Genomic DNA, 288,358 nt, shown 5'->3' on the forward strand with positions numbered 1-288,358 from the left:
CCCAGGTTCGATTCCCGGCTGGGTCACTGTCTGTGCGGAGTCTGCACGTCCTCCCCATGTGCGCGTGGGTTTTCTCCGGGTGCTCCGGTTTCCTCCCACAGTCCAAAGATGTGCGGGTTAGGTGGATTGGCCATGCTAAATTGCCCGCAATGTCCTAAAAAGGTTAAGGGGGGGGGGTTGTTGGGTTACGGGTATAGGGTGGATACGTGGGTTTGAGTAGGGTGATCATTGCTCGGCACAACATCGAGGGCCGAAGGGCCTGTTCTGTGCTGTACTGTTCTATATTCTATGTGCTTGTTCGGGGAATTGGACATCCTGAATTCTCCTTATGTGTACCTGAGCGTGCTGGAAATGGGACTAAGTGCAGGCTCAACGGTGAATACCCCACTGAGTCCCCGACATGAAACAGTTTCCTTAGATAGCAGGGTCTTTCTTGGCTCTGTGAGCACCGGGTAACACCTGGCTAAATGCACCCTGCTTCATCGCGCCCTGGGTTTGCTGAGATCTCTACAAGGTAAACCTCTAAATGGGGAGTATTAAATAATAAAGGTAACACTCTACAAAATGACCAGAAACACAGTAAGTGGAATTGATCATTTCTAATTATTAATTCTACATACGAGTTGGAATAAACATTCCAATAGATACTATACTCAATTGGAAACCAACCACTGCAATACACAAAGGCAGGTTCATCAGCATTCAAGAAAGACAGATTAACATTTCAGCTAGAGACTCTGGGAGTTCTGAAACAGTAATCCACTTTTAAATGCGGGCTAACTGTTCCACTATCAGAAGTTAACCCATGATTTTTGGCCTCAAAATGATTTTTCATACCCCTTTACACCATCTTTTCAGGGGGCAGAATCCATAAATTACAGAACCAAAGAATAACCTTGGGAGATGCTAATGACACGATTCCATTGTAAATCAATGCATACCAAATGGAAAAAAAGAGTAATGGTAAATAAATGTGTGAAACACATAAATGCTTCGGTTTTGGTTTTATTTATTCAAATTATCAGTGATCAGATAATGAATGAAAAACAGTAATATTTGTAATTCCTCAGGTTCATTTTTAATTATTGTGATCTATCTTTTTTTGGATTCCACTTAGGTCCAATTAAGCATGCCGGTCATACCCTCAAAAACAATACTAGCTTTTGACCCAAAAGTTTGTTCTCAGAAATATAATGTTTACATGAGCATAAACAGCATATTTTAACATTTTTCAGCATTGCAGTTTTTTCCATTTAACATAATCTCAATTATTGTGTGCACTATATATAAAACAAACCATTTAATTCCAAAACCGTTTGTTACTTAAACACAGTAGGCTAATTTTTAAAGTACATGAACTGTTGGCAGCACAGGCTGCAACATCATGAACAATTCATAACATTTTTCCCCACTGTTAGTAGGCAAGATTTTGCACTGACAGTGCCCATTAAGAAAGCGACTCCTGTTGTTCGTCCTCCGCCCACCTTCCCACCTGTCATTCAATCTGCCTGAAGGAACTCTGCTCGTCTGCATTGGTTTCCATCATGCAGCGGAATACCTGAATCTAGAATTTATTAAGATCACAAATCTAACTTGGGGTTTTTACAGCATGTAAACCGACTCTTCACATGTTAGAAAATCTTCAGAATTATAGTACGCAATAAATGAAAAATTACACAGTTCGTGAAAAACACTGCACCTTTAATCGGTAATCCTGGAAGTTCAACACTATGTTTTGAACAAAGGCAGTCATGTTACAGTTATTTACATTTTGAAAAGTGATCATCTTTCAAAATGATATTTTAAACACTGAACTACATTTTAACTCAGTAAATATTTCAGTATTTTCTACCCAGAAGGCGTATAGACAGTGGCTCCCTGAAACAGCTACAATAAACATTTCTCCTCTCCTAGAAATCTCAAAACTGAATTTGTTGGGGAGAAGTTGAAAAAATTATAGACAGCTAGAAACTCTGCATACAAATACTGGTATGCTTTTCTTGTGCAAACTTTGCCAATTTAAACAAATAGGGATGTCATTGTACTCAGTGTTTCTATCAATACATGTATCATGGAATAGTTTATACACTGATAGCCATGGTAGACCTTTTGAATATTTGTACATTAATACGTAAAAACAAAACCGTAAAGCATATTTTTTATATATATATTTTTAAATACTCTATTAACATCCAAATTGTTGTAAATCAACACAGTCCAGTACTCCAGGTGCACAAGTGTCTATCTGGCAAGTAAACTTCTCATGCAGGTATGAGTCCCATTTCGTAACGGCGCTTCCAGACTAAATCCTTTACACTTCCAACCCTGTAGTCACCATTGTGGAGGGCCACACCATCTTTACTGAACAGGATTATGCAGTGGCCTCTGTTCATTCCATGATATATTTTTCCATTCACATCACTGGAGATGCCTGCACAAATTTACTACACTGGTGCTCTATGTGAAGAGGAACTCATTGGCTTTAATGGGTCAAGTGCTCCACATATTTAGTGAGCACTCTTTAAACTTTGGTTTGTGATCATTCAGTCTTATAACATTTCTCTACATATTTGTACAGTTTAATTACTTCACTGTTGAAGAAGCTGCACTAATGGAAAAGAATGAGAGATTTTGTTTATTAAAAAAAAGAAGAATGTGCCTGAGTCAGTTATGTCATGCAGTGCATCATACTCTTCCAGAGCAACATTTTGATTGTGGTCTTTAAGAGCTGGGAATGAGCAGACATAGATCACAACACAGGATAATCAATGACCTTCTGAGGAACTGAAATTTGAATATCGAATTTCCATAGTCACAGTTCTTCAGGTCCCTTCAGCTAAAGAAAAAAAAATAAATTGTCCATCAAATTACCCCAAACGGCTTTGATTCATAAACCCAAAAGCATCATCTTCACTAAAGCCACGATGACCGACTTGGACTTGAAAAGCCAACTAGAGGTGAAATGGTGAATGGCCCAAATATCCAGAATGGACATAACCACATATAAATCGAGGAAAGAAACAACCATGAATGCCAATTGTAAATGACTGCATTCAAAATAAAAAATTGTACTAATTCACGCTATTCTCAGAATGGTTTCAACGACTGTGCCAAATATATCACAAGGGCACGTCTTCTGCAAATCGATCAGAAATATCCTCAGATTACAAGCTTGAATGAAGCAATCGAGAGGACAACATATTGGAACTTAAAAGTAAGGGGACTTGGAACTTGCATAGGATAAAAATTGCTCTGTCACCAGGCCCTTTGAAAGGCTGCTTCCTGTGGGTTCAGTACTAGGTCCCTTGCTTTTTGTGGTATATAATTAGTGATTTGGAAAATATGGGGAGTATGATTAAGGCATTTGCAGGCATAGATTTGACGTCAAGAGTTTTCAAGGGTTGTGAGGGGAAATCTTTCCACCCAGAGGCTGTTGGAGATCTGAACTTCACTGCCTGAAAGTGTGGCAAGAGTCAGAAACCCACAAAACATTTCAAAAGCAATCGAGACCATTGACACTTCATCTGGATCACAGTGAGCTTGCTTTGTCAATCACAGAGTGGCATTCATTGAAATACTCAAGAGAACTGGGTTTCTTATTGAGTTAAGTTTAAATCAACACTTTCTATATACATTTCTATAATATCAATATAATTGAATTTGCAACACAATGAATACTGTTGCTCTGTTTTCGGTATCTTCAAAGATATACACAGCATAAGCTCACCTCGAATTCTACTCGCTATTCAAGAATGAATGCGCACCTTGAACCTTTGTCTGGAACTAGTTTTGAAAGATGATGCAAAATCCTTTTATACTGCTCAGTCCATATACTCAATACTCTGAATAACTTAAAAATCTTTACACAGGATCTCTACAGAAACAAAGTGTTTGCACAACTGCAATGCACATTTCTTAAAGGGTAATTATAAAAAGTCAAATCAAATGGAGAAAATTAGATTGCATTTGTAACCATTTTAGTTACAGCATAAGGCACCAGGAATCTCTTGGGACATTGGTTTAAAAGTTGACCTATGTAAAAAAACACAAGTAACTACCTGTATTTTTCTCAGTTGTCGCATCACAAGATGATAAAACATGTAGCTTAGTTTACTGATCTTGGACACAAGTATGAAATGACTGGCAAAAAATATAAAATTCAGTGAGTTAATAGCTTAAATCTTGTGATCCAACTGACCGGTGATGCATGTTCCAATGAGTTTTTTTCTGGTGAATGTGAACTTCTTTTGGGTCCATCATGTTGATTAGGGAATGTCACATTGCTGCATAGTTCAGGGCTGACAGAATATCTTCCAGTCACAGCCCTTCCAGAGTGTCTTCCAGCTGCTGGTCTAGAAATGTGTGTTGCAACACAATCTTCACTGATTGGTGGAATTCTATCATTGCTGAAGTACCTATAGAGGTAGTCCTCTCCTGAAATAGATTTTTTCATCTTTTAGAACTGAGAAGTTAAGTTGTAGAATAAGCAAGTTAAACAATTGTCATTTGGCATTACAGAATTGAAAGCTACGTATATTAATACACAGGGCCTTGTTCTTTGCAAACGAAAGAACATGGATACACACTATGCCCGTTTCAGTAAAACAAAAGTGATAGCCATTCACTAGTTCATTCCTTAGGCAATGTCTTGACCAGAATCAAGCTGCCTGCTTTAAATTTTCAAACAAGAGTTGGCAGTTAACAGTCAGTCACCATTAACTGGCATTCTACATGGCAATGCCTCTGCGAGAGTCCACTTGCCAACTGGTCAACACTTTTCTCAAACATTATAAAGTCATTGTTTCTTCCTACATTGGTATTCTTGTGATTGCCCTGATGAGTGCAAGATGAAAAGCTTTGACAAAGCATCTTTTTTTCAGCAATACTCAGTTCCCCAGTAGAAAAGTCTTCGATTCATACATGTTCCTTTCACTCATTAGTATTCCTCAGACAGTTCACATTGCATACTTTTAAATTCAACACTTGGGTAAGTTGGAAGGATTCTTGCACATGCTGCAATCCAAGTACAGTTCTTGTCTTTAAGCATGTCAGTTTAATGGTGACAGCAATCAAAACATTTCCAGAGAAATGAAAATTTAGAGCAGAGACAGATTTTCTCTGAATTACTTGATCAAGATAACCTATAAACTTGTTGATGCTAGTGTTGAGAAATGCAGCAGCAAGAGGAATAGAAAGGAGGTCAAGGGCCAGAGTCTTCTCACAAGCCTACTTGAGACACTAATAAAGATCATTATTATTTTGTTTTATCTGCTCGATTTGTCATTGAATTCAAAATTCTAAATGAAGTTACACAGCAAAGTCAGGGAGCAACTGTGGAGAGAGCAAAACCACAGAGTTAACGTTCCAGATCTACGATGTGCTGAATATTCCCAGAATTTTTTCTAATTTATTTCAAGATTTTTAGCATCCACAAGATTTTGTTTTTGTTATAGCTGAGATTTTCTGGTTCACATTCTGCGCTGCTCTTTAATCTGGTTGGTTAAAATGCAGCACAGTTGCTTGCCCTATCCCCACGGGTCTCATTGCCTGTGGAGGCTTTTTGGATTATTGGCTGACAGAAACTTAAAGAGTTCAAAAGCTCAGGCTCCATGGGCAAGTGAAAAATGTACCAAGCATTCCTTCACCACCGACAGTGAAATACATTTCGAATTGGGTCACTGAGATAAAGGGCGGGATTCTCTCAGCCCGGGGTCGGGCTGGAGAATCCCCGCGGCCAGCGTGAATCGCGCCACGCTGCCCTGGCACGAGATTCTCCGCAGAGCAGAATCAGCACCAATGGCGCAGCGTGCTTGCCGATTCGCGGCCCGGGATGGGCCGAGCGGCCATCGCAAAAAACCGGAGTCCCGCCGGCGCCGTCCACACCTGCTCTCAGCGGGAACTCTATGTGGAAGGATCGGGGCGGCTTATGGGGGGCCTCCGACGTGGCCTGGCCCACGATCGGGGCCAACCGATCGGCGGGCCGGCCTCTTTTGCTGGGCCTCCTTTCTTCCACGCCGGCCCCTGTAGTCTTGCTCCATGTTGCGTTGGGGCCGGCGCGTTGAAAGGATCCACTGCGCATGCGCGGATCCTGCGGCGCCCAGTTCACGCTGGGATCAGCAGCTGGAGCGACGTGAACCGCTCCAGTGCCGTACTGGCCCCCTATAGGGGCCAGAATTGCTGATCCTGAGGCTGTGTTGACGCCGTCGAGAAACGTGACGCCATTTCTGACGGCGTCAACACTTAGCCTCAGGATCACAGGACCCCGCCCCCGTGATGCAGGAAATGTATCCACTTTCCAAGACCCATTATCACACAAAATATTGGGGTGGAGGGGGGAGGAGAATATTAAACAAGCCATTCTGCAGTGTGGGATTTGCTCTTTGTGAGCAAAAGAGCAATTGTAATACCATGTGGACATCTGAATACTCCTTAAACACCGTAAGCAAATTAAGCGAACCAATCAAAGTTAACCATAGTTTTTGACCAACCTTTCCTTCCTTCCATTCTGGGCCTCGAACAAGCTTCAACTGCACCCATCCAGCTCCCACTCACTGGCATTGATAGAGGTCGTGGTCTTCCTATTAATAACATAACATGTTAATTTTCTGAGCATACTCTTGCTGAAAAAGTCAAACATTCTCACAAATTCGAGATGGGGTTTGAAGTACAGTTTCAAAAATTTAGGTGGTAAAATTTTAGGCTCAAGAAATAAATCTGCAGTAAAACCACATTAAATAATCCAGGGAGTAATTTTAAAAGCTTGTCTTGTATTTTAGTTTTGGAAGCAGATTTCAGATAATGTGACCCAAGTGCAAGATCAAAGCTTGATAAAAATCTTGAAATCGACTCCCAAACATGGCACACTGTCTTGTCATGGTTTCGGCATTCCATTTTGACAAGTGTCCAGTTGCTGATGTAGCCCAAATGTTGCTAGGCTCCAAGTTTAGAAAATGCCAATTACTAAAGAAAGCCTTAATTCGATACAATACCTTTCACAACCTCAGGACGTTCCAAAGTGCTTTATAGTCAATGAAATACATTTGGAGTGCAGGCAGTGTAATGCAGCAGCCAATTTGGCACAGCAAGGTCCTACAAATATTAATGAGATAACGCCAAAGACAATCTCTTTTAGTGATGTCGGTCAAGGTTGAGGGATAAATGTTGGCTAGGACATTGGGAAAGCTCTCCTACTCGTCTTCAAAATGGTTCCATGGATCATTTATATCCAACTGAAAGGATAGATGGGTCCTTGGTTAAATACTCAAAGACCTGCATTTATATAATGCTTTCATAACCTTGGGGTGTCCCAAAGTGCTTTACAGAAAGTTTAGTACTTTTGATGCTTAGTCACTGTTGTAATGAAGGAAACAGAACAGTCAATTTACACAGCAAGCTCCCACAACAGCAATATGTTTGTGATCAGATGCTAATTGAGGGGATAAGTATTTGCTAGGACATCAAGGATAACTCTGCTGCTCTTGTTCAAAATAGTATCATGGGATCTTTTTCATCAGAATGGCCTTGGTTTAACATCTTGGTCAAAAAATAACACCTCCAACAATGCAACGTTTCTGGTGTGTTGCATTGGGGTGTCAGTCTAGATTTTATGGCCCAAGTTCTAGAGTGAGATTTGAACCCACAACCCTCTGATCCAGAAAGGTGAGCACTATAAACTGAGCCATGGCCAATGGACAAAAGCCTATACCAAGAGATTACGGGCTTTCATTGCAGCCATAAAATAGACTTGGGCAGCAACATGTTGCAAGGCTGGTACGCAAATGTAACAGCAGTCACCTCCCAAAATAAAAAGTGGAACAATGTGCACTTATTGGAAAATTAATCTTTTCTCCAAAACATATCCAATTTAAGCTGACATTAACACTGCAATGAAGTTACTGTGAAAAGCCCGTAGTCGCCACACTCCGGCACCCGTTCGGGTGCATGGAGGGAGAATTCAGAATGCCCAATTCACCCAACAAGCACGTCTTTCAGGACTTGTGGGAGGAACCCGGAGGAAACTCAGACACGGGGAGAACATGCAGACTCCACACAGACAGTGACCCAAGTCAGGAATCGAACCCGGGTCCCTGGTGCTGTGAAGCAATAGTGCGAACCACTGTGCTAGAGTGCTGTCCAAATGTAAAAGAAGTGCCTGATTAATTATCCTGAGAAAAACTCAGACGGTCATCAACTCTCCACAGAAAATCAGTTGAACATTTCCACCATTTTATGTTCTTCTTTCAGATTTCCCACATCCACAGTATTTTGCTTTTGTATCGTCTGATTACTCAACTTTGGTGATCATAGCCATCTACGCAACAAAGTTTTGAATAGTGGACTGCCATTCCTTCAAAAACCAACTAAATATCATCTTGCGCTCCAATACAATTTTTAAATATTTAAACAGATACCAGTGTAATCAAGTCCAATCCATCAAGGCTTTGATACCGTCATAACAGAAACATAGGAACATCTAGAGGAGACAAGGCTGAACTCTAAAGTTTGCTTTATCATAATCATAGCAACCATCAATCAGAAAAAGACCCAGAAATTAAAGCATAAAATTATAGAGATATTAATAGATGGAATGAATGAATTCCATTGCCATAGTCTTGCCCAACATCAGCAAATATGAGGGGGGTCATGTACTTTGGACCCAAAAAGGAGAGAACTGAATACATTTTAAGTGGTGCAAAGTTACAGAGAGATGGTCAAGAGACTCGGGGTCCATTAAAATATCACAAACATGTCCAAAAAATATTTTTCAGAAAAGCTAATGCTGGCTTCATATCTAAACACAAGGGGGTAGAAAGCTTCAGCTTTGAAAAGCCCTGGTTAGACACATCTGGAGAACTGAGAATAGCTCAGAGCACCTTGGGAAGGATATATTACCAGTGAAGGAAATTAAAATTCATTCCCAGGATATGGGAATCGCTGGAAAGATCAGCATTTATTATCCATTTATAATTGCCCTGAGAAAGTGGAGGTGGACCACTTTCTTCAATATAACCTAGTAGCTTTCTGGGCCATATCAGAGGACAGGTCAGAGTCAAACATATTTCCAATGGTTCTGGCATATATAGCCCCAGACTAATTAAGGGTGGCTAATTTCCTTCCCTAAATGGCATTACTGGATTATTATTAAAAACATATTTGCTAGTCTGATGGGCCCTTCTTACTGATACTAGCTTTTTATTGCAGATTTATTTAATTAATAGATTTAATTCCCCGCTGCAAAGTATGTTAAATGAATAATTCTTGGGAGGAACTGATATTTTTTAAACCTAGGGTTCCCAGAGTTCTCCACCACTGGGGATTTTCTTTCATACTTTTATACAAACATGGGATCAGGTGTAAATAATTTTGCTCGGGTGCAGCTGGTAATGGAGCACAAGTCTTCAGTACTATTGCTGGGATGTTGTCTAGGCCTTTTCAGAATCCATTGCCTTCAACCTTTTCTTGATATCACATGGAGTGAATTAATTTGGATGGGGACCTCAGGAGGATGCTGAAATAGATCATCTACTTAGCGCTTCTGGTTGCAAATGCTTCTGCCTTGTCTTTTGCCTGGACTTGATGGGCTCCCCCATCATTGAAAATGGGGTGGAGCCTCCTTCCCCCCTGTTTGTTGTTTAAGTGCCCACCGCCATTCAGGGCTGGATCTGGCTGGGCTGCCGAACTTTGATTTGCTCTTTTACTGTTGGATTGCTTAGTTCAATCTATCACATGATGCTTGCGCTGTTTGGCATGCAAGTGGTCCTGTATTGTAGCTTCACCAGGTTGACACCTCATTTTGAGGTATGCCTGGTGTTGTTCCTGGCATTACCATCAAGCCAAGGAATCAAGCCTGATTCAACGAAGAATGCAGGAGGGTTTGAGGGTAGAACGGGGGATATGCCAGGCCATGAGGTTACAGATTGTGGTGGAGTGCAATTCTGCTGCGACTGATGGCCCAAAATACTTCATGGTTGCTCAGTTTTGAGCTCTTAGGACATTTGAAATGTATTCACATTAGCACAGTGGTAGTGCCACACGTCTTGGAGGTTATCTGCTCAGTGTTCAAATGAAACTGTCCGCACAAGACCCGTGAGATGGCGACTCTTACCAATATTGCCATGGACAGATGCATCTATAACTGGTAGGTTGGTGAGAACAAGTTTTCGTGCTCCAATTACATAATGGCTCTTCATAATCCAATCCCTCAATCATTCTGGTTGCTTTCTTCCATATCCTTTTGATAGCTACTATATTCTTTTGGTGCTCCAGTAAATAGAGCATGACAGTTATAGAATCCTCAAACAGATCTTCTTTGGGAATTATCTCACGGTAAACACCATCAAGGTGCAGTACAAGTGATAAGAACACCTTAAAAATTAGCTTTCCAAAGTCTGCAATGCAGACCACCACCCCATGGAGGCAAGCACTAAAATTTGAACCAGCATGTTTTGAAGAACATCTACATCAAACTCGCAACATCCAATGTCTCGGAAGGCCAGAGGTGGCTACAGAGGTTTCACCAAGCATCTGCATGGACTCTTTAAACATGAAAGGACCCACAGAAGATGAAGTCAATTACACCTGTAACAAAGTTGAACAACAAGGGACCTACAACGAGTTGCGGGTAACACAAGTGCAGTTGAACAAATAATTTAGAATGTGGCATGATTCCCTCAATATTTTGGCTTAATTTTGACTGTTAAATACATTGTTTAAATAACACCTTTTTAAAAACTCACTGCCGGCAATAATTGTTGCAATAGCTTTAATTTGTCAATCAGGACGTCACAGATCTAATTTTTGTTTGCAAATTATTTTCTATCTAATGAATTAAATCACTTCATATTTCTTCGTCCGCATGTGCCACATTTTGTATTTCTCTAAACGGAGCGACATCTGCCATCTTTCCAATTCCCAAACACACTGAAATTTTACTGTTCACCCAGCTTTGGTGTCTTCCATCTTCATTCGCTTTGTATCAGGTAAATTAGACACACCGTTGGAGACTCCTTCTTCCTACCCAATAATAATCCGTATGCCTATCCCTCGGGTTCTATCGGTCAAGCTATTACATACCTATTTAAAACTATTTCCATAAATACTCCTCACTTTTCAAATCAGTCTTTCCACAGAAACAGCATTTCCGTCCTTAAGGAAATCAAAATTTGATACATCCACTGTCATACCTGCACCAAGCTACTTTGTCACATAAGTCATACAGATCAGAAAAGGCCCATTGAGTCTGCACTGACAATAATTACTCTTAATCTCATGCTAATCACACTTACCAGCACTTGTCCCATATCCTTGAATGTGATGGTGTTTCAAATGCTCATCCAAGTGCTTGTTAAAGGTTGTGATGTTTACAGCTTCCACTACCTTCCCAGACAGTGCAATCCAGATTCTCACCACCCTCTGAGTGAAAAGATTTTTTTTTCAAATCCCCTCAGAAACTCCTGCCCTTCACCCTAAAACTGTGATTGATCCTTCAACCAAGGGGAACAGCTGCTTCCTATTTACCCTGTCCAAGCCCCTTAATCATATGCTCCCTCAGCCTTCTCTGTTCTAAAGAAAACAATCCATGCCTATCCAGTCTTTCCTTATAGCTCAGATGCTCCATCCCAGGCAATATCCTGGTGAATCTCCTCTGTACCCCCGCCAGTGCAATCACCTGCTTCCTATAGTGAGGTGACCACAACTGCACACAGTATTCCAGCTGGGGCCTAACCAATGTTCTGTACAGCTCCAACATATCCTCCTTGCTCTTATATTCTATGCCACAACCGTAAAGGAAAGAGCCACATATGCATTCTTAAGTACCCTATTCACTTGCTCGACCAACTTCAGAGATCTGTGAACAAGTACTCCAAGATCCATCACCCTCAAAGAAAACCAGTCTTTCAGGTTTGCTGCTCTTGACTTCAGATATTGGGTATGATCTAGCGACCAGGTTGCGCCTGAAAAGCAGCGCACCACAGCCAGTAAATGATGGGAGACCCCGCTCCTGGGATCTACCTGGCTCACCACGCCTCGCGAGATCCATCATGAACTCGTGAGATGTTGCGACATAAATCTGCCCATCATGGGTGGCATCACTTTTTGAAAAAGCTGTATATTAGAGTGAAACAGCTACTCTCGCATGAATATATAGTTCCCGGAGGTAAATCAATCCCCTCCGCCTTGGAAACCTTGGGTGAGCGCCGTTCAGTACTGGCCTCCATCTCCACAAACTGGGATTGGAGGGCCGCAGGTACATGCCCTCTGGACAGGGGACACCTGCAGTGTCACCCTGGCAGTGCCACCTGGGTGGCGTCACAGAGGGGTTTCAGCAAACGGGGCACCTTGGTGCAGGAAGGGGGACTAAGCACGGCCTCGGCTGTGCGTTTCCTGCTGAGGCTCCGTATCTAACTGGAGACAGGCAAGATAGCATTGTGTTTCTCAGCGTGTGAGCGCCAGGAAACACGTGGCTAAACGCACTCTCTGTGGGACATAATTCCAATTTGGTTAAATTGTGCCTATTCTCTGAACCCTATATTGAGGATTCTGTTGGATATAAACTGTGCAGACCTCAACCTTTAGTAACACTGCTGAACACATGGGAAGACTTTTCAATGAGTTAGGAATATCTAAGAACTATGGGCGAGTTGAGCAAAAATTAACCATTTAAATTTCGGAAAGCACAACAGAGAACAAACCGTATAGTTGCGTCTTGTCCCTCATTCTGGTGGGTTTAGGCACTTCAAATGCGTATGGGGGCAACTGATCATACTCTGCAATGGTAAACCGCCGTCTCTGGTATTCTTGATCAAGGAAAGAATTGGGCGATTCGGAACCTTTCGGTACAGGCCTGACTGGTCCCTGCTTGCTGACCTCCTCATAATCCAGGTCGCCTTGGTCATTCCTGAATGTTAGGAGAAAGCATTAATGGATTCATGTCCAGAAACAAAGTCATATAAAAGGAACGATTAGTTCAATTATTGAAATATCACGAGTTACACTGAGCCAATAAAATCAAGTGAAAAGGAAGAACTTTCATTTCTAATTGTACTGCATTTCGAATTGTACTCTTTTGTATCCCTCAGAAATCACAAGTGCTTTATGCATGAGATATTGTATTTGTAATTACTAGGGTGTGGGCAAATATAATAGCCATTGCGTTTGAACCCGTTTCAATTCTTGCAGCCAAGTTAACACAAAATAATCAAGACACAGGGGTACATTTTCCAGCCCCGTTAGCCACGAGAAACGGCTCAGGCGGAATGCAAAATTTGATGGAGCATTGAAAGATCCCTTGACCACGGGCAAGAATTTCCAGTCTCAGAGCAGGACCAGCAAACCCCACCCTATAGGTTTACAGACTGTGCAAAATTATCAAACCTCTGCCCGTTGAGGGCTGGTATAGTGTGTGGCACAAATACGGTTCTATTCTTGTATTATTTTGAAAATAATATTTGGACAAATGCTATTTTATAGCAATAAAAAGAAAATCTATACCACAATAGTCTGGTTTTCCTGCCATTTCTCAGAAGTTAGGGCAGAGGGAATCCCCACACGACATCAATAGTTGCAGGAAATTCTTTGCACAATGAAGTTTGAAAACCATTCAAACTAAACTAGTGGGAAACTCCCTCTACTGGAAAGCCACGAATATCTGTAGTGACAGATATCCAGGCAGTTTGAAAACAGATTGAGCTTAATTACTCATCATGCTGGGGGTCTTTGTGTGTAAGGTAGGGTTAAAACTAACATGCCACATTAAATTCATAAGATTAAACAGAAAGGCGACCTACCATTCAACAATTATGACTTGTTTTATAAACCCATGCAGCTGGTATATATCTTGCTAAAGAAAGGTCTCCTCTAATCAAAACTAAAAGCACTGAAAATTACAGAACAAGAGGTGCCAATTACAATTCGCAATGCAGTGTGTGTTTAAACCTTCCCATTCTGCAGTGGTTGATTTGTTCAACATTGTTTCATAAGAATGGTTATGACCCTGCTGAAAGGAGATGTTGATCTTGGAATTAGGGAACTGAGAAAAATTATACAGGAAGAAATATCCAGCCTTACTGTTGCAAATGTTACAGTTTTATTGGATAATATACCTACAGCAATACACTTGGATGTTCCTAACAAAAGGACAACTCTACCTGGCTTTCAACTGCATAGATGCTGAAAGATCACATGGATTTTATTTTTTGTCCTAACCTACTTTAATGGAATTGCGGTCTCATTCTTGACTTGCACCTTTAGACAACAAATCTGTATCCACAAAACCAGACAGAAATCTCATCTTGTGGAGTCGGATAACTGGAGGTCAACAGGTAAATGCAGAGTGTATTACCTTGCTTGCTGGCCTGAGGCTTCATTATAAGATATGTAACTCAATACATCTCTTCCATAGAAACTTGCCTGGGGAAGGAATTGACAAACTGTATTGTCTGCTGGAGACACTCTGGCATACTTCTACTAGAGCTGCCTAAAGTTAATATTTTTCATATAGAAAATTCACCCCTCAGAATCAGAAGTGTTGCGAATCTCAAATTTGCACCAGATTAGCAATTCTCTGGGAAAAGCCTGTGAAGACGGACATTTGGCCACAAAATTTAACATGTGCTCTGACAGACATAAACAGGGGTGCATAAGTAAACAATTTCCATCTCCACCGCCGCCCCAATGTGAATGCAACACACACACACGTTTTCCATGAGCATGGCAAGGTTTTGAACAATGGGATAGGGTTTCATAGCCATCTTCATTGTGTCCTCACTTCACAATTCCAGCAAAGGGAATTGGGGAGGAAGAAGGAAAACTAACTTTTAGTAATATTTTTTGTCCCTACTTCAGATTGAGGATGCTAGTACCACCAACATTGTATTTCACCATCATGAAGAAATAGCATCGGCAACCCCCCCCCCCCCCCCCCCCCCCCCCAATTGATGACTTTTCTTCTTTGTGTAGCTTTGCTGAAACACCATCTTCAAACATCACAAAATATGTTTACTTCCCAACGATACTCAATAACATTGCAAGCAGGAACCATAGAAACAAAGCATGATGCAGAGGCCATCATGTCTCTGCCAATTCTTTGATAGGGTATTCCAATTCTTTGGTAGGGTAATCCAATTATTCCCATTCCCCCCCCCCCCCCCCCCCCCCCCCAGCTCGTTCACCATAAATTATGAAGACTTCCACTCTTCAACTATTTATAGAATCCTCCTTACTTTTGAACTTTTGTTTTTGTTCTTCTGGCTAAAATGTATTACTTGACAATTTTTTTAGATTAAATGTAATCTTCAGGTGTCTGGTCATTTCACCAATTTATGTGCAGGATTCTATGTGCTGAGTCAATTTTCCCCATTGTTAACAGAATCAAAATATAGTAATCTGCAAATTTTGCAATTATGCCCCATGACCCCAAGCCATTTGTATGCATTGGAAAGGAGAGTGGTCCAACTACTGACCCCTGGGAACATTACTGCACACTTCCTGCCAGTTTGTATAACAACTGTTCGCCATTACTCTTTGCTTTCTTTCACTTGGCTAAGTCTATCTGCATAACCATGATCCCTTTGTTCTGATGAGTTTTAATTTTGCTAACAAGTCTATTATGAGGAACTTGGCCATTTTGAAAGTCCAACACCAACTCAACAACCCCCTTGGCTACTTCGTCAAATTTGATCAAGTTTGTTCAACATGATTTGAGTCTGTAACAATTTTGTGCACACTTTCATTTATTAGCCCATACTTAAGTGGCAATCAATACTGAATGGAATTTCGTGTCTCTAAATATTTCTCCACCACTTCCGTTAGGTTGACTGGCCTGTAATTGTTGGGTTGATCACCCTCCTCTTTGTTTGTGCAATCCACCTGGGCCAAATCCCTTTGCAAATCTCTGAAATTAGCCCTCCTCCAGTTAAGTATTTTTGATTCTGTCTTCTCCCTTTCCATAATTATTATAAACCTGATAATATGATCACGGAATACTCCCTCTATGAAGAATGCTCCAATTCATCCACCAGGGTTGGATCGGGAACAGACTCCTTCGGCATTGGGCTGGAAACATACTGATAAAGAAAGTTGTGTACATATTTCAGGAGTTCCTACATGTCTTTGCACATTACACTCCCCTATCCCAGTCCACACCACATTAAATGCACCATTATGCACCTTTTTGCAATTTTTCTGCAAATTTGCTCCTCTATCTTTTCCCACTATTTTGTAGGCTGTACTATTTACCCAATTGCATAAGTTCTTCTCTTATTTCTAACTAAATAGACTGTCTTCAGTTTTTCAACTATACCATTATTGTCCAACACTGCATTGTTTCCTGATCAATACGGTCAACATCATCCCCCACCGCAATGCCCCCTCCTCTCCTTTGTTCCGACTACATTGTGACTTGGAATATTAAGTTCTGAAATCTCCCCTGAAGGCAGATCTCAGTTATGAGCGCTAGGACATAGTCTCACATTGTGACTTGTTCCTGCAGTCACCAGCCTTGTTTTCATATATGTAATAATGCAAACGATCACCAAATCCATCTTGCGCTGCCTCTCATTTAGCTTTCTCACCACTTCTGGTACCCAACACCCCATTCCTTTAATATTCTTTACTCTCTGGCTATTTACCTCATCCAGTCACCTGCAGTTTGTTTTACATCTCCAACGTTTCATTCTGGTCCCCCCCAGGCCAGCAGCACGGTTCAATTCCCGTTCCAGCCTCCCCGAACAGGCGCCGGAATGTGGCGACTAGGGGCTTTTCACAGTAACTTCATTTGAAGCCTACTCGTGACAATAAGCGATTTTCATTTCATTTCAAACAACGCTGAACAATCCCCAATAGCACAAAATAACTTGGCTGCGAGGCCATTGGCTCTAGCTCTGTTGCGGTACAACCCATTCAGCCTGAGCAGGTCCCTATATCAGCTCAAGGCATATTGCCAAGAGCTAATGGTCAAACCCCATTAACAGGGCCCAACAGATTGCACATCGAAATGCAAACCTAGCTTGCTGCGGTTGGAATCCCAAAGAGTGAAGTTTAGAAGTATCACAAGAAATTTCAAAAGGTTTCTAGACTTATGGGTTAAAAAAAATAAGTGGCGGGCCCAAAAAAGGGACGGCCCAAAAAAGGGGATGGCTGATCAGCGAAACGGGGTGGGGGGGGGGGGGGGGGGGGGGGGGTGTTCGTGCATTTTAGGGGACTGAAGACGGACGTGGTAATGTTGCAGGAGACACACCTTAGAGTAACTGGCCAGGTTAGACTGAGGAAAAGCTGGGTCAGTCAGGTCTTTCATTCGGGACTAGATTCAAAGACTAGAGGGGTCGCGATCCTGATTAATAAGCGGGTGGTGTTTGAGGCGGGCACAATAGTCTCAGATGTGGGAGGTCGGTGCATTATGGTCAGTGGGAAACTGGAGGGGATGCAGGTGGTATTAGTAAATGTGTATGCGCCAAATTAGGATGATGATGGGGAGTTTATAAAGAGGATGCTGGGGAAGATACCAGACCTGGACTCGCACATGTTGGTCATGGGAGGGGACTTCAACACAGTTATTGACCCTAGCTTGGACCAGTCAAGCTCTAAAACGGGCAGGGTGCCAGCAATGACAAAGGGACTAAAAGGTTTCATGGAGCAGATGGGGGGTTTGTAGATCCATGGAGATTTGGGCAGCCGCGGGTGAAGGACTTTTCCTTCTACTCACATGTGCATAAAGTGTACTCCCGGATTGATTTCTTTATTTTGAGCAGGGCCTTACTGGCAGGGGTGGTGGGCATGGGGTACTCGGTGATCACAATCTCAGACCATGCTCCACACTGGGTTGACCTGCAGGTTAGTAAAGACAGTAACCAGCGCCCGCAATGGAGGTTTGATGTGGGACTTTTAGCGGATGAAGGGATGTGCGAGCGGCTGAGGAAATGTATTCAGAACTACCTGCAGGTCAACGACACGGGGGAAATTTCAGCAGCGGTGGTCTGGGAAGCACTGAAGGCAGTGGTCAGAGGGGGGTTGATCTCGATACAGGCCCAGAGGGAGAAGGTGGACAGGGCAGAGACGGACCGACTGGTAAAGGAGATGCTACAGATCGATAGGAGATATGTGGAGACCCCAGAGGCAGGGCTTTTAAGGGAACGGCAGAGGCTTCAGGCGGAGTTCGGCTTGTTAACCACAGGGAGGGCATTGGAGCAGCTGAGAAAGGTGAGGGGGTGATCTATGAGCATGGAGAGAAGGCCAGCAGAATGCTTGCACAGCAGCTTACAAAGAGGGAGGCAGCCAGGGAGATAAGGAAAGTAAATAACGGGGACGGGAACCTGGTTGGATATTCAGCAGGGGTGAATAAGGCGTTTAGGAATTTCTACAGTAGGCTGCACAGGTCGGAACCTCCTAAAGGGCCGGAGAGGATGAGGCACTTCTTGGAGGGGCTGAATTTCCCAAAAAGTGGACGGGGAGCGGGTAGAAGGGCTGGGGGGTACCGATCGGTTTGGAAGAGATAGTGGAGGGTCTGAAGGCCATGCAGTCGGGTAAAGCCCCGGGGCCGGACGGGTACCCAGTGGAGTTTCTAAAAGGTTCTCTGGGATATTGGGGCCGGTATTGATGAGGATGTTCAATGAGGCAAGGGAAAAAGGGGTGCTGCCCCCGACGATGTCACAGGCCATGATTCCACTGATTCTGAAGCGGGGCAAGAACCCAAGCTGTGTGGGTCCTACAGGCCAATATCCCTGTTGAATATGGATGCCAAACTGCTGTCAAAAATTCTGCCCTCCAGGATTGAGGATTGTGTTCCAGACGTTATTGGGGAGGACCAGACGGGGTTTATTAAGGGGAGGTAGCTGGTGACCAATGTAAGGAGGTTGTTAAACGTGATCATGATGCCCCCGGAAGGTAGGGAGGTGGAGGTAGTGATCGCAATGGATGCAGAAAAGGCTTTTGATCAGGAAGAATGGGATTATCTGTGGGAGGTACTGGGACGGTTCGGATTTGGGCAGAGCTTTATTGACTGGGTCAGGTTGCTGCATCAGGCTCCTGTGGTAAGCGTACGGACGAATAGGACAATATTGGACTATTTTAGACTGCACCGGGGGACGAGACAAGGATGCCCCTCTCCCCACTGTTGTTCATGCTAGCTGTAGTGCCATTGGGACCAGCTGCATAAATCTGGCCCGACTAGTAGACCAAATGAAGGACGATTTTCAGAGATGGGACGCGCTTCCGTTGACACTGCCTGGGAGGGTGCAGACGGTGAAGATGACGGTCCTCCTGAGATTCCGGTTTGTATTTCAGCATCTCCCCATCTTTATTCCGTGGTCCTTTTTTAAACGGGTCAACAAAGTGATCACTGGCTTCGTTTGGGCGGGCAAGACCCTGTGAGTAAGGAAGGTCATGCTTGAGCAGAGTCAGGGAGAGCAGGCGTTGGCAAATTTTAGTAACTGTTACTGGGCAGCAAATATAGCCATGATCAGGAAGTGGGTGGTGGGGGAGGGGTTGGCATGGGAGCGTATGGAGGCGGCTTCATGCAAGGGCACCAGTTTGGGGGCGTTGGTAACTGCGACTCTGCCATTCCCGCCAGCACGATACTCCACCAGCCCCGTGCTGGTGGTGGCCCCGAGAGTCTGGGGGCAATGGAGGAGACATCTGGGAGCAGAGGGAGCATTGGTCTGGTCCCCAATCTGTAATAATCACCAGTATGCCCGGGATGTATGGATGGTGGGTTCTGGATATGGCGGAGAGCAGGGATTGAGAGGATGGGGGATATGCTTATAGAGGGGAGCTTTCAGAGTATGCGGGTGCTGGAGGAGAAGTTTGGGTTGGCGAGGGGTTACAAATTCAGGTATCTGCAGGTGCGGGACTTCCTACGTAAACAGGTGTCAACCTTCCTGCTCCTACCGCTAAGGGGAATTCAGGACAGGGTAGTTTACAGAGGGTGGGTAGGAGAAGGGAGCATTTCTGACATTTACAAGGAACTTATGGGGTCAGAGATGGCGGCTAGCTTTCTTGGTTTGGAGAAAATTAAGTTCACCTTGAGAGGGTCACTGTTAGGGTTCGCCCGGAGGTGGCAACCGTTCGTCGACTTCTTCCCGGAAAATTAATCGTCAGCAGAAGGGGGGGGGGGGGGGGGGGGGGGGGGAGATAGTTTAGCATTGGAGTAGGGGGCTAATAAAAGTGGGACCTGTAAGGAACGGAGACGGCTTTTGCACTATGTTTATAGTTTCATGTACATTGTTGTTGTTACAATACCAAAAGTACCTCAACAAAATGTTTATTAAAAAAAAAGTAGTAAACTGTTTTGTGCAGCATGCGCTGTAATAGAACTACTCTGTTACAAAGCTCATCCCAAAGAAGACGCATCATGTTTTGGAGGCATCAGGGTGATTGGAGTAAAAACAAACGATGAGTGGCCTAAGAGTTCCATCAATGAAGTACGCAAAGTGTAACATTTACCACTGAGAGGCAGAGGCAACAGGGGAGAAGAGAGGAAAGCAAAACAAAAACTAACGTCACAAAAGTTGCTTCAAATTGCCCTTTTTAAATTATCTAGCATATTTTTCATGCTTGAACGAGGTATTTCCCAGTCATGGCATATTGTTCTGATTCACTACTGCACTATCAGGCGAAGGTTACAGGATAGATTTTGTCCAACTTTCCTTTCTTGCTTGCAGGCTAAAGTAAATGGAAAGGATGGAATTCAAATCCAAGTGAGGTTTTCCCTCCATGATTCAGTCAGTAGTTTTTTTTAACCATGATAACCATTTAATTGGTAGCATCTGACTTTTGCAACATGGTAGTTAGTACTGGTGTATACTTTCTCATGGCCATTCCAAATTCACCCCTAATGCTGTTTCAAATGTGAAATATTTATTCTGTGTGGCTCCATTACAGTTGTGTGTCAGCTTTAATGATACAAGAAACCTTTTGTTCTGACATTTCATGGGTTTTTTTTCATACCGCGGAGTATATGGAACAGCTGGTGGTGGTGGGATGTATAAATCCTTAATAGCAGGTTTTTCTTTCTTTTGCGTCATCTCCATGGTGCTGGCCGTTGATGGAGTTGCAGTTTGTGAAGGGCTGGTCTGGAGAGAAAAACAAAGCAGTGAAAAACTACTTAAAGGCAAGACTGGTTTGGTTTTATGTGTGGCAAGGAGGGGAAAGCGAGATAGAAGCAGACGTGGTTAAAGGAGATCAGGACCATGGGGCTTGTTCTATGTCAGTTCCTGATTGAATGTCAGCCAAGAATAGGAAATATTTCACAACCTCCTCCACATCTGTGGGACAGCTTTAAACTCGCCCTTTTCTTCAGAACAATTCAAGATTTTTAAAAGTTGCTGCTTTGATTGTAATTTGAAATTTAATTAATTTTAATCATAAAACATTTTCCATACCGACCGCACTATTGAAACTAAAGACAAAACTGCATTTCCCAAACGGTTCAGATACATAGATGATTTTTCCGAGGCGGGGGGGGGGGGGGGGGGGGGGGGGGGGGGGGGGGGAAGAAAGAGAATCACATTGCTGTAGCATCTGTCTTAAGTGGAAATAAACCCACCCCTCCCCACACCCAAGCTCAAGTAAAGAACAAATTTGAATTGTGTTTTTTGTTACTTTAGGATGTCCTGAAACACTCCACAGCCAATGAACTGCATTTCAGTGGGAAATAGAAAATGCAGGAAGCCAGTTGGTGCACATTAGCCACGCCCCACAAACAGCAATGCAATAGATGACGAGACCAACACTTAGCGCAATATTAAGCCCAAGCATTTGCACCTGTAAATACCACCATTGAGCATGGATCTGCAAACTCACAGGACACGTATTGATTACCTGCACAACTGGTGGTTTCCAGCGCATGTTCTTCAGAGGAGCAGGGGCAAAATTGCATGTGCTCGCTGGCCGTTTTTTCAACAAAAGCACCACACCTTCAGGATCTTCACGAAGCTTTGTAACAAGATTTTTCAACTGCCATCCAACCTTTTAACACAAAGTTGCTTTAAATTGATTCAAGCCAATTTCCGTCAGAACCCTTAAACACTTAGTCCAATTATCCAAAAACATAAAAAATGGTACTCTTATCAAAACTGGATGGAACGGATAAAGAGTGCAGTGTGAATTACTAGAAATTTATTAGCTTCATTTACTTTTGCAATACATCTCTTGTATTATTTCATTCGACAAAGTCATGCTAGGTTAAGCTGATGCCACACAAGCTGCTGCCATCAAGGCTACTGATGTCAGTGGCGAAATTCTCCGACCCCCAGCAGGGTCGGAGAATCGGCTGGGGCCACCGAAAATCCTGCCCCCACCGTGACAGAGATTCTCCGCCACCCGAGAATTGGCGGGGGCGGGAATCACGCCCCGCCGATCGGCGTGACATCCGCCCCGATCGGCGAGGCCCCTGCAGCGATTTTCCGGCCCTCGATTGGCCGAAGTCCCGCCGCTGGGAGGCCTCTCCCACCGCCGAGGTTTGAACCACCTCTGGTGGCGGCGGGATCAGCGGCACGACCGGGCCCCGGGGGGGGGGGGGGGGGGGGATCGGACCCTGGGAGGTGCCCCCACGGTGGCCAGGCCCGCGATCAGGGACCACAGATCGCCGGGCGGGCCAGTGCCGTGGGGGCACTCTTTCTCCTCCGCCGCCGCCACGGCCTCCATCATGGCGGAAGCGGAAGAGAATCCCCCAGCGCGCATGCGCCGGTGGTGCCGTCAGTGGCACCAGCGCATGCGCGAACCGGCAAAGGCCTTTCGGCCAGCCCCGGCGCCAGGACTGAAAGGCCGCTGGTGCCGGTTTTGGCGCCAGTCGGCGTGGTGCTAACCGCTCCGGAGCGGGCCTAGCCCCCAAAGGTGCGGAGAATTCCGCACCTTTGGGGAGGCCTGACGCCGGAGTGGTTGGCGCCACTCCCCTATGCCAGGACCCCCCGTCCCGCCGGGTAGGGGAAAATACCACCCCAGGTGTTCAAAGGGGCTTGCAAGATATGAAACCAATGCTGCAATCCATGCTCCAACACATTAAGATTGCCAAAGCATTACCTCTTCGGCCACAAACCTGCTTTTCTCACTCAGGATGACCGAATTCTTTCTCCCACCACTGCCACTCTGCCTGTGCCCTTGTTGATGCCAGCAAGTCCACACTGCTGCTGTACAGTCTAAAGCTGTGGGAGTACCTGAATAGCATTCTGTAGGAGCACTGGGAGAGGCATATGCACATGGAAGCCAAGTTCAGAGAACGCACAACGGTGATTAAAGGCAGAGCATGGTCGCACACGAGTTGGATGCTGAGGGAGTGGAATCCCTTTTCATTTCAGTACATCGAGTGTTGACATGTGGCACCAGCAAAGTGATGTGCATGCAGTTAAAGACATTCACCACTGTAAGAAATCCAGCAATCCTCAGGATGACACATTCTCACCCTGCATACTTGCAAAATAGCAAATTATCATGATATGCTCTCCTGGAATACAGAGCCTCAATAACCTCTTTTATGCAACTGTGGATGGCAAACTAGGAGATGCTGCAAATAATTTCCAGCTTGAGCCCTGAAGGAGGCAAATATATAAAAAAGGCAGAATATATCACCTTCAGTCACTAGCAATGCCATCCCTGCCCTGAGGTTTCCATAGTGGTCGCCTCGGGCAGCAGATTTCAGCAAGGACATTTTTCGTGAAGCAGAGATATTTGACACTCCTTTTTCATTCGATATGGGCCAGCATTTGCTACCAATCTCAAATTGTCCGTAAGATGGGGTTGGTGAGCTGCCATCTTGAATCACTGTTGTGCATGTGCTGTAGATACACCCACAGTGTTTTTAGGAAGGGAGTTCCAGGACAATGGTCCAGCGACAGTGAAGGAATGGTGACACAGCTCCTGGTCAGGATGATGTATGACTTGGAAGAGAACTTGCAGTTGTTGTTTCTCAGTATTTGCCAGCCTTGTCCTTCTAGATAATAGCAGTTACGAATTTGGAAGCTGCTGCAGTGTTAGTGCATGCTGCTACCACAGTGCGCCAGTGGTGGAGGGTGCAAATGGATCAAGCAGGTTTCTCTTGATGTCGTCAAGCTTCTTGAATGTTGTTGGAGCTGCACTCACCATGACAAGTGGAAGGTACTCTATTACACCCTGACTTGTGCCTTGTAGACACACTTTAGGGATCCAGGTGGCAAGCTCATTCAAAATTCCCAGTCTCTTGGCCTGCTCTGGTAGCCACAGTATTTAGTCCAGTTTCTGGTCAATGAACCCCCAGAACGTTGATAATGGGGGATTCAGCAATGACAATATTGTTGAATATCAGGGTGGGGGTGGTGGTGGTGGGGGTTGGTTAAATTTTCTCTTCTTGGAGATGGTCATTGCCTGGCACTTGCATGGCACAATGTTACTTGTCATGTACCAGCCCAGACCCGAATGTTGTCCAGGTTTTGCTCCATATGGACACTCTCTGCTTCAGTATCTGAGGAATCTCATATGGCACTGACCACTATGTAATTATGTCCACTCCTGACCTTACGATGGAAGGAAGAACACCGATGAAGCAGTTGAAGAGCACTGGGCCTAGGACACTACCCTGAAGAATACTTGACGCAATGTTTTGGGACGGAGATGATTGGCCTTCAACAACCACAGTTATCTTCCTTTGTGCGAAGTATTGTTCCAACCAGTGGAGAACTTGCCCCGATTCCCATTGACTTCAAATTTTGCTAGGTCTCCTGCATGCCACACTTGGTCAAATGCTGCCTTAATGTCAAGGGCAGTTATTCTCACCTTGCCTGTGTTGCCAAGGTTCAAGTAGAAAGTTGTTCCCTGAACATTCTGGGCAAATATAGGTTTCAACCAAGAGCCCTTCTTTCCCTCCCATGCCCACTTCCTCTTTGGTCTTCCAGCAACCTGACTGTTCTTGTGACTCTGTGCATTCCCTGACATGCTGTGGTCCAAGGGGCTTCATATCACTACACTCATGTCTGCGAGCAAGTAGTTATGCAGAATCCTTGCAGTCAAGCTAAAGACATTCAGCACATGCGACGTCACTTATAGACTTTAGCAACTTGAAAAAATTCTGAAAGCCATCGAATGGTCAATAGAAATCAATCAGGGGTCGAGATGATCACTCACATAGTACTGTTTGGGATGATAGGGTGGTCCCTCCTGTTGCTGAATGTATGTTCAGCTGTACGAGATTAAGAAAGGGCATGAGCGAAAGCATTCAGCTCCAAAATGGCAGTGCAGATTGAAGTCACAATTGGCCTATTCAGCATATTTGCGGTGGGTGGATGTTCCCTGCGAGTGCTAATGCCTTTGGCTAAGGGGCATCCGGTGAGGGGAGCATCAGAAATAAGTGCCCATATGCACAGCAGATGCCATTTGAGGCAAAACAGTTCTCAGTGCTGAAAAGCCAGGCACTGCAGAACCAAATGTTGCAGTTACAAGTTCATGTCACAACACCACATTCATACATAACTGCTCCCAAACTGGACTTTGCTCACACCACACAAGTCATTTGGATAGCTTGCATCTCAATAGGAGCAGTACAAGTCCAAGGGAAAATACAAACTTTTGTAGTGGAGTAGAAGTATTCCCACGCAAACATTATAAAGCTCGATTGAGCAAGGCGCTGAGGACCCGAGTTCAATCCCGGCCCCGGGTCACTGTTAGAGTGAAGTTTGCACATCTACCGGTGCCTGCATGGGTCTCACCTCCACAACCCAAAAAGGTGCAGGATAGATGGGTTGGACACTCTAAATTGCCCCTTAATTGGAAAAAAATAATTGGGTACTCTAAATTTACAAAACAAACAAGAAAAAAATAGAGCTCAGATGAGCGCAAGAGTTAAATTGATTTATATGCATCCAGGTGCCCATTTCCCACCTCTTTGCTGTGTGAATAAGTGAGCACTACAGGCAACAGAGGTTGATGCTGCTCAGGGCACTCTGCACCCACTCTACTTAAATTTCTTACAAATCGATAGCCTTAAACAAAGCGAGAGAAATTACTGACAAGCAAATCAGAAGTTAATTCAAGGCTTCAACTTCCCTTCAACTCTTTCCTCAGCCCCATCCCTTTATCTAGCTTAGCAGCTGAATTGCTGTCCGAAGCGCAGTTATTTCAGTTCAGGTCAAAAACTAAGTCACGACAATCCTGGTCAATATCGTCCTTTACATTAGACACTATTTCCGACCACATTGGTAGAAGCATATGCTTCTTTTTGTAAAATGTTTGTTAAGCAGATACTTAATGTTGCCAATGAATAGCTCAAGTGACAGCATCTCAGTTTGTGCTTCTAATGTAAAGCCTAACATGCTCAGGCTACCTGAAGTTTAATGAGGCAACTTCCTACATGACTGAGGGTAATCAAATGAATAAGTAACCTAATATTGTCAGTGAGACGATTGGTGGGCCATCAGCAGCCTGATCTCCACTTGCCTCCCTCCGCATTAACACATTTCGCAAAAACTCAATCCTTATTTTTAAATAAAACCTGTGCAACAGAAACAAGCCTGCAGGATGGCATTGGGCTCATTAATAGGTTACGGTCACCCAGATAGGGTGGAATTTTAAACAACCCACTCTGAAATTAAAAGGAGACCTGTGCTTTGGATCTTATTCACCACACACTAATGCTATGCTGACAGATAAAACACTGAAAACTATAGAAAAATTAATTATTCAGGCGCACAGCATCCTTCAGACTTAATGATAAACTGCAGATGCAAGATTTTGCAAAAGTAACCTTAAATGTGGATCCATTCATCTGTTATTAGTTTCAACGCATCTAAATAAATGTTTCAATTATCTATTTAGTACTCACCACAGTCTGCTGATTCACCTGAATAACCTCATCACCCGCATGAATTTTGTGCGATCGATCAGCTGGCGACTGCAAAACAGAGAAGGAAAAATATTTAAAACCCCATAAATGACTGACAACTTGATGCAGCCACAAAAATTGCAAAGACTGTTGACATGCCAGAATTCTCATGTCCTCATTCTAGGCTTAACTTGACTGATTTGCAGCTAATTTCTTCACAATGATTAGTTTAAAGACAAATGGATGCAAGCCAAATCATAGCAATTCAGACTTTATCCTGTTAATGTCAATCTAAGCCACTGTTTAGGCTCATTGATACCAATGAAAGGTTTCAAGCTGGAGAGAATAGTTTATATCCTGTTATGCTGGAGTTGTGCAACCAGATAGCCGTTATAAATCTTCAGTTTCAGAACTGAACACTTGTTTTAAACTCTGAAACAGCTTTGAATGAGAGAATCATAGAATTTGCAGTGCACAAGGAGTCTGCACCTGCTCTTGGAAAGAGCACCCTACCCAAGCCCACACCTCCACCCTATCCCCATAACCCAGCAACCCCACCCAACACTACGGGCAATTTTGGACACTAAGGGCAATTTAGCATGGCTAATCCACCTAACCTGCACATCTTTGGACTGTGGGAGGAAACCCTGCTGAATAATGCTGAATGCTGAATAAGCTTCAATTCCCTCAGATAGCTTCATTGATTTTGAGGTCAAAGAAGTCAGCTGCTCAATTGCAATAAATAGTTAAGAGCCAGGCTAATTTACAGCTGCATTTAATTTCTAACAGTGCTGCCATTTTTGAGATAAGCTGAGAGCAGTGTCAGTGAGCCTGGCATCAGGACCCACTGACACTCCTCCCCCACCTTACTTTACAAAAGGTCTGAACTATCTGCATGGAAAAAGGAACAAGAAACAAAGGCAGTTTAATTAAAGGCCTAGGAGCCACATGCATGGCTGTACTGAGAGAAAGCTCCTGGGTTCAATTCCCAGTCTACACTGTTTAAATGATCTCAATTGGCAGGCAGTAGAGATGCTGCATTTGGGTCAAGTGTCCAGTTTATTAAGGGTTGGGATGCTGAAAGATAGGTTTTGTGCTCATGATTGCGATTTTAAGCTCCTTATATTTGCTAAAGCAAATCTTGTTCACAATGATTAGTTCAAAGACAAATGAATGCAAGCCAGATCAAAGCTCAAGGAAGGCTTCAAACAAGAGCAGGACAAGGGAAATTCTTCAAAGACACCCTGAAGGCTTACCACAAACAATGCAACATGGACGTTAACATCTGGGAGACCCTTGCTCAGAGGAGACCTACTGGGAGGAACCTCCTGATTGACAGACCACAATTCTTCAAGAACATTTGACGGCAAGAGGAGACCCAGAAAAGGAGATTGAGAAAGGAATACCAGCGATCCAGAGTCCAATGACTGAACTCACCTCGCGGAAACACCTTCCAGGTGTGCGGTTGAAGATGTGGCTCTAGGATTGGGCTCACCCTACTGAACCCATAACCAGTGGTGGACAAATCATACTCGTTAGCGAATGATCACTGAAGATGTTTGTTGGAAGTACATTTATGGATATTATCCTCAGTGTCAGAAAGAAAAAGAGCACCCCAAATGGGTACGTGGTTTTTTCCTCCATTTTATCAACTAAAAAGATGATATTCTCAAACCTATTTCCTTTCAGCCAGGAATCCTAAATGCTCAAACAATACAAGACAATACAAATATTGAAAATGAATACCCTTAATTAACAAAAAAGTCAGGCGGCATTTTCTACACAACCCTTCGGGCAGTCCCCCCATTGGCCAGTGGTGGGATCTTCTGGTCCCAATGTTGTCAACGGGGTTTCCAGATGAATGCAACCCTCACTGCCAGGAAACCCAGGCTGTGGGTATGCTATCGGCAGACCACAAGATCCTGCCGGCGTGAATGGCTGGAAAGTTCTGACCTTTGTCAAAAACAGAAATTGAAAATACTGGATAGGTGCTATATATTTACTAATTAGAAAAACTGGAGATTGCAAGCACACTAAGTCAGTTGAATAACATTCAGTCCAGACAGGGTATTGTTTTCATCAAATTGCAGTCACTGCTGCAACGTGAAGCTTTAAAAGCAGCTCGTTTTTGCTTCAACGTTACTGGATTACATTTTTCCTCCTGGCCAAGAAACAATAAATGGGATCAATTACAATAAAACCTGCACATGGTTTCAGATTCTGCAGCTTAAGAACAGGAAGAATTGCTGGCTCAGCGAGAACATCTGGGTTGGAATCATGAGCACAAAAGATGCAAATTGTAGAGCCAACAGACAAAGACAGAAGCATCGCTGCAGCACCTTTGTATGTTCGTAAAAACTCCTCCATCCACAGGAATAAGTTTAACCAGACCCGGGACCAGTTTCACATGCACCACCTTGGAGATTACCCTAAAAACCTCCTTCCAGTAATCCTCTAACTTTGGACAGGACCAAAACATATAAACGTGATTAGTGCCCCCCCCTCCCCCCGCGCAACGCTCACACACATCTTCTACCCCTTCAAAGAATTGGCTCATCCTCGCGAGGTGTGCTCTGTACACCATCTTCAGCTGCATCAGCCCCAACCTTGCACATGAGGTGGAGGCATTTACTCTCCGGAGCACCTCACACCAGGCCCCCTGTATAACCTCTCCCAACTCTTTCTCCCACTTTGCTTTGATCCCTTCCAGTGGTGCCTTATCCTCTTCCAAAATAGCTCTGTACACCGCTGACACTACCCCCTTCTCCAGTCCCCTTGTCGTCAGCACCTCCTCCGGCAATGTGGAGGTCGGTTCCTCCGGGAAGCTCTGTATCTCCTTTCTGGCAAACTCCCGAACCTGCATGTATCTAAACATTTGGAGCAGCACGGTAGCATGGTGGTTAGCATAAATGCTTCACAGCTCCAGGGTCCCAGGTTCGATTCCCGGCTGGGTCACTGTCTGTGCGGAGTCTGCACGTCCTCCCCGTGTGTGCGTGGGTTTCCTCCGGGTGCTCCGGTTTCCTCCCACAGTCCAAAGATGTGCGGGTTAGGTGGATTGGCCATGCTAAATTGCCCGTAGTGTCCTAAAAAGTAAGATTAAGGGGTGGGGGGTTGTTGGGTTACGGGTATAGGGTGGATACGTGGGTTTGAGTAGGGTGATCATGGCTCGGCACAACATCGAGGGCCGAAGGGCCTGTTCTGTGCTGTACTGTTCTATGTCCTATTTCTCCATGCTCCAGCCCATGCTTCGCTTCCAGCTCCTTCAATCCTGCAAACCGTCCCCTAAGAAACAAATCTTTTAGCACCTTAACCCCCTTCTCTTCCCATTTCCAGAAATTTCCATCCCATCTCCCTGGCTACAATCTGTGGTCCCCCCGAATCGGCATTTCCCTTGAGCCTGCCCTCAACCCAAAGTGTTGGCGAAACTGCCTCCAAATTTTCAATGAAGCTATTATTACCAGACTCCCCGAGTATTTCCCCGAAGCTATCGGGAGTGGCGCTGTTGCTAGTGCTTTCAGTCCCGACCTCCTGCCCAGACTCTCCTCCATTCTGACCCACTAGGAATCAACGCCTTTCACCAGCTCCGCACCTTCTCCACATTCGCCGCCCAGTAGTAGTACATCAGGTTCGGAAGACCCAAACCAACTGCCTGCCTTCCCCTCTGTAGCAGCACCTTTCTCACTCTGGCCACCTTCCCTCCCCATATGAACGAGGTAATCCTTCCCTTAATCTCCCTGAAGAATGCTTGGCAGGAAAATCGGTAGGCATTGAAAAATAAACAGAAATCGTGGCAACACATTCATTTTAACTGCCTGTACCTGACCCGCCAGTAACAGGAGGAAGACCATCCCACCTTGCCAGGTCAGCTTCACTCACCCCACCAAACTACAGATGTTGAACCTGCGAAGCCACCCCCATTCCTGGGCAACCTGCACCCCCAGATACCTAAAGTGAGTCCCTGCCCTACGGAATGGCAGCTCCCCCACCCCTGCCAAGACACCACAAAATACTCACTCTTGTCTAGGTTCAGCTTTTACCCCGAGAAAGACCCAAATACCCACAGTAGCTCCAATATTCCCCCTATCGATACACTTGGTTCCGACACATATAACAGCAAGTTGTCGGCATATAAGGACACCCTATGCTCTATCCCCACCCTGCATTATTCCTTTCCATGCTCCCAAACTTCTTAATGTGATGGCCAACGGCTCAATCGCAAGTGCAAACAGCAAGGGGGGACATAGGACATCCCTGCCTCGTCCCATGGTGGAGAGAAAGGTATCGCAAGCTGACATTGTTTGTGCGGACACTCGCCTTCGGCTCCTTATACAGTAGCTTTACCCAGTTCACAAATCTTGGTCCGATCCCAGACCGCTCCAGAACTGCCATCAAGTACCCCCAATTCTACCCGGTCGAACGCCTTCTCAGCGCGTCCACAACCACCTCCGTTTCCTTCCCTTCCGCCGGTGCCATAACGACGGTCAAAACCCTCCTAATGTTCGAAAACAGCTGCCTCCCTTTCACGAACCCGGTCTGATCCTCACCTATCACCTTCGGGCAGCACTCCTCCAGCCTAACTGACAATACCTTTGCCAACACTTTTGAGTCCACATTCAGAAGTGATATGGGCCTATACGACCCACACTCCGTCGGATCCTTATCTTTTTTTTTAGCAACAGTGAAATCGATGCATGTCCCAAGGTTTGTGGCAACATCCCCTTCCCTATCGTCTCTTCAAACATCTTCACCATCAGGGGTGCCAGCTTATCCTTTTTGACCAGGCTTTTGGCCATCTGCTATTATATCTCTTTATGGTGCTCAGTGTCATATTTTGTTTTATAATGGTTCTGTGAAGCACCTGGTGAAGGCACTGCAGAAATATACAGCAAGGTATATCTCTCAGTGCTGTGGTAATAATGCTAATCATATAACAAGCAGCCTATGAATTACCCAATTGTACAGGCAGGTATAAGTTCAGATCTCAGCTTAATTTCTCTTCATGATACATGGTATACATTCTTATATTAACAAAGTTACTTCAATAATCTTTACTACCCAACCAAGATTCATTGTGCTTTAGTGACTGCAGATGTCCACTACAGGACTGGAGTGGCCAATGTCGTTCAAATTTTCAAAGGAAGAAAGTATTAATTGAGTAATTAAAGGCCAGTTAGCTTAACATCTCTGGTGGGAAAATTTTAGAATCTTAAATTAAGCGTGAAACTATCAAAAATAGAAACTTAGAAAATGTATGGCACAAAAAAAGACACCATTGGGTCACCTTGGTGTTTAAACACATCCATCACCTTTTAATCCAATCTCAATTACCACCAACGGTTTTCGATTGACCCCCACACCCACCCTCCTGCCCTGCACAGCTCTGACCAGTCTCTTCTTGTGCACGTGTCCCATACCCATCCTTTCCCGGCTTTCAGAACCTGAATTACCTCTTTAAAGCCCTGCACCTCCCCTTCTTTATAAAGACCCATTCAGCCAATCATGTTTTGGATCTCGTCCCTAGCCTTTGGCTCAGTACTCAATTTTTGTTAAACTTCTTGAGCTTGGAATATTTTTCCATGTTGAAAGCTTTGTAAAGCAAGCTATTTATTGCTTGCTTGAATAATTTTTATTTCACTTGTGATATAAGATAATGTTTAGCCATAAGACAAAGATGGCACAACATAGATCCAAACTTTTCTCAATCAAGTTAATTTATAGGATTTTTCACAAGTAGAAATATTCAGTAAACTAATTTATAAATGTGTTACAAAGTAGTATTGTCCTGAAAATACTGACTGCAAAATATGCAAGCTAGATTTTTATTGATGCATGCACAGTTAAAAGGATACACTAGTGCTCACTTTTACCGCAGATACAGTACAAGAATAACAGCTACATGCCTCAACACCGGCACATGTATGCATTTAGGTTCCTGGTCGAAAACCCAGAATCACAGATGTACCAGCTAAAGCTGGATTTATAAACAAGTTTCTTACTCACATTTTCTGTTGTACCAGTTACAACATGTAATCCATCGTAGGTTGACTTAATATACATGCCCTAGAAAAAAAGAACTATAATCAATCAGAAAATATTATTAAAAAACAGCAATGTAATTTGAATACAATTAGCTCATTTACTTGACTCAATGATTTAGTTCTGAAATATTGTTCCCACATTCGGAATTTAATATTGTGTTTTCAGGCTTACAAAATGTCAAAGGTAAAAATCTTAAATAGATGCCTATACCCACTGGGGAAGGGAGGAAATATAACTGCCAGTAATAAACAAATTAACTCTACTTGTATTGACTTTGAATTGGTCAATATTTATCTGCAACAATATGAACGTTAGGGTGTAAAATTTTAAATTAATTTACAGGACATGGGTTTTGCTGGCTAGGCCAGCATTTATTGCCCATCCTTAATTTCTCTCAATAAGCTGATGGTGAGCTGCCTTCATGAACTGTTGCAATCCATGTGGTGTAGGTACACCCACTGTGCTATTAGGGAAGGAGTTCCAAGATTTTGACCCCGTGACAGTGAAGGAATGGCGATATATTTGCAAGTCTGGGTGGAAAGTGTCTTCTTGGGAGGGGACCCTCCAGTTGGTAGGTTTCCCAGTTATTGCTACTCTTGTCCATCTAGATGGTAGTGGCCATGGGTTTGGATGGTGCTGTCACAGGAGCCTTGGTGAGTTCCCACTGTGCATCTTGTAGATGGTACATACAGCTGCTGCTGTGTGTCGGTGGTAGAGGGAGTGAATGTTTGTGGATGGGGTGCCAATCAAGCAGACTTCGTTCAGGATGTGTAAAGCTCTTAGTTTTAAAATTATTTTGGGGCAATTTAGCGTCACCAATCCACCTGTGGTTTTTGGGGGGGGGGTTGTGGAGGAGAGAGAGAGACCCACGCAGACACGGCGAGAATGTGCAAATTCCACACGGTCAGTGACCCAGGGCTGGGATCAAACCCGGGTCTTCAGTGCTGTGAGGCAGCAGTGCTAACTATTGCTCCACCGTGTCACCCTTGTGTCAAGCCTCGAGTGCTGTTGGAGCTGTATGCATCTAAGCAAGTGGAGTACATTCCATCACATTTCTGACCTGTGCCATGTAAGTGGTGGACAGGTTTTGGGGAGTCAGGCAGGGGTTACTTGCCACATGATTCCCAGCCTCTAACATGCTCTTATAGCCAGTATTTATATGGTTAGTCCAGTTCATCATTTCTGGTCAATGATAACCTCCAGGTTATTGATGGTGAAGGATTCAGCGATGGTAAAGCCATTGAATGTCAAGGGCTGATAGTTAGCTTCTCTTTGGCGATGGTCATTGCCTGGTACTGTTGTGGTGGGAATGTTACTTGCCATTTGTCAGCCCAAGCCCAAATATTGTCAAGTCTTACTGAAGCAGTCCATGTCCAAATGCAGCATCTGAGGAGTCACAAATACTACTTAACAATGTGTAATCATCAGTGAACATCCTCACTTTAACCTTATTTAAAAAAAAAATAAACTTAAGAGTACCCAATTATTTTTTTCCCCAATTAAAAGGCAATTTAGCGTGGCCAATCCACCTAACCTGCATATCGTTGGGTTGTGGGGGTGAAACCCACAGACATGGGGAGAATGTGCAAACTCCACATGGACAGTAACCCAGGGCCGGTTTCGAACCCGGTCCTCAGCGCCGCAGTCCCAGTGCTAACCACTGCGCCACATGCCGCCCCTCACTTCTACCTTATGATGGAAGGAAGGCCATTGATGCAAGTGACTGACAGTGGTCAGATCTAAGACACTACATCCTGAAGAACTCCTGTAGCGATATGCTGGAACTGAGATGATTGACCCCTAACTACCACAACCATCTTCCTTTGTGAGCTACAATTCCCCCACCCCCACGGCCAGGTATGACACCACCCAGTGGAGAGTTTTCCTCCCGATTCCCATTGGCTCCAGTTTTTCTTGGGCTCCTTGATACCACATGCTGTGAAATGCTAACTTGATGTCAAGGACAAGCACTCTCGCCTCACCTGTGGAGTCAGTTCTTTTATCCATGTTTGAGCCAAGGCTGTAATGATGTCAGGAGTCGAGTGACCTTGTTATGGGTTCCCTTAGAATCTACTGCAGACCCAGTCTAGCAGCTATGTCCTTTAGGACTCTGCCAGCTCAGTGTGTGCTGGTGCTACCAAGCCCTTCTTGGTGATGGACATTAAAGTCCTCCATGCAGGGTACATTTTGTACCCTTGTCACCTTCAGCGCTTCCTCCAAGTGGTATTCAACATGATCCATCAGCTGAGGGGGGTGCGCTACACAGTAATCAGCAGGTGGTTTCCTTGCCCTGATGCCATGATCCTGGCTGATCATTCACGCCCAATGCCCTTTTCCCCCTAATTATCCCCATAGTCCTTTATGTCATTGGCATTTAGAAATCTGTTGATCTCTGCTTTAAACATACGCAATAACTGGGCTTCCACAGCCCTCTGGGGTAGAGAATTCCAAAGATTCACAGCCCTCTTGCGTTTCAGATAGTTGCCCATTATTCTGCCATTAAGACTTCCGCTGGACCAATGCATGTTGTTTTTCATTACAGCCACTACCGTTCTCTTTTGATCCATAAGGCCTTGTTATTTAATTTCTCCTACCCGCAACCTAACCCAGCCCTTCCTTTTGTTCAACCGCCTCGCCCCCCTTTCAAAAGCACAAAACCAAAACCTTTGGTTACTGGTTTACGGGGATAGGGTGGAGGCGTGGGTTTAAGCAAGGTGCTCTTTCCACAGGGTCAGTGCAGACTCAAATGGGCCGAATAGCCTCCTTCTGCACTGTAAATTCTATGATTCTGGTTCCTACTTCCCTTCTTAAAAAAAAAAAGAGTATTATTGGACTTGAGACATTAACTTTTGTTCTCTCTCCACAGATAGTGCTAGACCTGCTGAGTTTTTCCAGCACAACTGAACAATAGAAAATTATACCCCAAAGTAAACGGGATTTGGCAAAAATTCAGCCCCAAAGTTCTGCTGCTTTAAAAAAGGCACAAGGCTAAATTTATGATTCACGGAGTATCTAATTAAATTACTGTATTTAATCATTTTACATTAATTTAGCAGCCAAAGAAAAATCTCATTTTTGCTGCTGTGAGGACATGGATTTCTTGAGTGCTCTGTTGGTGATGACACGAGCAAAATATTTCTTGGCTGCTACAAGCAGACCAGAAAATGATTTACGACCAGCAAGCACAACAAAGTATTAGAAGCTTGAATATTGCTCCTTTGGAGAAGATTGTAAAGTTGTGAAAAGATTGGCAGTGATTAGCTTCGAATTCTCCTTCCGTCACTGTTACCATCTTCATACTAGCCGATGGGCTGGTCGATCCCTTACAGCGGGAAAGTTCTTTGAGAGTCCCAGAACGCAATCATGACACCATCTTCCAGTAGCTACACCTATCCCACTGAATGTTACACAGAATTCAGAGCCAGAGATTTGGTTTCCAACATTGGGACTGTCGGGAGTGAGTTTTAAACCTTGCAATGGACTTGGAGGCGAAAATGTAACCAAGAGATAGAAAGGGAGCGTGGATGCTTCGGGATTCACCCTGAAGGGTTCTAATTTTAAGATAATGCACCCCTCCCTCATCCCCAGTTCTAGAGTTTCCCCACCAGATGAAATAGTTCCTCCCTTTCTACCGTATCAATTCTCGATTCATCATAACATGGTATTTCGATCTGTCCCTTCCATGCCCAAGATAACACTAGCCTAATGTAACCTGCATTTTAACCACCTGGTATTGCTCAAGTGGCACATCCTTTCTTTTTTTAAATGGTCATTATACTGGAACCTCTCCTTGCACCAATTTTCCATCCATGTATTTGCTTTCCTGAACTGTTTATTTTAGATTTGTCACGAGTACCGAGGTACTGTGAAAAGTATTGTCTGACATACAGTCGAGGCAGATTGTTCCATACATAAAAGACATCGGACATACAATAAATAGACAGACAGACATTGGGTGAAGCATATGGGGTGTAGTGCTTCATAGTTGAGAATATGCGTGGAGACATCTGTTCAGTCCATAAGAGGGTCATTCAGGAGTCTGGTAACAGAGGGGGAAGCTGTCTTTGAATCTGTTAGCACCATGCTCCCTTTCTATCTCTCGGTTACATTTTCACCTCTGTGCTCTTGGACTTTTGTATCTTCTGCCTGATGGAAGAACAATACTGAAGAAGCGTGACACCATCCAGGGTAAAGCAGCTCACTTCATTGGCACCCCTTACATAAACATTCACTCCCTTCACCACTGACTCACAGTAGCAGCAAGTATATATCATCTACAAGATGCACTGCTGGAACTCACCAAGGCTCCTTAGGCAGCAACTTCCAAACCCACGACCACTACCATTTAGAAAGAAAAGGACAGCAGATACCTGGGAAACCCACCACCTGGAAGTTCCCCTCCAAACCACACACCATCCTGACTTGGAAATATATCTGTTTCTTCACTGTTGCTTGGTCAAAATTCTGGAACTCCCTTCCTAACAGCACTGTGGGTGTACCTACACCACATGGACTGTAGCAGTGAAGAAGGCAGCTCACCATCACCTTCTCAAGGGAAATTAGGAAAGGACAACAAATGCTGTCTTAGCCAGCGAAGTCCACATCATGTAAAAACAAATAAAGAAAACAACATCCGTGGCCACAGGGTATAAATTTTGTACCTAGGTCTATACCTGCATCTTTCAATGTAGCTGGAGTAAACCATCAGGCTCTTGTTAGTTTCTTTGTGTGTCAGATTATCACTAATTCATACTTCAGCTCAATAAAAGAGCAGAAAATGATTCCAGACGCACATTTCTCATGGGTGTTGTCATCTGGAACAGGCGGTGCCCACAAATTCCTAAATTCTGCAGTATTACCATTATCTTCTCTGCATTTAATTATTTAACAGCTAGTTATTGATTTTTGATGCTGATTTAGCCTTAATACCAAATTATGCTCAAATTTATTTTGGTTTCACTCTTGCCTCTGTTTTTCAGTTAAGCATACCGAACTTTTGACATTTATTTACTTATTCATTTTTTGCCCTGGCCTTTTATGTTATAATTGTTTGGAAGCTGTTTAGGTCCTTAAATATATGAAATATTCAGGCACAAATACATAATTGAACATTTAGCATTGGAACCGAAGAATAAATGTTTCTTCACTTGCTTCTTCACTCTGACCAGTGTCTTTATTCATTTAGGGCGTGATTCAACTAATGGGAACAAAGTTCCATAGCGAACGCATTTAGCCGTATGTTTCCCAGTGCCGAGAAACACATGGGTATACAATGCCACTCACATTAAATAAGGGGCCTTAGTGGGAAATGTGCGGCTGAGGCACCTTGGCATGGCCAACATGGCGGTGCTCCTGCCAGCAGACAGTGCTACCTGGGCACCTTCGCAGGGCCAGGCTGACACAAGTGGCACTGCCAGGGTAACAGACTAGCATTGCCATGGTACCCAGGTGGCACCAGCAATGCTAGGGTACCAACCTGGCCAAAGGCATGTACCCGGAGGCCTCCAACCTCCTGGGTGACCCCCACGGGTGCTGTTCTGTCTGGCCCCCATTTGTGGGGATCAGAGCTGAACGGCACTCACTCGCGGTCTCAGAGAAGAAGGGTTTAGATACCAATGCCTCGGTAACCTTGGGAAACTAGCTGTCTTGCTTGAATATGCAAATTAGCTAAGACGTGATCCGCTCATAATGGGGAGGGTTTACATCGCAACATCTCACGCGATCACGTTAGATCACACAAGGCATTGCGAGCTGGGTAGAGCCCGGGAGCGGGGTCTCTGCTTTTAATCGGCAATGCTGTGCCACGGCGAGCTGGTTTTCGGGCACAGCATGGTCATTGGATCGAGTCCTTTGTTTCAGCCTTGTCGCCACTGATTCACCCACAAATATTTTTGACTAGCACTGCTGACTTATGGCGCCGAGGACCTGGGTTCGATCCTGGCCCAGGGTCACTGTCCGTGAGGATTCTGCACAATCTCCCCGTGTCTGGGTGGGTCTCACCCCACAACTCAAAAGATGTGGCAGGGTAGGTGAATTGGCCACGCCAAATTGCCCCTTAATTTGAAAATGAAATTGGGTACTTTAAAAATTAAGTATATTTTTTTTAATGAATCTTTCCTCCAGTACATGTAGGTGTTCCAATCTCCACTTAACTGATTTATTTTGAAATTTATGACATCTATGAAGACTCGTGGCCAGAAAGGATATTTGTATTGAAGCTGCAATTGATTCAAAAAATGATGTGGAGATGCCGGCGTTGGACTGGGGTGAGCACAGTAAGAAGTCTTACAACACCAGGTTAAAGTCCAACAGGTTTGTTTCAAACACAAGCTTTCGTTGTTTCAAACACGAATGGACATACCTCTCCATTCACCTGAGGAAGGAGCTGCGCTCCGAAAGCTGGTGTTTGAAACAAACCTGTTGGACTTTAACCTGGTGTTGTAAGACTTCTTACTTGATTCAAAAATGTTACCTAGTAGTTTGTATAAAGAATTCACCACTGAGCCTTTACTTGCAACTTTATTTATATAGTACTTTAACATATTAAAACATCCAAAGATGCTTCACAAAGGCAATAAAATAGGGTAAGGAGTCAAATAAGGAGATATCAGGGCAGATGTCCAAGAGCTTGGTCAAAGTGGGGGGTTTTAAGTTATGCCTTGAAGGAGGAAAGTGAGGCAGAGATATAGAAGGTTTAGGGAGGAATTTCCAGAAGTTGGGGCTTAGACAGTTAAAGATATGTTCATCAAGGGTAGGTCGATTAAAATCAGGGATGTTTAAGAGGCCCAAAATTAGAGGAGTGCAGCTATCGTGGAGGGTTGCGGAGCTAGGGGAAATGAGAGAAATAGTGTTGGGCCAGGACATTGAGGCATTTGAAGATACAAACTTAAAATTAAGTAATTATTTAACCACGAGACATTGTAGGTCAGCGAACACTGGCATGATGAACGAACAGCATTTGTTGCAAATTATGACAAGGACAGCAATCTTTTGGATGACCTCTTACATGGAGAAGATAAAACATGAGGCACCAGCCAGTAGTCTGTTGCAACGGTCAAGTCAAGAGTTAACGTCGATGAATGTTTCAGCAGCAGATGAACTGAATGAGGTGACAGTACAGAGATGGAAATAGGCAGTATTGCTAACAGTGCGAATATGGTTGAACGCTAATTGTGGAATCAAATATGACACCGAGTTAGTGAGCAGTCTGGGTCAGCCTCAGACATTCACCGGGGCAAGGGATGGAGTCAGTAGTCCAGGAACAGCATTTGTAGCAGAGGCCGAATCAATGGCCTCAGTCTTTCCAATACTTAATTGAGGAAATTTCTGCTCATCCATTCCTAGTTGAGCAGTTTTATAATTCAGCAACAGTAGAAAGGTTGAGGGAGGTGATGGTGTGATCTAGAGCTGGGTGTCGTCAGTATATGTAGATAAATAAGGATGGAACCAAGTCAGTGCCATGTCATTTAGCTAGGCAATGATGCAGGGTCATTCAAGGGGGATGGTGTGATCTATGAGAAAGGTTGCAAACATATTGAGAAGGACGAGAAAGGAAGGGATGCTTCACCTTTTTACAGTCAGATAAGTAGCAATTTTTGACTTTGAGAAGAACATTTGTGGTATTATGGCAGGGACGGAACCTGACTGGAAGAATTCTAGCATGGAGCTCCAGGCAACATTGGTATGGATTTTGGACAGAATAGGATTCAAGACTTTGGAGAAGAAAGGGAGGCTGGAGATGAGCCTGTAGTTTGCAAGGACAGTGGGTCAAATGTTGATTTTTTTTGGAAGATGTAATGCCAGAAGATTTGAAGAGAGGGTCAGAATAGGAGAAGAGGGGGCCACCAATAACATCAGGTAACATGGGAGCTGAGAAAGGAAATTGGGTGGTCAGTAGGAATATGGTCGAGAGAGTCAAAGGAGAGTATCAACCAGGATAATGAAGTGGGATAGGAGAGAAACTAGAGAAGGAATCAGGCTCAGGGATTTGGCCTGAAGGGCTATGGGAAGACAGGCAGCTGATCAGTTAATCTCAATCTTGGTGATAAAAGAAACCCATGCACTCCCACAATGGTTTTAAGGATTGCCTTTGTGTTAGGGGTGAGGGTGGGGAAGACAAGGTAGAAGAGCTGAGGAAAGTCGCTTACAGTAAAGAAGCTAGGGATTATCTTTGAATTCCAGGAATAGTGAGCACTTTTTGCAGATTCATGTTTTAAGTGGTCAGGCCAGATCTGGCAGTGATGGCGAAACCAGCTGTCCACCATATCCATTCAAATTTACCCCCTTGGACCCAAGGGAGTGAAGGTGAGGGCCATGCTGGTGCAACGTTTAGGATGAGAGCGCAATGGTTTTAATTGGGACTGGGACATCATAGATAAAGGGGAAGGTGTGGGTGATGGATCAGTAACTGTGGAAATGTGATGTGCAGAAGGGTAAAGGGTACACAATTGGGAATGAGAGCATAGATCCATTTAAAAAGTTGCTCCTCAAATACAAGAAAAACAATTTCCATGAGTTTTTTCCTTGTTATAATTGGCAAGTCCAGACAGATTCTTCATGTGTGCTTAGGGATTAAATATTAATATACTTTATTTCACATGGGCACCCATGGTTACAGTGCACGGGATCAATGAGTTCAAGGATTCTTCCAGTCATTTTATAAGTTGAGTGTCAGAAATCTAGGCCCAGCAACAGAGCGTGCAATCTAATGGAAAGGTTTCCAAGTGTGATAGTGAACAGGAAATGTCATGAGCTTCCTGACAGTCGATCCGGCGAGGCAGTCACCAATATCAATTGTTAATTGGGCCACTTAACGAGGCCTCACACTGTGAATGATGTCCCGCTGGCTGATTCGCCAGGACCGGGCTCACCAGCTCCCCACAAGCAAGGGGGAGAAGCATTTAAACTGATCTCGTAAAGTAAACCCCAGACAGGACGCAGCCATGCCACCAATGAGACCAGCTCCAAGATTTGGGAATGTTGAACTGGCCAGAATGTTGGATGCGGTGGAATCCAGACGGGATGCTCTGTTCCCCCGAGGAGCTCAGAGGGTCAGCCAAAGGGCATCCAGTGCTGCCTAGGAGGTGGCAGCAGCCATCACGACCTTCACTGGTCTGAGCGGGTGAGTTGGGGGATAAGGGGTACCCCGCTTAGGGCCTGGTTATAGAGTTTTACTGCACAGAGGGGCTATTTGGCCCAGCGTGTCAGTGCCGACCATCAAGCACCTTTCTCGTTTTAAATATTTTTTATTCTCCTCCTTATTTTCTCCCAAATTTACACCCAACAATAACCAGTAACAAATGTAATGCCAATCCCCATATCAATAACAACGATCCCATCCTCCCACCAAACCCCAGACGTTGGCCCACATGTTAACATAAACAAATGACAAAAAGGAATCAGGAATCACCCAGTCACCATTAACACATACAGTCCCTCTCTCCCCTCATTCTCTCCCCTCATCGCCCCATAATGTTCAATGTGATCCAATTCTCGAAAGTGGATAATGAATAATGCCCATGAATTGTCGAACCCCTCCATCCTTCCCCTCAGTTCAAATTTGACCTTTTCAAGCATCAAGAATTCCAACAGGTCCCCCCGCCACGCCAGGGCACAGGGTGGAGAGGTTGATCTCCATCCCAACAGGATCCGCCTTCGGGCGATCAACGAGGCAAAGGCTAAAACATCTGCCTCCACACCCGTTTCCAACCCCGGCTGGGTCCGGCACCCTGAATATGGCCTCCCGAGGGCCCGGGTTCAGTTTCACATGCACCATTTTAGCAAATACCCTAAACACGTCCTTCCAGTAATCCTTCAGCAGGACCAAAACATATGAATGTGGTTTGCGGTCTCCACCCCCCACAACGTTGACACACATTCTACCCCCTCAAAGAACCAGCTCATCCTCGCCCTTGTGAGGTGTGCTCTATACACCACCTTCAGCTGTATCAGCCCCAACCTGGCACACGAAGTGGAGGCGTTCACCCTCCGGAGTACGTCACACCACAACCCCTCCTCCATACCCTCGCCCAATTCTTCCTCCCACTTTGTCTTGATCCCTTCCAGCAGCGCATTCTCCTCCTCCAAAATACATCGATCTATTCTAATCCCATTTTCCAGCACTTGTCTGAAGCCTTATATGCCATGGCGTTTCTTTTTTTTTTTTTATAAACCGAGTACCCAGTTATTTTTTTCAAATTAAGGGGCAATTTAGTGTGGTCAATCGACATCTTTGGGTTGTGGGGGCGAAACCCACACAGACACCGGGAGAATGTGCAAACTCCACGTGGACAGCGACCCGGGGCCGGGATTAATCCTGGGACCTCAGCACAGCAAGGCTGCAATGCAAACCACTGCACCACCGTACCGCCCGCCATGGCGTTTCAAGTGCTCATCTAAATGCTTCTTAAACATGGAGGGATCCTACCACTACCACCCTTTCGGGCAGAGAAAGGGAGAAAAAGGTTTTCCTCAAACTCCCTCTCAATTTCCTGCCTAATGCCTCTATCTGGATTGGATTGGATTTGTTTATTGTCATGTGTACTGAGGTACTGTGAAAAGTATTTTTCTGTGAGCAGCTCAACAGATCATCAATGACAAAAAATTAAAATAAAAAGAGAATACATAATAGGGCAACACAAGGTACACAATGTAAATACATAAACACCGGCATCGGGTGAATCAAAGAGCACCGGCTCTTTAAAAGAGCCCATGGAAAGATCACCCTACCTAAGCCCACACTTCCACCCTATACCCCATCTAACTTTTTTTTGGACACCAAGGTCAATTTAGCATGGCCAATCCACCTAACCTGCACATCTTTGGACTGTGGGAGGAAACCGGAGCACCCGGAAAAAACCTTATGCAGACACGGGGAGAATGTGCAGACTCCGCACAGACAATGACCCAAGTGTGGAATCAAACCTGGGAACCTGGAGTGGTGAAGCAACTGTGCTACCCATCTTGTTATGCTCTTGGCGTAGCATAAGCGGCATCCTTGATGTGCACGTGACAAAGGAAGGTTCAGACGTGGAGATAACTTCAACATGTTTATTAAACTATTTACAATTCTCTTACTTGGGTTCGCCTCTACTGTTGATCCTTCTATAGCTACTCAGACTGACAAACCAGTCTGCTACAATCCACGTGGTGAGTGTGATATTGAATCAACCCTGTATCTCTACTCACTGAGTGTCTCCACTGGAAAGAAAATGATCATGTGTGCTGTGTCCTTTATATATGGCTTGGTGTAATGCCTCCCTGTGGTAGTGTCACCTCTGTGTATCGTGAATGCCCATTGGTCGTGTCCTATCTAACTGACCTATTGGTTGAGTGTCTGTGTGTCATGTCTCTGGTGCTCCCTCTAGTGTCTAGCTAGTCTACAAGTATTTACATTAACCCGTATGTATTTACAGTGATGCATATCACCACACTACCGTGCCACCCATTCTGCTTGGCATGGCTGATAATTGTGCTTAGGAGTTGATTCCAGAGTGTACTTGGAAATCCAGGGGAATGTAATCTTAGGAGGAGAGACTGAAACCCTGTGAGAGGTGTGGGGTAAAGTGGACAGCAGCGTGATTTTTAGGCCCGATATAGACTGGACACATTAAATTAAGAATTGGACATTTTAAAAGAAAGCACATTCGGAACCATGCAGGCTGGATTGGAATTTGAAGTTGGCCAAGTTTGAATACACGGAACACAGACAAGACTGCCAGGACATACATGGTCCTGCCCTGTCAACAACACATCAGGAGATAATCAGTCCCATTCAAATTGAGAAGATCGTTGTGGATTGCCCAGATAAAGCTGGACTTTCTGGCATCCAGTTACCATGTATGGAGTAAGGTTACATGTGAACAATGCACCAAGAGATGCACCTCTGGGAGTGGGTTCCTGGTGTCCTGCAGAGTGGCAATAAGCAACTCCATTGGGTGTTGTGACCTTTGCCCTGAGAAGTCATTGGTTGAAGGCCAGTGAACTTACTGGAAAGGCACGAAGAGGGGTAGAAAGACCGACTGCAGGGGGTGGCACGGTTGACGCAATGTTTAGCAATGCTACCTCACGACGCCGAGGACCCGGGTTCGATCCCGGCCTCGGGTCACTGTCAGTGTGGAATTTGCACATTCTCCCTGTGTCTGCGTTGGTCTCACCCCCACAACCCAAAGATGTGCTGGGTAGGTGGATTGGCCACGCTAAATTGTCCCTTAATTGGAAAATAACTAAATAAATAAATAAATAAATAAATAAATAAATAAAGATCGACCGGCCAGAACCCTCCCGAGTGAAGACTAGACACATAGGTAACAGAGAAGGTTCGACGACAGACCAGAGATGGAAGGACGCAGCGTGTTAGACCCATCTTCACAGATGAAGGCCCTGACACAACAGAAACTCGGAGAATTGGACCTGCAGCTCGACTGAGTTCAACGGCATGGCTAGTATTAGGAATCTTAGGAGTATTATTATTATTTCTGATAATTTAAGAGGGCTGACTGTTAATTGTGTTTAATAATATACACTTGTATTTGTCCTTTGTTTATCTCACAAAGAAAGGCACCTGGGTAAAAGGTTCAGAGTGATAAACTGCTCGAAGTGTCAGAGGTTTTACACTCACCAGGTGCCATTGATGAAACCAAAAAAGGTTGCAGTGACCTTTGGAGAGAATTCCAAGGCAAGATCATTGAAGGTGAAGATTGGAATCCCTCACGAGAGAGACAAAGTTTCAATGAGACTGTTCTACACACTACGGTCAATCTCTGGGTGAGTTGCTGAGAAATCCATGAAATCAAATTTGGCTGCATTTAGCATTTATTCTGTTGTGTGGTGTGTTCATGTAATAATAATAATAATCTTTATTGTCACAAGTAGGCTTACATTACCACTGCAATGAAGGTCCTGTGAAAAGCCCCTAGTCGCCACATTATGGCACCTGTTCGGGTACACAGAGGGAGAATTCAGAATGTCCAAATTACCTAAAAGCACATGGGAGCTGTGGAAGGAAACGGAGCACCCAGACGAAACCCACGCAGACACGGGGAGAATGTGCAAACTCCACAGAGACAGTGACCCAAACCGGGAATCAAACCTAGGATCCTGGCGCTGTGAAGCGACAGTGCTACCCCCTGTGCTGTCATGGCATCATGTACCTCATGTATTCATCTATAAGATAGATTTTGTAAGTGTTTTATCTTTCTGAATTTGTATACTAAAGTTTATCTTGGTTTGTTTAAAACCCCTGGAATCTTGCGGCTTTAATAATCTTATATCTCAGGTCAGCATGTGGCACAGTGGTTAGCACTGGTACTGCGGCGCTGAGGATCAGGGTTCGAATCTCAGCCCTGGATCACTGTCTGTGTGGAGTTTGCACATTTGTCCCCATGTCGGCGTGGGTTTCGCCCCCACAATCCAAAGATGTGCAGGTTAGGTGGATTGGCTATGCTAAATTGCCCCTTAATTGGAACAAAAAAATAAAATAATTAGGTACTCTAAATTTAAAAAAAAGTATCTTAAATCTCAAACACAGTCTACTTCAAATCAACACATTAGTTCCCTAACCGGATCCTGCCCACAACGCAGGGACGCCAAGGATCATAACAGGTGTGACTGGCAGGACGGCAGCTGCCAGAATACAAAGTAACGGTATCAACAAAGAAGAGAAAGAAAAATTAGCCAACATAAAAAACACCAAACAAAATAGGGGCAGAAATTAGGATTTAAAATTATTGAGTTCAGTGTTGAGCCCAGAAGGCTGTAAACTGTCGAGACGAAAGAGGATTTCAATGGAAGACTGGCAGCAGCAGGCTGAAGACAGAAAGATCAGAGTGGGAGCGAGGTGGAGAATTTAAATGACAGGTAAGTGGTAGCTCAGGATCGTGCTTGCTGACTGAACAGAGGTGTTCCGCAAAGCAGTTATCCAGCCTGCCTTTGGTCTCTCCGAGGTAGAGACGACCATACCGTGAACAGTGAATACAGTAAACTGAATTGAAAATACAGTAAACCACACTTCAAGAGAACAGTTTCTCTCTCCATAGATGGGTTTCCTCCAGGTGCTCAGAGTTCTCCCCACAGTCCAAAGATATGCAGGTCAGGTGGATTGGCCTTAATCAATGTGTGGAGTTGCAGGGATGGGGCAGAGGAGCGGGTCTAGGTACAGTGCTCTTTCTGAGAGTTGATGCAGACTCGATGCACTAAATGGCCTCCATCTGCATGGTCGGGATTCTATGCTGCTAAACCTGCAGAGTACTTCAAGCATTTTTTTTTAATTTCAGATTTCTAGTGTCCACAGTATTTTGGTTTAATTTCACTGCATTTTCAGTGCATTCAGTGTCTGTCAAATTTAATGAGCACAGTAAGAAGTCTTACAACACCAGGTTAAAGTCCAACAGGTTTGTTTCAAACACGAGCTTTCGGAGCACGGCTCCTTCTTCAGGTTCACCTGAAGAAGGAGCCGTGCTCCGAAAGCTCGTGTTTGAAACAAACCTGTTGGACTTTAACCTGGTGTTGTAAGACTTCTTACTGTGCTCACCCCAGTCCAACGCCGGCATCTCCACATCAAATTTAATGAGCACATTGTTTTCGACAAAAGTAAATGCGGAATTTTCTTAAAAGATGAGATCTTTAAATGAACCCTTTTAGATTGTTGCAGCAGGCTGAAGGTGTTCCTATAATACAGCCGAGTAGGAAGTTCCATGCTTTTGATCCAGCTACAATAAAGGTTTGGTGATATATACCCAAGTTATTACGGTGCGTAAACTGTAGCAGAACGTGATCCCAATTTGCAGGACATTGCTCAGCCTCCAACTAACAATGTTATTGACTATAAATGGAAGGTGGTGATCTCTGTCATTGGAGCTCATTGCTTAACACGAGGTACAAATGTTGCGCGAGCCGAATATTTGCGACTCACCAGCCCACCCTTAGATGTTGCAGGTCTTAGTGCTTTCAAGCACGGGGGTGCTTAAATATCTACACAAATGCAAATTGAGCTAATCACGGCAATAATCAGCCAATAGCTCCACCTCTAACCTAGAGGTCAGCTGAAGGTAGTCTCTTCCGTTATCCAACAACTGCACTTACCTTCCTTTGTGCTACTTGATAAAACTGCTGACAATAGTGGACCGAGCATACCTGGACAAATTATTTTGTTGTGCAAAGCTCGCACGTCATTTGCATTGAAGCAGTTTAGACAAGGACATTCTGGAGTTAGTTCTGGAGCAAAGATCATCAGCAGTACAACTGGGACATTATTATGGTCCAGAGTCCTTTGAATCTGGGTACTCAGCAGTTTCTCAATGTCATGTGCAGTAAGTGTAATTGCCCAAACATTTGTATTTGTTAAGTATAGTGGGGGCCTAGGATGAGGCTAAACAAAATCACCCAGTCAGCTTTCCGGCTGCAAACACTTCAGCCTCGACTCTGCCATCATTCAGGATGGGGTGCTCATGGAGTCTCCACCTCCCATTAGTTGTTCAATCAAGTGGATGTGACAGGACTGGAGATTATTTTTACCCGATTCATTGGCTGTGGGATTATATTTATTTATATTTACATTTACATTTTATTTACATTTATAACATTAATAGTTTGCGGTTTGCAGTGCATGTAGTCCTGTGTTATAATTTTGCCAGATTGGGGTCTCATTTGTAAGTACCTCTGGTGATGTTCCTGGCATCCTATTCCACACTCTTCATTGAGCAAGGCTGATCATCTGGCTTGATTATAGTGAAGGATAAGGGCAGCCATGAGGTTACATATTGTGATGATACACAATATTGTAGCATAAAGCCCCACAGTGCCTCAAAGATACCCAGCTCCCCTGTCTGGTTTTAATCTATCCCACTTTGCATGGAATATTGTCAACACATGTCCAAATCCTGTTCTGGTTGAGGTACATTCAGGGATTGCCTCCTCACACAACCCCTAGTGGTGTGGCAAATAATCACTAAGGATCTGCCTTCAGGAAGATGAAAAGGAAGAGGTGGAGAATAAAAATAGGGTTTGGTCTCCATGAGGCCTATATGGTGGTGGTCAGTCCTACCAATGTCACCATGGATAAATACAACAGCGAAAGATAGATTGGTGAGGACGAAGTCAATTAAGTTATTCCCTCATACTGATTCTATCACTACTCGGTGCCAGTCCAGTTTGGCAGCTGTGTCTTTCAGGACTTGACCAGTTAAGTATTAACTATTAAAAAGTATTAAGTATTAAAAACCCACTCTTGTTGATAAACTTTGAAGAACCCCAACCAGTAAAATGCCATTTCTCTCTTTTACTTTCAGTTTTTAAACGGGAGGGGAGGGAAATGTAATATAGTATCAGAAGAGAAGTCCACACGAGAGGTGAAGAGAAACTGTTTGTTTCTTGAACAAGAAACTATTTACATGTTGCACGTAGGTCCCAGTTGGAACTTCTCTGCTCAGCTCCTACTTGGGTTGAGCTTTCATACATATAGTGTCCATTACTCCACTGATGGGGCCTCCCCCCTTAGCGGGGAAGCTTGTACTCAACGAGACTCATGGGGAGACTAATTGGTCTGACCCCATGGGCCTTGTGCGGGTTATAAAGGGTAAACAAGCTTTACTTTTGCTCAGTTTTTCTCTCAAAGCCACCTCTATTCAGTAGTGCTATCAGTTCAATTGTCAAATCACAAAGTTAACAATTCCTGCGTATAGTGAGGTTGAACATGTTTGATAATTTAAACTGCTGAATTTGACCATAACAAAAAAAGGAAATTTCCCCCCAACTTTCCAGACTCTGCTCACTTTAATGAGTACTCTTAAAAATAAAAATTGTGGTCATGTTAAGAAAATCTCTTCCCAGCAAAACTCACTAACCCAATCTCCATCATAAATAATGGAAACAGCACAGTAGAGATTCCTGAAATTCCTTTCAGTCTACAATGCTGTAATCCCAGATGGATATGATTTGGATCTTTCCCAAATACTTCCACAATGAGTGTATGTTGACTGCAAGTACAGCTGTTAACTTCTTTCATGCTCAGGCAGAATATCAGTGCTTCACACACGAACATTTGATTAAATTCAAGCTTCTTAGAATTCTGCAAATCAATTTTCAACTCAAAAATTGCAAAACAAAATTGCTTATTTGCACAGCAAGAGGATAGTCTCTTTTAATTAGCAATCCCTAAAGTTCATCTAGTTCAACTTCTACTATCCTGCCAGTTTCATGATACAATAACAGGGCTATTGACTAATCATAACAATCAATTGTTCAGATGACAACTCTCCTAGAAGAGACTCAAGGAAAACTCCATTGGCGGATAGCTTTGGACATCATAGGTCCTAGTCACCTTTTGCCTCCCAACTATTCTACACATTCTCACAAGTATTCTATATGTTAATATTTTTCCATAGTATGTCTGGCCCTTTCCTTAAATTTGCAAATAAAATGGAAGTTGCTTCAAGAAATCTTTCCATCAATAACTCAAATACCAAGTGGTCTTTTTCCTTTGCTGTCCTGTGCACCCAATCACAAGCTATAAGTTGCAAATAAAATTTTAAGTTGTTTCAGAATTAATGACGACCTGTAACTTCCTGGCTCCCCAGTGTCAGGTTGTGGGAGAGGGATACCAAAGGTGTGCTGGGAAATCCCTTAGAAGTTCCCCAGCAAGGGTTAAGTGGCAATTTTCCAAAAGCACCAACTTCCCCCAGACAATTCCACTGAGCTGGGAACTATCGATAAAACGATTTAAATTGCTGACTTCAGATAGTTCTGCCAGTGTTACACTAATAGTTACTCTGAAAAGATTAGAAGAGATAAAAGCACTTTGAACCTCAACGTAAAAGACTGAGACCTCAGAGGCCGACCCACCACCTGCATAGGATTCCCCACCCTCTGAATCAACACAATGGGACCCCTCCATACCCAGCTGGATATCAACCCCTGTCCTCACCCCCTGGGCCTGACAGGCGCCGATCCACGCATCTCCCCACCAGCCCCATCCATCCAATATCCAACCCGCAACCCCCCTCCCCCACATGCCCGAATTTCCCCTTTCCTGAGTCAGTTGAAACTGGTGCTTACTTTAGCACAAGTAAAGGGTACCAAGGCAACACAACACTGATTTCCATTCCGATGAAATTATGGCCCAATATTTGTTTTTACTTAACACAAGTAGCTCGCCCAAAGAATTCTGATGCAAAGAGCAGATTGTTTGGTATGTTCATTTGGTGCAGTCCAAGATTTAGGAGGGAAGAGTCTAAATGGAGACCACTGCTGCGGTTTGGCAATAGTAGATGCTGTATTATAGTTTGGTGTTGTGTAGGGGTAATGGGAAATGGACAGTGTAGGCAATTTTTAAATGAAACACACAACTGAAGCATGAGAAGAGCTATGCCGAATGGGGCATGGTCGCCTTAAAAAGGCCAAGTTGGATACTTGAGCAAGTTCAGGCAACTATATAGCATGCTACAAACAGGATTGCTTAGGAATTCTTTCCACACCTCAAGACAATGTTTAAAAGCATCATTATCAAAGGCATTGCTGTTACTGCAAGACAAGGTAGAAGGATCATAGGAGCTAATAACTCTTGGCAATGTGCTGGGAGGTGAGATAGAGGATGGTCTATGGGTGGACGCATTGGGTAGAGTCAATGCATCCGCAATGTTTGCCAGGCTCAGCCTGATACAATTTAAGGTTGTTCACCGGGCTCACATGACAGTGGCCCGGATGAGCAGATTCTTTTGGGTGGAGGACAGGTGCACAAAATGTGCAGGAGGACCGGCGAAACATGTCCACATGTTTTGGACATGTCCAAAGCTTAGGGGATTTTGGCAGGGGTTTGCAGACGTCATGTCCACGGTGTTAAAGGCAAGGGTGGCGCTGAGTCCAGAGGTAGCGATTTTCGGGGTGTCAGAAGACCCGGGAATCCAGGAGAAAGAGGCAGACGTTCTGGCCTTTGCTTCCCTGGTAGTCCGGAGACGGATACTATTAGCATGGAGGGACTCAAAGCCCCCGAAGTCGGAGACCTGGCTATCAAGCATAGCTTTCTCTGTTTGGAGAAAATCTAGTTCACCTTGAGAGGGTCACTGTTAGGGTTCGTCCGGAGTTGGCAACCGTTCGTCGAATTCTTTGCGGGAAATTAATCATCAGCAGACTGGGGGGCGGGGGGAGCAGTTTAGATTAGAGTGGGGGGTCAATAAGGGTGGGACCTGTACGAGAGGTAAATGGCTTTTACACTATGTTTATGGTTTCATGTATATTGTTTATTTTGTTGTTACTATACTGAAAATACCTCAATAAAATGTTTATTTTAAAAAACTCTTGGCCATGCGACGGAATAGATATTTTGTGGGATATGGCTGAGAAAGATTTTGTGAAATATAAATTGCTAAAGAAACAAAAACAACCAATTAGAAAGGAAAAAAGTGCCACAGGTCATGACATGGCAGACAATAAATTACATTTTTTTAAAATTCAAAACATCTTACCAGTCCTTCACTTGGTTTGAGGTTTATTAACTGAACCTCCTCTAGACAAGCACTCTGGCTTAACAAAGGAACTGAGGGAGATCTATTCGTCTGATCACAGATACCATTAAGAATTTTACACTAAGGAAAAAGAAAAGATACAAATTGGACTACAAGGCATAGAGTGAACACATCAAGAACATGCACTAAATTTATATTTTCACTTAAAAATCCTCCAAGGACACTTCTGGATCAAAAGATACTTTAAAGATCTTTACATATCATATTTGCACTATATATTTTGCCAAAATATAAATGCACGCTTTATCTTATGAATTTCTAACTTCTACTTACTTGCAGTTCCAATAGATTAAAAACCTCGCAAGTTTTCTTTTTAAAATAATTAAGCTAATGAACATAAAAGTGCAAGACCAAACAAGTCAACTCAAATCTCAACTGTTGCAATTTGAGAAAGTGATGGCGAAAGTGGTGGAATTATCTGGATCACTACAGCCAAAACAGGATGCATTGCAGTCTTAACATGTTACCATACTCTAGACCAGGGGTGGGCAAACTACGGCCCGCGGGCCGCATGCGGCCCGCCAAAGGTATTTCTGCGGCCCACCAAGTCATTAAAAAAAAAAAAAAAAAATTTTTTTTAAAAATTTTTTTTTTTTTTTTTAATTTTTTTTTTAAGGTTAATGGGGGGGGGGGCTATTGGGTTACTTACTGGTATAGGGTGGATACGTTGACTTGAGTAGGGTGATCATTGCTCGGCACAACGTCGAGGGCCGAAGGGCCTGTTCTGTGCTGTACTGTTCTATGTTCTATATGAGGCGCCCAGAATCATAACCGGGTGAAGTAATTATTTTACTTAATATACTATGCGGCCCTTTGTGAATTGTGAATTTCTGAATGTGGCCCTTGCACGGAAAAGTTTGCCCACCCCTGCTCTAGACCGTATACTACTAAAGGAAGATCTCCAAATTGCTAAATTTTTAACTCCACTTTAAACGTTAGTAATAAAAGAAGCAAGCAGGTAAATTAGATTTAGGGCAAGTGCAGATTTTACATTTAAAGCTACTTTACTTTCTAAAAATTACTTTTCTGAGAGGAGTGTGCTCAAGGACTGAGATGAGTCATAGTTGAAAAAGAGTACAAATTAATGGTTTAGTATTCAATTTATCAGAAATAGGCCCTTTCCATTCCAATCATATATTACATAATGCCCATCATTAAAAGGAACAGCTTGGCTGCCTAAACCATTGGTACTTTGAAATGCTTGTTCATGGGAATGTGAAGTACACAAGCTTAAAAATAATATCAGAACAGATTCGGTTTTAGGACCAAGCATCAACTCAAAAAAACAAGAAATGTTCAGTGAAGTACTGCACTGAATTGGGACGGTCACAAGATTGACTCTCCAATCTATGTTGTATTAATTCCTCTCATCTGGAGTGGTGTTAGAGGTGTATTGGACGTCAATCAATCTGGGCGAGAGAGGAGGAAAAATTAACTTGTTATCTTACTAAGAAGTTTAGCATGTGGACAATGTATACATGTGGACAAATGCCACTCAGCAAAAAATGACCCCCACTTCCTCTGCTCAGACTGAAAATGCTACACAAAAGTTATTTTCATTATATTTTTAATCAACCTGGTAATTCATGCCTTTTTTATATTAGGCAAGATTATATTAGGCAAGGTTATGAGAGTGGAGAGGAGATAATTGAAGGTTTGCATGTATACTTTCCCTGCCAATAATCAGAGCTCATGTTGACATGCAACCACTTCCCTCTTGCTTCACCATGCAGGGTTGGGTTATATCGATGATTGATGATTTGATTTACCAGAAGTATGAAAGAAAAGTGAGCACTTACAACATTAATAACACCATCTTCCATTTCAAACACAGTGGAGTCCTGTCAGTGAAAATCAATGCAAAAATAAAATCAGTGAGAGAATTATGAATTACGAAAAGTCACAATTTAGATCACCAAGTTGGAAACAGGAAATGTAACAATGACCAATTTCACTGAGGATTCCATTGAGCGTATAAATGAGACTACTCTAGTGCTTTGCTGTAATCCATAAAACATAGGTATACATCTTTGTGGACTGCTTTGCTTGTTCCAAAGTTCTCAACACAAACTTTGCATTTCCTTTTTCCTTTCCCTTCAATGAACCCATACTGTTCTATCTTTTATTCTCTTCCACCCTCTACCCCATTTGTTCTTTCTCACCCTCCTTCCCTTTCAATTGCCTTCCTTCAATTCTGAAGTGTCTCTCCACAGATGCTACCAGATCAGAGTGTTTCCAGCACTCTGGTTTTTATTTCAGATTTCAAGTTATCTGCAGTATTGTTTTTTTATTTTATGTTCTTTGGATATAACCAGTCTAATTCGGCTTCATATACTCATTGTGATAATTCTCAGAACTTGATTTGTGTCTCATGAGGATCATTCTTCTCTGAAGTTCACATTCTGTTGCACCTAATCTTTTAGGGTTAGGTAGTTCTATCAATACGGACGTATAAATGGTCTTCTGGATTTAAGTCAGGTTGCACATTTTGTTGCAGAATAAGCTGCATCTCATACCTAAATTATTCTAATGCCAATATAAGTTCTATGCATATTGTCCCATAACGTATAACATAAGACCATAAGAACTAGGAGCAGGAGCCAGCCATCTGGACCCTCAAGCCGACTCCGCCATTCAATAAGATCATGGCTGATCCTTTTGTAGACTCAGCTCCACTTACCTGCCCACTCACCATAACCCTTAATTCTATCTCAGCCCTGGGTCACTGACTGCGTGAAGTTTGTACATTCTCCCCGTGTGTGTGTGTGGGTCTCAGCCCACAACCCAAAAAGAGGTGCAAGGTAGGTGAATTGGCCATGCTAAATTGCCTCTTAATTGGAACAATTGGCTACTCTCCCTTTTTCCTCTAGCACTTACAATTTCTTCCTTGCTCATTTTTCGCATTGATCTTTTGCTACATCACATTCTTTCTTATTTATTTCATTAAGATAATATTTTCCGGTATCTTTATTCTTGTATTATCTGCATTCTACATCACTTCCAAGATTTCGGCCATCTATTTTTAAAATTTGGTATACATCTTTTTCGACTAATGATGTGTTTTATAGATTACATCAAGGCATTTGACAGATTGGGGCATAAACAGATGTTTCAAAAGCGACATAAATCTTTCCATGTCCAAGTTAACACTGCTTCAGAACTTGGGGACCATACAGCAGCCATCAGAATTGACAGACAAAGGGCAGCACGTGGCAGTGGTTAGCACTACAGCGCCGAGGACCCATGTTCAAATGCCGGCCCTGGGTCACTGTCCGTGTGGCGTTTGCACATTCTCCCGGTGTCTGCGTGGGTTTCACCCCCACAACCCAAAGATGTACAGGTTAGGTGGATTGGCCATGCTAAATTGCCCCTTAATAAATAATTGGGTATTCAACATTTTTTAAAAAATTGACAGACAATGAATACATTGAATGGATAGCTATAAAAAGGAGTGAGACGTGGTTGCATTCTGTCTCCAGATCTTTGTGGCAAGATTGAAGATATCTAGCAGAATTATCAGAAATTTCAGCAGATGTACAGAATATAAATAATCTAAGACATGCAGACGGCACAACAATTCTGAGAGATAGAGGAAAATCTGCACGACTCCTAATCACAATTGTAATGGTAGGTGATATGGATTGTGAAACTGAAGCAGAAAAACATGCAACGCAATATCAAAGAAAGCAATTACATCCAAAATAACAGTGGAATCAAAATAAATAAGTAGAATTAGGTAGCCTGATGACTTCTAATGTGAAAAATGATCAAGGACATTAAAAAAAGCACAGCACTTGCAAAGCCAACCTTCACAAAATGTATCAGGCCTCTTTAGAAATAAAAGCATCTCTATGGGAAAGCAGAATGAGATTACTAAAATGCTACATCTGGTCATCGTTACCATGTGGATGTGAAGGTTGGAATACAAGAAGAGAGCAGAAGATAAAAGCTGTGAGGCATATGGTGAGGATTAGTTGGGTATTACAGTTTGAGGAAATTAGGAGGAAAGCAGACACAAAAGAACTTCTACAGATGATCACCAAGAGAGAAGTACAACTCTTTGGGCATATACGAAGCAGGGAGAAACTAGAATATCTGGTATCGACTGGTAAAATTGAGGGTAGCAGAGCAAGGTGGAGACAAAGTAGGAAATACGCTGACTGCTGGAGACGAACAGATACAAGATTTGAGAAAACCCAAGATGTTGGCTGCCAACATGGACTATAAAAGTGAGGCTCATGATCACAGACATAAAACATGAAGGTAACGATTATAGTCCTCATCAGGACAGTTATTTTACAATATATGACAAAAATGAAAGAATGGAAAAACTCAGCAGATTCGTGTCACGGATAGAATGGTAGAGAAATTTGTATTTCTTTATAATATCATCACTTAGTGCAAGCAACAAGACTGTGTAGGAAACAGGTCATCTGATCAAATCAGTCTGTGCTGATGTTTATCCTCAACACCAACAGTATCCTCAGGCCATGTTTTGACTTTGTTCCCTTTTCCTTCAACAATTTATTTAACATGGGGAGTAACACAGTGGAGGCATGGTGACTGTAACAAATGTGAAGATTGCATTGCAGCTAATAAATCAAACATTTAAGAGACAAACAATTACCACTGCTTAAAATTGTGGGAGAAGACAGAATTGGTCATTTCTTTTGGGGGGGGGGGGGGGGCAACGTTGTGGGGCATGAGGAATAAATTAAAACTATCCCCATTGGAAGTTTTGCAACCTCCTCTGCCACTAGCTACAGCCTGTTCAAATTATTGGAGGCTACAATATACCACATCTATTAATAATAGACCAGAGGGTATGGCTCATAGCATTATTCCAGATACATAGCAAAATGCCTTGTCAAAGGCCAAATCTTGATTAATGGAGATTACGAGGCAACAGGTGCTTCAAAGATCATGCCATTGTGTCCAGAATCATTCATTTTATGTGTTGTTCAGCCTTTATACTACCATCACTAGATAGGGGCCAGGGCTAAAGAAAGAAAGCTGCTAGCTCAAATCATTTTGTCTATCCGAAATGCTGTGTGTGACTTGAACTCTTAGCACAAAGCAAACTGAAGACATAAAAAATTTGCTAAGAACATTTTGGTCTCTCGGGCAGCAGTGGTTAGCACTGCTGTCTCATGGCATCAAGGACCCAGGTTTGATCCTGGCCCTGGGTCACTGTTCATGTGGAGTTTGCACATTCTCCCAGTGTCTGCGTGGGTCTCATCCCCACAACCCAAAGATGTGCAGTGTAGATGGATTGGTCACGCTAAATTGCCCCTTAGTTGGGAAGAAAAGAAAAGATTTAGGTACTCTAAATTTATATTTAAAAAAATAATATTCTGGTCTCAAAGTACACTAGCTTTCTTCATCTGTCAATTCCTTGTTGTACTGATTATACAATGTTGTGGGTTACGAGTTAGCACTGCATTTTTGTTGTTAATACGTGCTAATGTGATATTTTAGTGGTTGGAGAGCAATGATAAAAGCAGTAGTGGGGCACTCAGCTCAGCTAAAGCACATAAATAGTTACGATGACTGGTATGACATTTCATGCCCAGGGAACCACATCCAAGACCATAGTGCATGACCTTCTCAATTAGTAACTTAAAAAACATGGAAATGCACCAGCTCAGTGACTTCAGATTTGTACAAACCAGTTACTTCTATCTGAGCACTGGTCCTGGTCATTACCTATCGATTGCTGGAAATAACCCTGGATACAGTTTAGTGGATGTTTTTAATGTCCACTTAACAGACACCAAGCATGGACATAAGCAGGAATGTCGCAAGTTAGAAATTTCTTACTTCATTGAAGGAGTTCCAATAAAAAGTTTCAAGCGATTAATCTCCAACAGCATAATCAATATAATTAATGGCAACAGTACTACAAACAGTGGCCAAGGACAGGATTATCTGTAGGCCAACTCTTTACCCTTCCCACCTCTTCAGCAATCGACAACTCTTTCTTCTCATCTCTGTAGGAAATACTGATGAACATTCCAAGAACAAACAAAAATAGCTACAGGCAACTTCATCTTTCAAATAGGACACTCTTCCATTAGCAGTGTTCTCATTTGTCACCAAGGAGTTCACGCTACCACAAGTGTTTATCATTTAGGACTCAGTGATCATTTTATGGAGCCTGTTTATTAACAGCACTTCAAATAGACTTCAAATCAGTATCTCAGTATTGACAGTGCCCAAGTCTAGCAGCCCCTGTGGTTCTGTTGCTTACAGCTCAAGACAGCTAATAAATCTACTAACACTAAATTACCCCCTTCAAACAACTTTAAAGGGATTTTCATGTCCACTTAAGGTTCATCTCATTTATTGCTACCAAATGAAATTTGCCCATTATTACCAGTTCAACTACTTTCACAGAGATCCACATGCAAAACAGCGTGTGAACATCAGAAACTTTACTCTCATTATGTGGGGCACAATTCTTCCCATCCAAAAAGATCCCATGGATCAAATGTCACAGTTGCTTCTGTGAACAGACCTATCTTTTAGTTCTACTGAACTAAAATATCAACATCAACAACTGTGGCACACACCATTAACAACAACAGGATTCATATAACTAAATTGCCATCTCTCAGCTTGGTCTTCAGCTGCTTCATCAATGACCTTCCCTTCAACACTAGGTCAAAAAAGTGGGAATGCCTGCTGATGGTTTCAGTGTAACAAAATAGACACTGATGAGTTATAACATCTTTCACCTCTGTGCATTCTGGTTTCCTAATTTTATTGAAAATGGACTCGAAAATAAGTAAAAAGTAAACCCACACAAATTATTGCCCACATTGTTCAAGGATACAGACACAATTTTGATTCATTAATGCAAACTAGATTCAGACATTCTCTTTATGTCACCTGCGAATTGAACTTGGGACATCGTTTTCCTATCATTCAATGTAAATGTAATTTGGATTCTTCATGCATATTCAATTTGTCGATACATAGAAAAAGGAGTAGGCCATTTGGCCTGTCAAGTATGATCTGTCATTCAATATGATCATCGGTGACCCTTCCAGAGACGACCACGAAGTGAGTAGTCGCACACAGGGCGGTTCCTGCTTGAAGGTGTTGGTTTTGGCCCTTTCCACCCGTGTTTTGGGTAGATTCGGTGGTAAAGTGGAGCGGAGAGTGTAGGGGAAGAAGTTCTCCCCTGGAAGAGTATGTTTGCGGGCTATCAGATCCGGCTGAACACAGAAGGATTTGGCGAAAGAGTTGAAGGAGACTCTTAGCGCAGTTCCAATTACGAAGATGGTGGGGGGAGGGAGGCCGTTGTTGGTGGGAAAACTGCAGATAGAACAATTGATGGAATTCATTAAAGAGGAGTTTCAACAGCAAAGGAAGGAAGGAGATCCAGAGCAAGTAGTCTAAGGCATTGGAGGGGACAGTGGCACCTCTTTGTCACTGTGGTGGAAAAATGCCTCGCGGCACAAGCGGCGACGATCCGGAAGGTGGAGGTGCCTGTGTCTTTGTGGAGGAATGAGCACCACAAACTATGCCACAAGGGTACTGGACAGATGGGTGGAGGCGTTGGACAAGGCCCCAGAGATGGATCGGGTCCATAGGTCCCTGAGGCAGAAGCAGAGAGTAGGGGAGCTACCGCGGGCAGGGATTGTGCGGATGCACAGGTTTCTGAACAAGCAGAGGATTTTGAGGTGTGCCAAGGTGAAACAGGTCTGTGAATGGGACTTTATCAGGAGATTGGAACGGAGTTGGCCAGTATGCATGTGGGGTTCAACAAGGCCACGGCAATGCTGTCCTGGCGACAGATTCGATTTGGGGAGTTGTACCTGGCCAGACTTTGGGTAACCTATGATGGCTAGGAATATTACTTTGGGACGCCGGAGGAGGCGAATGACAATCAGGGACCATAAACTGGGGATTTTTTTTCGTGGTGAGCCAGACAGCTTATGGGACAGGTGCAGAGGCTGGAGAGGTTGGACTTTTGGTTGATGAGGGGTTTTGATGGAGGGAGAGTGTAGCAATTAAGAACTATGTGAAGCTCAATCAGAATGGCTATGTACTAGTGGCTATGTTTTTGGGAGGCCATGAAGGTGGTGGTCAGAGGGTAATTATTTTGTTCCCCACAGGGATAGGGTGAGGAGAGAGGAGCACCGACGGTTATTGGACAAGATAGTGGAGGTGGACAGGAGATACTAGGCGGCCCCAATGACGGAGCTGTTGGCAGAAGGGAAGATGTTACAGAGCAATTTGATCGGTTGACAAAGGGCAATGCGGTGGGGCAGCCGTGGAGGGAAGGGGTTGCATGGAGTATGGGGAGAAGGCAACTCGTATGTTGGCCCACCAACTGTGGAGTGAGGCAGCATCTAGGGAAACTTTGCAGGTGAAAGTAGAGAAGGGGGAGATGGTGTCGGACTCCGAAAGGATAAATGAGGTGTTTAAGGCTTACCACAAGGGGCTGAACCTGTGGGGGAGGCGGAGGATATGGGGCTGTTTCTGGATGGGTTGGAGTTCCCAGAGTTGGAGGACAGGAAGAGCAGGCATTGGAGGAGCCATTGGGGTTAAGGGAGGTGATGGAGTGTATTAGTAGGATGCAGTCGGGGAAGGCCCTGGGCTCGAAGGCTTTCGGATGGAGTAGTTTGGAATGGAGTTAGCCCCTTAACTGGTGGGTATGTTTAGTGAGGCTGTGGGAAAGGAGTTGCCAGCTATTTTAACGCCGGCATTGATTTTGTTAATCCCGAATAAGGGGAAGGACCCACTGGAGTGTGGGTCCTACAGGCCCATTTCGCTGCGAAACACAGATGGGAAAATCCTGGCGAAGGTGTTGCCGTGTAGGTTGGAGTGGTGCTTCCAGGAGGATCAAACGGGCTTTATGAGGAGGAGGCAGCTCTCCAGTGACATTAGGTGGTTGCTGAATGTAACTATGACTCCATCAGGGGGACGGGAGACAGATGATTGTGCCCATGGAGAAAATATTCAACCAGGTAGGGTGGAGGTATCGGTTTGAAGTTTTGGGAAGGGGTGGGTTTGTACCAAAATGTGTGGTTTGGGTGTGATGCTGCATGCGTTCCCCATGGCTAGTATCTGAATGAACGAGACGAGTTTGGGTTATTTTGGGTTGCATGGGGGGGGGGGGACACCTCGATGCGAAGGAAAATGAAGGTTTAATATCATCAGGGAAGTAAGTGATTTGTTGCCATGCATTTTTCTCTTTGCCCTCTCCAAGGTAGGCAATTGTTTTGAATTAGGAGCGGAGGAATTAAAAATCAAGTTTACTATAGCAATGAGGGAATTAGACGGGGCCTGCAGCAGTTGGTGAGCGAATAAACAAGAGGGGAAAACCCCTGCTTGATCTCATCCTCACCCATCTACTTGCTATAGATGCACCTGTCCATAACAGAATGAACAGGGGTGATAACTGCAGAAGTCCTGGCAAAGACAAAGAACTGTCTTCACACAATAATGGGCATCCATGAGGCGCTGTGGGCCATCAGCAGAATTGTATTCAACCACAATCTGCAATCTCATAGCCCAGCATATCCCACACTTTACCATAAACACTTAAGCCAGGGGATCAAACCTGGTTCGATGAACAGTGCAGGAGAGTATGCCAGGAGCAACATCAGGCAATCCGAGAAATGAGGTGTCAACCTGGTGGAGCTACAGCACAGGACTACTTGTGTGCCAAACAGAATAAGCAGCAAGTAATAGTCAGAACTAAGCAATTACCCAACAAACATGTGTAGTCCTGCCACATCCAGCAGTGAATAGTAATGGACAATTAAACAACTCACTGGAGAAGGAAGCTCCACAAATATCTTAATCCTCAATGATGGAGTAAACCAGCACATAAGTGCAAAAGACAAGGCTGAGGCATTCGCAACAATCTTCCGCAAGAACTGCCGAGTGGATGATCCATCTCAAGTCTCCTCCAAGAGGTCCCCAGCATCACAGATGTTAATCTTCAGCCAATACGATTCACTCCACGTGATATCAAAAAATGGCTGAAGGCACTGGATACTGCAAAGGCTATGAGCCCTGACAATATCCCGGCAACAGTACTGAAGACTTGTGTTCCAGAACTTGCCGCACCCCTAGCCAAGCTGTTCCAGTACAGCGACAATACTGGCATCTACCCGGCAATGTGGAAAATTGTCCAGGTGTGTCATGTACAAAAGAAACAGGACAAATCCAATCCAGCCAATTACCACCCTATCAGTCTACTCTCCATCATCAGTAAAGTGATGGATGGAGTCATCAACAGTGCTGTCAAGTGGAACTCACGCAACAATAATCTGCTCACGGACGCTCAGTTTGGGTTCCGCCAGGGTCACTTAGCTCATGACCTCATTACAGCCTTGGTTCAAACATGAACAAAAGAGCTGAATGCCAGAGGCGAGGCGAGAATGACTGCCCTTGACATCAAGGCAGCATTTGACTAAGTATGGCATCAAGGAGCCCTAGCTAAAATGGAGTCAACGGGAATCAGGGGGAAAACTCTCCATTGGTTGAAGTCATACCTGGCATAAAAGAAGATGGTTGTGGAAGGTCAATCATCTCTGCTCCAGGACATCACTGCACGAGTTACTCAGGGTTGTGTCCTAGGCCCAACCAACCATCTTCAGCTGCTTCATCAATGATCTTGCTTTCATCATCAGTTCAGAAGTGGGGATGTTTGCTGATGACTGCACAATGTTCAGTACCACTCGCAACTCCTCAGAAATAAAGCAGTCCATGTCCAAAAACAGCAAGACCTGGACAATATCCTGGCTTGGACTGACGAGTGGCAAATTACATCCACACCACACAAGTTCCAGGCAATGACTATATCTCCCATCACCTGCAAGAGAGGATCTAATCATTGCCCCTTGACATTCAATGGCATTACCATCGCTGAATACCCCGCAATCAACATTCTGGGGGTTACCATTGATCAGAAACTGAACTGGACTAGCCATATTAATACTGTGGTGACCAGGGCAGGTCAAAGGCTAGGAATCCTACCGCGGGTAACTCACCTCCCGACTCCCCAAAGCACGTCCACCATCTTTCACAATAAATTCATTGCAAAATGTTAGTGTAAGCCTACTTGTGACATTGATGAAGATTTATTTATTTACTTACAAGTCACCGGTCAGGAGCGTATATTCTCCATTTGCCTGGATAAGTGCAGCTCCAGCAACACTAAAGAAGCTCAACACAATCCAGCACAAAGCAGCCCACTTGATTGCTATCCCTTCCACAAACATTCAATCCCTCCAACATCAGAAGCCATCTCCTCCATCTACAAAATGTACTTACTGCTGTAACTTACCATGGTTCCTTCGGCAGCACATTACAAATCCACGACCACTGACATCTAGAAGTACAAGAGCAGCAGGCACCTGGAAACCTCACAACCTGGAGGTTCTCCACTAAGTCACTCGCCTGACTTGGAAATATATCGCTGTTCCTTCATTGTTGCTGGGTCAAAAGCCTGCAACTCCCTCCCAAACAGCATGATGGGTGTGACTACACCTCAAGGACTGCAGCGGTTCACCTTCTGAAGAACAACTAGGGATTGATGCTGGCCTAACCAGCGACGCACACATCTCGTAAATGAATTTAAAACATTTTAAAAGACAGGATACTTCCATCGTGTTATGTGACGCTACTATCGTGCAAAATTAGATATATTTAGAACAGATCTAGCAGCTTAAGCCTGGACATCCATGAGGCATGTGGACCATCAGCAGCAACAGAATTCCACTTCACCAAAATCTGTAACCTCATGGCCCAGCATATCCCCACTCTACCATTACCACCAAGCCAGGGGATCAACCCTGGATCAAATAAAGTGCAGGAGGACATGCCAGGAACAGCACAAGACATATCTAAAGATGGGGTAATTCGCCATCTTCAAAACAGAATGTTGAACTGAAATGAAATGAAAATCGCTTATTGTCACGAGTAGGCTTCAACGAAGTTACTGTGAAAAGCCCCTAGTCGCCACATTCCGGCGCCTGTCCCGGGAGGCTGGTACGGGAATCGAACCGTGCTGCTGGCCTGCTTTAAAAGCCAGCGATTTAGCCGAGTGAGCTAAACCAGCCACGACCAACCAGTTCCTCAGTGGCAAGCCGTTGCTGGCAGCAGGATTCTCCGTTCCAGCGGCCGACCAATAGGATTTCCACTGTAGTCACTCAATGCTGCTGGGAAACCGGGTGGGGTGCGCTGCTGTTGGAATGGAGAATCCAGTCAGTCAGTGGAGAATTCACCCAGATGTGCCAATCTGGTGAAACTTACATTGGCAAATTGTAGATGCATCACAACCAACGGATCAGATCAAATGAAAGAGGAGGCTCCAGAAATATCCCCAGCTCATTGATGGGGGACTCCAGCACAGCTGTGCAAAAGACAAGACTGAAAAATTTGCAACTGATGCCAAATGTTTTATCCATCTCGACCTCGTCCCGAGGTCCCCAACATCATCAATGTCAATCTTCAGTCAAATCAATTCACTCCACATGATAAAGTAATAGCTGAAGGCATTGGAAATTAAGATTATGGACCCTGCAACATTCCAACACAAGTAAAAAAGGCTTTGATCCAAAACTTGCTGCGTGTCTAGCCAAGCTGTTCCAGTACAGCTACCACTGGAGTTGACACAGCATCTTGGAAAATTGTCCAAGTTTGTCCTGTCCATTAAAAGCAAGACAAATACAAGCCAGCAAATTACCTCATCAGTCTACTCTCGAGGACGAGTAAAGTGATGGAAGGGATCATCAACAGTGTTATCAAACAGCACTTGCTTAGCAATAACCTGCTCAGGGACACTCAATTTGCATTCCGTCAGGGTCACTTTGCTTCTGACCTCATTATTCCACACATGAACAAAAGAGTTGAACTCCATAGGTGAGGAGAGCGTGACTGCCCTCAACATCAAGCAGCATTTGAGGAGGAATCGAGGAGCCAGGGGTAAACTGATCAGGGGAAAGCTCGCCGCTGGAGTCATATCTGGCACAAAGGAAGATGGTTGTGATCATAACTTATCATAGAATTTACAGTGCAGAAGGAGGCCATTCGGCCCATCGAGTCTGCACTGGCTCTTGGAAAGAGAACCCTACTCAAGCCCACATTTCCACGCCATCCCTGTAACCAAGTAACCCCACTTAACCTTTTTATTTGGACACTTAAGGGCAATTTAGCATGGCCAATCCACCTAACCTGCACATCTGTGGACTGTGGGAGGAAACCAGAGCACCCGGAGGAAACCCACGCAGACAAGGGGAGAACGTACAGACTCCACAGACAGTGACTCAAGCCAGGAGTTGAACCTGGGACCCTGGAGATGTGAAGCAACTGTGCTACCATGCTGCCAGTTGGAGGTCAATCATCTCAGTCCCAGGACATCACTGCAGGAGTTCTGTAGGGTAGTCTTCAGGTCCAACCATCTTCAGCTGCTTCATCAATGACCTTCCTTCTATCACAAGGTCAGAAGTGGGGATGTTTGCCGATGCTCGCACAATGTTCAGCACCATTCGTGGGGATCTTTGCTGTTCGTGACTTCTCAGAGGAGTAGTGTCCAAATGCAGCCAAACCTGGATAACATTCAGGCCTGGGCCAAATGGCAAAATAGCATTCATGCTGCACAAATGCAGCACAACAAAAAATCCTTTTAGAAGTCCACGTGCACCACAACAGCAGTAGTACTCTCACACACAACCTTTATTGACCTCAAAACCTCAGATTCTGTCAACTGCAAAGATTTATGGAGTAGCCTCCTCAAATTTGCCTGTTCTCAAATTTTTCACCATTGTCCATTTACTCCAAGATGACACACATGTCCTGACTCTCACCAATGGAACCACCACAGACTCTACCCCAGTGAAGTCAGATTCTATCATCACACCAACCCGCTTTTCCATTTTCCTTGTTGCACCTCATCTCCCAACAAATAACCCACAGATGTGGAGATAATCTCGAGAGCAAATGAAAAGTGCTGCCTTCAATCTAAAACCAAAATCACCACAACCGCAGTCATTGAACTTTCGGACTGCAGCTAACACTTGGCTATGCACTCATTGGAAACGGAGCTCCAGGTCATTGCTAACTCCAATGCATATGGGAAAACGGGCATTTCGCTAAACACAACAGAAAAGTAAGGTCCTCTTCCAACCAGCTCACAACAGCATAACACCTCCCTGCATCAGTAAAGATCAATGGAAAGAACCTGGAAAATGCATACCATTTTTAGTGTCTTGGTAGCCTCCTCTTCAAGAAGGCACATGTAGGTGATAAAAGTCATCATCACTTTCAAGGCAGTTATAGATGATGAAAGTCATCATCACTTCCAATGTGCCAGTTAATTCTTTGGTTGACTCAATATGTGAGGACCAGGTCCCCAAACACAAGACTAGGCTGCAGTGGTCCCCAAGTTCCTCTACGCTTCAGAGACTTATACAAATTATAACTGTGCTGACATGCAAGATAGTTAAATGATAATTGATCCTTGTCTTACAAAGCTTCGTCATATGAGGAAAAGATTTATCCGCTCATTTACTCCAAGATGACATGCACAAGCCCTGATCCTCACCAATGGAACCACCACAGAGTTTGCCCCAGTGAAGTAGGGCAGCATCATTGGGCCAACCTGCTTTTCCCCCCCAAAGATGACAAATCCTTGGAAGACTATGGTAACAATTTAGATAATGAAACCCAAGTTCACTTCACTTTCAGCCAAATAAAGAACTTTTTAATGTTGCAATACAATTAAAATTTGACCTTGAAACATTGATAAAAGTTGCTTTGAAGGAAGCATTCAAACGCATCAAAAAAAATCAAACATTCCTATTTATCAACCTTGGGCATAACAGCTACAAGGTGATACAAAAAGACTACAAAGATGCTACAAAGTGATTTTTGTATTCAGCACTGAATAACATTTATCCAATGACGTGTTAAGAGCCAAGCACAATCTAGAAACAGTGAACAGAAATCTATTTTATTTCCCCTTTCTTCCATTGCCCACCTCAAATACGACAGGCCTCCAGAAGTGATATCAAAAGCCAATAAAGCATTAATACAGACCTGTTGAACAGTTGTCGTCAAATTCAAGCACAGCTGTATAATCTTGTTTTTCATCACCGAGTAATCACTGATCCCTGTAAATGGTGACCTGTAACAAAATAAATGTTTCATAATAGTACATATATCGATTGCGCACACACACACCAAAATGAATCAGAACAAGCTTCTAAAATAGGTCCTTTAAATATATTGACTCAAAATCAAAATTACAATGGACAATTATGATTATTTGGTCCAAACAAAAGAGTCCAGTGTATTATACACATACCATCATTTAACACGTCTAATAAATGAATCAGTGTCCAATACCATACATGCACTGAGTTTCTAAAAAGTAGCTCTATAGACCTTGCAGATCATGTTCAAAAATCTGACTAGGAAAATTGTTCACTTAAGTAAAGGCTATTCCATGACTCAATGTACATGCCTCAGAATTGGGTGGTCCAGCACACTGTTTTCCATTTCTGGGGCAGGATTCACCAACCCTGAATTAGCAGTCACAGATCTAGTAATCTAAATTGTAATCCAGTTGATACGATAACTGAAAAGTGCACAGTGATGTGGTAGATGTTCTTCTGAGACAGATGATAAATCAGTACAGATGGAGTTTACATCTAGCCACGCTACATTTCACCTAGAAGAATTGGTTCATCAAACAGGTACACACAGTTAAATAAAAAGTGGGAAACCGGCAGTTCATAAGCACTTGAGGAAAATCAGATCACACATGACTCACAAACCAAAACGTTATCAATAAAGAAATCAGCCCTGCATTGTTCTGTACATTTAATTCTGATTAACAATTAAAAGTAGAAAGGCACAGCAATTTAATTTTAGTCTTGCACTTGGAAGTGAAACACCTTCTGCACATTAAATTTAAAACTGTTCCTTCAGTAAATGTGTTTATTTTTCTCACATCCTCTTACTTCCCCCTTCCTAAAGGTTTTTATTTATGGAGGCAAATGTACTGTTCTAGGTTAGCACTACAGCGCTGAGGATCTGGGTTCGATCCCGGCCCTGAGTCACTGACTGTGTGGAGTTTGCACATTGTCCCTGTATCTGCGTGGTTTTCACCCCCACAACCAAAAGATGTACAGTTAAGTGGATTGGCCACGCTAAATTGCCCCTTAATTGGACACACTAAATTTAATTCAAAAAAACGTACTCTTCTGAATGGGATAACTATTTGACTAGATAAAGGGGAGTCCCCAGAAGTTATGGTATACTTGGATTTCCAAAAGGCGTTCAATAATGTGTCACATAAAGGTGAAGGGCTCATGGACTTGGAGATCATGTATTAGGATGGATGGAGGATTGATTAATGGACAAGCAGAAAATATGAATAAATGGGGCATTTTCAAGTTGGCAGACTGTGACAAGTAGAGTGCTGAGGCCTGAGCTATTTTACAATTTATATTAATAACTGAGGTGCATTATTACTTTGCCTCTTTATCTAAGTTTACAGACAACCCAAAGCTAGATGAAATGCAAACGATGAGGAGGAAACAACAAGACAGACAGGTTAAGTGAGTGGGCAACATGGCTGCAGATGTAAGTGGGGGTAAAGATTTAGTGGAGTGAATAAGTATCTTAAATTTATGTATACTTATGCCCAGAACACGTCCCTTCCTAAACCTGAAGAAAGCACCCAACATTCCATACCGTGGAGCGCCAACAGCTCCCACAATAGCGGGAGCCTCCCGTTCTCAATCCCACAACTACCTGACCAATCCATGCAACAGAGAAAACTTGTCAGACACATTGTTGTACAAAGGGGAATGTATATTGAACGCATGGTCAGTCACCTTGGACCACTCGCAGTGCCTGCAAAAACTACTAGTACAAATAACATTTAAAACACTCATGCAAAAACTGAGCGACTCTATTGATCAGAGCGATGAACCTCATGTACATCTGATGTTCATAGCAAGTGTATGCATGAGCAATTTACCCAAGAACTCATGCAATTGAAAGGAACAGTGAGAAACACATGTGCCAGCATTAATTTGTATGCTCATGTACCACTGCTTTTTAATAAATGCAATATTGTTCACGCCGTCTCCTTCCAGCCCACCTCAGTCCTTTGGGCAAACGGCTGGAAAGTTTTACCTGCGCAATAAAAGTCACCCATGTCACAGGGACAACTATTAAAACAGGTGAAAACATCCCTGAATTGGCACAATAAAAATGTGACTATTTTAGGTTGAATGTTTACCTGTCTAACCATGCCAACAAGGCCTTAGCTGCTGCAATGAGGTCCACAACGGAGGTAAGGAAATCGTTGGGAGGTTTGCGAGAAGTTCTGCCATCGTAAGCAACGCTTTTTCTTCGAGTGCTGATAAAATTCTGGAGGCCATTGGTGGAAGCCCGTAATTTCAGGGCCAACCTCTTCATGCTTTCCGTTTCCAAACCATAATTCTGCAATTAAAAGCAAATGATTAGAATTGAAGTCAAAAGAACAATCCTCAACAAGCTTCCAACTTTCCTGGCACATGAGAATAGTACAAGAGGACTATAAATGTTACACTGTTTGAAAAGGGCAGAGGATAATCTTGGCAGTGACAACGCATGTCAATGGTGGGGAACCTTTTCGAGACAATAATCTGATGAATTAACTGGCATTTGGAACTACCAGATAATAAATGAAAGTTTTTTTTAAAATTTAGAGGACCCAATTTTTTTTTCTCCCAATTAAGGGGCAATTTAGCATGACTAATCTGCCTAACCTGCACATCTTTGGGTTGTGGGGGTAAAACCCATGCAGACATGGGGAGAATGTGCAAACCCTACACAGACAGACAATGATCCGGGGCCGGGATCGAACCTGGGACCACAGCGCCGTGGGCAACAGTGCTAACTACTGCGCCACCATGCCGCCATAATAAATGAAAGATAACATGGTTTTTTTTGTTAAAGACAAATTGTGATTGATTAACTTGATCAAGTTCACGAATGCAGTAATGGAGAGGATTGATGAAGACCATGTAGTGTTGGGCAAATGTACTCTCAAAAAGGTGTTAAAGAACGGTTTGTTTACAACATTTGCCCATTAAAGTTTGAGGTCATGAAACTCAGAAATATTGCAAACAATGGAGAGAATACAACATAAGAAACAGAAGCTTATGGAAGGCCATTTAGCCCTGCACGTTTGCGGTCATTCACCAGTGGCTGATCTTTTCTCATAACCACGCCTTCCCACAGTATCCGCTTATACTTAAAAACCAATCAGCAAACTTGGTCTTAAATATACAGAACAGCTGCACATCCACTACTCTCTGCAGCAGATAATTTCATGATTTACAATCCTTTTGACTAAAGACATTTCTCATATCAATCTTAATTGGCTGATCCTTTATTCTGAGACATTGGGCCAAATTTTATTTGGTGATGGAGCTGGTGATGCTTAGATAATAGTTAACCAGTTGTAGTTGTCGCCCCATTTAATAGTTATTAATAAAATTTAATTGTGTTTAAATTTACAAACATGGTGACTGTAGTTATTGGGCAGCCAAAAGACTCAGGTATATTCCAATTGTGATGAGACTTTGGCTCAAGAGGGTCTGAAATTGACCGTGCATTAGCCTAGGGCATCATAATATTGATTGGCATAGTCTAAGTATTGAGATGCATCAGAATACTTTTTCTATTTTGAAAAGTGCTCCGATGCATTCAAAATCAAGATCACTCGCAAGACCATAAGATTTAGGAACAGAAGTAGGAACATTCAGCCCATCGCCATGTAATGATCTGAAGTGATTTAAATGTCCCAAACCCTTTTAAACTGAAACAACTTTGAGCAGCTTTCACGAAGGAAGAAAAGCAGCCTGCTCACAGACTTTGATTGACAGGGCATTGCTTGTAGCTTTAAAAATGGCCTTCTGTTTGGTTTAATTTTAATAGACTCATTGTTTATATTTCCTCCAAGCTGTTGCTATTACAGCTGACACCATTATGAATACTTGGCTGAGATTCAAAAGGTTATGGAACATTTCTCAGCAGAGCACCGTGTTCACATTTTGATTTCATATTTTAGGTGGTGATTAAAGGATTATCTGATTTTGATCTGGAGTATCCTTCTGAGAATTAAGGCACTCGAACCAACTCACGTCTGCACCGACACTCCTCCTGCACACGTACTCATTAAACCTAATCCTTCCACAACCACTTCTCAGAGATAAAAATATAGGAGGAATGGGCTTTGGAGGCAGGTTCAGATTTTAGAAGGAACTAGAAGCCTTATACTTAATCCATGTCCCAACCCAAGCTGTAACACTTGTTTAGATTCCCCAGACAGGGTGGGGGGAACATTTTCTCAGCGAAAGCCATTAAGAATTTTATATATGTTTCAATTAGATCATCCTTCCAAACTCCAGGTTATATAGGTCTCATCTATTTAGTCTCACCTCATAGACAACCCCCTCATTCCAGGAACCAGCCAAGCAAACTTTTCATCTAGTTACTTTGCAGCAAGGAGGTTCCACCTGAGCCAAGGAGACCAAAATTGCACACAGCCCTCAAGTGGGGCCTCATTTATGGTTTTCATAACTGTAATAAAGCTTCTTTAACACAATACCTTTGTGTAACAGACATTAATGCACCATTTCCTTTCCTAATGCTATAAATGCATATTAATTTGCTATGATTTATTTACAAGACATCCAGATTCTTCTGAAAGCAAACATTTCTCAGCCTTTCGCTGAGAATTTCTTTGCATTGAAAAAATATTTTTTTCTACCTTGTGTTAAATGAGGTAACACAACGCCGAGGTTCCCGGCTCTGGGTCACTGTCTGTGTGGAGTTTGCACATTCTCCCCTTATTCAAGTGGGTTTCGCCCGCACAACCCAAAGATGTGGATTGGCCACGCTAAATTGCCCCTTAATTGAAATCAATGACCATCCCTGCATCATAAGGTTAGAAGTGGGGATGTTTGCTGAACATGCACCATTTACATTTCCTCAGATACTGAAGCAGTCCATGTCCATATACAGGAAGACCTGGACAACATTGAGGCTTGGGTTGATAAGTAGCAGGTAATGTTTGCACCACAAGTGTCAGGCAACCACCATCTCATCTCCCCTTGACAGTCAATGGAATTACCTTGCTGAATCCCCCAGCATGTACTGCGGGTTACCACTGGCCAGAAATTGAACCAGCCACATAAATACAGTGGCTGCCATCTACATGATGCACTGCTGCCATTTACCAAGATTTCTTCGACAGTACCTTCCAAAGCGACAATCTCTACCACCTAGAAGGCCAAGGTAGCATATGCATGAGAATACCACCACCTGCAAATTCCCCACCTTCATCCTGCCTTGGAACCATATTTCTGTGCCTTCATTAGAGTCAAAATCCTCAAACTCCTGTCCAGCTAACCAGTGTGTTTAGTTACACCACGTGGACTGCAGTGTTTCAAGAATGGGTCTCATCACCGCCCTCGTTCGGGCAATTAGCGATGGGCAATGAACGCTGGCCAAGCCAGTGATGCGCAGAACCCATGAAAAATGTTTTGCAAGAAGGCCCGGTCCATATTCTCAGTTGAACATAACATCTGAAAGCACCATTTTGAATTTCCTGTCCAACGCTTATTCCTCAACCAATGTAAATAAAAATAGATCTGATCATTGTCACATGATTGCTAGTGGAACTTTGCTGTGCATCTTGGAGGAAATATAAACAATGAGCCTAATTTATTTACATTACAACTGTGAGCATTGACCAAACATACTTAATTGGATGTAAAGTGCTTCAGGATGTCCTGAAGTCATAAAGGTTTTATATGGGCAGTGTGATAGCACAGTTGCTTCACAGCTGCAGGAACCTAGGTTCGATTCCCAGCTTCGGTCACTTTCTGTGCGGAGTCTGCATGTTCTCCCTGTGTCTGTTCCTCCGGGTGCTCCAGTTTCCTCCCACAAGTCCCGAAAGACGTGCTGTTCGGTAATTTGGACGTTCTGAATTCTCCCTCTGTGTACCCGAGCAGGCGCCGGAATGTGGCAACTAGGGACTTTTTACAGTAACTTCATTGCAGTGTTAATGTAAACCTACTTGTGACAATAAAGATATTTTAAAAAATAAAGGTTTGTTTTTCATTGTTAATATAAACAGGGCAATGAACTGCAGGACCAAGATAGAGATGACTCGCTCACACACTTAGATAATGTAAATTCAAACTGGTCTCAGCTTAAAATTCACCAAGAGGACGTGATCACACTTCAAATCAGCACAAATACAAGCCCAATAAATCACTCATACTGTAACTGGAGTCCAGATTTTAGTGCAATGCAAAATACACAACACTCAAATAGCTGGTTTGCAGCTGTTACCACAGTAACTTTCAATTAACACAAAGCATTACAGAAAGCAGTGTGCTATGGTTGAAAGCCTGCAAATTAATAAACTGCTCTATGCAGAGTTAAGTCTATTGCTCGAACAGACACGGAGGTAGAATATCCTGGCACTAAACTCCAGATTATTCAATTACACATTCACATACTTTAGAGGGGAAAGAGGCAATAGAGAAAGCGCTGTTATATGGTTCATAAGGAGTGAGGGACTTATTGCTGTGAACACACACTGGGGTGCCACATGTTACAGCTGCAGTAGAGTCATATGCCAACCAGCATGCTCTCAGTCCACCAGCCACATGGAGAGCAGCAAGAAATACACATGATGAAGCTTCAGCATTTTGAGTAGAAGTAGTGTGATTATTTCTAACTTATGGGAATCAGAGGATATAGCAGGGTTGTCTGGGAGCAAAACCGGAACCCGAAAAATTAGCCCAAATTAGTGCCAGAGAGAAGTGCGTGAAAACAGAATGGCCATCCAGCAATCAAAAACACAGCTCCAGCCTATGATGAAATGGGAGGCTGATGATGTCTTAGGGAACATAGGTTTTTGCAGAGTGAAGATTGCTATTCAGTAGCTTTCTAAAAAGGCACTAGTTAAGAGGAAGTGTCAACTACATTCTTTTGTGGGTAAGAGAGAAGGTTAAGTTTGTCTTTAGCTGGGAACAGAGTGAAGGCAGCAGCACAACCTGTGAAAATCTCCTTGAAAAATTCAGCATACATCCCCAGCCAAAGCCAAATCATCAATTTACCATGATCAATTTCAAGGCCCGAGACAGGGATCAAGTGAATGTGTTAATAATTTAGTTTTGTAAGCAGAAAATACAAGTTGGCTACTGCAATGTAACAATAACTGTTCGTCAAAATTGGCTGTAAACAGTTAATGTTCCAGGAAAACCACTAGATAGATGCAAGCCTTTCTTAATTAAAAGTCTTCATTGCGGAGGACCTATGTGCAAGACACTTCAAAGCAAAACATTACTACGTTCACAGATTTCATGGTTGTAGGCACACAGAAAAAAATCTCAGATCAAATTCTCAACTTTTATCACTGCGGGAACAACAGTTCGATAAAACGCCACACTCCGTTCTAAATCGTGGGCAAATTTATTTCACCCACAAAAAAGGTCTCAATGCAGAAGTCAAGTGAATAGCATTGATTAATTAAATTTGAACTAAGCCTATCAATTTCTTTATTTGTGAAATGGAAATTTATCCAAACTTAACACTGAACTTTGTAAATTCAAAGCACATGTACACTTATGGATTCCAAAGTCATATCTTACGAGCTGAAGTTTGTGCTTCAGCGCTCACTAAAATTTGACACTATCCAAAAGTGCTAAGATCACAAACTGAACATAAAGGATTATAAAAGGCACTTAATGGCAAGTTTATGTACTGTTTGTGCTGCATCTATCTGGACAGGAAATAAATTCTGAAATTCAATGTGCGCTACCTTAAAGAAAACCAATAAATACAAATTAGCACACATTCTTGGAATTCAAAGTTTCGGCTGGTCTTTTTCAACATAATCGTGCCATTTGTAATTTAAAAGTTCATGCCTTCAATAACAAATGTTTCAGAAATATAAATATTCTTTGGAGTATATTAGCATCAAAATTACTCAGCTTTTAAAAATTAAATTGAACAGTTTAATGGCTTATTTAGAATTAATTTTTCCTTGCCTTGCAGAAAACAAACTCATTAACTGCAGCAATACTTCAGATAATTTACCTATTCCCTCAATGTAAACATTTTTATTGGTTCAGATGAACATGAATGAGAACACGTGTCTGCCTTCAAATTCTATAAATTGCCCTGTACGCCAATAATTGGAACCAAACAGGTGGTAGACATTGCAGATGTTAGTGAGTTCCAAGGCATAAATACACTTCTAGGTAAACAACGTGGATGAATGTTGAGATACACTGAATACCAACACCTTGGACAGGGATTTTCCTGCAGGGTTCTGACCACTATGTGGGAATGCCATCGACTGGTGACGTCTCCAGATTGGTCAATTAATGGCCAGAGTGTGGGCTTAGCACCTAATTAAGAATGAGCTCGCAAAGTTGAAAAGCAAATCAAATCAGAGGACCGCCCGCCTGAAAGCAGCAGCTAGGGAGAGAGGAAAAAGAAAGTCTGCCAAAACAGATCTCTATCCGATTTTTATTTGAACATTTCAATTAAAATATTGATGCAATATGGTCACCATTGCAAGGGTGGAGCCCCTCCACCAGGTGTCTTGCAGCGGCTGAAGCTAGGCAGGCATAGCAGGCAAGAAGGACTCAACCTTTCTGCAGTGGGTGAGCCAGGAAGCCAATGGGGAAATTTCAGATGGCTTCCATTAACAAACCTTGTTGATCCAGTCAAATTGGATTATTTTCAAAAAGCATCTCAATTGGCTACCTTGATGCTTGCAGGTGGGTAGTTCTGCCATTCCCCCACTCCATCTCCAGGAAAGGGATGCGACGGGACAGGATGGAGCTGCTAGGCCAGGGCTACAAATCATGCCCCATATTTATAATGCAGCAGCGCTGGTGGAGGCAACTCCAACAGTAGCATGAATGCTTTTGGCAAGATAAAACACTTTCTCTGGGATGGTTCGCTCACACTGATGGGTACCGACAGTAACACCGGATGCTGCACCCGGCCTGTTTATCAGACTACTATCCACCTGTACAGATCAGTTCAATTTGTAAATACTGGTCTTCACAAATGCACCTCAAGAACAGAAAGCAATTGCTCCAATTTCTACTCAACAGACATTGCTAAAGTACTTTATACCCCACAATTTTTATATTGGAAATTTGCAAAATTTATGAGCATGTGCAGAAAAATAAAGTTTCCAAAATATACTCATGATTCAAATTATTTTTAGTTTTAAGATAGCTATGGAGAATGATAGCTCTCGCCCAAAAGTTAAAATTCTAAATTGGGGCAAGGCTAATTTAGAGGGTATTAGGCGGGAACTTTCAAAAGTTAATTGGGGTGCCTATTTGCAGGCAAGGGGAAATCTTTCAAAAAGGTGTTAACTAAGGTTCAGGGTGAGCACATTCCTCTTGGTGAGGCTGGTAGAACTAGGGAACCCTGGATGACTCAGGATATTGAGGCCATGGTCAAAAGGAAGAAGGAGGCATATGACATGCATAGGCAGCTGGGATCAATCCTTTGAAGAGTAGAGGGCTTGTCGGAGTAGAGTTAAGAGAAAAATCAGGAGGGCAAAAGGGGGACATGCGATTGTCTTGGCAGGTAAGGCAAAGGAAAATCCAAAGAGCTTTTACAGATACATAAAAGGGTAACTTGAGAGAGGGTAGGGACCCTTAAGGATAAACAAGGTAATCCGTGTGCCGATCCACAAGGGATGGGAGAGGCCCTAAATGAATATTTCTCATCAGTATTTACTGTTGAGATGGCACAATTGTTAGGGAAATAAAAAATGGTGTCTTGAGGAGTGTACATATTACAAAGAAGGAGGTGCTGGAGGTATTAAAGCACATCAAAATAGATAAATCCCCAGGACCTGATGAAATGTATCCCAGGACATTGTGGGAGGCTAGGGAGGAAATTGCCAGCCCCCTAGCTGAGATATTTGAATAATCGAGAGCCACAGGAGAGGTGCCTGAAGGCTGGATGGTAGAAAGTGCTGTGCCCTTGTTTAAGAAGGGTTGTAGGGATAAGCCTGGGGACTACAGACCAGTTAGCCTTACTTCTGCAGTGGGTAAATTGTTAGAAGGTATTCTGAGGGACTGGATCTACAGGCATTTAGGCAGGTGAGGGCTAATTAGGGAAAGTCATCAGAACTTGGTACGGGGAAAGTTATGTCTCGCCAATTTGATTGAGTTTTTTGAAGGGGTAACCAAGAAGGTAAAATGAGGGCAGTGCAGTCAACATTGTCTACATGGACTTTAGCAAGGCCTTTGACAAGGTACTGCATGGCAGGTTGTTGCAAAAGGTTAAATTTCACGGAATTGAAGGTGAGGTAGCCAATTGGATACAAAACTGGCTTGACAACCAAAGTCAAAGGGTTATTGTTGAGGGTTGTTCGTCAAACTGGAGGCCTGTGACCAGCAGTGTGCCTCAGGGATCAGTGCTGGATCCACTATTATTTGTTATATATATTAATAGCTTAGAAGAGAAAGTAGGAGGCATTGTTAGTAAGTTTGCAGATGACACCAAGATTGGTGGCATAGTGGATAGTGAAGAAGGGTATATAAGATTGCAACAGGATCTTCACCAGTTGGGCCAGTAGGCCAATGAATGGCAGTTGGAGTTTAATTTGAATGAGTTTGGCAGATCAAATCAGGGCAGGACCTACTCAGTTAATGGTAGGGAGTTGGGGAGAGTTACAGAACAAAGAGATCTAGGGGTACAGGTTCATAGCTCCTTGAAGGTAGAGTCACAGGTGGACAGGGTGGTGAAAAGGGCATTCAGCGTGCTAGGTTTAATTGGTCAGAATATTGAACACAGGAGTTGGGACACCGTGTTGAAGTTGTACAAGACATTGGTAAGACAACACATGGAATACTGGGTTCAGTTCTGGTCACCTTATAGGAAGGATATTGTCAAACTAGAAAAGAGTGCAGAATAAATTTACGAGGGTGCTGCCAGGACTTGGATGGTCTGAGTTATAAGGAGAGGCTGATTCTTTTTTTCCTGGAGCGTAAGAGGCTTAGGGGTGATCTTAGAGGTCTATAAAATAATGAGGAGCACAGATAAGGGAGATAGTCAACATCTTTTCTCCAACGGTAGAGGAGTCTAGAACTAGAGGGCATAGGTTTAAGCTGAGAGGAGAGAGATACAAAGAGACCAGAGGGGACTTTCCCCCCCCCCCCCCCCCCCCCAAGAGGGTTGCGAGCATCTAGAACAAGCTGTCAGAGGCAGTGGTGGGTACAATTTTTTCCTTTAAAAAAGTAAGGCAGTTACATGGGCAGGGTGGGTATAGAAGAATATGTGCCAAATTCAGGCAAGTGGGACTAGCTTAGTGATAGAAACCATCAAGGACCATCAAGGACGGTCACCTCAGCACCTCGCTTTACCGCAAGCCCACAGATAATCTCACGATGCTCCACTTCTCCAGCTTTCACCCGAAACACATTAAAGAAGCCATCCCCTATGGACAAGCCCTCCGTATACACAGGATCTGCTCAGACAAGGAGGAGCACAACAGACACCTACAGATGCTGAAAGATGCCCTCGTACGAACGGGATATGGCGCTCGACTCATTGATCGACAGTTCCACCGCGCCACAGCAAAAAACCGCACCGACCTCCTCAGAAGACAAACACGGGACACCACTGACAGAGTACCCTTCGTCGTCCAGTACTTTCCTGGGGCGGAGAAACTACGACATCATCTTCGCAGCCTCCAACACATCATCAGCGAGGATGGACATCTTGCCAAGGTCATCCCCACACCCCCACTACTGGCCTTCAAACAACCGCGCAACCTCAAACAAACCATTGTTTGCAGCAAATTACCCAGCCTTCAGAACAGCAACCACAACACCACAAAACCCTGCCAGGGTAATCTCTGCAAGACATGCCAGATCATCGACATGGACACCACCATTACACGTGGAAACACCACCCACCAGGTACGCGGCGCATACTCGTGCGACTCGACCAATGTAGTCTACCTCATACGCTGCAGGAAAGGATGTCCCGAAGCGTGGTACATTGGCGAGACCATGCAGACACTGCGACAACGAATAAACGGGCATCGTGCGACTATCAACAGGCAGGACTGTTCCCTTCCAGTTGGGGAACACTTCAGCAGTCAAGGACATTCAGCCTCTGATCTCCGGGTCAGCATTCTACAAGGAGGCCTTCAGGAGACGCGACAACGCAAAATTGCTGAGCAAAAACTTATAGCTAAGTTCCGCACACATGAATGCGGACTCAACCGGGATCTGGGATTCATGTCGCATTACATTCGGCCCCCACCAACAAGCCTGGACTTGCAGAGGCCTACCGACTGAACTGGCTTGGGACAATTCACACCTCTTTAACCTGGAGTTACCTCTCTCTCTGCATCTTTGATGATTTGATTGCCTGCAGGTGCTCGCATTCCGGGGCATCTCTGACTGTGTCTATATAAACATTTCTGGAACAAGCCTTTCCATTCACCTGAAGAAGGAGCCGTGCTCCGAAAGCTCGTGTTTGAAACAAACCTGTTGGACTTTAACCTGGTGTTGTAAGACTTCTTACTGTGCTCACCCCAGTCCAACGCCGGCATCTCCACATCATGATAGAAACTGGGCTGCATGGACAAGCTGGGTCGAAGGGCGTGTTTCCATACTGTAAACATTTATGACGCGATGACTCTAAATAGCACAATGATTATGCACGGTTTTGGTTCCCTTATTTGAAAAAAGATGTTGTGGCATCGGTGGCAGTCCTGAGGAGGTTCACTAGATTGGGATTAGAGAGAAGAAGGCTTTGTCCTAGGAGGAGATTTAACAGTTTTGGCCTATACTCTCAAGTTTAGAAGAATGAAGGGGGATCTAATTGAGGTATACAAATTGGATAAAGTAGATGTGGAGCAGATGCTTCTTCTGGAGGGGCATTTTAAAACAAGGTCATAATCTTGGAATAAGAGGTAGCAAATTTAAAACAGATGAGGAGAAAGGTTGTGAATCAGTGGAATTTGCTATCCCATAGTGCGGTGGATGCAAGGACTGAGTAAATTTGAGGAGTTAGACAGCTTTTTAAATTGGTAATGGGGTGAGGGGTTATGGAGAACGGGCAGTATGATGGACTGGAGGCCAGGATGGGATCAGCCATGATGACATTGAGGTAGACCCGGACCTTCTTTCTTTCCTGCACCTTTCTCCTCTTTGCTTCCCCCTTCCCCTCCCCCCACACCTACAGTTCATCCTCTGATGTTAGTTTCCCTGCTGTTTGACCTTTCACATCTTTTGTCCTCTCTGGGGACTGCCATTAGCACTCTTTCCCCTTGGTTTCTGTGGCCATTAGCACCCGGTTTCCCTGGGTTTCTGTGGCTATGACTCATCTTTCATTCTCACTCCACAGTATAAATATTTCCCACTCTCTCTGTCTGTTAGCTTTGACAAAGAGTCATCGGACTTGAAACATTAGCTCTTTTCTCTCCCTACAGATGCTGCCAGACCTGCTGAGATTTTCCAGCATTTTCCCTTTTGTATCACATTGAGGCTGGTGAGGCCAAATTGTCCACTCCTGCTCCTAGGTCATGTATTCAAGGGGAGAGATGGTCTGGCTGATTTTGCAATCTAGTTCTTGGTCTGTAGCATTTTAGGTGACAGATGAGGAACAGATCAGCCATGATAGAATGGTAGAGCAGACTCGATGGGCCGAATGGCCTAATTCTGCTCCTATATCGTATGAACTTTCTCACTGCAGATTTGCATCCAATTGTGTGAGAGGTTACACATTTAGAGCACAGTAAAAATGCACCTTATGCTGACTGGCAATTGGGTTTAGAAGAAACGGTGCAATTTTCATTGTGGAATCGCATGTTAGCTACAAAATAAATGTGGTAAACTAGTCCAAGATGCTGCATTGTGATCCTAGACTTACAAATGAGGGAACGCTTTGCTTTAAGGATACAGTTAGAGCCTGGCTATCAAATGCACTGTGAGGATACACCAAAATACACCTGCAGCGAATGTGACATTATGGGAAATGTTCAGAACAGAAAGGGTTAATGTCATATCATAATTAACCACTGGATGGAGATAGATGCAGAATTATATAAAGAAATAACTCAGACTTCTGGGAGAAAGCTGGAGAGGAGAGCATAGGAGTAGTGAGAGAGATCAGAGTACAGTTATAGATACAGTGTAGCGACTAGTGTTAGTAGTGTAGATTACTAGACAGTTGTTTACTGTAGGAAGTGGTCGAGCTTAAATAAATAGTGCAAATAAATGCTAGCTTTGTTAATAAACTTGGCTTCTGTGGTCTTTGTGAACACTACAACATCCATCCGGAGAACAAGATTCACAAAGGAACACCACCGCGAGGATTTACTATACATTACTGGTATGCGTTTGATAAGGAACTGTTACTGCATGTCAGGATTGATAGATACCTAAAGCTTAGTTTGCTTAAAAAAAAGCATGGGTGGTGAATCGTTGTTCAGGCATTCTTCCAGAGTTCTCTTTTAAAAACAAGATATTAACCCCAGGCTATTGTACAAGATTTTTTTTGGCAGATTAGTGATTGATAAGAATTTTAAGCAATTCCCACCAAAGTTGCCAATTAAGATACATATTAAAACACGCCTTTAAATAGGTAATAGCAGATGAAAATGGGCCAGTTTCTACAGGCTATAAAATCTTGCATGCAATTCCAGCATGTCAGAACACAAGTCTTTCATCATTTCAGGTTCAAGTCGTGAGATAGCAAATATTATCTCAACATTAACAAAGTTAACAGTTGAACAGTAACTTATCTTAGATTTGCCATAGGTACTCAGATAGAAAAACAAAAAAGAACAAAGTGCAAATTCTTCACCAGGTCAACAAATTAAACACCAAATTCTTGGGCAGTCATGCGTTTTTATAAATAAGGGTGCAGAGCATCGCATGTCCATTCAAATGGTGGAGTACAAAACAGCAGATATTATTGAAGAGAACATACACCAATTAGGTACCATTATTTTGTACATCTCAATTGGCAGAAGAGTTTAACCAAGCCAAAAGGAGCTGGTTTAAACCACACTCCAGAGACTATGCACATTTTCTTGATTGACACTTCAGTGCAGTGTGTAAACATGGGCAGTCGACCTCTCGGCTGTAAATTAGAAAAAAGTCTATGGAACTATTGAATCGGAGGAGTAGGGGAGTTTTGCAGGTGCCCTGGTCAACATTTATTCACCAGGCTTATAAACAGATTATCTGGTTACAGCAATCCCTAATTCAATGTTCTTAATGTACTTCTACAAACAGTGCCCCAAAGGAAAATCACTTTCCCATAAGACACCAGCAGTGCGGGTTCAATTCCAGTACCAGCTGAGGCTATTCATGAAGGCCCCGTCTTCTCAACCTTGTCCCTCAGAAGTCTGGTGGTCCTCTGGTTAAATCACCACCAGTCAGCTCTCCCGGTCAGCCCATGGTCCTCGAAAAATTAAAGTTGCCACAATCCTCACGCAATAAGGGTGGGAAAAAGTTCCAGACCAGTAACTCTTACATTAAAAACCTATTGTGTGACTCAAACCCAACTGGCCCAAAACACTGTACAGTACTAATATTTATCTCCAGCTCACCACCTCTCCAGATTTTCCAGTTCATCGCCTCCCTCTTTGAACATCCTGCTTCCCCAACCCTCTGCCGCTCCTTGTCCCTCATCCATGCTGGGAACCAGGGCTCAGGAGAGGGTGTGATGTTGGGAGCAGGAGTGAAACAGTGAGAAAGGGCCTTTGATGAGGGGAAATCAGCAAGCAGACCAGGCAGCAAGCGGAAGAATCGGGAGAAGCTGAGCACATCAGTAATTTGTTTGAAAATAAGATTGGGCATGATAATAACCATGTTAAAATGAAAACTGCAGTGCTATTCAGGGAATGCCATTGATTCACAAACAGCGCAAATAAAACCTTCTTTAAAAAACCACGGCGAAGAATCACTAACGACTACACGATGATATCAATAGATTCCATCCCATCATCAGAGTCACCATGGACTACTCTCCAAAATCGGTTGCATTCTTGGACACACTCATCTCCATCAAGGACAGTCACCTCAGCACTTCGCTTTACCCAAAGCCCACGGATAACCTCACAATGCTCCACTTCTCCAGCTTCCACCCTAAACACATTAAAGAAGCCTATCATCTTCATCCAGTTCCATGCCCATCAAATTCCTTCAGACTACCTTCTGCCCCACTGCAGAATCAACATCACCCTAATTAGTTATAAATTATTTGCTCTATGACCATGACTTTAGTGCATTGTCTTGATTGCCATCCTCGATCTTTCTGCAGTTTGGTCTTACCATGCCAACCCCTCCATCCCGGTTCTTCCATGGTACAACTACACCTGAATATTCTTCAATGGTTACAGTCTCACTTATCTGAAATTGTTGCATGTCCAATGTTGGCTTCTCTTCCCATTGCTCCCAAGATGCCCTCCTTGTACCCCCACCTCTTCCACATCTACGCGGTGCCCCTTGGCAATGTTGTGTATGATCACAAAGTCAGCTTTAATAAATGTAATGTACTGATGAAACTCACCATTGCTTCTCCAGTACTTTTGACTGTCTGTGATGCTAATGCAATTAATCTGATTTGAACCCATTGATGAGTCAAAGCATCTATCATTAAAGATTCCAAAGAGCAAGTAAAACCACATGCTCCCTTGCCACTCTCAACCTCTCCCTAGAAAAACTCAGCTGAAAGCAGATCATGCAAAATCTTGTCATTCGACCTGACGTAGAGCTAAATTCTAAACCCCACATGATTTTTGTTGCCAATATAATTTACTCCACAATACTTCTGACCTCTGTCCTGCTCAGATTTTCAATCACTGAAACGTGTTTTGTCGTCTCAATTTTTCCAATGTCTTCATTTGATCTCATTTCCATTCTAGATTAATTCCACCTCATCTCTGACTCCTACCCTTTCCCACTGTACTTTTTCACTTAAGTGTTTTATATAAATGTAATTAAGTGCATTGAATGACTAGCATTTATGGTTATATGGACACGGAGTATAACTTGTATTGGTTTTGAGAAGCTTTCCCAATGACCTGTGAAGGTGTCAATCTTGGTTCAATCAACAGCTGGCCTCAGCTGAGGAAAAATTTGTAGTGCAAAACTTCCTGCCCAAACGCTTGGCACCAAGAGTTCCCGAACACTAAGCCAAAAAACAGCTGAAGGTTGCATGTAGGCATCACCAGGGTCAATGTAAGATTTTAAAAGAATGTGTGTTCATGATGTCCTTAACACAGAAAAACATCCTAAAATGCAAGAAAATGAAAAAAGGATGCTTGGTCATGCTGGGATAATTGACCAGATTATTTGGTTGAAGGTGCAAAAAAGAAGGTGGATTTAAGGAGCAAGTTCTAAAATATTAGGACGCCACAACAAAAGATGGCGAGGATCAGAAAGCTATTTTTTAAAAACAAGGGTGTTGGGGAGGGGCACGACTGTAACTGGTTACAAAAGTAGAGGGAGACCAGAGCATGAATTAATTTGAAGAGGAGTTTGAATTCAATATATTAGACAAAAAGACTGCATAGAATAAGGAGGAAAATCCTTCTAAAGGGTAAGTAGGGACGCAAAATAAATGCTGGCCTAGGCAGCGATGTCCACATCCCATATATGAATTTAAAAAATGATGGGGGCAAGTGGGGATGCTTATGTCGGTGAACAAGACTGCCTATTATAATTGCATAAGCTTTTGTCAATATTTGTTTAACAAACATATGATGAGTTGCACCCTTGGCCTCGATGTTAGAGAGCTGCTGGCATGTTTGCTACAGAGCAGTAAAATGAAGGAAAAAGTACCGTTAAAAAATGTTCCCCTCAGCAGTGTGCCTCCAGTCAATCGGTTCAGTTTTTAAATGTCCGAGAAAGTGGGCTTAGGAAAATCAACACAACAGTAATACAATTTAAGGTGGTTAGCAATTTTGCAACACCAAGTTTGAATTTTGAAGTCTTTTGCTTGAAAACCCCACGTTCATTTAATACCGAATTGAATAGCCATTCTATATTTAATAAGAACACCAAGCATATGTCACAACAGATTTGCTTTGGACCAACAGGATGCGACAAATGTCATCAAGGGCAAATATCTGATAGTAACAATGACATGTAATTTTTTTTTTTTTTTTTTAAACTTTGGAAGCCAAGTTTGCTTAAAGTTACTGTGAGTCCTGGATATTGAGCTATTGGTACCTTTCAGGATGGGTGAGCAACACAAAAAAAAAATCAATACCGTCAACTAGTGTGCAATCTGCAAATATGATCAGTGAGAAATGTCTGACGCTGGGACTCAATCTTTATTACTCCAGGGTAAGTAAGGGAAGCAAGTTGAGTGTTTCTGCGGGAAATGTCAACCGAGGGAGAAGAGCAGAAATCCCACCAAGGTACATCGGTTTCCACTTTGCCTCCTAAGGGAACAAGTTTTGTTTTTAAACTGGCCATGCCCGGCAAAACCTTCAGTATCAACATGGCTTATAACCAATCCGGCAGTTAAATGACGACAAAATAAATAAAGACGCCTTACCCACGCAGTGGCGAACATAGTTACTGTATTTGAGGGAGAAGTTCACTGACCTCTTTATAGGTCTTTTTAGGACCCTGTTTAGGAGGTTAGGAGGAACTTCTTCACCCAAAGGGTTGTGAATCTATGGAATTCCTCTGAGGAAGGAGCAGTGCTCCGAAAGCTAGTATTTGAAGCAAACCTGTTGGACTTTTAACCTGGTGTTGCAAGACTTCTTATTGCATTCTTGCATTTGAGCTCTTGTTTAATCCAACGAAAAAAACTTTGATGCAATAGAAAGAGCTAGCAGTATAATAGTTTTTTACTTGCTAATTATAGTGCCTGTCACAACTACAGGTTCCCTGAAAGTACTTTACAGCCAATTAAGTTCTTCTGAAGTGAGTCACTGTTATAATGTAGGAAAGGTAGCAGCCAATTTTACACACAGCAAGTTCCCACGTACAGTAATGTGACACTGACCAGATAATCTGTTTTTGCGATGTTGATTGAGGAAAAATATTTGCAAGGGCATCAGAGATAACCTCCGCTGAAACCTCTTTGAAACAGTAGAGTGAAATCTTTTATGTCCAATTAAAACAGGCTGTCCAACCTCTGGCCCGTGGGCCAGAAGTGCCTGCCAAGGCTCTTCGATGCAGCCCACCAGAAGATAATTTTGAAACATGCGGCAGGCTGCTTTACCGATGCTCTTGGATGTTGTAGATGCTGTGCTGAGCCAATCAGCAGCCAGTGCAGGGAGGAATCAGCCTCTGATTGGACAAGCCGAACACAGACAGTTGGTAGGTGAGTTTGAATTATCGGATGCAGCGTGGGGAGCTCAGGGAATCTCCAACAGGCTGTGGAGCACAGGGGGATGGGGTGTGGCCCAGCTGGCCCCCTAGGGCACAAGGCAGCCTCCAGTTTAATTTACTGAGGTGGAAGCGTGGCAGAAGAGGCCCTTTTTGCTGCGAGATCATGTGTGGGGAAGGGTAGTGCCCAATTTGGTGTGGGGCAGCTGGTGCATGTGGGCAACTGTGCACACGCAGGGATGTGCCTTACTCCCAGTGTCTGGTGTCTCACTCTCTCCACCCTACAACACATTCATGCGCCCACTCAGTAGGCGAGTGTGAGCACTTGAGATGGAGACAGAGTCAAAAATACTCTGATCCTCTCACCTGGTCATTTTTATTATAGATTCCTTTTTAAACTTATTGCTCAGAAATTGTAATGTTTTTCAACACCTCAACTTTTTTCGATATTCAGTTTATTGTGTCAAAGATAAATCTTTCCTAACTTTTCTCATTTGACCCTTGATGGAGAAAAAAATCCTGACTGTATGGGCGGGGGTGTGGGAGTGACTGACTGACCAGGCCCGAGTGGGGGTTTGACTGACTGATCAGGCGAGTGAGTGGGTTAGTGAGTGTCAGTCTGCCATAGGCCCCAGCCTCAACTTTTGTAATTTTTATTGCTTACTCTTTTTTTAAACTCATCAATGTATTGCTCCAACATTGCTTTACATTGTCCAACAAATGTTTCTATCCTTAAAACCTCAGGTCGGGGATCGCTTTGGGGGCCTCAAGAGATCGGGGTGTCATTTCACTCGCTACAATGGGGAGTTCCGGCGAGTGGAGCGTCCCACTGGACAAAACAGGCCCCTGATTCAACCCGAGTCACATTCAATAGCCATGCATTTCTCGGCACTGCGAGTGCCGGGAAACACGCGGGTAAAGCGCTCGCTAGGGGCCATTGTTCCCTTTTAGGAGAATTGTGCCCTAGATTGTAAATAATTGAGGCACCACTGATCCCTGTGGCACCTTGCCAGCCAGAAAATTACCCATTCATCCCTACTGTTTCCTGTTAGTTAAACCAATCCTCTATCCATGCTAATATTTCCCACTCCCCCACACACTACAAGCTCTTATTTTACGTAGTAACTTTTGTTATGGCACCTTGCCAAATGCTTGGCACATCCACAGGTTCCCCTCCATGTTGCTTGTTACTCCCTCAAAAAATTCCAACACGTTTTCCTTTTCACAAAAGCCCCGAGAAGATGTGTGGTTCTTCACTCAAGAGGGTGTGGTCAATTTAGGAATGACAGCGCCAAGATTTCATGGGCTTAAATAAAGAACTTTATGTATTCAGACATTCAACCCCAAAGTCTAAATGCTACAATCGTTTTTACACATACAAGATAGAAGAAAACAGTATACTTTTACAAGTTGTAAACAAAAGGAAAAGTTGGTAGTTCGCCATGAAAGCAATACAGTTGCCATGGGTTCAAGAAAGACAATCTCTTTTTCCACTCTTGAATTGTAGTTCAGTTGGGTTCAAATAACGAACGCCAAAAATCCCTGCTGAATGTTCAATAGGTCATGAAGCTGTGGAAATGCGGTTTTCATTTCAGGAGCTCAAATCTCTTTACAAACAATACGGAGTTTTGGAATTGGGTTGGGAGGTTTTATTTAAGCTGTAGAGTGTCCATGTTTTAATGGAGCCTTTTGCTGCTGCTGTCACTCTGTTTCTGAAAACTGCTCAGGTCTTTATGGGTCTTCTGATCAACATTTATTGTTTCCATCTCTGGTTTCGGTCACATTATCAAAAGTAGCATTGTCCATCCAGAATGCCTTAGCTAAAAGCTGCTGTTAAACAAAGGGAGATAATGGGTGGCACAGTGGTTAGTACTGTTGCTTCACAGCACCAGGGTCCCAGGTTCGATTCCCGCTTGGGTCACTGTGTGGAATCTGCACGTTCTCCCAGTATCTGCATGGGTTTCCTCCGGGTGCTCCGGTTTCCTCCCACAAGTCCTGAAAGACGTGCTGTTAGGCGATTTGGAAATTCTGAATTCTCCCTCTGTGTACCCGAACAGGTCGGGGTGTGCTGACTAGGGGCTTTTCACAGTAACTTCATTAGAGTGTTAATGCAAGCCTACTTGTGACAAGATTATTATTATTATTATTATAACAGAAGAGTTCTTCACACTTAACTCAGGTTGGATTAGTTTCTGGTCAGCTCTCATTGTTGGAGTTTTAACTCAGACATGAAGTCAGAGAGATCTGGGCAAATCCCCAAACAATAGCAAGTGTGAATTCCAAAGGTTGTATTGTCTTGATATGTCCACCCTAGGAGACCAACCCAGCGGATGCAATTAGGAATGTTCTGGAAGTTTCAGATCAGTGTTGAAGTTGCACAGGTCAACTTAAGTGTCCATTTTAAATATCTTTACAGAGTCCATTTTTAAAGTTATGAATATTACATGCCTTTATTGGCATAATAGTACCAACATCACAAGGATTCCAGTAGGCAGTCCATTACCCCTCCCTCAAGGGCAATTAATGGTGGCCATATCCCATGAATGAATTGAAAAATACTGTACCATTGTCCACTGATGGTTTTCACTCATCTATTATTTTGACAATACAAACTTGGCTGAGGAAATAGTTGGAAAGAACACGGAAGCTTTAATCCCTCAGAAATACTTGATAGTTTATACTGCATTCATTTTTGTGTCAATAAAACTCAATTGTGCCAATCACATTGGGGAGGCGGGGTGGTGCAGCAGAAAAAGGAAAACAAAAAGGAGAGATTGCGAGTCTGTTTGCCAGATACTGTAATGGGAATACCAGGATTCTAATAGTCAGCTCGCTTTTTATAGTGACTAATCCAAGGGCTATTTTTAGAATGACTGTTTTTGTTTTAGCTCAAAGCCATATGTGTATTAAAATAAATTGCATTGATTTATGACCCAAACTGCAGCTCACCAGTAGGGAAAAAATAATTCCAGCCAAAGCAGTCTACTACATCCAGCAGGCACCATGTGCCATAACATGGGCTCCAGGCACCAATACGCTTTCCCACAATGTATATTTGTTTTATCATTAGCAACTCTTAACTACAAAACTCTGCTCCTTGACCTGTATGAACTACAATGGCAGTAACCATACTGAATTTCAATAGTCTTTTTAAACCAAAGTAAATGCTGGTAAGTGATTTTTGAGGCTAGTCTAATCAGGTCTTGAGGCTGTTGGAAAAATGCCATCCAAACTTATTCAGAGATATCCAACTTACACATGTATTATACTTTGGATGCGCTGAAATACAAACTGTAAGATATTCTACAAAATCCATTACACAATCTAGTCGGTAACCATCATTGAAAGATACCCAAAAGTATATCAAAACTTTTAAAAAAAATAAATTTAGAGTGCCCAAATCATTTTTTCCAATTAAGGGGCAATTTAGCGTGGCCAATCCACCTATCCTGCACATCTTTGGGTTGTGGGGGTGAAACCCACACAAACACGGGGAGAATGTGCAAACTCCACACGGACAGTGACGCAGGGCCGGGATTCGAACCCGGGTCCTCAGCGCCGTAGGCAGCAATGCTAACCGCTGTGCCATCGTGCTGCCCAAAGTATAGCAAAACTATTATTTCCAGGACAATTCTATTCATGCAGTTTCTGATCATATAAAAGGTCAAATTGGGTAAAAGAAACTGACTGGAATATCAAAATATTACATGGTTTATTTTGTTTAGTAATTTCAAATTAAACCTTTGAAAAACATCTCCCCCCCCCCCCCACCCAGTAATTCAATGCACAGCATAGCATGCAATTCCAACATCAAAATTAGATTTCGATCACCAAAAGTCTGAGCTGTTTTTAGAACACAATCAAACAAATTGCCTTTTATTCATATAAAAACGAGCAGATCCTCCCCATAGCATAATAAATAAACACCAGCACAAAGTAACCCAGATCACAAATTGACAGTTAGGTTTCTACCATGTTGAATCACCTAATTTTATCTGGGGTGCTCCAATTAGCTAGGGAACAGAAGGCAGTCAGAATTCTGGCTCTTGATCAAGGCAGTGTAGATTACTTCAAAATGCCTGGATAAGGGTCGTCAACAAAAACAGCACATGGTTTCAATCATATTCCTGGCAATATAATAGCTTGTCAAAACCTATGATCTACCTTAAAATATGAAAGCTTTGAGTGTTATCAGTCAGCAAACAGAATTTGTTGAATCATACCTGGACTCTTAAAAAGGGACCACCTGTAAAAATCAGATTATGGTTTTGGACATTAAAAACCTTTGATGATCTTTGGCCAAGAGTAGTCAAGGGAAATTTGCAATTTACTTAAAATGGCAATAAATCTGTATTTGTTTCAAATAATGTTTTATAGGGACTTAAGAGTTTGCCTCAATTGTCAATTGGATGAAATACTGGCCCATATGGCCTGGCCACCCTTGACCTGGAAGCAGTACCAACTGGAAGGAAGTTAAGACATAAGCCATGTTGCCAGACACAGAAGCTACTGTTTTTTAAAAAAGCATTGCAACAGAGCAGAGAATAGATGAGGCACGTTTACTTTTTTTTTTTAAATTGAGTATCCAATTCATTTTATCCAATTAAGGGGCAATTTAGCATTTTGAATAAACTTACCCTGCACATGTTTGTGTTATGAGGGACGAAACCCAGGAAAACATGTGCAAACTCCACACGGACAGTGACCCAGAGCCACGATCGAACTTGGGACCTCGGTGCCGTGAATAACGCACATTTACAATAAACTGTGTAGGACAGGGTCAGAGCAGAGATTGTGAATGGGACGATTCTAAACCTATGTTTTGTTTTTGTCATGGTCAACTAAACTGTTTAAAGAGGTTTATTAAAGAGAGTCTCTGGGGCATCTGTGCCATCAAGACTGTTGTGAACCTCGCTAAGGAGGTTCTGCAGATGTATTAATTTTGGGCGAGGATGGTCTCCATGAAGCTCAGATGGAATATGGCTTCTAGTAAACATCACCAGAGGGCTGAATCAACTGAGTGTGTAAGTGAGAGATCATACACGAGAGATCATACGTACCAGGTGCCAAATTTAAAAAACCTGAGAAATGCATGTGCCGCAAGCAGGAGGAGGGGTTCTTGGTCAGAAACTGATACAATTAATTAGGGAGTACATTTCTTCTTTGAATTCCTCCATATTAATTTGGGGGCAAAAACAAAAAAAGCAACATTTACAATTCCATGGACAATAAGACTTTATGTGATCATGGGACATTGTACATGCGCTGTGCAGCGGGTACCTCTGGACTTGAAAATAAACTTGATACGGTGTCATGGGGTATGGGGAGAGCACAGGAGTTTGGAGGCATATGACCCGTCCTAAAATCTGTGTCACAGCAAGCCTGGGTGGTTTGATCGTTGACAATTAAGGGAATCTAGACTGTTTCACTGGGAAGACTTTTACACTTGGGAGACAATGGCAGCAGATTGTGTGCTAATAGTGGATCGACTGCAAGTCTCCAAAGTCCCAGAAAAATAACATTCAGAATGTAGGGCTGTAAACAGTTGTGCTTTCATCCGTCTGTTCATTTAGTTCCAAGGTGAAAGATTGGAGCTCTCATGGATAGCTAAATCAGCATTTCAACCTGTATACAAGTTCAAGGTTATTCACATTGCCAGAGTCATGGGTTTTGAAAGGGGAAGGATTTCTAGGATATCCCCGTAAACCTAGTTCATCTGCCAGGATCTAGAAGCAGGAGAGGGAGACCAGCTGTCGACAGAAAGATGCAGAAATGCAGGTGGGAGCTCATGCTCAGATTGGAAAGGGCAAATATGTGGCATGTTAAAACAAGGTTGGAAGATTTGCCTAGCTTCCGCTGGGAGAAATCGGCAGGGAAACTGGCACCACGAAAGGCAGTTCTGGAATTTAAAGTTTCCAGGCTGGGAAAGGAACACATTGGAAGTAAACCTCAAGAGCCAAGAATCATTGTGGCCAGATTCTGCAAGCATTTAATATTTTCTTAAAAGACAGTATAATGAATAACTGTTGGCCTTTTTATTGCCTTTGCTAAAAAGTTATTTTCTGCAGTTTAAAGCATAATTTGCCTGAAAAAGTCTTAAAATAAATCTCGTCATGCCATCCATTCAACTCTGAACTGGAAGTTTGAATTTCTGGTGAAGAAAAAGAAATGCATTTCGACAGGGATCGTAACCGAATGGACACAGGAGAGAACAGTCCGTCAATTAACAATGGAGACATGGCGAAGGATAGTGTAGTCAACTATTTAAAAGCTTCAGGCAGATAGAGAAAAATCAGCATTGTGAAGATGTACAGTCACAGACTATTACGTGGCTTTGACATGGTCTCTTGGTGCTGCGGCAGGTCGCAAACATGTTGAAGAGGTTCAAAAGAAGTTGAAGGAAGAATGGGCACAGTTTTTGAAGGCAACTACATGCATAATGTAGGTTATTTTGCAATACGTGGTTGAAATAAATGAGGCAAAATGTTCTTCAAGAGCAATGTAACAGGGTTCGGAATTTAAGTTAATTTTACACAATTCTTAAAATTCAGTTTAGAATCATAGAATTTACAGCCCAGAAGGAGGCCATTCAGCCCATCGAGTCTGCACTGGCTCTTGGAAAGGGCACCCTACCCAGGCCCACATCTCCACCCTATCCCCATAACCCAGTAACCCCACCCAACACTACGGGCAATTTTGGACACTAAGGGCAATTTAGCCTGGCCAACCCACCTAACCTGCACATCTTTGGACTGTGGGAGGAAACCGTAGCACCCAGAGGAAACCCACGCACACACGGGGAGAACGTGCAGACTTTGCACAGACAGTGATCCAACGGGGAATCAAACCTGGGATCCTGGAGCTGTAAAGCAATTGTGCTAACCACTATGCTACCGTGCTGCCCCAGTTTGCTTTAAGAATTTATCCAAAGTCCTCATGATTTCCCAAAGCTCAAAGTTAATTCCTGAACTCAGCTGATTTGTACTCATAACAAATCAGATAATTTTTTTTTTTATAAATTTGGAGTACCCAATTCATTTTTTCCAATTAAGGGGCAATTTAGCATGGCCAATCCACCCACCCTGCACATCTTTGGGTTGTGGGGGTGAAACCCACGCAAACACGGGGAGAATGTGCAAACTCCACATGGACAGTGACCCAGAGCCGGGATCGAACCTGGGACCTCGGCACAAATCAGATAAATGACCGAATAATCTGTTTTGAATGCAATTGTTGAGGGATACATGATGGCGATGCCACAAGGAGAACTCCTGGTTCTTCAGAGATTTTAAAATTCTCATTTTCAAATCCCTCAATAGCCTCAACCCTCCCTCCCTTTGTAATCTCCTCAGTCCATTAGCCCTCAAATATAGAATCCTGGAATATTGCTTATGTGATTTTAACTGCACTATTATTGGTGGCTGACCCTTCAGCTGTCCTAGGCCTTAAGGTCTGTAATTTCCACTTTAAAGTTGGCTCGATCTTACTTCCCTCCTTTAAAACACTTCCTTGAATCTACGTACATGACCTGTAATATGGTTCAATATGAAATGTTGCATGTTAAAATGCTTTATAGATATAAGTTGCTGTTGTTGAAATGCCATGTGATGTTAAAACTAACTTTTAAAAAAAAAAAAAAAATTTAGATTACCCAATTATTTTTTCCAATTAAGGGGCAATTTAGCATGGCCAATCCACCTACTCTGCACATTTTTGGGTTGTGGGGGCGAAACCCACGCAGACACGGGGAGAATATGCAAACTCCACACGGACAGTGACCCAGAGCCGGGATCGAACCTGGGACCTCAGCGCCGTGAGGCGGTTGTGCTAACCACTAGGCCACCATGCTGCCCTTGTTAAAACTAACTTAACTGATCATGCAGTTGGCACCTTGGTTTAATATCTCACTCAAAAGATGGCATCTCTGACAATGCAAACCTCCCTCAGTAAGGCAACAAAGTTGTTGGAAATTCAGGAAATAGTTGCCCAAAGCAACCAAAGAGCTCAGGCACAATGACTTAACTGAAGGCTTGAGTTCTTAAGCTAAATTAGTTACAATTTCAAACTATTAGGCAACTCCTGGTCACTTGGAAAAGTTGTATACATCCTACAGTCAATTATACGAATCTCTCAAATATTATGTCTGCACTTACTCATGCAGTTACAGTTACAATCCTCAAGTCAAGAATTTTTTTTTTCTTCTTTTTTGAAAATTTAGAGTACCCAATTCACTTTTTCCAATTAAGGGGCAATTTAGTATGGCCAATTCACCTAACCTGCACACTTTTTGGGTTGTGCGGGCGAAACCCACGCAAACACGGAGAGATTGTGCAAACTCCACACGGGCAGTGACCCAGAGCCGGGATCGAACCTGGGACCTCGATGCCATGCTAACCCACTGCGCTACCGTGCTGCCCTCAAGTCAATAATTTTACCACTGGAGCTCAGAACTATAATTAACTAGAACATTCTATAATCAAAATAACTAGTTTAAGAGCGCACGTCATTTTGTTAAATTAAAAGCTCACATGATACCATCTTTACAAAAGGAAAATGGTTGGGTATGAAATAAACACACGTTAGATTTTTTAAACAAGAGATGGGTACAGTACAAACGTACACAGTACAAACAAGAACACATACATACACACAAAGCACAAAGGATTGCATCACTGAACAGATGAATAAGGACAAGAGATACAAGTAGTAATGATAAATTTGTACAAAGTATTGGTTAAGTAATAGTTACTGTATGGTGTGCATCCCTGTGAAAGAATTTGAAAGCTAACAAGCATATTCACCAGGATGACACCAAGGAGGGGTAACCAGAGATGAGCAAAGACTGGAGGTATCGGGAGCAGCTTCATTGAAGATTAGAGACAAATTTATTTTGTTATGACCCCACAGGCTGGTGCACGGTCAATTGCAGCCCCACTTGACTAGGAGTCAACACAATTGAAATTAAGAAATCATTCTTACAAAAACACCAAAGTCTTTGGCTGCCCAATAACTACAGCCACCAGGTTTGTAAATTTAAATTAATTTTTAGTAACAGTAACTAGAATTAAATATGCAGAAAATGCAACAGGTTACACAGTGGAGAGCATGTTTAGCACATCTTCCTTGAATTTAGGTTTTCAGGTCGAGATTTGTGTTTCCAGTCTGCAATGGTTTTCACTGCAGATTATTCAGGTCGCCGCAGATTCTGGGCGGAATACGGCCTTTTGGCCAATTCATTGGCCACTAGCCAATCAATCAAACCCAGTCCCACCAATCTCTCGGGTGCCAAAAAGGCAGAGTTCGGCTGCACGATGGCTAGCAGATTGTTTGGTTATATAACTATTTAACTCCTCACTTCCCTGCTCGACTCCTATGTCTATTAAACATCCATAGATCAAAATTATAACAGTAAAAATAAAGAAAGAGGAAATATGGGAATTAACAGGAAGGGCCCTTACAATTTGAAAAAAAGTGGCCGACATGTTGTACAGGGAAGAACGTTTCCCTGATTGTGGATTCAGTGCCGACAGGGTTCACAATTTAAAACTTACCATTAGAAGTAGACAAATTTGGGGCAGCACGGTGGCACAATGGTTATCACTGCTGCCTCACAGCGCCAAGGTCCCAGGTTCGATCCTGACCCTGGGTCACTGTGTGGAGTTTGCACATTCTCCCCGTGTTTGCGTGGGTTCTGCCCCCACGACTCAAAGATGTGCAGGGTAGGTGGATTGGCCATGCGAAATTGCCCCTTAATTGGAAAAAATGAATTTGGTACTCTACATTTATAAAAACAGAAGTAGAGATATTTGGAGAACTATTTTTTTTTAAATGCACCGTAGTTGGAGCATTGGATGCTTGTTCCACTCAGAATTATTGGGACAGACACAACTGCATCTTTCACAGGTAAAAAAAACTTGATAAACAGCAAGATACAAGTTTAAGGGGATGACAAAAAGTGGAATTACTTTGGATAATGTTAGCAATGACTTTAAACTTCTATGGTTCTACAATCAATTGAAAAAGTGACCAGTTTCCCCTTACAAGGAGTTCAATCCCCGATAAGTAATGCCAGGGCAGATCCTAAAACCTGCAAGGAACATTTGGATCTGGTGGGAAAACCAATTTTAAAAATAAATTAAGAGCTTCTTTCACCCGATAATCTGACTTTCCCAGCCAGTGCATGGGTTTCCTGTTGTTTATACATCTGGCCAGTTTAGAGAGGGCCAGTGCACAATAGGAAGGCATTGTTTTACGGAAATTGACCCGTTACAAAGGTGAAAATCGGCAAGCTTGTAGACAGCCATAATGGAAGACTGGAATCATTCTTTCACCCTCAGAGAATGTGCAAACTCCACACAGTGACCCAGGGCCAGGGATTTCTTTAGAAACTGCAGTTTTGTCTGTAACTAGAAAGTATCTTGCAGTCCATTCAGTTCAATTTCAGCTTATTGCTTGAAGACTTCAATTCAACACAAAGCATACCTACTCTACAGACCAAGTGCAGTTTGCTCCAGTCCTGCAGAGGGACAGCAATGCCAGCCACATTAGCTTTTGCAATAGCCACAGGTAGCTACACTGAACAGCAAGGATGAACAGAGCTACAACTCGAAAGAGTCAATACTCCAAGAAAAGTCAGCTTCCTCGATTTCACAGAATATCGGTGCTGTCAAGTCTTAGGCTCCATGGACAGGGAGTCACATTAATCTGCAGCCTTCTGAAAGCAGACTTTCCCCCAGAGAAGAGTTGACCACACATTAACTGCGGCTGGCAAGATGACCATAACTGCGGCTGGCAAGATGACCATAGCCCCAAATTGTTCTTGTATCCAGCTCAGTCCAGGGATCTGCTGGTCCCATCTGCAGCGTACAAGTTCACGCCCAGGTTACTGATTCCTTGTTTTCGAAGGCCTCCCAACTATATTCACTTGAGCATGGATGAAGCCAGACATACCCAGAGGGTTGGTATCTTTGCTTCGCGTGCAAGACTTCCACAAGTCTAGGGGTTGACTGACTGCATTTATGTGGCAATCCAGTAGCCATCAGATCAGCCATATTTGGTCTTTGACCACTAGAAGAACATCCTCCGTGGGTTTGCACCAGGTATCCGGGGAGCTACTGGTTTGTTGTTTCCTTCAGCAGTCGCGCACACGTTCTTTCCACCAAAGAAACTCACTGGTTGGTTTCTGGGAGACAAAGGATTACCAGCAAGGACCTGGCTGCTGACCCTAGTGAGGAACCTTTGAACAGAGACACAGGAGAAGCACAACAGTGCCACATCACCACAACATAAAACAATAGAGAAAACCACTGACTAGCTCAAGATGAGGTTACACTGTCTCAATAGATCTAGAGAAGCCCTTCAACATGCCCCAAGACGGGTTGCCAGTGCCGCCATCACAACATGGCTATGCAGAGAAGATTGGGTGCAAAAGAGAGGGGTGCAAAAGACTTCCCCATTCATCAGAAAAATCTGAAAGTTATAGAATAGTTTCTTACCAGATAGCTAATCTACACAACCAGCAATTCCTCTCTGCCTGGCTACATCCAAGCAGACCATTTCCTTCACACTCCACCCCCACCCCCAGTCAATCACAAATACTGGTGCTGCAACACAAGTGAAGTGCAGATTACTTTCAAGTGCTTAGGTCCTTGCTGGAGTTCACATACGTAGAATTTTATAGCACAGAACTTGGCTGTTCAACAGCAATGGTCTTTATGCTCCACACTTCCTTTATCTCACATTAACAATCCCCTACTACCTTTTACCTCATGGACTTCTAGCTTACAGCTCAACTACTTGTTGTAGTAGCAAGTTTGGGTGGCACGGTAGGACAGTGGTTGGCACTGTGGCCTCACAGCGCCAGGGTCCCAGGTTCGATTCCCGGCTGAGGTCACTTTGTGCAGAGTCTACACGTTCTCCTTGTGTCTGCGTGGGTTTCCTCCGGGTGCTCCGGTTTCCTCCCACAAGTCCAGAAAGATGCGCTTGTTTGGTGAACTGAACATACTGAATTCTCCCTCAGTGTACCCGAACAGGCGGCGGAGTGTGGCACTAGGCGATTTTCACAGTAACTTGATTGCAGTGTTGATGTAATTCTACTTGTGACACTAATAAAGATTGTTAAAGTTCCATATTCTTACCACTCTCCCTCCTGAATTCCGTATTAGATTTATTAATGATTGTTTTTGGAGCCCTGTAGTTGAAAAACCTTCTCCATTAATGCTCTCTAAACCCTGTCACAATTTTAAAGACCTCTATCAGGTTTCCCCACATCCCTTATCTAAACAGGATCGTCTTTCTGGATAATTGTTACACAGCAGTTCCATTGCTGGAGAAGTTATTCCAGCAAAGCTTTGGCAACCAGACAGGTCTTCACAGCAGAGAGAAAAAAAATCTTACATCATGGATAATTAATCAGATACATAGAAAAACCAACAATACATTAAAAAGATGACATTGTTAGTCTGAAGAGCAAAATAGATTACGGGCGCTATCCTCCGGAAGGTAAGTGCGGTAGCAAGCAGGAACTGCTGAGAGAGTAAACTTGCTCAGAATATAAAAACAGACAGTAAAAGATTTTACAAATATATAAAACAAAAAAGAGTGGCTAAGGTAAATATTGGTCCTTTAGAGGATGAGAAGGGAGTTTTAATAATAGGAGATCAGGAAATGGCTGAGGAACTGAACAGGTTTTTTGGGTCGGTCTTCACAGTGGAAGACACAAATAACATGCCAGCGACTGATAGAAATGAGGCTATGACAGGTGAGGACCTTGAGAGGATTGTTATCACTAAGGAGATAGTGATGGGCAAGCTAATGGGGCTAAAGGTAGACAAGTCTCCTGGCCCTGATGGAATGCATCCCAGAGTGCTAAAAGAGATGACTAGGGAAATTGCAAATGCACTAGTGATGATTCACCAAAATTCACTAGACTCTGGGGTGGTCCCGGTGGATTGGAAATTAGCAAACGTGACACCACTGTTTAAAAAAGGAGGTAGGCAGAGAGCAGGAAATTATAGGCCAGTGAGCTTAACTTCGGTAGTAAGGAAGATGCTGGAATCTATCAAGGAAGAAATAGCGAGGCATCTGTCCCATTGGGCAGACGCAGCATGGGTTCATAAAGGGCAGGTCACGCCTTACTAATTTAGTGGAATGTTCTGAGGACATTACCAGTGCAGTAGATAACGGGGAGCCAATGGATGTGGTATATCTGGATTTCCAGAAAGCCTTTGACAAGGTGCCACACAAAAGGTTGCTGCATAAGATAAAGATGCATGGCATTAAGGGTAAAGTAGTAGCATGGATAGAGGATTGGTTAATTAATAGAAAGCAAAAAGAGTGTGGATTAATGGGTGTTTCTCTGGTTGGCAATCAGTAGCTAGTGGTGTCCCTCAGGGATCCGTGTTGGGCCCACAATTGTTCACAATTTACATAGATGATTTGGAGTTGGGGACCAAGGGCAATGTGTCCAAGTTTGCAGATGACACTAAGATGAGTGGTAAAGTGAAACGTGCAGAGGATACTGGAAGTCTGCAGAGGGATTTGGATAGGTTAAGTGAATGGGCTAGGGTCTGGCAGATGGAATACAATGTTGACAAACGTGAGGTTATCCATTTTGGTAGGAATAATAGCAAACAGGATTATTATTTAAACGACAAAATATTAAAGCATGGTGCTGTGCAGAGAGACCTGGGTGAGCTAGTGCAGGAGTCACAGAAAGTTGGTTTCCAGGTGCAACAGGTGATTAAGAAGGCAAATGGAATTTTGTCCTTCATTGCAAGAGGGATGGAGTTTAAGACGGAGGTTATGTTGCAATTGTATAAGGTGTTAGTGAGGCCACACCTGGAGTATTGTGCTCAGTTTTGGTCTCCTTACTTGAGAAAGGACATACTGGCACTGGAGGGTGTGCAGAGGAGATTCACTAGGTTAATCCCAGAGCTGAAGGGGTTGGATTACGAGGAGAGGTTGAGTAGACTGGGACTGTACTCGTTGGAATTTAGAAGGATGAGGGGGGGTCTTATAGAAACATTTAAAATTATGAAGGGAATGGATAGGATAGATGCGGGCAGGTTGTTTCCACTGGCGGGTGAAAGCAGAACTAGGGGGCATAGCCTCAAAATAAGGGGAAGTAGATTTAGGACTGAGTTTAGGAGGAACTTCTTCACCCAAAGGATTGTGAATCTATGGAAGTCCTTGCCCAGTGAAGCAGTTGAGGCTCCTTCATTAAATGTTTTTAAGGTAAAGATAGATAGTTTTTTGAAGCATAAAGGGATTAGGGGTTATGGTGATCGGGCCGGAAAGTGGAGCCGAGTCCACAAAAGATCAGACATGATCTCATTGAATGGCGGAGCAGGCTCGAGGGGCCGGATGGCCCACTCCTGCTCCTAGTTCTTATGTTCTTATGAACAGACTCCAGTATTTTCCCTTCAGATCTACTGAAACAATAGAAATGAACATGTTCCCACTCAAGATAGTGGAGAGGAGCTTTCGATATTTAGGTATACAGGTGGCTAGGAACAGGGATGCCCTACACGGGCGCAACTTATTTCTGCTTGTAGAGCAGATAGAGGGAGGCTTTAAAAGGTGGGACATGCTTGGGGGGGGGGGGGGGGGGGGCACCACAAGCCCGGTAGTGGCGGCAGCACTGAGGGTATGGGGTCAGTGGAGAAGACACAGGAAGGAGGAGGGGGGCCTCAGTTTGGACCCCGATACGGAACAACCATAGATTTGCTCTGGGCGGGATTGAAAGGGGGGGTTTCAAGGCTGGTGTAGGGCAGGCATTAGAAGGATGGGGGACCTGTTTATAGATGGGACTATTCCCAGCGTGCAGGCGCTGGAGAGGCTTGGGCTGCCCCATGGAAATGCTTTCAGATATCTCCAGGTTTGGGACTCTCAAAAAACAGGTGGGGACATTTCCGTTGCTACCCCCTCGAAGGATACAGGACAGGGTTGTGTCTGGCATCTGGGTAGGAGGGGGGAAGGTGTCGGACATATATCAGGAGCTGCAGGAAGTGGAGGAAGCCTCAGTGGAGGCGTTGAAGGCAAGTGGGAAGAGAAGTTGGGCGAGGTGCTAGAGGAGGGCCTGTGGGCTGATGCCCTGGGCAGGGTGAATTCGTCTGCATCATGTGCCAGGCTCAGTTTAATTCAGTTTAAGGTGGTGCACCGGGCTCACATGACGGCGAGAATGAGCACATTTTTTGGGGTAGGGGACAGATGCGAGATGTGCAGGGAGTCAAACGAACCATGTCCATATGTTTTGGGCATGCCCAGCGCTTAAAGAATTCTGGTAGGGCTTTGCGAGGGCTATGTCCAGGATTTTAGGCACGCAGGTGAAATAGAGTCCAACAATAGCAATATTTGTTGTGTCGGAGGATCTGGGAGTGCAGGAAGCTTAAGAGGCCGACGTCCTGGCCTTTGCCTCCCTGGTAGCCCGGAGACGGATCTTGTTGGATGTGGAGAAAACCCTCGAGCGTGGAGATTTGGGTTAGTGATATGGCTGGGTTCCTCAGCCTGGAGCAAATAATATTTGCCTTCAGAGGGTCCTTGATGGGGTTCTCCCAGTGGTTGCAACCTTTCCTTGACTTTCTAGGGGAGCAGTAAAGTGTCAGCACAGCAGCAATCGTTTTGTATAATGATACAGCCACCTTGTTTTGTTAAATATTTTCGTTTATTTTTTTTGTTATGTAAAAATTCTGCTTGGAAAAAAAGTTTTAATAAAAACAATTTAAAAAAAGAAATGAACATATAACTGTGCAACAGTCAATTTGAGTGACAACCTTTTCCCCGTTGTAACTTTTAGCAACCTTCCCTCTTCTATCTATAAAATTCACAGGTACATTCAAAAAATACCTTACTTAGGCCACAAATTCTTTGAGTTTTGGATTTTATTCATTTTTTGGGCAATGCTGACATTGGAGACATAGCCATTTAGTTCTTGAAGTTTCTGCTTAATTGCTTTAAAGAAACTTACCAAAGCACAAAGCAGATCAACAGCCTCAACAATCAGCTCTTGGTGACCAATACGAATTACTCCTAATTCTTCAAGATCCTGATGAGTAATTTGTAAAAGCTGCTCGCCATTTATCTTCTCTCGCTCAAAATTGTGAACGTAGCACTGCAAGTAATCATCCAGCCCTACACAAGGAAGACAGGATATTAAATATTGAATTTAAAACAATTTATACAAGTTGCAAACTGACATTTTTATCACCTGTTCAGCATAGGCACTGCATTCTCAAAAAGGTAAATGACTTGGTTACCAAAATGTATTTCAGGACATTGACCTGAACAAGCATTTGCAAGGAATAAGCACAAACTTTCATTTATATAGCAATTTTAACATAGTTAAAAACCCCAAGATGCTACAAAGGAGCATCATCAAACAACATTTCATACTGAGTCATATAGAAAAATACGAAGACAGCTAACCAATAGTGTAGACAAACATGTAGGTTTTTAAATGTGGTCTGAAGGATGAGCAGGATAGAAAGATGGGGTGGTTGAGGGAGAAAATTCCAGTTTGGGCCTAGATAGCTGAAGCCACAACCAGCAATATCAAAGCAGTTGGGGATGCAGACAAACCTAGAACTGAAGGAGCGCAGAGACCCTGATGTTTAGTGGAGCCAGGGGAAGCTACAACAGGAAGGGGCAAGACCTATGGAGAAATTAAGAACAAGGATATTAAAACTATCGTCAGGTTCCGAGCCAATGCACATCAATGACCACATGGAGCAAGTTAAATATGGCAGCAGCGCTCTGGATGAGTTCAAGTTTGCATATGATGGAAAATGGGAAGTCTGTCAAGGGGTGCATCGGAATAGTTAAGCCAAGAGGCATAGGGAAGGGGGGCAGCACTGGTTAGCACTGTTGCCACACAGCTCCCGGGTCCCAGGTTCAATTCCCGGCTTAGGTCACTGTCTGTGCAGAGTCTGCACATTCTCCCCGTGTCTGCGTGGGTTTCCTCCTCCGGGTGCTCCGGTTTCCTCCCACAAGTCCCGAAAGACGTGCTGTTAGGTAATTTGGACATTCTGAATTCTCCCTCAGTGTACCCGAACGCGCCGGAGTGTGGCGACTCGGGATTTTTCACATTGCAGAGTTAATATGAGCCAGGTTATTAAAAAAAAACATTAGCAGCAAATAAGCCGAGGCATGGTAGAGATGGGTAACCTATAGGTAGCCGTATGCAATCATTGATCATGGAGCAGATGTGATCAGAAATTCAACTTGGGAGTCAAATACATGGTAAAAGGTTGTTCTGGTTCAGTTGTCAGAGACGGATGGAGTTGACAGCTACAGAACCGAGCGATGGGTAAAGAGAATGACCCGAATCTTTACTCTTGGGTTGGGGCACAAAGTTGGGGGAATTCCTGGCTCCGAGAACCTTACTCCCACCTGACCCAGAGTTCAGATTATCATTTTGGGGGAGGGAGTTATGGGAGTTGGGTCCCAACAATTCTGGAAACAGCTCAGATTGATATGACTTAACAGTGGCATGGGGATTTGTAGAAGGGTGTAGGTTGGCTTCGGGGCAGTAAAGAATCATAGAGAAATAGGGGCATAGATTAGCATGGGAGGGTATGAGGAACTATGGGAGGACTGGTGGTCAACGCAAGGTTGCATGGGTTGACCTGGATAGGGTGTTGTGTTGGGTTGTATGTGGGATGAGGGTGAGAAGGCTGTTGTTGTTGGAGAGACGCTGCTGGTTGCTGAGGAGAGCTGAGAAAGGACAGCCTCAGCAATAGGACACTGTCCCAGCTGCAAACACCACCAGCCCATCTCCAACAACAACAGCCTTCTCACCCTCATCCCACATACAACCTAACACAGCGCCAGGGTCCCAGGTTCGATCCCCCGCTGGTCACTGTCTGTGCGGAATCTGCATGTTCACCCAGTGTCTGAGTGGGTTTCCTCCGGGTGTTCTGGGTTCCTCCCACAGTCCAAAGACGTGCAGGTTAGGTAGATTGGCCATGATAAATTGCCCTTAATGACCAAAAAGGTGAGATGGGGTTATTGGGTTACAGGGATAGGGTGGAAGTGCGGGCTTAAGTGGGTCTGTGCAAACTCAATGGGCCGAATGGCTTCCTTCTGCACTGTATGTTCTAGGTGGATTGGCCATGCTAAGTTGCCCAATTGGGAGTTTTTTTTAAAATTCCCCATCACTTTGAAAGCTTAGGTGAATTCACCCTAATTTAAATTCCAGGAAGCACAGACCAACTTGGTCTCCTCATAGTGTAACATTGGAAGTCCAGGGATCATTCCGGTAAATTCATACTGCACCACCTCCCGGGTCATTAAGGTGCCGTTCTTAGAACTGCTCAACAGTATTCCAGTGTGGTCCAGCCACAGGACTTTGTACAGCTGAAGCACGACTTCTACACCCTTGTATTCAGATAAAGACCAGCGATCCATTTGCCTTTTGGTGATTTTTGGACCAGTTCATGACATGCTCATGATCTAAGAACATGAACTTCGCCAATTTTTAAACCAGGTCAGTTAACAGTCTCTCGTGAGGAACTTTATCAAATGCCTTCTGGAAGCCAACTTAAATAACATCCTCCATCTACTACTTTCAGTACTGCATCAAAGAGAAAATTCAGTTGGGTCCATTAGACACAACCAATCCTTTGCAAATTCATGTTGCTTCTTTTGGAGGAACTGAAAGTTTTCAAGCTGTTCAGTCACTCTTGGATTAATCATAGATTTCAGTAATTTGCTGACAATGACCTTAGGCTAACTGATCTAAAATTCCCTACTTTTCCTCATCAGCCTTCTTAAATGACAATTTTCTAATCTAAAGAAAAGGTGAGCAGACGAAGCTTATTCTTCAGGAATATGCAATGCTCTTGTGTACTTAAAACTATTGTGTCCTGCGGATCCATCACTTTATAGCACCATTATTCTTTCCATTACTGTTACTTTGCCAACATTTTTGTGAAAGTTCCTTGACCCCGATTCAACATTAGCTTCCTTGTGATGTCTGGCATGGTCACCTCCTCCTCTATTTTGTAAATAATAGCACTAAGCAATTATTCATATGCCGACTATTCCCTTATTTTGATTGATATCACGGTTATCAGGTTTTTTTTTATAAAAAGGAGGGGTGCTTTTCCTGGCCACCCTCTTCCTTCTGTAACTGTGAAGCTTGCATTAATCCGGATAATTCTTGCAAATTTATTTTTAGCTCATCTTGATCTATTTATCTACTTATCACCTATTGTTACTCTTTATGCCTTGCAGTATTGGTTTGTTGCATTTTTGTACGTTAAAAATTTTTGTCTCTTAGTTGTCCACAGCTGTCTTTTTAGCAAGTATAAAGTACTTTCCCAAGGGGATAAACTGATTCTGTATCACATTAAATACTCATCTGAACACCTCCCACTGATCTTCTGTCATTTGCCCCTTAACAAATTTGCCAGTTTCCTGTGGATAGTATTTGCTTCATTCCATCAAAGACAACCTAATCAAAGGATCTTGGTAGCCGCTTCAGGTTTCTGCCTTTGACAGTACATTAAACTTAAATCATATTATGATGGCTATTAGATAAATGTTCATGTCCCGTTAGGCTATTAACTAAATCTGGTTCATTACATGTTACTAAATCTAATATGGTTTACTCCCTTGCTGCAGAAAACTCTCCCAGGCACATTAGAAATTCACCACCTTTCTGGCAGGTACTAGGTTGCTTATCTCATTTCATATGAAAGTAAAATCCCTCATTAAAATCACACTGTCTATACAATACTTCGACTACAGTTTCAAATCCTTTCCCACTTAATTCTACTCAAAAGCCAGGACTTTCCACTCCTACTCGAATCGGCAGGGTCAGTGACAGGAGCAGAAAATATGGTGAGTTGTGCAAAGTTATGGTTTACACTGACGTGAGCGCATGACGTGTTTGTCCCTTCCACTAGTCAGTGATGGGGTGCATTAAGTGTCAGGAACTGCATTTGAACACATTTAAATGTTATTACCAGGACCCCCCCCCCCCGGGTCAAAAATGATCCATCCACTAACGTGATGGCAGAAAGGCACCAAACCCGATTGGTCTCTTAGGCATGCACCTGATGAGCAGACCTTCCAGGGGAGCTCAGTGCTCTGGGGAGAGAAGCTCGTGCCCAGACGATACTCTGGCAGTGCTTGGGCGGGCAGGTGAATCAGAGGCTGCCCCACCGGCAATTCATCATGGACCGGTCACTTGAAGTTTTACTCCAAAGTCCCAGACTATATGGCAGAGAAAGCGGCCATTGCCATCAGTGGTTTCAATGCCACTTTTCACGCCCAACATCAGCCTTTCCTAATATCCGGCAAAGTCCAGGCTGAAGTCATCACTGCCTATTCATTCATCATTATATTCTCTGTTTTGAATGAAGTAGCTTCATTCTTAAATCATTAAGGCTACTCCTAGAACATAGAACAGTACAGCACAGAACAGGCCCTTCGGCCCTCGATGTTGTGCCGAGCAATGATCACCCTATTCAAACCCACGCATCCACCCCATACCCGTAACCCAACAACCTCCCCCCCCCCCCCCCTTAAACCTTACTTTTAAGGACACTACGGGCAATTTAGCATGGCCAATCTACCTAACCCACACATCTTTGGACTGTGGGAGGAAACCGGAGCACCCGGAGGAAACCCACGCACACACGGGGAGGACGTGCAGACTCCACACAGACAGTGACCCAGCCGGGAATCGAACCTGGGACCCTGGAGCTGTGAAGCATTTATGCTAACTACCATGCAACCGTGCTGCCCTCCTTCCACCATTTCCCTATCTTTCCTGTAGACCTTATTATAACCTGGTGCTTTCCAGTCCTGACCATTTTATAGCCATATCTGAAAAATGGCTACCTTGTCATACCATCCAAGTCGAGTTTGCACCTGGAATTCATTCAACTTGTTCCCGATTCTCAGGTGAATGGGTAAAAGAATGTTTCTTTCAGGCAACCCACATAATGTTTTATTCTCATTGCTCTCTCCTGATCTAATTACTTTACACCTATTAGTATTCTGTTCATCCGTTGGACCTGAAGCACAATTTCTGACTATTACTCCAGTCTTCCATGTTGCTTATTTTTGAATTGTTATCTAGACGCCTTTTCCACTTGAACGCACTCCTCCAACATACACATCCTCTCTGTTAGGGCCCCTGGTGGAACTCCAGTCAGTGCCCCACAAATGGGTGGCATGGTGGGAGTGGTTAGCACTGCTGCCTCATGCTCCAGAGACCTGGGTTCAATTCCGGCCTCAGGTGACTGTCTGTGTGGAGTTTGCACTTTCTGTCTGTGTCTGTATGGGTTTCCTCCGGGTGCTCCTGTTTCCTCCCACAGTCAAGGCACCTGCCCCTTTATTGGCTCAGATCAAGATTGGCGGTGATCGAGAAGCTGCCCAATTGATTGGGACCATGTTTAAGGCCTGTCTAAAAGGGCGCGAAGCCCCCCCAAACCCCCAAGTATAAGAAGGAACCCCCATGTGTTCACTCTCTTGAAATCGGCTCTCAACTGGAGAGACCCCTCCACCTGCACCACCAAAAGCAAGTAAGTTCAAGTTCAACACTCGCTACCAGACGGACCACCATAGCTATACTCCTGCTACTTGTTCAAACCCAACAGCCACTGTTCTTCTGACCTAAGTGGGCACCCGAAGTTAAGTATAGGTGTTAGTGATAGATATAGTTTAGCCTGTAGTGTTATTGTGCATGAGTAAATCATACTGTGTGTAAATAAAGTAGTATTGACTTTGAACTAACTAACTGGTGTATTGGTCCTTTGATCAGTATTCGGGTTGAACCTAGTGGCGGTATCGAGAGATACCTGCCGACTCTGAAAGCATATTCATAATTAAGATCAAGAAAGGTGACCTTATTAACCGCTATATTTATAGCCACAAAAGAGCAACAAACCACAGAGGTCCACCACCATATGGGCAGTTTTAGTTTCATAGGAAATCCAAATAAGCTGAAATTCATGTGCATCTTGTTCAGAAATGCAAAATAATTTATTAAAGTGTGCTTTAATTAATAGGTTGACAGCATGTAAAACACATGCCAATTAAGCATTTAATTAGATATGGGTTAATTCTGCTTTTGTATTGGTAGGTGTCACATTGCTACAGTAGGAGCATGCAAGTACTATTTCCAAATTCCAAATCAAGGAAAAGACTTGCATGGTTAATATTTTAGCTTGCTATCTTGAAATAACAATCTGCAAGCTGCCAATTAATGATCCACCTCACTTGCTGTAGAACAGTCAACCATGAAATTTTACTACATATACAAATGCTAGGAATGTAATGTTACTAGAAATGCAATGTTAAAACCCACAGAGCTAATATAAATATTATGGGACTAGAACAGCAAACAAAGCAAGCTTACTCCACCATAACTAGTGAGCAGCATTGTAGACTTGTATTTAAATAGTGGCTTTCATAATGACTGGACGTCACAACGTACTTTTCAAAATTTTTATAAGTGTAGTCACTCTTGTAATGCAGGATATGCAGTCAATTTGTTCACAGCAAATTAGTGACCATACGAACGCGAATGCAATAATGACCAGATAATCTGTTTTTTTGTGATGCCGATTGAGGGGTAAATATTGGCCAGGACAACAGGGAAAACATCCCTGATCTTCTCGGAAATATATCCTGGGATCCCTCCATACACCCTTGATTTTTATACTCAGTCCTGCGGTAGGACCTGAACCCACAACCTTCTGACTTGCAGGCGAGTGCTACCAACTGACTCCCAGGTTAAAGATCTATAGGAAGATTAAAGAACATTGCCTTCTTCAGTATGCTGACAAACAGCACCTTTTCTCAAACTAGAAACATTAGCTGTTCGGCTAACCGACTGGCTGAGTCTGTCCAGCATTTTCTTTTTAATTTCAGATCTGCACCATGCAGTTTTGGCTGTTTGGTACCAATGTTGATCATTCCTATTCACAGGGTCTATAGTTCTTGGGTTCACCCATGCCCTGGTCTTCATGTGACAAATAACCACATTGGTGCAATAAAGAATTATTGCATCGTTGCCAGATCTGATGCTGTCCCAATATTTATGTATACAGTTACTATCATGATCATTGGGCAGCAATTAGAAGCAGGAAGCCTGGATAATTATCTCTCCCCATCCCAGTCACTGTGTTGATTGAACTGATCGAAGAGAGGATAGTTTGTACAAAGAAGCCATGCGAACTCTGATCAGGGATCTCTTCACATTGTACAGTTTTGATTGGTAAATTTAGAGATGAACTACCTTCAAATAAACTCAATTATTTTGCTTGAAACGTTATACCCTGGGGCAGCAGGGTAGCATGGTGGTTAGCATAAATGCTTCACAGCTCCAGGGTCCCAGGTTCGATTCCCGGCTGGGTCACTGTCTGTGTGGAGTCTGCACGTCCTCCCCCTGTGTGCGTGGGTTTCCTCCGGGTGCTCCGGTTTCCTCCCACAGTCCAAAGATGTGCGGGTTAGGTGGATTGGCCATGCTAAATTGCCCGTAGTATCCTATTAAAAGTAAGGTTAAGGGGGGGGGGTTGTTGGGTTACGGGTATAGGGTGGATACGTGGGTTTGAGTAGGGTGATCATGGCTCGGCACAACATCGAGGGCCGAAGGGCCTGTTCTGTGCTGTACTGTTCTATGTTCTAAATAAATATGCTACATTATTGTAGAAAAAATATATGCATTCTTTTGCAGCTGTGCATATGGAATTTTATGAATGAAGACAACTAATTGTCTAAGGAGAGAATTAAAGAAAATGCTCTCTATTAGAAATGTGGCTTGATTAAATTTAGAACAATTTAGAAATGCATATATTTTCATGGAGAAACTCAACAGCATGTTCAGTTAACAGGTTGGAAATGCTCATTAGACTAAAGAATTTACATCAAATGCAGCCAAAATTGCAGGTGAACCTCAGTGGTGTGCAAAGTTAATGTTTTGTACAACAACAAATTACATTTTGATTTTTCAAATGCAGGAAATAAGAAACCTACAACCCACAAAAGTTAGTCACTGCTCAATGACAGCACTTGAATTCTCAACTTGGTCCAACTCCAGACGCTCGAGCACCATATGTGGACAAATGCACCAGTGCAGCTGTGGAAGGCCTTCAGACAAGGATGCCCAAGTAGGTGCAAGGCACTACTTTTTTAAAGAAAAAAGGTATCCAATTATTTTTTTCCCCCCAATTAAGGGGCAATTTAGCATGGCCGATCACCTATCCTGTGCATCTTTTGGGTTGTGGGCATGGGGACGTATAAACTCAACATGGACAGTGACCCTGGAATCGAACCCTGATCCTCAGCACTGTGACGCAGCAGTGCTAACCACTGTGCCACCCTGCAAGGCACTTCTTGGAGGAGCAGGTTTCAAACAATATTTATCCCGCAACCAAATAAAGAACTTGTTGTGCACAAAGTGGCTGGCACATTCCTTACGATACAGCATCAGTGGTAAAGGACTGATTGTCACAAGCAAGCTTACATTAACACTGCAATGAAGTGAAAAGCCCTGAATTGCCATATTCCAGCGCCTGTTCAGGTATACAGAGATGTCCAAATTACCTAACAGCACGTCTGTCGGGACATGCGGGAGGAAACCGGAACACCCGGAGGAAACCCACGCTGACACGGGGAGAACGTGCAGACTCCGCACAGACAGTGACCCAAGCCGGGAATCAAACCTTGGTGTTGTGAAGCAACAATGCTAACCACTGTGCAAGGCAGTGGACAATGTTATATGTCCCAAACATCTTTCGGTACTGTTTACAGTAAAGTCTCCAACAGATTTCAAAGAGGGATTCTCCAATTAGGCCATTTAGAAGAGAGGTTGGGAGATTTAAGCAGTTCACTTGGCTACAAGCAAATTTTCAAACACTGCGTGATCGTGAAGACTTATTCTTTAAAGGTTTGGGGGTGTGGTTAAACCCTTGAGTTTCTTAATCTTTTCCTTAAAAAGGAAGAATAGCAGACACATTTTGCCATTTTCAAGTTGAGACTAGCTTCATGTTTGAAAAGTGGCCCCACAGACAAGTACAATAGAGTTGAATATTATGCCTATGCAATTGAACACTGTATATGGAACTGCAAGCGCAAAACTAGCCCAACCTGTTGCTTTAATGAGGCGTTCCAAGACAGCTGCTAACCGGAGTCTGCTGAAAATATATTGTCTAAACAAATACATTAGCATAATGGAATGATTTACTCCAAATTGTACCTGTAAACCTCCTATCTCGTTGCAGATCAAGACAACTGAAAATACACACACCCTTTTGTGTGCCCAATCCACCCAACCTGTACATAAGACCATAAGATATGGGAGCGGGAGCAGAATTCAGCCACTCGGCCCATCGAGTCTGCCCTGTCATTCAATCATGGCTGACATTTTTCTCATCCCCATTCTACTGCCTTCTCCCCATAACCCCTGATCCCCTTATCAAGAACCTATCCATCTCGGTCTTAAAGACATTTAGTGATTTGGCCGCCACAGCCTTCTGCGGCAAAGAGTTCCACATATTCACCACACGCTGGCTGAAGAAATTTCTCCTCATCTTGGTTTTAAAGGATCGTCCCTTTATTGTGTCCTCTAGTTTTTTCTACAAGTGGAAACATCCTCTCCACATCCACTCTATCCAGGCTTTTTAGTATCCTTTAAGTTTCAATAAGATCCCGCCCTCATCCTTCTAAACTCCCGAGTACAGACTCAGAGTCCTCAACCGTTCCTCATATGACAAGCTGTTCATTCCAGGGATCATTCTGGTGAACCTCTTCTGGACGCTTTCCAAAGACAGCACATCCTTCTTTAGATAAAGGGCCCAAAACTGCTCACAATACTCCAAATGGGATCTGTCCAGAGTCTCTTACAGTCTCAGAATTACATAACTGGTCTTGTATTCCAGTCCTCTCGACAAGCATTTGCCTTCCTAACTGCCAAATGAACCTGCACGTTAACCTTAAGAGAATTGTGAACAAGGACTCCCAAGTCATGCTGATGACCTCCTGCTGTATGTTTCGGATCCGTTGGAGAGTATGGGAATGATTATGGGCCTGTTGGGGAGGTTTGGAGGGTTCTCGGGATACAAGTTGAATGTAGGGGAAAGCGAGCTATTCCCAGGGAATGAGCTGGCACAGCAGTCTAATTTAGGGGGGGGATGCATTTACTGTAGCGAGGGATAGGTTTAGGTACTTGGGGATTCAGTTAGCGAGGGAATGGACGGGGCTCCATAAGTGGAACTTAAAGCTGGTGGAGGAGGCTAGGGAGGATCTTAAGATAGGTATTCAGGGAGCTGAGTGGTGCAGTCCACGGTGAAGATATGGAATCAGCTGAGGAGGCATTTTAGGGTGGAAGGGATGTCGGTGCTAACGCTGCTGTGCGAGAATCATGGGTTTGATCCGGGGAGGATGGATAGTGTATACAGGAGGGAGAGGGAAGTGGGGCTGGTCAAGGTGAGGGATTTTCATTTGGAAGAAGGGTTCGCCAGTCTGGAGGAGCTAAGGGAGAGGGTAGAGCTGTCGAGGGGTAGCGAGTGAGGCACTGTGAAGGGTAAACCGGACCGCCTCTTGTGCAAGGATGAGCCTGAATCAGTTTAAGGTGGTGCACAGGGTGCATATGACTCGGGAAAGAATGAGTGGGTTCTTTCAGGGGGTAGCAGATGAGTGTGAGAGGTGTGGGCGGGGGCCAGCGAATCATGCGCACATGTTTTGGGGTTGTGAAAAATTGGGCTGATTCTGGGCAGGAGTGTTCGCGGTCTTAGCCAGGATAATGGAGGAGTGAATGGACCCGGACCCTTCGGTGGCGATATTTGGGGTTTCAGAGAAGCCGGAGTTAATGGAGGAGGAAGGCCGATGTCATAGCCTTCGCCTGATTGCACGGCGACAAATTTTGCTGGAGTGGCGGTCGGCATCGCCACCGGGGGCAGCAGCATGGTTGGGTGACCTGCATGACTTCCTGCGGTCAGCGAAGGTAAAGTAGGAGTTCAGGGGCTCAGCAGGGGGGTTCGAGAAAAGGTGGGGGATATTTGTGACCGTGTTTGAGGAGGTGTTCGTCGGGCGGGGGGGGGGGGGGGGGGGGGGGGGGGGGGGGGGGGGGGGGGGGGGTGAAAAATCTGTACAAACTGTATAGTTGATTGTTGGGAAGAATGTTTCCAGAGGTGTTTATTTGCTGTGAATTACTTTGATACCAGTCTAAATAAAATGAGTTTTAAAAAAAGGACTCCCAAGTCCGGTTATGCTTCTGCTTTCCTAAACATGTCCCCATTTAGAAAATAGTCTATGCCTCCATTCCTCCTTCCAAAGTGCATAACCTCACACTTCCATCTGCCACTTCTTTGCCCACTCTCCTAGCCTGTCCCAAGTCCTTCTGCAGCCCCCCTGCTTCCCAAATACTCCCTGTCCCTCTACATCTTTGGGTTGTGGGGGTGAGACCCACACAGATACAGGGAGAACATGCAAACTTCACACAGTGACCCAGGGCTGGGAACGAACCACCCTGCCGCCCGGGTGATTAGCCTTCCTAACGTCACATCCGACATCCAATCGTTCCACTAACGAATAGGAGGAGGCAGAGGCGGTATTGGAGTTCGGGGCCTGTGAAGGACACAGAGAGCAGCCAAGGGACGTTTGTGTGAGGGGTGAGAATGGCTGGTCACGATGCTAACAGTCAGCACCAATTTGTTGGCTTCAAAAGTACTTCAATGCCGACACCATCACAGGGAGGTGGAATTTATGTGATAGCTACATATACAGGGATTGCAGCAATTTGTTTGTTCTTCAAACGGAGATTCAGTTTTGGCTGGGAAATTCTAGAGGAGAGATTCCTCCATTTTGTAGCTGCCAACAAGCAAACAAGAGAGAGTGTGTGAAGAACAATCACAGTTTGTAATGAGGAAGACAGGCAGACACACAAACAGGTCAGGATCAGAGAGCCTCTCAGGAGACTCCACGGCAGGTCAAAGCAGTGGTGTGAACTCCAGGGCCTCTGATGAACAACCCATTAAGAAATTGGAAACAAAGCAGTATAAAATGCAAATCAGGATGCAACGCCCAGATGCGTTATGTGCAGGAAAGTTCCGGCAAATGAAAGATTAAACTCTCAAAATGTGAAAAGTATTTGAAGACTAAGTATGGCAAGTTCACAGACAAACCTTTTGATTTCCTTCAAAGGATGGAGCGAGAAATTAAATCAGCTGAAGCCCTCAGTAGAAATCCAACATTGAATGACAAACCAAGTGGGACCGTGAGGACCAAGCAGGCTCACCTGTCACATTAAAGGTAAGAAAGAAAGGTCAGTCGTGAAGTTCGGGCAATGCAGGTCACAGAGGATGGCCAGTTGTGAAGAAATGGGTCCTGGACAAAACAATTTGAAACACACTTGCATAGAGGAAGCAGGCTTGGTACACTGTTTGGTGTTCTCGGTCAAGACACTATTGTCCCACACTCTCTTTACTCAGCTTGGACATAACAGCTGCAGCTTTCGAAATGTTTGCTGATTTCAGCATCAAGTAATATGTAAAAGGTATGAATAATCTCCAATGTCACATAGTCAATGCAGATAGGTGGCAGTGTGGCAATAGCTTGGATCATAACATTTGCCTTCCTGATGCTGATGATCAATCTAAATTTGTACAGGTGAGAGTGTCCATTTGCTGTGACGGCATTCTTAAGTAAGGTTGTGCCAGTGGAGCATTATCAGTGTACAGTGACTCGCTGAATGAGGATCTGGCACACTTTTGACTTGGATCTTAGGTGGTGTGCGTGCCAAAGTTGTTCGCACTGCTGTCTGAGCACTAGGGATCGATTGCGACCTCGGGCAACTGTCCGTGTGGAGTCTGTACATTGTGTGTGTGGGTTTCTTCTGGGTGCTCTGGTTTCCACCCACAGTCCAAAGATATGCAGGTTAGTTGGATTGGCTGTGCTAACCTGCCCCTCAAGTGCCCAAAAGATCAGGACGAGTGGAGTTATGGGGTATGTAGGGGATTAGACCTCAGTAGGGTGCTCTTTTGGAGGGTCGGTGCAGACTCGATGGGCTGAATGGCCGCCTTCTGTACTGTAGAGATTCTATGGTCAAGGCTGAACAGCTTTCCATTACTTTCAGAATGTAAGCAGGCACCTTATGGAGATTAACTGAAGGCATATGACAGCAAAGAGAAGACCCATCTGCTGATCTCAAATGAGTAGCTGACCTCACCCATCACTGGGGAGCTTCAGTGGGCAGGTCAGAGCCCAAGTATTCAGTTCAAAATGGCTTACCTCTGAACTTCCCACCTGGAGTCTGATGGAATCCTCTCACTTGCCTGGCTCTGCACAGCTGTAACACCATGTTTAATCACTTGGAACATCAGCCCCCACTACCACAACCTGTACCATTCCCCAGATATTCTGCAGCAACCCATGGAAACTTCTTTCACAGTACTTCTCAAACGCTCCAACCTGCACTGTCAAAGGAGACAAGGGCAGAGCGCATAACAACGCCATTAACTCAGTTGCCTTCAATTCACAAACCAGCATTGGTCATTCCTTTCTCATCATGCAGCTCCTACAGTACAGAAGGAGGCCATTCACCCATCAAGTCTGCAACGAGCCGGTGAAAGACCCTACTTAAGCCCACTCCCTTGCCCTATGCCCATAACCCCACCTAACCTGCACATCTTTGGACACTACGGGGCAATTTATCATGGCCAAATCAACCTAACCTGCACTTCTTAGGACTGTGGGAAACCAGAGCACCCAGAAGAAACCCATGCAGACATAGGGAGAAAGTACAGACCCCACACGCAGCCACTCGAGGCTGGAATGGAACCCAGGTCCCTGGCGCTGTGAGGCAGCAGTGCTAACCGTGCCACCATGCCACCCTGGAACAAAATCCAGGAACTCCCTACTCAACAGCATCTTCATCACATATACTGCAATGGTTAAGAAAAAGAAAACTCACCAATATCTTACGGGCAATCAGGCTTTGTCAATCATTGCTGACCTTGCTAGCAGCACCAAAAATAGTTGATAAAAACACAGCTCATCACTAAAAGCAACAGTGGAGGTATACAAGCAGCATTCTCAACCATCTAACTCTCTGCTAGCACAGTAAGAAGTCTTACAACACCAGGTTAAAGTCCAACATGTTTGTTTCAAACACTAGCTTTCGGAGCGCTGCTCCTTCCTCAGGCGAATCTGATCTCAGGTTCACCGGTGGAAGAAGCAGTGCTCTGAAAGCTAGTGTTTGAAACAAACATGTTGGACTTTAACCTGGTGTTGTAAGACTTCTTTCTGTGCTCACCCCAGTCCAACGCCAGCATCTCCACATCATTTTTGCTAGCAAACTGCACTTGCCACGTGAGCAGAAAAATGCAACAGGCTTTGGAGCCTCTTCAAGCGATGTGCGTGTTAACTGATGAAATCCAAGATAAAGAACTGGTCAATTTTATGAAGAAAAATACAGAAAAGACAAATTTAATCATTATAAGAATTAAAATATTCTCTCAATGCTCTCAAATAGTTGAATATACATTATAAAAATAAACAATGCAAATCGCTGTATATTCAAATAACTAGCAATGTATTCTGCTGAGGTTTGTGCAATTCATGAAAATTGGATAGGCAGACAGTATCATGTTTCCCACGTTACTTATTTCAAACTATGCAATACATCTGTTTAGCCTCTGGGAAAAAGTTAACTGGATCGTAAGTGTTCCAAGCATTAAATAATTCATTCCTAAAAGAAACAGTAAATAAGAATCATGGATATCAGGAATTTACTTCGACACAAGTACAATTGACGGGGTGACACAATACAGATATAGATATATAAAATGTCCATCCCGGTGACCTTTATCTGTTATAATGTCCCCTGAGTCATGTGCAGCAGTATTTGATCGAGAATGATAATTTACCTTAATCGCTCCTCAAAAATTGGAATATTCCAACAGCTATGTTATGCCACATTCTTTCAATCAAGCTAAAACCAGCTGCACCCTGCTTTTACCCAAGAACATTTAGAGTCAGAGTCATACAGCATAGAAAAGGCCCTTCCACCCATCACAGCTGTGCCAGTCAAAAACAAGCACCTAACTATTCTAATCCCATTTTCCAGCACTTGGTCCATAGCCTTGTATGGCTTGGAATCGCAAGTGCACATCTAAATACTTCTTAAATGTTAGGAGGGTCTCTACATCCACCAGTGTCAGACTGCAAATTCTAAACTCACACCACCCACTGGGTAGGTTTTTCCTCACATCCCCTCCAAACCTCCTGCCCCTTACCTCAAATCTATGCCCACTGGTCATTGATCCCTCCACCAAAGGGAAAAGTTTTTCCCTGCCTACTCTATGCCCCTCAATATGTCCCCTCCGAGTCTCCCCTGCTCCAAGGAAAACGATTCAAGGCTAGCCAATCTCTCTTTGTACCCAAAACTCTCCTATTCAGGCAACATCCTGGTAAATCTCCTCTGCACCCTTTCCAGTGCTATCACATCTCTCCTGTAAATGTGGATTCCAGAACTGCAACAATACTCTACCTGTGGCCTAACCAATGTTTTATACAGTTCCAGCATAATCTCCCTGCTCTTAAACACTAATGGTTGCACAGTGGTTAGCACTGCTGCTTCAAAGCACCATGGTCCCAGGTTCAATTCCCAGCTTGGGTCACTGACTGTGTGGAGTCTGCACGGTTTCCCAGTGTCTGCGTGGGCTTTCTCCGGGTGCTCCAATTTTCTCCCACAAGTCCTGAAAGGCATGCTTGTTGGGTGAATTGGACATTCTGAATTTTCCCTCAGTGTACCCAAACAGGCGCCGCACTGTGGCAACTAGGGAATTTTAACAGTAACTTCATTGAAGCCTACTCGTGACAATAAGCGATTTTTCATTTCATTTCATTTCCATTTCATTCCATTGCAGTGTTAATGTAAGCCTACTTGTGACATTAATAAAGATTACTATGTCTTGGCTAATAAAGACAAGTATACCATATGCCTTCTTAACCACTGTATCCACCTGCTCTGCTACCTTAAGGGATTGATGTACACCGATATCTCAGTGCGTCCCAGGGTCCTGCCGTTTATCATATATTACCTTGCCTTGATTGTCCTGTTCAAAGTGCACCACCTCACACTTCTCCAGACTGAATTCCATTTGCCACTGATAAGCCCATCTGCACTCTCCTGTAACCAAAGGCTATCCTCCTCACTATTTACTACCCCACCAATTTTCATATTATCCACTGATATGATCAATCCTCCTACATTCATATCTGAATAATTTATCCAAAGCACAAACAGCAAGGGCCCCAACACTGATCCCTGCAGGACCCCATTGAACAAAGACATTCAGTCAGAAGACATTCAGTCAAAAAAACACCCCTCGACCATCACCCTCTGCTTCCTGCCACTCAGCCAATTTTGGATCCAATTTGTCAAATTTCCTTTGATTCCATGGGCTCTTGACTTTCGCTATCAGTCTTCCATGTGGGACCTCATCAAAGCATTTCCTTCATCTACACACAAAAAAGGTGAATTTTCCAGATGCTGAGGGACAGATGAGCCAGGGACAACTGACAACCACCCTTTCTTTTTCTAAAAAATAAATAAATAATCCAATGGCACTGTGAAGCAGTTCTCATGAGGGTGCTGGTCAACATTCCTCCCTCATCCTATACAACGCTCCCCATGGCGAGTGTACGGACTAACAATACCAACTCCCAATACTTCCAGCTGCACAGGCGCACCAGACAAGGATGTCCACTGTCCCTGCTGCTGTTCGCACTAGCAATCGAACCGCTAGCAATCGCGCTCAGGGCAGCAAAAAATTGGAGGGGGATCCGAAGGGGAGGCAGAGAGCACAGAGTCTCACTCTATGCAGATGATCTGCTCCTCTACATTTCGGACCCACAAAGCAGCATGGACGGAATCATCACGCTCCTGAAAGAGTTTGGAGCCTTCTCGGGCTACAAACTCAACATGAGCAAAAAAGAGAGATCTTCCCAGTACACCCGCAAGGGGCTGCCGTTCAAACAAGCCCGACACAAATTCCACTACCTGGGGATCCAAATAGACCATACCTTCCGAATCTACAATTCTACCACTGGGCGGCAACAGCCGAGCGAGTAAGGGGATGGATCCAGGAGCCAGAAGCCGAGTGGGTGCGTGTGGAAGAAGGCCTCCTGCATGGGGACCTCCCTCCGGGCCCTCGCCACGGCAGCACTCCCATCCCCACCCAAAAAACACTCCAGCAGCCCAGTGGTGACAGCCACCCTCCAATCCTGGAACCAACTGCAGCAGCAATTTGGCCTGACCAAAATGTCGGACAAGGCTCCCATCTGCAACAACCATAGGTTCACACCAGCACTGACTGACGCCACCTTCAAAAGGTGGAGGCAGGATGGGGGGGGACACTGACAGTCAGGGACCTATACATGGTCAACAGGATCGCAACACTGGACGAACTGACAGAGAAATTTCAGCTAGCTGGGGGGAACGAGCTACTGTATCTGCAGCTCAAAAACTTCTTACGAAAGGAGACAAGGACGTACCCACAACCGCCACGACAGACACTACTGGAAGACCTACTGGACGCAAGTATCCTAGAGAAAGGGAACTGTAGCGACATGTATGACCGACTGGTAGAAAGGGACGACACCGCACTGGACGCAACAAGAAAGAAATGGGAGGATGACCTGGGGATTGAGATAGGGTGGGGACTCTGGAGCGAAGCACTGCATAGGGTCAACTCCACCTCCACGTGTGCAAGGCTCAGCCTGACGCAACTAAAAGTGGTACATAGAGCCCACTTAACAAGAAACCGTATGAGTAGGTTCTTCCCGGAGGTGGAGGACAGATGTGAATGGTGCCAAAGAGGCCCGGCCAACCACGCCCACATGTTCTGGTCTTGCCCCAGACTTGTGGAGTACTGGACAGCCATCTTCGAGACTATGTCCAAAGCGGTGGGGGTGAGGGTGGAGCCATGCCCGATAGTGGCGGTCTTCGGGGTTTCAGACCAGCCAGATCTATTCCTGGGGAGGAGGGCCGACGCCCTTGCCTTTGCCTCCCTGATCGCCCGCTGTAGAATCCTGTTTGGCTGGCGGTCAGCAGCACCACCCAGAGCTGCAGACTGGCTGTCCGACCTCTGAATCTCTTCAACTGGAGAAAATCAAATTCGTCATCCGAGGGTCAGACGACGGCTTCCACAGAACGTGGGAGCCATTCATGCAATTGTTCCGGGACCTGTTTGTGGCCAACGAACAAGAGGAAGAATAGTCGGGTGGCCAAGAATCAGGGGAAAATGGACGGGATTTTTTTTCTAATAATTTGTAATTTATTGGATATAAAATATGAAAACTCAATAAAAAACATTTAAAAAAAAAACATTCCTCCCTCCGACAGATTACATTATAGTGCGGTTTGGTCAATCTTGCTGCAGAATTGATGCCATGAGTGAGCATTAGAAAGAAGAGAACAAAAAAAAAAAAAGATATTTATACATGCAGGTAGTGTCACTAAACCGAACTGCAGGCCCTAGTCCATGGATCTTGCTGGTTTTTGAGAGAGAACACTAAAATCAGAACTTTACTTCTAGAATAGGTTGGGTCAGGCCAAGTTAAGCCCAGCGTGGTCAAGGGTCAAAGGAAGCGCTGGGAAAAGATAGACACGCAAAGCCAATAGGTAGCCAATGTACCACCATGCCGATGCAGCACCTAGCCAAATGTTACTTTACACATTTAATAAGAATCAAAATTCATGCACGGTGGGTTAAAAAAAATTTGTTGAAATTCTCCAGCCATTGAGATTCACTCCTCGCTGGCAGCCCATCAACGCCTTTCCTGGTGGTGCAGGGTGGCTTCAATGGGAAATCACATTGACAAGCGACGGGAAGATAGAATCCCACCGCCAGCCAATAGCACTCTGGCGAGAAACATTCGCTGGAGGCTGGAGAATTCTGTGCTTTAAATAATCTCAGAACATCCCAAAGCACTTCGAGTGCAGTTACTGAGAAACAAGGCCACAGATTTGCACACGGTAATGATCCCCAAACCACAATGACCAAATAATCTGTTTTACTAATATGTTTAAATAGAGGAACAAATACCTTACTGTTGGAGGGCATTTTGTGATACTGGACTGTGATATAAATTATAGGTGGCCCTGTAACTACATTTGTGCTCCTATATTACTTTTGAATAGTTCTGATGAAACAAAAAGGTACTCATTGGGTTAGATGTCTGTTTAGAAGAGGCAATTTGTAGAAATAGATATAGTGTATACACAATGCTGTTAATATCAGAAAAGACAGAAAATGGCTGTTAGCTATTTTGTGATATTAAAGACACAAAATGGCTGAACAAGCCACATTCCCTGTAAACTGTCTCATGAGACCCAAGCGTGGGTATGTAGAGAGAGTGTCCCAACAGCCGCTGATTAACAGCTTCACAGAACAAGACTTGCAATGTATCCTTGATAAGTTCAAGGTCTAAGGCTGTAGACAGGACACATCATTGTTAGTTTTGAATGACTTCTGTATGAAGTTAGGGGCAGGTAAGACAACACCCACTTTAACCATATATATGTGATAAGTGGGATGCTAGGAAAAATTGATCGACTGCATGTAATAAGTGTGACACGAATATAGTTGATTGATTGTTTGTAAATGAGAAAACAACTAATTCCGCCCCTTGAATCTGTATATTAACCCGCTCAAGTGAGAGTAGGTGCTGTCAAAGGCTGCGGAGGTTGAGACATTGCCTCCCAGAATTCTGAAATAATAAACTGCTTTTTTTTTTAAACTTATACTCAGGCCTTAGTGTGAATATTTTCACCCCTAACACTTACACTCACCCAAGGAGCTGGATGGGACCTCATTTTTGCCTCATCCAAAGGATAGTACCTCAAACAATGTAGCACTCTTTCGAGGGGCATTGAAATCCCATCCTAGATTGTGTGCTCAAATTGCTGGAGTATAGGTGAAAATTCCTGCTGAGGAACGGTACCCAAAAGTATTGATAACTAGAACTTTGTAATTAGTAAATGCAATGAGAAGGTGTTGTGTACTTGATAGTTGAATGGAAAACAGCCATTACCTGCTGAAAGCGTTCCATGGTGAGAACCAAACTGAGCATACCCACCAGGGGGCTTGCACGTGGAAGAAAATTTAAAAATGAAATACACCTTTTATCAACCTTTTCCGACCATTTGCAGTGCTGCCATTTCAAACATTCATGCCTATTTTTACAATCCTTCCCCCCAACCTTTTAGAAAGATTGTTATGCCATGCTAAATTGCCCCTTAATTGAATTGGATACTCAAAAGATTTCTTTTTTAAAGATAAATTGAATGAGAAAGAATACATATCAGTCAGCATATTTTAAGAAAAGATAGGAAATTGACCCTTGGGATTAAAGTAAAATTAAGATTTACTTCTTTTTTAAATCTTTCAAGTATTTTAGGGTCATGCGATTGTTGAAACAAGGTCAGCACAGGAAACTGGTATAATAATATAAAATCAATAAAACAATTCTAATCATTACAGCAACGACACCACAACTCCATGTAGTTGAAGTTCCACACACCTAAACAAACTTAAGTTTACCACGTGAAGTGCTCCCGTCAAGGAAACATGGAATATTGGGAAATGATACAGAGCATCTCATTCTTTAGCTTAATTTATCAAAATGGCGAGGGCGGCACAGTGACTAGCACTGCTGCCTCATGGCACTGAGGAGCCAGGTTTGATCCCAACCCCAGGTCACTATCAGTGTGGAGTTTGCACTTTTCCCCATATCTGCGTGGGTTTTGCCCCACAACCCAAAAAGATGTGCAAGGTAGGTGAATTGGCCCGCTAAATTGCTCCTTCATTGGAAATAGAGAATTAGGCACTCAGGATTTTCTTGGAGCTGTATCTTTCTGCTCGGAATGTTGGGGGGGGGGGGGGGGGGGGGGGGGGGGGGGGGGGGGGGGGAGAATCCGCACGGTAGTGCTAGGAAATACAATTCTTTTTGCTTCTGGTGTAAAAGTCAACCGACACTAATGCGCAAGTTTTTCAACTTCCCACTCTGACAACCAATGCTCTTGTTGAGTACAGGGGTGAATCAGCTTTTGGGGGAAAGAAAATATGATCCTTGGGTGTTTAATGCAATAAGAATAGTGTAAAAATGTCACTTTATGGTGTCTAGTAAGGATCTTTATAAATCTCATGAGCAGGTGCCCGTGAAGCTTTCATCAATACTATTCTCAGGGAACCAGCAACAACCCAAAACAGTTACAGCAAAACCCCAACTTACTGTCATTTGCAACATCTAATCACTTGCGACATCTACAACATCTAATCACTTGCAACATCTATTGGGAGTCATTCGACTTGTTATGGGAGCGGCGTTTTCAGAACCCCAAAATGTATCATGGAGTTCAACCAACCTCTCCCTTTAACGTATTGTTGCTTTTGAAGCACACGGCTTGTTCTCCAGGTGTGGTACTACAATAATGGACACATGGGTTTTTAAAACACAAAACAATGTTTATTCTATGAATTCAACTTAACCTTCTTAAATAAACATTGGATCCCTTAACATCCCTTACTTAAAATAATACAACACTAAATAATTCCTCAAAATGTTCCTTCAAACCCCCAAAAGATTCAACACCTTTAAAACAGAAACACATCACATTAAAGACATTAATATTATGAGTTTAAATCACCCAAATGATTCAGATATTCTTTCCTGGCAAAGATCACAGCAGATCCAGCTAACTGCAAACAGCCACAGCAAAGCTCTTTTCTCAAAACTGGCTTTCTCCTTTCAAAACAGCTCACAGCAAACCAGCCAGGCACTTTTCAGCTGCTTTCTCAAACTGAAACTAAAAGCAGAAAAAACAGAAGTGATCTCAGCTCAGCTCCCCCCTCTGACATCACTTCAGTAATATGAGCTGCTTCATTTCTTAAAGGTACATTGCTTAGCCATCCATTTCTTAAAAGGTACCCTCACATGACAGACTTGAGACAACAGTAAAAACCCATTCCTTTATTTCCCGATTTCCATCCTTACCCGCAAATGAATAAAGACTGCTACCCTGCCCAACATTAAATTATTCAGCACAAAACAGGCATCAAACACAGTACGTCTTGCTCTGCAACCTAACTGGACTGGCCACAGAAATACTGAGGCTGCAGGTAGAATGATTCAGTCACAGAGGTAGCGGCGGAGAATTTTAAAACTCCCCAACACGCTCTTGCCTTGTGCAAATTTGCCCAGGTGGGCCAAGACCAGCATCTTAGAAAATTGGGAGAAATTAAGCGGGACGGTGACACAGCGGTAAGCACTGCTGCCTCAGCTCCAGGGACCCGGGTTCAATTCCGGCCTCGGTGACTGCGTGGAATTTGCACTTTCTCCCAGTGCCTGTGTGGGTTTCCTATGGGTGCTTCGGTTTCCTCCCACAGTCCAAATGTTCAAGCACACCTAAGAAAAAGGCAAGATAGTACAGAGTAGTTTGAGAAAAGCAATACTTGGATTCTGTGGGTGAATTTCAGACGAAAATTACACAAACTAGGATTGTATTCCCTGGAATTCAAGAGGTTTTCAAAGAAAATCCCAAAGCCTTTTATTCGTATATAAGGAGCAAAAGGGTAACTAGAGAAAGGATTGGCCCACTCAAAGACAAAAGAGGGAATTTATGCATGGAGTCAGAGGAAATGAGTGAGCTTCTTAATGAGTACTTTGCATCGGTATTCACCAAGGAGAGGGACATGATGGATGTTGAGGCTAGGGATGGATGTTTAAATATTCTAGGTCATGTCGGTATAAGGAAGGAGAGGTTTGGTATTCTAAAAGGCATTAAGGTGGACAAGTCCCCAGGACCGGATGGGATCTACCCCAGGTTACTGAGGGAAGTGAGGGACGAAATAGCTGGGGCCTTAACAGATATCTTTGCAGCATCCTCGAGCACAGGCGAGGTCCCGGAGGATGGGAGAATTGTTAATATTGTCCCTTTGTTTAAGAAGGGTAGCAGGGATAATCCAGGGAATTATAGACCTGTGAGCTTGACCTCAGTGGTAGGCAAACTGTTGGAGAAGATACTGAGGGATAGGATCTATTCACATTTGGAAGAAAATAGACTTACCAGTGATAGGCAGCATGGTTTTGTGCAGGGAAGGTCATGTCTTACAAACCTAATAGAATTCTTTGAGGAGGTGACAAAGTTAATTGATGAGGGAAGGGCTGTAGATGTCCTATACATGGACTTCAGTAAAGCATTTGATAAAGTTTCGCATGGCAGGTTGATGGAAAAAGTGAAGTTGTATGGGGTTCAGGGTGTACTAGCTAGATGGATAAAGAACTGGCTGGGCAACAGGAGACAGAAAGTAGCGGTGGAAGGGAGTGTCTCAAAATTGAGAAAGGTAACTAATGGCGTCCCACACGGATCCGTGCTCGGACCACTGTTGTTTGTGATATACATAAATAACCTGGACGAAGGTATAAGTGGTCTGATGAGCAAGTTTGCAGATGACACTAAGATTGGTGGAGTTGCAGATAGCGAAGCAGACTGTCAGAGAATACAGCAAAATATAGATAGATTGGAGAGTTGGGCAGAGAAATGGCAGATTGAGTTCAATCCAGGCAAATGAGAGGTGATGCATTTTGGAAGATCTAACTCAAAAGCAGACTATAAAGTCAATGGAAGAGTCCTGGGGAAAATTGATGTACAGAGAAATCTGAGAGTTCAGGTCCACTGTACCCTGAAGGTGGCAAAGCAGGTCGATAGAGTGGTCAAGAAGGCATACAGTATGAGTACAAGAGTCGGCAGGTCATGTTACAGTTGTATCGGACTTTGGTTCGGCCACATTTGGAATACTGCATGCAGTTCTGGTCGCCACATTACCAGAAGGATATGGATGCTTTAGAGAGGGTGCAGAGGAGGTTCACCAGGATGTTGCCAGGTATGGAGGGTGCTAGCTATGAAGAAAGGTGGAGTAGATTAGGATTGTGTTCATTGGAAAGACTGAGGTTTGGGGGGGGGGGGGGTATAGAGACCTGATTGAGGTCTACAAAATTATGAGAGATATGGACAGGGAGGATTGCAACAAGCTTTTTCCAAGAGTGGGGGTGTCAATTACAAGGGGTCACGATTTCAAGGTGAGAGGGGGAAAGTTTAAGGGAGATGTGCGTGGAAAGTTTTTTTTACGCAGAGGGCGGTGGGTGCCTCGAATGCTTTGCCAGCGGAGGTGGTAGAGGCGGACACGATAGCATCATTTAAGATGCATCTGGACAGATATATGAACGGGTGGGGAACAGAGAGAAGTAACCTTGGAAAATAGACAACAGGTTTAGATAAAGGATCTAGATCGGCGCAGGCTGGGAGGGCCTAAGGGCCTGTTCCTGTGCTGTAATTTTCTTTGTTCTTTGTTACGGGTTGGTTTTGCCAAAACATTTTAAGATATTGAGGGGAAATCAGATGAGGTGGATAGAAAGGAACTATTTGCACTGACTTGAGTAGTCTGGTACTATGGGCATGGACTAAAAATTAGAGCCAAACCTTTCAGGAGAGAAATTCGGAAACACATCTCCATTCAATAAAAGTTGGATCTTTTTTTTGTTGAAAAAATAGCAACTGATGCGAGATCAATAGTGGGTTTTAAATCCAAGATTAATTTATGTCAGGTATTAAAGAAACATGCAGAAAAAAGTTGGAACGTCTTAACTCAAGAGAATACCGCACTAGTCCAAAATGGAGCAGGGCATTCCGGACTAATATTTATTCCTCAAATCACATCATATTGTTTTGTCACCATGTTCGATACGGCTCCAGTCCAGGTCACTGTCCATGTAGAGTTTTCACATTCTCCCCATGTGTACGTGGGTCTCACCTCCGCTAATCAAAAATGTGCAGGGTAGATGGATAGGCCACGGGAAATTGCCCCATAATTAGAATTTATTTTTTTATTTTTTTAAATAACTCATATTTAATGCAGCACGGTAGCATGGTGGTTAGCATAAATGCTTCACAGCTCCAGGGTCCCAAGTTCGATTCCCGGCTGGGTCACTGTCTGTGCGGAGTCTGCACGTCCTCCCCCTGTGTGCGTGGGTTTCCTCCGGGTGCTCTGGTTTCCTCCCACAGTCCAAAGATGTGCGGGTTAGGTGGATTGGCCATGCTAAATTGCCCGTAGTGTCCTAAAAGTAAGGTTACGGGGTGGGGGGTTGTTGGGTTACGGGTATAGGGTGGATACGTGGGTTTGAGTAGGGTGATCATGGCTCGGCACAACATCGAGGGCCGAAGGGCCTGTTCTGTGCTGTAGTGTTCTATGTTCTATAGAATTATGGCAACTACACAACAAAAAATCTACAGTGCAGAAGGAGGCCATTCGGCTCATCGAATCTACACTGGCCCTTGAAAAGAGCACCCACTTAAGCCCTTGCCTTCACCCTATCCCTGTAACCCAGTAACCCTACCTAACCTTTTTGGGCACGGAGGGCAATTTATCATGGCCAACTGACCTAACTTGCACATCTTTGGACTGTGGGAGGAAACCGGAGCACCCGGAGGAAACCCACGCAGACACAGAGAACGTGCAGACTCCACACAGACAGTGACCCAGCGGGGAATTGAACCAGGGACGCCGGAGCTGTGAAGCAACTATGCTAACCACTGTGCTACGGTGCTGCCCTTATTGTTTGGTTATTAGCAACACTATTATGCAATGCCCTTAATATCCTTGGGTGCTTCACAGGAGCCACTACCAAACAAAACTGGACACCATGCCTCATTCGTAGTTATTCAGATAGAAGACCAAACTTTTGACGAAAGGTACAGGTTTTAATAAGCATCTTGAAAGGAGCAGAGAGTGCTCGAGGACAAGAGAAAAATAAAATCAGGGATTCGCATGGGGGCAGAATTTGAGGTACACAACGACGACTTGGCTCAGGTGTACAGACCAGGGTCAAATTGAACATTACGGTTGCAAAAAGTGTTCTGGGAGTGGGATGCAATCAGTGGCTAGGAAATTACATTATCACACTGCTATTGGTAGAATAGTGCTGTGCACAAATTAGCATGTTTTTTTACTATTAAAAAACATTCACTACGCAAGTACTAAATTGGTAACAACGTGATGAGGATGTAAAAAGGTATTTAATTACTAGTCTTGGCAGAATTTCTCAATCCCAGGGAACCTAAATTGTAGTCCCAGTGTACAGGATGTTGAGAGTAGTGAGGTCAGGGATAGGGTTAAAAGTTCGAAAGAGGGCACCGGCAAGCAGGACGCTGGTTTGAAGTGTGTCTACTTCAACGCTAGGAGCATCCGGAATAAGGTGGGTGAGCTTGCAGCATGGGTTGGTACCTGGGATCTCGATGTTGTGGCGATTTAGGAGACATGGGTAGAGCAGGGACAGGAATGGTTGTTGCAGGTTCCAGGATTTAGATGTTTCTGTAAGAACAGAGAAGATGGTAAAAGAGGGGAGGGGGGGGGGGTGTGGCATTGTTAATCAAGGAAAGTATTACGGCGGTAGAAAGGACGCTTGAGGACTCGTCTACTGAGGTAGTATGGGCCGAGGTTAGGAACAGTAGAGGAGAGGTCACCCTGTTGGGAGTTGTCTATAGACCTCCGAATAGTTCCAGAGATGTAGAGGAAAGGATTGCAAAGATGATTCTCGACAGGAGCGAGAGTAACAGGGTAGTTGTTATGGGGGACTTTAACTTTCCAAATATTGACTGGAAATACTATAGTTCGAGTACTACAGATGGGTCAGTTTTTGTGCAGGAGGGTTTTCTGACACAGTATGTAGACAGGCCAACAAGGGGCGAGGCCACATTGGATTTGGTACTAGGTAATGAACCCGGCCAGGTGTTAGATTTAGATGTAGATGAGCACTTGGTGATAGTGATCACAACTCGGTTGTTTACTTTAGCAATGGGCAGGGATAGGTATATACCGCAAGGCAAGAATTATAGCTGGGGGAAAGGCAATTATGATGCTATTCGGCAAGATTTAGGATGTATAGGATGGGGAAGGAAACTGCAGGGGATGGGTACAATCGAAATGTGGAGCTTTTTCAAGGAACAGCTACTGCGTGTCCTTGATAAGTATGTACCTGTCAGGCAGGGAGGAAGTTGTCGAGCAAGGGAACCGTGGTTTACTAAGGAAGTTGAAGCACTTGTCAAGAGGAAGAAGGCGGCTTATGTTAGGATGAGACATGAAGGCTCAGTTAGGGCACTTGAGAGTTACAAGTTAGCCAGGAAGGACCTAAAGGGAGAGTTAAGGAGAGCGAGGGGAGGACACGAAAAGTCGTTGGCGGATAGGATCAAGGAAAACCCTAAGGCTTTCTATAGGTATGTCAGGAACAAAAGAATGACTAGAGTAAGATTAGGGCCAATCAAGGATAGTAGTGGAAAGTTGTGTGTGGAATCAGAGGAGATAGGGGAAGCGTTAAATGGATATTTTTCGTCAGTGTTTACACTGGAGAAAGACAATGTTGTCGAGGGGAACACTCAGGTTCAGTCGACCAGGCTAGATGGAATTGAGGTTCAAAAGGAGGAGGTGTTAGCAATTTTGGAAAATGTCAAAATAGATAAGTCCCCTGGGCCAGATGGGATTTATCCTAGGATTCTCTGGGAAGCCAGGGAGGAGATTGCAGAGCCTTTGTCCTTGATCTTTATGTCGTCTTTGTCGACAGGAATAGTGCCGGAAGACTGGAGGATAGCAAATGTTGTCCCCTTGTTCAAGAAGGGGAGTAGAGACAACCCTGGTAATTATAGACCTGTGAGCCTTACTTCGGTTGTGGGTAAAATGTTGGAAAAGGTTATAAGAGATAGGGTTTATAATCATCTTGAAAAGAACAAGTTGATTAGCGATAGTCAACACAGTTTTGTGAAGGGTAGGTCATGCCTCACAAACCTTATTGAGTTTTTTGAGAAGGTGACCAAACAGGTGGATCAGGGTAAAGCAGTTGATGTGGTGTATATGGATTTCAGAGGCGTTTGATAAGGTTCCCCACGGTAGGCTATTGCAGAAAATAAGGAAGTATGGAATTGAAGGTGATTTAGCGGTTTGGATCAGTAATTGGCTAGCTGAAAGAAGACAAGAGGGTGGTGGTTGATGGCAAATGTTCATCCTGGAGTTCAGTTACTAGTGGTGTACCGCAAGGATCTGTTTTGGGGCCACTGCTGTTTGTCATTTTTATAAATGGCCTGGAAGAGGGTGTAGAAGGATGGGTTGGTAAATTTGCAGATGACACGAAGGTCGGTGGAGTTGTGGATAGTGCTGAAGGATGTTATAGGATACAGAGGGACATAGATAAGCTGCAGAGCTGGGCTGAGAGGTGGCAGATGGAGTTTAATACAGAAAAGTGTGAGGTGGTTCACTTTGGAAGGAGTAACAGGAATGCAGAGTACTGGGCTAATGGCAAGATTCTTGGTAGTGTAGATGAACAGAGAGATCTCGGCATCCAGGTACATAAATCCCTGAAAGTTGCCACCCAGGTTAATAGGGCTGTTAAGAAGGCATATGGTGTGCTAGCCTTTATAAGCAGGTGGATTGAGTTTCGGAACCACAAGGTCATGCTGCAGCTGTACATAACTCTGGTGCGGCCGCACCTGGAGTACTGCGTGCAGTTCTGGTCACCACATTATAGGAAGGATGTGGAAGCTTTGGAAAGGGTTCAGAGGAGATTTACTAGGATGTTGCCTGGTATGGAGGGATGGTCTTACGAGGAAAGGCTCAGGGAATTGAGGTTGTTTTCGTTAGAGAGGAGAAGGCTGAGAGGTGACTTAATAGAGACATATAAGATAGTCAGAGGGTTAGATAGGGTGGACAGTGAGAGTCTTTTTCCTCGGATGGTGATGACCAACACGAGGGGACATAGCTTTAAATTGAGGGGTGATAGATATAGGACAGATGTCAGAGGCAGTTTCTTTACTCAGAGTAGTAGGGGTGTGGAACGCCCTGTCTGCAACAGTAGTAGACTCGCCAACTTTAAGGGCATTTAAGTGGTCACTGGATAGACATATGGATGAAAATGGAATAGTGTAGGTCAGATAGGCTTCAGATGGTTTCACAGGTCGGCGCAACATTGAGGGCCGAAGGGCCCGTACTGCGCTGTAGTGTTCTATGTTCTAATAACTGTAGCAGCTCCTCAGGGTAGTGTCCTCGGCCGAGTCACCTTCAGCTACTTCAATGACTTTCCTTCCATCATAAGATCAGAAGTAGGAATCCTGGCCGAGGATTGCACTCACCATTCACGATTCCTCAGGCTTTGAAGTAGTGCAGCAAGACCTGGACAACAGTGAGTGATATCAGCAACAGCCTTCTCCAACATGAGAGAATTCAACCATCTCCTTTGGATATGCAATGGCATGACCATCCCCAAATCCTCAATTAACATTCTGGGGGTTACCACTGACTGGAAACTGAACTGACTAGCTAAATAAATACTTTGGCTATAAGAAGCCAGAGGTTGGAAATTTTGCAGAGAGTAACGCACCAGCTGACTCCCCAAAGCCTGTCCACCATCTGCAAGGCACAAGTCAGAAGTGTAGCTCCAACACGCAAGCTCGACACCATCCACAACAAAACACTATAGTGTTTTCACTACTTCAAAAGTCACTCCCTCCACTACCGACACACCATGGCAGCAGTCTGTACATCTACAAAATGTATTGCATCAACTCACCACAGCCTCTTTTGAGAGCACATTCCAAACCCACAATCTTTACCATCTAGAAGGACATGGGCAGCAATTGTATGGGAACATCAGCCGCAAGTTCGCAGCCAAGCCAGAAACCATCCCAACTTGGAAATTACACAGTTCATATAAACCAACACCAAGTTTGGTCAGGCACACACCTGACTCTGAAAGCAAGTGGCAGACACCACCCAATACAACTTCTATGTATGTCTCATCAAATCCCCCCAGATGCTCATCACAGTGAGCCAAGTGGTCCCACTGGAACTCTGGCTTCCACGGGTGTTTCAAATTAATTCTTGAAAAGACACCTTGGAATCTTTGCCCAAACAAAGATGTCTTTCAGCTGCCTTTACCACACAATTTCAATATTCCTCCGCCCTGGATTGCCAGGTGAATTCAAGCTTCCACACAATCTGTGTGGAGTTTGCACATTCTCCCTGTGACTGCGTGGGTTTCACCCCACAACCCAAAGATGTGCAGTTAGGTGGATTGGCCACGCTAAATTGCCCTGTAAATTTGGGGGGGGGGAATAACTGGGTATTCTAAATTTATTTTTAAAATAAGCTTCCACACAATCTCTCGGGTACCCAGCTGTGCCAATAGATCATTGCTGCTTCAAGGCTGTATAAGATGACACCAATCTCAAGATTACTTCATAACAGTTGCCTCACAGCTCCAGGTTCAATTCCCGGCTTGGGTCGCTGTCTGTGCAGAGTCTGCACATTCTCCCCGTGGGTGCTCCGGTTTCCTCCCACAGTCCAAAGATGTGCGGGTTAGGTGGATTGGCCATGCTAAATTGCCCTTAGTGCCCAAAAAGGTTAATTGGGGTTACTGGGTTAAGGGGATGGGGTGGAGTAGGTGTGTGCTTGAGTTGGATGCTCTTTCAAAGGCCGGTGCAGACTCAATAGGCCAAATGGCCTCCTTCTGCACTGTAAATTCTATGTAATATATCTAGCTTTGGCTGGCATCACCTGATCTGCACCTTGCAGCTCTTGTCTTTAACTGGAAGCTCTCTCTGCCCTTTTCTTTAACTCGGTAAACATTACCTTGTTCAATTTTCCAGTTCCTGTTGTCCCTTTAACTTCAGCCTTCCTGGGACTCTTCAATTTTTGGTTTCTAGAACTGTGTTCTTCAGCTTTTGGGACTTGCTTTCTGCCCCTTACTCCATTGTTCGGACTCTGCTTCTGGCAGTTTCCGTGAGAGTTGCTTCCTCTATCTGGCTCTAAAATCTACTGGGTCCAGCTTGAACTAGACTTAAAAATTTCTCTATGGCGACTTCTGGTGACAGTGATGTACTGAGCAGACACACATCAGTTGGCTCTCCTCCGAAGGAGGACAAAATAAAAAGGCATTTTTAGTTGAATTTTGTCCAAATTTCAAAGGAAAAAAAAATCCCTCAACACCCAGGGTGTGGTGAAACCACTGTTGTATTGTGCTGCCACAGTATTACGTGTTGTACAGTATTGCCACTATATTACATGTACGGTTTTGGCTCTGCCCGTGGCTCCTCCTCCTAGGGCCTGGGTATATAAGCTGCCGACCTCTCACTGCCTCATTCTGGGGCACGCTGCCAGCTCTGTTGTAAGTCAATTAAAGCCATAGTTAATTCACTCTGCGTTCTCTGTCTCAATTGATGGCATATCACAAGGTAACCAAGAAAAGATGCCAGCAAATGGAAGCTCGAGGGACCGAAGAGACAGACTCACGAGGCGAAGGAGCCCCAGCCACCCAGGAGGGCAGCCAACGACCCGAGCATCAGCCTACCCCCCACCACCTGCAGATGGATGGAGGAGCTTACTGATGAAGGAGCTGACCGCCATAAAAGGAGCCTATCAGGATAGAGATCCAGGTGTTGGTCAAGGTGGCGGTAGTAGAGTCAATGGCCACCATGTAGAAGGGTGGGGCGGGGGAGTGGTAACTCAGGAGAGGACGATCCTCAACCTCGAAGAGACCTCGACGGGCCAGAGCAACAAAACCATCACCCTCGGGGCAGAGGTGAAAAGGTTGGTGGTGGCCCAGGGGAACTTGAGGGGGAAAGTTTAAAAAAAAAAAAAATTTAGAGTGCCCAATTCATTTTTACAATTAAGGGGCAATTTAGCATGGCCAATCCACCTAGCCTACACATCTTTGGGTTGTGGGGGCGAAACCCACGCAAACACGGAGAGAATGTGCAAACTCCACACTGACAGTGGCCCTGAGCCGGGATCGAACCTGGGACCTCAGCGTCGTGAGGCAGCAGGGCTAACCCACTGCGCCACCGTGCTGCCCTTGAGGGGGAAAGTTAAGGATCAGGAGAGCAGGTCCCGACGATAAAGCATCAGCATCAAGGACAAAGACCTGATGGACTACATCGCCCAAATGCTGGGCAACGTAGTCAGGAGAGACAGCTTCCTCAAACTCCCAGAGCTCAGAGTGTACAGGTCACTCAGACCAAAACCCAAGGCAGAGGACGACTCAAGCCCACACCTCCACTCTGTTCCTGTAACCTCACCTAACCTTTTGGACACCAAGGGGCAATTTAGCATAGCCAATCCACCTAATCTGCACATCGTTGGACTGTGGGAGGAAACCGGGGCACCCGGAGGAAACCTACGCAGACATGGGGAGAAAGTGCAAACTCCACACAGTCACCAGAGTCGGAATTGCTAACCACTGTGCCACCGTGCTGCCCAAATCTTTATCACAAATGCATCTCAGATTTCTGATTGTCAAGTGATAGCTGGGGAAAATCCCATGACTGCTGATGGATAATTTTCCTTTTTGAATCGAATAGAATCCCCAAAGTGCAAAAGGAGGCCATTCAGCCCATCGAGTCTGCACCGTGAAGGAGCATCCCACCTAGGTACAAAAGCCCTCCCCATCCCTGGACACTAATGAGCAATTTATCATGACTAATCCACCCAACCTGCACATCTTTGAGTGGAGAGAGGAAACGGAGCACCCAGAAGAAGTGCAAACTTCACAGTCACCCAAGGCCAGAATGAAGCCAAATACACTACAGAAACCAGAATTGGAATCAGTCAAGTAGATATTCTGGCTACATAAGCAATTATTGTCTGCTATCTCAATACTTGTTCCAGGCAAGTCATTGCTGAGAGTATAATACATATGGTATGAATGGGGTCTAATCCATAGGGTCCAATAAATAGTGTACAATCTGGACAAAGTGGTATCAGTATGGCAGAACCCTCAAATTCTAAAGATAAATTTAATAAGCATAACCATCTTAAGGTCCATTACTTATCGGCCCCAAACAGCAGCAGTTCATGTACAAACAGTTCCACAACAGCCCTCAGCGGAAAATATACAAGTAATGTACTTTACATATCAATGCCAAGACTAATGTCATCATAAAACCAGGCAGGAATATGACTGGAAAATACCAATCATTCAAGTCTCCACAATTAAGTTAGACGACATAGTAAAAACTGGAATACAGCAGCAAAGACACAGCTCAAATGTTAGATTGTTACCCAAACTGTCCTACATTTATTCTAAAAAGGAGAAATGTAAACATAAGGAAATCTTTGAAAAATGACACCGCATGTAAAAGTATGCCAATATCAAAATCCAACCGGAAAAAAATAGAGGCTAAAAGCCAAAGAAGGGCATCAGAAGTCTTGTATTCGGTTGTTCAGTTTCAGCCAGGGCGCATGAATAATATGCCTGAGGTAAGTTCTCCACTGACATCCCAAACAGGCTCTCAACCATTTGTACTCCAAACGGCATTGTATTCAATATGCTGCTAAAACTAGGACAATGTGTAAAATGACACTTCTATTGCAGGCAAACACTATTTGATTTACGCCAACATTATTCAGCTTTTGTTTAATTCAACCAGTTTAATATGCGCCACACCTTTAGTACATTGATTTTTCTCAAATAATAAACAGCTGTTACTTTAAATGAACAGGTGCAAGTGTCAAAATGTAAAGTGTACCATTACATCTTTCGAAAACATATTGTTTGAGAAGGCACTTGTCCAGAATACCACAAAAAGGAAACTTTAAAAGCGATGAAAATATTGTGATAGCATCAAAAACACACCATTAAAAGAAAGCATCTCTCAACTTTCATGTTTTAAGAGCCTCACCCATCTGTGAATAAGTAGCCTAATACTTGTAAGACAGTCTAGAAACCCACACAATACCAGTCATTTGTTAACATAAAAATACAGTGCCCGCCCTACCTCAGACAGATTTTGTAATTCAGGTTTCAAGTAGCTTACAGAATTTAAGAAATGCATAATTGCAGGGTTGGTCCATTTGAGAAAAAATTACAACTTCACTTAATTAAACTGAGCTAAAAAAAAATTTTTTTTTAAAGATTATTCCAGAATAACGATGGATCTACTCTTAACCGCCCTCAGGAGCAAGTGGAGAGATTGAACAAAACATTTTCAGTGTAACGTTTGTTTGTTAGGGCAATCCTGTCAGTTAAATTTCCACAACAATCTTCCTGTTAAGTCAAATGAACACGGTATTGAAAATTTTAAAGAGCTAAACATCAAAACTGCTCACCCTTTTCAAATTGCCTTTTTCCAATCACTGTCTCCCGCATTGATGTTGTCAAAGGGTGTAACACAATCCAAGATTTTAGACATTTTGTTCTGGTGATTTATAATAAAATATATCTACAGTTCACTCAAGCTTTTATTAATCTAATGCCCTGTACAACCTATAAGCTAATTTCCTTAGGTCTTAATAATTAAAGTACATTAGCTACTTTGAGTAGTGGACAGAAAACCGAAAAAAAGAGGGCGCGATTCTCCGACCCCCACGCCGGGTGGGAGAATCACGGGAGTGCCGGGCGATTCCCGCCACGCCGCCCTGGCACCCGCACGCGATTCTCCTCCCCCCCCCCCCCCCCCCAAACGATGAGCCGAGTTTTACAACAGGCCACTCGGACAATCGCCGCTCGCTGTTTCCAACGGTCGAGCGGCGATTCTCCGGCCCAGACAGGCCGAGCGGCCTGCCCAATCCGACCGGTTCACACCGGCACCAACCACACCGCGCGTAATTGACGCGGTGCCGCTCCTAGCCCCCTGGGGGTGGGGGAATAGGGGGCGTGGAGCGGCCTCCGATGCCAGAGTGAAACACTCCGGTTTTCATTCCGGCGTCGGCACTTAGTCTCCCGTTGGGAGAATTGCACCCAGAGAACTGCATTCATTTAGCAACTTTTATAACCAAGATGTCCCAAAACGCTTTACTGGCGCAGGCAGTCAATGAAGTACAGTCATCGCCATCATGCCAATTTGTGCACAGCAAATGTCTACAAATAGCAATGTGATAGTGACCAGATAATCTGTTTGTGATGTTGACAGAGGAATAATAACAATGGCCAGAACACAAAGGACTTCTCTTTTGCAAAATGGGATCATGGGACATGGGATCGTTTCTGCCCAACCGAGGGGTTATATGGATCATGGTTTTAACATCTGATCCAAAAGACGGCTCCTTCAAATGGTACATTGATTCCTCCAGTACTGGAGTGTCCGCCCTGTTTCTTGTGTTCATGCCTTGGAATGATACTTGAACGTACAACTTTAGGTAAAAGCAAATTACTATGGATGCTGGAATCAGAAATAAAACTAGAAAATACTAGACAATCTCAGCAGATCTGACAGCATCTGTGGAGAGAGAAGGGAGAGAGAAGGAAGCTAATGTTGAGTCTGGATGACTGTCAAGAGCTGACAACTTTGGTGTTGCTTTTCTGCCTCTTTTCCTAATTATGAACTTTAACTTCCTATTCTCCCTCACCCCCCCAAAAAAGAACCCGAATCTTGGTACCAGTTTGCTTGGCTTAGGTATCAAGAGAATTTCCTTGCACATAAACAAACCTATGCAAATCTCCCAGTATTAAAAGCTTTTTAGTTATGTTAAGCAGAATGCCGAACAGGAGGCCAGGTAAAGATGAAAGTTGCAGCAAACCAACGGTAATCTAAAACAAGCAGATGCAAGGGGAATCAAACACTTAATCTGTTTTAAATATTTCCATTCCCAACTTTCACTGAAGTATTATTTTGAGTGAAAAGATGACTTTTTTTTTTACACAAAATGTTCATGCAGCAGAGATCCAGTTTACAAGCAACATGCCCAAATTCATGTTGCAACCCAGAACTTGTGGCAAGTTGTACGTTACTGGAATACAGCCAAATGTGTACTTTGCAACAGTGAAGATAAATTACAGAATTGAAGAGCAAAGAATTAATCCCTCATCAGAAACAAGAGAGTGCAAATAAAATTATCTTTTGTAACCAATGGCAGCACATCATATGCCATTCAATTATCTACCTTAGCTCATGCTCAAGAATGACAAATGGAGAAGGGAAAGAAAGCCAAACTCAACTAAGTCTTCACCAGATAGTTATACATGTGGATTCGAGCAAGGGTTACTGGAAAGTGATCAGATGCCCACCATGGTGATGTGCAGTGCTTCCTCATTTATTACCATTGGAGGGTCCTTTTCCCTTTCCTCTTCCCTTTATTGGGCAAGGTGTAGGAGGTTAACAATTTAAATTTGTATCTGTAATATTCCAAAAATGGTGCTCACTGTTCAAACATCCAATAACACTGCAGAACTACTACAGCTAACCTAATGTTGAAACACCAAGGTTTCCTCTTTTCATTCACTGCATAGGATTCCATCCAACATAAATGATACTTGTGTCAACTGACTAAAATCGTACATATAAATTTATAATTGCTAGGTTAAGAGAATCTGAAATATATACTTTAACTAGTTGCCAAAAAGCAGAATGCTCTCAAAATTATACATTTGCAAAAAACACTTCCTTTCCCCTCAACCACAACCATTAAGTTGAAAAAGATCTGTTGCAATTGTTATCCATCTCTGGCTACTTATTAATCCTCATATCATCACTAAACCATTCACTTCAAAGTTCCCAAAACGTAATTTAGCATTGGACAATGTAATAGTCATTTAAAAACTGCTATCAGGAAGAATTGAGGTGAAGGTGAAAAATTAGTTAACTATACAAATAGAAGCTCACGGCTGATAGATCAAGTCTTCAAAGAATTTGAGCTACCGTACAAAATATAAATTGCTCTCTCCCCTACCCTAGCCAAAATCAGAAGTGTATTAACAAAAGAACAAAATGTTTAAAACAAATGAAAAGTTCCCAGGGTGGGGGGGCCTCAGTGGGTTAGGTCACCCTTAATGGCATAACTACAAATGTTGCCCAGATTTAATTCTTGCTATGCCAAGCTAGTTAATCTCTGCTCAGGCAGAACTTGGGCCTCAATATTAGTCAGTTTCAACAACTCTGAACTGAGGGGGAAATATGAGAGTTGCCATTTCTGATCACTACCCAATCAATCTTGATGAAAAGCACAGGTTGTGGGGATAGATGCCAGGAGTGATGGCCACTGTCCTTTAGGGAAGGAAATCGGCCATCTTTACCTGGTCTGGCCTAAATGATCCACAGCAATGTGGTTCACTCAAATGCCTTCTGAAATGGAGCGCAATTGGGGACAGGAAATAATGTTGGCGCACACATCCTGCAAAATGAATTTTTTTTTTTTTTAAAAACATAAAAATCTTTTATAGTCAACTAAAGGAGTAAATTTGTTCCACTGGGTTTTCATACTTTAAGTAGTTAGATTCTCTAGAATTCACCAGATTTCCTAAATATCGTGCCAATTTCTGAGACAAATAGTACCTCCAGTACCCAAATGATATGGAGGGTAAGACTACGGGAAGAAAGCATCTTTGCCAATGTTTACTACTAGGAAAACCACAATACAGCTGAACAAGAACTCCTTCTCCCTCATTTATTTTCCAAGAGAACATCTTCAAGTCAGCATCATCTGTACCCATAAAAGACAGAGCAACCACAGACTGTTGTCCAAGTCCATATAGATAATGTGCAATTATTATTGCAGCCAAGTGTGGAATTCAGAGCTAGCACTGTAGGTTAAATTAATCTCACAAAAGCACACCAAGAACAATCCACAAAACAAATTCAAAATCAGCCCACAACTGCCAAGTTAACAGATAAAAATCGACAAATCCCCCTTGAGCTACCAGCAGTACAGAAACATTGTGAAATATTTCAGTTTGATTTCATGGACTTCTGCTCTCATTCCTTCTCCTTCCTCCCAAAACCATGGAGAGCCCCCTCATCACAGTCTTCCCCCAGCCTCATTCAACAGATCATTTTCCATTTTTGCCTGTTCCAGCATGATGCCATCAAACACATTTCCCCTCCCTTACAACATTCTGAAAGGGCCATTCCTTCTGTGACACTCTGATCCACACCTCAGTCACATCCTTTGCCGACAGCCCTGTCCATGCATTAGAAAAAAAGTTGTCACGAGCCCATTTACCTCCTCTCTTCTTACTTTCTCAGGACTCTAACGCTCCTCGCAATTGAAGCAGTGTTATTTGTACATCTTTCAATTTAGAAATTTGTATTTACCACTCGTAATGTGATCTCCTCTACTTCGGGGAGGCAAGACACAAGCTGGGTAACCATTTTACAGAACACCTCCATTTAGTCCATAACTGTTTCCTGGAACTTCCAGTCGCTTGTCATTTCAGTCTTCCACCTTCCTCCAAAAGCAGGCCATTCTACCCTTCACATGCTATAGCGTTCCAATGAAACTCAAGGCACATTCAAGCTGCGCATTTAATAGCCTTACTGACCCAACACTTGTTCAATTATTTTAGATCAGAACCTCTGGCCCCATTTTAGATTGATTTTATCACTTCTTCCAACCCCCCCCCCCCCCCCTTTACTCTGCATTTGGATGCCACTTATCCTGCCATTCACACCATAGTTTTTGTTCCTTCATTTACCCAATCATGACTCTCTTTGGCTTTGCACCACAAAAGCTTTTGTCAGTTAATCTCTCCCATTCTCCACCCAAAGATCTTCCGTTTCGTTCTTCACCTCAATCCTTCACATTTCTCACCATTCCCAGTTCAGATAAAAAATATATAAATTTAAAGTACCCAATTCATTTTTTCCAATTAAGGGGCAATTTAGCCTGGCCAATCCACCTACCCTGCACATCTTTGGGTTGTGGGGATGAAACCCACACAAACACGGGTAGAATGTGCAAACTCCACATGGACAGTGACCCAGAGTCGAGATCGAACCTGGGACCTCAGCGCCGTGAGGCACCAATGCTAACCACTGCGCCACCGTGCTGGCCTCCCAGTTCAGATAAATGATCACGAACCTGAAATAACTTTTCTCCACAGATGCTACCTGACCCGAGTATTTCCAGCATTTAATGATCCCCAGCCACACTATTTTTTTGCGGAAGTATTTCCAGTTCGATCCCCAGTCCGCTATTTTTTTGCGATAGTATTTCCAGTTCCTCAGACACATTCTCCACTTAACGTGAAAATATGGAACATAAAGTAGACGAGCATAAAGGATTTGTTCGCACTTTTAGTGTACAAAAATTAGGATGCCCAAGATTCTAATTCATTTTATCCTGGAATATAGGCTAAGTTTAGTGCACAAACATGATTTTTTTTATTTATAAAGTCCTGTCTTTACACGTTTGCCTTACAGTTCTTAGTTGTCTATTCATACAAGATTACTACATTTGTACAAGATTAACATTGAGTGCCAATATTGGTGTTCCAACATGCAGTGTAATATAATGGTAGTACAAATTCTTAATTCTCTACAAGCAAAGTTTTGATCATAGCCAAACCACCAGTGGGAAGACTCCAAGGAGGGAGTGGCATCTGTACATATGACCGACCTTAGACATCGCATTGTGACCCAGATATCAACTGCTTTGTTGATTTCTCAGCCAGGGGATGGTGACAAAAAGAAAGTAAAACATAGAAAATATGAATTTCTCCATTGGATGCATGTTTATGCGAGAAGAAAAATGTATTATAATATTTAAAATGAAAGTAACCAGTACTCAGCTGGTGCCAGTAGTTAATAGTGCAGTTAATACAGATGTCGATCTGATCTACATTGATTTTATTCACTCTAGATACATATGGTCCAATTTCCTCTGGATTGGAAAATGTACACATCCCAGGTAGACAGTTTCACTGCTAGTCTACATAAGGGCTGTCTCAATCATCATTTCTGATGGTTAGATAAGCATAAAATAGTATGGAAGTAAGAAATTATCTCTCGTTCTCAATTTTATGCTTTGGATACTGGTTAGTCACTCCGAACAGTCAATATATGCATAACTTGCTCAATCAGTTCCAGTGGTTCAAGGATATCTAAAATCTGCAAAGTGAATCAGAAACGGCTTAAATCAATGGTAGTTAAAATTTCTCTCTACAATGAAGTTTCTTAATTGGCTTCAAGGTGCAGCCTCCTTCGGCTTCAAAAAAGGCAATTAACAGAGAACCAGAGGTAGGAATTCTCAACGCCAGGAGTTCCTGTGTCTCCATTGCACAGGGAAATCTGGTATCTGCTCAGTGGTTCTACTCAGTGTCACTAGATACCCTAAACTGCAAAATGATAGTAGTCGACCTGACCTGAGGATTGTAGCAGGCTTCATGGTCTATCTTCTTTAGGTACCATGTATGGAGCTTTTGCATCCCAATTAATCAATATATTGCATGGGAGAAAAATACAAGTTAGATTGTATAAGCGGTACAGTAAGTGGTTCCTATTATAGTAATGCAAAAATGGGATATTTAAAATTAAGAAAAAGTTTCTTTCAACTTTTATGAACATGAACGAGCCTGGAAATTGATGGGTGTTTGTTCTAAAGATATGGGTGTTTGTTCTACAGATCTGGATGTTCAAGTCAATCAAATTTCTGTACCCCAATTTGATAACATATCCCAGGAACCTACAAAAACATTACCACTGGAAATAGAAGTCAGGTTGATAGTTATGAATAGGGTCACCTGTCAGAAAACATTTATTATGACAAGGGCAGCATGGTAGCACAGTGGTTAGCACAGTTGCTTCACAGTTCCAGGGTCCCAGGTTCGATTCCCGGCTTGGGTCACTGTCTTGTGCGGAGTAGGTTGGGTTACGGGGATAGGGTGGAGGTACAGGCTTGTGGGGTGCTCTTTCCAAGAGCCGGTGCAGACTCGATGGGCCAAATGGCCTCCTTCTACACTGTAGACTTATGATTCTATAACCCTCTTAGGTGTTGTTTCAATTAACTAACCTGCAAATAGAAAATAGAAGTGAGGAAACACCATGAGAAAAAGATTCAAGAATGGGGTGCAACCTATTGGGGTACATGCTATTCCTGTTGCTGCAATAAACTAATGTTTATTCGCAAGACAGGCTCCTAATCTAACTCCTCTGGCCTCACCAATCGCTTTTAAAAACTGCCATTTCGCCCAAGAGGCATTATCTTTAAAGAAGTTGTCAAAGTAACCCAATTGAAGTCTCATCATACTTGACCAATTTTCCAGCTCTCACTTTCCAAACTATGTTTAACACTGGTGTAGAAAACAAGGCACAGTGGAACTGTGGTTGAACATTCAACAGAAGGATAAAGTGCTATAGATTAATGACTGAACGTGGCTTTAAAGCTGATCATGCCAACATTTTTTTTGCTGGAAGGGAGTCAACCCAGTCTGCACCGCCGAGCATTAAGTTGCATAACTTGGCAGAGGATGAAGACTAGACGGCAGAGGATGAAGACTAGACGCCCTGGTTTACTTTATCAGCTGATGAGATTCATTCTTAAAGCAGTTGAATAGGTCTGTTGGAACAAGCACGGTGAGGGGGCGCCATGAGTACACAATTAGGATGTATTAATTTTAGCATTTATTTTGTAGTCAAAGTACAAAAGGCAGGGTGGGGTGCTGGAGGGGAACAGGCTAAATAAATGACATCTGGCTGCTGCTGAATGTAATTGCCCCAAGATTGGATCCTGGCAAAGTAATTTGTGCTGAGTGTGTGAAGAAAAGAAATGGAGAGGTTCTGACTCGCACATGCCTATAAATGTACACTGAATCCTCACCACAATCTGAAATAGCTTTAAAAACAAAAAACAACTTTGATTTCACAATACATTATCCTCCTTACCCACAGATCACTGCTAGTTTACCAACACTTACACTCCGAAATACTTTTATACTATTATACTCTGAAATACTGTTAAGAGTCAGAGAAAACCGAAATACTGTTAAGAGTCAGAGAAAACAAGTTACAAGCTGTTCCAATAAGAATGGATTGGAAAAGAAATCACTATCCAATACTCTGCGTAGCTCAGAAAAGATGATATTGAAGAAACAGAAAATGCTGGATAAACTCGGTAGATCTGGCAGCATCGGAGTTAACTTTGAGTCTGTATGAATTCAGACAGAAGTGCAATAAATCAGTTGGAGGAGGGTGGGCAGAATAGGTCAGGGTTAGGTCAGAGCCTAGCATTGACACAAATGGAGATGTTAATCGTGGCATAAAGGTAAGATAGCAGAATATGTTAATAGGAGACCAAGGGTCAGTGCTCAGTGAAAGCAAAACTTAAAAACAATGGACAGATGGCACGTGTGGGGACGTGCAGAGGTGTCGCGCGCGCGGGCAGGTGTCGCACGCGGGGGGAGGGGGTAGGTGTCGCGCGCGCGTAGGCGAAGGTGTGCGCGTGGAGGCGAAGGTGTGCGTGTGTGTGCGTGTGGAGGGTGGGAGGGTGTATTTCATTGGGAAAAATCAAGGAAACAAAAAGAAATAATGGGGGTCAAGATGGAGGCGAAAGTTCACAGTCTAAAGCTCGAGCTCAACGTCAAGCCCAGAAGGCGGTGAAGTACATAAATCGCAAAGGGAAAGTTTTGCAAGCTTTGCAGCAGGCCCAGTTCGAACATGCGGGCAAGAGAGGAAAGTGCTGAGTTGAATGGCAACCAACTAGAAGGTTGGGGCCTTGCTTGTGGGCTCAGCAAAAATGGTGACAGAAAGCGGTCACCCAATCTGCGTTTCGTTTCTCCAAATGTACAAGAGACTGTATTGTTGAAAGATTTTTTAAATGTAGTTTAATTCCACAAAACATTCTATCGGTCAACAGTTGAAGCATAAGGTGGTGGTAAAAGATTTGGATGGGAACAAAATAGTTTGAGAGTCACGGTCTATTTGGTGGAAAATAAATAGAGCTGGAAAACAACAAGCTGGAGTTTTAAGGAAAAAAAAAATTAGATAATGGGAGATCAGTTTTCTTTTCCTTCTTCCCTGGCAAAACCCAAACTGATTAGGTTATTGTTGTGTTAAGTGTTGTTTTATGGTTCACAATCATTTCCGACTGGATGTGGCAGGACTACAGATTTTTGATGTAACCGGTGGTTGAGGGATCACTTAGAAGTAGCTGTTTCGCACACTGGAAGTTTGTGTTACAGCCTTAGGAGGCTGACAACTAATTTTTAAGGTGTGCCTGCTGCAACACCTGGCAGGTTTGATCCTCCTCTTGATGATAATGTTAAGTGGGAGATGTGCTTGCTGAGGTTATAGATTGTGGTTGAACAATCTGCTGCTAATGACCCACAGCAACCTCAGTGATGCCTAGTCTTGAGCTGTTAGATTGGTTATGAATCTATCCCATCTAGCAGTGGTAATGTCATGCAACACACTAGGAGGCATCCCCAGTGTGAAATCAGGGCTTAGTCTTCAGAAATGCGGAGAGATATTCACTCTTACCAACACTCCTATTAGGTAGATTGGGGAGCATGAGCGGCCAAAGAAGATTTTCCTTCTAGGTTCCCTCACCACCTGCCTCAGGCCAACTGGTATATAGGTCCTTTAGGACTCAGCAGCTCAGTGAGTAGTGGTGTTTCCAAGCCACTCTTGGGTGTTGTAACGTTGAACCCCTGCTCCGAGCACACCCACTGCCCTTGCTACTTGCAATGGTTCTTCCAAGTGATGTTCAATATGAAGGGAGAATGATTAATCAGCTGAGGGAGGGCAATAGGTGGTAATCAGGAGGTTTCCTTGCCAATGTTTGATCTGGCACCATAGGCTTCGTGGAATGTGGAATCAACTTTGCCATGCCCTTATGGTGGATCTGTCCAGCTGGTGGTAAAGGTCATAGCCAGGAATGGTGATCTGGGGCAGTCATACTCACCAAAATCATACTTTCCAGACAAAATTAAGCCGTTGTTCGACTAGTGTGTAGGACATGCCTTCCAACTTGGTACAAGTCCCCAGATATTGTGGAGGAGGACTGCAGGGTTAAGTGGGAAGGATTAGCTGTTGTTACTTGTGAATGCCCTGGTTCAATGCCAGGTGGTCCGCCCGGTTTTATACCACAGTGCCATAGAAGCCAAAAGAATAATGGAGTAGTTTGCTATTTCAGTGTGTGGTAAAAAAAAAGTCACATGTAGGCCAGATAAGGATGGCAGATTTCCTTCTCTGAAGGACATTGAATCGATTGAAGTCTGAAAAGGTTTTCACAGCTAGACCCTCCAATTGGCATGGTTAGCCACGACAATTGATTAATCAGGCAAGCTATTGGTTCACAACTTTTCTTACCCAATACTCCAACAAACCAAACCAAAAACCTTAATAACCCTCAATTAATTCCCATTTATTCCCACATATCAGCACAGTAACCAGTTTAAATGGAGCGGTTCTGTATGGATTTAAATATTGCAGTATCATCTTGCATCATTGACTTTGTCTATATATGTGGTTGTGGAACCCACCTGATGAAGGAGCTGTGCTCCGAAAGCTAGCGATTCAAAGCAAATCTGTTGGACTTTTACTACATGGGTCTCACCCCCACAATCCAAAGATGTACAGGGTAGGTGGATTGGCGATGCTAAACTGCCCCTTAATTGGAACAAAAAAAGAATTGGGCACTCTCAGTGAGGACGCAGGCTCTTGCCTACCACTGAAAGTTTACGCTTCTGTGCCTGCTGCATTAGTAAATCACAACAATCAATCGGTCCTTGGCATTCTTAATACCTGAAGGGGCCTTCTCATCAGCTGTAGTCAGCATCTTCCTGGATCAATAACACCAGAACAATGATGTTTCATCAGCAATGTAGATTTGTTCAGGCATTAGATTTCCATCAGCTTGGCAAACTCAAATTCCTCTGCTGCCTCGTCATCAGCAAAAGCTTTAGGACCACAAAATGTAATGCCATGTTTTTCTTAAATTTCTGCAACCTGTCTGCAGAATATTTTTAAAAGCAAATTTAGAGTACCCAATTCATTTTTTCCAATTAAGGGGCAATGTAGCGTGACCAAACGACCTACCCCGCACATCTTTTGAGTTGTGGGGGCAAAACCCACACAAACACACGGGGAAAATGTGCAAACTCCACACGGACAGTAACCCAGAGCCGGGATCAAACCTGGGACCTCGGCACCATGAGGCATCAGTGCTAACCACTGCGCTGCTCTTGTCTGCGGAATATTCAGTTACCTTTAATTCTAAGTTTGTCAGGATAGATCTTGCTTTGCTTCATGATAAGCACACCGTTAAGTGGCATATGTTCACTCCAACGCTAACAAATCCACTCTTTCAATACACGATCAAGATCTTAATTTTTCACCTTATGCAATGTGTTTCTATCTTTCATTAGCTCTGGTCATCAGCGTTTCACCTTCTGTTTCTTCAGATCGTTCCAACACCATATTTGTCTGTTTAAGACACCTCACATTTACACCACAGTCCAGTTTTTGTAATAAATTGACTTGCTGTGCTGTAGATAAGCACATGCAGGTGCTGATCACAAGAGTACACAAATTTATTGCATTCGTACCTGGATTTGATGAGATTTTGGCACCAGAACAGCCCCAGCTAGGGCATGTGACCGTCTGTGGGAACCTTCCCAGAGCCTTGTAGGATTTCCCACTTGTGATGTTGTACACTCCAAAGAAAGTGCTGATTTTGGATAAGGGATGCCCAACCTGTACTAATGCTTTCTCGCACAGGACATTGTTAATGTGCAAGTCTGGACCATTAATAGCATCACACTCTTGGACTGTGCACACAAAACAAATTCTACTTTCATTCATGACATACTTTTAACATCGGATTAGGGGATCACCATCAGGAGCAGAAATTGACTGATTTCCTTCCTTCCTTCATTCAGGAAGTAAATTATGGCACACCAATTGTACTCAGCTAAACTCTTAGTTCAGATTGATCCTGACATTTTATGGTGTGTGGCTATTATAAACTTTTTCTGAAATTACCCTATAAACAAAAAAATCCAATTGGAAAAGATTTCAGTGGTTTCAGGTAAAGTGTCGAATAAGGGAGGGGGGCTCCAGAGGGTCCATATCGACTGTCTGCTCGCAGTGCAGACTTGATGGGCTGAATGGCCTCCTTCTGCACTGTAAATTCTATGATACTTCTACAGCTATGTTCACTGGTGAGTGCCCATGGCAATGACTGCTGGCGCAATTGCTGGCGCAGTATCCATGCCTGCTAGATACTGAGGAAGCTGGGGTTTGTTATTGACCCCCTTTAGACATCACAGCAGATGTGATTGAAGTTTCCTTTGCAATTCTGTTCACTTTGATAATCCCTTTAAGAGTCTTGCCTTTTGATTTATCCCTCAATTTGTTGACTTAGTTTATATGGGTAACCCAAAAGAAGCACCTCCGAGTTACAAGGTTTCACATTCATGTCCCACTCCAGGCCCGAGCTCAAAAATCCACAGCAACATTCCAGTGCAGCACGGAGGGAGTGCTGTAATGTTGAGTGTGCTGTCTTTCTGATTAGATCTTAAATAGAGTTCTGTCTGCTCAGGTAGGTGCAAAAGATGCCGTGGCAACATCTTGAAGAGGACAGTGTGTCCTGGCCAAAATTTATCCCTTAAATCAACATCACAAAGCAGATTCAGATTATCCGATCATCGTCAATATGACAGTTACTGTGCATAAATTGGCTGCATTTTTCCTACATTACAACAGATTACACTTATACTGTAAAACGCTTAGTTATCTGGTGGCCACAGAAAACACCACATGAAGACATGTCCATGAAAAAACATTGATGATTCAGTGATTGGACAGAAGCAATGGTCATCCAATACCCACTGCTGTCCACAAATCAAGAATGCAAAAGGTCTTCTCGTGGGTCTGTGATGGCACATATTGGGTGATCTGAAGTGTTGACAGGGCCTTATCCTTCGACTAGGCTTCAATTTACTGGGTTATGATCGAGCTCAACAGTATAAAACGTGCTTAAAAGCAGTTAGCTTATTCTGGAGAAAGGGTTTGAGAGATGGATTAACATTTTTGGATCGGCAATGCAACATGCACTGTATTGCATTCTGGCCACCAAAACGTATATACAGGTCAAACTGTATCACAGAGGAGGAATCCAAGAATAGGAATGGACTTAGCTTGAGAATTCCTAGACGGCAGCCATTTTTATGCTACCACTTCCCCTCGCAAGATTTTGCAGTCAGCAGTAAATTCAGAGGAAATTTACCACATTCAAAGACCAGCAAACAGGAAGAACCTTTAATGGGTGTTACTGCCAACCAGTCTTAGCAGAGCACACCTAGCATGTTTACTATGAGACGGTCACTGCCTAAACAATTCTCACATCAATAACTGGCAGCACGAGCACAGTACTAGTACATTACTCATACCAAGAGGGGCAGCACGGTAGCATGGTGGTTAGCATAAATGCTTCACAGCTCCAGGGTCCCCAGCTGGGTCACTGTCTGCACGTCCTCCCCGTGTGTGCGTGGGTTTCCTCCGGGTGCTCCGGATTCCTCCCACAGTCCAAAGGTGTGCGGGTTAGGTGGATTGGCCATGCTAAATTGCCCGTAGTGTCCTAAAAAGTAGGGTTAGATGGGGGGGGGGGGGGGGGGGTTTGTTGGGTTACGGGTATAGGGTGGATACATGGGTTTGAGTAGGGTGATCATTGCTCGGCACAACATCGAGGGCCGAAGGGTCTGTTCTGTGCTGTACTGTTCTATGATTTAAAAAAAATTTTTTTTTTTTTTTATAAATTTAGATTAGCCAATTATTTTTTCCAATTAAGGGGCAATTTAGTGTGGCCAATTCACCTACTCTGCACATTTTTCTTTTTTTTTGGGTTGTGGGGGCGAAACCCACGCAGACGCGGGGAGAACGTGCAAACGCCACACGGACAGTGACCCAGAGCCGGGATCGAACCTGGGACCTCAGCGCCGTGAGGCGGTTGTGCTAACCACTAGGCCACCGTGCTGCCCCGTTCTATGATAAAAATGGCTACAGGACAGTCCTTGTACTTTATGCAAGGCTTCACAATGTACTGGGCAGACCGCACTGTGTGTTGTATTCACTTCCATACTACAGACACAAACATTGAATAGGGCAAAGAGTGCTCTTTTTGCTTCACATACACAAGAACTTACCTCAACAAACAATTTGGCCAAATGAGCCCAGTCTCCAGGAACACATCCACTTATCTCTTGTATCCAATGACACCATCGCTTCATTTGCCTTCCCAGAATCATGCAAATTTTTGGTGAATAAATTGTATCTCTTCCCTTCCAACCATCATAATTTTGAAAACTTGCACCCAGATGTTGGGATTATTGCGCTGCACTAACTTAGTAAATTCCCTTCAGACGCTGTAGTTCTTTTAACAGTATTACAGGAACAAAGTGTTTACTTTACTGGGCCAGTATTCCAGGGGACTGATTTTAAATTGCACCACAACAGCTGGTGAATTATTTAGTTTAAAAAAATAAACTAGACAAACCTGAAATAAAAAGCTAGTATCAGTAAAATTGACCATGAAACTGTTGAACCATCGTGAAAGCCCTATTGATTCATTAACCCGAGGGATAGAAACCATGTAGCGTTTCATCAGTTCCACCCCAGGAATCACGGCATTGTATCAAACTGCTATAAAATGAGAAATAAACATGATATGGACTGAAGCAGTCCTTGAATATCTTCTCAAAGACAGGTAGAGCTGGGCAATAAATGCTGGCCTTGCCAGTGACAGCCATACCCACAGAATTAAATTTTAAAATGGCATTGTGAAATGAAAAAAATGAAACACATTAGACACACTTGTGGTACCAGCTCCCCATGCTTTTGGACCTCATGACAGCTGGTCTTGGCAAATCTGGCAAATTTACTTCTGGGTTGCTGTCAGCTGCATGATGACAGTTCCATGCATTGAGAACCATCTGCTCGTGCATTCCTCAGAGGGCTATATGAAAACAACTTTAAACTTCAGTTAAGTCAGCTCAAAGTCTCCTGTATTCCAAAGAACAAGGAGCCCAATGTTCAATTAATCCTCACTCATAACCTAGCTTCATACAGTTTCCATGCAGTCAATTCTGATCTCTGTATTTATAGCCTGCTGCACTGGACTGAAGATCAAAGTCTTGAAATAACAAACTTAACAGCCCATACTTTCCAAGATCTAGGTAGGGCAGACAAGAACAGATGTCTTCCCCTATTGCAAAATCTGGGAGAGATGTGGGTATTAAGAGTTTGATTTAGTGGGCATCATGGTGACGTAGTGGTTAGCACAGCTGCATCACGGCACCGAGGTCCCAGGTTCAATCCGTGTGGAGCTTGCACATTCTCCCTGTGTTTGCATAGGCTTCACCCCAACAACCCAAAGATGTGCAGAGTAGGTAGATTGGCCAGACTAAAATTGGCCAGACTAAAATTGCCCCTTAATTGGGAAAAAAAAAAATTATTGGGTACTCTAAATTTATTTATTTTTTTAAAGTTTGATTTGGTGCCGCCCAAAATAAATCTTATACCCACCCCAACCCCACTCTTCCTTCTATTTGCCAAGTAGTTATTTCTACATCATAAAGCACTTAAAACACAAAGTAGTATTCAACTTGTGCCATTCTAACAAAATGTAACACCACCATAATTAACTTGATCCAAAAGTTAGTTGCTGCACCAAATAGTAAAATATCTGCTGGGCACATGCACCAACTTAAATTTGATAAGACTCGAACAATGTGATTTTAATAAACTCTCTACGAAGGAGAAGGCCATCCTGCCCCAGAGGCTGTTCAGTCATTCAATTAGATAACGACCAATCTGTACTTCAATTCCATATCCCCTAGCTTGTCAATACCAGACTTGAAATTTTCAACTGATTCGGCATCTTCAGTCTTTTGAAATGAAAAAAAAAATGAAAATCGCTTATTGTCACGAGTAGGCTTCAATGAAGTTACTGTGAAAAGCCCCTAGTCACCTCATTCCGGCGACTGCTCAGAGAGGCTGGTACTGGAATTGAACCGTGCTGCTGGCTTGCCTTGGTCTGCTTTAAAAGCCAGCGACTTAGCCCAGTGTGCTAAACCAGGGGCAGAATACTCCAGGCAAGATATTGGAGGTAATTTATAAATTGTGCTACGGAGAAACAATGCTTAAATTATAAGTTTGCCAGCCAGATGGACTCCTGTGGAGGAAGGCGGACGTCCTTGCCTTTATCTCCCCGATTGCCCACCGTAGAATCCTGTTCGGCTGGCAGTCAGCAGCACCACCCAAAGCCGTAGACTGGCTGTCCGACCTCTCAGAATCTCTCCAAATGGAGAAAATCAAATTCACCATCCAAGGGTCAAACGACGGTTTCCACAGAACGTGGGAGCCGTTCACCCAATTGTTCCGGGACCTGTTTGTGGCCAACAAACAAGCAGAAGAATAGCCAGGTAGCCCAGAACAAGGGGAAAGTAGCCAAAGCATGAGAGGGAGAGATAGACCGGGAGGGGGGCGAAGGCAGCTAAATCTAAGAGGAAGGAAAGGCGAAACGGGGGGGGGGGGGGGGGGGGAGACGGAAGAGACAGGGAACAGTAGAGGAGAGCCAGGAAGGGAGGCAGGGAAACGTTAACAAACTTGGCATCCACAGGGACAGAGAAAACGGGGAAGACGGGAGGGCCGCAGAAGCGGAAGTGCGCACGAGACGACAACGGCAGTGGACTCCGTCCGGGAGAAGCAAGGGACAACACCACGAACGGATGCCTACATATATGTGTGTAAATAACTTTGCCAAGTGTACAGAGCGGCTGCTGTTGAGCGGGGGCATAATACCGTCCATTGACTTCTCAGGGAAAATTAAAACGTCAGCAGCAGCAGCAGCGATCCATAGGGGACGGTGGAGGGCGAGTGCCCCGTTGGGAGGGTGTGGGAAGACTGAGGCACGTGGGGTAACGTCTAGTTAATTGCTATTGTATATTCTCTTTCTGCACTATGTTAATGTTCACTCTAATTTGCTGTGTTAGGATTATTACCATTTATTATGAAAAATTTTGCAAAACTTTAGTGCAAAATATATATTTTTTTTAATTATACGTTTGAAACGAGTCGGTTAAAAATTCAGAACACAAAAAATAGGTGTTTTGCATTAACTCAATTATTTAAAAAAGAGCTTTTGCTTTTTCCAGTAAGTAGTTCCTGGACTGTTCGTTCTGTTCCTTTGAGAAGTGAAATGTAATCGAAAATCAATTATGTGACTTACAAAATTAGCATTCTGGTGACAATTTATCATTGATAGATGCACAGTTGGAATTTCAGACAGTTCTCTGCACGCTTATTTTAAAGCAAGAGATCACTTATTGGAATTTTTAAAATACAGCTGCCCTGATAGTTTTGGTCATAAGGCACGCAGAACATCTAAAATGGAACAATTAGAAATGAATGAAAAGCTGAACTTAATAACAGAAGTCAAATCACATACATCTTACAATTATAGTGACAACACATTCATTCTTGCATTAAAAACTCTTAAGCCATCAGCCTCACCTAGCAATGCTAATCATACCAGATATTACCCTTGTACAATGCTGTTTAACAGACAGTTGTCTACACTCACACTTCTCTCCAAAACCAAACTACAAATGTTTCCTAAAAACTATATCTTGTTTGTTCTTCCATGGGATGTGGGCAGACAGTGCTAGCATTTTTTGCCCATCTCCAATTGCCCTTGAACTGAATGGGCTTGCTAGGCCCATTTCAGAGGGAAGTTAAGAATTACCCACACTGCTGTAAGGGCGGCACGGTGCCACAGTGGTTGGCACTGCTGTCTCATGGTGCCGTGACCTGGGTTTGATCCTGGCCCACTCTCCCAGTGTCTGCATGGGTCTCAACCCCACAACCCAAAGATGTGCAGGCCAGGTGGATGGGCCACACTAAATTGCCCCCAAATTGGAAAAAAAAAGTATTGGGTACTCTAAATTTATTGTTTTTAAACTCTTTCATTGCCTGGATGAGTGCAGCTCCAACAACACTCAAGAAGCTCGACACCATCCAGTCCAAAACAACCCGCTTGTTTGGCATCTCATCCACAAGCATTTATTCCCTTGACTACCAACACACGGTAGCAGCAGTGGTTACCACCTACAAAATGCAAGAACTCACCAAGGCTCCCTCGGCAGCATCTTCCAAACCCACGTCCACTAGAAGGACAAGAGCAGCAAATACATGGGAACATCACCAGTTGGAAGCTCCCTCAAGTCGTTCGCCATCCTAACTTGGAAATATATTGTTGTTCCCTCACTCACGGTCGCTGGGTCAAAATGCTGGAAGTCCCTGCCTAACAGTACTATGGGTGCACCTACACCATGTGAACTGCAACAATTCAAGAAGGTAGCTCACCACCGCCTTCTCAAGGGCAATTTGGGATGGGCAATAAATGTTGGCTCAGCCAGAAAAGTCCACATCCCTTAAGTGAATCAAAACAAACAGCTTCAAGAACATTTGCAGGGAGTCAGATTGCCAGCTTTCTTAGACAAGGCTACACAGTCAGAAACAAAAAAGGAAGTAATTGTATATCGTCAGGTGCTGTGTTCAGTATTATTTTATATGTTCAATCCAGTTTCTCAAGAGTCTAAGCATTTGAAGTTCAATTTCAAATGTCAGAGTTTGCCGACAAAGTTAAGTGGCAAGGACTTCACAAACCACAATATGGAAACTGGGCTGGGACTTTTTCAACACTGGGTTTTATTCATATTCTGGCAGAAATGGTTGTGCTTGGAACTTAGGCATAGTTCCAGGGCAATAAATAGCTTTTATTTGCATGGAATTGATAACTTCACTCTAGGGAGAATCAGGAGACAGAAGAAAGTCTAATGTGGCAAGTAGAAAATTTCATATTGTGATCACTTAATGATGTCGCCGGAGGCATTGGCCTGAGAAATCTTCAATGACAAACCAGCTGCAGATGGATACTGACATAGGGTGATTAAACCATTAAAGGTACCCCACTGGCCAGCATGGAGATCTTGTGCCCCACTGGCCAGCATGAGTGGAAATTCATCCTAAAATTCAAAAATGGTACAAATAGGTCTACCTGAATGATGGACTTTAGTGATTTCTAATTAGTGTCAACAACTTGGTCTTCTTGCATTACACGTCCATGAATGCTTGCCCGAATTCAGTTTCACGTAAAACTGTGGATCTCAACACCCTGAGTGAATGATTGGAAATAGTCTTTTCTTAACTAGATAAAATTAGCAACTGCTGAAGTTTAAAATTAGCTGAAACTTTTCCAAGTTGAGGGGAGTTCAGGAAACCTATTCGAACAGAATTACTACTGAGGCTTGCTCCAGAAGAATGGTCTCCTTCTCACACCCTTGATCAACATCACCAAACACACCCACATTTGACATATGTCAGACTTTGCCACGAGTTAATTAGATCACTAATGAATAATGAACTTATCAGCTTGGCCTGTATACAGATAGACATTTTCACAGGCAGGTTCTTCTCAAATTCCCAAATTATTTAAGCAGAATACTATTACATTCAAACAATACATTTAAATGGGAGCTGCCACGAAGCAAGTACCTACATGAAATTGGGCCAAAAATAGGGGTTTTGGCAGTGTTGCATCTCATGAAATGATGGTTTATAGGGTAGCAGTCAACTCACTGGCCTGGTGTGGTTGAAGGGGCCCCACTCTAGCATGACAGTCATTACATTTGCTGCAGAAGACACTGGACTGAGAAGGTGCATGATTCACTGGCCCGTTCTCTCTGGGCACCCTTCTCAGCAAGTTGAGAAAATGTCAAGAGTTACAAAGTATTCAGGCAAGAATTGATCTCTTCAGATTTCTTTAAAAAACATGAAAGCCATAAGATGGAGTCTGGATTTCTAATAGTGGTTTCCATGTAGTCTTCCTGATCTTTCAATAGTGCACAATTGGTGGTAGACTGTACACTCCTAAAGGCTTGGACAAACATCCACCTTTTGGCTGCTAGAAAAATCAAAGTACCCTTCGCTAAAATCCAAGCTAACTATATAATTTACATCAGGAGAACTTGACTGCAAAGCAAAATAAGCAAGATTACAAATGACATACAGCACAGAATGGGCAGTCCGGTAGCACAGTGGTTGGCACTGTTGCTTCACAGCCCCAGGTCTAATTTCCGTCTTGGGTCACTGTCTGTGCAGAGTCTGCACGTTCTCCCCGTGTCTGCGTGAGTTTCCTCCGGGTGCTCCGGTTTCCTCCCACAAGTCCCAAAAGATGTGCTTGTTGGATAATTTGGACATTTGGAATTCTCCCTCAGTAAGCCTACTTGTGACAGTAAAGATTACTTTTTAAAAAAGAAACAGGCTATATACCAACCTTACGTACTGACTTTTATGTTTCACTCATGCCCACTACTACCATTTCTCCTAATTTAAATCTGCTTTTGTTGCTTTCTATTTCTCTCTCAAATTACTGAAAATCTGAAACAGAAAATGTTCAAGATATCAGGTAATGCAGCAGCAATTGTTTGAGGTTGATGACCCTTCATCAGCATATGAAATTGACATGGATTGTTATCGGTTTCTCTCCACATATGATGCCTGACCAGCAGAGTATTCCCAGCACATTGTTAAGCTTTTCCCTACAAGAGGAAACAAGTCATCTCATCAAAACCGTCCACAAGATTTTTTTAAACTTTGATTAGATCTGCCCTCAGCTTTTGTTTTTCCAAGAAAAAGGTGATCTAGCCTGAAATTATAAGATGGCGACCAGGACAACACCCAGTACTCAAATGTGGCCCATGATGATAAGAGCTTTGACAGAGTCATCCAGACTCAAAGTTACCTCCGTTCTGATGCTGTCAGACTTGCGGAGATTGTTCAAGATTTTGTTTTGGCCTAGAACAGACAGTGCAGGAGGCCATTCGGCCCATCCAGTCTGCACCGACCCACTTAAGCCCTCAAAAACATCCTATCCCAGTAACCCAATAACCCCATCTCACTTTTTTGGTCACTAAGGGCAATATATCATGACCAATCCACCCAACCTGCACACCACCTTCGTCCAAACTTTTCTACAGTCATCCTGCACTCCCAAATTGCTAGCCGGCATACTGGAAGAAAGCTTTCTTCTCGCACCCTTGAGTTAAGCTACTGACTCATAGTTCAGTACAGTTGTAGAGTCTTCACATCATCAAAATAGCCACTGCCCAGGTGCGAGGCCAAGGACCAAATGTCAATAAATTATTCAGCAGTCAGGCCATTTTGACAAGCTTGATCACATCCTCCCAGCGCACACATGTTTCCATTTTCCACCAGGAGTCACTAGATTTCAGGGGGTGAGGGTTTAGCTTACTTGGCTGGACTGGCTGGTTCATCAGCAGCACAGGTTCAATTCCCATACCGGCTGAGATTATTCATGAAGGACCCGCTGTCTCAACCTTGCCCCACACCTGAGCTGCGATGACCTTCAGGTGGGAGAAGCAGCCTGGGGTCATCTGGGACTATGGTGACTTTAATTTGCCCTTTACTAGATCGCAATGGAGACAGTGGATGCCATGACCTTCCCCCCAAACCACCTTGGGTTAGGGAGGTTAATAGAACTGACCGCTTCCTCTCCACCCAGAGATTAGCTGACTCAGCATAGGGATTAAACCGTTTGTAAGAATTAATTTGTGTTTTTTTTAAAGCAAGTATTTAGACTTTTTTTTAAATCTCAAGTTTATATGGTGCTGAACACTTAGTGTGACATCTATTACACTTGCAATTTTGAAAGTTTTAAAGTAGTCACACCGTCATGTTGGGGTAAATAGACAGCGGTGACAGTGGTATGGTTTCAGCTTCAAAACAAACACCGGCTGCACCGGAGGCCGCCTGCTGAAGCAGAAGCCGACATCATCCTCCAGTAAATATGACTGGCAGTAAAGTCACCACGAAGGCGGTCAATGGGAATCCCAAATGAGTCATCGGTCAAAACACCCGCCATTTAGGAAGAAAAATAAACAACAACAAAAATAGAGACATCCACACAGCTCGCTCATTAAGGCTCCCTCACCCAGAGTTAAATAAGTTAACATAGGCGCATTTAAGTTTGTGGAAGAGGGCTTAATGGAGAAAGCATTAAGGATACATTCGGGTTTGTGACAAAAAAAATCAAATTACACTCGAAGAGGAAACTTAAACCCGGGAGCCAAAACTTATCGAAATCTTAAAGCAACTAAATAAACTATTTTTTTCCTTCAAAATCCAGCCAGCTTAAACACACCATAAGAGTCAAATCAACTACTGCAAATTAGAAGAACACTGTTCTGTGAAAGGGTGAAACAACGTTGCTTCCTGCTGCCTGACCCTGACTAAAGCGGTGGTCAAGAATCGCCGCGACAAAAAGTTCTTACCTTTAATCCACTCCACCACTTGCTTGGGCGACCACTTTGTGATGGGGTCCATTGGTTTGAAAGATTGGGGAAGGGGAATGATAGAAAGTATCTGAATGTATCTGCGTGCCGGCCCCTGTCCTCTCTCTCGCCAATATTGCGGAGTTCTCTGGTTCACATGGTACTCCGCGCCGCCTTCCACCTCCTCTCTGTCCCTGCAAACTCAGCCTCCTGCTCCAGGACCTCTGCATTTCACCAGGAGATCAGGTTGCATTCGCCGCCACTTCCGCCGAAACTCCTTAAAGGGGAGGGCGCCGCTCCACCCAGCGGCCTTTGCTGATTAGCCTGTCTATCATTTGTATCTGCCGACCTAAAAGAAAAGGCGCCCGAGGCGAAAACAAATTTCTACTGCGCTCTTTCCCCTTCCGCGTCGATAATTACAGCTAACAAGGCTGAAGAGTTCGGCTTGGTATTCCTGCTTTGCAAAAAGTCTGGATCTAAAGGCAGAGTCGTGCGGCAGATATTCTTTTCAAACTTAAAGGGGCAGTGGAGTGCCTGTAATCTGTATTGGAAAGCGTTTTCCTTGTGTTCATAATGAGCATTTATATTATTCACAATGCAGACACAGAACTTCACTGTGACACCCCGCGGGACATTTTAAGTCATCCAAAACAACAATAAATCATTCTTAACACGAGTTCTAGCTCAACAGGTTTAATACCCTTCTACATTTTGGTCCTCGCTTCAAGGCCATCTCAAACCAAAACAGAACGTTAGCTCTCGTCTCTCCCTACAGATGCTGCCAGACCTGCTGAGATTTTCCAGCATTTTCTCTTTGGTTTCAGATTCCAGCATCCGCAGTAATTTGCTTTTAACAACATGGTGGATTCTGTATGGTTCAAATCAAAAATTTCACATAATGATTCGATGGTATGTAAATAACTAATTTATGTACATATCGTACCTCTGACATATGAACATTGATGGAAAGACTACGGGCGCAATTCTCCGCACTTCCGACGGAGCGGAGAATAGCGGGGGTCGTAAATTTTTACGGCCACGCTAGTCTGCCGCCCTCCCGCTATTCTCCCCCCCCCCACACCCGACTCCCGACACGAATCGCTGCCGCCGTTTTCTTACGGCGAGCAGCGATTCTCAGCTGGCCGATGGGCCTAAGTCCAAGCCCTTTACGACCGTTTTTAGGAACGTCAAACACACCTGGTCTGACCGTTCGTAAAAACGGCCGTAAAGTTGGGATCTTGGGAACCATGGCACCGATTGGCACGGCAGTACCACGGCCATGCCAAGGGTGCCATGGGCCCGCAATTGGTGAGCACTGATCGCGGGCAGCGGGTACTTACCCCGCACACTCTTTGTCCTTCCGCCGCCCCGCTGTATCCATTCACGGGGCGGCTAAGGGGCATCCCGGCCCGCGCATGCGCGGCTTTCGCGCTAATGCGTGATGACGTCATCCGCGCATGCCTGACGTCATGTGACGCATCAGCCATCGCAAACTCTGGCAAGCAGGCTTAACGAAATTCGTTAAGCCCGCGATGCCGGAGTTCACGGCCGCGGCATGCTAGCCCCGACCGGGGACCAGAATAGGTTCCCGGCCGGGGGGGGGGGGGGGGGGGGGGGGTGGAGGCTGGCGTCAAACCCGCCCGTTTTTGACGCCAGCCTTAAGATTTCTCCCAGTTTGGGAGAATCGCGCCCTCGATCTTTCAACCTCACCCCAAAACCACCCTGGGAAAGTTAAAAAGAAACATGTAGGTACATGGGGAGGGTGGAATATGCGAAATTCCTCTCTGACTCTCTTAATCATAGAAGAGTCCCTACAATGTAGAAAGAGGCCCTCCGACCCATCGAATCTGCTCCGACTCCCCGAAAGAGCACTCTACCCAGGTTCATTCCCCTGTCCATCCTGCCCTATCCCCGGAATCTTTCCTGTTCCCTATAATGGGAACATAGAGGTTGGTTTATGTTCATGAAGTGTTTGCTAGTGTAGACTTGAGAGATGAACAGACACTTCCAACATTGATGAAGGTTCAACTCAATTTTATTAACTACTTCTAACTAACTAATACACGATGACTGTGGGTCTAAATGATGCTAACTTAACAAGGGACCTAAGCCTTGTCCGAACCAGTTGATTCTCTCAGCACGTGTTGTAAGTCTGTGCTGGGCTGGATGAGTTCTTGTTACACCGAGAGGCAGCACCCAGAATGAGCAGGAACCGTGGTGCCCTCTGCCTTTATAGTGTGTGTATTCTAACTGGTGATTGGCTGCGGTGTTTGTACATGTTGATTGGTCCCTGTGTGTGTCCATCAGTGTGTGTCTGCACCATGATATACTGGTGTATATTATGACAGCTCAGCGGGCTAGACAGCTGGCTCATAATGCAGAACAAGGCCAGCAGCGCGGGATCAATTCCTGTACTGGCTGACAGAATTCTGAATTCTCTCTCTGTATTCCCGAACAGGCGCCGGAATGTGGTGACTCGGGACTTTGCACAGTAACTTCAGTGCAGTGTTAATGTAAGCCTACTTGTGACGATGAAAGATTAATTTTTTAATTTCACAACTCCTGCAGTCGCGGACCAGTTCATCCAAAAGGAACAGAGACACCAATGAGGCAGACCATAAGACCATAAGACCATAAGACATAGGAGTGGAAGTAAGGCCATTCGGCCCATCGAGTCCACTCCGCCATTGAGGGGAAGGCGTCGAGACCGGACAGATTCTTGCCGGACTTCTATGAATAATTTGCGGCAGCACTGGCCCCATACTTGCAGGAGATGTTTGCAGGCTCAATGGCAATGGGCACCTCGCTTCCAACGCTAGCACAAGCCACTATCTTGCTGATACCTAAGAAAGACAAAGACCTGACAAAATGTGGATTCTACAGACCCATCTCGCTGCTCATTGTAGACAAAAAATATTGGCAGAAAGCCTGGCCAGATGACTGGAGAACTGTGTACCAGAAGACCTGATGGGGTTTGACAAGGGGAGACAGCTAACAGTGAACATCAGTCATCTGCTGAGCGTGATAGTAACCTCATCAGGGCAGAGAACAGCAGAGGTGATCATCTCCCTGGATGCAGAAAAGGTCGTTGACTCCCGGCCCTGGGTCACTGTCCGTGTGGAGTTTGCACATTCTCCCCATGTTTGCGTGGGTTTCGCCCCCACAACCCAAAGATGTGCAGGGTAGGTGGATTGGCCACGCTAAATTGCTCCTTAATTGGAAAAAATGAATTGGGTACTCTAAATTTATATTTAAAAAAAAGAAAAATGAAAAAAAAAAGAAAAGGCGGTCGACAGAGTCGAGTGGAAATACCTCTTAGAGGACCTGGAGCGGTTTGGATCAGGGTTCACCGCATGGCAGGCATACGGACCAACACCACCAGCTCTAAATACTTCCAGCTGCACAGGGCACAGGTAGGGATTCCCACTGTCCCTGCTTCTATTCGCCCTAGCAATTGAGCCGCTGGCGATCACCCTCAAGACGGTGGAAATTTGGAAGGGGATCCAGAGAGGGGACAGACAGCACAGAGTCTCACTATTTGCAGATGATGTGCTCCTCTACATCTCGGACCCGCAAGGCAGAATGGAAGGGATCATAAAGCTCCTGAAGGAGTTTGGGGCCTACTCAGTATACAAAGTCAACCTGAGCAAGAGTGAAACCTTCCCGGTGAACCCTAAAGGGAGAGGGGCAGAGCTAGAGATACTACCCAAAGCAAATTCCACTGCCTGGGGATCCAAATAGCCCACAGCTGGACAAGGATCCACAAATGTAACCTCCGGAGTCTGGTGGAACAAGTGAAAAAGGAACTGCAGAGGTGGGACACATTCCCACTCTCCCTGGCAGGGACAGTGCAGATGATCAAGATTAACGTGCTGCCCAGGTTTCTCTTCCTGTTCAGAACAATACCGATATATACACCCCCAAGGCCTTGTTTAGCACAGTTGACAAAATGATCATGGCATTCGTCTGGGAGGTGAAAATTCAAGGATCCCAAAAGGCTCCCGCAAAGAAAAAAACGTATTGGGGGCCTGGTCCTTCCAAACCTGGAATACTACCACTGAGTGACCACAGCAGAGAGAGTGAGCAGATAGGTGAAGGAACCAGATGCAGAATGGGTGAGGGGGGAGGAGTATTCCTGCATAGGGCTATCCCTCCAGGCCTTCGCCACAACAACACTTCCATTCCCGCCAGCCAAAAACCCAATAAGCACAGTGGTAGTAGCCACACTAAGTAGCCTGAGATGTTTATTATGTTAAAGGGATCCATAGAATCATGACAATGCAGAAGGAGGCCATTCAGCCCATCAGATCTGCACTGACGCTCTGGACCTTCTACTCAGGTCCACAACCCACCCATCCCACCCTATCCCCGTAACCCTGTAATCTAATCTGCACATCCCTGGACACTAAGGGGTAATTTAGCATGGCCAATCCACCTACCTTGCAGATCTTTGGACTGTGGGAGGAAACCGGAGCACCTGGAGGAAAATCATGCAGATACGGGAGAACATGTAAACTCCACACAGGCAGTCACCCAAGGCCAGAATCGAACCTGGGTCTCTTGCGCTGTGAGGCAGCAATATAATTGGTCGGTGTGGCAATCAAAAGGGCACTGAAGTTTTGAAACGATGGGCAATTAATGATTTTTTTCAAGAAACTAATTTAAGATCTTTGTTGAACAGGGTGGTAGGTATAAATGTACTGTTAGTTATTTTAAAAGTTATGTGTCACTCGCAGCATTGTTAAATCTGAGGGTAAGTGCAGATATCACCAAGGGTCAATGGTGCCAGTTACTATTTTAAAACAGCGGATGTGATAACAGTTTTATGTTACATTAAAGCACAATGATATCACAAGCTTACTTGACTCCAGCATTAAGGCTTTTATTTATTTTTGTCAAATTTCAATGACTCCAAGGGTGGGGCTGGAAATCAAATTTATTAGCAGCAAATGGCACAAATAGATTTACAATCTGTAAACCAGATGAATAAGAAAACTGAACAAAACTACATGGACAATCCAGTGGTCTTTTCTAAATTGCAATAACTAATCTGCGAATCAATAATAAATACTGGATGCCAAATATTTTGGAGAATAGCACAATGTGAATTAGACTGAACCTTCTGAGAGTCTGCAATTTACGTTTTGACTTTTTGTAGAATTTGCAGTACAGAAAGATAATTTGGTTTGCCTGGTGTAAGAGGTGTTTATGCCCCACATGAATCCCCTCCCACCATACTTTATTCAATCCATCTGCATTTGTTTCTGTTACTGTCTTTTTCATGTACTCACCCAGCTTCCTTACAAGTATCAATCCTGTTTGTCTCAAATATGCCATGTGGTTGTGAGCTCCACACTCTAACCATTCTCCAGAAAAATCCAATCGGATAGGCCGAAAAAATGTTTTTACTTGTGGGAACATACACAAAATAGGGCCGTAAATACAAGCTAATAACTAGAAAATCGTATCATAGAATTTAGAGCGCAGAAGGAAGCCATTCGGCCCATTGATTCTGCACCGGCCCTTGGAAAGAGCACCCCACTTAAGCCTCCACCTCCACCCTATCCCTGTAACCCAGTAACCCCACCTAACCTTTTGGACACTAAGGACAATTTAGCATGACCAATCTACCTAACCTGCACTTCTTTGGACAGTGGGAGGAAACCAGAGCACCCGGAGGAAACCCACGCAGATACAGGGAAAACGTGTAAACTCCGCACAGACAGTAACCCTAGGCCGAAATTGAACCTGGGATCTTGGAGCTGTGAGGCAGCAGTGCTAACCAGTGTGCTGCTGCGCTGCTCTAGGAATGCAGGATAAACGTCTTTGTGCAGAGAATGATTATAATGTGAACCTGGTGTCACAAGGAGCATAGATTCACCAAAGGGAAGCTATATAAGTAGAAAAGAACGACATGCCGATAGGATTAAATAAAGCAGGGCGGGGCAGGCACAGACCAGTTGGATCATGTTGCCTGTTTAGGTGCTGTAGATTCCATGTAATTCTATGATCGCTGTGTGGTAATCAAAGGTCCATAAGTGCTGATGTCAGCTGAGAATTATACAAGAATCATACCATGGAAACAGGCTGTTTAGCTCAACTAAATTGGTGTCAGTGTTTGTGTTTACCGACCACACGAGCAGGAGGACCAATCCCTTAAGCCCACTCTGGTCCCATATCCCTTTATTCTTTTTTCCTTCAGCCAGCTACCTCACCTATTTTTAAATCCAGTGCAGTGTAATACAGAGGCTCACATTCACTGTGCAAAAATATTTCTGCTTCGTGAACTCATTGAAGATGAAAATCAGGTTGGATGTGTAATGAGAAGCTGATTTTCTTCTTTCCATTTGACCCTTCCACCAGTCAGGTAGTGTATTTCTAATTACTCATCCCCATCCCTTTGTAATTTCACACATCTCTATTAAGTAATCCCCCCCCTTTCAAATTACCTCAGGGCTGAAGAAAGCGCCCAATTCTTTTCAATATTCTTCATATTTGTATCTCCTTACAGCAGGGTACAACCTAATGAAGTTGTGCTGTACCCTCTCCATTACATCAATATCCTTCTTATGGCTTGGTGTTCACACGTAGACACACTATGGCCTTACTAAGGTTTTATAAGGATACACATGAACTTTTTATTTTCATACACCTTGCAATAAAACTCAGCACATAATTCGGCATTTATAAGGTTCATTGTTCAGGGTCAGAGACAATACATAGGATCATAGCGGTACGGAAGCACAGTGGTTAGCACAGTTGCTTTACAGCTCCAGGATATCAGTTTCGATTCCTGGCTTGGGTCACTGTCTGTGATGAGTCTCCCCGTTCTGGGTGGGTTCTCCCCGTGTCTGCGTGGGTTTCCTCCGGGTGCTCCGGTTTCCTCCCACAGTCCAAAGATGTGCAGGTTAAGTGGATTGGCGATGGTAAATTGCCCTGAGTGTCCAAAAAAAAAGTTAGGTGGGATTACTGGGTTACAGGGACAGGGTGGAATTGTGGGTTTAGGTAGGGTGCTCTTTCCAAGGGCCAGTGCAGACTTGTTGGGCCGACTGGCCTTCTTCTGCACTGTAAATTCTATGATTAGAACACATAAGGAAACCATTCAGCCCATTAGGTTCTTGCCAGTTCTCTGTCGATCAATCCAATCAGGCCCATTTCCCCAATGTATACCTGTTGCCCAGCACATTTATTTATATTAAGTGCTGATCAGGTCTCTTCTTGACATTATTGAACATTTCTGCTGCCACCACCCTTGTAGGCAGCCACGTTCTTACTCACATCCCCCTGTAGTTCTTGCCTAAAATCTGTTTCCTACCAGTTGTTGTTCCATCAGTTTAATGGGAAGAGATTTTATTTGTTTACCTTCTACAATCTACCATCTACAATCTACAATTATCTGCATTTGCCCGGATGAGGGCAGCTCCAACAAGACTCAAGAAACTCAGCACCATTCAAGACAAAGTAGTCCACTTGACTAGCACTCCACCCACAAACATTCACTCCTTTTATCAGCGATGCACAGTAGCAGCAGTATGTCCATTGACAAGAGGTTTTGCAAGAATGTACCAAGGCTTCTTAGGCAGCATCTTCCAAACCATGACCACGACCATCGAGAAGGACATAGGGCAGCAGATACCCATGAGAACCTCACCAGTCGGGCACCACGGTGGCACAGTAGTTAGCACTGCTGCATCACGGTGCTGGCCCAGGTTCGATCCCGGCTCTGGGTCACTGTCTGTGTGGAGTTTGCACATTCTCCCCATGTTTGCGTGGGTTTCACCCCCACAACCCAAAGATGTGCAGGATAGGTGGATTGGCACCGCTAAATTGGCCCTTAATTGGAAAAAATTAATTGGGTACTCTAAACTTAAAAAAATTAAAAAAATTAAAAAGAGAACACCACCACCTAGAAATTCCCTTAAAAGCCACTCACCACCCTAACTTGGAAATATATAACCGTTCCTTCACTGTCACTGGGTCAAAATGGCGGAACTTCCTAACCAACGGTAGTGTGGGTGCACCTATACCACATGGGTTGTAGTGGTTCAAGATGGCAGCTCACCACAACCTTCTCAAGGGGAATTAGGGAAAGGTATAAAATGCTGGCCTAGTCACTGAAGCACACATACCTAGAACGAGAAAAATAAACTTATCTAAACTGACAAAACCTTATAAAGCACGATTAGACCTTCATTCAAACACATTTTTTCCAAAGAGAACAAACCAAGCATCTCCTAACACAGCATCTACAACCCCAGCTTCTCAACCCCATATTCTCAAATCCAGCAACTCCAACCCCAGGATCACAAACCCCATCATCATTCTCCGACACTTCACACCTAACAACACATTATTCCTTCATAACTTCAACTACGATGCTCGCTGGCTCTCTGGGATTGTCATCTGACAAACAGGACAAGCCCTTTACTAAGTTCAGGCCTGGGGACAACTGATGAGATGCCATTTGAAACATATTCGCTCATGTAGATTGGTCCGTCCTGTGGTTCCTCAGAAGATACCTGTCCTAGATACTCTGGCTCCATTGCTGAACCAGCTTGCTGTGACGCCTGCAATGTATATTGACGCTGACTTATCCGAAGATATATCTTCAGGAATGGAGATGTAGACGTCTGAGATCTCGGATGACAATTCAACAGTTCAGCCGCCTCCTGCCGATCAACCGCCATGCTGACCTGTGGCAGATTATGTTGCCCTGTGAGGTATACACCAACTGATGTGGCGCATTAGATCCACGATGATTCACTGGAACCGAAGAGAATCCGATGTCCTCCACCAGCTCCTCCTTCTCCTCCTCATCGGTCATCGAGGAGGTCTTCGAACTTTGTGGGGGACTTACGTGGTTGAATGATTGTCTTCCCCTTAAGACCATACCATAAGGCCATAAGACATAGAAGCAGAATTAGGCCACTCGGACCATCGAGTCTGCTCCGCCATTCAATCATGGCTGATATTTTTCTCATCCCCATCCTCCTGCCTTATTAATCAAGAACCTATATATTTGTGAACTGGGTAAAGCTACTATATAAGGAGCCGAGGGCGAGTGTCCGCACAAACAACATCAGCTCGAGATACTTTTCTCTCCACCGTGTTAATAGGCAGGGATGTCCTATGTCCATGTCCCCCCTGCTGTTTGCACTCGCGATTGAGCCGTTGGCCATCGCATTAAGAAGTTCGGAGGTATGGAAAGGAATAGTGCGGAGGGGGGAGGGGATAGAGCACAGGGTGTGCTTACATGCCGATGACTTGCTGTTATACATGTCGGAACCGAGTGTGTCAATAGGGGGAATATTGGAGCTGCTTCGAGTGTTTGGGTCTTTCTCGGGGTACAAACTAAATCTAGACATGAGTGAGTATTTTGTGGTGTCTCGGCCACGGGTGGGGGCAGGGGTGGGGGGGCTGCCATTCCATAGGGCAGGGACTCACTTTATGTACCTGGGGTGCAGGTTGCCTAGGAGTGGGGGGGGGGGGCTCCGCAGATACATCGGGTGCGATTCTCCGAGCCCCGCGCCGGAGAATTGCCGCATCCGAGCCACGCTGCCCCGACGCCGGCACGCGATTCTCCGAGGTGCGGAGAGTCAGCAATATTTGCGCTGCCGCGTTTGGCGCGCGCCGATTGCAGGCCGCTGTCCGCAGCCAGGACACCGATTCTCTGGCCTGGATGGGCCGAGCAGCCGCGCGGAAATGGCAGAGTCCAGCCAGCGCCGTCCACACCTGGTCGCTGCCGGCGGGAACTCTGCGCAAAGGGTTCGGGGCAGCCTGTGAGGGAGGGAGGGGGGCTCAGTCCCGGGGGGGGGGGGGGGGGGGGGGGGGGGGGCTCCGATGGGGTCTGGCCAGCGATCGGGGCCCACCAATCGGCGGGCCAGCCTCTCTACCCCGTGCCTGCATTGTTGCGCGGCTGGGCCCTGAAGCCCCACGCCATGTTGCGTAAGGGCCAGCGCGCTGAAGAAGTCCCCCCTGCATGCGCGGGTTGGCGTGGCCAAACGGCGCATGCGCGGGTTGGCGTGGCGCCCATTTGGCGTCAGAAGGGAGGCTGGAGCGGCATGAACCGCTCCAGCGCCATGCTGGCCCAGAATCGGTTGTCCCCGTGCCCATTTCGCGCCGTTGTGAAATGCGACGGCGTTCACAACGGCGCGAACACTTAGTCTCCATTTTGGAGAATCACACCCAACATTTCTAGTTTGGTGGGGAGAGTGAAAGCTTATCTGGCAAGGTGGGATGGTCTCCCTCTGTCACTGGTGGGTCAGGTACAGGTGGTTTAAATGAACATGTTGCCGTGATTTCTGTTTATTTTTCGATGCCTACCGATATTCCTGCCAAAGTCTTTTTTCAGAGAGATTGAGGGAAGGATTACTTCGTTCATATGGGGAGGGAAGGTGACCAGAGTGAGAAAGGTGCTGCTACAGAGGGGAAGGCAGGCAGGGGGTTTGGGTCTCCCGAACCTGATGTACTACTACTGGGTGGCGAATGTGGCGAAGGTGCGGAGCTGGGTTGATTCCCAGTGGGTCAGAATGGAGGAGAGTCTGTGCAAGAGGTCGGGACTGAAAGCACTAGCAACAGCGCCACTCTCGATAGCTTCGGGGAAATACTCGGGGAGTCTGGTAATAATAGCTTCATTGAAAATCTGGTGGTGATGGCTCTAATTACGTTCATATGTTTTGGTCCTGCCCAAAGCTAGAGGATTACTGGAAGGAGGTTTTCAGGGTAATTTTGAAAGTGGTGCACGTGAAACTGGACCCGGGCCCCAAGAGGCCATATTCGGGGTGTTGGACCAGCCAGGGTTGGAAACGGGTGCGGAGGCAGATGTTGTAGCCTTCGCCTCATTGATTGCCTGAAGGCGGATCCTGATGGGTTGGAGAGCAACCTCTCCACCCTGTGCCCTGGCGAGGCAGGGGGACCTGTTGGAATTCTTGACTCTTGAGAAGGTTAAGTTTGAACTGAGGGGAAGGATGGAGGGGTTCTACAATTCATGGGCATTATTCATTATGCACTTTCAAGAACTGGATAACATCGAACATTAGTTGGGGCGTATGGGTGGGAGGGTTGGGGGAGGGGGGCTGTGTGTGTTAATGGCAACTATGGATGATCCCTAATTCCTTTTTGTCATTTGTTTGTGTGAACATAAGGGCTAATGTTTGGGGTTTGGGGAGGATGGGATCGTTGTTATTGATATGGGGATTGACATATTTGTTACTGATTATTGTTTATTGTTGGTGCGTGTAAATTTGGGAGAAAATGTGAAAAAGGAGGAGAATAAAAAATATTTTTAAAAAAAATCAAGAACCCATATATCTCTGTCTTAAAGACATTCAGTGATTTGGCCTCCATAGTCTTCTGCGGCAAAGAGTTCCACAGATTCACCACCCCCTGGCTGAAGAAATTCCTCCTCATCTCTGTTTTAAAGGATCGTTCCTTTAGTCTGAGATTGTGTCCTCTGCTTCTAGTTTTGCCTAGTGGAACATCCTCTCCATCTTTATCTCTTTATCCTCTTTATCCAGGCCTCGCAGTATCCTGTAAGTTTTAATAAGAACCCCCCTCATCCTTCTAAACTCCAACGACTCCAGAGCCCTCAACCACTCCTCATCCAACACGGTTCACGTGAAGTACAAGCTCCCCAGCTGAGAGTCAGGGTAACTGCAATTAGCAACGTATAAAAGGTCAACCAACAAGGCACCGACCAGAAGATCCTGGTCGGGATTGACCGGAAAGTCGTTATACCGTATTGTAAATTAATCAAAGTTCTTAATTTTACTGTGGACTCCCCGTGTCCTTATTACAAAAAGGAGAAGTAACAAGAAGCCCAGGGTCATGTGGACTAAATGGCGGTGTTCTGCAAAGCAGTCACCCAGTCTATGTTTGGTCTCCTCATTGGAGAGGAGACCACATCATGAGCAGTGAATACAATATACTAAATTGGAAGAAATACAAATAAATTGCTGTTTCACTTAAGGAATGTTTAGGACCTTAGATGATGATAAGGGAGGAGGTGAAAGGACAGGTATTGTACCTCCTGCCCTGGCACGGAAAGGAGCCGTAGGGAAGGGAGAGGGCGGAAGGGGTGACTGAAGAGTGGACCAGAATGTCACAGAGGGAATGGTCCCTTCGGAATGCTGAAAGGGGAGGGTGGAGACAGATGTGTTTGGTGGTGGCATCATGCTCAAGTGGGCAGAAATAACGGAGGATGACCCATTGAGGAGAGGCCAGGGGGATAGAAGTGGGATGGGAGGCCAGTGGGTGAGGGGAACCCTATCATTATTCTGGGATGCAGCACTGATGAGGAACAACTGGAAAAGGTAACCTGGAAACACCACACAGAAAATGCATTTGGATATGGTGCAAGACTTTAGCAGCAGAATGCAGACATGGATAAAATGCAGGAAGGGTTTTCATAGTGCAGCCACCCTCACTGTCTTGTCAAGTGTATCCCATTCACATCACTTCTCACATCTATTTCAGTCTTGGTACCTGTGATTTTGTTTCAATGTACATCTTCACCTCTTTCTTCCTCCATCCATCACTTCTATTCATTGTTGTGTAATCGGAAAACACCTGTTAGCTCCCATGATCCTCAGCAGAGGTCCACAAATGGCACTGTCAACATATCTCTCAAGGTCAGGCCTATACCTGTTATGATGCATTCGCCTGATTATCACTGAGGGCACTGACTGCATCTATCAAAACCTGTACATGTTTTGAACAACTTTTAAAAAGGACTTTTAAGTGTTTGCATCAGTTATAGAATTATAGAATCACTATAGTGCAGAAGGAGGCCATTTGGTCCATTAAGACTGTACCAACCCTTTGAAAGAGCACTTAACCTAGGCCCACACCCCCCACCCTATCCCCATAATCCACCTAACCTCTTTTGGACACTAAGGGCAATTTAGCGTGGCCAATCCACCTAATCTGCATATCTTTGGACTGCGGGAGGAAACCGGACCATGCAGAGGAAACCCACGCAGGCATGGGGAGAAAGCGCAAACTCCATACAGACATTGACCCAAGGCCAGAAATGAACCCGGGTCCCTGGAATTGTGAGGCAGCAGTGCTAACCACTGTGCCACCGTGTCGCCCACATGGGGCTGGAGGATACAATGAACTATTAGGTTAATGCAGGTGAGCAAGGCACCGGGTCTGGATGGATTCCCTATTCAATTTAACAAACAGTGTGCCAGTTGGTCCCACTTCTGTTGGATATGATAATGATTCAGTGTCCCGGAGGGTGTTGCTGGCCATATTAGTGCAGGCATTGATCTCCTTGATCCTGAAGAAGGACAAGGATCCCACGGAATGTGAGTCGTATTGACCTAATTCGTTGTTAAACACTGACACCAAGGTGTTGGCAATGTGTTTGGAGCCCTGCCTTCCTGGGGTGATTTCGGAGGAGCAGACTGGGTTTGTTAAGGGCCGGCAGTTGTCGGCCATCATTAGGAGATTGTTAAATGTTGGTGCTGTCACCTTCCTTAGGGCCTGAGCCAGAGATGAGTATTTTTTTTTTTTTTATAAATTTAGATTAGCCAATTATTTTTTCCAATTAAGGGGCAATTTAGCGTGGCCAATCCACCTACTCTGCACATTTTTGGGTTGTGGGGGCGAAACCCACGCAGACACGGGGAGAACGTGCAAACTCCACACGGACAGTGACCCAGAGCCGGGATCGAACCTGGGACCTCAGCGCCGTGAGGCGGCTGTGCTAACCACTAGGCCACCGTGCTGCCCAGAGATGAGTATTTTGATGGACTCTGAGAAAGCGTTTGATAGGGTTGAGTGGGGGCACCTCTTTGAAACCCTTGGAAGGTTTGTCCTTGGGTCAAAATTTATATCATGGATTAGGCCTTTGTATAGGGCTCTCACCCCGAGCGTGTGTACTAATGCCCTGAGCTCAGGTCATGTTCAACTAAATAGGTGTATAAGGCAGGGGTGTCCGTTGTCCCCGCTTTTGTTTGCTGTAGCAATTAAGTCGCTGGCCATTGCGTTGAGCTTGTCCATTAGATGGAGGGGGATATAGTGTGGGGAGAGGGAGAACAGAATGTCCTTCTATATGCATGGTTTATTAATATATCTCACGACCCTCTCTCCAATATGGAGGAGATAATGAAGTGGCTCAGGAGTTTTGGCTCCTTCTCGGGGTACAAGCTAAACCTGGGCAAAAGTGAATATTTTCCAGCGTATCCCCTGGGGAGGGGAGCTGATCTGGAGAGTTTGCCGTTTTGTCCGACCAGGACTAGCTCCTGTTATCTGGAAATCGGGTAGCCCATGACTGGGCTTCGCTCCTTAAACTTAACTTTGCTAGCCTGGTGGATGGGGTGAAGGCTGACTTGAAAAGGTGGGATACCCTCCCTCTGATCTTAGTGGGAAGGGTACAGACAGTGAAAATGAATATTCTCCTGAAGGTTTTGTTTATGTTCCAGTGTCTGCCAGTTTTTCTTCCCAAGATTTTCTTTTGCTGCGTCAATAAATTGACATCTACTTTTGTTTGAGCCGGTAAGACCCCTCGCGGTCATAGGATGTTTCTCAAAAGGGATAGGTAGTCGAGGGGGGTTAGCACTATCTAACCTGTTATGCTATTATTGAGTGGTAAATATTTATAAGGTGCGGAAGTTGTTCAGGGATCCGATTTTATAATGGGGAGGATGGAGGAGGGTTCATGCATAGGGTGGAGTCTGCGGGCCCCGGTTATTGCCCCACTCAATTTTGGATGCAGTTTAAACTGGGCTCCATGACACTGTTGGCTCCGATTTGCAGGAACCATAGTTTGTGCTGTCTCGCTTGGGTTCATCATTCAGAGGATGGGAGAGGGAGGGATTGGAAAGGTTTTTTAAAAAATAATTTTTATTGAAAAATTTTGTATTTATACAACAACATCGAACCATAATAAAATACCAACAATAACAATAATAATAGCAATCATAAACACTCGCCCCTCCTCAATGAACAACACAACATATTAACAACAACTTTAGGTACATAACCATAGGGATTGGAAAGGTTTAGAGACATAGATGTGTTTTGAAAGAAATTCCAGCTCCCAAGAGGGTAAGTATTCAGGAACTTTCAGGTGCATGCTTTTCTACATAAGGAGCTTCTTTCATTTCCCCGGGTATCATCACCCTTGTTTTTAGACAGGGTCCTGTCCTTGGCCGAGTTGGGGGAGGGTAAGATTTCAGATATTTATGGGCAGATGTTGTTGACAGAGCAGGCTTTGTTGGAAAAGTAAGGAGCTTGGTTTGGCTTTTAAAGGGTGGGGTATGTAGCGAGGCTCTTCACAGGTCAACTTCACCTCCTCATGTGCTAAGTTAAGCCTGATCCAGTTCAAGGCGGTGCACAGGGACCAGGGCACATGTAGATGGGTTCTTCTCAGGGAGGATAGGTGTGAGCTGTGCTCTAGGGGGCCAACAAATCATACCCACGTGTTTTGGTCTTGCCCCAAGCTTGTCAGTTTCTGGGTCTCCATTTTTGACATGATATCGGGGATTTCGGGTGTTCAGCTTGAGCTGTGCCCGTTGGTAGCCATCTTTGGAGTTTCAGACTAGCCGGTGCTGCAGACGGGGTAGAAGGCAAATGTTCTCGTCTTTGCTTCGCTAATTACCGGGAGCCGAGTTGTGCTTAGGTGGAGGTCCCTGCCTCGGGCCTTGGCCTGGTTGGGGGATCCAATGGAAATTTTGTACCATGAGAAGATCAAGTTATCATGAAGGGTCGGTGAAATGGTTCCACTCGAGATGGCAGCATTTTATCTAATTTTTCAGGGAATTGATTACCATCAGCTGTTGTGGGGGGGGGGTGTTTTTTTGTTAACGTTGTGCTTTCTTTATGGGGGGTTGAGGGGGAGGAGGGGAGTGGACTGGGGTCGGGTGGGGGTAGTTTGTATCGTGTTGGGGATTGTTGTATTGTTGTTATTTTGTTATAATGGGAATCATTTTTGAATAAAAATATATTTTTATCAATCTTTATTTATGATTATAGACAATCAAGTTAATTTATTGTAATTTCAGGCTCTGAATGTGTTTGTTGTTTCTTGGATCACACACAACAGAGAGAGAGAAACGGGAATCACCAGTGAGTCACCTGATGAGTCACATACTGAATTCCATGATGCAGAAGTCACGCAGTTAGAACAAATATACATCTTACATCACAGCATCTAGCTCAAATGTTTGTGGAGTGGTGTTGCAAGACCTTGGGATAATATCTTCCATTGAGAGAGTGGTCTTTCCTGTGGAACCTGAATCTAGATAACAGCCTATGGACACCAACATGTCCACAGCCTTACAAAGGTTGCCAGACATTTTTGATGTGTGCATCTGAGGCCTCACTAACTGCCTCCATGCTGCGTCACCACAGTGAGACAGGAGTAATGTACCATCGGCCTAGGAGAGATGATGGTGATAGGGAAGATGAAAGTGCAAACTCTCCTCAATGCTTTTCCACATCTCACACCTCGCCTCAGCTCCCACTTTAACAAGCATTGGCATGCGGCCTCCTCTCCTACTGACAGAGTCTTCCTATGCACAGCTAAAGGTGGAACAGTCTGAGGGGACCCTCATGTTATCAGCCGCAAGCATTTCAAATGTCGATTCCAGGATATGCCTCTACCTCTGCTGAAACAACAGGGATTGTGCCATAGAGAGAAAGAGAAAAGCTTTGTGGTTTATAGAGTCTCCACAAGGATGGAAAATTTGTTAAAATAATTAATTTATGAAATCACATGAAATGTATTACTCTGTACCACTTTCCTGGTGTCCCCATTCTTGAACGGTAAGTGCCAACTATGCCTTTCATTTGATTGTGAAGACATGAGTTGACAGAAATTATTTGATCTGTAATGAATGGGTAGATATAGGGATGCTTGCCCAAGTGAAAGGGGTGGGTAGATAGAGAGGAGATGGATGGAGTTACTTTGGAGCAGTGTGATTGGTCAGTTTATTAGGGCTACACTGGCACCTTGAGCAGTGATGTGACTCGATCCATGTGGTTTGGATACCCCACCTTCATCCCTGCCCTCGCCATTGAAATTCTCGGCGATGAGGAATGCTGAGCGGCTTGTTCCTCTTGGCTCTTTCGCCTGAACCTGTTGTGCAGAATGCAACAACCATTATCCTGGACACCCTTGCTGGTGAGTAGTGAAGGGCACCTCCAGGCCCATCCAGAAACCTGAGGTACAGTTTGAGACATCGATGGCTTTCTTGATGAGATGTCTAACTGCCACATGGCTCGAGTTGTATTCTTTTAGGTACTTATCGGTGAGACTGCTTGTTTTAAAAAGCATGTCCTGTGTCGCCTAGCAGCCACCCCTTAAGGATTGAGACACGTCTGAGTAAATTTGCTGACCTTACCCAATTTGGCTTAGATGTGCCATCACAGCAATGTGATTGGATTCTGAAATGGCCGAGAAAAGCCACTCAAACTGTTATGGTGCCTGCACTTTATGTTCTTAAGTCCCGTTCACTGCGACACCATTACTATGTCTCTGGTAGTAATATGGAAAGAATTGGACACAAGTAAATTGTGTTTGGTGGTGATTCTTTTGGCCACCATAACAATAATAATCTTTATTATTGTCACAGTTAAAGTTTACATTAACACTGCAATGAAGTTACTGTGAAAAGCCCCTAGTGTGGCACTCTGGCGCCTGTTCTGGTACACTGAGGGAGAATTCAGAATGCCAAATTCACCTAACAAGAACATCTTTCGGGACTTGTGGGAGAAAACTGGAGCACCCGGAGGAAACCCATGCAGACAACGTGCAGACAGTGACTCAAGGGGGAATCGAACCTGGGATCCTGGAGCTGTGAAGCAACAGTGCTAACCACTGCGCTACTGTGCTGACACAGTATCTTCCTGCCTGTGTGATGTGACAATCTCACCTTTCAGATGTACTGCCCTTCCGACAGGTCAAGAAAGCTTAGTCTCTGTATGCAGGCTCTGCTGACTGCTCAGCTGTTGCCTTCTCTTCTGGCCACCTGCAACTCAAAATTCTCCAAGTGACTCTCTTGTACCATGAGGTACTCTCATTCTTTCATGAGGCTATGGTCTGGAGGGAAATGAGAAAACATTTCTGAGTGCTGAACATTTATTCACATTAGGCCTCCTGACTTTAAACCCCCCCCCCCCCACCCCAATAAATTGCTGCTTAATCCCACCTCAGTTTCCCTGCCGGGTTTCCTGATTACTATCACAATGGGAAAATTCCTGTCCTTTTTTCAATCTTGTGTTTTCATTTTCAGCATTGTTGAAATTGACACCTCAGTGTACGGAAACCACTACACACTATCACACTATGTCATGAAAATATTTTACATACTTGTTGGATTAGTTTCAGAACATAGTGGAGAGTACTTAGTGTTGAATTAGAATTAATTCTGTTCAATGGCTGCATTGTGTATGATTAAAAGAAAGAAACTTGCATTTATATAGCATGTTTTCAGACTGTCACATGTGGCAAAGTGCATAACAGAATATTTGTGGGGTATTTTTTGAAGAGTAGTCACTGCCGTAATGTGGGAAAAGTAGCAGCCAAATTGTGCACACGAATTCATATCACCAACAATGTGATAATGGCCAGATAATCTGTCTTTGTGATATTGACTGAGGGACAAATATTGGCCAGGATATTGAGTAAACCTCCCTTGCTGTTTTTTATTATAAATTTAGAGTACTCAATTTTTTCCTCCCCAATTAAGGGACAATTTAGCGTGGCCAATCCACCTAACCTGCACATCTTTAAGTTGTGTGGGTGAGACTCACGCAGACACGGGGAGAATGTGCAAACTCCACATGGACAGTGACCCAGAGCTGGGATCGAACCTGGGACCTTGGCACCGTGAGGCAGCAGGGCTAACCACTGCACCACCATGCTGCCCTTCTTTGCTCTTTTTAAAATATATATTTATTCATTTTCGGGATGTGGGCTCCGCTGGCTAGGCCAGCATTTATTGCCCATCCTTAATTGCCCTTGGAGGTGGTGGTGAACTGCCTTCTTTAACTGCTGGAGGCCATGTGGTGTAGACACCCACAGTGCTGTTAGGGAGGGAGTGCCAGCATTTTGACCCAACAACTTTGAAGGCACAGTGATATATTTCAGTTGGTGGTGATCCCATGCATCTGCTGCCCTTGTCCTTCTAGATAGTGTTTTGTTACCTGTGTGGTAGGTAACATGTGCTACTCAAACCTTGGTTAGTGATGAGGTCTTCTGAATCTCGATGAAGAAGACTCAAACTCGTCCAGTAGTAACAAAAGGTTTATTGAGTAACTATAACAATAATTGCATGAGTTCTTTACTTTAACTTTGATACTAGTGATAAGGTTAACAAGATCTAACTACGGTAACTATAAGTAACTCCACTAGCCATCTGAACTAGTCTGCTATTGCCCTGGTCACAGTACACCACAGAGACCCAATATGGTTGTCTTTTACACCCCTGTTGGTCCAGCCCTCTAGTGATCATGTGGTGCTACTGATTACACATTAACCCCTTGTGTACATGCACATATAGAGATCACTACAGGTAGTAGAGGTCATAGTTTTTGAAGATGCTGTCAAAGGAGCCTTGGTCAATGGCTATGTTGAAGCTTGTAGATAATACTAACTACAGCTACTGTGCACTGATGATGGAGGGAATTAATGTTTTTTTTTCTTCTTTAAAATAAATTTTGAGTACCCAATTAATTTTTTCCAATTAAGGGGCAATTTAGCATGACAAATCCACCTAGCCTACACATCTTTGGGTTGTGGGGACGAAACCCACGCAAACACGAGGAGAATGTGCAAACTCCACATGGACAGTGACCTAAGCCGGAATCGAACCTGGGACTTTGTCGCGGTGATGCAACAGTGCTAACCACTGTGGGACCGTGCTGCCCCGGAATGAATGTTTAAGATGGTGGATGGTGCCAATCAAGCGGCTGCTTTATCCTACATGGTTTTGAGTTTTTTGAGTGTCGTTGGAGCTGTACTCATCCAGACAAGTGGAGAGTATTTCATCCGTTACTTGTGCCTTGTGGGAAGCGGATAGGGGAGAACGTGCAGACTCCGCACAGACAGTGACCCAAGCCGGGAATCGAACCTGGGAAATGAAAATGAAAATGAAAATCGCTTATTGTCACGAGTAGGCTTCAATGAAGTTACTGTGAAAAGCCCCCCTGAAGCTGTGAAGCAATTGTGCTAATCACTATGCTACCATGCTGCCGTTCACAAGGCAAGTACCTCGGGGCCTCCGATCCCCTGAGAGACCCCGTGAGTGCCATTCCATCTGGTCCCTGTTTGAGGGGACCAATACTGAATGGCCATCGCCCGTGGTCTCCAAGGCCCATCAACACTGTAAGCAAATATTAGGCAGCCATGGGGAGGGTGAATGCAAACCAGACTGTTAAACGGCCTACCTCAATTCTCCTGAATTTCATACCATTGTTTTAAAAGTGGTCCGTCTCTTTTGCCCTCATATCCCCTCACCCCCACCCACACCCATGCCTCCCGCGTGGCAACGCATGTCCCCTAGCCACCTCCATAGCTAATCATCCAGTATCTGCGATGGGCAGACTTCAGCAGCCATGTGGAGATGGAAAAAATTAAACATCCAGCAATCTAATAGTCTTCCCACTTGATACTGAAGACATGCTCAAATTCATGAAACCTATTCAAAGATTTTAAATCCCTTTATGTGTTCAGTTATAAAAACAAACCTGGAATCAGTAACCATACCAGCTGATCTTTATAGTCTCTTAAACCTGTGAACAAAATGTCAACCCAACCTTCTCTGCTGAGGTAAATGCTTTTGTATCTTTTGAAACTCAGTCACGCATTCATAATGACCTCAGTTGGAATAACAAGTCTTGGGAAATAGCAACAAAGATTTCTATGGAAACTGCGGGAACAGATGGTTACGATTTTTCTAACCTACACCAGATGGCTTGTCAATCAAAGCAATGCAACAGAGGATGATCTGTTTAACTCTCATTCAGAACTCCAGCCGAATTTAAGAGATAGCGATTTTAAAATTTTCAAATCATGACACTTAACCAGACATTGAATACATTGCGTTCTGATGAAAGGTCATATTGGATTCAAAACATTACCTGCTGGGTTTTTACTGCTGTACATCAGTAATTTATGTGTCTCAGCCACCATTTGGTTAGGAGCACTCTTGTGTTGGAGTCAGGAGGCTTTAGGTTCAAGTACCACTTCAGAGGATTGAGCCTAACAATGTAAGTTGACATTCCATTGCAGTGTTGATGGAGCTGTGTACTCTAAGATACCGGGTGCGATTCAGCGGCTGCGTTGCGCTCGGCACGGTTTGGAGCGAAAATCGAAATTTGCGCCGGACGCAAACTATTTTACGATTCACCCGGCCTGCTCCAGATGGTGACTTTTGGATCTTGTCCAAAAATGGTGCGAATATCAGTAACCCTCATTTGTGTTCATTTCAATCTCATTAACTAGATTGAAGTCAAAACAACAGCCGCCTGGGAATTTACAGACTCACAGCGGGAAGTCACGTGGGCATCATTTAGTACTCCTTTCTAAAAACGTGAAGCTGGTGCAATGGCTACTCTGGGGAAGTGTGGAGGTGAGTAGCCATTTCCATTTTCCGTATGCAGCTCAAGGGCACCGAAGCTGCTGCCCCAGTGCTCAGCGGGATGAGGGGCAGACCCTTTAAGAGGGGTTGGGCTTGTTTGGGAAACTGAGGTCAGGGGTCAGGGGCTTTGCATCTTTGAGGCCTTCGAGCCATCTTTAAATATTGTGAAGACCCCCAAATGGGTAACCACAACAGCCTGTCTGTCCTACCAGACTCTTCCAGGACAAAGGTCTGCTGCAGATTGGGCTGTGTGGGAGGGTTGTGTGGGAAGGGGTGGCACAGTGGTTAGCACTGCTGCCTCACAGCTCCAGGGACCCGAGTTCAATTCCGGCCTGGGGTGACTAACTGTGGGGAGTTTGTACATTCTCCCTGCGTTTACGTGGGGTTTTCCTCCAGGTGCTCCGGTTTCTTCCCACAGTCCAAAGATGTGCAGGTTAGGTGGATTGGCCATGCTAAATTGCCCTTAGTGTCCAATAGGTTAGGTGGGGATACTGGGTTACAGTAATAGGGTGAAGGCTAAGTAGGGTGCTCTTTCCAAGAAAGCGTCAAGAAACCTGGTCAGGTCGGCATCTTCAAAGTGAGGTGCAGGTCTGCCTGCTGCCATGCTTGCGTGTTGACTGGGAGTGAGTGATGAGGGAACGTTTAAAAACAGCTCCCCCTTGTTAGTTGTGAGCAGCTGAGTTGCAAGTCCGGCGAATCAGACAGCGAGGGAGTCAGTAATATTGAGAATCTTGTGGGGGCTCATTTTTGGCATAAATACCATTGAATGCAGGCCACGATCTCGTTAACACGGCTGTCGCGAAACTCCCTGCTAAACACGGCCAACACCGGGCTTTAACTTTGGTCCGCTGAATCGCACCCACCATCTTTCGGATGAGACATTAAACCAAGATTTGGTCTGGTTTTTTTCAGGTGGATGCAAACTTCTGGTGGCAATCTTCAAAGAACCTTCACCATCACGCCGCTGTGTGTGGAACTTGCTATCTGCAAATTAGCTGTCACATTTCCTACTTTGCAGCAGCGTTTCATTAGTTTTTAAATGACTTGGGACATCCTGGAGCCATGGAAAAGTGATAGCAATGCACTTTTTTCCCCCTTTCGTCTCAGCATGTGTTACTGCTTTCATGAACGGAGGGAAGAAAAATGGGGGTTTGGAATAAGTTAAATAGAAAATAATCAAAACCATTCTGTTGATTGTTGAAGTGAGTAATTAAATGTTTGGGCACACAAACTGGCAGTATTTGATGGTTAGATGTTCACGCTGTGTTCTGCCAATTGATGCACTCATCTAATGTTGAACAAACCTCTCATTCAGATGCATTTGTTCATCCTCAGAGCCACATAGCTAATAGGCTAAATCGGATTTAATGTTCGCTTGCTTATTGAAACAATAATCAAATAGTTATCTGTAATTAGAAACAGAGCAGTCAAATTTGTACAGTATCTTTTCCATGCCAGCTAGTTTGCTAGCAGAGTAATTCATCCATTAAATCTCACTTCAGTTGACTAATTAATTATTTGCCTTTTGGAAATACTCATCTATACTCATCTTTGCAAAACTTTGCGGTTCCCAATTATATTGGGGAATGGATTTTGGTGCGCATGCCTGGGTGTCTCATTTCAGGCACATTCTGTGTGTCGACTGGAGTCAGCTAAGTTAGAAAGAAGAAAGACCTCCTTGGGAAGAAAGCTACTGAAAGGCAATGCCTTTATCAGCATTGTTAAAGGGATACTCAGAACTCAGCGGTTTAACATTACAGTCGCTGAATCTCAAGAATAACACTTAGGAATGAAGATTTTGTGAATGAAATGAAATGAATGAAAATCGCTTATTGTCACGAGCAGGCTTCAATGAAGTTACTGTGAAAAGCCCCTAGTCGCCACATTCCGGCACCTGTCCGGGGAGGCTGGTACGGGAATCTAACCGTGCTGCTGGCCTGCTTGGTCTGCTTTAAAAGCCAGCAATTTAGCTGAGTGAGCTAAACCAGCCCCTATGCAGACAATAGTGAAAGAGGTACAGCTAAATCATATATGGCATTCTATCAATGAAGGCCAGGCACATGTTCACTAGAACTGGCATTCTTTACAGGCCAACGGTAATCCATTCATTGACCATAAGCATCTGGCTGGCCATTAGTATGCCACACTGGGCAGCACGGTGGCGCAGTGGTTAGCACTGCTGCTAACCACTGCTCACAGCGTCGATAACCCGGGTTCAATCCCGGGTGACTGTCCATGTGGAGCTTGCACATTCTCCCCATGTCTGCGTGGGTCTCACCCCCACAACCCAAAGATGTGCAGGGTAGGTGGATTGGCCACTCAAAATTGCTCCTTAATTAGAAAAAAAATTGGGTACTCTAAATTTATTTTTAACAAGTTAGTATGCCACATCAGAGATTGGAGCACCAACATAGTTTGGCACACTCATCTCATTTAAAACTTATCCTATGCCATGCAAGGCTCCAGTTGTCACATTTCGGGAATACCATCTTGATCGCCTTGATGTGTGTTTTAGCGTCTCAGGGACCAGGTTCCATCAGGCACAATACAAGTAAAGCAGCCAAAGCTGTGGAGCCCATCATTCCCCATACATTTCTAATTCGGAGCTTCACTTTCCCAACCTTTTGCTCAATGCTGCCTTTGTCAGACTCCTAATGCAATGTAGGGAGAGGCGTAACTCCAGCAGGTGGCCTGCCTGAGGGACATAGGTCAAGGGATCCAGAGCAGGAGGGTCAGGAGGAGAGACCTAGACCACAAAGGGCACTTGCCAGACCTAGGAGTGTGTACTATCTACAATTGAGTGAGAGCCAATACCAGGCTTGTCTGTGCTTGTCCTGAGATCTAGTACATCACATATGCCACATTCTTTGGGAAGACTTTATTTTTTAAATTTGGAGTACCCAATTCAGTTTTTCCAATTAAGGGGCAATTTAACGTGGCCAATCCACCTACCCTGCACATCTTTGGGCAGTAGGGGTAAACCCACGCAAACACGGGGAAGAATGTGCAACTCCACACAGATAGTGATCCAGAGCCGGGATTGAACCTGGAACCTTGGTGCTGTGAGGCAGCAGTGCTACCCACTGTGCTACCGTGCTGCCCCTTTGGAAAGACTTGACACTAAGTGGCGTTGGTGGCTTACCCCTGCCAGTGGCTTTGAAGGTAATGTGGCACTCAATTTCCTTATGGGTCTTTCCAGGATGAACAGGATGCATAAAGGAGGTCATCAATCCCCTTTAAGGAAGGTCCATCATTGTGTCAGGTTTGCTCTAGATGAGGATAGTGAGGCTGCAAGATTTGTTGGCTTTGCCAAAATTGCAGGGTGCAATTGGCTGCACCCCCGTGGCTATGCAGTCTCCATGGCAGCAACCCTTAATGTTTATTAACCGCAAGGGCCACCATTCCATCAATGTACATCTGGTGTGTGATCACATCCTGAATGTCTGTGCAGGGTACATTGGGAGTTGCACTGACCCCTACATCTTGAGTCATTCCCAGAGGCCTGAGAGTTTCAAGGGGCAGGTTCGCCTGCAGGGATGGCTGCTTGGGGATAATTGGTACCCACTGAAACACTGGCTGATGACTCTGGTGCACTTCCCTCAAGCCCATGCCGAGGAGAGGTACAATGCTGCTCACAGCTCCACAGCTCTTATATTGAGCAGACTATCGGATTTCTGAAGATGTGCTTCAGGTGCTTGGATCGCTCAGGTGGCTCACTGCAACACAATCTGGATAGTTTCCTACATGATCGCAGTGTGTACCCAACACAATCTGTCTGTGCAAAGAGGTGAGTCCTTGCCAGAGGGTAAACTGGAAGAGGGTGCAAGATCATTGGTTAATAGAGGCAGCAAGGTGGTGCAGTGGTTAGCACTGTTGCCTCACCGCACCGAGGTCCCAGGTTTGATCCCGGCTCTGGGTCACTGTCCGTGTGGAGTTTGCACATTCTCCCCATGTTTGCGTGGGTTTTGCCCCCACAACCCACAGATGTGCAGGGTAGGTGGATTGGTCACGCTAAATTGTCCCTCAATTGGAAAAAATTAATTGGGTACTCTACATTTGGATAGCACAGTTGCGCAGTAGTTAGCACAGCTGCCTCATGGTGCTGGTTCAGGTTCGATCCCGGCTCTGGGTCACTGTCTGTGTGGAGTTTGCACATTCTCTCCGTGTTTGCATGGGTTTCGTCCCCACAACCCAAAGATGTGCAGGTTAGGTGGATTGGCCACGCTAAATTGCCTCTTAATTGAAAAAAATGAATTGGGCACTCGAAATTTTAAAAAAATAAGGGGATCAGGGGTTATGGGGAGAAGGCAGGAGAATGGGAATGAGAAATATATCAGCCATGATTGAATGGCGGAGCAGACTCGATGGGCTGAGTGGATCCAGAGACCCAGGAATCTCAGGAAGGGACTGCTGAGGGTCAGTATGAGTGCAATATTGCTGTGGAGGAAGGAAGTCGTGGGAGACGGCCAATGATACTTTAATTGTTGGCAGCTTCCAAGAGTAAAGTTAAGTGAGTTTTTATGGCCACATCTCTCCAAGCCTTTAATGCCATTCTCTTTCATCTCAGGGTCTATCCAACCACTTGCAGCAAGAACGAATCCAGCATTCACAGTTGCACATTCTGCCATCATGAATTGCCAGGCCATGATCTCAGCATTAGTCTGCAGTGCCCTGTGAATGTCCTCACTCTGGGAACTGAGACTCCACTGAGGAAGAAGAGGGATGCAAAAGGTGACAACCTTTTGTTGTCACCTGATACAAACACCGTGGCGACTGAGATGAGGACATGGCTCGGTATCTCCTCCTCCCACGCATGTCTTGTGTTCTGTCACTACCACTGAGGAGACACAGATACCTCTCGAATATTAATGCAAATGAGTGTTCCTTGAGGAAGAAGGGTGAGAAACACTTACATCACACACTTTAAATAAAGATTGAACACATCTTCCTGTCAACACACAAGGGTGCGGAGACTAGTTCAACTAGTTCTTCCTTCCTCCACAGCAATATTGCACTCATACTGACCCTCAGCAGTCCCTCCCTGAGATTCCTGGGTCTCTGGATTTTCATCTTCCATAAGACCAGAAGACATAGGATGCAGAATTCGGTCATTCGGCCCATCGAGTCTGCTCCGCCACTGGAGGGAAGCATCGCAGGAATATTAATCAGTTGAATATTAATCACATGAATATTAATAGAGTTGGACACTACCACTGAGTGGGATGATGGCTAAACATCAACATGAAAGGTTCCAAAGTATAAATTCACAATGCCTTCAGTTGACTAAAACATTCACATCACCACGAAAAGTATCGCAAAATTTATTCACAGTGATAGCACACCACAGGGCAGCACGGTGGCCTAGTGGTTAGCATAACCGCCTCACGGCGCTGAGGTCCCAGGTTCGATCCCGGCTCTGGGTCACTGTCCGTGTGGAGTTTGCACATTCTCCCCGTGTCTGCGTGGGTTTCGCCCCCACAACCCAAAAATGTGCAGGGTAGGTGGATTGGCCACACTAAATTGCCCCTTAATAGAAAAAATAATTGGGTAATCTAAATTTATATAAAAAAAAAAAAAAAAAAAAAAAAAAAAAAAAGTGATAGCACACCTGTGACCCCAAAATTTCATTAGAATTTCTTAATTTTCTTAACCCTACTGTTGCGTCTGGATGCAACATTTCCAGTAGAGATGGGGGCGGCCTGCTAACGGCTACCTTGGCAGACGTCCTCTGGGATGGCCTGGACGGCCACGGTCAGATAAGAGTCTCCTGCTCAGAGGCCCTCAGTGGCCTGAGCAGCTGGCATAGATGGGGGTCACAGGTGTAGTGATCTCTGTATATGTAAATACATGATTAGTTAATGTGCAGTCAGTACAATCAGATGGACACTAGATGGCAACACTAACAGGAACTACATAAGGAGTTTCCCGCTCTTTCTTTAGGTTATTTGTGTGTCTTGCAGCTACAGAATGGAAGTGACCAGCTCAGAGTGTAGTGTATTATATTCATTGTTAATTTAATCTAATCTTAGTTAATTCTACTACCAGTCAAAGTATTAAAGTAAAATAACTCACAAGTATACTATTTTGTTGCTCGATAAATAATTTGTCATCAACTGGAAGACTTTGACTGTTCATCATCAAGTTAAATACAACTTGGCAAGACAAATGAGTTATATATATTATATCTCTGTAATAAAACAACAGGCAGAGGGAACTGTGAGCGGCTGCACACCTTTGGAGTCTCCTGAAAAGAGGCCTCACAGGTGTCTGCTTCATGCTCACCCCCACGTGGGTGCCCGAGTGTCCTGGCCTGGCTCCTGTAGGAGATGGTGCACTGGAGGGAAGTCAAGGTGCCTCGTCTCCATGTTGTCTACATTTTGATGCTGCCCACCATGGATTGTGGCCATGGAGTGCAGGGCCAAGCAAAGAGAGCAAGTCCTGCTGGGCCAAGGTCTCCACCCAACACATGGTGACATTGAGGCAGCCACATGTTGCAGCCACCACATTGGATAGAACGTGGATGGAATCATCTATTGTTTGCTGTCATCTGTTGAATAAATGCCTGATGTTTCGCACTGCATGTCGTTGCATCTCCAGCATAGGAATAGGAGGCCGCTTCCAGAGACTCATCATCTGACTTGTTGAGTGGCTGGCTGGTCTCCAGCAATCCTCCAAATGCCTCTGACTTTTGCGGGGGAATGGCAGTGAGGTGTTCTCCAGAAAGTGATCCCATGCCTCATGTAGTGCTGTGTGCTGCGCTGGTGGAGGGTGTGGGTGAGTGCTGTGCCAGTTCTCCCAACGCTCCCTCTTCAGACGTGCTCAGCTGCTTTGTGGGCCTTGATCTGCTGGTGCCTACAAAGTAGAGAATAGAGTTTCAATTGACGAGCATGAGCAATATAAGATTGACTCATTGTGATTGTCAGGAGTTTTTTTTTAGAATTAGAACAGTACAGCACAGAACAGGCCCTTTGGCCCTCGATGTTGTGCCGAGCAATGATCACCCTACTCAAGCCCACATATACCTATACCCAGTAACCCAACAACCCCCATTAACCTTATTTTTTAGGACACTAAGGGTAATTTAGCCTGGCCAATCCACCTAACCCGCACATCTTTGGACTGTGGGAGGAAACTGGAGTACCCGGAGGAAACCCACGCACACACGGGGAGGATGTGCAGACTCCGCACAGACAGTGACCCAGCCGGGAATCGAACCTGGGACCCTGGAGCTGTGAAGCATTTATGCTAACCACCATGCTACCGTGCTGCCCACGGTTGATGAAGTGATGCAGTTGATGAAGTGATGCAGTTGTGATCCATACTAGGTTGCTGGGAGAGGCTGATCACCCATAGGAGCGATCCCTGGCCTCCCCAGCCAGCTTGGCTGCAGTCTCCTTGAACTCAAGGAGGCCAATGATGTTGGCCATCTTTCCATGGTCTGCAACCCTTCGTGCCTTTTGTGTTTCAGTTTGGACTGCTTGAAGATGAAAGAGATGGATTGGAGAAGCAGAAGTTGGATGAGATGCACGTCCTCTGAGTGTGGTGAGTCCTCCCCAGAAGGGCTAGAGAATGGAGTGTGACCAACATGATAGACGGGATGCTGGTGAAGTTAAAGTCTCCATGAGGGAATGAGTGTTGATATGTGATTCATGTGCCCATCCTTGGGAATACAGGACATGCTTGTGCAACTGCACTCCTCTCTTTAAGGCATCAAGGGCATTGTGGTCGATGTGGGATGCTGCCTTCATTCTGAGGCTGAAATCCTTGTTCTTCTGATTGCCAGACATCTGTGACAGTCTCCTGAAGACAAGGGAACTGGAGTGAGTGAGATATATGTGCTTGACTGGCCTGCACCTTTGACTCCACCAGCTTGATGCCAGGCAGATAAATGGGCTCCCAACCCACCAGGTAATTCAGCCTGATACTCCCCTGCGCATGAAGAATGATTTTCCATGCGTGGGATCAAGCGCGAGTTCTCACCAATCCAGACAGTGGGGCGAAACTGTCTGCTACTGCACTTAGTCTCATAAATAGAAAATTCCATCCTTAGTTTCGATCAGCCAGACCTGGCCGTAGAATGTAAATAGCCTTTGTACAATTCCCTTGGATTTGATCTCTGCAGTCAAATGGTTGTTAGCATCTCTTTAAGGGCAGCACAATGGTGCAATGATTAACCCTGCTGCTCCTAGGGCACAGGTTCGATTCCGGCCCCGGGTCACTGTCCCTGAGGAGTTTGCACTTTCTCCCTGTGTCTGCGTGGGTTTCACCCCCTGTAAATATAGAATGAGGTCTTAGACCCAGCACATTTTTCTCTCATCCGTCCAACCTCTTTTTGACTTAGTCTTTCATGGGATGTGGGCCTTGCTTGCTATATTTGGCCAAGCGACAGTGAAGGAATGGCGATAAAGTTCCAAGTCAGGGTGGTGTGTGGCTTGGAGGGGAATTCCCAGGTGGTGGTGTCCCCATGCATCCACCGCTCTTGTTCTTAAAGGTGGTAGAGATTGCGGGTTTGAAAGATGCTAATAAAGGAGTCTTACTGAGTTACTGCAGTGCATCTTGGTAGATGGTACACACTGCTGCCACTGACATCAGTGGTGGAGGGGATGAATCTTTAAGCTGGTGAATGGGCTTGGTTTTGATGAGTCAGGAGGTGAGTTACTTGGCACAGAATCCTAATTTCTGACCTGCTCTTGTGGCCACAGTAGCTATATGGGTAGTTGAGCTAAGTTTCTGGTCAATTGTAACCCCCAGGATGTTGACAGTGGAGTTTCAGCAAGAGTGATGCCATTGGATTTCAAGAGGAGAAGATTGGATTCTCTCTTCTTGGCGACAGTCACTGCCTAGCATTGGTGTGAATGTTCCTTGCCACTTTTAGCCGAGTTCTGAATATTGTCGTGGTCTTGCTGAATTTGGACATGGACTGCTTCAGTATCTGAAGGGTGGCAAATGGTGCTGAACATTGTGTAATCATCAACGAATAGCCCCACTTCTCACCTTATGGTGGAGGGAAGGCAATTTTAAATGCCCTATTCATCCCCACCTGGTCCAAGATCGCCTTTCCCCTCCCATCCTTCACTTTTCCAATCTCCCTCGCCACCTCCTGCTTCCTAAGTTAGGAGCCAGCATCCTACTCGCCTTCTCCCCATATTCATACACTGTCCCACTGGCCCTGCGTAACTTCCCCACTGCCTTCCCCGTAGATAACAACCTGAACTGCATCTGGAGGTTCTGCCGTTCCTTCTACAAGCTGCCTCCAGTATCTCTTGGGGTTTATTTCGGTGAGGAAATCATCCCAGATAAAGAAGGTGCTGATGGAGCAGGGATGTGGGGATGGGGTGATGTGCTGGCCTTGCCAAACGTAATGACAGTTTACTGGGCAGCAAATATAGCCATGGTTAGGAAGTGGGTGGGGGGGGGGAGGGGTTGGTGCAGGAGCGGATGGAGGCAGCCTCTTGTAAGGACTAAACCTTAGGGGCACTGTTGATGGCGTCCCTGCCGCTCTCACTGGCCAGGTATTCCACACGTCCGGTGGTGGTGTTGGCCCTGAGGGTGTGGGGACAATGGCGGCAGCACCTGAGGTTAGTGGGTGCCTCGGTTTAGGCACCGATCTGTGGGAATCATAGATTTGCACTGGGGGGGAGGGTGAAGTGGGGTTCCAGGCGTGGGGATCGAGCGGTTTGAGGACCTATTTGAGGGAGGAAGCTTCCCAAGCCTAGAGGAACCCGAAGAGGAGTATGTCCAGCGGGAATGGGTTCGGGTACATACAGGTGAGGGATTATGTTAGGAAGCAGGTGCCGTCTTTCCCGACCTGCCCTCGGGACTGCAGGACAAGGTGGTGTCGAAAACAGGGATTGGCGAGGGTAGGGTGTCTGAGATTTCTGAGGAATTAATGGACTGGGGGGGAGCCCTGGTAGGAGAAGTTAAACGGGAGAGGGAGGAAGAGCTGGGGAGGGAGGTGAAGGCTGGGTTATGGAAGGAGACTCTGAGGAGAGTCAACGCATCCTTTTCATGTGCTAGGCTTGCCTTATTCAATTGAAAGTGGTTTATGGGGCGCATATGACGGTGGCCAGGATGAGCAGGTTCTTTGAAGGGGTGGAGCACAGAAGTGGGCAGTGCGTGGGGGTGGTTGGGGGGGGGGGGGGGGGGAGGCGGAAACCATGTCCACATGTTTTGTCTTGTCCAAAGCTGGAGGGATTCTGGCGGGGGTTCGTTGAGGTACTGAAGGCGAAGATTGTCCCGAGTCCAGAAGTGGAGCTTTCCGGAGTGTCGGAAGACCCGGGAGTCCAGGAGGCGAGAGAGGATCTTGTTGGAATGGAGGAACTCGGGGTCGCCGAAACCAGGGGTGTGGGTGAGCGACCACACAGAGTTCCTGAAGCTGGGAAAAAAATCAAATTCGCCTTCAGAGGGTCTGTGGGTTTTCTTTCCCAGAAATAGAAGCCGTTCATTGACTTCTTCAAAGATAGTTATGATGACAGCAGATGTAGGTCGGGAGGGGGGATTTATGGGGGTAAAAGCAGGGGAGGCACGGTGCATTGAAGGGAATGGCAGGGAAGGTGAGGTGGTGGGGCGCTATTTATTGGTTATGTGACTTCCTGTTTGTTCTCTTTTTCTTGGTTTTGGTTGTGTTTCATGCATACTTATAAATGCCTTAATAAACATATTTTTTCAGAACGTTATTTAATTGTCCACCACCATTCATGACTGGATGTGGCAGGTCGGCACTTGATCTGATCTGTTGATTCTGGGGTTGCTTAGCCATGTCTATCGAGATGCTCATGGCGGTATCTGGGACATTGTAAGGTTTGACTAAGTGAGTATGATTATGTCAGGCTGTTGCTTCGCTAGTCTATGGGACAGCTTTCCCAATTTTGGCACAAGCCCCCAGATGTTAGTGAGGGGAACTTTGTAGGATTGACAGGTCTGGGTGTACCATTATCAGTACCAGTGCCTGAATTAATGCCAGATGGTCCTACCGGTTTTGTTTCTTTTTGACCTTGTGGCAGTTTGATACAACGGGATGGTTTGCTAGATCATTTCAGAGAGTATTTAAGAGTCAACTGCATTGAAGTGAGATTAAAGTCACAATGTAGGCCAGACCAGGTCAGGAATGCAAATTACCTTCGCTGAAGGACATCAGTGAACCAGATGGGTTCATGTGGACTTGAAAATGAATGAATGAATGAAAATCGCTTATTGTCACAAGTAGGCTTCAAATGAGGTTACTGTGAAAAGCCCCTAGTCGCCACATTCCGGCACCTGTTCGGGGAGGCTGGTACAGGAATTGAACCGTGCTGCTGGCCTGCCTTGGTCTGCTTTCAAAGCTAGCGATTTAGCCCAGTGCTAAACCAGGACTTGCAAATGAAGGTTTGCTTCTAGCTATGAGTTTGTGGGATAGTTCATAACCAAAGCTGAAATCTGATCCCCACCCACCTTGAGCAGGCAGGGGGCTGCAAAAGGGGCTTTAAACAACAAACCTGCTCACAGGAAGCAGATCCCTTCCACATTGTTTCCCTTAATCTCTTGAGAACTTTGATCTAATCACTCCGTAAGCATCTAAATTCCAAGGAATACAACTCCAGTCTGTTAAATTTTCCTAGCTCTTAGCTTAACCCTTGGAGTCCTGGTATAATTCTAGCAAATCTTTGCTGCAGTCCATCCAAGGCCAATATATCCTTCCTAAGTTGCGGTCCCCAGAACTGCTCAGAGTACTCCAGGCATAGCCCAACCACGGCTTTTTATAGTTTAAGCATGGCTTCCACTCCTTTGATATGAAGGCCAGAATTCATGAGGTTTTCTGATAGGATTCAGTACCAGATCACGACATTTTAATGATCTATCTGGGGCACAAGCCTCTTTGGATCTTCTTTCCTCCCCCTAATTTTAGCTTCAGGCTCTTCATATCTTAACATTTGTTACCTGTGGAAAACTATGAGAGTATTTTCAAAGCTACCATCCTCCAGTTTCAGAGAAGTGAGGTGCGTGTTTGACTGAATGGGAACAATTTAAATTTCTAAACTTAATCCAGAATAATTTTCTGCCTCACACATCGGATGGAGTCAGTACTGCACATTCAGTTTTGGTGTGCTTCACTTTTCAATCATCCTTGATGAAAAATCACATGCAACACATTCCCAAATTTCCTTCATAGGCTCCTGGAGGCAAAGGAAAAGCCGGAGCAAGACTGCTTTGAAATAAGGATTCTAGCTGAGCAATTTCAGTAATTCAGATTCATATCCCGTTTTACATTTACACAATAAATATCAGATTCTGAAAATGCCCAGGAGGCCACTGTGCTGCCAGAGGTTTGGTGAGCCTAGATTTTCATCTACCCATTGGTCCTGGAATTGACTCCGCCATTAGGTAGCTAGACACCCACATCCTTTGAGGCACTTCCTGCGTGTCTGACCCACAGAAGGCAAGAAATATCCGAGTGCCACCTTGATGCTCCATTGGGGAAGTAGGTCATTCTGGCCAAAGGTGACTTATTTTTATAAATTGCTATAATTTGCTGTTAAGAAATGAGCAATATGGGTACCACTTCTGGCAATGTGTAACTCTGGCAAACAAAACATGCTATCAAATTGTCAGACATGTTTAGCACACTGGGCTAAATCGCTGGCTTTGAAAGCAGACCAAGCAGGCCAGCAGCATGGTTCGATTCCTGTAACAGCCTCCCTGAACAGGCGCCGGAATGTGGCGACTAGGGGCTTTTCACAGTCACTTCATTCAAGTCTACTCGTGACAATAAGCGATTTTCATTTTGGCAATTTTGGAAACTAAGGGCAATTTAGCATGGCCAATCCACCTAACCTACACAAGGACTCCTACATCAGACTCTTATTTATTGACTACAGCTCCGCCTTCAACACCATAATCCCAGCCAAGCTCATATCAAAGCTCCAAAACCTAGGACTTGGCTCTCCACTCTGCAACTGGATCCTTGACTTTCTGACCAACAGACCACAGTCAGTAAGAATGAACACCAACACCTCCTCCACAATAGTCCTCAACATCGGTGCCCCGCAAGGCTGCGTACTTAGCCCCCTACTCTACTCCCTGTACACACACGACTGCATGGCAAAACTTGGTTCCAACTCCATCTACAAGTTTGCTGATGATACGACCATAGTGGGCCGGATCTCGAACAACGACGAGTCTGAATACAGGAGGGAGATAGAGAACTTAGTGGAGTGGTGCAACGACAACAATCTCTCCCTTAATGCCAGCAAAACTAAAGAGCTGGTCATCGACTTCAGGAAGCATAGTACTGTACACACCCCTGTCAGCATCAACGGAGCCGAGGTAGAGATGGTGAGCAGTATCAAATTCCTAGGGGTGCACATCACCAAAAATCTATCCTGGTCCACTCATGTCGACGCTATCACCAAGAAAGCACAACAGCGCCTTTACTTCCTCAAATTTCCTAAGGAAATTTGGCATGTCCACATTAACCCTTACCAACTTTTACAGATGCACTATAGAGAGCATCCTCTCGGGCTGCATCACAGCCTGGTATGGCAACTGCTCGGCCCAGGACCGCAAGGAACTTCAGAGAGTCGTGAATACCGCCCAGTCCATCACACGAACCTGCCTCCCATCCATTGATTCCATCTACACCTCCCGCTGCCGGGGGAAAGCAGGCAGCATAATCAAGGATCCCTCCCACCCGGCTTACTCACTTTTCCAACTTCTTCCATCGGGCAGGAGATTCAGAAGTCTGAGAACACGGACGAACAGACTCAAAAACAGCTTCTTCCCCACTGTCACCAGACTCCTAAATGACCCTTTTATGGACTGTCCTCATTAACACTACACCCTGTCTGCTTCATCCGATGCCAATGCTTATGTAGTTACATTGTATATCTTGTGTTGCCCTATTATGTATTCTCATGTATTTTCTTGAATTCTGTTCAATTCCCTTTTCTTCCCATGTACTGAATGATCTGTTGAGCTGCTTGCAGAAAAATACTTTTCACTGTACCTCGGTACACGTGACAATAAACAAATCCAATCCAATCCAATCCAATCCAACATCTTTGGACTGTGGGAGGAAACCGGAGCACCCAGAGGAAACGCACACACACATGGGGAGAAGGTGCAGACGCCGCGCAGGCAGTGACCCAAGCCAGGAATCGAACCTGGGACCCTGGAGCTGTGAAGCAATTGTGCTAACCACAATGCTATCGTGCTGCCCTAAGGGTCTCCCAAGTGCAAGAAGGATGTCTTCCAACTGTGTTTATCCGTCATTCAGTAAAAAGTGTTGAAGCTCACAGGTGATCCTACTCCTTTATCCTGGTTATAATTGTTCTGCATCAATTTTCTCCACTTAATATCTCCCCTGTGATGGATAAGCGCTAGTGGAGTATTGGTCATGAAGAACATTGGGACATCCTGAAAGTTACAACTTCATTTTATGATCTTTCTTCTTTCTTTCAACAACTTGGGCCTTGGTACTCTATCCACTTGCCCATTCTTAACGTGGAAGCCTAGATTGAGAATGATTACATAGGACAACAAAACTGAGCTTTTATACGTTCCTACCTGATATTCACATATTGTTCCAGCCAGGGTGACTGGATGCAATCAGGAATTGGAAGCTTTCATTTTGTTTTCTTTCTGTAGACTGGCTAATTCTAGCTAATTCTAGCATCTCTTAATGATGTCAGGCCCCAATCATGAAATTATGGAATGGTAGAGTACCAAAGAAGGCCATTTGGCCCACATGCCTTTAATGGGTTTTTGAAGAAGCCGCACAATTAGTTCCATTCTTTCCGCGTAGCTATCATTTTTTTTTGCAACCCATACTTACTAAGTTCTATTTTCAAAGATACTATTGAATTTGCTCCACCCACCTGTTCAGGCAGTACATTCCAGATCATAATAATTTGCTGTGTAAATATATTTTTCTTCATGTCGCTTCTAGTTCTTTTGCCAATTACCTTAAATTTGGGACCTCTGGCTGCTGACCATTCTGTCACCAGAAACACTTTCTCTCTATTTATTCTAGCAAAACCCTTCATGATTTTGGACACATTAAAAAAAAGAAACCACTTGATGTGTCACTGGCAAATATTTACCACGCATCCCTAATTGTCCTTGAGAAGCTGGTTGTGAATCACCTTTTTGAGCGGCTGGAGTTACTGTGGTGTAGGTACACCCACAGTGCTGCTATAATAATAATATTAATAATAGCTTATTGTCATGAGTAGGCTTCAATGAAGTTACTGTGAAAAGCCCCTAGTTGCCACATTCCGGCGCCTGTTCGGGGAGGCTGCTATGGAAGGACTTCCAGGATTCTGACTCAGTGGTGATGAAGAAATGGCAATATAGTTCCAAGATAGGGTGGCGTGTGACATGGAGGGAAATTTGCACAAACCTTTTTTCCATGCACCCCCTGCCCTTGTCTTTCTAGATAGAAGATGTCATGGGTTTGGGAGGTCCTGTTGAAGCAGAAGATACCTTGGTGAGTTGCTGCAGTGCATCTTTGATATGGTGCATACTGCTGTCACTGTGCACCAATGATGGAGGGAGTGAATGTTGAATGTGGTGGATGAATGTAAATCAAGTGGGTTGCTTTGCCCTGGATAGTGTTGAGCTTGTTGAGTGTTGTTGGAGCTGTATTCCAAGTAAGTAAAGTTTATTCTATCTTACTCCTGAGTTGTGCCTTGTAGATGATGGAAAGGCTTTGGGGTGTCAGGAGGTGAGTCATGCATCTCTCTCCATTTTTAAAAATACATTTAGAGTACCCTGTTATATTTTTCCAATTAAGGGACAATTTAGTGTGGCCAATCCACCTAACCTGCACATCTTTGGGTTGTGGGGGCGAAACCCATGCAGACACAGGGACAATGTGTAAACTCCACACAGTGATTTGATTGAACCCGGGTCCTCAGCACCTTAGGCAGCAGTGCTAGCCACTGCGCCACCGTGCCGCATGCATTTCTCTCCTCACACTGGTATTTATCTGGCTTGTTCTGTTAAACATTTGGTTGATGTGGTTAGCACAACCGCCTCACGGCGCTGAGGTCCCAGGTTCGATCCCGGCTCTGGGTCACTGTCCGTGTGGAGTTTGCACATTCTCCCCGTATCTGCGTGGGTTTCGCCCCCACAACCCAAAAATGTGCAGAGTAGGTGAGTTGGCCACGCTAAATTGCCCCTTAATAGAAAAAATAATTGGGTAATCTAAATTTATATAAAAAAAAAAAATATTTGGTTGATGGTAACCCCTGGAATGCTGATGGTGTGGAATTCAACCATGTTAATGCCTTTAAAAGTCAAGGGAAGTGGTTAGATTCTCTCTTGTTGAAAATGATCATTGCAAGGTAATTGTGAGGCAAGAATGTCATTTACCACTTATCAGCCCAAGCCTGAATGTTGTCCATATCTTGCTACATGGAGACACGGGCTGTTTCATGACACGAAGAATTATGAATAGAACTGATTATTGTGGAATCATCAGCGAACATCGACATCATGATCAAATCTCCCCTTCATCTTCTCTGCTGTTAGGAGAACACTTCAACGTCTCTCGTCTTTCAACCAAGTGAAAATCACTTCTGCACCCTCTCCAAGGCCTTAGAATTCTTCCTAAATTGCCACAAACTCCAGCTGAGGCCTAAACTAGATTTGTGTTTTGCTGCCTTGATTTTAAGTATTCTATACTCATCTTTATAAAGCCAAGTTTACATTTTAAAGCCTACTTAACTTGTCCTGACATTGTCTAAGATTTGTGTACTTACACCCCAGCTCTCTCTGTTCTTGAACTTCTATTCAAATTTTAACATTTAATTTGTATTATCTCTCTTCATTCTTCCTAATAAAATGAATGGATTCATACTTCTCTGCATTACATTTCATCAAAGCGAGCCTGTCTATGTCCTCCTCAGTGTTTCTGAATTTCTTTACCTTCATTTTCCTATCAAATTTAGCACAGTGGGCTAAACAGCTGGCTTGTAATGCAGAACAAGACCAGCAGCGCAGGTTCAATTCCTGTACCGGCCTCCCTGAACAGGCGCCAAAATGTGGTGTCTAGGGGCTTTTCACAGTAACTTCATTGAAGTCTCCTTGTGACAATAAGCGATTATTATTATTAATATACCTGACTGTGCCTCCCAAATCCTGGAGCACCATGTCAGAATCCCTCCAATCAGGATTCTGCCCCTGCCATAGTACCACAATTACATTTATCAAAGTCACAAATTACATCCTATGTGACTGTGACTAAGGTAAATTATCCCCCCTTGTCCAGCTTAACCTGTGTGCATCCTCGGACACAGTTGACAACTTCCTCCAATGCTTCCCAATTGTCGGTCAGCCAAGCAGTGCTTCATCATCTGGATCCATTCTTATCTATCCTGTTATAGGCAGAGAATGGCTTATTTCTATATGACGCACCATTATCTCTAGTATCACCCACAAGTCTATCCTTGGCCTACTTCTAATTGGGCGGCACGGTAGCACAGTGGTTTGCACAGTTGCTTGACAGCGTCAGAGTCCCAGGTTAGATTCCCGGCTTGGGTCACTGTCTGTGCAGAGTCTGCACATTCTCCCTGTGTCTATGTGGGTTTCCTCCGGGTGCTCCGGTTTCCTCCCACAAGTCCCAAAATGTGTGCTTGTTAGGTGATTTTGACATTCTGAATTCTCGCTCTGTGCACAGAACAGGCCCTGGAATGTGGCGACTAGGGGCTTTTCACAGTAACTTCATTGTAGTGTTAATATAAGCCTACTTGTGACAATAAAGAGAATTATTAATTTTCACGAACAGGCTGAAATTTTATCCAAATAACTACTGTGACCAAAACCATTCTCTAGTCACCAATTCCAAATGTTTGAAGCTAAACATGACTGTTCCCAACCGTGGCAATATTTGGCTCTAAGATTTTTTTTTTTTTTAATAAATTTAGAATATCCAATTCATTTTTTCCAATTAAGGGGCAATTTAACGTGGCCAATCCACCTAACCTGCACATCTTTGGGTTGTGGGGGTGAAACCCACGCAGACACGGGGAGAATGTGCAAACTCCTCACAGACAGTGACCCAGGGCCGGGATTCGAACCCGGGTCCTCAGCGCCGTAGGCAGCAATGCTAACCACTGTGCCACCGTGCCGCCCTTTTGGCTCTAAGATGAGCTTCCAGCCATATAGCTGTGTCACCATTGGCCAGCATTCTCTGCCCCTGTTTTTGGTGGGCGGGAAAGCTGGTGGGGCCAGAGAATCCAACGGGAGTCCCCAAACGACTTTTACACCGACAGAATTTTCCATTTTGATTGTTCCTGCCCCCTGCCAATGTAATGGGGGTCCTGCAATGAAAGACAGGGAATCCCACTACCATACATTACATCTAATTAGTGGACTTCCCCACTCTATGAGAACCCCCACGTTAAATAATTACCCCACACTGACATGACATCATGTTGGTGAGTTTGACAACTGGTCCCGACACACGGGGACCTGGTGAAGGGAAGTTGCCAGGGCCACCCAGCCAAGTACAGACCCCAGGGGGAAAGTATCATGCTTGGGCAGTACTCTCACAATGCCTAGGCACTGCCCCCTGACATTGCCTACAGGGAGTCAGTGACAGGGGCACTGCCGGGGAGAGAGTCTTCTGTTGGAGATGGCCGTGGAGGGGGCTTCCCTGTGTCTGCAGAGAGCGGGGGTGAGTTCTCCATGCCATGGGGAGGGGGTTCCTCCTGTTCATGGAGGAAGGGATTTCCTGGTTCCCTGTATCCATTGGTGGGGGGGGGGGGGGGGGGTGCGTCCCTGTGTCTATTGGGGGGGTGGGGTGGAGCTTCCCGAGATTCCACTGCTCCACCACTGATGGTCATGTCTTCAGCTTCCAAAGTCCTGAGCTCTGGAAATTTTCCTAAACCTCTCTGTCTCGTTCCCTCTCTTTCCCCTGTCAAGCCATTCCTCCTTCTTTGACCACACTTATTAAATGCAAGATAATTGGCTGGATTCTTCCACCCCATCTGCCACAAGAACACCACGTGAGAGACACCGACAATGGAAAAATCCATTGACCTTGGGCGGGAGTCTCAGGTCGGCGGGCGAACGCAGCCGGAGAATCTCGCCAATTGTTTCCTATTCTCTAATTACTTTGAAACTATACTATGTGTACCCAAATTAATGCTGTTGATATAGACCAATAAGTGTACTGGCCCTAAGAGTTACCGTTGTGGGACAGCATTGTACTCTTCTCAGTCTGAAAAATTATACTACCCTCTCTTTTCTGTCCTTCAGGCATTTTGGATACACGTTGCCACTGCCTCTTTAAATTCGCAAACTTCAATCCTGCTACAGATTAATTGTGTGCTACTTTAACAATTAACTTATGAATGCCCAGATACAAAACATCAAACACTCTCATCAACCCTGTGCCTTTACTACATCAAAGAACTCAGTGACATTTAAAAACAAGATTTGCCGTTAACAAATCCATGTTCGCTGACATTTATTAACCAATATTGTTCCAAGTGGCAATTCATTTTGTCCCAGATTATTGTCTCTAATTGATTACCACGTCAGTACTTACTCCTTAAACAATGTGGAAGCTCACGGCTGCAAGTTTCAATTTTCACCTCTGGAAAGAAAGTCAAAGACTAATTTTGGCTCCTGTTGTTGAGCATTTAATTTTCCTCTAATCTTTCTTGCATGTAAGTATCAGAGATGAAACTGGGTGGGAGCCAATGTACAATGTTTCTAATACTTCAGGTATTAGTGATCAAACACAGTCTAGTTAGAGAAGGATGTAAAAACATTGAGGATTGTGTAATGTCCTGAAAAGGTCAATAGAAAGCAGGAGGGAGATAATTATTTTGTGTCATGTCAATCACCTTTTGGCTACTGTACAGGATTGATAATTGATGTTAGAGAAAACTTTGAGAGGTAGTTCCCGCCAAAGATTGTTGTGTTTGGTCCTTTTTTTAAAAAATAATTTTTATTCAAGTTTTTTCAATAACAAATTTTCTCCTGGCAATTTAAAACAAACGAGGCATGTTTCCACACCAACACAAGAAAAGAACTCACCCCCCAAAATAAATAATAACAAAATACAAACAGCAATACAAGAAAGAAGAAAATAACAACATAGCAAACCCACCGCCGCAAAAACAAACCCCCTAACCATTCCCAAACCCCCCCAAGTTGCTGCTGTAGCCACCTGGGTTGGCCACTTCCTCACACAAAATGGAAGAACGCAAAAGTTACAGGGAAAAATGGACAGTTGCAAAGAGACAAGCAGTTTGCAGAATCCCCTGTGTATTCTGGCTGCTAAAGAAACCAGACAGCATTGTAACTAACAAGCTGCGTATATTAAGTGAGCGATTCCTGGTGATGTCCAGGCACAATGGACACAACAATTAGAAGAGATTGAAACATTCTATCGAGGTCAGACATCCCGGTGCCAGTGGAGTCTGAAACAAAAGGACACAAATAAGGTGGAAGGAACCGCCTAGTGATCGAGGAACAGCCCCGTTATTGGGGAAATTCAAATCAATCGATTGGGAAGAGACCCAATCGATTGCAAGTTTATAGAGGGTCTGCCCAGATGGGCGCGAAACCCAAAACAGTATAAGGCAGAGACACCGACTCCAGCTCGCTCTCTTAGCCAGCCTCTCTCAGCCAGCACTCCGCTCTCTCAGCCGGCCTCTCTTAGCCAGCCTCTCTCAGCCAGCCTCTCTCAGCCAGCACTCCGCTTTCTCAGCCGGCCCTCCCAGCCGAACACCTGTGCAGCAACTCTCCAGGACCGTGAACGTGAGACAGAGAGGCCAGGCCAATTGCTACACCGACAAGTAAGTGTCATACAATGCACGCTATGAGAGTAGACACTCCTGACCCCTTTAGTCCACACCAACTGGAAGCCTGCGGATCCAGGACAAAGCAAGAGGCCATTGTTCTCTGATCCGGCAGTTCCCTTATTCCAGATAAGTATTGGCCTGTTAGTGGTAGGAATAGTTTAGTCTTCGTATTATATGCATGAGTAGTAAATAACTGTGCTATAATAAACGTGTCTTGTTTTGAACTTACTAACTGGTGTATTGAGTCACTGATCTGAACTTGAACTTAAATATTGTGGCGGTATCATAAGGATACCTGCTGACTCTAGAGCTAAGGAATAAAACAGCCAATTGAGTGTAAAGCACACTCACCCAGAACGAGCAACACTGCTGAGACCGACCACTCTCTACCACTTCGCCAGGAAGTCGAGAAAGGGCTGCTAACCCCGAACGAACCCCTGTACCGACCCCCTCAGGGCAAACTTCATCCTCTCCACCTTCATGAACCCAGCCATGCTGTTGATCCAGGCCTCCGAACTCGGGGGCCGCGTATCCCTCCACTGTAACAGAATCCTGCGCCGGGCTACTAGAGACGCAAAGGCCAGAATGCCGGCCTCTCTCGCCTCCTGCACTCCCGGCTCCGAAGCTACCCCAAAGAAGGCGAGCCCCCAGCCCGGCTTGACCCTAGACCCGACCACTTCCGACAAAGTCCCGCCACCCCCTTCCAAAACCTCTCCAAGGCCAGACAAGCCCAGAACATATGGGTGCGGTTCGCCGGTCCTCCCGAACACCTCCCGCACCTGTCTTCCCCTCCGAAGAACCGGCTCATCCTTGCCCCTGTCATGTGAGCCCTATGCAGCACCTTCAGCTGAATTAGGCTGAGCCGTGCACAAGAGGAGGAGTAATTCACCCTCTCCAGGGCATCCGACCACGTTCCATCTTCAATCTCTTCCCCTAGCTCTTCCTCCCACTTCGCTTTGAGCTCTTCTACTTAGGCTGTCTCCTCCTCCTGCATCAGCTGGTAAATAGCCAAGATCTTTCCTTCACCGACCCACGTCCCTGAAAGCACCCTATCTTGCACCCCCCTTGGCGGCAGCCGCGGAAACTCCGCCACCTGCCTCTTAACAAATGCCCTGACCTGCATATACCTAAAAGCGTTTCCAGGGGAGAGGTTCCACTTCCCCACCAGCTCCTCCAGAGTCGCGAACTTCCCATCCAGGAACAGGTCCCCAAACTGTCTGATGCCTGCTCTGTGTCAACTCCCAAATCCCCCACCCGTTCTCCCCGGCGCAAAACGGTGATTGCCCCGTATCGGGGCCCAAACTGAGGCCTTCACTTCCCCCCTATGCCGCCTTCACTGTCCCCAGATTTTAAGGGACGCAACCACCACTGGACTCGTAGAGTACTTTGCCGGGGGGAGTGGAAGTGGGGCCGTCACCAAAGCCTCCAGACTCGTACCTGCACAGGACGCCACCTCTAACATCTTCCATGCGTCACCCTCCCCTTCCATCACCCACCTGCGAATCATTGCCACATTCGCTGCCCAATAATATCCACACAGGTTGGGCAGCGCCAGGCCCCCTACCTCCCTTCTTCGCTCCAAAAATACCCTCCTTACTCTCGGGGCCTTCCGCGCCCACACGAATCCCAGAATCGACTTATTCACCCTTCTGAAAAAAGCCTTTGGGATCAATATGTGGAGGCACTGGAAAAGAAACAAAAACCTCGGGAGCACCGTCGTCTTAGTCGACTGGACCCTGCCCGCCAACGGAAGCAGTAGCGCATCCCACCTTCTAAACTCCTCCATCTGCCCCACCAGCCTCGAAAAGTTAAGCCTATGCATGGCCCCTCAGGTCCTAGCTACCTGGACCCCAAGATACCTAAAGGTCCTCTCAGCCATCTTCAACGGGAGTTCACCTATCTCCCTCTCCTGATGCCCCGGGTGCAGGACAAACAGCTCACTTTACCCCACATTGAGCTTATAGCCCGAAAAGTCCCCAAACTCCTCAAGTATCTTCAGCACCTCTGGCATCCCCTCAGCCGGATCCACGACATACAACAGCAGATCATCTGCGTACAGTGACAACCGGTGCTCCCCCCCCGCACAATCCCCCTCCAACTCTTCGAGTCCCTCAGCGCCATGGCCAGGGGCTCAATCGCTAACGCGAAGAGCAGGGGAGAGAAGGGGCACCCTGCCTCGTCCCCCTGGAAAGCCGAAAGTCCACCGACCTCCTCCCATTTGTCACCACACTCGCCACCGGGGAGCTGTACAGCAACCTCACCCAGCTGATGAACCCCTCACCAAACCAAACCAAAATAGCGAAAACGAACAGGCAACATCATAGGATATAGGATCAGCAAACACAGCCAATATAAACGACAGGATACCCAGGAGGGCAAAGCCTCCAAACAAAGAAATTTTTTCCCCAGCCCCCCAGTCCTCAGTTCGAGTCCAAGTTCTCTGCCTGGACAAAAGCCCAGGCCTCCTCCGGAGAGTCAAAATAGAGCTGGCGGTCCTTGTAAGTGACCCAGAGGCGAGCCGGCTGTAGAAGGCCAAACTTCACCCCCTTCCTATGAAACACTCCCTTCGCTCGATTGAAGCCAGCCCTTCTCTTCGCCACCTCCGCGCTCCAGTCCTGATAAATCCTAACGTCCATGTTCTCCCGCCTGCTGCTCCTCTCCTTCGCCCATCTCAACACGCACTCCCGGTCGACCAAGCGGTGAAAACGGACCAGTACCGCCCTGGGCGGCTTGTTCGGCCTCGGCTTCCGCTGCAGCACTCGATGGGCGCCCTCCAGCTCCAGGGGACCACGAAACGACCCCGCACCCATCAGCGAGTTCAACATTAGGACCACATAGGCCCCCAAATCCGAGCCTTCCAGCCCCTCCGAGAGGCCCACAATCCGCAGATTTCTTCGGCGGGAGTGGTTCTCCATCTCCTCCATCCTCGCCAGCCATTTCTTGTGCAGCGCCTCGTGCGACTCCACTTTCACTGCCAGGCCCAAAAGCTCATCCTCGTTGTCCGAAGCCTTTTGCTGCAGCTCCCGAATCTCCACGGCCTGGGCCGTCTGAGTCGCCACCAGCTCGTCCAGCGAGGCCTTAAACGGCTCCAAGATCTCAGCTTTAAGCTCCTTGAAGGAGCGCTGAAGCAGCTCCTGCGCCCACTGCTGCCACGCTGCTGCTGCTTCCCCGCCCGCCGCCATCTTGCCTTTTCTGCCTCTCGCCTTCCTCTGCTGTAGAGCCAACTTTTGGACCGCTCCACTGCGTGTCCAGTCCATCCACCAGTCGCTGGGCACACTGGCTGTGTTTCCCCCCGGGGGAAAAGTTTTAAAAAGCGCCGTTGCGGGCTCTTAAAAGAGCCCGAAAGTCCGAAAAAAGCGAGAGCTGCCGAACATGCGGCTTAGCTCCGCATCGCCGCCACCGGAAGTCTGTTTGGTCCTTTTTACCTTACGAAGGAATCTGCCAAATACTTCGACTTGTCCAAACCAGAATCTTTTATTGAGTCTCATGTGGTAAGATAGCAATCTAATACAGGGCACGTTATCATGGAGTCTGCTTATTACTCCTCTGGAATCTGCATCTAGCACTGACCATTCACTTGTATGTCTGATTACCCTCTCAATCTTCTTCTGAAGATGGCCAGATGGGTCTCCCCTTATATGGGAGTCACTGGTCACATGATCTTGGTCTAGAGACCACATGGTGTGTCTGCACCGTCACCTGCTGGTTGGGGGTCGCACACCATCTATCTATGATTTAGCCCACAGGCATGTCACCACACAGAAGTTTCAAGCTGGATTTTATTCAACTGCTGAAGGCTGAACAAATACTCAAGAGTTACTTCAAGTCAGTGGCAATGACACAACCATTAACAAAGAGATGTTTGGGATAACATTTTGCTCTGCACAATTGCTCCATAAGTCACACTTCCACCACTCAGGTTCCATCAGAACCACTCTCACTGGTGGCTCGTTACATTTCTTAAGTATCAGCCTTCTCTGTCCCCCTCATTGGTACACAGAGATGTCAATCATGCAGACCAGTTGCACAGCAGCATCCCTTAAAGCTCTTATGCTCTGGATTATGTAATGTCTTGGGACATTTCAAACATTTCTTCTGTAATGAATATTGCCCTGTGATTCTGGGACTAGTTTAAAAGCAGCAAGGTGTGTTTAGTCAGTGACTTTGCACCGCAACCAAAAGAAATGATTTACAGTAATTTGGTGTTGCAAAACAAATTCAGCAAGTGGCAACTGACAAGCACTCAGTGCTGAGGCTTAATCCTAGTGTCGTGGGTAAACCATGTGATAAATAAAACAAGATTCTCAGGTTATTGCCCAATACTACCCCAGGGGCCCATTTGAATTCTAAGCGGGTTTGGGGAAGTTGGGTGTAAATTGGAAACTCATCCCCTGCTCCAGAAATTAAGTATAACCTGTTTTAACTGCCAAGTTTCATTTAAAGCTACTCCTGCCTCTCATTCTCATGAGGGAAGCAAAAATAAACAAAGTCATCTCATGTCCCCAAATCTCTTCCCTGATTCTTTCGACTCAGAGGACCATCCCGTTCAAATTGCAGTTGGATCCCATTGACGTTATCAAGACCTGACGTGCTTGTGTAGGAAAGGACATTGTTGGCTTTGGATGGGTTAAAATTGGGATTGGCTCTCAGCAATCATTGGCAGTTCTTAGCAACGTCAGGGAGGCTACACATGCTGGGTGACTTTAACTGTTCATCCACATGGTTTTTGTCAGGCAGATAGGATCAAAATCACCTCCTGGGCTCTTAACCCGCAGAAATGTAGCAGTTGAAATAGGCAAACTATACTGGCTTCTATTGTTGGGATCAGAGCAGAGCTACTGATCAGCTGTTCTGGGGAAATTTGCATACGTGCAGTGCGGTCAGCCTAATTTGAAGGTGGTTTGTGGAGGGGCTGTTGTCAAGTGACAGTTAAACCCGAAACACTTCGTCAGTGTTTCCCCCCTACCTCCTTCTCTAACCAAAAAAAAAAGCCCACGGTCATTGGGAAGCGGGAGCAGGGGCCTGTCGTGAAGGTGAGTGAGTGCCTTTAAATTTGCTTACCTTTCAGCGGGAGCAGGGTTTGAGGGAATATCAGGTAAGCTCTTCCTTTATTTTTATTTTTATTGTTTTTTTTAAATCTAGAAGTGATGTCAGGGAAGGCAGTACAATGCTCCTCCTGCAGAATGTTTGAGGTGAGGGACACCGTCAGTGTTCCTGCTGATTTCATCTGTGGGAAGTGCACCCAACTCCAGCTCCTCAAAAACCGTGTTAGGGACCTGGAACTTGAGCTGGATGAACTTCGGATCATTCGGGAGGCAGAGGGGGTCATAGATAGGAGCTTCAGGGAAGTAGTTACACCAAAGACTGGAGATAGATGGGTAACTGTAAGAGGGACTGGGAAGAAGCAGTCAGTGCAGGGACCCCCTGCGGTTGTTCCCCTGAGTAACAAGTATACCGTTTTGGATAATTGTGGGGGGGGACGACTTACCAGGGGTAAGCCATGGGGTACGGGCCTCTGGCACGGAGTCTGTCCCTGTTGCTCAGAAGGGAAGGGGGGAAAGGAGTAGAACATTAGTAATTGGGGACTCATTAGTCAGGGGCACAGATAGGAGATTTTGTGGGAGCGAGAGAGACTCACGTTTGGTATGTTGCCTCCAAGGTGCAAGGGTACGTGATGTCTCGGATCGTGTTTTCCGGGTCCTTAAGGGGGAGGGGGAGCAGCCCCAAGTCGTAGTCCACATTGGCACTAACGACATAGGTAGGCAAGGGGACAAGGATGTCAGGCAGGCCTTTAGGGAGCTAGGATGGAAGCTCAGAGCGAGAACAAACAGAGTTGTTATCTCTGGGTTGTTGCCCGTGCCACCTGATAGTGAGATGAGGAATAGGGAGAGAGAGCAATTAAACACGTGGCTACAGGGATGGTGCAGGCGGGAGGGATTCAGATTTCTGGATAACTGGGGCTCTTTCTGGGGAAGGTGGGATCTCTATAGACAGGATGGTCTACATCTGAAGCTGAGGGGCACCAATATCCTGGGGGGGAGATTTGTTAGTGCTCTTTGGGGGGGTTTAAACTAATTCAGCAGGGGCATGGGAACCTGGATTGTAGTTTTGGGGTACGGGAGATTGAGAGTACAGAGGTCAGGAGCACAGATTTGACTTCGCAGGAGGGTGCCAGTGTTCAGGTAGGTGGTTTGAAGTGTGTCTACTTCAATGCCAGGAGTATACGAAATAAGGTAGGGGAACTGGCAGCATGGGTTGGTACCTGGGACTTCGATGTTGTGGCCATTTCAGAGACATGGATAGAGCAGGGACAGGAATGGTTGTTGCAGGTTCCGGGGTTTAGGTGTTTTAGTAAGCTCAGAGAAGGGGGCAAAAGAGGGGGAGGTGTGGCGCTGCTAGTCAAGGACAGTGTTACGGTGGCAGAAAGGATGCTAGATGGGGACTCTTCTTCCGAGGTAGTATGGGCTGAGGTTAGAAACAGGAAAGGAGAGGTCACCCTGTTGGGAGTTTTCTATAGGCCACCTAATAGTTCTAGGGATGTAGAGGAAAGGATGGCGAAGATGATTCTGGAAAAGAGCAAAAGTAACAGGGTAGTTGTTATGGGAGACTTTAACTTTCCAAATATTGGGGCAGCACGGTGGCCTAGTGGTTAGCACAACCGCCTCACGGCGCTGAGGTCCCAGGTTCGATCCCGGCTCTGGGTCACTGTCCGTGTGGAGTTTGCACGTTCTCCCCGTGTCTGCGTGGGTTTCGCCCCCACAACCCAAAAATGTGCAGAGTAGGTGGATTGGCCACGCTAAATTGCCCCTTAATTAGAAAAAATAATTGGCTAATCTAAATAAAAAAATAAAAAATAAAAAAACAACTTTCCAAATATTGACTGGAAAAGATATAGTTCGAGTACATTAAATGGGTCGTTCTTTGTACAATGTGTGCAGGAGGGTTTCCTGACACAATATGTTGACAGGCTAACAAGAGGCGAGGCCACATTGGATTTGGTCTTGGGTAATGAACCAGGCCAGGTGTTAGATCTGGAGGTAGGTGAGCACTTTGGAAACAGTGACCACAATTCGGTGACCTTTACGTTAGTGATGGAAAGGGATAAGTATACCCCGCAGTGCAAGAGTTATAGCTGGGGGAAGGGCAATTATGATGCCATTAGACATGACTTAGGATGTGTAGGTTGGAGAAGTAGGCTGCAAGGGTTGGGCACACTGGATATGTGGAGCTTGTTCAAGGAACAGCTATTGCATGTTCTTGATAAGTACGTACCAGTCAGGCAGGGAGGCAGGGGTCGAGCGAGGGAACCATGGTTTACCAAATAAGTGGAATCTCTTGTTAAGAGGAAGAAGGAAGCCTATGTGAAGATGAGGCGTGAAGTTTCAGTTGGGGCGCTTGATAGTTACAAGGAAGCGAGGAAGGATCAAAAGAGAGAGCTAAGACGAGCAAGGAGGGGACATGAGAAGTCTTTGGCAGGTAGGATAAAGGAAAACCCAAAAGCTTTCTATAGGTATGTCAGGAATAAAAGAATGACTAGGGTAAGAGTAGGGCCAGTCAAGGACAGTGGTGGGAAGTTGTGTGTGGAGGCTGAGGAGATAAGCGAGATACTAAATGAATACTTTTCGTCAGTATTCACTCAGGAAAAAGATAATGTTGTGGAGGAGAATGCTGAGACCCAGGCTATTAGAATAGATGGCATTGAGGTGCGTAGGGAAGAAGTGTTGGCAATTCTGGACAAGGTGAAAATAGATAAGTCCCCGGGGCCTGATGGGATTTATCCTAGGATTCTCTGGGAAGCCAGGGAAGAGATTGCTGAGCCTTTGGCTTTGATTTTTAGGTCATCATTGGCTACAGGAATAGTGCCAGAGGACTGGAGGATAGCAAATGTGGTCCCTTTGTTCAAGAAGGGGAGTAGAGATAACCCCGGTAACTATAGGCCGGTGAGCCTCACGTCTGTTGTGGGTAAAGTCTTGGAGAGGATTATAAGAGATACGATTGATAATCATCTAGATAGGAATAATATGATTAGGGATAGTCAGCATGGTTTTGTGAAGGGTAGGTCATGCCTCACAAACCTTATCGAGTTCTTTGAGAAGATGACTGAACAGGTAGACGAGGGTAGAGCAGTTGATGTGGTGTATATGGATTTCAGTAAAGCGTTTGATAAGGTTCCCCACGGTCGTCTATTGAAGAAAATACGGAGGCTGGGGATTGTGGGTGATTTAGAGATGTGGATCAGAAATTGGCTAGTTGGAAGAAGACAGAGGGTGGTGGTTGATGGCAAATGTTCAGAATGGAGTTCAGTTACGAGTGGCGTACCACAAGGATCTGTTCTCGGGCCGTTGCTGTTTGTCATTTTTATAAATGACCTAGAGGAGGGCACAGAAGGTTGGGTGAGTAAATTTGCAGACGACACTAAAGTCGGTGGAGTTGTAGACAGTGTGGAAGGATGTTGCAGGTTACAGAGGGACATAGATAAGCTGCAGAGCTGGGCTGAGAGGTGGCAAATGGAGTTTAATGTAGAGAAGTGTGAGGTGATTCACTTTGGAAAGAATAACAGGAATGCGGAATATTTGGCTAATGGTAAAATTCTTAGCAGTGTGGATGAGCAGAGGGATCTCGGTGTCCATGTACATAGATCCCTGAAAGTTGCCACCCAGGTTGATAGGGTTGTGAAGAAGGCCTATGGTGTGTTGGCCTTTATTGGTAGAGGGATTGAGTTCCGGAGCCATGAGGTCATGTTGCAGCTGTACAAAACTCTGGTACGGCCGCATTTGGAGTATTGCATACAGTTCTGGTCGCCTCATTATAGGAAGGACGTGGAAGCTTTGGAACGGGTGCAGAGGAGATTTACCAGGATGTTGCCTGGTATGGAGGGAAAATCTTATGAGGAAAGGCTGATGGACTTGAGGTTGTTTTCGTTAGAGAGAAGAAGGTTAAGAGGTGACTTAATAGAGGCATACAAAATGGTCAGAGGGTTAGATAGGGTGGACAGTGAGAGCCTTCTCCCGCGGATGGAGGTGGCTAGCACGAGGGGTCATAGCCTTAAATTGAGGGGTAATAGATATAGGACAGACGTCAGAGGTAGGTTTTTTACGCAAAGAGTGGTGAGGCCGTGGAATGCCCTACCTGCAACTGTAGTGAACTCGCCAACATTGAGGGCATTTAAAAGTTTATTGGATAAGCATATGGATGATAATGGCATAGTGTAGGTTAGATGGCCTTTAGTTTTTGACTTCCCATGTCGGTGCAACATCGTGGGCCGAAAGGGCCTGTACTGTGCTGTATCGTTCTATGTTCTATGTTCTATGATTGTAAAGTTGCTCAAAGAACACCAGAAGCAGTCAGGTCCTTCAGTCAGGATTTAGGATTTTATATATAAATTGAATTTACACGGTAGGATGTGATTCACAACATCTCTATGACATAAGCACAAACCAGGAAATAAACCAAAATCAGGAATGCTCGCAGATGCAATGCAACTAACATAAGGCTAAGCTTCCCCATGCCTGCGTGGTTTTCACCCCCACAACCCAAAGATGTGCAGGGTAGGTGGATTGACCATGCTAAATTGCCCTTTAATTGGAAAAAAAATAATTGGGTAATCTAAATTTATATTTAAAAAAATAAGGCATTGTTTGGTGGTGGTCTAGTTTGCACTTGAGTGAATGAATATAGCACCTCGCTACACTGTCAGGGACAGAGTTCCAAATTTAACAGTGGCACATTAGTCCAAACGTGCAGTATAGATAATAAAAATACACACCAGCAATGTAATGTCTGAGATACATTGCAAGCTGGAACTGTAAACAGAGTTCAGAGTGAGTAATATGTGTGGGCAGATTGTTGAAACTGCTCCAGTCATGCTGGGTGTTCTTCAGTTGGGATCTGTGACACTGAACTCTTTGTGTGTTGTGGTCTTTTAATCCTTTTGCCCACAAGCAGAAATGCTTACTCTGGATATCAACATGGTAATCTATTTAAATTTCTTTATTTAAAGAAAAGCACTAACATATATCTCTCCCAGCATAAAAGAGTGTGAAATTGTGTGACCCCCTTTGACCCAGAAGCTGTACAGTTAGAAAAAAATGTTCGTGGAATCTGTGATTGATTTTAGGAATGTTTGAAAAGAACCTTTAAGAGTTTGCATCAGTTGTAAAGGGATCAATTGTACTTAAGTTGGATAATAAGTAATACTGGTCCATGTGACTTGGTTACCCTCCACCTTAAAGCAATATCAATGAGAAGGAAGATGAGACCAGAAGCTGTGTGGCTGGCAGACACAAAGGAGAGTTGCAGACATATAGGAGAGCTATAAGCAGAAGAGCTGGACATGGGTGGCAATCAGCGCACAGATACAGGCACAAAGAAAAAGCAGGCAGAGACAGAAAGAGGAACATAGAGAATTGCTGTCAGGGGAAGAAGCAAATCACTCTCAGTAAGGGGTCAGTTTTTCGGTTTGGTGGAAAATGAGACAGGAGCTCTTGGAGGTACTGTGAGAGCTGGCTAATAAGGTCTAATACCTGGAAAGCTGTGTGACTAGTTCAGAGACACCACCCAGAAGTCGCAAAGCCATAAACCTGGGAGCTATTGATTGGTCGGTTGAAAAGGAACTCTGGAAAGCTGCCCCATCTGGACTGTCGAGATTCAAGGGAGAGAGGGTTTGTAGAAGTTTGCTTTGTTGATGACAATCATACCCGTGAAACTCTGAGGTGAAAGCTGCTGGATCGGATTTCTGACCTACCCTGTAAAAATGTATTGTGGAACTGTGTCGCTATGTAATGCCTCATTTGTTTAGGGAGTGACACAAATGCTTGTGTTAGACGTAGCCTTGTTGTATTTAAAATAAAACTTTTTTATTTATAAGTCATCTGTTAATTCATTTTCAATTTACATTGATTCTGATTTGTGTTAAAGTAGAAGGGCATGAGATGAAACCTTGTTGATAATTTCTTCTTTGGGGTCATTTGGTAAATGTGATTATTTTGGTTATGGTTCCCGCATTGGAACATAACAAATGAAACTTATAGACCAGGAACGTTCTAGACAGTGCTGATTTAACAGATCTATGCTGTAGTGCATAAGCTCTGAAAGTGGGCAGGAAAGGAGGGATATAAGATTGGCCCAGAAGCAGTGCTGTAGAGGCATTTGCCATTTCCAATAAGCAGTCCTCCCCTGCCTATACCTTCCAGGTTTCCAAGGTGGCTTGGAGCATGGCCAGTCGGCTAGGGTTCAACATGGAACACAGGTTAAGCAGGAAAAATGCAGCCTCATTGTAATATTTAAATATTCAACCCACCCACTACTGGGAGTAGTTTAGGTGTCCGTCCCTCTCCTACCTCCAGTAAAAATTGCACAGGGTGGAAGTGGGTTTGGAAGGAGTTTGAGATTTAAAACATTTTAATATCTCACCTGTCCATATCTTGGGAGTTAAAATGACCCACTCTGTGTCTATAGGTAAAAGAAAGGGAATGCATTGAGTAAAAGAGGGATATAGATAGGAGGGAGCTTTGGAAGGATTCCCTATCAACTTAGAACGCATCTCCAAAATAGAGGTCAAAAAGGCATAGGTCCATCTACAAAGAAAAAAGACCCATTGAAAACAAAGGCAAGGGAGGTCATTGACTTTAATAAACATCTTGGTGGAACACTACCTTGTGTTGTACCTGAGGGAGAACACTGTTACGAAGGAAGTTCGAAACACCATAAAAACCTGTCTTATCATGGCAGAGCTGGATATTGATCCCAATGTGGAGGAGCTCAGCAAAGCTATCTGCCCACTTGCCATGGGTAAAGCTCCAGCTGATACTATTCCACCTGAACTAATCAGGAATGGGAAAGCAGCACCCCTGCAGTATCTGCATTGACAGCTGACTCTGCTGGAGGGAGGGAGCAGCGCTCTAGGAAATACATGACACAAAAATTGTGACCCTGTAGAAGAAAAGGGCGACTGCTGTGATTGCAACAACTAGTGATGCGTCTTCTTTCTGAACATCATGGGAAAAGTATTTGCCTGTGTTGCCCTTGTCAGACTGCAGATCTTAGCTGAATGAATCTATCCTGAATCCCAGTGTTTCAGAACGGGAAGATCTATAATTGTCAGGGGCAGAACTTTGTTGCGGCATGGCAGTCTCGCCTAGTGGCTGGAGAGCTGGCGAGGGACCAGTGCTATTGCTTTTCGGAAAGGCCCATCTAACCACAAGCCAATCAGACAGTGGCGAGGCCATTGGAGAGCTTTCCCTGGAATCAAGACCCTGCGGTTGGAAGTCTTGCCGACAAAGTGCTGCCAGCTAATGAAAGACATGTTCAACAGCCCCACAGTGCAGGTGGTGATACCTACTGGATTCCCAGGATCACGGAGTAAGTAATGTGGTGGAGATGGGGGAGGTGGTGTATTGAAGGGTGGAGGTGACAGCAGAGGGGTGTAAGAGTGTTGGAAGCAAGGGTGAGGGGGTGGGGGATTGGCTCTCAGCACCCCTCTGTTCTCAGTGTCATGTCTCTTGATTGAGGGAAAATCAATTCCTCAGAAGGTGACAGCGGTTTTAGCTGTTGTGCATTCCACATGGCGACAGACTGTTATAACCTGCCTGCTTACCATTGGCTGGAGACTAATGACAATCCCACAATCCAGTGGGAGTATGAGCTTCCCCAATGAGGGGGGCAGAGAAATCATTAGCAGACTCTCTGCATAAACAAAGCTGGCCAGTTTGGAAGCAGCAGAGAGAGAGGAGTGAGCTGCAAGGAAGTTGCTGCTGCTGTTGTATATATATGTTATTGTAAATAAATTTTATTTCTTTGTATCCTGAAGACTCGTGCTGAATTCTTTGTGGCCCTCACAAAACTGGCGACGAGGGTTAAAGTGAATAGTTGTCTACACTGCTGAAGCCACCTCCCTGGATTTTTGTTGGACACAGGTTGGAAGTTGTTTTCTATTACACCATGCCTCTGTATGGACGTTTGGATGTTTTTGATGCTGCGCTGGAAAGCTGGAACCAGTACGCACAAAGGATGCGTTACTATTTCCGGGCAAACAATATCACCGAAAACAAGTGCCAGGTGGTCATATTGCTCACTGCCTGCGGCCCGCATACATTTGGGGTGATTAGGAGCCTTACGTACCCAGTTGCGCAGGATACCAAAATGTTTGATGAACTTATGAACTTAGTGGGGCAACATTTTAACCCAACCCCATCCACGATAGTCCAACGTTACCGGTTTAATACCACTGAAAGGACCCCAGGAGAATCCCTTGCCGATTTTCTATCCAGGCTATGCGGGATTGCGGAGTACTGTGACTATGGTGAGACCTTGTCAGAAATGTTACGTGACCATTTGGTTTGCGGTATGAACAATGCGGCCACCCAGAGAAAGTTGTTAGCCGAGCCAACATTGACTTTTCAGCAGGCCATTCAAATAGTATTGTCCCGAGAGAGCGCAGAATGAGGAGTGCAGGAGCTACAGGGAATGGAGGTGCATGCCTTGGGGCGCAACCCCTTCCGTCCGAAAGCGTCCCTGTGCACCCCTGCGGTACCTTGGGCGAGGCGACGTCCGGATCGATGCCAGTGGCCGTCGGACATTCCTCCCCGAAGGGATCCTTCTCCAGAACCAATGGATGAGGAGCCATGTCCGTGTCAGACTTGTGGGCGCCGACCCTGTCGCGGATGCCGGTCTTGGGGGCGTCAGAGGCGCCATCGTTCCGACCGAAACTGGGGCCAGCCCAGGGGCCGTACCTTTCATTTGGATGTACCTGCGCCGACTACTCCGAGGCTACTACTACTGGAGACGGAGGATGACTGCCTGCAGCTGCATTGTGTGGCAGCTCCCCATGTGGCCCTCATTAAAGTGACAGTACGGGTCAATGGTCACCCGCTTGAGATGGAGTTGGACACTGGCACAGCGGTCTCCGTGATCGCCCAGAGGACATTCAACCGCATCAAGCAGGGTATACAGACCCTTTCATTAACTGACACACAGGCCAGGTTGGCCACCTATACGGGAGAACCATTGGACGTTGCAGGAACTACGATGACTCTGATGTTTATGGACGCTAGGAGGGGCGTTTCCCACTTATCGTGGTGCGCGGCCATGGGCCCAGCCTGTTGGGCCAGGACTGGTTGCGCCATTTGCGGTTTCAGTGGCAGCACATCCTCCAAACAGTTTCTGGAGGGTTGACTGAGGTGCTAGGACAATACCCAGATGCATTCCAGCCCGGTTTGGGGAAAATAAAAGGGGCTGTAGCCCATATCCAAGCCGAACCAGGAGCCACATCTGCACTGCCCCTTACCACCCGGCTTCAAATGGTTTGGCGGAGCTCACAGTGCAGACATTCAAACGTAGCCTCAAGAAGCAGTCTTCCGGGTCGATGGACACGGGACTGGCTCGTTTTTTGTTTTCATATAGGACCACCCCCCATGCGGTGACTGGGGTAGTTCCCGCAGAACTCCTAATGGGCCGGAGACTTCGCACCCGCCTTAGCATGGTTTTCCCGGACATTGACGCAAAAGTATGCCGCACACAAGAACGGCAGGGTCATGGTTTTTCTCGGTATCGGCCGATTCGGCAGCTTATGCCCGGTGACCCAGTGTTCGTTCGGAATTTTGCAGGTGGTGCCCAGTGGGTCCCTGGCGTAATCTTTCGCCAAATGGGCCCTATCTCTTACCAGGTGCAAGCCCAGGGTTGTCTCCAGCACAAACATGTAGACCATGTTCGGTCCAGAAGACTATCACTTCCAAAGATTGCCCGCCCCAGGAGCTCATTTCTACAGCCACAGAGACCAGACACAATGGAAAGTATTCCTCCCAATCTTCCTCTGGTGCCTCACTCAAAGCCTGCGCAGGTCGTGACAGAACCGCGTGGAGATAAAGACGCTGAGATGACGGAGGCAGCAGACTCTGACTCCGAGATGGAGACACAAGACACCTCAGAGGGGGAATCCCCGGGCCCACAGGTCGTGGATGGACAACCGTTACGCCGTTCATCACGGAAGCGCCGGTCTCCATCTCGTTACACGTTGCCCGATCCAGCGCCTCGTGCAAATAGTGTCCAGTCTGCGGCAGTACGTGTCCGACGCCCTCCTTCGCCAGGGTCTTCGGTGGATTCCTTGGACTTTGGGGGGGAGGGATGTTATAACCTGCCTGCTTACCATTGGCTGGGGACGTATGGCAATCCCACAATCCTATGGGAGTATGAGCTTCCCCAATGAGGGAGGCGGAGAAATCATTAGCAGACTCCCTGCATAAATAATGCTGGCCAGTTTGGAAGCAGCAGAGAGAGGAGTGAGCTGCAAGGAAAGTTGCTGCTGTTGTTTTTTTTTTAAATTATCATAGAATTTACAGTGCAGAAGGAGGCCATTCGGCCCATCGAGTCTGCACCGGCTCCTGGAAAGAGCACCCTACCCAAGGTTAACACCACCAACCTATCCCCATAACCCAGTAACCCCACCCAACACTAAGGGCAATTTTGGACACTAAGGGCAATTTATCATGGCCAAACCTAACCTGCACGTCTTTGGACTGTGGGAGGAAACCGGAGCACCCGGAGGAAACCCACGCACACACGGGGAGGATGTGCAGACTCCGCACAGATAGTGACCCAAGCCGGAATCGAACCTGGGACCCTGCAGCTGTGAAGCGATTGTGCTATCCACAATGCTACCGTGCTACCTATTGTATTGTAGATATATGTTATTGTAAATAAATGTTAATTCTTTGTATCCTGAAGACTCGTGCTGGATTCTTCGTGGCCCTCACAAAACAGACCCACCTGCAGCTGAGCTAACCATTAAGTGGCCATTAATTTGGTTCTTAAAGGCCCCAATAAACAGTGGGGAGGGATGGTCGACATGGGCCTTTGCATCCAGAACTTGATTCTGGTTGAAGCGGGAAGGTTGCGAGGTTCCTGTATCAGAGAATTTACAGTGCAGAAGGAGGCCATTCGGCCCATCAAGTCTGCCCCGGCCCTTGGAAAGAACACCCTACTTAATCCCACACCTCCACCCTATCCCTGTAACCCAGCAACCCCACCTATCCTTTTTGGACATGAAGGGTATTTATTTATTTATTTATTTTTTTTAAAATAAATTTAGATTACCCAATTATGTTTTCCAATTAAGGGGCAATTTAGCGTGGCCAATCCACCTACTCTGCACATTTTTGGGTTGTGGGGGTGAAACCCACGCAGACACGGGGAGAATGTGCAAACTCCACACGGACAGTGACCCAGAGCCGGGATCGAACCTGGGACCTCAGGGCCGTGAGGCGGTTGTGCTAAATGAAGGGTATTTTAGCATGGCCAATCCACCTGACCTGCAAATATTTGGACTGTGGGAGGAATCCGGAGGAAACCCATGCAGACACGGGGAGAACGTTTGCCACCATTCCATCTAATTCCATACTCTTTCCACCTCCAAGCTTGCCAGCAACGAGAGCGAAGATTCCACCCCCCATTATTCTCTTGGCAAGGTTGATGAAAGAGAAATTCCATGAACAAAAGGGCCACTATATACAGCCTTCATCCGTCTTACCAAGGCATTCAACCATGTGACCAGAAGCAGTCTATTTAAATTGCTGGAGAAAATTGGCAACCTGACGAAGCAGCGTAATTTGATCTCCTCCCATGACAACCTGATGGGGAGGGTCAGCTTTGGTTTAACATTGGAACTCTTTGAGATCTGTAAATGGGTCAGACAGGGTTGTATTTTGGCACTGACACTGCTGTTGTCATTTGCCTTCAGGTTATCTACAGAGGGTGACTGCTTATATACCAGAACTAACAGATACTGGCGCTTTGGCCGGCTTCAGCGTGTCAGTCAGGGATCATGCACACACTGGTGAGGGCACTTCACATTTACATGTGCAGCTGCCGGGAGGGTGGTGGAGCAGGTCTCGGGTAGTCAGAGAAGTGTCCGCCGTGTTCCAGGGACTGATTGTGAGTTGTGCAATGAGTTGTCCATGAGGCGACAGTTGTTGGATTTTCAATGCGAGATCTGTGAAGATTTGGCGGGTATACCAGAGGGGTTGGGTGCTCTAGCCCAGACAGAGGCAGTGTCCACTGCAATCACCCACTCTTCAGAGTGCCAATCTTCTTCCACAGACAGACTGGCAACTGTCCTGGAGGGGAAAATGGATTGTATTGCAGAGGCAATTGCCAGGATGTGCTCCATCCTGTGACCATCACCCTGACTCTGAGCTCAAGGGCATAGATCCAGGATGACACCGAGACTAGGAGCTTGATTGCCTAACTAGCTCATGGAACCTCACAAGTTGGCCAGGCGGAACAACTGCTCCTGGTGTTGGGGTTTGGGCAGCAGCTGCCTCCGTCTGGAAGTTCCTCTCACAGCACATCTGAGGCGGGAAGTATCTCCTCAGCCATTTACCATTGCCACAGTGACTCAGAACTCACATGCATCTCAACAAGAGTCTTTCCTTGAGTGGCCGGCTGCTCAAGGCCACAACCACACAGAGGACACCCGCCAAAGGCACCCACAGCACGGTAGTTGACAGATCAGGTGCCTCTCTTCAGTACAGCTGCAAGCGAGTGGAGAGCATGCGCTGAGCACCTGTAAACCAGTTTGTAAATATCCACAATAGTCACGAATAGGGCTGTATGGGTGATATTTATCTTTAATTATGTTGGTATGCCTTGAAAACTTGTGAATAAACATAAAACTCACATTCCTTTATGCTTCTGCTCTTAATGATAATTGTGGCCACGTGGCACGGTGGTGCAGTGGTTAGCACTGCTGCCTTATGACCCGGGTTCAATCCCATTCCCAGATCACTGTCTGTGTGGAGTTTGTACATTCTCCCCATGTCTGCGTGGGTCTCACCCCAAAACAAAAAGATGTGCAGGGCAGGAGACTTAGCCATGCTAAATTGCCCCTTAATTGGAAAAATAAACCAGAATTGGTCCGCCCACCCACAGGAATCCACTTGGCATTTGTCAAGTGCTCACATACCGACGATTGCCAATTCCCTATTAGCGATTGCCTTCAAATGCGCAGCCAGAGTTCTCAGCAGTCGGTGTGGGTTATGGGTGATTGGTGGGCAGATGGGCAAGGACAAGGGTTGCCCCCAGAATGGGGTTGGGATGCAGGGGTTGGCATGGTGGTGCCGCGAGTGATTGCCCCCCTTCCCTCCGGTTGCCCCCTCCCCCCAGTGCCTAACCCCCCACCCACCCATGGTGGCCCACCCCTGCGGAGGGTCCCCCCGCCCCCCACCAAATACTGGGGTGGCAAGTCCTGCACACTGGGGCTCTTTGCCTGTGAACAAAGATGGCTACTCACCTCCTCGGCTCCCCACAGAAGTTCTTCTGCCAGGTTCACGTTTTTCAAAAGAAATCGGCGCCAGCGTGAGCACTTGGCCGCTGAATGACGGGAGGCTTGGATATGGGGCCTCTCTTGTTGGTTGTATGGAAATGGGGCTTAAATGGTGATAATTGGTTTCTTGCCACGCTAGAATGAGATCCCGATTTTGCGTAGGGAGTGGGCCGGTTGCATCGTTAACAGTTTGCCGCCTGGAGCGGATCTTGTTTTTGGCCTCTCCCGATATTCGCCAGCCTTGTTACGCTTGAGCGCGAGTGTAATGAAGCCAGAAGATCATGTCCATTGTATATTTGCAGAACATCAGTTCGCTTCACATAGCATTTTGATTTGATTTTATTGGAAAAGTGAACAGTTTGTGGCAATGGGTATACCAATCATGATGCAGAAGTGATGAAAAATATTTTTCTGATGAACAAGTAATCATTTAAAATGTAACTTCATTTACCCAATGGTTCAGTTAGTTAACAGAATAAGTAGCTGAGTCCTACAGGGCAGGAATGTCACCAGCTTAATCCTTAACTGTGCTGATCGCCATTTTATGTGGACAGCATGTTGATTGAATGCCCTGAAGTTGAACTCTGGTGTCTTCAGTTCCAGCTGCCCAAGACCTTGAGAATATGCAAACTTCCAAATCTCTACTAGAACACACCTAGTTTTGTCAAAAGATATGTTGTAACCATATCAGTTATTAATCACTAATACATCCAGGCGGGAATTCAGGAGAAACGTCCTTAGCCAGAGAGTTGTGACAATTTGAAACTAGCTACCGTAAGCAGTTGAGGCAAATGACAACGATGCACTGAAGCGGAAGTTGGATAAGTAGATGATAGAGTTCAAAGAAGTGGGATGGGACGAGGCTCATGTGGAGCATAAATGCCAGTTGGGCCAAATGGCCTGTCTCTTTGCTGTAAATTCTACACAGCCATACCACCAGGTGCTATTATCTGCAAAACGGTAGAAACCAGTTTTGCCCAATTATTTAAATCTACAATGTGCCAGCGATCAGGTTTCACAATCTCTGCATCTTGTCTGGGCATCAGGAGTTATTGTTAACTCAAATTGACCTGCCGCGAAGAAATTAAAGGGTGCAATTTACTGGCATCCTGGCACCCGTCTTTGTGGCCCGGCGAGGCCATTGAATCCCGGGACAGGCTTCTCACTAGAGTTTCCACGCTTGACACATCTCGCAAGATTCACCCAAACGTCATGAGATGTTGCAGTCTGCATCTCACCCGTGTTAGGTGCAGATTTTCCAGGCATGCCGGAACTAATGGCCTCCCCAGTGAGGATTGGACCGAGTGCCGTTTAGTACTGGTCCACACAAAACCAGCACCGGGGTGGGAGAGGGGGGGGCGGAGAGTTCCCGGGCCATTGGAGACCTCTGGGTGGTCTGGGTGGTAGTACTGGGTTGCCTTGGTGCCCGGGTGGCACTGCCAAGGTTCGTGGCCTCACGGGGCCATGCCCATGAAAGGGGAGATGTGGGGTGTAAAGGGTAGTGGAGTGAAGGGTGGGTATAAAAGGGCTTCATGAAGTTTGGGGAGGTGAAGGTGGGGATCCTGAAATGGGAAGGTCCAAAAAGTGGGGTGGGAAGGCCTACAAACGTGGGGAGGACCTCAGTGACCCCATAGCAGGGTGTCCTCACTTGGAGGGGAGGTGGGGTGATAATGCCCATATGTGCGGCGGTGACATTGCCCATGGGTGGAGAGTGTGCGGTCAATCAAACTCACTTAGAGATCTGGGCACTCTTTCAAAATGGCGGCCTGATCTGTGAGGAGATGGTCTCGCCGGCGAGTTCATCTCCCCTGTGATGAAAACATTTCTAAGTGTGGCCTAGACTGGAGAGAAACTTCCCAATGCTTAAAAAAATGACTATGGACGTGATTTACCGGCGATATCCTGCTGGAATCAGGATGGGACGAGGCCTGTATATTCCAGATGTACATTACGCTTAAAAGCCGACTTAACTATGTCTTCGCTGGGCATCTACTGGCCTCACCAAGAGATCCTAGCCAGGCACCATTTAACAAACAAGGACCATGCGGAACAGCATTTGGGGGGAGTCTCCCGGGTGATTGGAGGCCCCCGGGTGGTTGGCCTTTGGGCAGGGTGGCACCCTAGCACTGCTAGTGCCACCCGGACACCTTTGCACTGCCAGCTTGGCACTGCCTACCTGGCACCTTGGCAGTGTCACCTGGGTGCCAGGTTGGCCTTCCAGGCTGGCCGGGGCACTGCCAGGATACATAAATATTGACAAGTCATGTTGCGGATGTACAGGACCTTAGTTAGGACTCATTTGGAATATTGTGTACAATTCTGGTCGCCACACCACCAGAAGGATGTGGATGCTTTGGAGAGGGTACAGAAGCGGTTTACTAGGATGTTGCCTGGTGTGGAGGGCATTAGCTATGAGGCGAGGTTAGATAAACACGCTCTGTTCTCACTGGAACGATGGAGGTTGAGAGGCGACGTGATTGAGGTCTACAAGACGATGAGTGGCATGGACAGAGTGGATAGTCAGATGCTCTTTCCTAGGGTAGGAAAGTTTAGAACTGATGTGCAAGTCAAGTTTTTTACAGAGAGGGTTATAAATATATGAATCACCCTGTCTGGGGAGGTAGTGGGAGCAGGTACGATAGTGGCATTTAAGGGGCATCTACACAAATATATGAATAGGATGGGAATAGAAGGATATAGACTCTGTAAGTGTTGATGGTTTTAATTTTGGCAGGTACCATGGTCGGCGCAGGTACTGTCATGAGAATGTCACGTTAAGAAATGTTTGCCTGCTCATGTTACTGCAGTGATGTCAGGGTGTGGGTGGAGCTGGGCTCTTGCTCTGCTTTTTAATTTCACTTTGAGAAAAGCTTGGGTGTGTCTGTGTTGTTTTGGTTTTGTTTCAGTGTTGGAGCTGAAGCCAGACAAAGCAGGTGTACTGTTGTTCTCTCTGCCATGAAAATACTATCTCTTGATCATTTAGTGAATTCAGAATTATAAATGTTCTCAGTAGTGAATTTAAACTTGATGTGCTTCTGTTAAAAAGTGTTTCTTTTGTTTTCTGGATGGTGTTTGGGAATTTATTAGGGATTACTTAGCGTTGTATTCTTTGGGGGTTGTATTTGCATTAATGGTTGCTAAGGTGTTCACTGTATGTTTTAAAAAGGTTAACTTGAGTTCATAGAATAAACATTGTTTTGTTTTAAAAAATACTTTTCCATTTCTGCTGTACCACACCCGTAGATTAGGTTGTGTGCTCCCCATATCAAAATCTATTAAAAGTTGTGGGTCAGGTGAACTCCATGATACACTTTGGGGTTCTCTAAACCCTGGCCAATAACAGTACCTTGGAGGGCCGAAGGGCCTGTTCCTGTGCTGCATTGTTCTTTGTTCTTGTTCTTTGTTCAGGCTGGCATTGCCAAGGTGGCTGGCAGAGTGGGTCTGAGGGGGAGAGCTGAGTGGGCGTTTCCTGCTGGGGAAATAGCAACAAAGTGCTGTTAGAAAGCGGGGTCTTTCCCAGCACTTGCCTGCCCAGAATGAACCCTGATTTGTTTTGATTAAATTGCATTTTAAGTGTGGGTGAATACCAGCGTGAATCTCACCCAAAAGGCTCGGGGAAACACCCCGCCAAACTTGCCTGAAATGACACTTACAAATGTTATTGTTAAATTACACCCAATGTTTTGAGTCTGGATAACTCTTTGTCAAAGTTAGAGAGAATTGGTACAGTAGTCCCCCGTTATACCGCGCTCCGCAATACCGCGGTTCGCGATATACCGCGGGGGGGCTTATGGACCCCAACTGTCAGTTGTGTCAATTTCAGCGGCCGGCTCACTTTGATCCGGAGAGGGAAGCTGCTCTCTCACTGAAACAATCAGCCGGCTGCTGAAGTTGACACTGCCCGCTGCTCTCTCCCTCCAATCAGAAACATTAAAACTTAAAAGTTGGATTGGAGGGAGAGAGCAGCGGGCAGTGTCAATTTCAGCGGCCGGCTGATTGTTTCAGTGAGAGAGCAGCTTCCCTCTCCGGATCAAAGTGAGCCGGCCGCTGAAATTGACACTGTTTTAATTAGATCCACGATGGGGGTTTTAAATTTATTTAAAAATCTATGCTAGCGCTTCCCATTGTGAGTCTACGGGGGTCTGACCTCTCCCCCCGCCCCCCGTAGACTCTCAATGGGAAGCGCTAGCATAGATTTTTAAATAAATTTAAAACCCCCATCGTGGATATCCGCGGCTCGGTTGCAACGCGGGTGGCTGTCTTGGACCCCAACACCCGCGTTATAAAGGGGGACTACTGTAATATGATGAGATTTAGTGGAGGGGGGTGGGTGGGGGGTAGAGGGGCAGTAATAGGTGGAGATTGACAAAGATATCTTGGACAAAGGGAATGTAAATGGTGGTGATAATGATGAAGAAGGATGCCAATAGTAGCACGTTAAGAGATCAGAATTTGTTATTGACAGAACAGGAGTAGGCAGTGGAGATCAGCAATATATCTTCATGAATTGGAAGCACCTCCATTCGCTTAATCTCCAGGTAGTTGCTGGCCACTGCTAGATCATCATGTATGTTTGTGACAGGGCAGCACGGTGGCCTAGTGGTTAGCACAACCGCCTCACGGCGCTGAGGTCCCAGGTTCGATCCCGGCTCTGGGTCACTGTCTGTGTGGAGTTTGCACATTCTCCCCGTGTCTGCGTGGGTTTCGCCCCCACAACCCAAACAATGTGCAGAGTAGGTGGATTGGCCACGCTAAATTGCCCCTTAATTGGAAAAAATAATTGGGTAATCTAAATTTTTTTTAAAAAATGTATGTTTGTGACAAGTAACCAGGGAGCTGCCATGACCCCTTCATTCTTCAACAGTCTCATATACCACAGATGTTCTCTCCAACAAATGTCTTGCAGGAGTCAGTCAGACTCCGGCATCAACGGGCCCCCAAGGTGAGGAATTCTTACCTGTCTCGGGGGCTAGGTGGATGACGGAATCGTTGGCGCTGCTCCAGCCAGCTCCGAAGGGACTGCACAAGTTCGCCCATGCACAGAACGGCTGTCATGATCTCGCGCATGCGCGGAACCGCCGGCGTGATTCCGCGCATGCGCAGACCGGCTGTGGTATTTTGGTGCATGCCGACGCCGGCTGCCGTATTCTCCAGCGCTGTTTTTCGGGCGGGGGCGGGACTCACACCACGGCATTCAGGGGCCATTGGCAGCGTCTCCTCCGGTGATTATCTGGACCCCGATGGGCCGAGTGGCTGTCCATTTTTGCCGAGTCCCACTGGCGTGGGTTACGCATGGTCCCACACGGCGGGACCTGGCATGTAAGTCAGCATGGGCAGTTATCGGGGGGATCCGGCCGGAGGGGGGGGGGGGGGGGGCCCATGGTGGCCTGGCCCGCGATCAGTGCCCACCGATCTGCTGGCAGGCCTGTTTTTGGGGGCACTTCTTCCTTTCATGCCGGCCCCTGTAGGGCTCCGCCATGGCCAAAATACCACGGCCAGTCTGCGCCTGCGCGGAATCACGCTGGCAGTTCCGCGCATAAGTGAGATCACGACGACCATTCCGCACATACGTGGACTTGCTCAGTACCTTCGACGCCTGCTGGAGCGGCGCCAACAACTCTGGCATCCACCTAGCCCCTGAGACAGGTGACAATTTCTCACCTTGGGGGCCCGTTGATGCCGGAGTCGTTGGCGCCGGTTTTCCCACTGGTGTGGGGACTTAGTCCCCAGAAAGGCGAATCCCGGCCCCTGTCTTCCCACATAAAACCTGGCTGCTGACCCTAGTGAGGAACTCTGAGGTACAGGAAAAGTACAACAGGAACCTTTCATCTCAAGACAAGTGATTGGGTTGCTCAAGATGTGTTTCAGATGTGGACAGGTCTGGAAGCGCCCTTTAATATGTCTCAGAAATGGACTCCTGGATCATTATGGTCAACTGCGGCTACGACCTTCCATGATCAACTGCAACCCTACAAAGATGGAACAAGAGGCAGGTGGAGAGTGCTCAGCATCCTCCTCTGAGGGCAAGAATGTGGAACCCGCTATGCCATGATGCCTGTTGCTGCACGTAGCTACCAGAGAAACCTACAACAAACCTATCCAAGAATGTTCCACTTGAAAAACGTGTGCCTGCAACCATGTGAGAATTCCATCAGAAACCGTATGACACCACCCCCCACAACTACCCCTCAATCCAGCAGACAACCCACCATCACATTCACACCCTGTTACCCTCATCAATGCTGATCACGGCATCTTCTTGAAGGTTACTGTCGAGGATGAATGGGGAAATGCAACAAAGTAGAAGACATGGGAATGATGTGTTCTCATAAAGATATGCATTCATTAAGAGAACGGTCATTATTAATACATTAACGTTGTTATAAGTAACCAGGGGAAACCCCCCTCTGCAATTGGAAGATAGTTTCCACACATTTGTTCACGCCACCAGATCCACTAGGTTGGGTGATTGTTAGGAGCGGGTGTTTGGACAGCAGGCAAGCGTGTCGTCCCGGCAGTCAGGCAGAATTTGCAGGTGGACCCACAAGGAAAAATGTCCTGGCACTGGTTCCAGCTCCTGATAGGTTTGGCCTAATGAGGAAGCTGTCATATAACCTGGCCCTAGTCTCTGACTGAAATCATAATTGGAACAAATCTTGAAGCTATTAAATTATTATACGGTAGGAGCCAAAAATCCTGTGCTCCCAGTTTGGTAGCTGTTTACTCTCCTGCTGAAAGCATTTATGTCATGGTAAAGTTCCATTTTACCCACTGTCTCACCAAGTATTAGAACATAGAACATGCAGTGCAGAAGGAGGCCATTCAGCCCATTGAGTGTGCACCGACCAACTTCCGCCCTATCCCTGTAACCCAATAACCCCTCCTAACCTTTTTGGACGCTAAGGGCAATTTATCATGGCCAATCCACCTAACCAGCATGTCTTTGGACTGTGGGAGGAAACTGGAACACCCGGGGGAAACCCACGCAGACACGGGGAGAACGTGCAGACTCCTCACAGACAGTGACCCAGCGGGGAATCGAACCTAGGACCCTGGTGCTGTGGAGCCACAGTGCTAATCATTTGTACTAATCATTACCCTAATCACTGAATTGAGGCCATTGAGGCTTCGTACAGTCAACTTAAATTCTGTTAATCTTGGAAACCCTGCATAATATTACATTTTGACATCCAATTGTCATTGTTGATTCACTATAACGGGCAATAATTTCATAATTTAAATTATTTCTTTGGTGAAAGAAATTGGACTGAATTCTCTGCTTCCTGCCGCCGGCAGGGGAAATTGCGATCGGGTGGAGAAAAGCAAGTGAAAAATCAAGGCCGGGATTCTCCGGGCCTCCGCGCTGCAATCGCGTCGACGCGGGGGCGGAGAATGGGGTGTCAGACCCGCGATCAGGTCCGCCGCTGCTCCTGTGGACCGGAGAATCATCAGCAATCGCGTGCAGGCGGTCAACGCGGCGACGGTCGGGGGCCATTGAAAGAGGCCCCGCGGCAATTCTCCTCCGACAACTGGCCGAGTTCCCACCGGTGTGGTTCACTCATGGTTGCAACCGGCATGTGTTCAGAGTGACGGCTGTGGACTCAGTCCGCGGCCGCCCTGGTGGGGGCGGGGGGGAGATCCGTCACCGGGGGAGGGGGGGCCTCCAGGCCGGCCAGGCTGACAATCGGGGACCAGCAATTGGCAGGCGTGCACGATCTGGGGGGGGGGCCTATACTGTCGGGGCCGGCCGCTGGATGGGTCTGCCATGTTGCGCAGGGCTGCCGCCGCAGACCGCCTCCTCCGGCCAGAAGTGCAGGGCCCCATATTGGCAGCCGGAGCTGCAGGAAGCAGTCCGGGGCCCTGCTCGCCCCATGTAAAATGCAGAAACGCTCTGGACTTACTCCAGGTAAGTCCAGAGTGATTCACGCCTGTTTTCTTGCGGGCGTGCGGACATAGCCCCATTATCAGAGAATTCCGCCCCAGGCTCTGGATTCTCCAATTCTGGGGCTATGTCCCCACGCCGGCCTGAGAACGGTGGCGTTTTACACCAGAAAAACTGGTGCAAAATGGCACCGATTCCCGGTTTTGCTGCGGGCCAGCAGGACGGCAGCATAGCGCACCCTTCTCTCTAGCTGCCAATACGCGCTGGAGAATTGCTGGGTCCATGAGCACGGTGGCGGCCTGCAGTGACCTGCGAAATAGTGCCCCCCTTCGGTCGGCTCGTACGCCCCGGACCACTCTCCACAGTGCCCCCAGCCCCGAATAATGTCCCCCCTGCCTGCGGATCGGCCCTCCCTCCCCCGACTGTGGCGGCACTAGGGTACGGCACTTTGGAGGGGGTGAAGTATCGCGAAATCAGCGCTGCCGCCAATTTGGTTGGAAACTTGGATTCTACGACCGGTCGCCAAATGCGATTTCAACGTTGGCAACCAGAGAATCCAGCCCCACGATTTGTGCCTGGCGCCGATTCCGATGCCCTGCCCAATCCCCGTTGGAGGCATTAGCGAAGCATTCACCTTTAACAGGCGGGCCCATGCAGAACTGTCATTAGCGAGGATTTAAATCTCATTAGTGGGTTGGACACTTCATGCTCCACCTCTCTGCTATACTCCACTTCTCTTAGGCGGAAGTCACGCAGGCGTGAATTAGTGCAAGTACTTTCAAATGGGGACTGGGTGCCACCAGGGTGCCCAGGTGGCCCTGCCGGGCTGTCAGGGGCCCTGCCAGAGTGCCAGGCTTGCAGTGCCAAGGTGCCCGGGTGGTATCTTGCCTGTGCTGGGGATGAGGCCTGGGAGTGCCCTGCCCTTATGAGGTGGGGTGCGGTGGGCGTTGGGGGGCAGTCCGGAGGCCATGGTTGGAGGTTTAGAGATTGTGGCAGCAGTTTTAAATGGCTCGTTAGTGCAGGAAATGGGATTAAGTGTAGCCTTGGCAGGAAGTTCCTTGCCAATGCCCAGAATAGAAGTAGAGTCCCATTTAATAGCACGGTCCTTCTCAGCGCGGGACTGTTTCATTTCCATGAAATCTCACCCGTGGGGCTGGATTCTCCTCTGTCGGGATCCTCCGTTTCGCCGGCAGCGCACTCACGCCCACGAATTTCCCGACAATGTGGGGGTGCCCACAATGGGAAATCCCATTGGCCGTTGTAGTGTTAATAATGTAAGCCTACTTGTGACAATAAAGACTATTATTAAATTTACTTCACTACTCACTTTGGTTCCATAACACTTTATATATTTGCCGAACAAGAGCCTATCCAACTCAGTTTTGAAAATTTTCACTGACCTAAGCTTAGCAGCTTTTTGGGTGAGGGGATTCATGGTGCTGGATTCTTGGGCTATGCCCCCACGCCGGTGTGGGAACGATTGGGTGACCTCCAACCAGCAGGTGGCGGTACAGTCACACCATGAGGCCTCTCGACTAAGGTCATGTGACCTGTGATGCCGCTATGAGGGGAGACACATCCGGCCACCTTCAGAAGAAGGTGAGAGGGTAATACGACATACATGTAAATGGTCAGTGCTAGGTGCAAGTTCCAGAGGAGTAGTTAGCAGACTCTGTGATAACGTGCTCTGTGTCAGATTGCTATCTTACCACATGAGACTCAATAAAAGAATCTGGTTTGGACAAGTCGAAGTGTTTGGTGAGTTCCTTTGTGAAGTACAAAAGACCAAACACAACACTGGTGACGTTGTGTAAGTGGACAGGGTTTTAAACTAAAAAGGTGATGGGTCAGGTAAAGGGAGGTTTAGAAATCTAAAGAGAAAAGACGAGGTAAAAGAGCAATGTAACAATTTGGGGAGAGTCAAGTGGAGTGGGACAGAAAGGGACAGAGATTTAATGTTAATAATGCAAGAATAGGGGCAGTGGTTATCACTGCTGCCTCACGGCGCCAAGGTCCCAGGTTCGATCCTGACGCTGGGCCACTGTCCGAGTGGAGTTTGCACATTCTCCCCGTGTTGCGTGGGTTTCGCCCCCACAACCCAAAGATGTGCAGGGTAGGCGGATTGGCCACGCTAAATTACCCCTTAATTGGAAAAAATGAATTGGATACTCTAAATTTTAAAAAAATGCAAGAGTTATAAAGCATGAAGAGAATAGTTACAAAAATGCAATTAAAGGCATTTTATCTAAATGCATGAAGTACTTGTAATAAGACAGATGAACCAGCAGCACAAATAGAGATAAATGATTTCGATCTAAGCATTGTTATAGGGACCTGAGGCTGGATTTTACATTCGCAAATTGGGATTGTTGCAGTCCTGTACAAGCTTAAACCCTTGCTTCAAAGGGTCGGGTTACACATCCAACATCAACATGCTGGTGCACCATAATACTGTAGTCAGGCTGACTGAATTCTGGACAAGTGCTACCTGGGAAGTTCTGACAGGGATTCCCCAGCAGATCTCTGGGGTACCCAAAATACGAAGCTGGGGAGCCAGGAAGTTAAGGCCATTTTTTCATGAACTGGTGCAAAGGTGGATATTATAAAGGCTGCAAGAGGAGTCTGTTGTTGAAACTGAGAAACTTAGCTAACGTTAATTTTGTTTTTCATAACATTCCAATGGCCACCAGGGCATTACCTCAGCAAAGGGGCAAAAGGAAGTGCTGCAATCAACATTGAGGACTGCAGCATTTTGATCTCCCCTCTGGGAATTGTACCTTCTGTTGGAGACCCCTCCTCCAGTGAGGAGGAGAAGATGGAGGCCACCTCGCTATGGGCAGGTGCACTATGAAGTATAGCAAGGTGGACAACCTGCTGCGGAGTGAGGGGCTGTGAGGGGAGACAACAACATCAGGCAGGCAGAGGTCGGCAAAGGCACTATCACGACAACCGATCTACAGGGTCGGGATGTTTTACTTTCAGCTGTTGGAATGACAGTATCTCCGAAGTCTACATTTATCAACGGAGACAGTCACATCCCTTTGTGACAAGCTTTCCGCTCAGATAACCTCCAATTGTGTCAGTGGGCACCCAATATCTCTGGTTTTAAAAGCCACTGTGACATTGAGCTTCTTCACCCCCGGCTCATTCCAGGCAGCATTTATAGACCTTAGTGAGATTACCCAGCCTGCAGCACAGCACTGCATTAAGCTAGTCACTGATGCCATGTTTAGGTGTGCCCATCTGTATATCTGCCTTACATGTGACAACATGTCAAGTGAAAGAGTCAGAGGGTTGAAGCCATGGCTGGATTTCCAAGAGGTCATTGATTGCACCCATGTTGCAATAAAAGTTTCACATAGTGTGGTGATATAACCACTGTAGATATGCATACTTGCAGTAGGGGGATGTATGCCTGTACCTGTAATACAGGTTCCTCCGGTAAGCCCCTGCCGGCTAGCTCTGCCCACAGGGAGCTTGTGTATAAATATGCGTGTGAGTCACTCAGACCTTAGTCTACAGTTGCAGATGGAGGAATAGCATCGCACAGCAATAAAGCCTCTATTGTACTAGTCTCTCGTCTTTGAGTATAATTGTTAGCGCTACACATAGATAGCCAGGGATATTTGCAAACGGGAAAGGATATCACTTCCTTGATGCCCAGATTGTGATCATAATCAAAGAATAACGCAGGTATGTGCATATTACCTGAGTGGTAGTCACGATGCAGACATCCTTAGACCGGGCTGGTACCCAGGATGTCCACCGGCCCAGAACCTGCTTCGAAGATTACAATAGCAAAGTGTCTCCAGCTCAATGTCATGTTCCTGACTCTTGGCACCTTCTCCTGTTATCTCCCTGTCACAAACTCCAGAGCCGCAGAAGGGCAACGTGAGTTACCAAATAATATCAAACAGAGGGACTCAAATGAACACAAACTCCCATAACGGCAGTTAGATATCCAATCCAAAAACCATCACATCACACAAAGATACTGCAAATATGCAGCACGAGTATCATGTGCAAAGAAACTAAATTTGTTCACTCAAAATGTTCAAATGTAACTGTTAAGTAAAGCAGCCATGTGTGCCTGATGTTTTCTTGATTCTTTTCTTGGTGCTAACCCACTGTGCCACCATACTGCCCTCTTTGTGCCAGGTATGACTCCAACCAGCGCAGAGTTTTCCCCCATTGACCCCAGTTTAGCTAGGGCTCCTTGATGCCATACTCAGTCAAATGCTGCCTTGATGTCAAGGGCAGTCACTCTCACCTCACCTCTGGCATTCAACTACTTTGTCCATGTTTAAACCAAGGCTATATTGAGGTCAGGAGCCGAGTGACCCTGGCGGAACCCAAACTGAGCGTCAGTAAGCAGGTTATTGCTGAGTAAGTGCCGCTTGACAGCATTGTTGATGACTCCTTCCATCACTTTGCTGATGATGGAGAGTGGACTGATAGGGCAGTAATTGGCTGGGTTGGATTTGTTCTGTTTCTTGTGTTAGGGGTGCGGCAAGTTCTGGAGCGCAAGTCTTCACTACTATTGTTGGGATATTGTCAGGGCCCATAGCCTTTGCATTATCCTTCAGCCATTTGCACTGCCTTCAGCCATTTTTTGATATCATGTGGACTGACATTGGTGATGCTGGGGACCTCCGCAGGAGACCAAGATGGATCATCCACTTGGCACTTCTACTCTATTTTTCCAATTAAGGGGCAATTTAGTGTGGCCAATCCACCTGCCCTGCACATCTTTGTGTTGTGGGGGGTGAGACACATGCAGACACGGGGAGAAGGTGCAAACTCCACACGGATAGTGATCCGGGGCTGGGATGGAACCCGGGTCCTCAATGCTGTGAGGTAGCAGTGCTGACCACTGCACCACCGTACCGCCCCCACTTGACACTGCTGGCCGTAGATTGTTGCAAATGCATTTTTCTCATATGTGCTGGGCTCCTCCATCATTGAGGATGGGGATATCATCCTCCAGTGAGTTGTTTAATTGTCCACCACCATTCACGGCTGGATGTGGCAGGACTACAGAACATAGATCTGATGCATTCATTGTGGAATCACTTAACTCTGTCTATTAATTGCTGCTTATGCTGTTTGGCACACAAGCAGTCCTGTGTTGTAGCTTCACCAGGTTGACACCTTATTTTTCGGTACGCTGGTGTTGCTCCTGGCATGTTCTCCTGCACTGTTCATTGAACCAGGATTGATAACCTGGCTTGGTGGTAATGGTAGAGTGGGGGATATGCCGGGGCATGAGGTTTCAGATTGTGGGTGAATACAGTTCTGCTGCTGCTGATGGCCCACAGCGCCTCATGGATGCCCAGTGTTGAGTTGCTATCTGTTCAAAGTTTATCCCATTTAACACAGTGATAGTGCCAAAAAAATGTGTTCAATGTGAAGACGGGACTTTATCTCCACAAGGACTGCACAGTGGTCACTTCTACCGATACAGTCATGGATAGATGCATCTGCAGCAGGCACTACCTCCCGAGAGGCACCTTTCTAATGATTCCTGAGGCCATGCATCTGTGACCAATTGAGCTGTGTTTATGCTCCATCCTCCAAGGGGTGTTGACCACAGCTATGTCTGCCTCTGGCACCTTCTCCTGCCCACTAGCACCTTGCACCTCACCCAATGCCGTCGGATCTAACTATGTGTGGGGACCCACTAAAGTAACTTACTCTACCTGGTGATAGTGTTCTCGTAAGGTGTGACAGTGCTTCTTCAGAGTGCACCTACTGCTTCTGGCCTGATGATGGGGAAGGAGGAGGATTCCTTGGATCAATATTTGCACTATGGGAGACACAGGAAGAGATGATAAGAATCAGCCTTTCTAAAGCAGAAGCCTCTGCAGTGCTGAGGCCTCTCAATGCAGCTCAGTGTTCAGCATGCTGTCGACTGGGGTGGAACCCAAAACTCTCTTAATAAGTGAATTACCCTCTGTCATCACCACCTCCACCATGAGTGCCTATTGCCATGGCGGCAAGGTCACACAATGGTTAGCAGTGCTGTCTCATAGCATCAGGGACCCGGGTTCAATTCCAGCCTTGGGTGGCTGTCTGTGTGGAGTTTGTACGTTCTCCCCGTGTCTGCGTGGGTTTCCTCCCACGGTCTAAAGATGCGCAGGTTAGGTGGATTGGCCATGCTAAAAGAAAATGTCCCCTCAGTCTCCTCAGATGTGCAGGTTAGGTGGGGTTTTGGGATAATGAGGATAGGGTGGGGGAGTGGGATGAGGTAGGATGCTCTTTCAGAGGGTCAATGCAGACTTGATGGGCAGAATGGCCTCCTTCTGCACTGTGGGGATTGAATGGATACTGTTGTGTTATGCTGCTTCGGATAACACAGGCTGCTACTTGATGCAATCTTAACTAAAGGATGCTCCAGACTCTGAAATGAGTTCAACATGTTTATTGAACTATAAACAGAGTTCTCAAATGAGTTTGACTCTTCTAATCTAACTGTAGTAACTCAGTCTAACTGTACCAGCCTTGCTCTAAGCCACATGCTGGGGTATGATGCTGCTGATCAACCCTCTCTAACTCTCTAGATGTCTGTCTGTGGAAAGAGGCAGGTCGTGAGTGCCTCATCCCTTTTATAGTGTTTATGTCATGCCCCCTTGTGGTGATGCCACCTCTGAGTGTTCTGACTGCCCATTGGTTGTGTCCTATTCTGAGTGTTCATTGGTTGCATGTTTGCAGTTCATGACAGATACTATGGATTTTCTCATGGCCTTTGATTTTAGCTAATTCCATTGCTTTCTATCAGATCAACTCACTGAGCCATCTGCGAACCTCCTTCTCTCCTTCTAACAAGTGTCATCTTCTCTCCTGAAGGTGCTGGCTCACACTGAGATGGGTTCATCCTTTTGATGCCATGCCTGAATTAGCAATGTTTTCATGCATATCTGTGAAACTTTTTAATTTGTTTGGTTGTAGCGAATGCTCAACTGGGTGGTTTTAGTTTTAGCTCATATTGAACTAAGGGCAGCACGGTGATGCAGTGGTTAGCATTACTACCTCACAGCGCCAAGGTCCCAGGTTCGATGTGGGCTCTGGGTCACTGTCTGTGTGGAGTTTGCACATTCTCCCCGTGTTTGCGTGGGTTTCGCCCCCACAACCCAAAGATGTGCAGGCGAGGTGGATTGGCCGCGCAAAATTGCCCCTTAATTGGAAAAAATGAATTGGGTACTCTAAATTTATTAAAGAAATATTGAACTAAATTCTGAAAAAGCAGTAAATCACTTGTCAACAAATGCAGATAATTAATCCACATCCATTGCTGAAATCACCTTACCAACTCCAGCCTTGCTGTCCTGCGCTTTCTAAAGGAGGGCTTTTCAAACTTTTTTCCCCGGGACCCACTTTGACCAAATGGACGACCTTCGTGACCCATGCAGACTGATCTTCACGACCCATGTCGCCTGACCTTCGTGACCCATGCCACCCGAACTTTGTGATACACCATTTTTGCTTATCTTTAATGTAATAGGTGAGCCTGCTTGGTCCTCACAATCTCACTTGCTTTGTCATTCAATGTTATATTTCTGCTAAGGACTTCAGCTGATGATTTAAGTTCTCGATGCATCCTTTGAAAAAAAACAAGAGGTTTGGCCTCGAACTCGCCATGTTTAGACTTCCAATACCTTTGATATTTTGAAGGTTTTAAAGTTTAATTTGCCAGTACTTCCCTGCACATAACGCACATGGGGCGAGATTCTCCGGACTCACGACGGGTCGGAGAATAGCGGGCGTCGGAAATTTTTACGGCGACGCTGTTCCGACGCCCTCCCGCTATTCTCCGAACCCCGCAAATTGTCGGAGTCGCGTTTCCCGACAAACGCCTCCTTCCCGCCCCTGACACGACCAGAATCGCCACTGAGAGCCCCCCCGCTATTCACCGGCCCGGATGGGCCGAAGTCCCGACGTCATGGCGCCCTGTTTGGACGTCGTGAAACACACCTGCTTTTTAAATTCGTCAACCAGTCGGCCTGGCTGACGACTGCTTGGAGGAGGTCAGGGCACCACTCTGCGCACCGCTCAGCGCACCGTTCAGCGCACCGCTCGAGTCTGGCCACAACGGGGAAGGCATCCCTGGGAACGGGAGGGGGTCCAGAGCGGGGGCAGTGGGGGGGAGACGGGGGAGGCAGTGGGGGAGACGGAGGTGGCAGTGGGGGAGACGGAGGGGGCAGGGGGGGAGACGGAGGTGGCAGTGGGGGAGACGGAGGGGGCAGTGGGGGAGACGGAGGTGGCAGTGGGGGAGACGGAGGTGGCAGTGGGGGAGACGGAGGGGGCAGTGGGGGAGACGGAGGGGGCAGTGGGGGAGACGGAGGTGGCAGTGGGGGAGACGGAGGGGGCAGTGGGGGAGACGGAGGTGGCAGTGGGGGAGACGGAGGGGGCAGTGGGGGAGACGGAGGTGGCAGTGGGGGAGACGGAGGTGGCAGTGGGGGAGACGGAGGGGGCAGTGGGGGAGACGGAGGGGGCAGTGGGGGGCGACGGAGGGGGGGGGTTAGGTAGAGAGTGAGCCGTCCAACCCCGTAACAAAATGTCTGCCACCATGCCATGGTGTGCAGGTGACGAGGACACGGCCGCTGGTTCCCCTGTGGCTTCCGGCCACAGGCCACTGACGCACCCGTGAGGAGGCCATACTTTACTGGCCGTTGGATGCAGAAAGTGACCAGGGGTTAGGCTGACCGCGTGTCAGCAGCGCGACCAGGCCACCGGGACACACTGGTATCCCATGGCTGGCGGCTGCCGAGGTGTCGACTAACGTCCGTCTAACATGTCCCGTTTCTCTGCCCCCCACCACCCTTCTGTAGGTTAGCACGATGCATGGGAACAGAACGGCTATGTTCTGCGCAGTGGTTGGGGCCGCTCTACTGGATTTGGAGATGCAGCAGCATCCACACCCACAGTGGCTGCAGGGCCAGCTGCAGCAGCAGAGGGAAGGGCCGAGGAGTTGCCAGTCGTCGAGCAGCATGGGGGGGGGGGGGGAGGAGGAGGAGGAGGAGGAAGAGGAAGAGGAGAGAGTGAGGGTGCAGCCACGGCGTCAGAGGCGACGACCAAAGCCGAGGGTGTACCGTGTCCGGGTCTCTTTCCTAACAATGCCGGACATCACCTGCAGGAGAAGACTCCGGCTGAGTAGGCAGACGGTGATACATATCTGCAAACTCCTGTCGCACTTCGCCCCACGTGGAACGGGGGGAGGACACGCGATCCCGGTAGCCATCAAGGTGACGGTCGCTCTGAACTTCTATGCTACCGGCTCCTTCCAGTCTCCGAGCGGGGACGTCTCTGGGATCTCCCAGTCATCGGTGCACAGGTGCATCCGGGATGTGACCGACGCCCTCTATGCCATCGCCGATCGCTACATCACCTTTCCCGAGGACCGAGCAAGTCAAGACTCACGAGCCCGTGGATTTGCCAGTGTGGCCGGGATACCGAGGGTTCAGGGGTCAATCGACTGTGTTCACATCCCCATGCGCCCGCCTGCTGTGGACAGGGACGTGTTCACAAACAGGAGGGGGACATACTCCATTAATGTCCAGGTGGTATGCGACCTCCACATGAGGTTCATGAACGTCTGTGCAAGGTTCCCAGGGAGTGTGCATGACTCCTACATACTAGCGCAGTCGTTCATCCCTGCGATGTTTGAGGGACGTCCCCCCCGGCTGAGGGGTTGGTTGCTAGGTGACAGGGGTTATCCGCTGAGGTCTTGGCTGATGACGCCGATACGGAGGCCTCAGACCAATGCGGAAACACGATACAACGAGGCCCATGCAGCAACCAGGGGTATGGTGGAGCGCTGCCTTGGCCTCCTGAAGATGAGATTCAGGTGCCTGGACCGCTCCGGAGGGGCCCTGCAGTACCAGGCCGACAGGGTCGCTCGCATTGTAGTGGTCTGCTGTGCGCTGCACAACATCGCGATGCAGAGGGGAGATGACCTGTTGCAGGAGGCGGAGGGAGAAGCTAGTGGCAGTGGTGCCAGCACAGAGGAGGAGGAGGAGGAGGAGGAGGAGGAGGAGGACGCTGGCGGAGTGGCGGGCGCAGCACGCAGACACGACCCAGGTGCTGGTGATGTCCAGGAGGCGGCACGACGGACCCGGCAAGGACGGCGGGCACGCGACGCCATGGTGGCAGCACGGTTCACGCATCGCATGTGACGTCCCCGATGAACACCAAACCACCACCTGCATCGCTAGTCATGCAGAGGGTCACCACACAACTGCCACCACCACAACCCCCCCCCCCCCCCCCCCCCTCAGTGTACACTGCTCCACTTCGACATGACGCTTATCACTGGGTCCAGACGGAATGGCACAACATTGATGGCTGTGTCAGCGGGTGTGATCAGTGCCATGTGGAATGATGACAGCCCGCTCTGCGAAGAGCTGTGAGCTCAGAATCGTTAGAGAGAGTCTGACCCATGGCAATAGCTGAACCATCCACCTTGGTGGCCGCTGAGTTCGTCACTGACACTCCATCACGTGCCCGCGTGGGCTAGCTGTGGGAGGGGGGTAGGGGCAGGGACTGCACACCCGGCACCGAGGTTTCACCACCCGTCACCCCCAGCGACACTCGGTCACCATCACGATTCCTGTGGCTGTGGAACAATCACACGGTATTACAAGTAAGGTGGAACAGTGCGTTTAATATTAACAATTATTTACAGGTGCCCTAGCCCCTACAACTAAACTGTGCCCTTCACCCGTGCCAACTTACTCAGTGTCTATCTTAGTTGCCTTACGGGCCCTACCACTACGTCTAAGTGAATCCCCAGATGATACAGCAGGAGTGGAGGAGGATTGCTGCGAATCGCCCCCCTCGACTCGTTTCTCCTTGGCCAAGCGTTTCCTAGGGCGACCCGGCCTTGATGGGCCAGGCTGCTCTGCGGGCGTCTCGGGTGACATTGTGCCACCCTGCTCTGCCTGCTGCCCACCCGATGCACCAGGGATGGGACGGGGGGAGGCCGAGAATTCCGGGACGTCCCGTGATGGAGTTAATGGGACGGGCCCCGAAACCTCCTCCTCCCTCGGGGAGCCCGGTGGCCCCCGGGCCTCACTTTGGGACAGAGGTGCGAGCGGGGAGGTTCCCCGTCGCACCACCGACACCTGGCGCTGCCAGTCCTGGAGGCCTGCAACGGTATCCACCAGGATCCGAAGGTTTGCAGAGACGGAGTCCAGGGAGTTAGACATTCCCGCCAGGGACTGTGCGATCTCAACCTGTGTGTGCACGACGCCATCCAGCACATGTGTCAGGCGGTTGATGGTCTCCGCGACTGACAGCTGGGACTGTGCCAGCGACTGCTGGGACTGTGCTATCGACTGCTGGGACTGTGCCATGGCGTGCTGCGACTGGCCAATGACCTGCTGAGACTCGGCCATGGCCCGCAGGGCGCCGGCAATGTCGGTTTGGCTCTGGCACATTGCTGCCTGTGAGAGGGCAACCCTGTCCAGGGCCGAGGATGACGCGTGCACATTAATCCCAACGTCTTGCATAACCTGACCCATTGCCTCCACCGCGGATGCCACCCGTGCGGTGTCGGACTGGGTCTCTGCCATGAGCGGCACCACTCCCTGCTCTTGGACGCGGATCGACTCCTCTAACAGCGTCTGCAGAGTCTGGAAGGAAGCCCTCATCCCGTCATTGTTTCCCTGGGTTTCCTGAGGCATCGGCTGTGCGGGTGGGTTGAGAAACTCCAGGAACTCCGAAAACGTCTGGGAGCCAGCTGCATCCTGGGCCTGGTCTGGCCTCCGCGAGCCCGGGCCCTCTGTTGCTCCGACCTCCACCTGCTGTACCTGCTCATCTGTGATGTGCCAACCAGACTGTGCCCCAGGAGACTCATCACTAAATAGGCCCGCCGGGGTGTGTATCTCTGGGATGATGGAAGTGGTGGGAGAAAGCAGTGCCGCAAGCCCGACGCTCTCAATGGTTAGGTCCTCGTCCAGGGTGTGGGGCCGCTCAGCGACAGGAGGGTTGTCCCTGGCCATTTCTGGTGGTGGTGGTGGACTTCGAACCCTCTGTGCGTCCTGGTCCGCAGATTGGGTTGGGGCAGATAGGGCTGCCCGCTGATCGGGCACCCTCTGTTGTGAGGCCCCGGGTGAGGTGGCGGCAGATTCCTGTCTCCGTCTGCAGCCAGACGGCCCTGGTCGTTCGGCATCACGTCCTAGGGAAGAGAATGAGACGGGTTATTTCGATTTGCTCGGCAGGCCGCTGGACGGTCCCAGTGGGCAGGGTGTGTGAAGGGACAGAGGATGGGGAGGTGTCCCAGTGGGCAGGGTGTGTGAAGGGACAGAGGATGGGGAGGTGTCCCAGTGGGCAGGGTGTGTGAAGGGACAGAGGATGGGGAGGTGTCCCAGTGGGCAGGGTGTGTGAAGGGACAGAGGATGGGGAGGTGTCCCAGTGGGCAGGGTGTGTAAAGGGACAGAGGATGGGGGGGGGGAGGGTGTTTGTCAGGGAGGGTTGTCTCACTTGCTGCAGTTCCGCCAACCTCGCATTGCGCGATATCGCGGGTGGCAGACCCCCCAACAAGGTCCAGTGCCCTCTGTTCAAAGGTGCTGAGGGGGTGCATGTTGGGCGAACCCCCTCCAGTCTTGTGCCGCTCACGGTGGTTATGACCGGCCTTGGCCTGTTGGGGGAGGAAACATAGGTAGATCATTACAAAACGGTAGGTATCAGAAGTCCGTTCTGATACTGGCACAGTTTGGGGGGGGGGCAAGTTGTCATCAGATGATTGCATCTCTCCTCGGGGCCAGAGCGCTGGGTCTGTGACAACTTTGTGAACCACCCTCAAATAACTCTGCCCCAATCCCTCTCCCCCCCCCCCCCCCCCCCCCCCCCCCCCCCCCCCCGGGCAGTTAAGGGGGAGGGATGGTTGTGACTAGGGGGCACCCTCATGGCACTTACCCTGGCAGACCTGGTGAGGTCGTGTAGCTTCTTTCGGCACTGCTCTGCTGAGCGAGGGGTCTGCCCCACAGCACTGACGGCAGCAGCCACGTCACGCCAGGCCTGGCGTACCGTGCTGGCAGGTTGGCGATGCCCTCTCCGCGGGCGGATGATGCCCCTCCTCTGCTCCACGGCATCGAGCAGCGCCTCGACGTCTGCATCAATAAAGCGAGGTGCAGCTCGCCTAGGCTCCGACATCCTGCCCGACAGATTCTGTGGTCGCCCGCGCCTTTTTACGGCGTCGGGCGGCGTCACATGGGCGGGTTCGTGTCGTCGTTGCGTTCCGTCGTCATCACGCACGTAATTGACGCGGCCGTGCTACTAGCCCATTTCCAGGAAGTGAATCGGTCGGGAAATGAAGCCTTCGCGACCGTCGTAAAACGGTCCCGATTTTTACGACCGTTTGCCGACTTTCCGCGGGTGCGGAGAATTTCGCCCATGGATTTTGTAATGAACTCCAATTGGCTTTATTGGTTGGCCAATTGGAGTATGAGCTCCCTCAATGATAGCTCATTGAGGGGGCCCATATAATCACCTGTGTAGGCTTTGTGAGCCAGTCTTAAGTTGACTGGACTGCTAGCAGCATTGTTTGTAGCTGCTCCTGTAATATCGTTACTGTAAATAAATATTGGTGTGGTGACGGAACTCCTGCCTCCTGTGGTTCTAACAGATTTGCATCCTGATTTGCATTGGCACATAGCTATTAGCAATACCTCAAGAAATCATCTTTATGGGGTGGCATGTGGTGCAGTGGTTAGCACTGGGACTACGGCGCTGAGGACCCGGGTTTGAATCCCGGCCCTAGGTCACTATTCGTGTGGAGTTTGCACATTCATTTCACCCCTACAACTCAAAGATGTGCAGGTTAGGTGGATTGGCCACGCTAAATTGCCCATTCATTGGAAAAAAAATTAATTGGGTACTCTAAATGTATAATTTTTTAAAAATCATCTTTATACTGCTTTGTTCCCAATTTCAGTTTCTTCTTAATGGCTTGTCCATCACAGCCTGGATTCTCACCAGCTCTGCTTTGTCCTGCCGTGGACTCTCCTGTGCAGCTCTCTCCAGCAGATTCAGTTGTGAGATCCTGGCCTATTTGTATCTCTGGCCTCTCTTCCTTACTACAAAAAGATCCATCTTCAGTTCTCCACACAGTCCTGTTGCTTACTTGCTGGCAGCTGCAAAATGGAGGAATCTCTTCTCCGTGATTTTGAACAAAGAAAAAAGAACAAAGAAAAGTACAGCACAGGAACAGGCCCTTCGGCCCTAGAAGCCTGTGCTGACCATGCTGCCTGTCGAAACTAAAATCTTCTGCACTTCTGGGGTCCATATCCCTCTATTCCCATCCTATTCATGTTTTTGTCAAGATGCCCCTTAAACGTCACTATCGTCCCTGCTTCCACCACCTCCTCCGGCAGCGAGTCCCGGACACCCATACCCTCTGTGTAAAAAACTTGCCTCGTACTTCTCCTCTAAACGTTGCCCCTCGCACCTTGAACCTATGCCCCCTAGTAATTGACCTCTCTACCCTGGGAAAACGCCTCTGACTATCCACTCAGTCTATGCCACTCATAATTTTGTAGACCTCTATCAGGTCACCCCTCAACCTCCTTTGTTCCTGTGAGAACAAACCGAGTTTATTCAACGTCTCCTCATAGCTAATGCCCTCGATACCAGGCAACATGTTGGTAAATACCTTCTGCACCTTCTCTAAAGCCTCCACATCCTTCTGGTAGTGTGGTGAACAGAATTGAACACAATACTCCAAGTGTGGCCTAACTAAGTTTTGTTACAGCTGCAACATGACTTGCCAATTTTTATACTCAATGCCCTGGCCAATGAAGGCAAGCATGCCGTATGCCTTCTTGACTACCTTCTCCACCTGTGTTGCCCCTTTCAGCAACCTGTGGACCTGTACACCTAGATCTCTCTGATTGTCAATACTCTCCAGGGTTCTACCATTCACTGTATATTCCTTACCTGCATTAGACCTTCCAAAATGCATTACCTCACATTTGTCCAGATTAAACTCCATCTGCCATCTCTCCGCCCAAGTCTCCAAACGATCTAAATGAAAAATGAAAATAAATCCTACTGTATCCTCTGACAGTCCTTATCGCTATCCGCAATTCCACCAACCTTTGAGTCGTCTGTAAACTTACTAATCAGACCAGTTACATTTTCCGCCGAATCATTTATATATACTACGAACAGCAAAGGTCCCAGCATTGATCCCTGTGGAACACCACTAGTCACAGCCCTCCAATCAGAAAAGCACCCTTCCATTGCTACTCTCTGCCTTCTATGACCTAGCCAGTTCTGTATCCATCTTGCCAGCTCACCCCGATCCAGGGTGACTTCATCTTTTGTACCAGTCTGCCATGAGGGACCTTGTCAAAGGCCTCATTGAAGTCCATATAGACAACATCCACTGCCCTACTTGCATCAATCATCTTTGTGACCTCCTTGAAAAACTCTATCAATTTAGTGAGACACGACCTCCCCTTCACAAAACCATGCTGCCTCTCTCTAATACGTCCGTTTGCTTCCAAATGGGAGTAGATCCTGTCTCGAAGAATTCTCTCCAGTAATTTCCCTACCACTGCGTAAGGCTCACCGGCCTGTGGTTCCCTGGATTATCCTTGCTACCATTCTTAAACAAAGGAACAATATTGGCTATTTTCCAGTCCTCCAGGACATCACCTGAAGACAGTGAAGATCCAAAGATTTCTGTCAAGGCCTCAGCAATTTCCTCTCTTGCCTCCTTCAGTATTCTGGAGTAGATCCTATCAGGCCCTGGGGACTTATCTACCTTAATATTTTTCAAGACGCCCAACACCTCATCTTTTTGGATCTCAAGGTGACCCAGGCTATTTACACACCCTTCTCCAGACTCATCATCCACCAATTCCTTCTCTTTGGTGAATACTGAAGCAAAGTATTCATTTAGTACCTCGCCCATTTCCTCTGGCTCCACACATAGATTCCCTCACCTGTCCTTTAGTGGGCCAACCCTTTCCCTGACTACCCTGTTGCTTTTTATGTACGTGAAAAAACCCTGGGATTTTCCTTAACCCTATTTGCCAATGACTTTCCGTGACCCCTTTAGCCCTCCTGACTCCTTGCTTAAGTTCCTTCCTACTTTCCTTATATTCCACACCGGCTTCGTCTGTTCCCAGCCTTCTAGCCCTGACAAGTGCCGCCTTTTTCTTTTTGACAAGGCCTACAATATCTCTCGTTATCCAAGGTTCCCGAAATTTACCGTATTTATCCTTCTTCCTCACAGGAACATGCCGGTCCTGAATTCCTTTCAACTGACATTTGAAAGCCTCCCACATGTCAGATGTTGATTTACCCTCAAACATCTGCTCCCAATCTAGGTTCTTCAGTTCCAGCCTAATATTGTTATAATTAGCCTTCCTCCAATTTAGCACATTCACCCGAGGACCACTCTTATCCTTGTCCACCAGCAGTTTAAAACTTACTGAATTGTGGTCACTGTTCCCGAAATGCTCCCTTACTGAAACTTCTACCACCTGGCCGGGCTGATTCCCCAATTCCCAGGTCCAGTATAGCCCCTTCCCTAGTTGGACTATCTACATATTGGTTTCAGAAGCCCTTCTGGATGCTCCTTACAAACTCTGCCCCGTCCAAGCCCCTAGCACTAAGTGAGTCCCAGTCAATATTGGGGAAGTTAAAGTCTCCCATCACAACATTCCTGTTGCTTTTACTCCTTTCCAAAATCTGTCTACCTATCTGCCCATCTATCTTCCGCTGGCTATTGGGAGGCCTGTAGTAAACCCCCAACATTGTGACTGCACCCTTCTTATTCCTGATCTCTACCCATATAGCCTTGCTGCCATCTGAGATGTCCTCCCGTAGTACAGCTGTGATATTCTCCCTAATCAGTAGTGCAACTCATCCACCCCTTTTACATCCCCCTCTATCCCACCTGAAACATCTAAATCCTGGAACGTTTAGCTGCCAATCCTGTCCTTCCCTCAACCAGGTCTCTGTAATGGCAACAACATCATAGTTCCAAGTATTAATCCAAGCTCTAAGTTAATCTGCCTTACCTGTTGTACTTGTATTAAAACATATGCACTTCAGGCCACCAGTCCCACAGTTTTCAGCAACATCTCCCTATCTGCTCTTCCTCAGAGTCAGACTGGCCCTATTCCCTAGTTCTCCCTCAATTTTTTCACATTCTGACCAATTGCTCCGGTACCCACCCCACTGCCATTTTGCGCCCAAAGCACTCACTGCGTGACGCCACTGTACACTGGGCATGTGACCTGCTCTCTATCACCACTCCTGGCGGGAAAACTCTGCCATTTAAAAAATAAATTTGGTCATGTGAGAGTGCGCTGACATCAGGAGGAGACGATACTGGGACAGCGCGCTGACATCAGGAGGAGACGATACTGTGACAGCGCTGACATCAGGAGGAGACGATACTGTGACAGCGCTGACATCAGGAGGAGACGATACTGGGACAGCACTGACAGCAGGAGGAGACGATACTGGGACAGCACTGACAGCAGGAGGAGATGATACAGGGACAGCGCGCTGACATCAGGAGGAGACGATACTGTGACAGCGCTGACATCAGGAGGAGACGATACTGTGACAGCGCTGACATCAGGAGGAGACGATACTGGGACAGCGCGCTGACATCAGGAGGAGACGATACTGTGACAGCGCTGACATCAGGAGGAGACGATACTGTGACAGCGCTGACATCAGGAGGAGACGATACTGGGACAGCGCGCTGACATCAGGAGGAGACGATACTGTGACAGCGCTGACATCAGGAGGAGACGATACTGGGACAGCGCGCTGACATCAGGAGGAGACGATACTGTGACAGCGCTGACATCAGGAGGAGACGATACTGGGACAGCGCGCTGACATCAGGAGGAGACGATACTGGGACAGCGCTGACATCAGGAGGAGACGATACTGGGTCAGCACTGACATCAGGAGGAGACGATACTGGCACAGCGCTGACATCAGGAGGAGATGATACAGGGACAGCGCGCTGACATCAGGAGGAGGCGATACTGGGACAGCGCTGACATCAGGAGGAGACGATACTGGGACAGCGCTGACATCAGGAGGAGACGATACTGGGACAGCGCTGACATCAGGAGGAGACGATACTGGGACAGCGCTGACATCAGGAGGAGACGATACTGGGACAGCGCTGACATCAGGAGGAGATGATACTGGGACAGCGCTGACATCAGGAGGAGACGATACTGGGACAGCACGCTGACATCAGGAGGAGATGATACTGGGATAGCGCTGACATCAGGAGGAGACGATACTGTGACAGCGCGCTGACATCAGGAGGAGACGATACTGGGACAGCGCACTGACATCAGGAGGAGACGATACTGGGACAGTGCAGACATCAGGAGGAGACGATACTGGGACAGCGCAGACATCAGGAGGAGACGATACTGGGACAGCGCGCAGACATCAGGAGGAGACGATACTGGGACAGCGCGCTGACATCAGGAGGAGACGATACTGGGACAGCGCTGACATCAGGAGGAGACGATACTGGGACAGCGCTGACATTAGGAGGAGACGATACTGGGACAGCGCGCTGACATCAGGAGGAGACGATACAGGGAGAGCGCTGACATCAGGAGGAGATGATACAGGGACAGCGCTGACATCAGGAGGAGACGATACTGGGACAGCGCGCTGACATCAGGAGGAGACGATACTGGGACAGCGCGCTGACATCAGGAGGAGACGATACTGGGAGAGCGCTGACATCAGGAAGAGACGATACTGGAACAGCGCTGACATCAGGAGGAGACGATACTGGGAGAGCGCTGACATCAGGAGGAGATGATACAGGGAGAGCGCTGACATCAGGAGGAGACGATACTGGGACAGCGATGACATCAGGAGGAGACCATACTGGGACAGCGCGCTGACATCAGGAGGAGACCATACTGGGACAGCGCTGACATCAGGAGGAGACGATACTGGGACAGCGCTGACATCAGGAGGTGACGATACTGTGACAGCGCTGACATCAGGAGGAGACGATACTGGGACAGCGCGCTGACAGCAGGAGGAGACGATACTGGGACAGCGCTGACATCAGGAGGAGACGATACTGGGACAGCGCGCTGACATCAGGAGGAGACGATACAGTGACAGCGCTGACATCAGGAGGAGACGTTACTGGGACAGCGCTGACATCAGGAGGAGACGATACTGGGACAGCGCGCTGACATCAGGAGGAGACAATAGTGGGACAGCGCTGACATCAGGAGGAGACGATACTGGGACAGCACGCTGACATCAGGAGGAGACGATACTGGGACAGCACGCTGACATCAGGAGGAGACGATACAGGGAGAGCGCTGACATCAGGAGGAGACGATACTGTGACAGCACTGACATCAGGAGGAGACGATACTGGGACAGCGCTGACATCAGGAGGAGACGATACTGGGACAGCGCTGCATCAGGAGGAGACGATACTGGGACAGCACAGACATCAGGGGGAGACGATACTGGGACAGCGCACTGACATCAGGAGGAGACGGTACTGGGACAGCACAGACATCAGGAGGAGATGATACTGGGACAGCGCGCTGACATCAGGAGGAGACGATACTGGGACAGCGCTGACATCAGGAGGAGACGATACTGGGACAGCGCGCTGACATCAGGAGGAGACGATACTGGGACAGCGCTGACATCAGGAGGAGACATCAGGAGGAGACGGTACTGGGACAGCACAGACATCAGGAGGAGACGATACTGGGACAGCGCTGACATCAGGAGGAGACGGTACTGGGACAGCACAGACATCAGGAGGAGACGATACTGGGACAGCGCGCTGACATCAGGAGGAGACGATACTGGGACAGCGCGCTGACATCAGGACATGGCAGTCTGCCCCACTGGGTTCCGGGCCTGCACACTCCCGGATCTGCCTGAGGGTGTATGCATGTGCAGGACGGCCAGCATTCTCATGGCCATTGGACCCTTCTCCCGTTATCGGGAATGCCACGACTGATTGCTCTGTGACCCTGCTGAAACCCGGCTGCGACCCACCCGCAGGTCGCTACCCTCAGTTTCCAAAACCATGGGCTGGATTCTCCATTATTGGGACTATGCCCCCAAGCCGCGGGCAAAACGGTGGAGATTCACGCCAGAAAAACTGGCGTGAGAGGACCACTAATTCCAAGTCCTGCAGGGAGCGAGCGGGGACCCGGTGTAGATCCCTCAGCTTTTGTAGCAGATACGGGCCCCGCACTCCCGGGTCGGAGGCCGCGTATGTGCCCAACGCCGGCCTCCAGTGGCCGCACCGTGCTCCATGACCGCGGAGCTGGACCCAAAAAAGAAATGCCCTGATCGGCCGCACGCCCTATCCTCAACATCTGCACAACCGTTTCCCGCCGTATATAAGGACACTCCTGCCATCCGATCGGACTGCCCTCGACCAGGGTGCCACGGACCACTTTAGTTCCACGCTGTCGGGACTTCAGCCGGTTGGTGCGGAGAATGACGGATCGGTGCCTGTGGCAATGGCCCCAGGTAGGTTCTAGGTGGCGCAGCGTACACCCCGAGTACGCTGCTTTTCAGGGTCGCAGAATCGAGAAACCGGTGTCGGTCCCGATTTCATGCGGGAAAATGGATTCTCTGCCCCCGCGCTGGCCGCGATTTCGGCGTCAGGGTGCAAAAAACCCAGCCCCATGTTCTAAACAACCTGTTAAAAACCTACAGTGTAAAGAGCATTTCAAAAAATCATTGGGCTTACCTTTCACTAGCAGCAAAAGTTATTTCAATTGTAAGCTGTGTTTCACGAATTCCATTTGGTATTGAACTAGCAGGCTGGGCAGCACGATGGCGCAGTGGTTAGCACTGCTGCCTCACGCCGTCGATCCCGGCTCTGGGTCACTGTCCGTGTGGAGTTTGCACATTCTCCCCTTGTTTCCGTGGGTCTCACCCCCACAACCCAAAGATGTGCAGCATAGGTGAATTGGCCACGCTAAATTGCCCCTTAATTGGAGAAAATAATTTTTTTATTTTTACAAAATAATTAGTAAAAAACTAAATAGCAGGCAACGTATAGATCATTATGCTAACTTTATTTATTTTTTATAAATTTAGAGTACCCAATTTATTTTATTTTCCTATTGAGGGGCAATAACCCCCTGCTTCTTGGGTTCTTAGCGGGTTATGGTTTGGAAGACCCTCTGTCCCAACCGCTGTCTTCGGGCACCTCTGCCACCACCCTGGACCTGTTTCTGGAGTTATTTTCGGGGCCTTCCGGTGACCAGGTGGCAGGGGCAGAGCAGCCATCTGCACCACCGCCTCCCGCTGGCCCAGGACCCCGGGAGGAGCCTAAGGAGATCCCGCTTGTCGATGATTCAGGTGGCGGGATCAAGGCAGCCCCTGGGTTGGTTGGTGAGCCCATGTCGCCCGCCGCACTCAATGTGGTGGAGGATTCGGGCCCGGAGGGCGACTGTCCGAAGGCTGTCAGCTGCCCAGTGTCGGGAACGCAGGGTGCACGAGACGGTCTGTAGCGGGGTGCGGGGCTCACTCGTGCCTGACACTGTGTCGCCCCTCACCCCCTCTGGGGAACTCCCAGAATCTGGCACATCATAATTGAAGGTTCTTTTATTTTTCTCCCTCTGTAGATAGTTCAGGCAGTGCCCTATTGGGCCCCCCCTCCACCAACACTGCGGCTCCCTCCCTCCCCACTACCCTCCTTTTCCCCTCTCTCCCCACCACCCCCCTTCCTTTCCCTTCTGGAGAGGCTGTTGGCAAGTGACAGTTAAACCCGAAACACTTTGTGAGTGTTTCCCACCCTACGATCCAGCAGAGGGCAGCAGAGCAGAGCTACTGATCAGCTGTTCTGGGGAAATTTGCATACGTGCAGTGCGGTCAGCCTAAGTTGAAGGTGGTTTGTGGAGAGGCTGTTGGCAAGTGACAGTTAAACCCGAAACACTTTGTGAGTGTTTCCCACCCTACCTCCTCCTCTAACCAACCCCCCCACCCCACGGTGGTTGGGAAGCGGGAGCAGGGGCCTGTCGTGAAGGTGAGTGAGTGCCTTTAAATTTGCTTACCTTTGAGCGGGAGCAGGGTTTGAGGTAATATCAGGTAAGCTCTTCCTTTCTTTTTCTTTTTCTTGTTTTTTTTAAAATCTAGAGGTGATGTCAGGGAAGGCAGTACAATGCTCCTCCTGCAGAATGTTTGAGGTGAGGGACGCCGTCAGTGTCCCTGCTGATTTCATCTGTGGGAAGTGCACCCAACTCCAGCTCCTCAAAAACCGTGTTAGGGACCTGGAGCTTGAGCTGGATGAACTTCGGATCATTCGGGAGGCAGAGGGGGTCATAGATAGGAGCTTCAGGGAAATAGTTACACCAAAGACTGGAGATAGATGGGTAACTGTAAGAGGGACTGGGAAGAAGCAGTCAGTGCAGGGACCCCCTGCGGTCGTTCCCCTGAGTAACAAGTATACCGTTTTGGATACTTGTGGGGGGGACGACTTACCAGGGGTAAGCCATGGGGTACGGGCCTCTGGCACGGAGTCTGTCCCTGTTGCTCAGAAGGGAAGGGGGGAAAGGAGTAGAACATTAGTAATTGGGGACTCAATAGTCAGGGGCACAGATAGGAGATTTTGTGGGAGCGAGAGAGACTCACGTTTGGTATGTTGCCTCCCAGGTGCAAGGGTACGTGATGTCTCGGATCGTGTTTTCCGGGTCCTTAAGGGGGAGGGGGAGCAGCCCCAAGTCGTAGTCCACATTGGCACTAACGACATAGGTAGGAAAGGGGACAAGGATGTCAGGCAGGCCTTTAGGGAGCTAGGATGGAAGCTCAGAGCGAGAACAAACAGAGTTGTTATCTCTGGGTTGTTGCCCGTGCCACGTGATAGTGAGATGAGGAATAGGGAGAGAGAGCAATTAAACACGTGGCTACAGGGATGGTGCAGGCGGGAGGGATTCAGATTTCTGGATAACTGGGGCTCTTTCTGGGGAAGGTGGGACCTCTATAGACAGGATGGTCTACATCTGAACCTGAGGGGCACCAATATCCTGGGGGGGAGATTTGTTAGTGCTCTTTGGGGGGGTTTAAACTAATTCAGCAGGGGCATGGGAACCTGGATTGTAGTTTTAGGGTACGGGAGATTGAGAGTATAGAGGTCAGGAGCACAGATTTGACTTCGCAGGAGGGTGCCAGTGTTCAGGTAGGTGGTTTGAAGTGTGTCTACTTCAATGCCAGGAGTATACGAAATAAGGTAGGGGAACTGGCAGCATGGGTTGGTACCTGGGACTTCGATGTTGTGGCCATTTCAGAGACATGGATAGAGCAGGGACAGGAATGGTTGTTGCAGGTTCCGGGGTTTAGGTGTTTTAGTAAGCTCAGAGAAGGGGGCAAAAGAGGGGGAGGTGTGGCGCTGCTAGTCAAGGACAGTATTACGGTGGCGGAAAGGATGCTAGATGGGGACTCTTCTTCCGAGGTAGTATGGGCTGAGGTTAGAAACAGGAAAGGAGAGGTCACCCTGTTGGGAGTTTTCTATAGGCCACCTAATAGTTCTAGGGATGTAGAGGAAAGGATGGCGAAGATGATTCTGGAAAAGAGCGAAAGTAACAGGGTAGTTGTTATGGGAGACTTTAACTTTCCAAATATTGACTGGAAAAGATATAGTTCGAGTACATTAGATGGGTCATTCTTTGTACAATGTGTGCAGGAGGGTTTCCTGACACAATATGTTGACAGGCCAACAAGAGGCGAGGCCACATTGGATTTGGTTTTGGGTAATGAACCAGGCCAGGTGTTAGATCTGGAGGTAGGTGAGCACTTTGGAAACAGTGACCACAATTCGGTGACCTTCACGTTAGTGATGGAAAGGGATAAGTATACCCCGCAGGGCAAGAGTTATAGCTGGGGGAAGGGCAATTATGATGCCATTAGACATGACTTAGGATGTGTTGGTTGGAGAAGTAGGCTGCAAGGGTTGGGCACACTGGATATGTGGAGCTTGTTCAAGGAACAGCTATTGCATGTTTTTGATAAGTACGTACCAGTCAGGCAGGGAGGAAGGGGTCGAGCGAGGGAACCGTGGTTTACCAAAGAAGTGGAATCTCTTGTTAAGAGGAAGAAGGAGGCCTATGTGAAGATGAGGCGTGAAGTTTCAGTTGGGGCGCTTGATATTTACAAGGAAGCGAGGAAGGATCTAAAGAGAGAGCTGAGACGAGCAAGGAGGGGACATGAGAAGTCTTTGGCAGGTAGGATCAAGGAAAACCCAAAAGCTTTCTATAGGTATGTCAGGAATAAAAGAATGACTAGGGTAAGAGTAGGGCCAGTCAAGGACAGTGGTGGGAAGTTGTGTGTGGAGGCTGAGGAGATAAGCGAGATACTAAATGAATACTTTTCGTCAGTATTCACTCAAGAAAAAGATAATATTGTGGAGGAGAATGCTGAGACCCAGGCTATTAGAATAGATGGCATTGAGGTGCGTAGGGAAGAAGTGTTGGCAATTCTGGACAAGGTGAAAATAGATAAGTCCCCGGGGCCGGATGGGATTTATCCTAGGATTCTCTGGGAAGCCAGGGAAGAGATTGCTGAGCCTTTGGCTTTGATTTTTAGGTCATCATTGGCTACAGGAATAGTGCCAGAGGACTGGAGGATAGCAAATGTGGTCCCTTTGTTCAAGAAGGGGAGTAGAGATAACCCCGGTAACTATAGGCCGGTGAGCCTAACGTCTGTGGTGGGTAAAGTCTTGGAGAGGATTATAAAAGATACGATTTATAATCATCTAGATAGGAATAATATGATTAGGGACAGTCAGCATGGTTTTGTGAAGGGTAGGTCATGCCTCACAAACCTTATCGAGTTCTTTGAGAAGGTGACTGAACAGGTAGACGAGGGTAGAGCAGTTGATGTGGTGTATATGGATTTCAGTAAAGCGTTTGATAAGGTTCCCCACGGTCGTCTATTGCAGAAAATACGGAGGCTGGGGATTGAGGGTGATTTAGAGATGTGGATCAGAAATTGGCTAGTTGAAAGAAGACAGAGAGTGGTAGTTGATGGGAAATGTTCAGAATGGAGTTCAGTTACGAGTGGCGTACCACAAGGATCTGTTCTGGGGCCGTTGCTGTTTGTCATTTTTATAAATGACCTAGAGGAGGGCGCAGAAGGATGGGTGAGTAAATTTGCAGACGACACTAAAGTCGGTGGAGTTGTAGACAGTGCGGAAGGATGTTGCAGGTTACAGAGGGACATAGATAAGCTGCAGAGCTGGGCTGAGAGGTGGCAAATGGAGTTTAATGTGGAGAAGTGTGAGGTGATTCACTTTGGAAAGAATAACAGAAATGCGGAATATTTGGCTAATGGTAAAATTCTTGGTAGTGTGGATGAGCAGAGGGATCTCGGTGTCCATGTACATAGATCCCTGAAAGTTGCCACCCAGGTTGATAGGGTTGTGAAGAAGGCCTATGGTGTGTTGGCCTTTATTGGTAGAGGGATTGAGTTCCGGAGCCATGAGGCCATGTTGCAGTTGTACAAAACTCTAGTACGGCCGCATTTGGAGTATTGCGTACAGTTCTGGTCGCCTCATTATAGGAAGGACGTGGAAGCTTTGGAACGGGTGCAGAGGAGATTTACCAGGATGTTGCCTGGTATGGAGGGAAAATCTTATGAGGAAAGGCTGATGGACTTGAGGTTGTTTTCGTTAGAGAGAAGAAGGTTAAGAGGTGACTTAATAGAGGCATACAAAATGATCAGAGGGTTAGATAGGGTGGACAGCGAGAGCCTTCTCCCGCGGATGGAGGTGGCTAGCACGAGGGGACATAGCCTTAAATTGAGGGGTAATAGATATAGGACAGAGGTCAGAGGTGGGTTTTTTACGCAAAGAGTGGTGAGGCCGTGGAATGCCCTACCTGCAACAGTAGTGAACATGCCAACATTGAGGGCATTTAAAAATTTATTGGATAAGCATATGGATGATAAGGGCATAGTGTAGGTTAGATGGCCTTTAGATTTTTTCCATGTCGGTGCAACATCGAGGGCCGAAGGGCCTGTACTGCGCTGTATCGTTCTATGTTCTATGTTGGTACAGAGGCGAGGGTATCTGGTCTCTCCAGCGCAAAGTTTACTGCTTGTACCATTTGCTTTTTGTAGAAATGTGTTGTGAACTGTTTTAATAATCAGAGCATCCCCCCCCCCCCTCCGGTACATTGGTACTGAGGGGAGGGTACCCTGTTTCTCCAACACAAAATGGGTGTTTGTACCGTTTGGCCTTGTATATATTTTTTACTGTTTTAATAAAAAGATATGGCCAATCCACCTACCCTGCACATCTTTGGGTTGTGGGGTGAGACCGATGCAGAGAAGGGGAGAATGTGCAAACTCCACACGGACAGTGACCCGAGGTCAGGATGAACCCGGTCCTCAGTGGCATCAGGCAGTAGTGCTAACCACTGCAATTATGTTACCTTTATGTGCAGCTTCCAGGGATATTACTACACATGCTATTTAAATCATTGCATTTTTTTCAGCACAGGATCTTCAATAATTTGCAACTTTTTTTTTTTTAAATTTAGATTATCCAATTATTTTTTCCAATTAAGGGGCAATTTAGCGTGGTCAATCCACCTACTCTGCACATTTTTGGGTTGTGGGGGCGAAACCCACGCAGACACGGGGAGAATGTGCAAACTCCACACGGACAGTGACCCAGAGCCGGGATCGAACCTGGGACCTCAGCGCCGTGAGGCAGCTGTGCTAACCACTAGGCCACCGTGCTGCCCTAATAATTTGCAACTTGACAAATTATCACAAAAAGTGGATTTAGGCTCTCTTAAAAGTTTTGTTTGTATAGTGTTGAAGAAAACAGGTTGGAACAGGTTTGATCTGTAAAAACAGGTTTGATTTGGCTGTTCTCAAACAGAGAAGCAGGGAGGCAGGAAGAAGATACAGTTTGCATTAATACCTGGAGCTATTGTGTGGAAAAAAGCAAACGAGGATTTCCACTCCTGATCATTACTTTATGCTGCACAATATGCTGTGGTCTTGTGAGAACAGGGTTGTTGTACTTTGCTGAGGCAAACTCTCAGAATCAAGTAGTCTCACAATGCTCTACCTGCATATAAAGGAAGAGACTGTGGCAGATACGGTGCAGGTGGATTGTCAGGAGTTTTGTTACAATCAGGTATATGGTACAAGAGAAAGTGTAACTGCATGGACAGATTTATCTAACAAATGGTCAGGATCAGTGAGGGCTAGAAACATTGGAAAGGATGTACCTCTAAATCTTTGTTTTTGATAATATTGATAATTTAGATTGGGGCACAGGGAGCATTCTATTTCTTTTCTCATCCAGGAAGCTCTGGATTTATTTGTCCTGCCGTATCCCTCATGGCAATGTACCATGACTGTACCCAAACTATCTTTTCTTTAAAGGTAGCCCATTGTTCAGTTCCAGTTTGGGTCCCAGTCTTTGATCCAATTTATCTGGGTCAGATACATTCTCACCCCATTGAAGTTGGCCCTCTCCCAATTCATTCTGATGACACCCTGGGCTAGTGAGCGGTCAATTCCTGTCCCACGTGCCCTGGAGTCACAACACAAGTGAATTAACCAGGGCAGCAAGGTGGCACAGTGGGTTAGCCCTGCTGCCTCACGGTGCCGAGGTCCCAGGATCGATCCCAGCTCTGGGTCACTGTCCGTGTGGAGTTTGCACATTCTCCCCATTTCTGCGTGGGTTTCACCCCCACAACCCAAAGATGTGCAGGGTAAGTGGATTGGCCATGCTAAATTGCCCCTTAATTCGAAACAGTGAATTGGGTACTCTAAATTTATATTAAAAAAAACAAGTGAATTAACCAATAATTCTTTACGAGCAGCACGGCAGCACAAGTGGATAGCACTGTGGCTTCACAGCGCCAGGGTCCCAGGTTCGATTCTCCGCTGGGTCACTGTGCGGAGTCTGCATGTTCTCCCCGTGTCTGTGTGGGTTTCCTCCGGGTGCTCCGGTTTCCTCCCACAGTCCAAAGATGTGCAGGTTAGATGGATTGGACATGATAAATTGCCCTTCATGACCAAACGGTTAGGAGGGGTATTGGGTTACGGGGATAGGGTGTAAATGAGGGCTTAAGTGGGCCGGTGCAGACTCAATGGGCTGAATGGCCTCCTTCTGCACTGTATGTTCTATGCTCTTATAAAAATACCCAGGGCGCAATTCTCCGGACTTACGAAAAATCGGAGAATAGCGGGCGGCGTAAATTTTTACGGACACGCTGGTCCGACGCCTTCCCGCTATTCTCCCCTACCCACGGCCGCCCCCCGACACGAATCGCTGCTCGCCGTTTTTTTACGGCGAGCAGCGATTCTCCCCTGGGCGATGGGCCGATTTCCAAGGCCTTTACGGCCTTTTTCATGAACGTAAAACACACCTGGTCTGACCGTTCGTAAAAACGGCCGTAAAGTCTCGATCTGGGGAACCATGGCACCGATTGGCACGGCCGTACCACGGGTACGTACCCCGCGCACTCTTTCTCCCTCCGCCGCCCCGCTGGATCCATTCGCGGGGCGGCTGAGGGGCATACCGGCCCGCGCATGCGTGGGTTTCACGCATATGCGTGATGACGTCATCCACGCATACGCGGGTTAGAGTCGTCCAATCCGCGCATGCGCGGCTGACGTCATCTGACGCGTGAGCCGTCGCTAACTTTGGCTAGCGGGCTTAACAAAATTCGTTAAGCCCGCGATGCCGGAGTTCACGGCCGCGCGATGCTAGCCCCGACCGGGGAGCAGAATCGGTTCCCGGTAGGGGGGGGGGGGGGGGGGGGGGAGGCTGGCGTCAAACGCGCCCGTGTTTGACGCCAGCATCCCGATTTTTCGTAACTCAGGAGAATCGCGCCCCCAAAGTCTTTGGCCTTTGGCTGCCCAATAATTACAATCACCAGGTGTGTATATTTAAACACAATTACTGTTTATTTATAACAAGAATTATAATGAAATATGCTGCACTTACAACTGGTTAACAATTAACTAATACCTAATTCCCACTTGAACTTGCCCCCACCCACTACACACATCAGACAGACAAACACAGAAAGTGGAAAAGGGGTGACTGCCGATGACTCCCGCTGGTGAGGCACTGGAACATTGCAGCACCTCGGAGTCCTCCTCCTCTCCTATCCCTGGTGCATCTAGTGGGCAGCAGGCAGAACAGAGCAGCACTACGCCACCTGAGACACCTGAGCAGCAACCAGGCCCATGCAGGCCTGGTCGCCCCAGAAGATGGCTGCCACAGGGGACCCAAGTCACGGGGCGGGAATCACAGCAGGCTGCCTCCACTCCTGATGTCCCATCCAGGGATCCACCTCGGCATAGCATTAGGGCCCGTATGGCCTGAATGTTAGACACCAGCTAGGTTGGCATGGGTGCAGGGTACATGTGTCGATAGGGGCTAGGGCACGAATCTGTATATATGTTTTCACAGTAGACACCTGTGCACAATGTTACAACCTGATTCGGTGCTCTGTCAGACAGGTGTGAGGGGTGGGCTGGCTGCAGAGGGGACACGGTTGGGGGTGGAAATGGGTAGATGTTGTGGGTGGTCTTGGCCCAGGGACCGCAGTTCAGCCAGCCCTGCTCCGGTGTCCCACAACCCCAACCCCTACCGACCTACCTGGGACCCATCACATGGTCTCATCACACGGGATTCATGGGACTGTGTGATGGAATGGCCAACTCACATGTAGGGGTCACCCACGTGAACGGTGGAAAGTGCTACTGTGGGCAGGAATCAGACGGTGTCAAACGATGCGGAGCACCAGAGCTCATCGCAGAGCGGGTTGTCATCATCCTCCATCGCATGGGCCAGACCTGCTGTTACTGCCAACACAGGGTCCACACTCTGTAGTGTGGCAGATATGTATCACGGAGGGAGTTTCAAGCGAGAGTGAGGAGGCGGGGAGGTGGCCGAGGGTGGGGGGGTGGGGTGGGATGTGGTGTCCGTGCCCCTGGCCAGTTCCCCCCTTAGTCGGTGAACCTGGAGGCGATCAGAGTGTTCCGTGTGTCTTGGCCCTGGTGCACGCATCATGCGGCCCATGCCCCATGTCCTCTCCATCCTTGAACTAGCCCACATCCTTCTTCATCGAACGAGAACTGGCAATCAATCTCCTCCTCCAGCACGTCACCCCTCTTTTGCACAATGTTGTGGAGGATGCAGCAGGTCGCCACGATGTGGGCGACCCACCCAGAGCTGTACTGGAGGGCCCCTCCAGAGCAGTCCAGGCGCCTGAACCGCATCTTCAGAATGTCGAAGCAACGCTCGATCACACCCTTGGTTGCTGCATGGGCATCATTGTAGCGGGTCGCCACTTCAGTCTGTGGCCTCCAGATAGGTGTCATCAGCCACAACCGCAGTGGATAACCTCTGTTTCCCAGGAGCCAACCCCCCCAAGCACCTCGAATAGTTCAGGAACTGTTGAGTGGGACATTAGTGAGGCGGCCATTCTTTCGGTGGGACTTTTCCACCTTTTTGCCACCTGGCACCCGAACAATATATGTGCACATTTCCTACACAGGTGGCTGAAAGGTACTCAGGTGCAGGAACTCTGCGTAATTATTTCCCCCTCTCTGGTCCAAGGGTACTGAGGCCAATTGGAATACTATGATTGCTGATTTGATTGAGAGTCGTTACCCGAAATTGATCCTGTGCCTTTCTGGTTTGAATGACTTACTCCTATGCCATCAATATCTTTCCCCACTCGGCCATTGGAAGATCTTCAAACTCGGTTTTGTAATCCATGAGTTCTGGTTCATCTCAAAGTCTAAAACTCCTTGGAGTTCTTTATTTGCCGCAGAGTTTCAGTACAGCTCCTGTTTTGTTTCCCGAATGCAATGTAACCTGTTGCTTAGTGCCTCATTACTGAAAAAAAAGGGAAAATAAAATTACATTCTTCCCATGTTTTAATCATTGCCCCCTGTTTTCTCATAACAGTTTCATTGCTTGCACTGCACTGACCTTAATATCACTGTAGATATGGCACTCTTGGGGTATTTGTGTCATTGCCACATTCACTTGTCTTGAATAATGCACCAGAGAAAGACCAACACTGCAATTTTCAATTAATATACCACATTTTTGAAAACCAACCCATTCTGCTTCTGCGCGTTTGTGCCAAAGTAGGACTGAGATTATGCTATTAAAAGAAGTCTCATCTTGCAGATTGTGATGAACATGAATCTGTAGGGCAGCACGGTGGCACAGTGGGTTAGCGCTGCGGCATCACAGCGCCGAGGTCCCAGGTTCGTTCCTGGCTCTGGGTCACTGTCCGTGTGGAGTTTGCACATTCTCCCCGTGTTTGCGGGGGTTTCGCTCCCACAACCCAAAAATGTGCAGAGTAGGTGGATTGGCCATACTAAATTGCCCCTTAATTGGAAAAAATGAATTGGGTACTCTAAAATAAAAAAAAACATGAATCTGTACAACAGCAGCAACAACTTGTATGTATACAGCACCCGAAGCATAATAAAACATCCCAAGGTGCTTCATAGCAGCTTTATAAAGCAAAATGATACCACGCGAGGTGATATTCAGAACAGGTGACCAAACGTTTGGTCAGAGATGTAGGTTGTGGAAGAGCATCTTAAAAGAGGAAAGAGAGGCAGAAATGTTTGGGGAGGCAATTGCAGACCTGAGGTTGTAGGTAGCTGAAGGCACAATGCTGTAGTGACTAAAATGAGGGACACTCAAGCGGCCAGAATTCAAGGTTGTCCTTGTCCTTCATTTTGGTTTCACTGTTGGGCAGGTCTGTCTGCGGCAAAGTTTTAACTTGTTTCAGTTCTGTAATTGTGCCACTCATGGCTTCATTATCCAATGCCAATCTTATGCAAAACGAAGGAACACTCCACCATTACAACTATTCTATCCATGGAATGCCTGACTCAACCATGGCAGAGAATACACATCGATTATGCTGGTCCACTGGAGGGTCACATGTTCTTGGTGATTGTGGATGTGCACTCGAAGTTGCAAAGTTGAAGTCCATGAAAAACGAGATGAAATATTCACAAGATTTGGAACGCTGGAGCAGATTGTCAGTCATAATGGTACTCAGTTTACTTGGAAGGAATTTGAGGACTACTTGAAAGGGAATGGTATGCACCATATCAAGTCAGCTCCATACCTGACCCCGGCAATTGCAGGATTTACCAAGCAACTGGTGTGTATTTTGGCGGCGGAGGCAGTCCATCAGTGGGATATTCTGGCCCCGCCATTGTCAACAGGATTTCCCATTGACTGCACCCCTCATCGCTGGGAAACCCATGCGGTGTTGCTGGAATGGGAATATCCGCCAGTGTAAAAGGTCGGTAAACTTCAGACACTTCGGCCAGTTTATTATTCAAACATTTTATCCAGGTGACCTTATTTGAGCGATGAACAAAGAATTTTAAACACGAGTTTCCAATTCAACCCAAGTACCGGGAAGCACGGTGGCGCAGTAGTTAGCACTGCTGCCTCACGGCGCCGAGGTCCCAGGTTTGATCCTGGCTCTGGGTCACTGTCCGTGTGGAGTTTGCACATTCTCCCCATGTTTGCGGGGGTTTCGCTCCCACAACCCAAAAATGTGCAGAGTAGGTGGATTGGCCATGCTAAATTGCCCCTTAATTAGAAAAAATGAATTGGGTACTCTAAAATAAAAAAAAAACATGAATCTGTACAACAGCAGCAACAACTTGTATGTATACAGCACCCGAAGCATAATAAAACATCCCAATGTGCTTCATAGCAGCTTTATAAAGCAAAATGATACCACGTGAGGTGATATTCAGAACAGTTGACCAAACGTTTGGTCAGAGATGTAGGTTGTGGAAGAGCATCTTAAAAGAGGAAAGAGAGGCAGAAATGTTTGGGGAGGCAATTGCAGACCTGAGGTTGTAGGTAGCTGAAGGCACAATGCTGTAGTGACTAAAATGAGGGACACTCAAGCGGCCAGAATTCAAGGTTGTCCTTGTCCTTCATTTTGGTTTCACTGTTGGGCAGGTCTGTCTGCGGCAAAGTTTTAACTTGTTTCAGTTCTGTAATTGTGCCACTCATGGCTTCATTATCCAATGCTAATCTTATGCAAAACGAAGGAACACTCCACCATTACAACTATTCTATCCATGGAATGCCTGACTCAACCATGGCAGAGAATACACATCGATTATGCTGGTCCACTGGAGGGTCACATGTTCTTGGTGATTGTGGATGTGCACTCGAAGTTGCAAAGTTGAAGTCCATACAACTGAGCAGATCACTGAAAAACGAGATGAAATATTCACAAGATTTGGAACGCTGGAGCAGATTGTCAGTCATAATGGTGCTCAGTTTACTTGGAAGGAATTTGAGGACTACTTGAAAGGGAATGGTATGCACCATATCAAGTCAGCTCCATACCTGACCCCGGCAATTGCAGGATTTACCAAGCAACTGGTGTGTATTTTGGCGGCGGAGGCAGTCCATCAGCAGGATATTCTGGCCCCGCCATTGTCAACAGGATTTCCCATTGACTGCACCCCTCATCGCTGGGAAACCCATGCGGTGTTGCTGGAATGGGAATATCCGCCAGTGTAAAAGGTCGGTAAACTTCAGACACTTCGGCCAGTTTATTATTCAAACATTTTATCCAGGTGACCTTATTTGAGCGATGAACAAAGAATTTTAAACACGAGTTTCCAATTCAACCCAAGTACCGGGAAGCACGGTGGCGCAGTAGTTAGCACTGCTGCCTCACGGCGCCGAGGACCCGGGTTCAATCCTGCCCTGGGTCACTGTCTGTGTGGAGTTTGCACATTCTCCCCGTGTCTGCGTGGGTCTCACCCCTGCAACCCGAAGATGTGCAGGGTAGGTGGATAGGCCACACTAAATTGTCCCTTAATTGGAAAAAATAATGAATTGGGTGCTTTAAATTTTTTTTTTTTAATTCAAGTTTATTTTCAAACACAATAAAACAGTTTATCCCGAAACTACCCCAACTATAATATTCCTATGATTCCTAATACTTCCCATGCCAATGAACTAGATTGAGCTGTGGCTCCAATCCTCTGGGTCTTGCACTTTGTCAGTGAATGTGGATCTTGCACACTGCTTCCTTCTGTGCTCTCGTTTGCTGTTGAGTCTTCTCAGATGCCTCTGCATCAGGTCTTTGCTGGGGTGGATCTCTGGGTGTCTGATTTTTATCCCCCTCTTCGCGCCCTTCCAGAAGCTTCCCTGACCCTCAGCCAATGAGGTAAGGGGCGGGGATTGCGATACCCAATGGAGTTGCCGAATTCAACTCTGTAGGACAACAAGAACTCCCCGCAGAGGTTGATCCTCCGATGCATTGTCTGCACGTAATCCTACCCAAATAAGGTGATCGAGGTGCCAGAAAGCCTGCCTTTATCTGGGCAATCCAAAACAATTGATCCATTTGAATGGGACCGATTATCTCCCAATATCTCGTTTACATGTCAGGCCCAGACTTGTTTTGGCAGTCTGTCTCTGTCTAGTATTTTCAAACTTAGCTGTTCAAATTCCTATCAGGCCTGTCTGGGATTCTAGCTGTGGTCTTAATTTAAAGTGTCCAATTTTATGTCGGGCCTAAAATTTGGCTGCTGGCCATTTTACCACAGAATGGATTGGTCGAACATTTTGTGTAATCATTAAATCATTCTATCAAAACATTGAGGGCCAGAGATGATTACCAGAAGAGTAAATACATTTCTAATATCTTATCAGAGCATTGTACATGCTAACTACTTACATAGAACATAGAACAGTACAGCACAGAACAGGCCCTTCGGCCCTCAATGTTGTGCCGAGCCATGATCACCCTACTCAACCCACGTATCCACCCTATACCCGTAACCCAACAACCCCCCCCTTAACCTTACTTTTATTAGGACACTACGGGCAATTTAGCATGGCCAATCCACCTAACCCCCACATCTTTGGACTGTGGGAGGAAACCGGAGCACCCGGAGGAAACCCACGCACACAGGGGGAGGACGTGCAGACTCCACACAGACAGTGACCCAGCCGGGAATCGAACCTGGGACCCTGGAGCTGTGAAGCATTTATGCTAACCACCATGCTACCCTGCTGCCCCAAAGAGTCAACCCTGTTCTCTTTGCAGAAATAAAGGAATATAACAGTTATAAACTCCTTTTGCATTGATCTTCAAGGTGTTCTTTCAACTGTTAATTTTCTTGTTTATGTCTTTCCAACTCCCTCTGAAACTCAGAACATCATGTAGGTGCTACTGATAATAATAACTCATCTTTTTTTACTCCTTGTGTGTTTCCATGGGTTCCATTGATTCTTCAAAGAGTCTTTCAGGGCAGTGACTTTATGTGTACCTTTTCTGCCTGGGATTGTGCCTGGCTGTACTTCTAGCTGTATTCTTCCAACTCAGCTTTAATACAAACATTTTCCTGCAGAGCAGCTTCATTTACTTTTGCAAGTTTTGTTTATTTTGGCTTACCTCAGATAGCTTGCCTTCATTCACAGTCATCTGCTCACTCCCCACTGCCACCTCCTGTTGCAGTTTGTGTAACCTGTCAGCATTTAAAAAAATGTTAAGCTGCTTCACAACCTTTTACTTCTTCTGCACTAAACTCATTGACTCATGTACTTCACTGCTCTGACATGGTCTGTGACCATCTTTTGCCTGTGTTGGGCCTCAACTTCCTCAGAGTAAAAATCACTGTGAGGTTACACTCCTGAGACAAGTTCTCACAGATGCAAAGTCCCTCACCCCGCCCCCCCCCCCCCCCCCCACCCCTCCCCCAATATGGAATGCTTCAGCCCTCTCGATCAAGCCCAACCCGCTGAGGGGTCCCCCACTGCTCCCCACCTCGAGCACTGGGGCAGCAGCTTTCATACCCATGAGCTGTATGCAGTAAATGGGAATGGCTACTCACAGCCTCACTTCCCCTCAGCAGCCATTGCGCAGCTTCACGGTTTTGAAAAGAAGTACTAAATTTAAAAAAAAAAAATTTAATTTTAAAAAGAGAAAAAAGGAAGTACTAAATGACCCCTGCGTGAATACTCTCTAACAAATTGGGTCATTCCCAGGAGGCTGGGACATTCATCTTCAATCTCGCGAATGAAGGCAAACTAAGGTTAATGATATTCTCCCCAACTTTTGATGACACCGTGTTGTAAGTATATTGAAAATGAAAAAAAATGAAAATCGCTTATTGTCACGAGTAGGCTTAAATGAAGTTACTGTGAAAAGCCCCTAGTCGCCACATTCCGGCGCGGCTGGTACGGGGATCGAACCATGCTGCTGGTCTGCTTTAAAAGCCAGCGATTTAGCTCGGTGAGCTAAACCAGCCCCTATATTAAATTGATGTATATTACATTGACTGAAGGCATGGAAAGTAGTCCTGAAAGTCCCTGAAGGTAAGTGTGCAGACACAGCAGGCAATAAAGTAAGTTGGCCTTCATAGCGAGAGGATTTGAGTATAGGAATACAGATGTTTAAAAAAAAAATTTTTTTAGCGTACCCAATTATTTTGTTTCCAATTAAGAGGCCATTTAGTGTGGCCAATCAACCTAACCTGCATATCTTTGGGTTGTGGGGGTGAAACCCATGCAGACACGGGGAGAATGTGCAAACTCCACATGGACAGTGATCCGGGGCTGAGATCGAACCTGGGTCCTCAGCGGCATAGGCAGCAGTGCTAACTACTGCACCACCCTGCCGCCCAGAATAGAGATGTTTTACTGCAGTTGTATAGGGCATTGGTGAGGCCACACCTGGAGTGCAGTTTTGGTGCCTTTATCTGAGGAAGGATGTTCTTGCTATGGAGGGAGTGCAGCAAAGGTTTACCAGGCTGATTCCTGGGATGGCAGGACTGACATACGGGGAAAGACTAGTCAGTTAGGATTATATTCATTGGAGTTCAGAAGAGTAAGGGGGATCTCATAGAAACTTGCAAAATTCTAACAGGATTAGACAGGGTAGATTCAGAAAGAATGTTTCCGATGGTGGGGGAGTCCAGAACTAGGGGTCATAGTATAAGGACAAGGGGTAAACATTTTAGAACTGAGGTGAGGAGAAATTTCTTCACCCAGAGAGTGATGAATTTGTGGAATTTACTATCAGAGCAAGTAGTTGAGGCCAAAATGTTGAGCAACTTCAAGAAGGAGTTAGATATAGCTCTTGGGGCTAAAGAGATATGGAGGGAAGGTGGGATCAGGGTATTGAACTTCTGATCAGCCATGATCATAATGAATGGAGGCGCAGGCTCGAAGGGCCAAATGGCCTCCTCCTACCTCTATTTTCTATGTTTCTAACACTTTTTCACCAATATTCTGACCTGCCTCAATCCTCTGCCTGAAGGGTGTTAGGGATGAGCTGGGGCTAGGTGTAGAGGGTATAAAGGGTAGGAGGGTTGGGACGCGGTTGGAGGATTGTGCGGAGCAGGGCACAGGACACTTGAACGTCCCACCTGGGGTCACCCTCAGAGAGAGGTGGCAGGGGACGGGACCAGATTTATGAGGCTGCCTTGTAGGACATCTTACCCAATGAGTGACCTGTCACATAAGAACATAAGAACATAAGAACTAGGAGCAGGAGTAGGCCATCTGGCCCCTCGAGCCTGCTCCGCCATTCAATTAGATCATGGCTGATCTTTTGTGGACTCAGCTCCACTTTCCGGCCCGAACACCATAACCCTTAATCCCTTTATTCTTCAAAAAACTATCTATCTTTACCTTAAAAACATGTAATGAAGGAGCCTCAACTGCTTCACTGGGCAAGGAATTCCATAGATTCACAACCCTTTGGGTGAAGAAGTTCCTCCTAAACTCAGTCCTAAATCTACTTCCCCTTATTTTGAGGCTATGTCCCCTAGTTCTGCTGTCACCCGCCAGTGGAAACAACCTGCCCGCATCTATCCTATCTATTCCCTTCATAATTTTAAATGTTTCTATAAGATCCCCCCCATCCTTCTAAATTCCAACGAGTACCATGGAGTGCTCACCATCTCCATAACGACTCCCCCCTGCCCACCAAAAGATATATGGCCCATGAGATGAATTGGCCAGAACACATGCAGGGAACCCCTGAGCAGACAGTGGAAGGTGATCCTAAAGGCAAGAGTTGGATTGGTCAAACGATGATGACCGTCAGAGCTCATTTCACAGCGAGTCGTCATCATATTCTATCCCATGGACAAGACCCGCTGATACTGCCTACCCAGGGCCAACGCAATGGGGGAGCTGGGTTAGTGGGATGGAGTGAAGGACAGTGGGACAGGAAAGGTGCAGTGAAGGGAGGAGGGACGGGGTTGGTGCAGTCAAGAGAGGAGGGACACGAAAGGTGGATTGAAGGGAGGAGGGGCAGGAAAGATGTGAACAACTATGGGGAAAGGGCACCACTTGGAAGAGGACAGAGCAGAGGAAGGCGACAGAGAGGGAGGACAGGACAACAGGGCTGCTGGTGGCCAGGCTTGTTAGTTGGCAAATCAGGAAGCGATGAGATTGTGTGGTGGCCCTGGAGCACATGTTGGGTGGCCTGCCCTGCCAGCCGGAGCTCCATGCCTGTTCTTCCTGGATGCCCACCTCATCCTCTTTGTAAGATGAGGCCTGCAGTTCTTTTTTCCTTCCCCAACATGTCCCCCCTTTAAAGTAATCTTTATTGCCCCAAATAGGCTTACCTTAACACTGCAATGAAGTTACTGTGAAAATCCTCTAGTCACCACATTCCGGCGCCTGTTCGGGGACATAGAGGGAGACTTCAGAATGTCCAATTCACCTAACAAGCTCATCTTTCGGGACTTGTGGGAGGAAACCGGAGCACCTGGAGGAAACCCATGCAGACACGGGAAGAACGTGCAGACTCCGCACAGTGACCCAAGCCGGGAATCGAACCTGGGACCTTAGTGCTGTGAAGCAACAGTGCTAACCACTGTGCTTCCATGCTGCACTTTGCAGCGCAATGTTGTGCAGGACACAGCAGACCCAGCACGATGTTCGAGACCCTCCTGGGTTTGCTGCAAGATGGGGCATTATAATGGGTTCCCACCTCGGTATGTGGCCTCCAGACAGGTTTCATCAACCAAGACCTCAAAGGGTAACCCTTGTGGCCCAAGAGCCAACCCCTCACCTGAGGGAGCACCTTGAAGGTGCCGGGAACCGATGAATTCGCCGGGATGTAAGTGTTGTTTGAATTTGGATTTGATTTATTGTCACATGTACTGAGATACAGTGAAAAGTATTGTTCTGTGCACAGTCCAGACAGATCATTTCATATGTGAAAAAACATAGGGCATACATAAATATACAATATGAATACATAGGTACAGACATCAAGTGGGCATAATGAGTGTATTACTACTCAGCAGAGAAGATGTGTGAAGGGATCAGTTCAGTCCATAAGAGGGTCATTCAGGAGTCTGGTAACAGTGGGGAAGAAGTCGTTATTCTCGGACTTCTGTATCTCCTGCCTGATGGGAGAGATTGGAAGTGAGTCTTTGATTATGCTGCCTGCTTTCCAAAGGCAGTGGGAGATGTAGACAGAGTCAATGGGGTCGTAGCGTCAATGTGGGTGGACCAGGACAGATTATTGGTGATGTGCACATCTAGGAATTTGAAGCTGTCAACCATCTTCACCTCGGCACATTGATGCAGAGAGGGGTGTGTACTTTGCTTTCTGAGGTCAATGGCCAGTTCTTTAGTTTTGGTGGCATTGAGCGATAGATTGTTGTTGTTATACCACGACACTACGTTCTCTATCTCCCTCCTGTACTCTGACTCATCATTGTTCGAGATCCGACCCACTACAGTCATGACATCCGCAAGCTTGGAGATGGAGTTGGGGCCAAATTTTGGCACAGAGCCATGTGTGGAGAGGGAGTATAGAGGGGGCTAAGTACGCAGCCTTGCGGGGCTCCGGCATTGAGGCCTATCATGGGGGAGGTGTTGTTGTTTATCCTTATTGATTGTGGTCTATGGGTCAGGAAGTCATGCACACTGCCTGGGTATCGGGTGCAGACGTGCATGATGTGTGGCTTGTGATCACACGCCAACTACACATTCAGGGAGTGGAAGTCTTTGTAATTGATGAAGGGCACCCGCTGAAGAGCCTGTGCTCATAGGGGAACATATGTGTCATTGATTACCCCCTGGGCCTGGGGCATGCCAGCGATGGTGGGAATCCCGCTGCCCGGGCATCCTGGTCTGCCTGGCCCAGACTGAAGTTCGTATAGTTCACTACCTGGGCACATAGGGCATCTGTCACAGTGCGGATGTACCTGTGCGTGGATATCTGTGCGATCCCAGACAGATCCCTGCTTAACCCCTGGAAAGACACAGAGGCATATGGGTTTAGGGCGACCGTCACCTTAACGGTCACTAGGAGTGTCTATCCGCCTTTCAACCTCTGTGGTGCCAGGTGTGCCACAGGTGGTTCACAGTCTCTTTGGTTAGCCAAAGTCTTTGGCAGCACAGTGGTCCGGCAGCTCCTCCAAGGACAGGCGCCTCCTTCTCACCTCCTCCTCAGCCAGTTGGACAGCGAGCATTTGAGCCTCACTGGCTGGTTCCTCTCTTCTGAGGCAGGCTCCTCTTGTGCAGGGACCTCTCTATGCTGGACCTGCTCCTCCAAGCTCCATGCATCAGCAATGATATCTGCGACCAGGGAGATAGCAAGCATTTCTCCTGTACTTCAAAATTCATTCTCTACAGTGGGGGAAAAGAGAAGACAAGTTAGAAAGGTGAGTATTCCCTCGCCTACCCGATTCCTCCTGAACCCTCAGCTGCTTCCCCGATAGGTTATCGTCTGCACTGCACCCTTGTCCCCATCAGTGAGTGGCCAGGGGAGTCTCTTTTGCTACAACCCTATCACATGGGTACCAGTGGTAAGCTCTGCGGCCCCTGGCCTGTCTCCCCTGTGGGATCTATTGTTGGTGTCCTTATTGGGTGGGCTGTGTATTATCCTGCCTGCAGGCTGGCATTTGGTTGTGGGGTGCAGAAGGTCACGTTTGCCACCAATCGCCTCCATGCTTGGAGGCCTGTGTGTGGGCAGGTCTGACAGATGGGGTGAGGCAGGGAAGTGTGCGCCTGCTGGGAATGCAGCTGCAGTGTGATTTGGGTCCTGGGTGTGACACATCGGTTGGGACAACCTGTCCGGGAACAGGATGGATGGGAGTAGGAGCGCAGTGAGAGGCCATGACTAGCAGTCAGCTTGCCAAGTGGGTAATCTGACAGTGTTACTGGCGAGGCCTCTGCCCTGAGAGGGGCACTGTACAAGGAAGGGTGCCAAAGGCCATGGTGCTGTGTCCTTTGTTTGGTATGAACTCTGCTGTTCCCCTGCTTCCCCTGCAGTGGGGCTGTGCTTATGATGAGTGAACTGAGGAATGGCAGCACCTGGTGTGTCACTGATTGAGCTTGGCCAAGGCCATCCTGTTAATGGGTCAGCTGGAGTCTGAAGATTTCCAGAGGGATGGCCTGGATGGACTCCCAAATCTCCAGAGGCTCTGTGAACACTTACAGGACACAGTGAGCAATCAGGAGAGGGAACAGCCAAGGGCCTGTCACTTGTACCAAATGGGTGCGTTTAAAACAAATACTGCAGCAATGGCGGACTGAGTCAGTCCACCCCGATCCCGAGAGGGACACGTGAATCCACAGAGCTGTCACCAAGTCATTCCCCACTGCTCCCCCTAGCCCGGGCAGCCATTCCTCAGCAAGCCTGACAGTTCTGGAGAGTTTTTAAAGGTTTGCTTACCTATATGCCCCCCTCTGCAGCCATGGCGCCCAGGCCTGTTTGTAAATACTTGCACTAATTTGCACCTGTATGACTTCCACCTGAGAGGGGCGGAGCATCATGGAGGGGTGGAACATGAAGTGTCCAATCCCCTAATCAGATTTAAATGCATGCAAATATTGTTTTTACTTGGCTCCACCGGCACGGGCCAGTGGGGCCATTCCCCCGCCTGGGAGGGAGCATAGCGCTGCAATCGCCGCCGGGCAAACAACGCTTTTTACATGATTCCCAATGCTCCGACCAATTACGATCGGAGACTCCAGCCCATTTGTCTGGTGGAGCAGTTTTGAGGGGCCGAGTGGCATGTTCCTTCTGTGATTTCCTATGTTCCTGTGTTCATCGTCTCCAGCAATCTTGCAAGTGTGGCAGCACGGTAGCATTGTGGATAGCACAATCGCTTCACAGCTCCAGGGTCCCAGGTTCGATTCCGGCTTGGGTCACTGTCTGTGCGGAGTCTGCACATCCTCCCCGTGTGTGCGTGGGTTTCCTTCGGGTACTCCGGTTTCCTCTCACAGTCCAAAGATGTGCAGGTTAGGTGGATTGGCCATGCTAAATTGCCCTTAGTGTCCAAAATTGCCCTTAGTGTTGGGTAGGGTTACTGGGTTGTGGGGATAAGGTGGAGGTGTTGACCTTGGGTGGGATGCTCTTTCCAAGAGCCGGTGCAGACGTGATGGGCCGAATGGCCTCCTTCTGCACTGTAAATTCTATGTAATTCTATGTACACCTCAGCTGTCACTGCCTTGGCCAGCTGTGGACCTGTGTCTGTGGTGTGTTCAGCATATTGTGAACCCGAGCCTAGTATAGAACTAGGACCCATCGCAGAGTGTGTATCTGCGCTGTTGGAGGATGCGCATGAATGCTGTGATGGTGCTTCCTCTGAGGATACTGAGGCTGGGGGTAGGGACTGTTGCATGACCTAGTGGAAATCCTTCTTTATTTATTGCCAGTGCCTGGAATAGAAAAAAAGAGAGATTTAGAGATTGACTAAGCAGGCTCATACACTAAAGGTCACTCACAGTCAAAACTGGAGCTGGAGGCTGAATGCGCCCTCACTGGGCCTTGGGGGAATCCGATCTCACCCTCGCACAAGCACGGTCATGTTCCTCACTGGCAATCTTTGTTGCCTGCTCCATGAAGCTGCTGAGCAGACACATTTCTGCCATTTCCCCACCATCTAGGGCAGCTCACCCTTGTTATGCACAATCTTCTCCTGCGGAAGGATAGCAGGATTGATTGTGAGACGGCTGGGAGAATGAACAGTTCAGAAACCTGCATACCTACCGTATTTTCAGCACTGAGCCCTCTCCAGTAAGTAATTAAGAAACTGCTTGTTCAGGAACAAATATGAGATGGTGAGCTTAAAGTGATTGGTACACATTCAACACTGATGACCTGTATATGCTAGCCCTTAGACTGCCTGATGTTCTCATCAGAGTCTGCAGGGTTTGAAGTGAATAGGCGGTTCAGTTACCCTGGCAGAGTGCAGCAGATCATACCTCCTTTCCTGCACTGTAGGCTGTTTCTTTTTTGGACTCTATGGGTGGTATCCACCCCATCGACCTCCTCCCAGGATGCTGGGCTCAGATGGGAGGACCTCCTGCTCCCTTCCCGAGGAAACGGGACCTCCTGCCTTTTCTGGATGGCCTGGAGAAGAGTCTCCAAGGAGGAATCGCTGGACAGTGGAGCCGAATATTGCTTCCTTCTTTTGGACGTGGTGTCTGAAGCACGATCTGGAGCTCCTGGCCTGCAGTGGGTGAATGGCCGTGTGGGTGCCCTTTAAATACGGCACCTGGACCGTCAACCCCATAAGGTAAAGGTGCCTTCCTGCAATTGGATTCGCTATGCTCCACACAGTGGCATAAAGAATGAGGTGAGCAGCGGAGGATCATACATGTTGAGCTGTCCCACCACCCAAAGGGAATCACTCTGACTCCCCCTGCCAGCACCAAACCTCAGAGCGGAAGACTCCACCCCTTGACTCCATTGCAAGCTTGTAGATGGATCAGTCATTGTTTTTTTAAATTACTTTTTCTGAGTTACAAAGCCAGAGCTCAGAGCGTGGACAGGGGCGAACCCTTAACCCAGCTCCTTGCCTGCTCCAAAAAACAATTCAAACTGAATCCAATCCCCACAAGAGACACATACCAGATCTGAGCCAAAAGGCAGAGCAGATACTACACTTGATCTTAACCAAAAGGCCGAGAAGTGATTGGGTCAGTCATTGTTCAAGTTTTTCACTATCAACTCTGAAATTTTAGGCAAACACAAGTTAATTATTTAACTGTAATTAACTCCAAGATGGTTTGAATTTACATTTCTTCAGGGTTGTTTATCAGTTTCTCAATCAGATGCCGCTATTTTTCTATTGTTAAAAATTTAATTCCTAAAACTAAAAATTATAATGTCTATGTTATGAACTAGATTTTGCAATTCAAGATCCTCGGGTGATGAAAAGCAAGTTGATATTAACCGAGTCTATGTGAGGGTGGCATGTGGTGCACTGGGACTGCAGCGCTGAGGACCCGGGTTCGAATCCCGACCCTGGGTCACTGTCCGTGTGAAGTTTGCACATTCTCCCCATGTCTGTGTGGGTCTCACCCCCACAACCCAAAGATGTGCAGGTTAGGTGGATTGGCCACACTAAATTGTCCATTAATTGGAAAAAAAATAATTTGGGTACTCTAAATTTTCAAAAAAAAACAAGTGTATGTATGGAAAATGTAACTTGCAGTACAAGAATAAAACTGAAGCTCCAGGGCACTCCTCATACATCTCAGCATCTTGGATAAACATTGAAAGTAATCATATATATTATACATACAAATATTCTAAATATCACCACAAAAAAGTTAGGCTGAGAAGTGAATGATCTTTTAATGCCTTTAGGATTGGATTGGATTGGTTTATTGTCACGTGTACCCAGGTACAATGAAAAGTATTGTCCTTCTTGAAGTTCAAACAGATCATTCCAAACATGAAAAGAAAATTCATAATAGGGTAAACATAAATTACACAATTAAATACATAGACACACTTGTTAAATATTTACCAGTGAAGGCAATCTTCTGTATAAGTCATGTTGTTACTAAGCTATAACAAGTGAGCTACAATGAATGCTGTGATAAGAAGTGTACACTGCCATGTATTTTACTCAACAAATTTTCCCTGCTTTTCTCTGTCTTGAAGTCCAGAATATGGATCCAGGGGTGCCAAAACCATTCTTTTATCCCAAAATGGGTATCCTTCATGTGTGACAAAGGTTAAAACTGGGTTTTGACCTATAAAGGAGAATGTAGATGAGCCCAATCCTGCCTTCATTTAAAATTTACAATGGCAACACGCTCTCATATACCACTTTAAGGTATGATACACACACTCTACTGTGCGGGTCTGCATTCATTCCCCAATCAAAGCACAATTATCTCATCATTCATTTCTTTGTTGAGCCTTAGTGTCTGCAAATTCTATGTCACCCTTGACAAACTTTTTTTAAAGTTTAAAATTTTTAGCGTGGCCAATCCACCTACCCTGCACATCTTTTGGGTTGTTCGGGTGAGACCCACACAGACACGGAGAAAATGTGCAAACTCCACATGGGCAGTGATCTCGGGCCGGGATCAAATCCGGGTCCTCGGCGCCATGAGGCAGCAGGGCTAACCACTGTGCCACCGTGCCGCCCCTACACTTGACAAACTTTCAAGTCTGTATTCACTGAACGTGAAGCGCCTTGGAATGTCTTGAGAATAAGGAAATATAAAATAAATGCAATTTCTTTCTTTCTTATGAGGTAACTCAGCAAAGGTCAGGGATCAAATCAGGACGTTTTTGTCTGCCTGGCTTGGTACTGCAACAAGGGGCGTATTGATGCTCTCAAGCAAGCTTCAATATTGTCAATATAAATTGCCCAACAACTCCTCTGGCAGGGATCAGCCAACTTGTCTTGAACCCCAGATTAAGGTCAGAAACAGCCCACTCTTTATTGATATCGAGCAGTGACTGTTGAACGAGTGCGTGTTTGGACATTAAATTAGATTTGTTGCCCTGCTACTGTGGAATTGCCCAGTGGCTGTCATATGTGAAGAGTAACCAACTGGTTGAAAAACGATGATGCTTATGGAAGGTCTTCCTGCAAGGAATCAAACTCTTTTCTGGAGTATCAATGGAGGCAAGAAAATTGGTGCCAAAAAGAAATAAAAATGCAAACAATACTTGATGTGAAGGAATTTTGTTCCACTGAATGTGCTGCTGTAACAGAGTTGTTGCTGCACGGATTTTCTTGCCATATCCTGCAGTTGTAGGACAGATGTTTACAAAGATATATACTTACAATTAAAGTTCTTTTTAAACAGAGGAAAAACGGTTTCCATCGTGTCTGCCATCTTGGCTCAAGCCCAGTTCAAGGGACTGCAGTTGAATATTCTTACCCACCTGCAGCTTGACCCCATTTCCTTAATAATATATTAGAGAGGGATTGACTCTCATTTGTCACATTTGTAACTGCCATTTCACCTCACTCTGTATTGATGCGGAAGCAAGTGTTTCGGCTTTTTTGATAGCATACTTCCCCAAGGACATTAAATATAACTGTTTTAAAAGTGCAGTTCATCAGTAGAAATTAACCTTGTTTTAAAAATGTATTTGTGACTACATTTACTGAAATAACCCTCCCATTTACATCCATCAAAATGGACTTTCTCATTGCACTGGATAGTCATTTTTGAAGAACTTGCTTCATTACAGTATATCAGAAAGTAAAAATTCTGTTTTTAAAATTAGGAAGAATTAGGAAGAGGCAGACAATATGGGTGGCACGGGAACACAGTGGTTAGCACTGTTGCTTCATTGTGCCAGGGTCACAGGTTCCATTCCCGGCTTGGGTCACTGTCTGTGCAGAGTCTGCATATTCTCCCTCCGTGTACCCGAACGGGCAGCGCAATGTGGCGACTAGGGGCTTTTCAGGGTAACTTCATTGCAGTGTTAATGTAAGCCTACTTGTGACAGTAAAAATAATTATCATTAAATTACAAGGTTATGGGCTAAGTGCTGGAAAATGGGATTAGAATTTTCTTAGGTGGTTGTTTTTGACTAGTGCAGACACAATGGGCCAAAGGGCCTTTTCTCTGCTGTAGACCGCTATGACTCTGAAGTAAATCCCAGGAGCAGACATTTATGTTGCTCTACCTCTTTATTTTTATTTTATTTTATAAATTCAGAGTACCAATTTTTTTTCCCAATTAAGGGGCAATCCACCTACCCTGCCCATCTTTGAATTGTGGGGGTGAGACCCATGCAGACACGGGGACAATGTGCAAACTCCACACGATGGTGACCCGGGGCCTGGATTGAACCCGGGTCCTCGGCGTCATGAGGCAGCAGTGCTAATCAGTGCGCCATCGTGCTGCCCCACTCAACCTCATTATTAAGACAGCCACATAAGGTGCTGTTTTGAAATCAAATAATTTGTGTATGCAACCTCCCCATGGCAGAACATCACCTATGTGTGAGCTCCTCCACAAATGTTTGGAGGATTGACTCTGCACGATGCATTTACCATAGATGTTGTCATTTAGTCTTTTCATTGGATTTATTTTCCTTTATTTCTTGAGGCCTTTGTATGTTTTTTTAAATATTTTTTATTCTCCTCCTTTTTCACATTTTCTTCAAATTTACACCCACCAACAATCAACGGTAACAAATACAATGTCAATCCCCTTATCAACAACAACAATCCCATCCTCCCACCAACCCCCAAACAACAACCCACATGTCAACACAAACATCAAATAAAAAAGGAATCAGAAATCACCCATAGTCACCATCAACATACACAGTCACCCCCCGCCCCCCCACTAATGTTCGATGTGATCCAATTCTTGAAAGTGCATAATGAATAACGCCCATGAATTGTAGAACCCCTCCATCCTGCCCCTCAATTCAAACTTCACCTTCTCAAGCGTTAAGAATTCCAGCAGGTTCCCCCGCCACGCCAGGGCACAGGGTGGAGAGGTTGACCTCCATCCTAACAGGATCCGCCTTCGGGCGATCAACGAGGCGAAGGCTACAACATCTGCCTCCCCACCCGTTTCCAACCCCGGCTGGTCCGACACACCGAATATGGCCTCCAGAGGGCCCGGGTCAAGTTTCACGTGCACCATCAAAACATTTCCCCCTGCTCCAGCCCATACTTCGCTCCCAGCTCCTTCAATGCTGCAAACCGAACCCCCAGAAAAAATTCCTTTAGTGCCCTAACTCTCTTCTCCTATCTCGGAAAATTTCCATCCCATTTCCCAGTCTCAAATCTGTGATTCCCCCGAATAGGCATTTCCCTTGACCATGCCCCCAACCTGAAGTGCTGGCGAAACTGCCTCCAAATTCTCAATGATGCTAATACTACCGGACTCCCTGAGTATTTCCCGGGGTCCATCGGGAGCGGCGCTGTTGCGAGCACCTCAATCCCGACACCCTGCACAAACTCTCCTCCATTCTGACCCACTGGGAATCCACCACTTTGATCCAGCTCCGCACCTTCTCCACATTCACCGCCCAGGTTCGGGAGACCCAATGCCCCTGACTGCCTTCCCCTCTGTAGCAACACCTTTCTAACTCTAGCCACCTTCCCTCCCCATTTGAACGACGTAATCATTCCTTCATCTCTCTAAAAAATGCCTTTGGCAGGAAGATCGACAGGCATTGAAAATTAAACAAAAATCTGCCCTACGGAATAACAGGAGGGCACCACACGGCCACTATAAAAAGGACAAGGCACACAGGCGCTGCCCCTTCCACCGGCAGAAACCTAGAGAGCAAGACGTGTGTAGTAAGCAGCACCGCCACACCATAGCATGTGGTCTAGAGCAAGTTCATACAGTTAGTAGAGTGTACTGTGTTATGAGAGTCAGCTCAGTAGAGTGTAGAACTCATTTAGGAGCTTTGTTAATTGCTCAATAAATACGTTCAACTTACCTGAAGGTCTGGAGTATCCTTCAGCAATGCCTACACCAAGTAGCAGCTTATGTTACTCAAAGTAAGGGCAGCACGGTGGCCTAGTGGTTAGCACAACCGCCTCACGGCGCTGAGGTCCCAGGTTCGATCCCGGCTCTGGGTCACTGTCCGTGTGGAGTTTGCACGTTCTCCCCGTGTCTGCGTGGGTTTCGCCCCCACAACCCAAAAATGTGCAGAGTAGGTGGATTGGCCACGCTAAATTGCCCCTTAATTGGAAAAAATAATTGGCTAATCTAAATTTTAAAAAAAAAAATGTTACTCAAAGTAACATAACACACTATCTACCTCCAACATCGCATCTATTACCCTTTGACACTCCAAATTCTCCTCTTTGTGCACCCTAGCCTTAAACTCGATTACTTCACCCCTCACCACCGCCTTTAAAGCATCCCAGACAACCACTTACAACACCTCCCCCGTGCAGTTGAAATCTGCATATTCCTCAGTTAGTTTCTCAATTTTATTACAGAACTCTCAGTCCCCCAACAGTCCCACATCTAATTTCCACCCCGGCCTCTGTACTATCCCCTTCTCCAATACCATATCCGCCCAATGCGGGGCATGATCTAATATTGCAATTACCGAGTACTCTGACCCCTTAACCCCAGCCAGCAACGCTTTCCCCACCACAAGAAAGTCGATCCGCGAGTATACCTTATGGACCGCTGAGAAAAACGAGTCCTCCCGCTCCCTCGGGTGCATAAACCTCCAAGGGTCCACCCCTCCCATTTCCACCATTAGCCCAGCCAGCACCTCAGCCGCCTATACCGTCTCAAAATAAAATCTTTTGTGTTGTACGGCACCCTCAGCTTCGCCGGGTACACCATACCAAACAGCACCCCACGGTTATACAGTGCCGTCTTTACTCAGCCGAACGCCGCTCGCCTCTTTGCCAACTCCACCGTCACGTCCTGGTACATCCGAACTACAGCACCATCCCACTGCACCTCACGCTTCTGCTTTGTCCAGCTTAACACCCTCTCCTTCATGTGGTATCTATGGAAGCAGATGATTACTGCTCTTGGTGGCTCATTTAATTTTGGATTCAGCCTTAACAACCGATGAGCTCGGTCCAGTTCATACCGGGAAGGCTCCTTACCACCCCCCATCAACTCTGCCAGCATCTTAGTGAAGTACTCCGTTGGCCTCGGACCCTCTACCCCTTCGGGAAAGCCCACAATCCTCAAATTGTGCCGCCTCGGCGGTTCGCCAAATCTTCGAGCTTTGCTCAAAGCCCTTTGTTAGCCTCCACCACCCTCTGCAGCTCATCCCCCATCGAGGTGAGCTGGTCGCTGTGTAGTGACACGGCCTCCTCCACTTCCTTCATCTTCTCCTCCTGCTCTCTCACCTCGGCCGATGTCTTTGCCACAGGTACCCTCACTGGGGCAATTGCCTCCTCCAGCAACGAGTTCAGTGCGACCGCCATCTCCTTCCTCAACACCTCCATGTGCCTCGCAAACTGCTTCTCCAGCTCCACAGCCATCACCTCAGTCATCATCTCCACCGTAAGCAGTGCAGCCTCACCTTGCGGTCCAACCTCCGCCATCTTGCCAGCACCTTTGCTGGCCCTCTCACTCGATGGTGAGCCCTCGCTCCCTCCCTCCCTTCTTTATTTTGCAGTCCTTTTGGCATTGTTTAGCAACTTTTTATCTCCCTTCCTTCAATCCTCCAAAAATTAGGGCAGCACGGTAGCACAGGGGTTAGCACAGTTGTTTCACATCTCCAGGGTCCCAGGTTCGATTCCCAGCTGGGGCCACTGCCTGTGCGGAGTCTGCACGTTCTCCCCGTGTCTGCGTGGGTTTCCTCCAGGTGCTCTGGTTTCCTCCCACAGTCCAAAGATGTGCAGGTTAGGTGGATTGGCCATGATAAATTGCCCTTAGTGTCCAAAAATGGTTAGGTGGGGTTACTGGGTTACCAGGATACGGTGGGCTTAAGTGGGGTGCTCTTTCCAAGGGCCAGTGCAGACTCGATGGGCCAAATGGCCTCTTTCTGCACTGTAAATTCTATGATACCCCTGGGACCGGACTTTAAACCTCCTAAAAATATACCTCCAGCGGGAACCACCCAACGTGCAACTTCCCCTCTAGATGCCATGCCTTTGTATTTTAAAGTGGGTAAGTATCGAAAGGATAGGGAAGACTGGTATAATTAAACAGCTCATGTGAACACCCATTGACGTGCAAATGTTTTCTTTTCCACTGCACAAAAATGAGTGGGTCAGACTGTGGAAACATTCTTCTGTACTTCGCCTGTAAGCATTGTTTCCAAGGTTATTTCCGAAGGATTTAGTTGTGGAGAATTCTTTTAACCAGGGGTGTCTCTGGGAATAGGCACGGTCACTTTAAAAAAAAAACCTTTATTGCCATTTTCCAACTTTAATAGTATAACAGTTTCACATATAAAGCACATCACAAAATAGCAGCTCAAGTGTGTCTGGTATTTACAAGCCAGTTTGTGTTGGGGTGGGGGGGGGGGGGGGGGGCGGGGGGAGGGTGTATGGCCCTTCCCCTCTTTCCCTTGCTCCTGTGCTCTGTTTTGTGCCATCTTTGGGATCTCTTCCCTCACCTCCCTGCCCCCCCCTGTTCCAGTCTTATACATGTCCTCCCTTCTCTTTCTCTATCCCCCCCCCCCCCCCCCCCCCCCCTCCCCCCTCATCCCACTCCCCCTCTCTTCCTCCTCACTGTTTGCCTCAAACAGGTCTTGGAACAGGCTGATGAATGCCCCCCCCCCCCCCCCCCCCGCTTTGTCCAACCCCCGGATGGTGAACTTGTTCTTTGCCAGGTGGAGAAATTACGCCGGGCCTGCCAGCCAGTCTGCCGCTGTGGTTGATGCTGACGATCGCCAGCCGAGCAGGATTCTCCGGCGTGCGGTTAGGGATGCAAAATTCAGGTGTCGCCCCTTTTCCCCATATGAAGAGCTGGCTGGTCCGATACACCGAAGACTGCCACTCTGGGGCATGGCTCCATCTTCACCCCCACAACATTGGACATCGCCTCGAAGAAAGCTGTCCAGAACCCGACAAGTCTGGGACAGGCCCAGAGCATGTGGGTGTGGTTGGCCGGGCCATTTACATTTGTTCTCCACCTCCGGGAAGAACCTGCTCATTCAGGTTCTAGTTAGGTGCGCTCTGTGATGTGCACCACTTTAAACTGCATGAGGCTTAGCCTTGCGCAGGAGGAGGTGGAGTTGGCCCTGCTCAGTGCTTTGCTCCAGAATCCCCAAACCACTTCAGTCCCCAATTCATCCTCCCATTTCCGTCTAGTTTCATCCAGTGGTAGTCTTGCCCTGACTAGCAACCGTCCTTCTATGTTCTCACAGTCTCCCCCCCCTTTATTGTCAGTGTTGATTAGCTCCTCTAGGAGATTGTCTCTCGGGCCCTGGGGTACTTTGCCGTCTCCTTACAGAGAAAGTGTTTAATTTCGAGGTGCCTCAGCTCCTGTCCCATCTGTAGGTCCAGGTCATCCATGGTTGACAAGAGAGGTTGAATGTATTGTTAAGAGGAAGAAGGAGACTTATGTAAGGCTGAAGAAACAAGGTTCAGACAGGGCGCTAGAGGGATACAAGATAGCCAGGAGGGAACTGAAGAAAGGGATTAGGAGAGCTAAGAGAGGGCATGAAAAATCTTTGGCGGGTAGGATCAAGGAAAACCCCAAGGCCTTTTACACATATGTGAGAAATATGAGAATGACTAGAGCGAGGGTAGGTCCGATCAAGGACAGTAGCGGGAGATTGTGTATTGAGTCTGAAGAGATAGGAGAGGTCTTGCACAAGTATTTTTCTTCAGTATTTACAAACGAGAGGGGCCATATTGTTGGAGAGGACAGTGTGAAACAGACTGATAAGCTCGAGCAGATACTTGTTAGGAAGGAAGATGTGTTGGGCGTTTTGAAAAACTTGAGGATAGACAAGTCCCCCAGGCCTGACGGGATATATCCAAGGATTCTATGGGAAGCAAGAAATGAAATTGCAGAGCCGTTGGCAATGATCTTTTCGTCCTCACTGTCAACAGGGGTGGTACCAGAGGATTGGAGAGGACGAATGTTGTGCCCATGTTCAAAAAAGGGAACAGGGATAACCCTGGGAATTACAGGCCAGTTAGTCTTACTTCGGTGGTAGGCAAAGTAATGGAAAGGGTGCTGAGGGATAGGATTTCTGAGCATCTGGAAAGACACTGCTTGATTAGGGATAGTCAGCACGGATTTGTGAGGGGTAGGTCTTGCCTAACAAGTCTTATTGACTTCTTTGAGGAAGTGACCAAGCATGTGGATGAAGGTAAAGCAGTGGATGCAGTGTACATGGATTTTAGTAAGGCATTTGATAAGGTTCCCCATTGTAGGCTTGTGCAGAAAGTAAGGAGGCATGGGATAGTGGCAAATTTGGCCAGTTGGATAACAAACTGGCTAACCGATAGAAGACAGAGAGTGGTGGTGGATGGCAAATATTCAGCCTGGAGCCCAGTTACCAGTGGCGTACCGCAGAGATCAGTTCTGGGTCCTCTGCTGTTTGTGATTTTCATTAACGACTTGGATGAGGGAGTTGGAGGGTGAGTCAGTAAATTTGCAGATGATACGAAGATTGGTGGAGTTGTGGATAGTGATTTCGACTTGGGTCACTGTCTGTGTGGAGTCTGCACATCCTCCCCGTGTGTGCGTGGGTTTCCTCCGGGTACTCCGGTTTCCTCCCACAGTCCAAAGATGTGCAGGTTGGGTGGATTGGCCATGATAAATTGCCCTTAGTGTCCAAAATTCTATGATTAACCTAGGACAAAAGTTCGGCACAACATCGTGGGCCAAAGGGCCTGTTCTGTGCTGTATTTCTCTATCTATCAGTTCGTCTAAGATTGCGAGTCTGTCCATGATGTAGAGGTCCCTAACTGCTTTTGTCGGCTTCAAAGAGACATAGATAGGATGCAGAGCTGGGCTGAGAAGTGGCAGATGGAGTTTAACCCTGACAAGTGTGAGGTTGTCCATACAAATATGAATGCGGAATACAGGGTTAACGGTAGGGTTCTTGGCAATGTGGAGGAGCAGAGAGATCTTGGAGTCTATGTTCATAGATCTTTGAAAGTTGCCACTCAGGTGGATAGAGCTGTGAAGAAGGCCTATGGTGTGCTAGCGTTCATTAGCAGAGGGATTGAATTTAAGAGCCGTGAGGTGATGATGAAGCTGTACAAAACCTTGGTCAGGCCACATTTGGAGTACTGTGTGCAGTTCTGGTCGCCTCATTTTAGGAAGGATGTGGAAGCTTTGAAAAAGGTGCAAAGGAGATTTACCAGGATGTTGCCTGGAATGGAGAGTAGGTCTTACGAGGAAAGGTTGAGGGTACTAGGCCTTTTCTCATTAGAACGGAGAAGGATGAGGGGCGACTTGATAGAGGTTTATAAGATGATCAGGGGAATAGATAGAGTAGACAGTCAGAGACTTTTTCCCCGGGTGGAACAAACCATTACAAGGGGAAATAATTTTAAGATAAATGGTGGAAGATATAGAGGGGATGTCAGAGGTAGGTTCTTTACCCAGAGAGTAGTGGGGGCATGGAATGCACTCCCTGTGGTAGTAGTTGAGTCGGAAAAGTTTGGGACCTTCAAGCGGCTATTGGATAGGTACATGGATTAGGGTAGAATAATGGAGTGTAGATTAATTTCTTCTTAAGGGCAGCACGGTAGCATTGTGGATAGCACAATTGCTTCACAGCTCCAGGGTCCCAGGTTCGATTTCGACTTGGGTCACTGTCTGTGTGGAGTCTGCACATCCTCCCCGTGTGTGCGTGGGTTTCCTCCGGGTACTCTGGTTTCCTCCCACAGTCCAAAGATGTGCAGGTTGGGTGGATTGGCCATGATAAATTGCCCTTAGTGTCCAAAATTCTATGATTAACCTAGGACAAAAGTTCGGCACAACATCGTGGGCCAAAGAGCCTGTTCTGTGCTGTATTTCTCTATCTATCAGTTCGTCTAAGATTGCGAGTCTGTCCCTGATGTAGAGGTCCCTAACTGCTAACGTCCCCCATCCAGGCTGCATTTTCTAAAGGTGTCGTTGAGTATAGCTGGCGGGAATTTGTGGTTGCTGCAGATGGGGGCCATGGGGGACATTCAGTAGCTGCATGAAGTTCGCAGTTAGCTGCCTACCCTTGACAAAGTCCGTTTGGTCCTCTGCGACCACCTATATATACAGTTCTCCAGTCTCTTGGCTGGACGTGGAACCGGTTGTTTGTAATATATTTGCCTGTGGCTTGTGATATTTTTTGGCAGAAGACCTTATCAGCCAGTAGGCCCATATCCAACCTCCATGTGGGGCGCTGGGCATGGCCCGTCTCCAACCTCACCCCCATATAATGTGGAGCGTGGTCGGAGATACCTGTCGCAGAATATTCCGCTCTTACTATTCCTGGAAGCACCACTTACTCCACTGCAAAGACGTCTATTTTGGAGAGGCAGTGGCATAGTGGTATTGTCACTGGCCTAATAATCCAGAGACCCAAGGTAATTCTTTGGGAACCCGGGTTGGAATCCCACCAGGAATTCTCCGCACCTTTAGGGGCCAAGCCCTCACATTGAGGGGCTAGGCCCTTGCCTGAGTGGTTCCCACTCCTCCGGCTGGCGTGAACGGCCTTTGGCACCATGCCAGCCGGGGCCGAAAGGACTTTGCCGGCCGGCGTAAGTCCGCGCATGCGCCGGAGCGTCAACGGCTGCTGATGTCATACCGGCGCCTGCGCAGGGGAGGGGGTCTCTTCCGCCTCCACCATTGTGAAGAGCATGGCGAAGGCGGAAGAAAAAGAGTGCCCCCAGGGCACAGGCCCACCCGCCGATCGGTGGGTCCCGATCGCGGGCCAGGCCACCGTGGGGGCACCTCCCGGGGTCAGATCGCCCTGCGCCCACCCCCCAGGACCCCGGAGCCCGCCCGCGCCGCCAGACCCGCCGGTCAGGTAGGTGGTTTAAACCACGCCGGCGGGAGAGGCCTGTCAGCATTGGGACTTCGGCCCATCGCGGGCCGGAGAATCGCCGCGGGGGGCCCGCCGACTGGCGCGGTGTGATTCCCGCCCCGCGGGGGGTCGGAGAATTCCGCCCAAAATCTAGAATTAGAAGTCTAATGATGACCATGAATCCGTTGTTGACTGTCGTAAAAACCCACCTGGTTCACTAATGTCCTTTAGGGAAGAAAATCTGTAATCCTTACCTCGTCTGGCCTACAGACTCCAGACTCACAGCAATGTGGTTGAACCTTAAATGCCTTCAGGCATTTAATAAATGCTACCCCAGCTAGTGACGCACATATCCCATGGACCAATAAAGAAAAAAAAGATTCTCGAGTATGCTTTGTGGGCCGGCAAAAAGAACGAGAATTCCCTCTCACCGGGGTGTAGAAGCTGCCACGGGTCCAGCGGCCCCATCTGTTCCATAAATGCTCCCTAGCCATACCTGTCTTTTTCTCTGTTCTGGGGTTTGATCGGTCCATCAGAGGGTCCTGTACGCAGTTGAAGTCGCCCCCCCCTCCCCATGATTAGTTGGTGTGTGTCAATGTCGGGGATTCTGCCATGGCCTTCTTTATAAAGTCTGTCTTGTCCCAGTTGGGCATGTACACATTTACCAGCACCACTGTTGCCCTGTCCAGGACACCGCTGACCATGAAGTACCGTCCCCCGTGTCCATAATCGTCCTTGTTGCAGTGAACCTCGTCCTCTTACTGATCAATATGGCTATTCCCCTAGCCCTTGTCCTGTAGCATGAATGGTACATCTGTCCCACCCAGCCCCTACTTCCCTGCAGCCGGTCCTTCTCCCTCAGGTGTGTCTCCTGCAGGAAGATTATGTCGGCTTTCAGACTTCTTTCAGAGAAGACTCTGGATCTTATCATTGGTCCGTTGAGTCCCTTGATATTCCAGGTGATAATCCTGGTAGGGGGTTTCTGTTCCCCTGTTCTGCAGGATCAACCACACCTACCTGGTGAACGCAACCCTGCACTCCGGAGTCTCCCTTTGTTCGGGGGCCATCCAAAATGGCCACGGTCACTGTCCCGCGATGAAGTTTGAGTCTCTGCACTCCAGGGTTTCCCTTTATCCAGGGGTCATCCGACATGGCCGCCGACTGTGTGTACACCACATGGGTGTGCCCCTGCACTGATGGTTTCCCTTTTCCATGGACCTCCAAAGTGGCTACTTGCGGCTCCATCTTGTTTCCTCAGCCTGTTCCTCCCCTGCCGAGGCCTTTACAATATCCAGCTAATTTTTCCATCTCTGTTTCCTTTGTGTCCCTTGTCTCCCCTTCCCCCCGGCTGTGTCGCCCTTTCTTTCCCCATCTCCCTCTGTGCTTTCCCCTTCCCTGTCCCTGTGCCGCCCCCCCACCCCCACCCCAACAAGTCGCTCCCTCCCTGCTGGGAGGTGCGCCGCAGTCCCCCTTGCTTTCTGGATATCTGTCCTGATCACCTCTTTCATGGCGGTCAGCTCCTTCATCAGGAAGCTCTTCCACCCATCTCCAGGTGGTGGGGGTAGGCTGATGCTCGGGTCGTTGGCCGCCCTCTCTCCAGGGTGGCCGGGGCCCCTTCACCTCGTGGGTCTGCATTCTCGTCTGCCTGCTGCTCGTGGCTGTTTCCACCGCTCTGCCATCTCTTCAGCCCCTTGAGCTCTTATTCGCTGGCATCTTTCCTTGGTTACACTCCTTTAGTTGCTGAGAGATTTGTTTCTTTGAAATTTGGACAAAATTCAACTAAAAGTGCTTTTTTTGGTCTTGGTTCAGAGGAGGGCCTCCTGATGTGCGGCCGCTCACCACGTCACCATCACCGGCAGTCCGGCAAAGTCACTTTCAATGTGAAATTCTCTCAGAACCTCTCTGTGGTTGGCTTTGTATGCTTCCTGGTGTCGTTCCAAAAAAAAAAAACCCTTAGAGGACCTGGCTTGTTAAAGGAAAGGACTTGCATTTCTATAGTGCCTTTCACAATCACAGGACATCCTGAAGCACTTTACAGCCAATGAAGTGGTTTTGAAGTGTAGCCACTTTTGTAATTTAGGGAAATGTACACAACAAGATCCCACAAATAACAAGTACTGGATAATCCGTTTTAATGATGTTGATTGAAGGATAAATATTGACTCCTTCTTGAGGTATGCTTCTATGGGCTCTGTTTAACCTTCAGCTAATGTGTGAGCTTTCAGAGTTCAGCAGCAGAATATCGAACTATGGGGTGTTGGTCAACCATAAACGTGTGTTCACCTGATGTCCCACACTTGCATTTCCAGTACGGATCAATGGAGTGGTATAACGACAACAATCTATCCCTCAATGCCAGCAAAACTAAAGAGCTTGTCATACACTTCAGGAAGCAAAGTACTGTACACACCCCTGTCTGCATCAACAGGGCCACGGTGGAGATGGTTGACAGCTTCAAATTCCTAGATGTGCACATCACCAAAAATCTGTCCTGGTCCATCCACGTCGATGCTACCAGCCATGCTGAGGTGCTTGGCGGTGTCATCGACATCCTGCCCAGGAGGATCCACCTCCTTGCTATAAGCGAAGCAAAGGCCAGGGTATCTGACCCCGTCACCGTCCGAAGCTCCGGCACATCCGAAACCCCAAACATTGGCACCAGTGGGCAAGGCTCCAACCCAATCCCCAGGATTGCCGACACAGTATCAAAATAGGAACCTCCAGAAGCCCACCAGCTTTGAGCACAACCAGAACATGTGCCCGTGGTGCGCCGGCCCCCTCGAAAACCGATCACATATCCTCCACCCCATCGAAACACCGACTCATTCTAGCCTTCGTGAAGTGCGTTCAAAACACTATCTTTAGCTGAATGTGTTGCTCTGTTTATCTGGTTCTAAATATGGCGGTCAATATGGTCGCCTTCCTTAATCCTGATTATGTTTGCTCTAGAGTCGCCAGGTAACTTTTGATACCGCCACAAGGTTCAAACCCAAATACTGATCAAAGAACCAATGCATCAGTTAGTTCAAAGTCAATACTATTTATTTACACACACAGTAATATCTACTCATGCAGAAATACCATAAACTAAACTATCTCTAACGCTAACGCCTATACTTAACTTCGGGTGCCCACTCAGTCAGAGGAACAATGGCCGTTGTTCGGATCTGAGGCTGTTGGGTGCGAAGGTGTAACAGGAGAACAGCTAAGGTCGTCTGTCCGATGGCGAGCGTTGACCTTGGACCTTACTTGCTTCTGGTGCAGCTGGTGGACGGGTCTCTCCGCTTCGAGAGCCGAGTCCAAGAGAGCGATTCTCTCTCGGGGGCTTCTTCTTATACCTGAAGGGTGCTTCGCCTGCTTTTGGGTGGGCCTTGAACTTGGCTCCAATTAATTGGACCACATCTTGATAATTTGTATTGATCTCAACCAATAAAGGGGTGGGTGCCCTGATGGCTGGGCACGTCTTAGGTGGCCGTTGGCCTTGCTTTGTTTGTGCCTTTCTGGCGCTGGGATGTCTGCAATAGTATCAGTTACTTGAATGTTATTCCTTTGTTCCCGGAGATGGGCCATCAATATGCTAATTGACCTACAGTTTCAGTCTCGTCTGGGAGTTGCCTTCTCAATACGCATTCAGGCTCTGTGCCTACCTGCTTTCTTAGCATTGTCCATGTTTCCCTATAGTCAATGCAAACATCCATCTTGTATTCTGGAAGTGGCCATCCCAGATGGCTACAAATGAGACTCAACCTCACACAGGACGAGGTCGCATTCACTCTCCTTAGTGCCTCGCTCCAAACCTCCTCCTCCAAGATTGGCCCCAGCTCTTATGCCCACTTGAAATGAAATGAAATGAAAATCGCTTATTGTCACAAGTAGGCTTCAATGAAGTTACTGTGAAAAGCCCCTAGTCGCTACATTCCGGCGCCTGTTCGGGGAGGCTGGTACGGGAATTGAACTGTGCTGCTGGTCTGCTTTAAAAGCCAGCGATTTAGCCCAGTGTTCTAAACCAGCCCCAACTTTGCCTTCAGCCCCCCCACCCCCCGTCTGCTGGCATATGCCCGACACACTGGCCACCTCCAATCCTGAGCAAGATAAAATCCGCTTGAGCAAGGTAGAAGGCTGCTTCACTGGGAATGCGGAAAGTACCTGTTGACCCAGCTACACATCTGGAGATACCTGAACCCATCAGCATCTGTCAGCCCATATTTCTCCTTCAGTTCTCCCAGGCTAGTGAACCAACCCTCTAATTACAAACTTCCCACCTTCTCCACTCCCTCAACTTCATATCTGACCAGCCGGCTTGAATAACTGATTTGCACAGATAGGCACTAGCATGGAGGCAGCATTCAAATTGAGATGTTGATGGAATTGCCTCCAAATTTTTTATGTGGCTGCTACCACCGCCTTAGTCAAATTTGTTTTTGGCATCACCGGGAGCGGAGCCGTTACCCAGACCCACAGCTCCTCCAAATCGCCACACCACTCCAGCACGTTTTCAGCATTGGCCGCTCAATAGAGATACTGAACGTTTGGCAAGGCCAAGCCCACTACTTGTCACTCCCTCAGGATCAACGTCCTCCTGATCTTCTGGCCCTTCCCCGCCCAAATAAACCCAGTCACCAGCTGGTCAATCTTTCTGAAGAATGTCTTAGGCAGGAACATCTGGAGGCACTGAATTAAAAATAAAAATCCCGGCAAGATGTTCATCTTAACCGATTGCACTCGGCCCGCCAGGGATAGTGGGAGGTCATCCAACCTTTGCACGTCGGTTTTAACCTTAGACCCACCATTAGTCTGTCGGCAAACATTCACTGCAGGGTTGGTTAGCAAGTGGAGTCACACGTGGGAAACGTATTGGTGTCAATGCTGTTCCAAAAAGGTGATTGCATAAAGAATATCCTTTTTGTTAAATAAAGTATCAATTTCACAGAAGACCTGATTATTTTCAGAAGTGTTTGGTTTTCTCACTAACCTCGCTCGCCTGGGGCTTTCGAGGCAGTCTCCTGCCCCACTCGTCGGGCGAAATTCTCCGCTCCCGGGAAAAATCGGGAAGGTCATCGTGTACTCGGCCGAGTTTCATGACGGCCTCGGAGGCCGCTCCTCACACCTTATTCACCCCCACCCGGGGGGGCTAGGAGCGGCGCGCTGAGAGTGATGCGACGGCGGCGCCTATGTGACGTCAGCCGCGCATGCGCAGGTTGGCCGGCTCCAACCCGCGCATGCGCGGCTTACGTCACGACGGCTGACGGCTCAAACCCGCGCATG

General features: G+C 46.1%; 1 protein-coding gene and 1 non-coding gene across 3 annotated transcripts; both read right to left on the bottom strand.

Moving 5' to 3' along the window:
* Positions 1–995: 995 nt before the first annotated feature.
* Positions 996–159,100, bottom strand: cnksr3 (cnksr family member 3). 2 transcript variants are annotated; one of them, XM_038808453.1, is made up of 14 exons: positions 158,844–159,100; positions 102,694–102,857; positions 69,611–69,813; positions 67,396–67,483; positions 54,135–54,176; positions 52,276–52,395; positions 32,780–32,839; positions 26,780–26,848; positions 21,814–21,960; positions 20,941–21,065; positions 12,693–12,898; positions 6,489–6,578; positions 4,199–4,434; positions 1,681–2,836 (listed from the first exon to the last, which is right to left on the bottom strand). In XM_038808453.1, the coding sequence occupies exons 1-14, from the start codon at positions 158,893–158,895 to the stop codon at positions 2,813–2,815; spliced, it is 1,626 nt and encodes a 541-aa protein (XP_038664381.1). In that variant the 5' UTR covers positions 158,896–159,100; the 3' UTR covers positions 1,681–2,812. The 2 variants fall into 2 exon arrangements, with proteins under 2 accessions (XP_038664376.1, XP_038664381.1); XM_038808448.1 differs by having other exon boundaries at positions 996–4,434.
* Positions 159,101–271,190: 112,090 nt separating this feature from the next.
* LOC119978868 lies at positions 271,191–271,383 on the bottom strand. The gene has a single exon (XR_005463585.1). It is a non-coding gene; the product is annotated as a U2 spliceosomal RNA (small nuclear RNA).
* Between the last annotated feature and the right edge of the window lie 16,975 nt (positions 271,384–288,358).

The sequence above is a fragment of the Scyliorhinus canicula genome, chromosome 1 (assembly GCF_902713615.1).
Source record: "Scyliorhinus canicula chromosome 1, sScyCan1.1, whole genome shotgun sequence".
NCBI classification, from domain to species: Eukaryota; Metazoa; Chordata; class Chondrichthyes; order Carcharhiniformes; family Scyliorhinidae; genus Scyliorhinus; species Scyliorhinus canicula.

Coding starts and splice junctions, on each gene's coding strand:
- cnksr3 (XM_038808448.1), bottom strand. CDS start 158,895: ATGGACCCCATCACAAAGTGGTCGCCCAAGCAAGTGGTGGAGTGGATT. Junction 32,840..52,275: donor TCAAACCAAGTGAAGGACTG/GTAAGATGTTTT, acceptor CTTTTTTTCTAG/GGCATGTATATTAAGTCAAC. Junction 6,579..12,692: donor GGACAAGACGCAACTATACG/GTTTGTTCTCTG, acceptor TGTTATTAATAG/GAAGACCACGACCTCTATCA.